At 42.2% G+C, this 281,608-nt stretch overlaps 15 protein-coding genes and 6 long non-coding RNA genes across 72 annotated transcripts in view; 11 read left to right on the plus strand and 10 right to left on the minus strand.

The window, feature by feature from the left end:
* Positions 1-650: 650 nt before the first annotated feature.
* On the minus strand, positions 651-12,968 carry fkbp9 (FKBP prolyl isomerase 9). Its single transcript, XM_003444052.4, has 10 exons — positions 12,568-12,968; positions 11,701-11,846; positions 9,955-10,144; positions 9,730-9,875; positions 8,720-8,909; positions 5,673-5,818; positions 5,160-5,349; positions 2,553-2,698; positions 1,806-1,969; positions 651-1,726 (listed from the first exon to the last, which is right to left on the minus strand). Exons 1-10 carry the CDS (start codon positions 12,951-12,953, stop codon positions 1,547-1,549), a joined length of 1,884 nt encoding a protein of 627 aa, XP_003444100.2. The 5' UTR covers positions 12,954-12,968; the 3' UTR covers positions 651-1,546.
* An 823-nt stretch (positions 12,969-13,791) lies between these two features.
* Positions 13,792-18,583, plus strand: crtap (cartilage associated protein). Its single transcript, XM_003444051.5, has 7 exons — positions 13,792-14,345; positions 15,539-15,688; positions 16,167-16,338; positions 16,408-16,536; positions 16,641-16,786; positions 17,862-17,945; positions 18,492-18,583. Exons 1-7 carry the CDS (start codon positions 13,884-13,886, stop codon positions 18,537-18,539), a joined length of 1,191 nt encoding a protein of 396 aa, XP_003444099.1. The 5' UTR covers positions 13,792-13,883; the 3' UTR covers positions 18,540-18,583.
* Positions 18,584-18,601: 18 nt separating this feature from the next.
* On the minus strand, positions 18,602-36,024 carry susd5 (sushi domain containing 5). The gene is made up of 5 exons (XM_005478579.4): positions 35,678-36,024; positions 33,327-33,504; positions 27,491-27,600; positions 25,478-25,666; positions 18,602-24,569 (listed from the first exon to the last, which is right to left on the minus strand). The coding sequence occupies exons 1-5, from the start codon at positions 35,754-35,756 to the stop codon at positions 22,750-22,752; spliced, it is 2,376 nt and encodes a 791-aa protein (XP_005478636.1). The 5' UTR covers positions 35,757-36,024; the 3' UTR covers positions 18,602-22,749.
* Positions 36,025-38,828: 2,804 nt separating this feature from the next.
* LOC106098141 (uncharacterized) lies at positions 38,829-41,552 on the minus strand. Its single transcript, XR_001224269.2, has 3 exons — positions 41,463-41,552; positions 39,421-39,475; positions 38,829-39,277 (listed from the first exon to the last, which is right to left on the minus strand). It is a non-coding gene; the product is annotated as an uncharacterized LOC106098141 (long non-coding RNA).
* A 2,018-nt stretch (positions 41,553-43,570) lies between these two features.
* On the plus strand, positions 43,571-58,402 carry fbxl2 (F-box and leucine-rich repeat protein 2). Its single transcript, XM_003444050.4, has 14 exons — positions 43,571-44,152; positions 47,416-47,477; positions 50,915-50,969; positions 51,585-51,659; positions 51,885-51,979; positions 52,436-52,600; positions 52,706-52,832; positions 54,421-54,495; positions 54,618-54,748; positions 55,048-55,108; positions 55,223-55,267; positions 55,505-55,561; positions 55,680-55,892; positions 56,221-58,402. The coding sequence occupies exons 1-14, from the start codon at positions 44,123-44,125 to the stop codon at positions 56,326-56,328; spliced, it is 1,299 nt and encodes a 432-aa protein (XP_003444098.1). The 5' UTR covers positions 43,571-44,122; the 3' UTR covers positions 56,329-58,402.
* Positions 58,403-58,710: 308 nt separating this feature from the next.
* Positions 58,711-119,403, plus strand: clasp2 (cytoplasmic linker associated protein 2). 36 transcript variants are annotated; one of them, XM_005478584.4, is made up of 46 exons: positions 58,711-59,680; positions 65,101-65,179; positions 70,667-70,770; positions 71,265-71,356; positions 73,323-73,398; positions 74,164-74,261; positions 77,955-78,025; positions 90,034-90,174; positions 93,349-93,422; positions 93,529-93,621; positions 93,746-93,891; positions 94,521-94,656; positions 94,742-94,812; positions 94,930-94,989; positions 95,149-95,226; positions 95,456-95,623; positions 96,981-97,021; positions 97,421-97,573; positions 98,220-98,243; positions 98,610-98,627; positions 99,609-99,710; positions 99,915-99,941; positions 100,832-100,858; positions 102,554-102,727; positions 102,963-103,007; positions 104,179-104,286; positions 104,606-104,668; positions 105,254-105,360; positions 105,974-105,997; positions 106,151-106,303; positions 107,462-107,553; positions 107,637-107,700; positions 108,400-108,459; positions 108,758-108,760; positions 109,244-109,407; positions 110,489-110,567; positions 111,994-112,137; positions 112,875-113,018; positions 113,139-113,245; positions 113,384-113,525; positions 115,407-115,602; positions 115,693-115,886; positions 115,988-116,116; positions 116,305-116,511; positions 116,684-116,800; positions 117,965-119,403. In XM_005478584.4, the coding sequence occupies exons 1-46, from the start codon at positions 59,483-59,485 to the stop codon at positions 118,040-118,042; spliced, it is 4,671 nt and encodes a 1,556-aa protein (XP_005478641.1). In that variant the 5' UTR covers positions 58,711-59,482; the 3' UTR covers positions 118,043-119,403. The 36 variants fall into 36 exon arrangements, with proteins under 36 accessions (XP_005478641.1, XP_005478640.1, XP_005478646.1 ...); XM_005478583.4 differs by having other exon boundaries at positions 58,712-59,680; positions 106,148-106,303; XM_005478589.4 differs by lacking the exon at positions 105,974-105,997 and having other exon boundaries at positions 58,712-59,680.
* Positions 119,404-126,430: 7,027 nt separating this feature from the next.
* Positions 126,431-144,151, plus strand: ubp1 (upstream binding protein 1). 5 transcript variants are annotated; one of them, XM_005478581.4, is made up of 16 exons: positions 126,431-126,747; positions 131,464-131,615; positions 134,318-134,394; positions 134,485-134,590; positions 134,716-134,822; positions 134,974-135,126; positions 135,212-135,322; positions 138,457-138,564; positions 138,753-138,859; positions 138,950-139,004; positions 140,156-140,249; positions 140,372-140,462; positions 140,635-140,753; positions 140,852-140,994; positions 141,713-141,764; positions 141,859-144,151. In XM_005478581.4, exons 1-16 carry the CDS (start codon positions 126,677-126,679, stop codon positions 141,894-141,896), a joined length of 1,584 nt encoding a protein of 527 aa, XP_005478638.1. In that variant the 5' UTR covers positions 126,431-126,676; the 3' UTR covers positions 141,897-144,151. The 5 variants fall into 5 exon arrangements, with proteins under 5 accessions (XP_005478638.1, XP_019206043.1, XP_005478639.1 ...); XM_003444049.5 differs by lacking the exon at positions 126,431-126,747 and adding an exon at positions 127,092-128,066; XM_005478582.4 differs by lacking the exons at positions 126,431-126,747; positions 138,457-138,564 and adding an exon at positions 127,084-128,066.
* A 2,788-nt stretch (positions 144,152-146,939) lies between these two features.
* Positions 146,940-162,103, plus strand: pdcd6ip (programmed cell death 6 interacting protein). 2 transcript variants are annotated; one of them, XM_005478606.4, is made up of 18 exons: positions 146,940-147,270; positions 149,572-149,626; positions 149,718-149,787; positions 150,962-151,089; positions 151,570-151,723; positions 152,620-152,720; positions 154,700-154,831; positions 154,975-155,197; positions 155,325-155,448; positions 157,156-157,333; positions 158,426-158,537; positions 158,735-158,904; positions 159,270-159,518; positions 159,705-159,839; positions 159,975-160,069; positions 160,182-160,317; positions 160,407-160,597; positions 161,072-162,103. In XM_005478606.4, the coding sequence occupies exons 1-18, from the start codon at positions 147,065-147,067 to the stop codon at positions 161,265-161,267; spliced, it is 2,655 nt and encodes an 884-aa protein (XP_005478663.1). In that variant the 5' UTR covers positions 146,940-147,064; the 3' UTR covers positions 161,268-162,103. The 2 variants fall into 2 exon arrangements, with proteins under 2 accessions (XP_005478663.1, XP_005478664.1); XM_005478607.4 differs by having other exon boundaries at positions 154,715-154,831.
* Positions 157,160-163,961, minus strand: LOC112843442 (uncharacterized). Its single transcript, XR_003215771.1, has 2 exons — positions 163,638-163,961; positions 157,160-157,392 (listed from the first exon to the last, which is right to left on the minus strand). It is a non-coding gene; the product is annotated as an uncharacterized LOC112843442 (long non-coding RNA).
* Positions 163,962-165,776: 1,815 nt separating this feature from the next.
* On the plus strand, positions 165,777-175,322 carry LOC112843441 (uncharacterized). 5 transcript variants are annotated; one of them, XR_003215767.1, is made up of 4 exons: positions 165,777-166,165; positions 167,478-168,727; positions 169,440-169,508; positions 169,596-175,322. It is a non-coding gene; the product is annotated as an uncharacterized LOC112843441 (long non-coding RNA). The 5 variants fall into 5 exon arrangements; XR_003215768.1 differs by lacking the exon at positions 165,777-166,165 and adding an exon at positions 166,181-166,797; XR_003215766.1 differs by lacking the exon at positions 165,777-166,165 and having other exon boundaries at positions 167,420-168,361; positions 168,560-168,727.
* A 7,223-nt stretch (positions 175,323-182,545) lies between these two features.
* Positions 182,546-192,186, plus strand: arpp21 (cAMP-regulated phosphoprotein, 21). Of its 3 annotated transcripts, none has more exons than XM_005478610.4 (20): positions 182,549-182,822; positions 186,279-186,444; positions 186,605-186,770; positions 186,866-186,904; positions 187,019-187,084; positions 187,169-187,283; positions 187,471-187,609; positions 187,931-188,068; positions 188,154-188,253; positions 188,357-188,455; positions 188,546-188,583; positions 188,690-188,740; positions 188,985-189,175; positions 189,662-189,793; positions 189,898-190,016; positions 190,151-190,225; positions 190,306-190,464; positions 190,584-190,677; positions 191,436-191,542; positions 191,677-192,186. In XM_005478610.4, exons 3-20 carry the CDS (start codon positions 186,609-186,611, stop codon positions 191,833-191,835), a joined length of 1,983 nt encoding a protein of 660 aa, XP_005478667.1. In that variant the 5' UTR covers positions 182,549-182,822; positions 186,279-186,444; positions 186,605-186,608; the 3' UTR covers positions 191,836-192,186. The 3 variants fall into 3 exon arrangements, with proteins under 3 accessions (XP_005478668.1, XP_005478667.1, XP_013126116.1); XM_013270662.3 differs by having other exon boundaries at positions 182,550-182,822; positions 188,360-188,455; XM_005478611.4 differs by lacking the exon at positions 190,151-190,225 and having other exon boundaries at positions 182,546-182,822.
* Positions 192,187-193,354: 1,168 nt separating this feature from the next.
* Positions 193,355-201,201, minus strand: zftraf1 (zinc finger TRAF-type containing 1). The gene is made up of 7 exons (XM_005478612.3): positions 200,693-201,201; positions 200,084-200,433; positions 198,927-199,021; positions 198,106-198,249; positions 196,876-197,087; positions 196,533-196,711; positions 193,355-195,458 (listed from the first exon to the last, which is right to left on the minus strand). The coding sequence occupies exons 2-7, from the start codon at positions 200,369-200,371 to the stop codon at positions 195,246-195,248; spliced, it is 1,131 nt and encodes a 376-aa protein (XP_005478669.1). The 5' UTR covers positions 200,372-200,433; positions 200,693-201,201; the 3' UTR covers positions 193,355-195,245.
* Positions 200,752-209,886, minus strand: dclk3 (doublecortin-like kinase 3). Of its 2 annotated transcripts, XM_005478613.4 has the most exons (7): positions 209,626-209,886; positions 208,302-208,513; positions 207,684-207,815; positions 204,978-206,174; positions 203,787-203,919; positions 203,535-203,702; positions 200,752-203,398 (listed from the first exon to the last, which is right to left on the minus strand). In XM_005478613.4, exons 1-7 carry the CDS (start codon positions 209,690-209,692, stop codon positions 202,686-202,688), a joined length of 2,622 nt encoding a protein of 873 aa, XP_005478670.1. In that variant the 5' UTR covers positions 209,693-209,886; the 3' UTR covers positions 200,752-202,685. The 2 variants fall into 2 exon arrangements, with proteins under 2 accessions (XP_005478670.1, XP_025757876.1); XM_025902091.1 differs by lacking the exon at positions 209,626-209,886 and having other exon boundaries at positions 207,684-207,792; positions 208,302-208,384.
* A 4,735-nt stretch (positions 209,887-214,621) lies between these two features.
* On the minus strand, positions 214,622-217,373 carry LOC109196326 (uncharacterized). The gene is made up of 5 exons (XR_002057837.2): positions 217,067-217,373; positions 216,263-216,341; positions 215,527-215,684; positions 215,097-215,183; positions 214,622-214,714 (listed from the first exon to the last, which is right to left on the minus strand). It is a non-coding gene; the product is annotated as an uncharacterized LOC109196326 (long non-coding RNA).
* A 6,658-nt stretch (positions 217,374-224,031) lies between these two features.
* fabp3 (fatty acid binding protein 3, muscle and heart) lies at positions 224,032-227,109 on the plus strand. The gene is made up of 4 exons (XM_003444047.5): positions 224,032-224,217; positions 225,624-225,796; positions 226,423-226,524; positions 226,630-227,109. The coding sequence occupies exons 1-4, from the start codon at positions 224,145-224,147 to the stop codon at positions 226,681-226,683; spliced, it is 402 nt and encodes a 133-aa protein (XP_003444095.3). The 5' UTR covers positions 224,032-224,144; the 3' UTR covers positions 226,684-227,109.
* A 2,944-nt stretch (positions 227,110-230,053) lies between these two features.
* On the minus strand, positions 230,054-235,216 carry zcchc17 (zinc finger, CCHC domain containing 17). Its single transcript, XM_013270652.3, has 7 exons — positions 235,081-235,216; positions 233,624-233,821; positions 231,821-231,921; positions 231,506-231,597; positions 231,319-231,419; positions 231,066-231,202; positions 230,054-230,796 (listed from the first exon to the last, which is right to left on the minus strand). The coding sequence occupies exons 2-7, from the start codon at positions 233,760-233,762 to the stop codon at positions 230,626-230,628; spliced, it is 741 nt and encodes a 246-aa protein (XP_013126106.1). The 5' UTR covers positions 233,763-233,821; positions 235,081-235,216; the 3' UTR covers positions 230,054-230,625.
* A 12-nt stretch (positions 235,217-235,228) lies between these two features.
* Positions 235,229-244,070, plus strand: snrnp40 (small nuclear ribonucleoprotein 40 (U5)). The gene is made up of 10 exons (XM_003444045.5): positions 235,229-235,460; positions 239,436-239,565; positions 239,671-239,764; positions 241,251-241,416; positions 241,571-241,693; positions 242,548-242,668; positions 242,754-242,836; positions 242,964-243,025; positions 243,404-243,507; positions 243,742-244,070. The coding sequence occupies exons 1-10, from the start codon at positions 235,350-235,352 to the stop codon at positions 243,789-243,791; spliced, it is 1,044 nt and encodes a 347-aa protein (XP_003444093.1). The 5' UTR covers positions 235,229-235,349; the 3' UTR covers positions 243,792-244,070.
* LOC102079110 (uncharacterized) lies at positions 243,841-248,501 on the minus strand. The gene is made up of 3 exons (XR_270316.3): positions 247,619-248,501; positions 247,296-247,391; positions 243,841-247,193 (listed from the first exon to the last, which is right to left on the minus strand). It is a non-coding gene; the product is annotated as an uncharacterized LOC102079110 (long non-coding RNA).
* Positions 248,502-249,131: 630 nt separating this feature from the next.
* Positions 249,132-255,905, plus strand: nkain1 (sodium/potassium transporting ATPase interacting 1). Of its 2 annotated transcripts, none has more exons than XM_003444133.5 (8): positions 249,132-249,369; positions 249,701-250,100; positions 250,969-251,106; positions 251,214-251,294; positions 251,858-252,055; positions 252,244-252,304; positions 253,628-253,709; positions 255,493-255,905. In XM_003444133.5, the coding sequence occupies exons 2-8, from the start codon at positions 250,047-250,049 to the stop codon at positions 255,500-255,502; spliced, it is 624 nt and encodes a 207-aa protein (XP_003444181.2). In that variant the 5' UTR covers positions 249,132-249,369; positions 249,701-250,046; the 3' UTR covers positions 255,503-255,905. The 2 variants fall into 2 exon arrangements, with proteins under 2 accessions (XP_003444181.2, XP_025758072.1); XM_025902287.1 differs by having other exon boundaries at positions 249,368-249,499.
* Positions 255,906-257,030: 1,125 nt separating this feature from the next.
* Positions 257,031-259,492, minus strand: LOC112843506 (uncharacterized). Its single transcript, XR_003215885.1, has 2 exons — positions 259,081-259,492; positions 257,031-257,932 (listed from the first exon to the last, which is right to left on the minus strand). It is a non-coding gene; the product is annotated as an uncharacterized LOC112843506 (long non-coding RNA).
* Positions 259,493-259,671: 179 nt separating this feature from the next.
* pum1 (pumilio RNA-binding family member 1) overlaps positions 259,672-281,608 on the plus strand; it is a 26,287-nt gene continuing 4,350 nt past the window's right edge. The window contains exons 1-20 of one of the 4 annotated variants that reach the window (XM_005478615.4): positions 259,672-259,821; positions 264,357-264,529; positions 268,858-268,980; positions 269,562-269,630; positions 270,774-270,879; positions 273,050-273,243; positions 273,443-273,615; positions 273,721-273,985; positions 274,073-274,166; positions 274,630-274,728; positions 274,878-275,020; positions 275,259-275,397; positions 275,489-275,623; positions 276,017-276,316; positions 276,489-276,731; positions 277,476-277,770; positions 279,478-279,607; positions 279,803-279,937; positions 280,636-280,773; positions 281,423-281,548. In XM_005478615.4, the coding sequence (XP_005478672.1) occupies positions 264,368-264,529; positions 268,858-268,980; positions 269,562-269,630; positions 270,774-270,879; positions 273,050-273,243; positions 273,443-273,615; positions 273,721-273,985; positions 274,073-274,166; positions 274,630-274,728; positions 274,878-275,020; positions 275,259-275,397; positions 275,489-275,623; positions 276,017-276,316; positions 276,489-276,731; positions 277,476-277,770; positions 279,478-279,607; positions 279,803-279,937; positions 280,636-280,773; positions 281,423-281,548 (3,069 nt within the window). In that variant the 5' untranslated portion in view covers positions 259,672-259,821; positions 264,357-264,367. Of the gene's footprint in view, positions 259,822-264,356; positions 264,530-268,857; positions 268,981-269,561; positions 269,631-270,773; positions 270,880-273,049; positions 273,244-273,442; positions 273,616-273,720; positions 273,986-274,072; positions 274,167-274,629; positions 274,729-274,877; positions 275,021-275,258; positions 275,398-275,488; positions 275,624-276,016; positions 276,317-276,488; positions 276,732-277,475; positions 277,771-279,477; positions 279,608-279,802; positions 279,938-280,635; positions 280,774-281,422; positions 281,549-281,608 lie in introns of those variants that run through there. The other 3 variants (XM_005478616.4, XM_013270654.3, XM_025902286.1) reach the window with 3 other exon arrangements.

Raw genomic sequence — 281,608 nt, forward strand, 5'->3', positions numbered from 1 at the left:
GTGCTACACAGACTGCTCACAGCAGTTTAAATGGTTCAGGGTTTTTTCACCTATGGGGTGACATTTGTTTTTCCACTGTGACTAAGATATCTCGAGTCTGTTTGGACTATGTTTGCCATATAGATCTTTAATCTCACTCTGGTGGTGTCCTCTCACTTGGTAAGAGAATTTTCCTAACACTTAATCTCTGCAAACCCCTGCCAACAAGTGCTAATCAACTTTTCCTCTCTAATCATGTTTAATGATGAGTATGGCATTAGACCACCTAATCTTCTTCTGACTATAATAAAAAGCTTTTCCTTCACATATACTGGGTAAAAGGTACATTTAGAGCAGTGCATGTCCTGCCAGATCCAGCCAAAAGGTGATGTTGTGGAAAAATAATTTTCTGAGATTTGCCAAGGGGCTTGTGGATAACAAATAGGGCTTGCAGGATAAAAAAAGAGGCCTCTGTCTGCAGAAATGCAGCAGAAAAAGAGCAGGGGGAATTTCATGTAGTGAAAGGAGACACCAGGTATGTGTCCACTACAGGGTGACCGCTCTCTGCCCTGCCCTTAAACAAACAAGGATGAGTGACTAGGAAACAAGGAGGAGTTCTCACACTCATGTAGGCATCAACCTGATAATGAAGACACAATGTGAGCATTATATTTAGGCCAGGTCATTTAATCGAATGAAATTTTCAGCTGATACAGGCGACATCAAACCTTAGTGTTCTCCTGAATGTAAAAGTAATAGAAAACAAAACTCTATTTGCATAGCTCTGTCTCGCTCTTGCACACACATGCACACACTTGCACACACTTGCACACAAATTCCTAAACCGCATCAGACATCCAGAGAAGACCGAAACAGGCGAAGTAAACAAACAGTAGACCAAAAACGAGTGAAGGAACGGAGATTTCAGACCTGACAGCTGGAGGGTGACTGAATGATTTTAACAGCGGAAAACACAAAAGGTGGGCTGACATTTAAAAGTGAAACAGTGGTAGGTGTTGAATGTAAATAAAGGAAATAAAACCCTATTATTTTTCACTTTTAAAAACAGCGGCAGCTCTTAGTAAGAACCTTTCTTCCATCACAGTGTATCACAGTTAATTACGAATAACTCGGTGCTCCTGTCAAGACAGTTTGGACAAACAGTGAGTAGAAAATAAGAAAATAAAAGTCTGTAAAGAGTTTTTAATCTAGACAAAGTAGAGCTAGGCACTTGTTTGTTCTCTCACACAGGAGTGCTTTTATACCCTTTGATGAGAAAGGAGGTTAAAAAAATCATTCATTTCCATCGTAGTCCTCAAATTAGATGATTTTTTTCTAAATCCTACATACTCGTTATTTCTTCTCAGACTCAATTGGCACTTCATGGACGAGATGTCCTTTAACTCTATCATCTAAGTCCACAAAATCTCTGTCAGCCCATTTCCCCCTCCACACTTTACACATACAAACCCATCTGCAGCTACTCTACCACCCACAAAGTTACTATCAGTCCCCATTTCCCCAACTATCTGACCCTTTGCCTTATACCCTCGTGCTATAAAGCACGTCATAGCTCGTCGTGGGCAGCAGCCTCATCCGCTTTAAGTTTGAACTCTGCCTCTGTGATCTTTCCGTCACCGTTGCGGTCCTGGTTGGAGAACATGTTGTCAATGATGCGGTAAGGATCAAAGCCAGGAGCCAGGCGACCTTTACCCTCGGTCACCTGCCGCATGATGTAGTCAGTGAACTGCGCAAACAAAAAGGGGGTGGTAAATTAATGGCGATGGTTAAGAGAAAATCTTGATAAGAGCAGCTTTATGACATACCTCAGAGGGCTCCACCTCTTTGTCGCTGTTTTTGTCCATCTCAGAGAAGAGGTCTGGAGACACCTCGTCGTTCCAGATGAACATGTAGCCTTCAGGAAGTCCTTCCTCCATTTCAACCAGCTCGATGTCAAACACCAGGACGGCACTGCCTGGAACCTCACCAGCTGGACGCACAAATACACGCTCAATAAATCACTGTGATTCATTTCAGACACTAGCTGAAAAGAGAGAACTATCTCTACTGCTCACTGGGTGTTTTAACCTCAAGTTATAAAATTATTAAATGGAGTTTACAGTCATTGTTTGCTCAATGAATTTTTTGATAAATGTGGAAATACGGTTATGCTTTTAGTTAAATGAGGAGAACTGATGCTACTCTCATGTTAAAGCCATCCATCCTCCCTCCTATACTCCTCCTGCTTATCTGGGCAGGCCCGGCAGTACCAGAAAGACCCTCGTGTGTCTGCCTTTCTGTGGACCCACCACCCACAGGATGAGCTATAGGGGTTCAGTGCATTTCCCAAATCTGCTGATAAGTGGATTTTTCATCCCTGACCAGGCTAGACAGCAAAACTAAGTAAATACTAACAATAATTTTATTTTATGACTGGAAACTGAAAGAAACCTTTCATGTGTTGCACCATCAGAAAGGTGCACTAAGTAGAAAGTTACTGTTTCATTTTAAATAAAATGAAACACACATTCTGAGTGTGTGTGTGAGTGTGCGGGCGTGTGTGCGTGACTCACTGACTCCCCTCTCCCCATAGCCCAGATGAGGAGGAATAACAAGGTGTCTTCTCTCTCCTACACACATGTCCATGAGTCCATCCTCCATCCCCGGGACCACCTGGTTTGCTCCCAGGACTATGTTGTATGTCTTTCCATAATTGTACCTGAAACAGATGAACATATAAAACAGCTGCATATTAGTCGCCGTGCTAAAGGAAGCATCTCCGTCATTTCTGTGTATACACATGAGATCTGTTTTTCTTATTTATTCTTGTTTAAGAATAAGTCAAACTTTCAAGTTGTAAACATAATGTGTATTTCCTTAAGTTCAGCAGGCCAGAGGATAACGGTGTGGGTTTGAATCCACAGCATTAAGAGAGTTTTTCAAATGGAAACCTGCTGCTAGGATGACTCACAATTGTGGATTCAACCAACCAACATCGAGGAGACATGACCCTGCAGACCATTAATCAGAATTGTTCAACTCATTGCTGGGGATCATTACTATATAAAGAGCTCACAGCTCAGACAAAGAGCTCACCATTCAAGAGACCCTACTTAATGTTATCTTTGTGGTAGCTGGACACTAAACCAGGAGTTTACAGTGGCCGTGAGGAATAGAAAGGGAAAAAAAAGGAAGTTCACATGTAGAACGACAATGTTCTTTTTCAAATGCGTAACGTGAACAAAGTGGAACTTTCACCACCACCTACACACACTTGAATGCACATCTATAAGAGGAAACTTGCTAAACGGTCTGTCTGAAGGCTGAAATCTGACACACCCTCTCTTCAGTCTGCCTGAAGCTGTTTCTATGCAAATCTGTCCAAACTAAATTTTCTCCTGAAGTCTTGTCGTTTGCTCTGATCCAACTTTGCGAACCTCTTTAGAAAGAAGAGGCTTTCTCCTGACAGCTAACTGTACTCTTATTTAACATGCTAACTGAGCCCCTTAGAGTCTGAGATGTAGCTCTTGGGCTTTACATGGTCTGATCTTGGGGTGAATTTGCTGTGGCTTTGTGGCTTTGCTCCAGACCAGCAAGCTGGACATGGAGGAAACTGTTACAGAGTCATGTTTACCATGAATAATCTTGTTGGCTACATATTATAGCTACATTATGAAGCTTTTGTGCACATAATACATGTTTTTGGTCAGGGTGGTGACGCAAAAATCAGAGAATGACTCGTCTCTGTTTAAGTGAGGACTCAGGGAAGCTTGAATCTGTTTTTGGTCTGTTGTGGTGGGTCTATGTGCTTATTGGTTGACATCTGGTGGATGCCTCCGCTTTTTATTCACTGACTCTGCACTTTTGTAGAATTTCAATAAATTGTTTTCAGGGAGTTCTGCTCTCCTCTAATGGTCCTTTTTTATGTTTTACTTTTGAACAGAATTATAAAAACTAAAATCGACAGTTGCTTAAAGATGAGTTGAATCTCACCTCCAATTTTTAACCTAGCAATAGCTTTACTAACCTGCTATCAACCCACTACATGTCACCCCTGTCATAGTTCTTATCATGCCATCTATTGCTGCCCTCTTAATTACAGGACATTTTTAAATTGTGTTAAACCGTTGCTCGACTTATGTCTGTATGAGATCAGTTGATTATGATGTACTTGCAAGAAGACTGCTGTTGAAAAGATAACTGACCCTGAAACGGGGCCGAGTCGGGGCTAATAAAGATAAGATTGCATGCCTGGGCATGACGGCACATGCATGGAAAATTCCACAATTTTGGAAGGCTAATTGTGTAACTTAGGATGTGACTCCAGCTATAATGGCATCCGAGAGCTGTAGGCTTTAGTCTTACTCTGTACCCTCTGATTTCTTGCTGCAAGTAAAACTTGAGAGACTCTGTGATCATTGCTTAAAGTTTTTAAGTCAAATTTTTAAAATTGTCTAAATGCTGATGATGCTCTGGTCCTGATTTCACAGCTTCAACACTCTTTACCTGATCTCTTAATTATTAACCGCTTCTCTAATATATCAGGATATAGAGTAAATTGGTCAAAATCCGAAGCACTCCCTCTGCCCCAAAACCTTGTTCCAGCCGGGGGATTTCAGCTGGCCTCAGACAGGTATTAAATACTTGGGCATAACTTTCCCCCTTTGTTATCTAACATAGTTCAAGCTAATTTTGAACCTCTATAGGACAAGTTCAGAACCAACATAATTAGATGGTTCCCTCTGTTTCTCACCCTTTGGGGCAAAGTTAACATTATTAACATGAACTGTGCTCCAAAATTCAATGACTTGCTACAAGCACTCCCGCAAAAAATCCCATCAAAATATTTTCATTAATTTGACAGGCTCTCCGACCAATTCTTATGGAATAACAAACGTCCTAGAATAAAGCTTAAACAGCTACAGCAACCAGTGGAGTGGGGTGGCCTACTTTTAGACACACGGTTCACTGTGTGTCGTCCCTCCCCCCACTAAGCTCTCAGTAGATCTACACCCCCCCATTCTTTCGTTCCTGCAGGTGGTCTGGAAGAAGGTGGCCTTTCAACTCCCACCGTCACACTGAGGCCTCCATTTGGCTCAATCCCAACTCTGCACTAATAAGTCTCAGTTTCTCTGTTAGCTTTTTTTTTTTGTGCTTTTTTTTGCGTAAGCTTTACTTACGTGGAGTCGATGGATGTGCCGTCCATCAGAGAGGCATTGTAGTGGTATTTAACAAAGTCTCCCTTCTTAGTTTGCCTGTCACACTCGTCTGGCTTGAAAGTGACGGTGATCTCAGTGTTGTCCGTGGGGTTGTGGAAGTCGATGATGTGGACGTCGAACACCAGCACAGCTGAGCCTGGGATCTTTGTGCCTGAGAGAGAGAAAGAGAGAGATGTGGAAAGGGAAAAAAAGGAGATGAATCTACCTCTGATTTCAGTCAAAACAAGAATCCATAATTTTTCTTTTTTTTTTTTTTATTTATTGAACCTTGAGTGGAAAATGTGCACATTTGTACAAATATGTTCTCAAAAACTAACGTTTATGTCCCGTCGCTACAGAAGACCTTCTGTTTTCTCTGCCACAAGAAGAACGCATGATAAATGGCAAAACAAACACTTCTGATCTCATGGCTCATGACTCTTACGATCTTTCTCTCACTGAGCCAACGAATCTGAGCATTACACACATACACACCCGTGCCCTCCTCTCCGTAACCGAGATGCGGGGGGATGGTGATGGTGCGTCTCTCCCCAATGCAGACTCCGATCAGGCCCTCATCCATGCCGGCGATCACGTAGCCTCGACCCACGTATGTGTCATAGGTACGATTACGAGAGTAGCTGAGGAAAAGAAAATATTAGGAAAATAATTTTGAAGGTGAAAACAGTTTGTTTTTTCCCTCATATAATAAAGTTAGTCATAGCTTAAGCTTGAGTTTCAGATGCACGCCGATATGGAGGAGGTAAAAACGCGGTATCACATTGCAAATGTCAGTTTTCCTTTATAGATACAGGGAATGTGAGATACAGGGTAATGAACAAAGAGGTAAACACACACACAAAAAACATCTGTCTAGCAGATAATCAAACCAGGGATTTCATTTCCTCCTTTGTGATATGCCCCCTACCCAATCTGCTGTCGGATCACGCCAGTGTCACCCAAATTTTGTAAGTTTTGCTCTCTTAGTTCAGACTTGTACACACACAGGCAACAAAGCACACTAACGGATAAGACAGATAATGACGCGTTATTATCACAGTTCCTCTTTAATCCCTGCTGTCCATGTTTACATTTTGTACTGGTTATGTCTAAGAAGCTTGGAAAGAAAGCCACTGGACTTCTTTAACTTTCTTGAAGAAGTTTCATCTCGCATCTGAGAAGCTTCTTCATTTGCAAAACAAACCAGTGAGAGTCCCAGGTATTTAAACCCTAGTGGGGGTTGTCCCTTAAAGGAGTTGTTGACCCACCATTAATCATGAGCCAAGGTGTGAAAAAGGCATGGGTCATTAAAGGAGATGTTTTGTGTGATACCATTGTGAAACCTTGCCTTGCCCCATCGTGTGACTGGAGATTGAGGCACCAGCATTGTAGGTGGCAGACAGTCGGTGCCCTAAGCTCCTGAGATTACCATGACCGGTAGTCATGGTAGTCCGAGATGTCCAAGGTTATTCTAGTGTGGGACTGAGGATAAGTTAGTCAGAGGTTATTTTAGCACGGGATGGGTGGTATATGTGTAAACTCACACACACACACACACACACACACACACACACACACACACACACACACACACACACACGGAGAATGAGGGTGCAGATTAGCACAGACAAACACTCATACACACACACAACATGAGGAGAAGCAGAGGGAGAGGAGAGAGTGAACACAAAGTTAGACCTCCACTCTGGTGGAAGATAGAAACTATAGCATAATCTGATAAGTACACAGGTGGAAGTTAGATAAGGCATTACATAGAGCACACATGTTGTATCATCACGCAGAGTAAGAGTAATAGGCACAGAAGGATGTATGCTTAAAAGTAGAGGAGTGACGGGGTGGGGGTTTTGTCTGCGAGCTCAGGAGGAAGTGGGGGAGATGTCGCAGCTCCTGCATGACTGCATGACAGGAAAAAGAGGGAGCGAGTGGTTTCAGATCGGGTCGCCTTGACATTTGCAGCTGACATAGGAGGTTGTTTTGGCAAGATTATTTTTGTTTTTTGTTTATGATTAGCCGTTGAGGAGGAAACATGACTGACGTGTTTTGAATACGGTGATGTCAACCAAGGTCTCGTTTAAAAGCCAGAGGTGACCGTGCCTTTGCTATTGCCGCTACTAGACTCTGGAATAATCTCCCAGTTGATGTCCGTACATCAATTTGATTTGAGTAAAACTTGTAGTTTTTGAGATTTGTGTATTTTAAATTTGTAAAATATATTTTTGATTCACGGTTGAACCACACATTGCCACGTAGACCTAAGGGGGACGATATTTCAGCACACTGTATATGCAAATATGGTTATGCTCAAAATAAACAGTCTTGGGTCTAAGAGAGACAGATGTTGAAGTCCTTATTAACTCACGATTCGGATGACTGAATTCAGGAGTGACTCATTACCCGCTTATTGGTTTCCTGCAGTCTGGGTGTAAATGTAATTCACACACACAAATAAATACTAAACAAGCTAAAAAAAAATACGGCTGCGTCTAAAATCAACTCTCCTTTGTTTTGAAAGAAGCTGCTAAAGGGAATGTTCTTATTCAGCATCTGCAAAACCTCCAAGGACTGAAGAGCCTCTCTCTCAAGATGCTGAATGTTTATGTGCATTACCTTAGACTGAAGGTAAATGAACAATACCAGATTTACTGGTTTTATTGTGATGGACACAGTGTGGTAGCTTCTAGCTGTGTGGAATAAGGATAAAGACACTTAGCTGTGAGACTACCCAGAAGTTAAAATGCAACGTCAGCTCATTTGGTGTTGATGCATTCAATATCACACCTGTTACAGTAAATACGTCTGCATAAAGCACAACAGCAGGAAACAATCTTACCCTCAAAACCACTGGGCGTAAGCTGCAACCAACAACTGGTTTAATAGCGTGCATTTGTTTGTGCATTTGTTTGATTACCTTGAATAACTCTGCGTCATATGACGCAGATACCAAAGAAATGCGCAGAGTGCAAATCAGATATGAGTGCAAATGTGTTTCTTTTTTCCTTTAGTGTTTTGTCTTGCATTCACTGGCAATATTACGTGGTACACGTCAATCAGAACCGTGTTATTTCTTTGTGGCACAGATTCATCAAGGTGCTGGGCACATGTACTTGACGTGATAGATGAAATGATGATGATGAATGATGAAATCTTATCTTAAATATGACATCTTTCTTCAGAAAACTAAACTACACCTTTCTTGTTTTTTGTTTTGATTTTTCAAATCAAATTTGTTTCTGCCTCTATAATCTCTTATTTGTGTCCTTTGTGGTTCTAAATTTAGCATACAAGCAATGCCGCTCTAAATGAGGCTTTTTCAAATCCACAAGAAACACCACAAGAAGAGTGATTTTAAAAGCAAAAAAGTTATGTGACATAGATGTGCAGGAAGTTTCTACTTGAAGTTTAAGTTTCGATTCCTCTGTCCTGCATCTTTGTGTCTCCAGAGAAATGCTGCCACCGTGAGGTTACTTGAGAAACAGCGGGCAATAAACGAGAACACGTTTCCCTCTATGATGAATACATACCTAGAATCGAAAAATGTCCCATCCAGAAGGCTGCCGTTGTAGTGGTAACGCACATAGTCTCCAGAAACGGTCTTCCTCGTGCAGGACTCGGGCACCACTTGGTTAGTCACTGTGATCCCGTCTCTGGGATTGTGGAGGTCCAACAGGACAACATCAAACACCAGGGAGGCCTGTCCTGGGATGTCACTGCCTGAGGAGAGAAGAAGATGATGAAGAAGCTAAACTCTATTTTTCTGGGCTCAGGTTGCTATTCCCAAACTTTCAGCAAATCTGATCACGATAATGTGATGCGAACATGAGAGCACGGGAGCCTTCTTAGTAATACTGTTTGTGCTTGTTAATGATAGAGTCTGAGTAAGCGGGTTTTCTTACCCTTAAACAGTGTCAGTCTTACTTTTACTGTCTACTTTTCTTTTTTTAATTTTTATCACTCTTGTAAAGCGACAGAAAATATAAATACAAATGCTCAGTTACTGTACTTAAGTAGCATTTTTCAGGTTACCTGTACTTTGCTTAAATAGTTATTTTTCTGGCAGCTTTGTACTTTTACTCCATACGTTTTTACACAAATGTGTATACTTACATTTTCAAAACAGGCTCATTACCTTTAGTTAAAGACATTTGAGGGGAGTTATTATTATTTTATATCACTGCGGGCCTTCAAAGGGTTCATTCGATTTGAGCCTAAACAGTAACACACGAAAACTAATCCTAATGGTGTATCAATCGCCGGGGTTATTGCACATAAAGGGATGAAAGAGGCAAAACTATATAATTTATGCAGCTAAACATATACAAGTTCTATTCCCATTTAATAATGTAATTTTGTCAAACTAATTTCTAATTTCTAATTTCTAATGCTTGTAGTAAAACTTGAAGAAACTAGAAATCCATCCATCTATTTTCTTGACTGCTTATCCCAGCTGTCATAGAGCAGGAGACGGGGTACACCATAGACAGGTCGCCAGTCTGATAGAAGACTTTAAGGAACTAATCACATCAAAACTCACCATCTCCATTCTCTCCATATCCAAGCGATGGGGGCATAGTGATGATGCGCCTCTCTCCAACACACATTCCCAGAAGACCCTGATCCATACCGGCGATCAGCCAGCCGATCCCGACGTAAGTGTCATAGGTCCGCATGCGGGTGTGGCTGCAGCAGAGAGTGGCGAAAACAGGCTGTAAGTGTGGAGGTGGATTGATGCATGAATGACAGCTTGTGCAAGACAAACCTGGAATCAAAGAGGGTCCCGTCCAGCAGGGTGCCGTTATAGTGGTAGCGGACGTAATCAGACACTTCCACCTTTCTGGAGCAGACGGAGGGCGTGTGGTAAGTGTTTATCTGGACGCCATCCTCGGGGTTCCACACATCGAGGAGCAGGACGTCAAAGTGGAGGATGGAGTCAGGAGGGATGATGTCACCTGTGGAGGAACGAACGGCAGGTGATTCTTAAACTCTGCAGTGAGATATCTGGATTAAATAAACAATCGATACTGGTTTTTCTGACCTTTTACAGGAAATCCTGATATTGTTCATTTTTAAGTGTTTTAACCTTCCTTTTGATTTGATTTCTTTCCTGTAGCTGAAATTTTTAGTTAAGTTAAACTGGACATTCACATCGTGGATGCGTAGCCAACAAATCTGCAGCAGCTTTGTGATGTTATCATGTCAATATGGACCAAAGTCTCTCAGAAATGTTTCCAGCACATTGTTGACTTTATGCCTCAAAAAATTTAGGCAGCTCTGGCGCCACAAGATGGTCCAACCTAGTACTAGCAAGGTGTACCTAATAAATTGAGTGGTGAGTGTATATAATATGTGTGTAAATGTGAGTGTTCTCTGCACGTTATAAACTGCAGGTATAAACTGTACCTGCAGTTTATAATCTAGAAAATCTAGTTTTGTCATCCATAACTCAAAATTTCGTGTTATTATCTAAAATTTTTGACTAATAACTCAATATTTCAAGTCATTTTTTCATGAGTTTGAGTTAGTAAGTTGAAATTTTGAGTTATGAATGGCAAAAATGTTTTTTGTTTTTTTTTCAGTGGCAGAAATAAGCTTCCATACTCTTCTACTGTTTCACAGAAGCTCCACGAGCAGACAGAAGATGTGGATGTAAAGTGAAGAAGGCGAAGGTAAGGGGACAGGGGGAGGAGGTGGAGGGCCTCAGTGTGTGGTAGCCATTGTGATTTTACTACTGATGAGTTGGCAGTCTCTTCTGGCAAAATTTTCCCTCTACCACTTCAGAGCGGTCCGTCTATCTCACCGCTCTGTTTTCTTTTTCCTTGTTTGATCCCTCTAAAACAGGCGGCGGTAGAGGACACAGCCTCAGCCTTTACCTGTCTGCACATGCCCACTCTTTCTCTCTCTCTCTCCCATTAGATAATGGGATAGAAATATTTCATGCTCTCTTTCTCACATATACACACCTCTCTCTTCTTGTAAACATAGCTTCACATCCTGCGACTCCCACAATATATGCATTTTCTCACACAAACACCCTGATTTCTGAACAACGGCCCAGGTTTTTTTCATTTCCACACACACTGATGACGTGACAGTGTATCTGCTTGCAGCTGATGCAGTAACATTCACAGCTGAAAATCCACAGCGGCTTCCTCTGGTCTGCTTCCTGGTCTGTGATGCCCCTCTGACATCATTCAACATGGATGCTTAGGAGCAGCCCACTTCCTCTTTGCTTCCACTGACTCCAACAGAACAAAAGTCAGAGCGTTCATCAAAGACTGTAACTTCTCCGCCTTGTGCTCCTGCAAATATCCCACCAAGATCTCTCTTTGTTATGATTAGCTCTGCCAGAGATATATTTATAGTAACTACAGAGGGATAAACACCAGTCTATGCCCTAACTTCCCAGAGTTTGGGCACAGAAGTTTTGTTCTCGTTCCAAACAATCAGTCATATGGGACAGAGCGATGTGCTGATATGAGTTTGGCACGCATTCAGACATACGCACCGTAGCCTTGTTTTCCATAAGCGAGTTGAGGTGGGATCTTCACCAGTCTTCTCTCGTTGATACACATTCCCACGAGAGCTTTGTCCATCCCTTCAATCAGCTGCTTCTTGCCAACAAAGACATTGTATGTGCTGCCACGGTCATAACTAAAACATGAACAAAAACAGACTGTCAAGGAATTATCTATGAGGATGTTGCTGTGTAACATGAATCGTTTTATTCCCTGGCTTTAATCACATTTCCTTTGAGGCAATGACTTCAGGTTTTTAAAGTGACTGCCTTTCTTTTTCATTTTTAAACATCTTAACAGCCTTTTATTTCTAAAGATTTAACATAAAGACTCTTATGCAAAAATGTAAGTGTATTTCTCACTAAAACTGGGCCACGGTGTTATCTTATTCTGCAGCGTCCATCATAGTTTATGCTGTACTCTAGAAAAGTTTGAAATCCATTGTGCAGTAAATCAAATGTGACAGTGTATCTGGGGCTTTGGGTGTCTGCCCAGCTGACCACTGTGCAAGATATTTTCACTGTCAGTGGTTTGCAAAGTGGAGTTCGGGGGACTTTAAAGGTCATGGAAGAAGCTCTGCATAAAACCAAAACTAGTTTAACGGTTAAATTATCTCTCAGATCGGGGTCCTGTGTAATCCCTGTTACCGTCTGTTTTTAAGACGACACAAAAACAGTTTTGGACCCTGAGATTAAGCACCAGAGCTCAGGCTGTCTGGTTGCCTGCGTGGCTCACAGGGGCGAACCACTAAACGCGCACTTTTACGCATCGCGCACGCTGCTCGGACCGTGCAGCCGGTCTTCTAAATGCAAAGGTGCTAAAGTGAGAGGGAAATAATGCAGATGTGAGATACTCACCTGGAGTCGAACTTGTTGCCGTCTGGAAACGTGCCGATGTAGTGATACCTGACAAAATCTCCCACTTTGACCGCGCGCACACACTGCTCTGGCACGGAGGTTTTCTCAATGAGGATGTCGTCTAACGGTACCGGAGGAGCGTTGCAGGCGGCGAACGTCACCAGAACCGAGAGATACAACACCCCCTGCGCGCACTTGATCATTGTGATCGAGGAGAAAGCTTTGAGACTATGGAGGTAACTGTGGGTACGTACTGCTTGTGTGCCCGCGGAGTCCCTGTCCCCCGGTGCTTTGATTTCCTCTACTCCGATTTGGACACAAGTCCTGCCCCTGGTTCCAGCGTAGGACTGATCACGTGTCAAGCCAGAGAAAAAGCCGCACCACATCCGGTTTGAATATTACAAGTAAAACTTTGACCCTTCGTCTAACTGTGACGCATTGTTAATAAAACCAAAATACAAGAGGTTGAAACGTGTGATCGAATATCTCTGTGCCACACAAGCAAAAAACACACAATATTGGAGTAGAAAATTAGACTCTTATTTTGACACAGTGACGTATTACTTCCGTGTTTCGCTCCAGCTGACTTAACGCCCTTTGCAATTGAATGAGATAGTTGGGGCACCGCGCATTGCTCTTGCGCAGTGCTGCCCGAGTTATGTGTCAACGTGGAAACATTGGGGTCTCCAAACAGATGCGGACACATCCACCTGGATCCATAAAAAAAGCAATAATCTGCATATCTGGCTACGCCTCCGATTTATAGTCAAAGTGTAAGAATGAGCAGTACGCATAACGATTGCTGCTGACTTTACACACAGATAGAGTTATGTTGGTGGTGTTCAGGCTTTTGGAGGGGAGGCAGACAGAGGAGGAATGTTTCTACGTGGCAGTGGGAGGAGAAGAGGTGGAGGGGGGACAATCTCACCGGGGGTTCAATTAGGGAAGAAAGAGGTTCAAGCTTTAAATGTGAAAAAAATATTTTAAAAACGTAAAGCAGACGGTAAAATACCCCAAAATGCCCTTTGGGTAAAATACACTCTTGTTGAATTCATGCTTTCCCTAATAAAAGTTATGAAACGTAGACTTTCAGCCCGGCTTTACAGTTGTACTGTGAAAAATCCGAACAACTGTAAAGTTTTACTTTTGTAATTTAATGGGAGGAGCACCTCCAGTAGCTCCCACTGGACGGAGCGATCTTGCCAGCCCCATGCCCGTGGGAGGGGAGGCTTTGTCTGGATACGTGGTGGAGCTTGAGGCGGGCCTATAGACCCACGCTCAACAGCCTACCCTTCCAGCTCTTTCCAGCCTCAAAAATGGCTACCTCCACTTCTTCCCAGCTTTTTCCTGTCTTATTAATCGCATTTTTCGTCTCCGTGGTGAACTCCCAGTATGAGAAATACAGCTTCAGGAGTTTCCCCAGGCATGAGCTCATGCCTCTGGAGTCCGCTTACAAATACGCACTGGATCAGTACACCGGGGAGAAGTGGAAGGAGACGGTGGAGTACATGGAGGTGTCTCTGCGACTCTACCGGCTGCTGCGGGACAGCGAGGCCTTCTGCAACCTTAACTGCAGCTCCGTGAGGCTGGAGGACGAGCAGAGGTTTGCGGAGTTTCCAGAGCTGCAGGCGTTTGGAAACGTTATGAAGAGAGCGCAGTGCCTGAAGCGCTGCAAACAGGGCTTACCCGCTTTCAGGCAGACCATGCCCAGCCGGGACACTATAGATGAATTTGAGAGGAGGGAGCCGTACAAATACCTTCAATATGCCTACTTCAAAGTAAGCAGAACTAATAAGGAGGGGGCCTCGAAGGGGTCCCCTAAATGAGATTTGAGTCTCAAACCGGCAGGATCTGTGATGTGTTGTTTACAACTTTCTTTACCCAGTGATAAAAGTTTATTTAACTGTGGTCGTGATTTTTCCCCGACGTGCGTTTTGACGTCATCTACGTGCCACGGATGCACAATTGGGGGTCTGCTGTAAGAAACAAAACTCTTGTGGTTTACGGTCCATTTTTAAGGAAAGGAAAGGAAAGAAACACCGATAAAGGTGCTGATTCTTATTCCTCGGCACATCCTAGAATCGTCTATTTTACACGCACAGCATGGTCACAGAAAGTCGACTGTTAAAGCAAATTTATGAATAGTTCAGGAAGCTGAGAAACATGACAAACGCAGATGATCCCATGTGGAAGTGTTAGTTAATATAGTTATTGTATTTTTACCCCGCGATTAAACATTTCCATGCTGATGATTTCCCCCACATGGCCCAAGGGGTCACCGAAAGGTTTCATTTTAATGGAAATTAATGTCACATCACATTGAAGTTCCAGTTGTCACAACTAAGCTCCTTGGGCAGTGCCAAAAAAGGGGGAAGACACACTGTTTTGCACCAGTTTCGCAAAGTAATCTATTAATCTAAAATAATTAAACATATGCAGCAGTAACAGAGTGTGAAGTAAGGTGTGCATGAGAGTGGAGATGTGTGTGAGGAATCAGAATCAGTTTTACTGACCAGGTATGTTTACATATACAAGTTACAGGACTACACCGTGACACAGACATTAATAACACATATATCATCTTTATATCAAAGATGTTGGAATCAATGTAATAAATATATAGTTACTATATATCAATTCAATTCAACTTTATTATATAGAGCTATATTTATAATTATAATTATAATGCTTTATATACAATTGAAGTAGAAGCAGATGTCAGTGATGAGGAAACAACAGGGGTCAGCACACTGCCAACAATATAAGTTGTGGTCAGTTGTGGTGATTTAAACAAATTAATAAGTGAAGACAAACATCAGCTGATAACTGATAAATGACATCACTTTTACAAGTAAGTCTACTGCTGCATGTGACACTAATTTCATTTCAGGTTAGTACCATAGGCTTTGTGTGGTTCCTTTACTGACCAGCACAAAAACAAATCATTTTAATGTGTGTTTTTGTGTTCTAGTCTGACAACCTGGCCAAGGCGGTGTCTGCTGCCCACACCTTCCTCCTGAAACACCCGGATGATGAGATGATGCAGAGAAACATGGCCTACTACAAGAGTCTGCCTGGAGCCGAGGAGCACCTGAAAGACCTGGAGACCAAATCCTACGAGGTAGGCACAGATACATGCTTTAAACGCAGTGAGGCGCTCTTTCATTTTGATCCTTTCTGATTTCTCGAGGCTTTTATCCACAAGAGGCGTCACACCCATGGCTGTGGCATGCAACCCACTCTGTTATTGGCTCTGTGGGTGCCCTGACGTGGAAGCAGCCTGTGGTCGTGCAGGTCTGGCAATATGAACTTGCCAGTTTTGGTCTGAGGACTTTAAGGCATCCTTGGCAGGGCTTCAGTGGCTACATCCACTTTACTTTACGCTAAAAAATTTCATATCTCTTGATATTTATTAGTGTTATTATGTAAAATACAAGTGTGGGAAGGTGAAAAGAGAGAGTCTGCAACCATTACTCGTCAAAGATTTCAGACAGAAGATAATCATAGTGCTGAAAATGATTAATACTGAGTCCTTTATCAAAGTTTGCAATAACACTCTGGATTGTGTTTTCAAATCCTTTTTTCTTGTGGTATCCCAGACCTTATTTATACGTGCCGTGAGGGCGTACAACGGCGAAAACTTCCGTACCTCGGTGTCAGACATGGAGCTGGCACTCAGGGACTTCTTCAAGGTCTACGACGAGTGTCTGGCTGCGTCTGAGGGACCGAGGGACGTCAGAGATTTTAAAGACTTCTACCCCTCGATAGCTGGTCAGCTCATGTCCATCTCATGTGCATTCATGACTGTTTATTGAAGGCCTAAACTGATTTTCTGTTTAGACCACTACATGGAAGTGCTGGAGAGGAAGGCCGGGTGTGAGAGCGACCTGACACCTGTTGTCGGCGGTTATGTTGTTGAGAAGTTTGTGGCCACCATGTACCACTACTTGCAGTTCGCCTACTACAAGCGTGAGTAGTACTCAGCTGGCAGCTTTGAGCAGAGAACTGTTTCTCTTTCGAATTTCTGAGGTTCGTTTGCTGGAGTTTGACTGTGACTTTAACTGTGCTTTCAGTGAATGACTTGAAGAACGCAGTGCCGTGTGCAACCAGCTACTTGCTGTTTGACCCCAATGACGAAGTCATGAAGAACAACGTGGAGTATTACAAGTTCCACAAAAGCAAGTGGGAGCTGATAGATGAGGATTTCCTCCCCAGATCAGTGAGTGATGTTCAGAATTAATTACACAGAATATGCACACCTGACTGATGCATTTCAGGCTGCTTTTTTACCTAAAAGTTATTGAAAAGATCTGTTCGGCAAATATCAAGCTTAGCATGGCATAAGTCTGTGCACTGCAGGGTATCTGTGTTATTAATGATCTTCAGAGATGCCCATGAGTGGATCCTGGAAGTTTCCACCCTGTTTCCAGCCTTTAATGTTAATTAAGTTCATATAGTAAGCCATTTGCCAGATGCAGGTTTATTGTTAACAAACAGCTATAAAAATGCATCAGTGCCAAAAACTGCAGTTCCTCCAGCAGCCACTTGAGATTGGCTCTAAAAGTGAGATTAGCGCCATAGACTGTCTTGTTAAAAAGCACGTTTACAGCCTGGGAAATAAAAGGCTTCTGGGCTTTATAGTTCATTCATGATTTAATAAAAACTGTAAACAGGTTCATTTGTTTTACATTGGAATGGTTGAATTGTATTAATGTCTAAAGTTTGCATTATTACGGTTGTGGCCAACAGAGGTGGCTATAGCTAGCAGCTGTCTGCTGGGCTTCACCACAGCTGACCTCTCAGTCGTTATTGTGGTGTTGGTGCATTTTGTAGAATTTACCTTTTGTGCAGTTAATTTCTCTAACAGCCCATCCAAGAAAGCAGAAGGTTTTATGAGTAAAATTTTATTGAACAAAGTTCAATTTAATTCAATTTAATTTATATAGAACCAAATCACAACAACAGTCGCCTAAAGGTGCTTTAGATTGTAAGATAAAGACCCTACAATAATACAAAGAAACCCCAACAATTAAACGAACCCTTTTGAATAAGCGCTTGGCAACAGTAGGAAAGAAAAACAATCTTTTAACAGGAAGAACCCTCTGACAGAACCAAGCTGAGGGGGGGCGGCCATCTGAATGTATTTTTGATATACCAGTAATAAAAAAAGTATAACTGTTCCTATAAAATGTTTATTGCTTTGTCACAGAAACACACACATCCTAAGGTGTTCCCTGCTTTTGAGTCTTTGGGTCTCTCTGACACTCATCATTTCTTTGACTGTTGTCCTGCAGGAGGCAGTCCGGTACTACAATCAGACCACCATGCAGCTTCAGATGTTGGAGTTCTCCAAACAGCGTCTGGCCAGCGACGATGAGGTGCGTGGTTTGTATCAAAGGATCTTTCCAGGCGGGAGGTTACCTTAGGTCAAGTGAAGGGAACATAAGATGCAGTCCATGCATAAAAATAGAAATGCATAATTCCCATTAAATCACAGTTTGGACTGCACTGTTTGGATCTGTGACCTTGTGTAACTGGGAAAACCCTGGATTCCTCAGGCTGGTCACATGATGACCTTCAGTACAATGTGTCCAGTGTTTATTAGACTGCAATATCACAGACAGCCGTGAGGTGGCAGTGTGGCATCATGTTTCTTTAAGTTATTATGCTGCAGCACAGGAAGTGTGGCCATCAGGGCAACCAACCATAAGCCAGGATTACATGCTGTATGTGGTAAATACCATTCAGTTACTGACTGTAATCTCTTCAGTAATGCAGAATATGAGAAATCACAGATAAAACTGCGAGTGTGAGGATTAATGGTAATCCACTTAGTGGAAAAAACCTCGCTTTGAAACAAAACAGCAGCACCTGAGTTGTCTCTGTGTCATTGTGTCATTGTTTTTTCGTGTTTGTGTCTGCAGGGGGAGGTGGTCGAGTTTATAGATGAGTTCCTGGATGAGGATGAGTAGAAGATTCTGCTGAAACACTGAAAAACAACACAAAACACTCCCAATTTTTATATTTATCGGGGTTTACAGTCTGTGGTTGATTGAGTTTGTTTTGCTTTCCTACTGCGTGCCTATTAATATTCTGTTCAGTGGACATACAGCATAGTGGCTTAATAATTTAAAGAAAACGGAGATATTTTGTCTCATCTTTTTATTAATGAATTTCTCCACTGTGAATCACCCGAGTATGACGTTTTTCCTTTTTTTTTTTTTTTTTTTTTTTTTTACAATAAAATAACTTTCCAGTAATCACGTCTTTTCAGCGATGTTGTAAAACAACTGCCACGTCCACTGAGAGCATTTCTGAACAGTAGCTGGATCAACTGAAGGCACAGATGCATCTCTCAGATCCTGTGTCAGGTCTTTGCTGGATTTGTTCCCTCGCTGTAGATAGATTTTTAGTCCTGCAACTTCTACTTTTGTCCTCCACTTGTTTTTCAAAGTTGCAAGGAGACACTGCAAACCACGCTGAGATATGACAGGTTTTTCGCTGATAGCTCTTTGGGAATAGCCCTGCTGGTCTAAAAATACCACTTTATGTCTGTCAAGCTGTGTTGTCTTTGGTATTTTTCAGCTAAAGAAATGGGAACAAATGATGTGCTTTAGCGACAGGCTGCAAATGAAAAAAGTGCCTAAAGAGACAATTTAAAACTGGCTCTTTGCGAAGTTCATCCCTTGAGTTAGGTAGCTCTTTGTGCTTAAATGGTTCACGGGTCTGTGTTAAGCCACTTAACAAACAACAGACATTCTCCAGATAAAGGTCAGGTACAAGGACTGGAGTCTCCCAGTGTCCAAAGAGAAGTTTTAAAAGACCCTCGGAAATTCTGCAAAACTGTGAAGACAGTGATGTAAACCTACCAACCGTTCTGATTGTCTTTCACCACATGAGACAAACAGTAAATCATCCCAGTATCGAAGCTGGAGCGACCATTTTTAATATCTGCTTTAAAAGTGACTTAAATGTTAATTACTCAGCTATTCTTCGTTTCCAGTTCACTGGTCTTTAACTGGAGCCCCAATATAAAGAAACCCAGAGGTAGAAGACGGGAGAGCTGAGCAGAGAGCCCACCAGAGAAAACACTGTGGTGTTTAATAATGTTTGAACATTGAGTCTCTGTGCAGTTTGTCACACGGTGATGGTAAAAACCCACAGGGGAACATTCCCTCTGTATTACTGTGTGTCTCCAACTCTTCGCCTTCTCCTTCTGTCCTGTTTCTTTTATTACCTCTTCCTCAGCTGTAGTTCATCCCACCGCTTTCTCTCTTCTGCTTCTTTTTAAACTCTGCTCGGAGAAGCAAAAGCATTAAAAATGTCCTTATGAAAGGCTGAGCAAAAGTAAACTAGAAGCCAGAGTTATACCACATATTTATTGTAACTTTGTGAAGACACATACAGTACACATTTCATCTTGTCATAAATCACATAAGGTTGAGAGGACGACGCTGTGTAGTCACACTTTTAATTTAACAACGTCTATTTTTATGATCCTTCTTCAGGCATCGTTCACGTGGCAAACCTGTTGTTTCGCCACAGAGTTCGTTGCTTGATAGCCTACGGCGTGGGCGAGTACAGTCGCGGTAATCACAGCTGAAGTAAAAGGTAGTCGAGCAGACGTCGCGGAGATGAGCGTACCCTGTGTAAGATATGAGGGGTGGTGCGTAATGCCACCTGTGAAACAAGAAACAAGGTATTTCCACACACCGGTAATGCTGTCGTATGTACAGCGAGTCAATACAGTCACAGATCATATGCACAGAAACACACAGAAAGCAGGTGCTTAATAATTCCCCATGGCCTCGCCACATTAATGTCAGTTCATTTTCAGACACCATAAAGGAAACATTTAGATATTTCCTGTAAATCAGCTCGTGATTGATTTTGAAATTATGCAAGAAAATTTTTTACCATAAAGTTTCTTTTTTATTAATCATCGGTCCCTGTTGGCAATAATTATAATCACTTCCCATGCTATTACCCTTATATACTGTTTTATTTACATTCCTACTGTAAAACCCTGAAATTTGACCACAAACATGCTCTTTTACATTTTCTAAATATCTGGCACATATGGAAAGATGGCACGTCGATAACACAGAATGATACAGTATTTTAAAAAATCCTGAATGCTTTCATCTCTGTTTGGCAGAAATGGTTACAACACTGTATCTACTCAGACATGAGCAAATATTCCCAGAGTCCAGTCCTCTGTAACTGCTCATAGCGTAATGACTTATGACACATTCGCCATCATATGTGTGTATACACTCACCAGTCACCTGTTCAACTCCTCATTAAAGGAAATATCCAATCAGCCAATCACATGGCAGCAGCTCGAGGCATTTAGGCATGCAAACATGACGCGCCGAAGGTAAGACTGAGCATCACAATGGAGAAAAGAGGTGATTTAAGAACGTGACAGCTGATAGCAAGGCAATAGTAACTCAAATAACTACTCGTTACAACCAAGTTTTGCACAGGGTGTCAAAAGTTGAAGCAGATGACCTTCAGCAGAGGAAGACCACACTGGGTACCACTCTGATCAGGTAAGATCATGAAACTGAGGCCAAAATTCACCAAAATTGGACAACAGAAGACTGTAAAATTGTTGCCTGGTCTGTTGAGTCTCAGTTTTTGTTATCACATTAGGATGGTAGGATCAGAATTTGGTGTAAATAAAAATTTATGGATACATGCTGCCATGTGTTAATGGTTCAGGCTGCTGGTGGTGTAATGGTGTAGAGGACATTGTCTTGGCACACTTTGTACCCTTTTAGTACTAAATGAGCACCGTTTCACCACCACACCCTACATGAGTATTGTTGCCGACCACGTTCGTCCCAGTGCACGCCTCTTCCAGCAGGATAACAAACCACGTCGCGAAGCTCAGATCATCTCAAACTGCTTTCTTGAAGATGACAATGACTCAGCTGTTCTCAAATTGGCTCCACAATCACCAGATCTCAATCAAACAGGGAATCTTTGGGATGTGTTGGAACAAGAAATTCCCATCATGGACTTGAAGCCGATAAATCTGCAGTACCTGTGTTATGATGTCATGTCAATATGGACCAAAATCTCAGAGGAACGTTTCCAGCACCTTGTTTAATCTATGCCATGAAGAATTAAGAGAGTCCCTTTTAGAACAAAAGGGATGTAAAGTAGTCTTTGAGTGTCTATCAATCTCTCTGTTTTAGGGCATGCAGTGGAGTCCTATTTTTGATCATTTGAAAATCTAAATGCACTTTTTATTAAACTTTTGGCTGTGTTGAAACTGTATTTAAACTCTATTTAAACTGTATTTATTTGAGGCTGTGATTCTTTTTCACCACAGTGTTTAATCTGTGGTTAGTTGGAATGATGTCAGGATCTACTCTGCTTCCTCGGTCGGTACCTTCAAACATAATTTACTGCTGACTGGCGGATTGCACAGACCCGCGACACACACACGCACGCTATCACACACACGCATACATGTGGCTGAGTCTGTAGTCTGGATGCCTCTTTATGTCTCACCAGCTGAATGTCAAAACCAACACAGACAAGAAATATTTCTCCCATCATACTCCACCTCTTATTTACACCTTTCACCAGCCTCTTTTCTTTCATCTCACCCCTCTCAGTACTCTTCATGTCCTGCCGCGAACCTGCTCTGACGGTCTGTGACAACGCTCCTGTGGTGAACTACACCATTTTTTTTCCATAAACACAATACACAGAAATTCAAACAATGCACATCAACAATAATACGAGCACTCAACAAAAACAACAGCAAGAAATCTTCATCAAAATGTCCAAGAGCTTTGGAGAATGAAGTTTCAGTTCCTATATTCAGGCAGTGCTGTGCCTCATGTTGTGGTTTTCCTACATGTTAATATCTTTAAAGTCTCGCTTCTCAGCTTCTGGAGTTGAATCCAGCCTGGTTTATGTCCAGGTAGATGCCAGAGCTTTAAAAATCATGGTTAACATACAAGGATTGGTGGATTTCCTCCGAACCGATAAGTGAGAGGACTATTGCCATCTTGTTTCACTCAAGTTTCACTATGTTAAGCATCATTAAAATATTTTGTGCTAGCTTTTTTAAAGTTCATACCTAAGATCAACAGCTTTCCACTGAATCTTCCCATCCTTCCTAAAGGTCTTTATCAGGGTCCCCTTCCTCGTCTCTCGCCCCTACACCTTTTGCTGCATCTCTATCTGTTGGCCCTGTCTGGCATGACTTTGGCCCTTTCCATTCATCTCATACGCCGAACTCTTCTGCTGCTGTCGTCGGTAACACCACACCGCGACAATGACTGCCGTTGCGACGACACAAATCGCCACAATAATGGCCGCCACAGTGGGGCCTCGGCTGGAAGAGCTCGGAGGGAGGGGAGGGCAGGCGTCATCCACACAGATCGTCTCTCCCATCTCCCCTTCCTGCTCTCCCCTCTCACCAGTCTCACCAGGCAGGCTGAGCACGAAGCCGTCCTTGTGCACTGGAGGGCTTGGGCCATGATCAAGGAAGGGATGATCGGTAAGGCCAGCCATCCAGGAGTCGGTGGGAACTGCTTGTTGTGTGCTGTAGTCTCCGGTCTCGGAGTATGAAGGAGAGTCTGAAGGCTCCAGAAGGTCAGGGGCAGGGGTCCCGATGGAGTCAGGCCACACCTCCTCTAAAACCCCTAGTTCGAATTCACGCACCGTGGTGAGAGATTCATGCTCCTTGGGCGAGCTGGTGTAAGGTCTACGAATTTCCACCTCAGTTGGTCTGGGTGTCGTCTTGAAAAATCTCCTTCTGTCTTTATCCTCTGGTTTCACCTTCTCTGTTACGGAGTCACCGTTTTCGAAAACAACAGGGTAACCGTCCAGCCACGTGTCATCTGTGGCGGACTTTCCTTCTGCTCCCCTCTGAGTGACGTTCTGATGCTCATCGGCTACCACAGAAAAAATAACGTGCTGACGACTATCATCTTCATGGCTATCGTGATCGTCATAGCTCTCAGCGTCTTTGTGTCCAAAATCATCGTGATCATCAAGGTCAGCATAATGGGTGTCGTCATAATGTATGGCACGGTCATCGTGGTCATCATGGTCATCATGGTCTAGATGTTCCTCAGTGACCTCATGATGTTCTCCATTATGATCGTCATGATCCTCCTGGCTTTTGTGTCCATCGTACGTATCATCTGGATCATCGTACTCCTTGCGATCACGGTCCTCCTCATCCTCGCCCATGTCATAATGCTCCTCGTGATCGTCATAGCTTTCTTGGCTTTCCTTTATGTCCAAATCTTCATCTTGAGCTGGTTGCCTCTTGTGCTCATCGTGGTCTTCCTCCTGGTGGCTTCCGTCTTGATCATCATGGTGGTCATCTTCATGGATGTCGTCCCGGTCATCATGGCGGCTGGTGTCAGGATCATCAAAATCATCTCCTTCATGCTCAGGATCATCAGCATCAATGGGATGTTGACGATAGGGCCTTTCTTGACTCGTGTGCTCGATGCTCTCCTCAGATCGGTCAACAGAGGTCCTCTGTGTTGTCTGCGTGGCTGGATTGGTGAAGACCTGAGGTCCTTCCTCCTGGAAGGTCTCAGAGGGGAACCAGAACATGTGTTTCTGGGAGAGAAGAGAGACGGGTGCTTCTGTGGCTTCCACTGTATCAATCTTGGCCACCTCAGTTCTCTCCTGCTGCCACGTCCGAGGACTTACCAAGTCCTCACCAGCCCGTTCATCACTTTTTTCTTGTTCAACTAAAGCTCCTTCAAATATTTTACCACCTTCAGCCACTTCTTCTCCCACTTTATGCTTTCTGCTCAGGTCTCGATGGTCTTCCTCAGCTTTGGCTCTAAAACTCGTCTCTTGCTGCTCCACGCTCATCTCTCCGTGTGGGTCCGCAGCTCCATACACCTCCACGTGTACATCGCCATGAGCCTCTGATGGTGTCTCAGGGTGGCGCTCTGCCTCGATATAGGAATCTGTGAACTTGTCCTCGTAGTCTGTGTGACTCACCTCATCTGCAGAAAGACAAAATAGAAATGTGTAAATTTTCAAGTCAGATCGAGTATCTACATTTATTATTTATTATTTTATGACTCAAAGAAAGTTAGCAAAAGTTCCCAAGATACCCAAGATATTTAGATTTTGAACCCTTAAACTGAGAAACAGTGATTTCAGGTCGATGCCACCTCTTTTAATTAAATATGAGGCCAAAGGCAGTCGCCAGTAGATAGGCATAGCAAATTCTCTGCTCCACTGTTTGGTGGCTTCATAATGATGCCAAGGCTCCGAAAAGTCACGGCATCCTACCAAGAAATAGAAAATTAAACCTACACAAAACCTAAGAAAAATGTTTTTTGTTTTTTGTGTATTTTCAATGACATTTAGTGGCACTGCTGGATAGATTTTGAGACCTTTAGCTGGAGCCAACTATTGCCATCTGTTTCCACTGATCATACTGAGCTAACATAATCTGGCTGCTGGGTTGGCAGACCCTGACGTCACTGATTCTTGGTTCCAAACCAGCAAAATGTCAGTGTCACTCTTGAACCAGTTCCTCTGGTACACAGCCAGTTCTTTAAATCAGAAATGCAAAAAAATGGTTTGAGATTATGATCAAAGTTGGACCTCAAAACGTCTGAGTAGAAAACAGACCTTTTAGAGGCTCCATTTACTAAACATAGCTGCCAATATTGTAAGAAAATGAAAATCTAGAGTGGTTGTCTTTGGATAGTTTATGAACGACTGCTTTAGATGAAAAGCATGATTAACTGTTAGCTAATAATCCACACAGGCCATGCATTTTGCCTTTATAAAGGATTAGCGACACATGCTAAAGCACCAGTAAGACCATTTCCATCCCAGCTAACAACTGAGAGTCTGTTCAAACACAAAGAATCAAGCTCTGACCACAACAGCCTCTTACCTTTAACACAAATTTGCACCAGTCCATACCACTCCCCACAGCTGTCACACAGCAGGCTGAAGGCAGTGTGTCCACCGGGCATCACGTAACCCGGGACACATGTGTACAGAAGCTCATCTCCCATCTCGGACCCAGAGTGACTCTGCAGGCGTGCATTAGGAAAGGATGGGGGGTCTCCACAAGGCTCATCTATCAGCAACAAACATATAGATGCACGTATTTAGTAACAGAGCTGTTATACTTATTCCATAGGAAACAGTGTTCTCTGTAAATGTCGAGCAATGCTTATCAGCTTTATAATATCAGTATATCATTTATAAAGACAAAGAATGAATGAATGAATTCTGGACATGAAGCAAAAGCTTTTATGTAAGAGGATGATGTGAATTTTAAAAACATGAGGATAAGGCATGAATATTGAATTGAAACTCGTCCGATCTTCATGGATATTGGTATGGATAATTATGCATATTAAAATTTTCATCCAGGGTGATGGAAAGGAACCTTGTCGAACTTTGGATTCAGGTGAAGGAATGCCAGGAATTCCCTCCTGGCTGTGGAACAGTGGACCAGATATTCACCACTGCAGGAGTTCTGGAGGGATCATGGGAGCTGGTGGCTCACAAAAGAGTGATCCACTGCTACCGGCCATCAGGTCCTTTAATGACCAAAGTGTCTGCGTCCTTGCATGTTTTCAGGGCTACGCTTTGTCTCTGAATCTAGTTTTAGTTTTCAGGTACAGGATCTCAAGGTATAGCTGAGGTGAGCAGGGTATTTGCTTTGGGAGCCTCAGAATCGCACCCCTGCTTTTGTGGATGATGTGATTCTGCTGGTTTAATCAGAGCGTGACTTTCAGCATGCACTGGAGTGGTTTGCAGCCGAGTGAGAAACAGGTGGGATGAGAATCAGCGCCTCCAAATCCAAGGCAATGTTTCTCTGCCAGAAAACAGTGGAACGATGGGGAGGGAGGCTGCCTCAAGCAAGAGAATCCAGCCATCCTGGGATGTCATTCACAAGTGATGGGAAGGTGAAGCACGAGTTGGATCGGCGCATTAATGCAGCATCAGCAATAATGAAGACATTTTACCGGACTGTTGTGATAAAGCAGAATCTCTATGTCTACATGCCAACCTTCACCGGTTACGGTTATGAAATCCAGGTAATGGTCGAAAGAATGAGGTCACAAAAACAAGCGGCCAAAATGAGTTTCCTCCACAGGGTGGTTGGCTAACCTTAGAGAGAGGGTGTGGAGGTCAGACATCTGTGGGCATCGCAGAGTAGAGCCTTGGCTCTTGCATTTTGAAAGGAGATAGTTGAGGTTGTTTGAGCTTCTGGTTAGTATGGCTCCTGAGTGCCTCCCTTTGGAGGTTTTTCAGGGGCACCAGTTAGGAGGAGATCCCAGGGTGGACTTTAGATAATTAAGATAATTAAAGATAATGGATGGATCAATACAGTTTGTTTTGCATTATATCCATAATGTACTGTTAAATTCTAATAACAAGTGTTTTATTGTTTATTATGAACTAAAATATGATTTAAAATGTAAATAAAGTTTAAAAATCCCCCAAATGGTTATTCAAAAAGACATTTTGACTATAGACTGTAGTGCAACTTCTTTTTACGTGTTTCAGGTTAAATGTGGAATTTTTAATTAGTTCAGTGTAACCATGTGAGTGGGTTTCCTTGATAATGGTGCCTCCAGGGAGCCTGTATTTAATATACCCAACCATAACTAGACTATAAGCTGTGTAGTTGGTTTGCCTGTATTAAATGGATGTGAAGTTTTGGTCCGCACTAATGTGATCCAAAACCTGGCAATGATGTGCCAGATGTGATGTGTGTCATTTAGTTTCAGCCGCATCGGAACTGACACACATTCATGGATCCAGCTGTTTCACATCACATTTACATTTACACACACACAAACCTGAGTCATTCGTGTCCTGATCGCTACTACCATTCCTCTTCTACGATCCTTACGTACTGTGTATGTTTTTGTGTGGGTTTACTGACCTTTGTCTTTGATGCAGAAGGCGTCCAGGTGTGCTGCGTCCTCTGTGCCATTTTCTGTCCTCACTTCTACAGCTTTCAGCACACCGCCCACAACATTACACACTGTGGTCCTGGAAATAAACAGACAGTGACGCCTATGATATCCATACTGCATAAAATCAAGTCATATGTTCACACTCTCATTAATTAAAACGTGACATAACACTGACTGGACTATAGAGAAGCATTTCATAATGGTCTCTGCTGGTCTCTGTTGCTATTCTTTCACTTTGTAACAGCTGTGCTATATTTTGTGCACATTTTGAGCATTCTTAATTTAATGATCTCACAAGTAAAATTACAAATAATAGGCTTCATTGTCTGGTTTATTCTATTTAATCACCTCCAAAGAGGTTTGTGCTTCAATTTTAGCATTTTTTAGCTCTTCTCTCTGTGTGTGATGCACCTGCACAGTTTGCTAACAAAGCATTCAAGCATTACCAGAACACTTATGTTCACTGCCAATAAAGTAAACATGGCTGAAACTCTGAAATCATCTCCCAGGTCAAACCTGGTCGCAGTTCAATTGAAAAAACTGAGCAGGACCTGGACAAGATGTTAATGTTTGCACTCCCGAAGAGATGGTCTGACTTAAAGGTCTCTTAGTGAGGGATACATATAGATTAGGTTGGTGCATTCGTTGAAAAGAAGAATTAAAAACATCTGTTTGTTTTTGGGGGGTTTTATTTTTAAAGGCAACTTATGTAGTCATTTATTATGATTATGGGTGCCTTTAAAAAAGACACTTTTAAGCTATTTTCTGCATGTTTATGGATAACTAAATTTTGTCTCACTGGAGCACGGTGAACTTAATATGTTGGACGGTTACAGCCATCCTTAAACCCAGCTTCCTGCTGATTCCTGAGCAAGAAGCCAATTAGCTCAGAGTTGGGCCCAAAAGTGTGAAATCAAGAGTTTGACTCGCCGCTGAGAAAGTGACAATTTCATTGAACAATAATCTTCATCACAACAACCTTTTTTTCTGATTAAAACATAAAATAACTACATATCATAAACCAATTCATGAGGACAGAAGCTATGATGAAATGTATTGACACTTTTGTCAATGAATAATAACGAAATCCAATCAGAACTAATTACGTTGTGTAGAAAAGTGGGAAGTTCGGTAACAGACACAAGTAATCTTCTCATGCAGGAAGGTGGGACATGGACATCTGGACAACTAGCTCCCAGGTGAACAAATGTCAATGACTGGGAGTAAGAGAAGAGGAGACATATGGACACAATCGCATTTGATATCATGGAAAATGAGATGCTTTGTAAACAATGTGGAGCAATTCTCACCAGTAAAAACATGACAAACTTTTACGCATTACATTTTAGTCCACTGAATCCACTTTAGATTTAATCTACGATAATTTTACGATGTTTAGTCGACTGAAACTAAATGATGTTTTAATCTAAAGACTATTAATAAAACTGAATCAAAATTTGCTGTCTAAATGACCACAGAACTGAGGTGCTATTTTCCTTCTCATTCTTTCTATCAGAGTCTTTTTTTAATTGTTTCATCTAAATGATGACAAGATTGTAGAACACAAATTTTATCTTTTTAAAACATCCAGGCAACATTCAACAAGTACCTCGAATTAGCGTCGAGGTCATGTCTCCAACATCGGGTTTGCTTTTAGTTTTGAACTAGTTTTCAGCCGTGAACAAGAACTATCGCTACAGTCATTCAGCGTCGAAATGTTTGCTTACAAGACATGAAAGGTTTATTATAGCAACCTTGTGACTGACAAGTGGCTACAGTGAGGCTGTGTAGCTGTTCTTGGTTCTGTAGTCAGACCTTCACCTCACTTTAAAAAAGCCAAGATAACACTTCCCACAATGCCTCAAATCAGTGGATTGCAAACCAATGAATAATATCCATCAATTATTTACAGTCTACCAGTCTGCCATCATTTATTTACAGTCCTGACCAGCATGCTGGGAACCAGTGGGCTAAAACAATATGTAGAAAATAGCTATCTCCATTACCAGCAGCTACAAAAGTAGAATTCTGCATACAAAGCATTGGAAATGTTTTGAGTATTATATATTTTTTGGCTTTATTTCTGTATTTTTTTTCTGGTAGATTATGAATGCAGGTCATTAACTTGTAATATAACGCTGAGACATTCCTCTGTATATTCCCTCCACCCCTGATATCTAAGGCTGTACCTCTGATTAAGTGCGCATGTGGGAAAGTTGACTGCACACACAGTTTATTCACCACCACTTGATTTGTTGCCCATTTAAATATTATTGCAGTATGACATCAGGGTCCAGGAACACACATCATGACTCAGAAATGTTGCAGTATCAGCGGCTGTAGCCTTTGGCACAGTGTTATCCCACGCTGATACATTATGGATAGATGTTCCCAGAGAACAAGCCTTAGGTTACAGCCAACCTCAAATAGAGAAGTCATAACACTGTGGACATAAAGCAGCGCGTATTCCACTGGGACTAAATGAGCACAGCTCCTACAAGCTGCAGAAGCTAAAAAAGCCGAGTGAATACTCCATTTGTGTTGCAGCATAATCACATTATTAACCCGTTTATCGTCCAAAAACACCAGATAAGACAAGGCCAATCAGATTATGTTCCCACAAAGGCTGGCAGTAGCAATCAGTCCTGTGGGAACATTCAGAAATATGAGCTTTAATAGCAGGTTTGATTGGTGATATTAGGTACTAAGAATCATTCTATAGAATAGACACTAGGCGCGACACAAGTGTCGGTAGTTGGAAAAAATTAACTAGCAGGGGCACCAGTTTAGCTCACCAGATTGAGCAGGCGACCATAAACTGTAAGGCTACTGCAGAGGCCCGTGTCTGATCTATCCTGAGGTATTTGCTGCATGTCTTCCTTCTGCTCTCTCTCCCAGGTTTCCCCTCATCTCTCAACCGTACTGTCATAACAAAGGCTTTACTAGCAGTGCAGTGCAGTGAGAGAGTGGAGCAGGTCAGACTGTATGCGTGTGCCATGTTAGCTTTGCTTTATGGGGGAGAAAAGTCTGTTGGAGAAAAGAAGAAGACAGAAATCACAGAGAAAGCTCTCAGAGAGACAAAAAACCCTGACGACTGTTTAAAAATTTTACTTTCATCCCTGCAGGTATCTGTGCCCGACAGAGAGAGAAAGTCGAGCCACTTTATCTTCCTCTGAGAAGAATCCATCACCTGACAGTGCCTGACTGCTACAGGGAACACCCAGAAGTATGCGCGCATTCATATGAAACAGCGCTAATTCATTCTTCTTGTATAACCGTGTTTGGTTACCGGGCAGCAGAGGTACAAAATGACTGACAGGTCAGAGGAAGATGTTAAGGTGGAAGAGTCAGCGTGGGAGGCACTTGTTAAAGCTCCTAATAGACCTACAGACTTATGTCATACACATCTGAGGTGGTTAACTGGCACTGACGCCAGTCTGGAAAACATCACAGTTCACACACCAACGATACAATTATTCATCTAAGCAACCAACGTGTGAGCGAGGGAGTGGGTGAGGGTGGCCTTTACACAACCAATGGGAGTGCGTGTTGTAAGGTGGACAATAAAATAGAAAAAAAACCAGACAAAAACATTAATAAAACTCCTGCAATCAATGTATTTTTACCTTTAGCTAACACTGACTGATGAGCTAGATTTATATCAGGAAGCACCATGCTACGCTTCACAGTGTTGATTTATTTATGATGAAGACCACGCAAGAGAACAGGAGAGGAGGATGAATCGCCTGTGAATCGTATTTCCCTCACACGCTGCTCTGTAAATTCACAGCCCATAAATAATCAGTGCATAATGTCCGAATGACTGCAGCACCTTCAGCTGTTGGACTGCTTTTCTTACTCTGTGTTTCCTGATATATTAGCAGAAAATTCTGGTGCTTTTCTGCTCAACTGCCTCCAACACAGACCAAGATTGTCTGTGTTTTCTGAAAAGGAAAAGTTCACTGTATCTGAATATACGTCAGATTCCACGTCTGTCACTGTCACTGCTCAAATAAGCCGTCCAAAAAAGGGGAGGCGTGAGGCGTGTAGCTCCTGACTTCAGCAGACGGAGCTGCGGTAGCAGGGTGATATAGTGTGAAACACAGTAAGGGAGTGTGAAAGCTGATGTCCTCTGATCAACATGTACAGAGCCAGGGGTGTATAAAAAGAAAAGGTGATACGTCCCTAACCAGATATGTTACAAGGATATTATTGTATGTTAGAAACTTGGTGGCCACTTTGAACCAGGTTAACCCCTGAAAGGTTTTATTTCTCAATTGTTTCCATGAATTCTCTGTTCATTATTATAAAGAAGTTTCCAATTTGGGAGTTGCGTTCTGGTTGACCAGCCCTGTAGGTGGAATAGTCAGCCGCTCCCTTATTCACAAAGGGTCACTACAGCAGGATATGCTAAATGCCCCTCCTGACACAACCGCCAAGGGATTTGTGCCTCCTCCCAGGACACACTGTTCACACGTTACACCAACAGAGAGAAACATCACTTAAACCATTTTCTTTAACCTTGACGAAAAACAAGGTTCAAGAAATCTGTGGAAGAACCGCAGCACTCACAGACTAATTGTATTTTATATTCTCTAATATACTGTAGCGCAGGGGTGTCAAACATAAGGCCCGGGGGCCAGAATTGGCCTAGCAGAGACTCCAACCCGGGCCACACTGGATGTTTTTTGAAAATGTGAACGAGGGCATACATTTTGGAGTTTTTTATACATTTTACAGCTTCTCCCAATGATGAAGACTTTCCCCACTGTCTTTCATACTAAACTAGAGTAACAGATGAACAGTTAAATGACAGAAAAGTTCCTGTTCTTACACTATCAACAATAAAAACTTCAGCTTTTACAAATCAATCAATCAATCAATAAAAAGGACTTTTTTTTAAACTTTATAACTCTCTCTTTTATAATTATAGGACAGTCTGGCCCATGAGCTACCAGAACTTTCTATAATTTATAGATTTATGTACATTTCTGTCATGCTGACAGATTTCTTTCCTTAAATAGAGCAGCTTTTCTTTATCATGTACTAGGACTGAGACAGCTGAACTTCTTTTTCTAAATGTGCAGTTCAACGTCTTTACACTGACAGAAAAGGGAGATTTTTACTTAAAAGTTTTGAATGAACTCCAGTGGTGTCATTTAGAACAACCATTAATAATCATTTTGATTTTGGCTTACATACACCGAGAATTTCAGGGTCAACTTAACCATTTAAAGAGCCCGTTTTGCTGCGAATGGACCCAAAAAAGCATCTCAACTATTATTCATTAAAAGCAGGCATGTGTTCACCAGGTGTCTGCACCCATTTAAAAGGAACATGTTTCACACTTTTCATACATTTTTCTATTAGGAGCTGCAGTATAAGATACTATAGTAGCAGTGATGGTGTTCATGAGGTTTTATCCCTATAATCACCACTTGTCAGCTTCATCTCCATTTAAGCAAACCGGGTACCGCTCTTCCTCCAGGCCCAAATCTGCTCTGTTCTGAAAGCTGTGAGTGATGTTGCCGTGGAGATGAGAGGTGTAAATGGAGGCAGTTGTCGACATGACACCCCATCTCAGAATTCCCTCCTCCTCCAGGAAGAAACAGAGGAGTCTTTCTCCCTCTCTGCTTCCTCTCTCTGCTTTTTCTCTTTCCCCCCTGAAATGTGTCACTCTTCTATCTCCCCGCTCGCTTTCTTTACTTCCTCTCTCTTTCATCCATTCCCGAAACCTCCGTCTCGCACACACACGCCATAATGACCTCTGACATCTCCTCTGAAGACAGCTGCTATTCTTACCCTACTGAGCCCCCGTAGAGCCACCCGCGGGTGCACGGGGAGAAGTAGCACTCCACCACAGCGTGACGAAGCTCCTCTACTGATGCCAGGCGGCCGCGGTGCGAGGCACAAGCTTGCTCAGCATCTCTGAAGCCCCACAGGTCAGAGGAGTTCCTCAGGTCCAGCACAAACACTCGACCTGAGGAAATGCAAGGAGATTAATATTAAATAACATCTTATACAAACAAATTCAGGATAATAGCAGAATGTGTAGGAAGTAAGTATCTTTAAGGACTTCCTAAAGTCTCGCTCCTGAGTGTGAATCTCAGCGGCGCAGTCGTGGATGTGCGAGGATCTGCTTTGCTCACCCCCTGTGATCATTAATTGACTGCAGGAGCGATCACAGCGGCATACCGGTCCTGTCATTACCGCCTCGTTCTCACATCGCGGTTGTCCAGTAACACAGGACAGAAATGTGCTCCAGGTTCATAATCGCAGGAGTTACGTTTTTGAAATATTTACATGACACTGAGATAAACCAAAATAAGCTGTATCTGGCACAGAGGAGAAGTCTTCCTTCAAGGCTGTCTGCCAGACAAGCTCTCTAAAAATGTGTTGCTGAAGGGCTGTAGGAGGGCACTGGTGAGACAAGCTGTCCACGGGAGCTGAAGTTGCTGCTTGTAGTTGTTCTTCTGAGATTTCTGAATACCTGCAACTTCAGAGAGTTATCTGCAGAGGCGTGATCAACGACAGCTGTCACGGTCTGTGGGTTTTAGGTTATTTTGAGTTTTGTGGTTGTTTATTAAGAATTTTTAGCTTTCTTTTCATTATTATTTTAAAGCCTCAGTTTGGATGACTGTTGTAGACAGAGACATATTGTCATTTGTTTGTATGATTCTGTTACAGCGATTATTCTGTTTTAACTTCATGGTTCGATATTCGTTTAGTGTCCCTGGTCTCTACGTGCATCGTGCTTAAATTTCTATCCCTGTTTTATCACCTGTTTTATTTTGACAGTCATTTATCACTTGTGTTTTGTATTTGCTTTTACTTCCCTTGTCTTGTTGTCCCTAATTATTTTCAGTTCTTTTTTTTCTCCACTCCCCCTGATTAGTCCTAACTGTGTCTCTGAGTATTTACAGTTTCATTTCCCCCCATCTGCATCTGTTTCACCTGCTCTTGAGTGTGTTTTGCTTTTATTTTAGATTTCTCGGCGTGTTTGCCTCGTTGGACTTTGGTTCTTTAATGAAAGTTGGTTTTTATTTTTGGCACATCTGTTTGTGAGCCCTGCATTTGTGTTCTTTTGCCACACCCCATGGCAAAAGCTGCAGCAGATGACACAACAGCACTTCTGTAATTATTTATAGCTATTAATAATTTTTGATGGTGTTAACAGTTTTTTTTTAAATCAGTTTTTTACATTTCAGACAGGTGAGCAGTCACAGGCAGTGACTGTCACCAGCTGTAAGATCACTTTTGTTTTATTGTCAATAAAAGTTTGACCCATTTACTAAAGTTCGCAATATTCTTTCTTGTCAATCTTAAGTTTCTATTGTAATTTGGTCTGTATATGCAGGAGTGTCATCAAGGATGTTTCCTATAACTATATAAGACAGAAACTGTAACAACTGTAACAATGAAAACACATTTAGTTACATTTAGGTTCCTCTAAATAAATTATTCTCTGTGCATTCACTGAATCTTCAGATCCTGAAGTCACAAATAAAAGAAGAATGCAATTTGGACTGCTTATTATTCATTTTTAATAAATATCTCAGATATGACAGTGTATCGATTGACCTTAAGCTTCAAGGAAGACAACTTTTTCTTCTTCAAATCGTGCACGCCTCAGTATCTTTTTAAAGCTGTTTAGAGGGCTCTTTTACCAATTCGCCTGCACTAAATGAGTTTTCTCAAAAACCTATATAGCTATCGATCCACGAGGGGGCACCAAAATCTAAAGTTGCCTAGGGCATAAAAAGGGCTAGAGTCAGCCCTGTTAATCTGCCACTGAAAATAATATAAGAGAAAACTTTTTAGCAATAAAACAGTAAAAAAAATAATCTTCTCCAGTCCACTCTAAAAGTTTGAGGATGACTGCTGGACACAGCAGACCACTCACAGAGCTTAGACCAAAGAACAAGGTGCGGGTTTAACGGGAGAAATAATGTGGTGTAATCGTCTCTTTTGCCATTAAACATGTATTTTAGAAAACCTTTTGACTCTAACAGGCTTGGTGCCAATTGCTGGCGAGCTATGCGTAATTGGCGCGCATCACCACCACAGCTTTAGCAAACAGACAAAATTAGATCAGAAAATAATTTTACAACGAGGTGTACGGGTTATTTCAATGATTTCAAATGTTTACTTACCGTCTGCACTTACAACAGTCACCAGAAGACAAGCCAGGCATCCAAACAGCAGCAGTTTGTGATAACAGCGATCCAGCATCTTTTTTCTTCCGTCCTCAGCTGTACACTAACTGTCAACTCTTATTTTTAAGAGAGAAAAAAAGTTTTCAAAAACTTCAAATTTTGTATTTACAGGTTTGCAGGGTTAAGCAAACTCCTGCTATTTCCCTGCGGATGGCAGAGGTTGACTCTGCCAAGGTAAGGGGCTTGTTAACAAGTGAGGATGTTAACAGAGCTGCTCAGGAGCGACGCGGCTATCGCCCCAAATAGTCGCACTGGCAAGCAGATGGAGCACCTGTGTGAAAACTCGCGTGTGCCCGCTAGAAAACAGGCGACGTCACGCCACAGTATCTTGAAGGTGGGCAAAGAAGAAAGAGAGAGAGAGAGAGAAACTTTGGCTGCAGATTAAAAGGGATCCAGCCTGCTCAGTGTTTATGAGCTGGAGTAAATAAAAGCCTGTAAACTATGAGTGAGTGTACATTTACGATGATATTTAACACTCTCTAACAAATACAGGACCTCAGGGTCTGTACACCCAAACTAAACACATCCCAAGACCATAATAATCTTGATTAAGGTGTGCTAGAGCTACACTCGTGCGGGTGCGGGCGTGCGCGTCCCATTTGGTGAGGGAGATAAATACAAATGGCCCACACGAGCCCATAAAAAACATCCAGGCATTGTTTCAGTGAATCTGCAGGTGAAGATAACACACACACACACACACACACACACACACACACACACACACACAGGATCCACACCAGTAGACATAAACGTGCACATGTTTAGGTCTAAAAGCTATCACCGCGTGCACATGTGTTTGTAAACAGAAACACAGGAAATATCCATCTCCATCTAATCACATCCGTGAGGATGGTGTTATTTGCAGCATAGCGGTTGCTCTCCTGTGAGTCAGCGTTTAAAGCTCATCTACAAGTGACGCTTTAATATCTGGAAGTCGAAAATTCAGTCTGGAGTTTGTAAATTGGTAACTAATAGACAATCTCACACAGTTTTGACAGTGGATGGCGTTTGTCTAAGTGTTATGGATGTTTTCTCAGGTTTTCAAACTCAGATCAGAAAAACTGAGGCGATATTAGAAAAATGATAAAAACTGCTTTATTTTTAAAATAAGGTTTACAAAGATTGCTCCGTGTAGAAAATGGATGTGCTGTTATTACTGATGAAATAAGGTGTAAGTAACAATGTTTGCGCTTGAGGTGAAGCTAAATGCATGCAAGAAATATCTTTTTTTTAATTGTAAACTTAGCACAAAAAGTAAGGAATTTTGTGTTTGGTTGATTATTCCTGTGTTGTAACGATGCTTCCTGCCAATAAATTTCCTCTTTAAATGGTGGCATATTTGTAAGAAAAGGACATTTGTGGGTTCAGTAGTTTGTTCTTCTATTGACTCTTGATTGGTGTCGTTTCTTGGGTTGGATGATTGAAGGAGAAATAAGATGTATTTCTGATTTAACAATTTATTCATTTAACAAACATAGTACCATGTGGAAAAAACCATACACATCCACAATAGGCTGGCACCGCCTCCTCATGCTGGCCACCAGCTTGGTCACACACACACTGCTGTGGGATGGTATCCCATTCTTCAACCAGCATTTATCACAAGCCATCCATGGTGGTTGTGTTGGTCACAGAAAGTGTTTGGCACTGGCAGGAAAGATTTGGCAGGTTTTTCATGGGTGCAACCCACACACTCAACTCTGCTGCTCAGCCCACAAACGCATTCTCCTTAAAAATGTGGCACCATTTAAGGGGGAATAAAAAGACTTTCCAAAGGGATCCGATTTATTACCAAGAAGCATTGTTACAACCAAGAAATGAACGATCAAAGACATGCTAACTTTATTTTAATGACATTTTCTCATTTAAGCCTGTAACTCCAACACTGACACTACTCTCATAATTTGTGGAATTCAGAAAAGGGCTTTTTTTTTTGAGGGGAAAACTAAATAAGAAAATAAATGTGTGTGCATACCAGTTAAAGTGAATATTTTCTTAATAAGTGATTGTGAGAACCTTTTTTGAAGAACAAAAGTTATATAATTTGATTGCACAGAGTTAGGCTACAGTTAAGATTAGGATCGGGGTCATCGCTGATGATAATTTAGACCTCACAGGGTTCACTCATTTATTAGTCTAATATAAAAATCTGAGAGAACAGTGAAAAATATCAAAGATTGGAGCTGCTTGTTTTCTCTAAACAGCATGTCAATTAATTAGGGGGTAAAATTTTCACATATTTAAAAAGCTGCGTTATTATACTATATTTTATAAGCTCATGACTGTCTGTCTATGAAGTACCTGTAGCTGACAATGTTTTCCAAGGTTGTTATAATTAACTAAAACTTAACTAAAAACTAAAACTACACGTGAAAAAACCATTTTAGTTAGCTAAATTAAAAATATATAGACTGTTAAGAAAAGTTAACTAACTGAAATAATTTTTTCAACTAACAAATAATAATTTATTTTTTTTTAAATATCCCTAGTTTTAGTACTTGTTGACCTTGTAAACTTTGCCATCATAACTTAGCTGATGAAGCATTGTTGGACGTGCTTATTGAGACTTTTGCCATCTAAACGACTGCTTTTAAAAAGTTCTGTGTTCTTTACTGTACCTCTGCTGGTTTTCTTAAATCCTGCCTCTGACATATGTCTTCCATACAACAAAAGACTAAACTTACACAGACATTAACAGAAACTTAACCGAAACAAGCAAAGCTACTCTGGAAATTACCTGAAACTCAACTGAATTTAAAACAAAATGTGAAAACAAAATAAAACACAAACTTGCAGCTCTCAACTTAACAACGCATTACAGGAGTAAATGTGATCAGTTGCACCAGACTACAGAGGACTGTTTCCATTTCACTTTGTTTCTGTCTAAACTAGAGAAATAAAAAGGGAAAACAAAGAGGAAAACACTTTAACAGGCACTTTGGGAGCGATGTGTAAACCCTCAAATACAGGACTCTTTCTCCAAGTAAAGCAATCTCAACAACATTTTCAAAAACTTGATTTTTAAATTCCTTAAGGAGTGGTGCCATCTTTATTGAAGATTCACACTTAGTCATCTCTTTCACATCTTTATTTCACATCCCATGTTTTCCATTTTCGTAGTTTTCCGTGTTTCCCGTATCCCTCTGGAGTCCCCCATTACTGCCTGCTGGCTTTGAATCCCCCCACTGATGTTTTTCCATGTCAGTCACTCTTCTCTACATTTCCTGTCACATTCTTTCAGCCAGCACTCATGCACCTCTCATGCTGTCACAGATGTCCTCTTCAGAGGGTTGGACGCAGAGATCAGGTGGGCTGGGATCCTGACTCATGTACAGGGGCTATTTCTGGATGACCGGGGGTCATACAGGGGAGGGGAGAGAGACGGTGATTCACACCTGCACCATCTCAGAGAAGCGGGTGAGAATTATGTTTGCTGCAGGTGTCCTGGGGCCACTCTGACAGACGCTCGTCCGGACATCACACAGGTGTGTAATCCCACAGGACTTCCAGGACACACCTATTAAGTAGTCTGTGCTGTAGAAGTAAACACACACACACACACACGAATACTCAACCACAATTCCTCTGAGTATGTGCGAGACCGCTGACTTCCCATGTGAGACATGTCCTGCCAGACGGAGGTGTGTGATTGACTCGGAGGAAATCTCTGGTCATACCAATGAAAGCCGGGGACAGATGGAGGTACGGCTCTGTCTCCATGGCAACAGTCTCCTAAAACCCCAGTGAGGGGTGGGAAGCAGACAAACAGGAACAGCTTTGAAAGGCCAGAACTGAATCTGCATTCAAAGAAAATGTTATTTCAAGAGAAATGATTGATTCTGTGTGTGTGTGTGTGTGTGTGTGTGTGTGTGTGTGTGTGTGTGTGTGTGTGTGTGTGTGTGTGTACCTGTGTGCCACCATCCTGTAAAACACGTTTCAAAAATGTGTCTTCCTGCAGAGCTAATGAAAACGTTCCTGACAGTTTATAATTTTTCATATAAATCAAAGGGTGCTTTGGGTGGTTAACTTAAAATAAATATTATGCTAACTTTCAACTCCATATTTTTTATTCTTGGAGTCTGTCAGAGTGGCTTTGCATGATTCACAGTTTAAAGTGCAGCCCTCAAGTTCATCCTCTCTGAAACGAGCTGTCTTAACTCCTTCCTGTTTCTTATTGGCTGTCCAATGCAAACAGAAGGTTTGAACAGCAGGTGGCTGTGCTTTCTGTGCTCACAGCCAGAGCTGAGTGCCTGAGATAACTATATTAGGGATATCGCCTCTTACTGACATCATACCCCTTGGCAACTTGAAGCTTCAGCTACTGCCACAGATTTTCAACAGGACTGGGTTCTGGAGACTAGTTAGGCCACTCCATGACCCTCGCATGCTTCTTCTTTAGCCACTCCTTTGTTTTCTTGGTGGTGTGTTTTAGGTCATTGCCATGTCTGGAAGACCCACCCACTCATCCTCAGGACAGAGGTTCTTGTCCAAGATTTTACAATACATGGCCCCGTCAATTGGTCCTTCAATGCAGTGAAGTGGTCCTATACTTTTAGCAGAAAACCATCCAAAAACATGACGTTTCCACCTCCATGCTTGACTGTAGGGATGGTGCATGGAGCTCCAGACTGAGGGTGATTTATGGTCATTTGATATTTTTTCCATTTTTCCATAATCACACCAAGGCCTGGTGGTCCTGTAGCTCATTCCAGCCTTGTGCAGGTCTACAATCTTGTGCCTGACGTCCTTGACAGCTCTTTGGTCTCACCCATGGAGGTAGAGAGGTTAGAATAGACAAACTGGATTCTGTGGACAGGTGTGCTTTATGCACATAAGGACTCTTCAAGGATCAAGAATATCCCAGATTGATTGATTGATTGGTTATAATCTGAGGGAGCTCAATTCTGGTGGGTTTGTAGGGGATCAAATACTTATTTCACTCAATGACAAGCAGTTCAATTTTCAACTTTATGTAATGAACTTTTTCTGGATTTTTATATTTTTCTTTTTGGTTGATATTCTGTTTTTCTCCATTAAAGTAAAGCTACCATAAAATTAGCATACAAGCTACAGTACTATAAGCATAAATATGTTTTTTTAATACCTTTTTTTCTTTAAAGAGAGGTTTGTGAAGAGTAACAAGAAGACAAAATAAAGAAGGTAAAATGCTCTCAACGCCAATGAAAATGGTTAAGAAAACTTGTGAATATGATGTATGTAAATAAAATTAAAAGAACTGCATCAACAGCTGAGGTCCATTTTCCACTTGAAAGACTGTGTGTGTGACGGGCTCCGTGCTGCTTGACATCAATGCAGTCACTGCGACCAGCAGGACACATTCAACACTGAGCTGCCATCCACAGCCGAGTCAGGAGGAGAAGGGCGTGGGATTTTTCAAGGAAGGGAGTTAATTAAATTGACTGTCGATGAGAGATTGCTCATTACTGAGCAATGTGTTGGTATGGGGTGGCGCAAAGATGAAAAACTACATATTTGGTCAAACTTTATGAAAGTTGTGTCTACCTGAGTTTGTTTTGTAATACAGTATATAATATGTTTTAGTGTTTTGTGTCACACTAAACACAACAATGACATTTTTTGAAATTTAAAAGAAATTTTACCTTTGATCAAGTTCAGAGGTGCAATGTAGTGCGCGAGTGTATGAAGCAGAGTCCAAGAAAATAAGAGTGAGGCTTATCAGCTCATGAGCCTGACTTACTGCATCACCGATGAGGTGTCAGCACCACCTTCTGACTTCCTGGAACAAACACTCAACCAGGGAAGGAGGAGATAGGGCCAATCCTGGGGCTGTCACACAAAATAAAACTCAGAAAAAAACTAACATTCCTTACAGCTTGGTAATAAGAAACCTTTCTAACATTAAAAAAATACTTTTAAGTAGAGGCCACAGGGCTAAAAGAAATTGACAGATTCAAAATATAATGGCCTTGAAGCCTTCAGGGAAAGTCTTCACACTTTTATTGACAAGCTGTACCAGCTAAATGCTAAGGTCATGGCTTGAACCTCACGGCACAGTAAAGCCAGAGCCACTAACTGGAATACAGACATGACTGATTGTGTGTTTACACCTGTGCTTTTGCTCCATTTGACATTTACTTTGTAAAGAAAAATACCCGTTATACTGTCACACAGTCAGCCTGCAGACACAGTCACTGAGGCTCTGTGGACATGAGGCAGGTCGCCCAACTTGTTACCCAATCAGATATGTGATGTTTATATGTTAATATAAACATATATGTTGATAAAGAAATAAAACCTATTAAACAATATGTTAATAAATATTTATATTTATTATATCATAGTCTATCATCAAGTACTCAGCGGTAGTAAAAGTAGGTAATCAAACTTTAAATACTCTGGTGATTATAATTTTACTGCACTTATTATAAGGTACTAATTGTAAACTTAAGCATGCTAAAATTAATTGCATATTACGCTCAAAACATTATATACAAACATTGTTACCTTATTTACACCTACATTTACAAATAGTTACATCTACATCTAAATATTAATTAAATGTTAAACATGAATTTTGACATCTAAATGTAAACGTTAATAGTTCAGTTTAAATATTTAATGTAACTTTATTAAATCTTGAATATAAACGTTACATTTTAACTGAATCCGTATAGAGTAAGATACATCCCAAATCCTTGTGCATGCGCAGTCCAATTTCCACAGAGCTGTACTGTATTAGTGGAGTGAACATGCTGACGCTGTCCATGTTTTACTTTTAGGATAACAGAGGTTAGGCCAGCTGCATCAGAGCGCCCTCTAGCCGTGGAGGTGGAGAACACCTGCAAAGTTGTTTTTATACCTGAACCAATTAAAAAATGTAAAAAGCTCTGACATTTGTAACGGTCATACATTCAAATTGTAAATAAAAACAAATCACCAGTTTCAATTAAGAAGTGAAAGTAAAATTTGAATGCTTATCATGATCTTTTTATACTTTACATCAAATAACTGAGTTCTTTTTAATTAAAAGGCGGGCCTATTTAATTAAAAATAATGATGATTGTTTTTATTCTGTGTTACTTTTTAATACTAATTAAATTTAACTTTTTATTTAATTTAATTAAACTGTTTTTAATGCAATTTTACCTTACAAAGATAATTGTTTTGTTATATTTTATTGAGTTATATAGTATTTTGTTAAACGTTGCATTTAGTGACTGGCTTTTCTAATAAATGAATTTCACAACCTGTGAAATAAATACATTTCATCTTATCTTATCTTAAAAAATAGGCCTATATGTCTGTGCAAGGGATAGGAACTGGATCACTTGTATGTATAGGGGCGTGGATTTTAATGTACTGAAAAATAGGATTCTTATGACTTAAAACTACTGGGGGGATCGTTTTTTGGTTTTTCGTTTTCAGATTAAACTGACCAACACATGCTGGCCACATAGTAATAATTTTATAATAACATGACGATTACTTAATTTCTGTACTATCTAGAAACTTTATTGGCACTGGTGTTTGACAAAGGACTCAGCCCAGACTGCTTTGGGTGTGTATCTTTCAGGTGTGCCTGAAACAGGCTGTGTTACAGCAGAAACGCTCGTGGAGCTCTCACCTTCCCTCTAAGCAAACCCACAGGTTCGTATCAGGTCACCCCCCTCCGTCCCTTTTGGATTTTAAAAAAAATAAATTTTATTAAAATTCTGCCTGTGCTGGTAAATGAGCCCCAATCAGTTATGATTTGGTTTCTTTCTCCCTTCCTCAAATCCCTTCAAAAGGCCCACAATCAAAACAAATCGACCACGCGTGGTTTTCCCGCAGCAATGACGTCACGTCGCCCCTCCCCCTTCCCCGCAAGTAAACAGAAAACATTGAGGAAAGCGCTCGTGTCAGCCGCCACACGCGCGTCCGCTGCGGGAACCGTGCGGTGCAACGAGTGAAGGCGGACATCGGCCTAACAATTCCCGTGTGTTTTCAGCAAAGTTGGGCGATCCGCGGCCAGCTGACCGCCGATGAAGCGATGAAGGGAGAGGCGGAAGTGAAGTCACTTGACAGACCGTCCATGTTATTATTGTTATTTTGGTAGCCCTGTGATGAGACGGGCTGCTGGGGATCCGTTGGTCTTCGAGACGTCGAGTGTCAGCGCTGCCCCAGGCCGCCCCGGACCACCACCACCCTCACCCTCACCTCACTGACCCGGAGTACAGGAGCCTCGCTGGCGGCTCAGGGGGGAGGTGGAGGCGGAGGAGGAGGAGGGTGTGAAGACCCAGCTTCAGCTCGGCTCCTACACTCCGACCGACCAAAAATAAAACGGCGACAAAAACAATAACCGTCAAACGACTCGAGTGGTTTCTGCGCGGCGTGTAGCTGGGACGTGCCGCCGCAGACATGAACGGTATCACCAAGGGCCGGTTCGAGGTATGACAGAGGGAGTGGACCACCAACGGTTAAAGTGTTTGTTTCTAGCAGACGTGGGAGTCATGGGCTTGTATAAGCAAAGTGTGTGTGTGTGTTTGCGTGCGCGCGCGTGTGTGGTCGACCGTGCTCTGCTCCTAATTTTACACGCAGTCAGGAGCTGAGGCGTTTTGTTGGTCAAGGGTAATCCGAAATCCTGTTGTTGTCCTGCCGCACCACTAGACAGCGACAACATGGAGCTCAGGACTGCGGGACAGGAGGAGGAGGGCTGTGGCTGAGGATAGTCAATATATCAGGGCCGAGGCTGGCTGCCACTGGCGCCTGAGGTTACAGGCTTTCAGAGAGGGGGGGCTGCAGATGGAGAGGATGGATTGTTGTTAAATACACGCAATGAAAACACCTAAAGCCTCCTTAAAATACCTGTGATGGGCAGGTGCCACTACAGGTGGCCTTTGTGTTCAAGAAGTAATCAGACTTACATAGGATGAATGGTGTGCATCTCCACATCACTTTATCCATATTTACATGGCAATAAAAAGTAAAAGCACCAGAGCTTTCAGGATCATCATTTGAAGTTGTTGGGTTTTTTTTTAGTTGGATTCATGAGCAAGATGTGTGGTACTACTGGGTGTTATTACCCACGCCTGTGCAGCATTTTTGTGCTGTAGCAGGTTTGAGTAAAGCAACACATTTGCATTACTTCAGATATTACTGAATAATTGAGCCGTGATAATTTTATTAGAACACAAACTTTGATGTGAAAATTGTGGAGTTAAAAAAAAAAGTACATCATGTGTAGTGTAAAACGTTATGTTTTACAAACCAAAGCATCTCCAAGTATATTACTTTGTTCATAAACCTTTGCATACCTGTGGTGCAATAATCACCATGTACTGCTGCATTAACACTTATGTACAAACCATAATCATCCCATTTGACTGGTTATGGCTGCCCATAGATGCAAGCCTTGTTTATTAGGAGTTATTATTCACACATTGCTGAGATGCTTTAGGGGTTGACTTGATGCTACTTGACGCCCTCAGTCAGGTGTTCACATTTTTGTCAGTAGTAGGAACATGTGTGCTGACGTGCGAGTGAATCAGAACAGACGGCGTTAGTAGCGCCCGTGTGTCTGTTGCCATATCAATGGATTTCTCAGCAGACTTCTAAGCTTCTTAGCATGAAACCAGTGTACAGTGGAGAAGCAGGCTGGTGTGTCCAATTGAGAAGAAAGGGGAAGGGGGTCAACTAACAGACGAGTTGATGATCGAGTCCTTTTTATGGCTTTTGTTGTTGTTGTGTTGCAGGCCTAAAATTGAACGCAACACTCGATCCAAGTCTTAATTTCTTCATGGGCGTCTTTTTTTGACATGCCATAGGCGTTTTAAACCAGATTTGCATGTTAGGCTTGTTGCACCCTCTCTAGGAATACTGAGCATGACTTCAGAGAGGAGTTTCCTGTTTGGGAAAGGTGCTCTTCCTGCATTGGGAGCAAGGGCACCAGAATGCTGAGGTGGGAACTCTGATAAGGATGATTATTGGAGTATCAGGTTGTTTTCTAAGTTGTTTTACTTGTTTTGACTGTAATGTAAAAGGATGAATTTGAATTTCTGGACATTTTTCAAACCTGATCTCATTACACAGTAAACCGTGTGTGTACCACAGAATGATATTATTGTTCTGTGAGTGCTCTATGTTAGCGTAATGCTGTGTGGAGCCCAGTGGGTTCCATCATGGCCTCCCTGCGTTCCTCAGACTGATGGAGGAGAGGTCAAAGGTGAGTGATGTGTTACAGATGTGGTTTGGATTTAAGGCTAAGTTAAGCTAGGGGGAGTTAGTCTAACTACACCCCCCCCCCCCCAGCTTTACAGAGACACTGAGTCAACATGCTGTCTGTTGACAGGTCAAATTGCCTGCCTGTCAGTCAGTACATGCTGATTTTTATTACCTTGATTTAATCAGGAAGCCCAGCAGAGGCCTGGTCAAGGTAGCAGCCTTCCACAGCAAATACCCATCCACAGGTCTCCTTCACTGCATTCCTTCTAATGCTATTAAATTCACCAATAGATATACGCATGTTTTAAGTTTGCAGTTAGTTTAATGTTACAGTTAATGACAGCATGCTTTACTCAACAGCCTCAGATGAGTGTGTAATGATGCATTATTCAGTACGAGGGCATGTGGGCCTCAGTGATGGCAGAGGTTTTTCTGGTATGTGTGACTTCAACAACACTTTTGTGTTGTTCCCTTAGCGATGTTAAAGTTCAAACCAGCTTAGTTAATCGTTTGCCGGACCTTGACTGGACCAACTCCCTCTCCTTTTCTTTTTCTTTTTTTTTGACCCCACTTCCTTCTGAAATGGCCTGCATTTCCTCCCTCCTCCTCCCTCGTCTTCTTCCACTCTGATGACTTTTAGACGTGTTTTTCCAGTACTTCTTGACTGGAGCACGGCTCCTTTGGCTTGCCTTTGTCACTCAGTATCGTCTTCCTCACCTCTTCCCTCTCCTTTTGCTGCTTTCTCTTTCGAGGAGGTTGCGTCTGTCGTCGGGGGGGCTAGACTACAGCTGAGACATTTTCAGAATCAACCTTTGCTCGTCTCGTGCCTCTCCTCCTATCCCCTTTGTGTTCTCAGATTTCGGTGTTTGTGTTTGCGTGTTCAACAGCAGGGAGTCCCCCCTCATTAGCTACAGCTTCTGAGCCTTTGAGGATACAAGTGTATCACTGGCAGGATGCGTGTCTGCAGAGGCACAGTGGATGTGGGTGTTTGCCGTAATTTAAATTCATGGCTGAATGCAGCCCACCTGATCTCGAATGTTCTGCCTCTGTTCTTCACACAGAGAGGTTTGACTGGAATCACCTGCGAGTGTGCGTGTGTGTGCGTGTGTGTGCGTGTGTGTGTGTGTCCCACTCAGCAGATGGCCAGACATCCAGCGAGTAGACTAATTGAGATAAGCATGCCAACAAGCTGACCAGGCTAACAGAATTATAAGCTTGTAAGGAGGCGACATGGAAATCCAAATGCAGCTCTGGCATGTTTATTAGCATAGCTTACGGAAGCAGCAGCTGTAAACTGTGCAGGGGTCTATTTCTTTTCTTAAGTATAACGAGCTGGTGAAATAAAATTATGTGATTCCTGGGCTTAGTTTAGCTCTGTTTAGTGCAGCAATCTTGTGAGGATGATAATGTTTTCATATCACTGCACATCAACACACACACACGCATAAAGACACTCACTCATTGTTACTGTTTATCTTATCTCTCGACAGGTGTTCTCAAACAGCGATGAAGCCCCCATTAATAAGAAGCTCCCCAAAGAGCTTCTTCTTAGGTAAGAATAATTATACCAGACACACAACATACAACACAACACACCCAGGGACGAGGGCTTAGGTCAGGGTTACTCATTAGCTCAAGCAGCCTGGAACGGTGTGTGTTTGCTCTGCCTCTGGCGGTGCTGTAGGTGCCTTTGTGTGTTCAGTATGATCTTTGTCAGCCACCAGCCTGAAATAAGGTTCTTTTAGCCGTGTGTGACCTACAGACCAATATTTTGTCCCACAGCAGCTGCACATGACCCATTAATCTGACATCACTCGCGCAGTCACCCATGTTCATCCTTCATACTCGTTTATGTGGAATGGAAAGGGTTGCACCTGCATATATCTCTGCTGACACATGACACGCTGTGCACTCTGTGAAAGCTGCGTTTTTGTGTGCATGCGTGTGTGCACGCATGTGTGAAACACCCCTGGGCCTATGCAAACTGTATGTCTCTGTAAGTGAGCTATAAATAGTTTTGTCATAGCTGGTGGGGAATTCCGCAGTGCTCTGCTCTTCTGCTGGTCCATACGCGCTCCCAGCACGCCCATTATGACCAGCGCACTTCCACTGGTGGTCAGAAAAACATGTATTAGCCCTGCACTATGGGGGCCAGATGTGCCCCAATGGGCTGCAGTAAAAGACTGGAAGAGAGGGCCCCACATTTCATGCCACTCCCAAGGCTCATTGTTGGCTGCCCATAATACGCCACCAATTGGTACTGAGTGTGGACCAGAATGTTTCTCTAAGAAAAAACATGACTTTTAGCCACTGCTTTACTCACAAAGGATAACCACCTAGTTAATTTGGTAGAGATACTCTTCCTGATCCAGACCCCAAAGGATTTATGTCACTTTCCAAGCTTGAACCAGCGATCTTTTATTAGTTAGTCAAAATGTGTAGTTTCACTTCCATTTTACAGAGGTTTTGAATCAGTTGCTTTCTAGCAGCCACATATTTCGGACAGTGTAATAAAACATGTTCTGTGCGTCGTGTTCTCCATAATAGTCATATTTGCCTGTATGTTGTTTGGCACATTATTGATAATAAACAATGCGGGCCCAAAGTGGGTATATGGGGCTGTGTGGGGGAGGGCAAATCCACACTTATACCATACGAAGCCCAACTGAGTGTATCCGCACAGGGCCAAATGCAATTTTGCCCTTTGGGTCCCTATGTAAGTTATATATAATACCATTATAGGGCCCAGAGGGGCAAAACTGCAATGGATCACACAGGCTAACCTACATAGAGCCTACATGGGTTTTCTGTGGGCAACCCCATAGTCGGTACGCCACTAGAAAACCCTTAATAGGGGCCCCAAAGAACAAAACACCTGTCAGCCCTGTGTGGGCACACCCAATTGCCCCACAGCTCATCCACAACTACACAGCTTGGGCCCGCACCAGCATGTTTGCAGGGTTAGTGATCTGAATAAGCTGATGTTAAGAGCTATATTTTTTAGCCTTTCCGGTTTATGGTTGGTCGTCCATACATTTTCTTAAAAAATTATCCAAATTAGGTCGCAGTGGTCGCTGGAGCCTCTCCCAGCTGTTATGGAGTGACAGGCAGGGTACACCATGGGCAGAGAGCCAAATGTGCTCACATTCATGCCTGTGGTTAATTTCTAATTACAGATTAACCCAAGATGCATATTTTATAACGGCTGCAGTATGCCACCATGTGTTACACGTTGGAAAATATGCAGCTCGTGGAGTAGTGGCTATTTATTTTGTTAATTTGTGTTCTTATTAGCGTTGCCGTTTATGTACAGAGCATCACTAGTGAGCAAGCCTGAATTGCCTGTGCAGCATTCTGCGTCTTAGTGGGTGCACTTGTAAACAGCCGTTATGTAGGCCAGCGCAGCGCAGATATAAACTGTGAAAACTGTGTGACATCCAAGAACCCTGTCTGACAGACAAGCCCTGGAGAAGGGAGCGTTCGGGGTGGTTCACGGTCCTCTTACCCAGAAGCACTGACTCAGCACCCTCTCCACTACCACTAAATTCATGTCTGAGTTGTTGCCATGACAACCAGTCCCAGACTTTATGGCGAAGGCTCGACTCTCCCTTTTCTAGCCATGCTTGAAGGGCCGGGTGACAACAAATGGGAGTGTGCTTCATGAAAATCCTGTTATGTGCCTTGTCCGAAAAATAGGGACACCCAGGCAGGATCTGATAGAGTGATCCAAGGCTTTTCTCTTATTTCGTGCTCTGCATTCAAAGGCGCCCTTATTGCTTTCCTGTGTGTAGTAAAGTGGAAAAAGATACCATGCTCATGGTGTTGTTGCTCTGAATTTGTCTGTATTATGTCACGTCCTTCACTTTCTTTTGTGTGTCTTATGAGAAAACGTCCATGTCAGTGCTACCCTGCCGGTAATATGATCTATCTGTGTTCAGCAGTCTCTCTCAGCTGGTACCAATTACAGACTTCAGATAGGTTAACAGGACTCACCAAATCAGATTGATTGATTGCTTCGCCGTGAGTGTGAGTAATCGAGTTCTTCTGTGGTTACTAAGAGGCCTCTCTCACACACATAGTGGAAAGTCAGATTGTAGTTGATTAAAACGGGCAATCAATCATTGGTCAGCATCGCGGCCATTAACCAGTTATTAGGAAGGAGATCGATGTGCACGATCAGCTTGATTGGTCGGCCCCTTGGCTGCCAGCAACCACTCCAGGATCTGTTTACCCTGCGTGAGAGTGCATGGAAGTCACATATACGTTGCTTTGTCTATTGTATGATGTTTGTACTCTGTGACACCAGACTCTTGTATAGATTATACAGACTCGTCCTGACATGCCCTGGCCTAACACACATCAAAACACACAGCCTTTGTCCGTGTCTGTTTGAAGGAAACAATGGCCAGCTCCTGTTTCCTAGGGTTAAAAGGGCAATCAGACCCCAGCTGCACTCAAAACTTTGGCACTAACAGCTCTCTTAACACCTCAGATTTTCTAAAGATTTTCCCTTTAAGTCACTTCTGTGAGATTTAACAGACCATTTTATCACAAGAACTGACAGGAGGTATTTGGCTTCGTTGTGTGTGTGTGTGTGCGTGTGTGTGTGTGTATGTGTATGTGTGCCCTTCTATACATGCTCATACTGTATCTCTGTCTGTACCGGCCTTTTGGTGGCCTTGCTTGTCTGAGTGCCAGAGATTACTCATTGGCAGATTAATGGATTGAGCTGACCCAGTAGCCTGCTGCATGTGGCCCTTTGTGGCTGACCAGCCCATAGCTCAAACACTCCCTGTCTATGGGCCTACCAGCCAAACACCACAGATTGTTCTGTTCCCTACAGACATAAGAAAAAAAACATACTTTCACTAGCAGCAAAGAAAGAATAAGGTGTTCCAGCATGTGCTTGAGCAGAGCTCCTTATCTGAGTATGATCATATGATCACTGATATGAGAAAACCTCATGTTCCTCTTTGTCTCTCTTTCTAGAATATTCTCCTATTTAGATGTGGTGACACTGTGCCGGTGTGCCCAGGTGTCCAAGGTAAGCGCCTCCCTTTCAACACCACATCCTAATTAAGACCTTACTATTAAAAAGGAGGTAAATCTGGTTTGTACTTACTGAATTCTCTAGAAAAATGTATAATATGGTGCCCTCTGCTGGCTCTGTGTAAAGGGAACCACAGCCTAGCCACAGGGAACTGCAGCTTAAAGTGATTTATAAAATGATCTGTGGGAATTATCATTACAAGCCACTGACTGAATGCAGAGCTTTTGGGGCAGCCTCTCATACCACAGCTTCAAATTAAACTTTTATTACCTGTGACAAAGCCCAAGGAAGGTTTTCTATTGCTATGTAACATGTAAACAAAACAAATATTATTATAATGGCAGTTTATCTCTTTCCTGTTAAATTTCATGTATTTATTTTACATCGGACTATCTTTAATTATGTAACTTCTTCAGTTTACAAAGACGCCAAAGAGAGAGGAGCAGGAAGCCCTCACATTAGATAGGTCAGGGACTGACAGTGGAGACTGTTTATGTGTACACAAACCCGTAGCTGCATGATGATTAAAAAAGTCACAGTTCACCTTCTTCCACCTCTGTCTGACCCATTTTTCTGTCTCTTTGCTCAACCTGTCTGTCACCCTCTCAGGCGTGGAACGTCCTGGCCCTAGATGGCAGCAACTGGCAGAAGATCGACTTGTTCAACTTCCAGACGGATATAGAGGTGAGGGTCGTGTTCATAAGAGAAAAAAATTAGGGAAGGGTTCGAGTTTTGAGCATTTCCTGTGTGTGTGTGTGGACATGAGAGCTTGTTGAGTAGCATTATCTAGTCCAAGGCTTAGTGCTGGGTCAGTAGGCTTTGGTGCCGACTGTGACGTCACAGCTGATCCCCTGTCCCGTAGCCCAAGTCATATTACTCTCTCTGTCTGTCCGTCCGTGTATCCCTCAGGGCCGGGTGGTGGAGAACATTTCAAAGCGCTGTGGAGGCTTCCTGAGGCAGCTCAGCCTGAGGGGCTGCCTGAGCGTTGGAGACGCCTCAATGAAGTGAGAATACATTGACCCTCTGACATGTACCGTTATAATAAACGTGCTTCTGCTTTGATTTTTAGCAACAAACATCCTTTTGTTGGTTTGATTACTTCCGTTTTGGTCCCTGTGTGATTATATTTAAAGTTTCAGCCCCGTGTTTGCGTCTACATTCCCAGGGGACTCTGTGCAAAGAACTGTAATTCCCTTTAATTTTCCCTTTGCTCACTTTACTGTGCAAACATACAAAAAACGAACAAAACAAAAGAAAACCCCACGGGTGTTTAATTTTTATATCTTTATGAGATTGTTGGATCTCATAATGTATTTCTATCATCTCTGTAAGCAGCAGATTTAACCGATACTTTCTCTTCTTTGCAAAGCAAGGCTTTTTTGCTTTTTAATAGAAACATGTGAAAATGTCAGAAAGAAGTCCCTCCACCTCACTTCTTCCATGCTTCACCTGTTTTCCAGGACTTTTGCTCAGAACTGCAGAAACATCGAAGTGTTGAACCTTAACGGCTGCACTAAGATCACAGACAGCACCTGCCTCAGCCTCAGCAAGTTTTGCTCCAAACTCAAACACCTAGATCTCACCTCCTGCGTGTCCGTCAGCAACCACTCCCTCAAGGCCCTCAGGTAGCACCAACACACTTGTTTTCGCTGCGGTATTTAAATCACAAGGGCTCACCTGTCTTTAACTTGATATTTCTCTTTTATCGTGCAATGTGTGCGCATGCTCAGTGATGGCTGCAGAATGTTGGAGACGCTGAACTTGTCGTGGTGTGACCAGATCACGCGCGATGGCATCGAGGCCCTCGCTAGAGGTTGCGCTGGTTTACGAGCACTGTTCCTCAGAGGCTGCACACAGGTACGCACATTTATTTTCTTTATTTCAGGTTATTTTATGCCTTCTTTGGCCCTTTTAAAAGTAGTTCTACACCTTTGTATAATCAATTATCATATTATTACAAAAAAGCTCACCTAGTCATTATACAGTGTTAAAATAAAGCCTTTTAAAAAGAGCTGATGGGATAGAAATTTGCTTGTTTCTTGGTATCTTCTTTTCCCGATGCCTGTGTAGAACTAAAATGTGATCAGCTGTTTTTTTTTTTGTTTTTTTTACCCAAGTCTTGTGTATGTATCTTTCTTGGAAAAATGTCGTGAAATATCCGTGTATCCACATTTGAGGGCTCACAGAGGACAGTAGTCACACGTGATGAGACTGAACTGAGTCTCGAGAAAGATATACGGATCTCGATTTGTTTGCCGTATTTTACTGAGAACATCAAGATCGTGTCCATCATTTTATTTTTAATTGATGTGAATTTAAAGATATAATGCCCAACGATTGGATTTTTCTTATAGTAATTAAAAAAATAAAAATCCTGAATCCAAATTGACCCAAAATTTTAATTTCCTCTTTGTTGGGCTAGGTAGCACCACTTTCATTCCATAACTTTTTAAATAAGCCTGCTAACAAATCCACAAAGCAAGTCAATTACATTCCCCCTCTGGCAGAGGTATTAACAACTGGAGAAAGTGAGCAGTGTTTCCTCATTAGGGCGCATTTTAGTTTAAATGAGTTGTTCGCCCGTATGGTTAGGTCCACTAGTATTTGGACAACAACAACATTTTTTTTCTGTCATTATCCAAATCTGTACACCATCACAGTGGATTTTAAGTCAAACAGTCAAGATGTGATTGAAGTGCAGATTTCAGCTTTAATTCTTTAATGAAAACATTAATAGTATTAATAGTTTAGGAATTACTTCTGTTTCATACACAGTCACTCATTTTCAAAAGTAACTGAATGAACTATCATATTTCTAAATATGAGGATTGTTTTTTAATACTTGTATGTGAATGGTTGCCTGCACTAGATGCTCTCTGCCTTCGGTTTTGCATTTAATAACTGAAAAGCTGCTCTGCTGGGTGGAGATCAGGTGACTGACATGGCTACTGAAGAATATCCAATTTTGATTGTTGATTTGGCCTCTCCTGAAGTTTTTGCTGTCTCTTATAAGTTTTTTTTTTTTTTTTTTTGATTTTCAGCCTCATGAAATCCTCATTTAAAATAAATAAACTGACATCTTTTTGGACCTTATATTGAGAATTCCAGTAAAAAGCTGCAAAATGCAACTTCAACACTTAGAATCAGCTCTTATGTGTTTATCTTGTCATGGAATAATGAGTGAACAGGCCTCACCTGTCCATGAAAATCTTTGTCAGTTAACTGTCCAATAACTTCTGAGCCTCTGAAAATGGGTGGGGCTGTATACAAACCTCTTTAATTTCCAACACTTAATAAATAATTGTGTTAAACCCCTTAAATTAAAGCTGAAAGTCTGAACTTCAGTCACATCTTGATTGTTTGACTTTAAATACTTTGCAGTTGTCTACAGAGTCAAAATACTTATGAGACATGTCTTGATTAATGATTTTTTTTTTTAACCCAGCTGGACGACGGAGCATTGAAACACCTTCAGAAACACTGCCCAGAACTCAACACCATAAATATGCAGTCTTGCACAGTAAGACAAACATTTGGTTGTTGGATGCGGAGCGGGAGCAACTGATAATAATGCATGACTAAGGCTCTGCATGCCTTTTGTGTTTTTGTAATCAGTTTTTTTTTTATGTCTGTTGCCTCCAGCAAGTAACGGATGAAGGTTTGGTCAGTCTGTGCCGAGGATGCCACAAGCTGCAGAACCTCTGTGTGTCTGGCTGCAGTAACATCACTGATGCCTCTCTCACTGCACTGGGTCTCAACTGCGCCCGACTTAAGTAAGAAGCTCACACATCCGTCTCACAAGATTTCTCATACATCCAAGAAATATGACTGCTGTTGCTTCCAAAAAATGGTGTAAAATGATATGTATTTGAGGCTCTCAACCAAATTCAGCTATTAAAAAACAAATCAGGCAAAATATTAGACATTTTGTGCATAAGAAGTCTTATATTTTGCATCTGTTGACCAGTTCAGTGTGTTCTCCAGTGATCTTCATTATCCCTTCCTCAGACTAGCTGCTGCTATTCACAATGTTAAAAACACTCTTCCCAAACTTTGTGTCTGTCTGTCTAAGGATCCTTGAAGCTGCACGATGCTCCCATTTTACAGACGCTGGGTTCACTGTCCTGGCCAGAGTAAGTTTCATTTTGCTGTTTTGCTTATGTTTTCTTATCTCCTTTAGTTATGCCAGCCGTGTTCTGAGGTTAGTTAAAAACTTCTCTCACAAAACCTTTTGTTTGTCTTCACAGAATTGTCATGAGCTTGAAAAAATGGACTTAGAAGAATGTATTTTGGTAAGAACATTTTAGTTCCCTCACCTACTCCCAAGATCATAAGTCATCATACATGATTTTTGTCAAATGACGTTTGCCAAAAAGTAGAAGTTGTGACATAGAAGATGTGACAGAGTTCTGGGACTGAGAATGAGATATGATCACGATATCACATGTTTGCTAATGCTTGAACTGATCCTCTCAGCTGTCCCCAGACATGTGAGAACAGTACATTAATCAAGCTTGGCCTGTCCTCAGGTGACAGATAACACCCTGGTTCAGCTGTCAATCCACTGCCCTCGGCTTCAAGCACTGGTAAGCAAACAATGTCTGATACTGTATCAGCTTTTTTTCTCAGCCCGTCTTCATTGCTGTGTGAGGTTTAATCTTTCTATTTGCGCATCTTTAACCCGATCTGCTGCACCTTGGGCAGTCCCTGTCCCACTGCGAGCTGATCACAGACGATGGCATCAGAGCTCTGAGCAGCAGTACGTGCGGCCAAGAGCGCCTCACCGTGGTAGAGCTGGACAACTGCCCCCTCATCACTGACGTGACCCTCGAGCACCTGAAGACCTGCCACCGTCTGGAGCGCATCGAGCTCTACGATTGTCAGCAGGTCACCCGGGCAGGCATCAAACGCATCAGGGTCAGTGGGCACGAAGGGAAAATACATGCTGCTTTTCAGCTCTTGTTGGGGATCGGAGCGGAGCTCTAAAAGAATCGCTTGACATTTTGAAAAATGTGCTTGTTAGCATTCTCGCTGAGAGTTAGATGAAAAAATCAATACTACTCTCACTCACGATGTACACAAGCGGGTTGCATTTCTAAAAATATTTTACAGAAGGCAGTCCTGAGCATGTGCTTTTTCCTTGTCTTTCTGTTTTGTTTTGTTTTTTTGTTTTTTTGTTTGTTTTATGGGGGAGGGGTTTGTACATTTTTGGTCTTTTGTATTAACACATCTCTCCCGCACACAGGCCCACCTTCCAGAGATCAAAGTCCATGCCTACTTTGCCCCCGTGACACCCCCTCCCTCTGTACATGGAGGTGGCCAGCGTCTGTGCCGCTGCTGCATCATCCTCTGACAGTGGAGGGCCAGGGGGGCCACCTCTGTCTACAGGTCCTGCTGCTATGAGAAGGGGGCTGATGTCGGGTGGGGGTGTGGGGTGGGGGAAATGGGGTAGGCATAGGGGAGAGAGGGGGCTGGACCCACTCACTGCTCCTGATCACTGATCAAAACACTGACCGATTGCCGCTGATCCCTGATCAGTTGAACCCGCCCCTTCTCTCTCCTCTTGCTCACCGATCAGCAGTGCAGCAGCCCCCCGGGTGACGGCGTGGCAGGGTGGAGGAAAGAACACGGATGGACGGAGTTTTTCTCTTTTTCTGTCTCTGTCTCGTTCTCTCTTTCTCATCGTGAAGACCAGAACAGGTTCTCCATTCCACTCTGCTCTCCCTCACATCTCTGACTCCCCACCTGCGGGGGTAAAGGACTGCATCTGGACAGCTGCAGGTGGGGTGGGAGGGTGAAACAGTGAAACTACAGCGCTTCATGTTCAAACTTTAAAAAAAAAGAAAAAAGATATTGTCATGTTGAACACTCTCTGTGGAGAGGTATCATCTCAGCCGATCACATGACACATCTACACGACCATCCTGTGATTCATTCTGCTTCGACCAATAGACGCACAGCACGGAGGCAGTGGAGCGCTGCACTGTGGGTAAAATCCACAGGTTCTTCTGGATACGAACAGTGAAGCTCTGGCACAGCTGGCTCAGCTTTGCAGTCCTGGAGAAAAAAAACAAAACGGGAAGTACAAAGTGGAACATGTGACATATTTGTGCATCTGGGAAACCTCTGTTGACATTTTAATTCTGTTTGTACAGAGAATGTTTTGCAATGGAGAGGGGGCAAAAAGATTTACGGCAACTCACTCAAAAATTGGGGAAAGCCAATATTTTTTTTTTTTGTTTGGTTTCTTTTTTCAGTGCTTATTGTAATTGTCCATGCCTGTCTATTCAGAGAGGAGGATACGCTTGTGTTTCTTTTTGAGATGTAAAAGGAAAAACTGTTGCTGTGTTACAAAAAAAAGGACCTATGATTCAGACCCTTGGTGTCTAAAAGCATTATATTGACACTGTATGCTGCTGGGATGAGTGGCCTCTCCCATGTACTGCGTGGATACGTTAGCTCGCAGGCCCTTATCCAATCCTCCTGTCAGTAGCCCTTGTGCTCTAGCTTCTACTCTACTACTTAAGCATTTGTTTACAACCTCAATTAGGTTAGCGGCCACAGACTAACTTGTTTACATGGGTAGGTTTCCAGTCCCACTGCTATTCAGACAGTTACTAAACTGATTCTGAATAGGTTAGTAACATTGATACAACTGTTTTTAAACTGGACTGTGACACCCACTATTCAGATTTATGCTGTGTCTGTCTGGATCAGGGCTGACGCTAGTGAGACTGAACAAAGGCACCTCAACTTTATTGACAATCACATGAATTTATGTACTTGGAGGTTAATTTAGTCTAGCTTTGTGTAAATGTTAATTTACAGATGATGTAGAAACATAAATGAATTGGCTGTCATCAAGACGTAAAGGATCACGTGAGTAATAATTTGCAGTTAGTTTGTTATACAGGTCTATGTATGTAATTGATCCCTGACAAATTCTGGTTCATCTAATCCTACAAAACATATGTGATGGGGTAATTTGAAATGCAGAGATTGGAAATCCCGCCACACCCCACAAACCAACAGCTAATTTTACTCTATACAGGCACCCCTTTAGATCAACAGGATTTCAACATGATGTCTCGTCATGCCTGATTACACACGTACGGGGCATGAACACCATCATTTCACGCACTGAAAATGCAACAAAACAAAAGCAGCTTTTAATATCGTGTTAAACAAGAGACTGATAAGTGTCGTGTAGTGCCAAGTGCTCAAAGACTGGGGAGACTGGCAGGACAATGGATAGGACTGAAACAAGAGAGACCAGATGGAAGACTTGGATGGATTTGAGATACATAGCTGACTCGACTGGCTGTGATACTAATGCCCTGTTTGACAGCTGTTTTAACAGTTTTATGTTTAAGAAAAAGAAATAAATTTAAAAAATAAATAAATAAAGGTGACTAATAGTAACTGTGCTTTGTCTCTGCAGTGTGAGATTTTGTTTTGTATCTGAAAGACCTACTTCATAGTAACCTGTCGCAATTTGAATAGAGGCTGTGCAGGCGTGACGCCGCTAGATGTCAGCAGAGGGCCGTGTAGACAGCGGACACGCCCACACGTAGACAGTAATTTTGTTTATCGTTTCTAGAACAGAAAATAGAAATTAACCAGCCACAAGCAATGACAATATATCTTAAGTTAATAAGCGTATATATTTCCCTATTTTAGTACGGATGTGGTTCACAGTGCACTTGTTCATTTTACATTTTACATCAGGCATTATGCAGGCTGGCTGTGCAGTGCCCGAAGACCCATCGGCCTGATCGTTGATCGGTTGCGCCTCCTGGTGAACTGCAGTCCCCGGCAACGCGCAGCTTTCAGCGCCTAATAACAGCTTTAACGGCAGCAGCGATTATTCCTGGGTCAAAGAGAAATCAGAGACCCCTGGACTGGAGCCGAGCTCTTGTTGTGGAAGTTTGGTGCAACTTTGCCCCGGACGGAGCTGACCGTTGAACGTCTTTAAAGCCTGCGGTCATGGAATAGAGCAGCGGACTGAGGCCTGCGGATAACTGACGTTAGCTAGCTGAGCTAGCTTTTGTGAAGCTGTCCATATTTGTTTGGGTGGCCGTGCTAGCTTTCTATGTGCTATTTTTGTTAGCATAACAGCCAAGCATATTTGCTATTTTTTTCTGATGTTATATTAAAGGAACCGGCTGAGGGCCACTGCGGTTATTCGTTTCCCGAAGTTTCGCCAAGTTTAAGTTCCCTCTGAGCTAACGGTATCTAATAAGGAAACCAGCCAGCTTCGTCTTTGTCGTAACGTATAAAGTGGAGGGATGATTTCTATGCTACATTGATCTATACAAATATATATTTTGCAAGGGATTGTACGTTGATGATTAAACATCAGTTAGAGGCAGTCCAGACTGCACGGTGTCTCTGTCCCTTGAAGGGTTTACACTTCCCATCTCGAGTCCTTTGCACCCCGTCCCACCGACCACTGTCTCCTGTCTCCGGCCGGCTTCAGAGGCTGGCCGCACGGCACTGAGTGCCCAATGGAGGAACATGACAACATGGACTATTTTTACCAGCAGGTAGTGCAGAAAGATGTTACCCGCAGGTTGCAGGTCGGACAGGACCTTATTGACTATCTGAATGATCCGCATCGCTCCCCGGACGTAGAGCAGGACAAGCCCCGGCTGGACAAGACTATAGACGAGTTAACGGGATGGGTGAACTCCAGCAATTTCAAGGTGAGAGAGCTTGAGCTGTCATCGTATGAGCCATTCCTTCGGCCTGTTCATGAATTGTTTTCCACTGGTTTGCCTGGTACCTGGGAAGAGACACCACTGAAATTTACTTAGATATTTTTCAAAAGATGATGTAAAACCTTTTAAAGACCTGTTAACGATATGAAGAAGACCCAAGTCTAATGTTTTGAGATTAACGTGTGCACTGGAAAATTCAAACAAAAGCGCTGGCAAGAAGCAGAAGGCTCTGTGATTCTTTATGACACCCAAGTTATCCTAATCCTGGAGCACAAGAGGCAGACATCTTTAAATGCAACCCAGGCATTGAGGAGTGCTTTTGAGGGGCATTCCTGTGGTTTGTTGGGTTTGTGCTGCTGTTTTGGTTGTGTGTGTCTGTGTTAAGGAGACCCATTGTCAGGACGGTAGACTGCTGGAGCATTGGATGGGATGGGGGAGGGGTTGGAAGATTCATTGTTATGATCCATGTTTTATTTTCTCTCTCTCTCCTTTGAACTCCTCTCTCTTCAAGATTTTCGCAGTATTTTCCTTGCTTAAGTCCTGGATTTTGTGTGTAATGTGCTGGTTTGCAGACAGAGTTAGGAATGTGACATTTCTGCCAGCAAATCACACCAGCCCAGACAGCAAGTCATAACAGCTGGAAATCCCTTTTAAAGCCATGCTGCAGTCTTACTCTCAAGTCACTTTTTGGACTGATTAGTTTCATCTGCACTGATATGCAGGACTCAGAAAGTCTGTATGAGTGTGGAAATTGTGTGTTCAGCGTAAGGAAGCATCTGAACCTCTTGAAGAGAGTTTTAATTTGACAACACTCAGCTAGAAAAAGAAAATGTTCTGGACTTTGTCATTTTGGTCTTGTGATCTTTTAAACACAACTTGTTATATTCATTTCCATTTAGTACCATGGAAACTTTAGGAATAGTGAAATCGCTATTGTGAGAAGCACTGTACAAAAACAGCTGTGGAGTTTTCACCAATTGTCCGCTTAGTATCCCTGATAGATGTTCAAAAAGAAAGCTTTTTATAAGCTGAATTTTTTTGCTATTGTTAAAAATACTGAAGAGAAATGCTCAGTGAATCTTTTTGCATGGTGCTATAGCCTTTTTTTATCTCTTGTGGCTGTGATAAGCTAACATCTCTCTTTGTTCAGTTTTGTTCTTTTATGTAGATGACACAGCCAGTAACTCGAGCTCAGATCAGTCACTTTGCACTGATGTGCAAGTGAGTTGGGAGCCCCAGAGGCCTTCATACAGCAGGCTTTTAGCAATGCTCATGATCTCTCTGTTGGGTAGAAGGCCTTAAGCTGTAAGCAACATGCTGAGTCAGCAGTTGCGGGTGGGGGGGGGGGTGATAAAGAGTTGAAGAGAGGAGATGAATACAGGAGGCATTTAAGGAAACAAGAACTAGAGTCAGACACAGGCTACGCGTGAGTGGAAAACACAACTCAAGACCCACAAATAAATTTCAGAGATACTCATCTTTCAGGCACAAAGAGTGTCACACTCAAGTGCCTCTTAGTAATGGAAAAAATATTCTGTTTCTTGGCTGCAGTTGTGTGCCCTTCACTGTTTCCTTTTCTTATTGATCAGTTCAATAATGTCATCTTTTTCCTCTTCTGCTTCTTCTCTGTGTGTGTGTTTGTGTGGACAGAATAGCAAATCAACTTTGCTCACACAAGAGTACAGAAGCTAGAGAGCCTATAGAAGAGAGAATATTAATATTGCATGCTGCCTTTATGGAGAGCAGGTCCATATGACCCATCACTGCTCAAACTGATCCACACTCCTCTGTCCAAACACTTTGATTTGTGTAATTGTGTCTAATGGAGTGTAAGAGATGCCACACACTAAAGGTTGCGTTGATAAGATAAGAAAAGCTTAATTTACCCCAACTTTGTAAAAATAAAGTTAAGTACAACAGGCAAATACGTTTAATAGGTGGAATAGTATGTAGCGAAAATTAAAATACTATATGGTATAACAAACATCTTGATACGATAAACAGTAAAATAAGATAAGTATACATTTAAATATAAATATAATAATAATATACATATATTATATCTACTTATGATTTACAGTCTATGCTTTAGGATAGACGCCTACAGAAACATAACCACAGTCTACAGTTAGAATAAGGAATGGTATTTGGTAATATTTAAGTAATACCTGTGTCATTATCAGTTTTGCTTAGAGGTTATAGGGAGCAGACCTACACAAGCAGTGACCTATGGGCCTGAGAAATGTTACTGATGTGGACCTCAAGCGCGTGTTTGTGGTGTTTGTGTCTTCAAGATGCGTTATCTGACGATTAATGTGGTTTGCTGTGTGATCAGTTGTGTTAGCATACAGTTTTCCAGGTTTAATAAATGAAACTCAGGACTTTTTGGCCTCGTCTAAGAAATAAGTCCAGAAACAAGCAAGTGATGTTCTTGTGGCTGTGTCCATCTGTCATGTACAGTCTGTGGGCCTACACCAGTTTTTAACTTCATTGAACCCATTGTATTATATTTAAGCCTGAACACAGCGTCAATAGAAAATGCTTTTATCTGACTTCACTTTGCTGCCTTGAGTTTGACATCGCTGTCAACACATGTCAGATAAAGCTGCATGTATTGGTAAAGGAAATTATAAACTTGGAGATTTATGATTCAGATCCCTACTTGGGGCTGTCCAATTCAGATTTTTTTTTTTGTTATTGTGCAATAAAATTATTTTTGTGTCGGCTTCTTCCTGCAGGTGCTTCACAGGAAACACCGTCCAGTGAAGGGAATTGATCACTGCTTTTTGTGGGAAGCAGCTGCAGGAATTGTCGAACTGTAGTCCATAACAGTAGCTTGGCTCTGAGGAGCAGGATCAGACAATGGTCTAAATCTGCTTCTGGGCCTTTTCTTTATTCTTTATAATCACTGGATTAATGGTTCAGAGTAGAGCTGCAGTTGCTTATTAGCTTGGTCAAATCGTTACATAATCGGTACATATGCGGCCTTTTCTATTGCCTTACCACTGTTCTCTGTTAAGAATTCATGTTATAATTTAAATGTAACTCGACCAGTGTGAGAAGATTCTGGAGCCAGCTGGTGTTGAGCATCTGTGCTTGATGAATAACTGAAACAGTCATTCATTTACCAAAAATTGTGAGCAGTTCTTAGCAGTTTCTATTAACTGTCTGTTCTATAATCTTATGGTTTGAGTGTCTGTTTTTATTTCTCTATGAGCGTTGGACACTTTTTTTTTTTTTTTTTCTTCTTCAATCAAACACTCACTTTAACCCTTACTGGAATCCAGAGTAAAACCTGTACCTGGTATGCGTATTAGCAGGCTAAGCAGGCTGGGCCTTCACAAAGAGCCATTCATACTGCACTAAATATATTTGCAGTTTGTTTTTGTTTTTTTCTTTTCTCCAACATACCTCAGCTCCCCCGTCATTTTAAATCTTGTAATCTGGAGATACAGAAAATGTGTTGGTGTCAGTGCTACTAAAAAACATGCACAGGGTTTATTGTATAGGGTTTTTAAGTATTTTGGGGGCATACCTGACTTGAATCTTCTCAGAAATGAGGCTTTTTTTTTCTCCAGCATTTCCTCATGTCAAGTCCCTTCCTTCTCTCATACTCTGTCTTCTCCTCTGTCTCTCCCATTGAAGATGCCATATGGTTATAGGCACCAAGCTCGTTGGGGTGCTGAGTGGAAGAGGGGGATGGGAGGCCCAGGGGCTGTTTCCATCCTTTACCGTTTTCATCTTTTTCTTGGTGTTTTTCTTGTCTTTGCCACCCCCTTCCCTGTAAATTAGGTCAGTATGAGGGAGTCATCATATTGACCCAGGGCTTGTGTTTCTTCTCCAGGTGATTTTTGCTTTGTGTGTCATGACTTGGCCCTCATCCCCATTTCATGCTTTCCTCATCGCTCCCCTTTTTGTTTCTGTAGATACCTGCCTTTGCTCTTCCTTTGACTAAAATAGGGAAAAACTGCAGTCTGACTCCCCTACTGAGTCCAGAGAGTCATGTTTAATTTTTTTTTTTTTTTTCACTTCAGTTTTTACCACAGCACTGCCAAAACAAGCATTCCAGCAGCACAGCGCATGTGATCCTAGTCAGGACCACAGTGGAAAAACTCATCTCCACTGCTAGACACAACTCTGTATACCTTCCCCCTAAGAATCATATCGCAGGCCAGTTTTTCTTCTGCTTCTGAGGTGAATTAAAACACAGAGAGGCCGTGGAGAAGAGTTTGGAAGGACTATTAAAGGTGACTTTAGAGAACACAATCCTACACCAAAATAATGGTGCCATCGGGTTCTATTCCGCATGTGACTTCAGTCATTATGTTTCTGTCCAGGATCATTTTTAACCGGATTTTCAAAATGCAGATCTGTGTGCACCTCCATTAGCTGCAGTTATGCAGGTAGTTTAAAGAGGACACAGCTGACTGGGTGTTGCATAACCAAGAGTGTCGCAGCTGTTGACATGCAGTTATCTTTGAAACGGCAAGGTGTTAGCCATTAAACACGACACTCATTGTCTCGGTTTGAGCTCTGAGTTAACGACAGAATCTACATTACAATTCAAGCGTGTTTTGAGCCTTAGCCTGTCACCATTCATTAAGCATTTGTGTGATGAAATTATCACAGTCTTTTTTGAGATCTTTTTTTGTTCCATGTTGGGGTTATCACCAAAACATAGAGGTTGCTCGAGTATCATCAGTTCTCAAAAGCAAGTAGTTGTATTTGGAGCTGCTAGGTTGTGGGAGAAATCACAGTTATGTTGGTCGATATTCAGAACATGATTATCAAAGACGCAAACTCAAATAGTTTGAAGAAATAATAAACTTTATTTAAGTGTATTAAGTTGTCTTTTAATTGGGTCTTTCAATTTAAACTGAATGAAGTGCACAGCCCTGGTTGTACTGTATGTTGGTGAAAGGTTGGAGGGTTTACATATGTTCATTCAACACCGTTAAAATGTCCAAAATGTCTTTATTTATTTTTCTTTTCCTCGACACTCTTAAGCGGCTTAGAATAAATTACGTCCAGTTTGTACTCTGTTTCTGTTGGTAGTCTCTCGTGTTTGTGATATAGCTGAGACTTGGACAGGTTCAGAAAATGCCTGACTGGCCTAAATTACATCTCTAAAGCGAGTAGGGGCAAAATTTTGATTCTCTCAATATGGAAAAATGATCATTCACAGTCTCAACTGTCTGCTGAGTCAGTAGAAACTCAATAAACAACCTCAATGGTCTTTAAAAAATATTCAGGATGTCAGAATCGAATGTAATCCTCCTCCCCTTTCTCTTCCTCTCACTGCTGTCACTGATGTAGAAAACGGACTGTGTATTGATATGTATAATAGAATCATTTTTGTGTGTGGCCTGCTATAACTCTTTGATTTTTCTTATTCTGTTTTGTAGGTGGCGTTGTTGGGGATAGATATCTGTGGGGCATTTGTGGACCGCTTGGGAGAGCGGTTTAAAGGATACCTCGGCACAGGTGAGATATCTTATCTATCTCTACGCTTCATTTTCTTTAAGTTGTCCTTTTAAGTTTCACTGCAAACAGATCTTTATCTCTTTGTTCTTTTATCTTAAACAACAATCGCTAGTCAAGGAAGTGTGTTTGCCTGGCCTTTTGAATTCAGAAGTGTAACAAAAACAATATAGCAGTCAGTTTCACTAGATGTTGAGTGACTCTTCGGTATTTTGACATATGTCCTTCCATTTTGTCTCTCACTTCCACTTTGTGGTTCTTCTGAGACAGACCCAGCAGCCCCGCAGCCTGGCACCACTCCGTGTCTATTATGCATCTCTATATTTAGGCCCACTGTAGCTCACTCTAATACACCCCAAAACCACACCTTGATTCATGACCTCAGGGACTAAATCTCATATCAGATTTCATGCTCTTCCAGTGTGTATTTGTGTGTTATCTCAGTGCCAGACCTTGTGGGTGCCCGCTTAAGGTGTCACCAGCTGTCTTTGTCAGCCACACTGCCTCTTGTCACCGGCAAACCTGCTGAAGCCTGCTATGCTACTCTGTAAAGGCTGGACTGGTCGCACTGTGTATAGTCTAGCACACGCACTCTCTTTATCCAAGAACTTTATATGAATGCAGGTGTGTGTGTGTGTTACGGATTGATGGTAAAAACATCTCTCTGAGCCAATGCCAGTCATGGAATCTCTCTCCTTCTTTCTGAGTTCCATTTCTCCTTCCCTGTATTCTCTCCATGTCCCTTCACCCATACTGTTCCACACACCTACCCGCCCACACATACACACTGACGGGAGGAAGATGAGATCATTGAGACCGAGGGATTGTATTGATCTACAGGGCTGACTTATTGCACAGGGCAGCTGCAGTTAGTGTGTGTGTGTGTGTGTGTGTGTGCTCTTTAAAACTGTGCAGTTACCATCCTTCACTTCCGAGTAGCTCCCTGGTGTTAAGTGGAAAGGGAAGTGAAACATGCACATCATGAAGGACTTTACTTTGACATAATTATATTTTCTTGTTGACAAAAAAAAATGAAGAGACGTGATTGGCCAGTTAGATTGCTCGGTAGAAGTGTGCCTGTGTATGTTTTCATCTTTAATGAAAGAAATGAAGTCATGTGCAACAATGGCCCCCGCTGTCACTTTTTCTGTTTGAGGTTATTGTCCTTGTTGCCAAGGCAACCAGCTGTTGTGGTAGTGTAATGTGCACTCACAAACACACACACACACTCCTACCCACATTCCTAGCGTGAAACATCAGTGGGGGGAGCGATGCGGTGATGTCATCTGTCTTTTTCCTCTGTGTGTGTGTGTGTGTGTGTGTGTGTGTGTGTGTGTGTGTGCGTGTGTGTGTGTGTGTGTGTGTGCGTGCGTGCGCGTGTGTGTGTGTGTGTGCGTGCGTGTGGGGTTATGCCATTTTGTTGTGTATTATTGCATGAATGTCAAAGGGAGGTTTGGAGTTTATATAACACAGAAATTTTGGGAGAGACCATTCAAACCTTTGTGTTTGTTGACTTTGAGGCTGCCCAAGTTAAGAATGAAGACATGAAAACCAACAGCATTCTACACTTTCTGAGCTGAATCTGTCTGTAGCACTTAACCCAAAGCTACTCAACTGTATAGATGGAGATCTTTAAAAACAGCACACAGATATATCGCTTCATTTAAAAAAATAAATAAATAAAAAGGCAGGTTATCTATTGTCTCCAGATTAAATGGAATACGCTTGATAGCTTTTCTAGCCTAAATGAATTATAAATAGACATAAAAATCTTGTGTTAGCAGCACATTCAAACAAAGTGTTAAAGTGTCTGTAACGTCTGTTCTAGAAGTATAAGAACCCGGTACAGCACAGTATATGGTACGGTGTGGGATATCATGCCCCTGTGTGTTCTGGCTGAAGACGCTTCTGTTATTACATTTAAGGCAGACGACCTGTGATGAGATATGTAAGGCCCATTCTGCACATATACACCTGTTTTTATAATCATTCCTCGGTTTGATAGCCCATCTTCAATTGCAACTTGAGCCCCTTTCCATTAGTACCTCCTCGGTGGGCTCAGCACACTTTTCATGTTATAGCATTGCTATAACAACCCCACACACATTAGCTGGTACTGGATTGTAATGGAAAACGAGTCAAGGTGAGTCATACCACGTCGTGTCGAGCTGATCCGAGTAAAAACTAATGGAAAAAGGGCTTTTATGTTGGTCCTCTTTTTCAGGGAACAAAAGTTATTGTCATAACATTTTATTCCCATTCAATGTATTCAGTACAGGATTTACAGTACAAGACATGTATACATGGCCCTCAGAGCAGTCATTGAACTGAAGTTGGAACACCAGCACCTTGGGGCATGGCAGACCCAGCAGAAAGGCCACAATCTCGCATTCAAATAATAGTGTCAAACTAAAGTGTGCAGAGATAACTAGCGAGCTGCAGTGCCTTCTAACACAACAGATAGGGGGAAGGAGTGTCTCCCTGCTGCTGGAACCCCTCTTAACTCTGTCCCATAGCGAAGAGGACTGAAGGTTGTTCCTTTGAGACGTCAGGTCTCTCTGGAGCCCTGAAGGTGGACCTTTGCTTGGAGGCTGTATTCACAGCAGCGTAACCACAGCAGCAGATGTGCTGCTCTCTTGGGGATAGATGGCAGAACTGCAGGCATGTGAGAGCCAGCTCCTAGACTTGGATTCGTATCACATCTGGGGATGATACTGTCCAGGGTTTAGCACCGAACCTGGCAACAAAACATGCAGTTAACATTTCACACGTGGCCTACATGCCAACTGTGTAGTTTTGGCTAACATTAACGGGGCCTAACTTAGAGTCTGTGGACAAAAGAGCTAACTAGCAGTAGATAGCCAGCCAGAGTCTAAGAACTGAGGGGTGACTGTGATAACAGGGGTACATGTGCAGGCGGAGGCCTTGAATATGTCTTCACAGGTCATCTGTGAATATGCGTGACTCGAAGTGTCTTCAGCCAAGACACGTGTGGTTGTACTATCTCAAACTGTATGTTTTGTTCCAAGTGAATTCACTGAAAGGGAAGTGAAATCATAACATATGACTCTGAGCCCTTTTTCCTTTTGTAAGGGAGGAGGCTTCATATCCAGTCGGTTTAGGAGGAGCAGCTTCTGCCCTTTAATGATGGCGTTAGTAAAACTCTTGCTGGATGTGTGTGCTCTCTTTTTTTTTTTTTTTTTTTTTTTTTTTTAAAGCTATTATAAAATCAAACATTTGGAAATGTATCAGTTCTGACACTCATTGGCTAAAGTGTTAAATGTTCTAACACAGACAAGTTGGTTTACAGTTTTCAGAGGATATGGCTTGGTGGTAGCTGAGCCGTTAATATGAAAACTGCTGCAAAAGTGTTTGGGGTTGTTTTTTTTGTTTGTTTGTTTGTTTATTGGCTGAAAAGTTACTGATGTACTGTTTTTCTCATTATGAACATAACCGTAACAGTTGTCCAACCATTGAGAAATTTGGTAGGATCGTCGTATACTGACCAAAGAGTTGATCTGTCCAACCTGTGTTGTGAAAACCCAAAATAAATTGACGTCTGTGTAAATTTGTATTTACCTTTGCAAATGGGGTCAAGCAGTGCAGACTAGCATGACAGCAGACTACAAGATTTTTGACCAAGAAGAATTACAAGCAGAGAATCATTTATGGAGAGATGGGTTATCTATCTACTGTTAGAAAGTTGTTAAAACACTGTGTAATAAACGATACTCGTACATCAACACATAATATATCTGAAAGATTAATTGGAGGCAGTTTGGAGCCTTCCATTCAGTCAGGTCAGCCTGACACACAGAAATAGCAGAATCTCAGAAATTTTAATTACAGCTAAGATTGCAGTCTAATGAAACAGTTGGGGACTTTTTTGTTGTTTAAATATTAGGTGAACATTTATGTGGCAGTTTTTAACTTAAATTAGAGATGGGTGTTATTGTATGTTGTGTTTCTTTGCAACAAATCCAACTAACTAAATTAACAATGAAGTGACCCAACTAAACAAGACAACTAGTGTATCCAAAGCCTGACATACCAGATCTGACATCCACTGCTAAATAAACAAATTCTGCGGGGGGGGGGTTCTGTCTTTTTTTTCTTTCTTTTATAATCATGAGCAAAATAAATCAATACCATGGCTGACCATTTCTTCCTTGAAATTGCAGTGCACCAATGACAGTCTCAAAGCATGGACAGCCCAGGGTTATGTTGCATAGCAGTGCATCAATCCCATCCATTTGATGGGTGGGGCAAATTGTGATAGCTAGTGATAAATAAAACAAAGTTTATTTAACTTTAGCAGCACATGTCTGTTTGATAACATAGTTCATCACAGGTTGGTGTCATAATTTATCGTTAGTTTTCTGAAAATACATTAGTTTGCTTATACATTATTCCACTAGTACATCATATATCAGTGCCACTGTTTAAGTTGCAGTAGTTTGTTAGCATTGTGAGTATGAGCAGGAAGTGGCTGAGGGGTTAATGGAAATTGGTGGAGTGTTTTGTCCTGGTAGCAGACTTGTTGACCTTTTTTGCATAAAAATTATATGAATGTTTATAATTAAATATCCATATTTGATTTATTTATAGCTTAGTCCTGTCAAACAGGGTCCAGCTAGACTGCACACACACAAACGATGTCATCCAAATACACCACACACCAACATACAAACTGTTGTGATTGGGATTTTTTTTTTTTTTTTTTTTTTTTGGTCTGAAAAAAATTCCCACAGACCCAATAGGCTTGGGGAAAGGGACTAATAATTATTAACAAAAAACAATTTCAGAGTACAGATGTACAAAGATTGGTTTTATTTATTAGAGAAGGTCAGCTGGGTTATGTCAGGCTTTGAATAAACTGGTTTTCTAATTTTAGTTGTCAGTTTGTTGTGAGTTTAGTTAGTTTAGTAGTACGATTTGTTGATTAGAAGTACAGTTTAAGTTAAAAACAGCCGCATACCTATTCACCTAATATTTAAGATGTAAATACTTTTAGCCTTTTTTTTAACAGTATTCCTAAATTGGGAGAATTGGAGTAACTTACAGTTCTCATAGCTTGGTTTTCCAGCATTGAAAGGGCTTTCTGTGGTCACTGCATTACATCAGCCTCTCTGACACAAGGGCATTTGACATTATTTTAGTCATGGTCCATTTCCCATTTCCTGCCCTCTCGTTCCCCTTTTCTAGTCAAAAGCTACGGTGTTGATGGTTGTATTACTTAAGCTTTCTTTCCCTTTTCCCCCCCCTTTTCTATCAGACACACTCGTATGATATTAAGCATGAACATTCAACTTTGTACAGCACTGGGGTTTTTTGGTTGTTTTTTTTAAAGTGCACCACTCGGGGGCAGTCTTAAATATCTTTGGCTTTTAAATCCTGTAGAGATTTAGAGTTTCAGTGTCATGCACAGTGAACTGTTTTTCATATACTGACTCTTACTCACCAACCCACTCCCTTTCTCTCTGTGTGTAGTGTTGCCAGCTCTGGTGGACAGGCTGGGTGATGGGAAGGACCAAGTCAGGGAGAACAGCCAAGCCCTCATCCTTCGCTGCATGGAACAGACTGCCTCGCCAATGGTGAGACACACACACACACACACAGACACACAAACCATTGCCTAAACAGGTAAATCCTAGCCAGTGTACTACATGAAACATGAAGACAGTTTTGTCAAATGTCATTTAAATTTTATACAAGACATGTATATGGAGTTGTTGTTCTAGAAAATGTTATTCTAAAAATGTGACACAGCAGAGAAAAAAACCGGGCAAATTAAAGCCACCTCCATATTAGTAATGCATTAAAAACACTACAGTGGACATGCACTCTACCTATCCACCCCCTCTTGTGGATATTGAAGGAATTACACAGATTACTCCATAATGTTTTGTTTTATTTACACATGCCACACGTGCTCATCTCCATAGATTGTGACCTCCTCTGTACTCCATAAACTGCTCATCCAATGATGAGTTGGTGATGATGATGACCTACTGACACCCCTTCTTTTCTTTTTCTTTCTCTCTCACGCTTGCTCACACTTTTATCCTTCTTGTTCTCCTTCATGCAGTATGTTTGGGAAAGGCTGCTACCTGGTTTAAAGCACAAGAACTTCCGCTCTCGAGAAGGAATCTGCCTCTGTCTCAGTGCCACGCTCAGCATGTGAGTAACTTCTCCTTTATCTGTAATGCTTCCAGAATGAAATGGCAAGTTTATTAAGCATAGGCAATCTTTTTCATTCTCTGTGTGTTAAATCTCATATTTTAATCCTTAAGTAAGTTCATAATGTAATGGATAATATAACACAGATTATGCAATCCTACACTGCTTTCAATCTCTGTTAGTAAGTGTTTGGCTCGGTGAGGGCTGCACAGAGCTATTACCACCACCTTCCATGACCTATTTTGTTTGCTCAAGGAGCACACATGTTCCGACTTTCCAGGATTAAACTGTTTGTGTGACTCTGAGGTGTCACACAACTAGCTTGTCACTTTTCAAAATATGTTATGAGACTAGAGCAGGATGCAGTTTTAAAGACAAAATATCGGTTACTAAAATTGAGTTATTTACAACTGTTGTTTACAAACTCTTTTTTAAAATGTGGTTTGTTTGAGGTATTGTCATCACCCCTCCAGGCGAATGGGTGGCATGGATAGCTAAGTTTGTGAATGCAATGACTTTACAACAAGGTGACATAGATGTTTCAAACTCAAACAATTTGTGCATTTACTAAAAATCTCAGAAGAGTTTCAATCCTAGTGACCTTGACCTCAAGGTCAGAGTTCAGGTTTTTTTGTAAATATTGTCACTGCAATAAATGAGAAGAAAGCAACATAGGAATTTGAAATCTGCTGGGAGGCAGAGGGGTAAAAATGACCTTAAAAAAAAAAAAAGGAAAAAAATAACATTGCTCAGTTGTAGTCTTTTATCTTTTGCATTTCTACTGTTTTCAAATAAATATGGGTTTTAATCTTTTTGATTTCATTGCAATCGGTTTTTATTCAGATTTGGGCAGTAAGTTGTTGGACGGCAGGTTGTAGTTACGACAGGTTGTGTGTGTAGGACTACAGGGACACTTCTGTCTGTACAGGTACTTGTTTGTTGCTGCTTGTTCACAGCAGTCAAGATCTGTGCAGTTTGGCCTTTACTCTGTTTTCCACCTTGAGCTCACCCACACACAGAGCAAATTTAGACTATTAGAATTGCTGTGCTAATTTTAGCATCTTTTTGCTAATGGAAGGTGACACTGTTGTGCTAAATGCTAAGCTGCTATGTAATAGATACACTGAGCATGTGTACTTTACGTACCCGGGCATCTATAATGAGTGAGTAGAATGAGTAAAACATGGCACAGAAATGGGCTGCTTCTGGGTGTTCATTTATTTCTATTTTTTGTTAAGTGCACAGTGAACATACAGACAGGTGAAAAGTTTAAAACCTGAGCTCTTTACTTCTAGGGTGAGTGGATCAGGTGGGTCTGTTGTGCATGGAGGGTGTGGTTTTGGTCCACTTGTCCTCTCAGAGGACTGGGTCGATGTAAAGAAGTAAGATGTTATTGCAGCTTTTATTTTCATCTTAGTAGGAGTGCTCTCTGGTGCTCCAGCCCATCAGTGGAGTTTCAGAGAGTTGTGAAAACACCAACAGTGCATAGTATTGCAGTTAGTGCTCTGAAACCTAAGTGTGGGTTTTTTTTGTTTTGTTTTTTTGTTTTTTTTAAATAACTGGACAGAACAGAAGAAATTAAGAAACCATCTTTGTTTGCTAATGTATCAAATGTAATTTACATTTGTGATGTTAAATTTCTGAGGGGTGTGTGTGTGTGTGTGTGTGTGTGTGTGTGTGTGTGTGTGTGTGTGTGTGTGTGGGCTGTATATAAATGTGACACAAAGTATTTTGTGGGGAGGCCCCAAATATAATCCACTGGTTTGTAGATAGTGTTTGTAGCTTATAACAGGCTACTAAAAGGTCAGTCTGCCTTAGAATAGATATGTTTTTCAAATTTCTAAAAATATTTTCAATGAGAGGAGCGAGGTTTCTATTATAAAAGAACACCAGATAATTATATTTTCACCGGCAACTGTCACCTCTCTCTTTTACGTTTCCTCTTGTGCCTGTTTCACACTCTCAGGTATGGAGCCCAGCCGCTGAGCCTCAGTAAAATAGTTCCTCATCTCTGCTCGCTGACAGGAGACCAAAACCCACAGGTAAGAGCTGCAGTGTTATACATGATTACATGACTGTGGGGAAAATTGTACCTTTTTGTGTGTGTTTGTTTTGACTGCGTGTGGCTCGTCATTGTTTTTGTTGAGTCAGTTTGTCGATAAGCCTTTTTGTTCAGCTCTCAGCAGTCAAAGTGTGTTGGGCTTCATCTTAAGGCAGCACTGTGATTATTACTGTTATTAGTGAGGAGATGGGCTCTGTACCCACCACCCAGCTTCACTGCTGAATCATGAGCACCCGGTTGTTAAACCACACAAGAGTATTAGCTCTGTGTGTGTGTGTGTCAGTGTGAGGAATAGAGAGAGGTTGGTTTAACCTCCTGCAGAGTTGCACCCCAAAGCTGAAATCTGCTCCTATCTTCTACCCAATGATTATCTACCCACATACTGTCCTGGCCAATCAACATCCTAGAAAGGCCTGCCCACCCTTGGGTGCTGAGAATCCCTTCAACAATATCCTTGTAGCCAATCACAACAGTGTTTACAGCAATAACTAGCAAATCATATGGCTCCCATAGGAGGGAACAGTATGGGCTCTCAGGGGTTTATTTTTTAGTGTGTTTGCATGTTTGTGTCTCTTAGTCTATGAGCATGAGTGTAATCTTTGTCGAATTATGAGGGAGAATCGATCTCAGTCTTAACAAACACAAATATCATTTTTTATAGTGTGTTAGGTAACCCAGCACTTGAATCTCTTTCCATGTGTTTATGTGTGGAGGGTTATTAAATTGGTGAACGTCTGCTGTTTAGGTACGTGAGGCGTCGATAACAACGCTGGTGGATGTTTATCGTCACGTTGGAGAGAAGGTCAGAGCAGACATTGGAAAGAGAGGACTTCCAGCTGCACGGTGAGTTTTTGTTCTTTTTCGTAGTATTTTTTTAAAAAATTATTATTATTTATATATTTAATTTTTGAGTTTGTTGTTGCCTGTGTTTCTATGGAGTCCCGTGGCCTTGGCACTCAGTTTGTCCCAAGCCACACCATGCACCACTCTGGCCTTCACACACACAGAGGCACTTTCATCCAGAGCACAATGCCGACTGAATGAGGGAGGAGGGTGAGAGGGTGCAGCCATGGGGTACAAAAGCGTTGGGTGGAGTAACAGAAATGGGGGTAAAAACTGGAAAAACTGTGTTCGAGTCATCAGAAGAGGTTTAATGAGTGGTTTTGTCCCGCTTTGGTCGTCCTGGCTACATGTGCAGGGTTGAAGGTTATTCAGAGCACACAGTGACCCCTTCTTTCTGCCCCCTTTTTTACCGCTTTCTCCCATGTGTGAGAGTCGAGCAACAGCCAGTGCTGTATGCTGACTGCTCAGTATGAGTCTTGCGTCTGTGAATGCTGGCTGTGGTCATGTGTCATGTGCTGTGCATATTAAGCCAGTCCGTCTCCAGTGTAAACACACTGTCTGAATGTGTGGGATTTACAGAGTGGTGTGGCTGTCTGCCTTCATTTAAATATCGGAGGCCTGACAGATGCAGTGATTTACAGCCTGCGCTTGTTCTTCCTGAACAGATGTTGTGTATAATTATTACTGAATTCTGCACGTGAATTTTTATATGTATTGTATGCATCACGAATCTCCCAAACCTGTTTTTGTTACTTTGTATAGTTTGTATAAGAATAGTGGTGTGAACATCCACAATACTGCAGTTTTACTGATCAAAACTCTCATTAATTTTATTAGTGATGTTTCAGTCAGCTTTAGGTCTCCTATAGGCAAATAGCCTTAGTACAAAACCTGGAGCAAAGCTGTTGGAATTGCTTTGTGTGTTTTTGTTCATATGTTTAATGAAGCCATGCTAAATTTTTACCTTCATGTTATGAAAGTTGTCTGAGTTACAGACCCATAGAGGTATGTGAGAATTTTGTGCTTTTTAAATTGTGTTATGCATTTATTTGCTAATTTATTTTTTTAGGCTTCAAAACATTACAGTAGGTATCGTTGTGAAAGTTTCAGAGTGAAAACACATTAAAGCTCTGTTTAAAAACTGCAGCCAAATCAGTTTCACAATCACTCCAAGTGTCGTGTAATGTTTGGAAAAAATAACGCAAACGCAAATTATTAAGTACAAAAATTTCCACCCCTATAATTTGAGGGGTTGTAACTTAATATACCTAATATACTAATGTTATTGTACAGTGGGATTTTTTTAAAATTCAGTTTAAATTGTTTTGTTTATTTAATAATTGATTTCATACGGAGCAACCCAAAGGGTTACTGAGTGGAAAGCAAGGCTCTGGCCAGGATCTTGCTGACTTGATGACATATCAGCTCTGCAGAGTTGGCATTAGATAATGGACAGAAAGATGAAGTCATAAAAGAGGAATAATTGTTGAATGACCACATCCCTTAAATACCAAACAAGCACACATTTTTAAAAATGTGTGCAAAATATTTCTTGCACATACCGGCAGTTGTCATGTGTGGAGGCAAGTTTACCATTTACCAAATTTACCATTTACCATTTTACAATCTAAAACCTATTTTGGACTGTGCCAGCTAAATGATTAAAAGCTATTTCCCAAAATTAAGTTTCTGTATGAAACAGCTCTCTGTTGTAAATGAGACACTGAATTTTGATGGGATTATCTGTATAAATAAATACATTTTTCCCCCTTACAACAGTCTCAAAATGTTCCAGTTGTAACTTGACATAATTCATAATAAGTCATTTCATCTAATCAATTTTCAGTGAAATAAGCATATAGATGTGCATATCTTATGACCTCAGATCAGATGTTTAGACACAGGTTAAACCTGCTGACACGAGCCAAAACACTACTTGGATTTGGTGATCAGGTGTTGTGAATAGGGCTTAGATTGAAATTAAAAACCTATTTCAAATGACATAATGGTGCATGAAGAAACCTGAAAGTGGAACTTAATTTTACAGTTGGCTTATTTACTGGAGTTGTGTCTGGAAGTACAGTTGTAATGTTGGGTCCATTACTGGTAAGAACAAGGGGTTACCATCTGACAGCAGCTTCCTATAAGTAGGTCAAATGCTGGTTGAGTGAGCATTCATCACGCCTGCCTCATGTGTTTTGATTTGGAGATGAGTTACCTGAAGGACATGAGTCCTCTGATGGACACAGGGGTTTTTCAATGGCCGCGATAAAAAGATGAAATAAGAAGAGGGAGGGAACATGTGCAAGTGGGATGAGAAGGCAAGACACTGAGGGGGGAGGAGCAGCGCTGTCTGCTGTTAGCCACACAGCCCCTCCCCCTCTGACGAGTACGTGTGTGTCTGTGTATGAGAGGGAGGTTATGTAAAGGGTAACTGAATCTCTTTGCTGTCTGTCACACAAACTGGCCCATTTGACTCTCTCTCCTGCTCATACAGACACACAAAGACGCTGCCTGGAAATTTACTGTACGTACTGCTGTTTAGGTTGTTCAGTTGGTGTTTGTGTGTATAGTGTGTATGTGTGACAGTAGGTGGTGCTTTGTCGCATGCCCGTAGCATGCTTTGGTCTCTCGCCGTTTGGCTTCCCCCCCCCTCTCTCTCTCTCTCTCTCTCACACACACTCCCTCCCTCTCTTCCCGTCTTCTTTCCTCCCTCCCTCCCTCTCGGAGCCACTGCACCATGTTGGATACAAAGAGCTGAGGGGAGCTGAGGACCAGAGTGTGTCACCAACATGGGAGCTAATGCAAGATTGCGTAGCAACGCAGCAAGCTATTAATCAGCCCACGGGGAAATACTGAGGCAAATCAGTGCTGAAGACTAAATGCTAGATTTTTGCTGAAACAAACAGATGCACAAAATGCTAATGAAAGAAAGGGAACCACGTGAAAATGGTGCACAGCTTAGGAGCTAGTTGCAACGCTAATCGTCACTTATCAGAAGCTGCTTAGCTGTCTGGCGGTTGTGGACCAGCAAGCAGACACCAAGAGACAGAAAGAGCACGGTGTGTATTGCTCTAATTGTTGTGTGCGCCCATCCATGGTTAACCTTTCGGCAAAGCAGACATAAAGGCATGTTATTCGGGGTCATGTGTTTTAGTCTTTGTTGTGTTTTTGTCTAACCAGTTGTGCATTTGAAGGATTACCAAGTTATTTTAGCTTGAGCTGTTTGTTGATTGAGATGGATATCTGCCCTGTTACTACGCTGACAGTCCTACCTATTAATCACATGACTGAGCAGACCTGGCTGGTGGTTTCATGTGTGTGTCTGTCTGATGCTAGTAGGATGTTATAAGAGGACACTTGGGGTGTTGCTGCTGCAGCTTCATGAGTGTGACTGCCATAATAGACACACCCACCCACAATCAGACAGAAAGGCGTGGATACTGTCCACATGTTGCTGCTGCTGCTGCTGCTGATTTTGATAATGAGTCTCATTTGGAATTTTTAGCACCTTGTTTGTGTTTTGGTCAAACGTCTCTGTGGGGTGCTTACATTTTATTTTATTTTTTTAAATTCTGGACTTGATTGTAATTTCTTCATTTAAATACATTTAGTTTGACAGCTTTGGTGATATTAACATTCTACTGTATATCTGTGCTCGACACTACTAATCTTCCTTTTCTCTTTCTCCAGGTTACAGACGATATTTGCTCGTTTTGATGAAGCCTTGAATTCGGGCAACATGGCTCTCAGCCCGAGTCACGGTCAGTGCGTTCTCTCATTTACTTTGCCACACTTGAATTGGATAGCCACCAAGTTGAGTCACATTGTCAAGATGGTTTCACTGTTGTCATGTAGTGGGTGTGTTTCATAAGGGAGCAACATTGTGTGTGTCTTTCGAGGGGCGGGGGGTGCCTGTGCTTGTGTGTCTAAATCTGCATGTGCTTTTGTGGTTGTGTCAGTTTGTTGCCATGAGCTCCTGTAAGAGGTCCTAACAAGATTAATGGTTTAGAGTTTGCGTGTGCGTGCACGTCAGCAGAACCAAACCTGAGCTGAAGGCTGCTGCTGAGTTTTCCCCTCCCCAGCAGTAAGGTGGTCTGTGGAGCCAGTGTTGTTTGACCCTGGAGAATTGTAATTATATTGACAGTAACCCTCACAGTAATATTTCACTCTGCACTTTTAAATTTTCGGGTTATAAAAGTGCGTTAAGCAGCGCCTCAGGGAGTTTTTGACACTATGCACAAATGAAAATGTGAGGTTTCCCTGTTTACATATGTATTAGAAGCAGACATGATGCTTATTAAGTGTGTGTCTGAAAGCCTTTACTTAAATCTTGAATATAGGTTATTCAGTTCCCATGGGACTTCATTTTTTTAGTATCCGTTCCAGTAAGATAAACAGAGTTTGATTTTTGAGAAAAGAAAGGTATGAGATTGGTATTTGGTATGAGCACATCCTCTGAGCTGAGTTATCAGAGTATCATTTAGAAGCAAAAACAATGAATCAGTGGTTTCCCGTTGTTCTTCCCATCTATCATGTCACTTAACAAACTGCAGTCACACTGCCTTGATGTATGATAATTTATTCAGTTACACAAAAAGCACTGTTCTCATCTAAAAGCAGAGACCAGCAGTTTGCCTTTATCTTTCTGGGTTGTGCATCTACTTTCTGGTTGATAAGAGCTCTTGTGGAACTGTTGATAATTGGAAAATTGGAAGCATGGAGCTGCATAAAAGCTGATGGGGGTTCCAGTAAAGGCATCATCAGTATATAAAGTATAGCTTGTCAGTTTAAAATCTGGTTATGTATACTAGTGGGTTTCTGTTTTTAAACATATTCTTCCCAACACGCAGCAAAGGGCAGGGCTGATCTTCAAAGGCACACTTATTAATCATCTGTGCAAAGCAGCCTCTGTCAAACATGCCATCAACCCTTCTGTGGATGCATTGCTGTAGGCCCTCTTGATAAAACCATTTGCAGCATCTAGAAATTTCTTTTTCCTTTTTCTTTTTTTTAATTGCTGCTCAGCAAGTATACATTGTGCTTCCATTGCCTTGTTATACATTAATTAGACAGGCTTCTTCGGGTTCAGATCCAGTGCTCTTTTGAAGCAGGCCAAATGTCTTGACATTCTCAGTCTACCTGAATCCATAACGCAGGTAGCTTTCACAATGCTGTCTTACAGTCTTTCTTTAGGTACTGGGTGGTCTGGACTGGTGGTGATTTATTTTTATTTTGCTCCAAACAACAGAGTGATGTATTTCCTCCCTTGCAGATTTTTGCTGTCAGCTCCTATCTGTCAGTCAGGGCCTTTGATTTGTCACGCTCTCATAATTCCCACCACCCTGCAACTGTGTGAACAGACTGGGGTTCTCTTTGAAGTTTCTGAATCATATTTTTAGGGTACAGAGTTTGCTTCTGTTCGGGGAATGAGTGCATGCAAAGTACTGGTGGAGAAAATTAACATTTTATGCATTGCATTTTGTTCAGTTGCAAATTGCATTAATAATGTGTGATTGTCACACGATCGTCCAACACATTTGGGAACCACTGATGTGTACAGACTATTTAGTACTTTATAAATTATGAGAGCGATGAAGTTTCCAAGATTATGAATATTATTTTTACTGAAATGTTTTCTAAATCTCCACCAAATTGAGTTGACATGTGGCTTTAAGCTGAGTTTGTGCTCCCTCCGAGGTCAGCTGGGTTTGCTGTTGGTGTCTGACAGAGGTTGTCATTGGATGATATACCTTCAGGCTGTCCTGTCACTGTATCTGTCCACCGGGTACAGCAGGGAGTTGGTGCTTGACAGGCTGTTGCAGCTGGTTTACTTGGAGGGAGGCATAGGGAAAGACACGGCATGTAAGGCTTTAGCTGCTGTCTTTGTGGGCCGAAGTGAGATGAAGGGAGTCTGACTTTTAAAATCCCACTTCCCCGGGGCTTGGAGCAAAGTTGTGATTTGGGTTTGTGATTGTGTAGTTGTTGTGATGAATTGTTAATGTTTTTAACTCTGCGTTGTTGTCATCTGTCATGTGCTTTTCCCAGGATGAAAGCAGCGATTGTTTCCAGACAGAATATTTATTCGTTTGGCACTCTCGCTTTCATTTAAACTCGCTGTGACAAAAAACAGCTGTGATTGGTTGTTTGGCTGTCAGGCAACTGATCATGTCCTGGGCATCAAAAAGGTTGTGGAGCAGTGAAAGTTGGTGGGTGCTCAGCAGCCCAGACCTCTAAATTGTCAAACATGCTTAAAATAAAAGTGTGAATGTTAAATTTTGTACACAAGTTTAGCTGAGTTGCTCAAAAGTACTGAAAATGTATCAAACTACCTCCTGATGTCATATGTTTGTTTTTTTTGTGTTTTTATGTCTTTCTTAATATCAAATTCAGTGATAAGTGAATTAAGCTTTTAAGTCAGTCTGAAATAATGATAAAGTATAAAATATCTGAAATCTTTCAAGAATATTGTGTTTAGTTGATTTAGTTTCTATAAGTTTGTCTGTCTACCTTCGGCTCAGGATAAGAGTCCGGTTTTAAAGTCAAGCCGTGCTCAAGTTTAGGTGCTTGGAGTCAGTTTTGGTTTGTGCCCTATGAGGGGATTTCTATATGGACCATACGTCTCTGGTGCAGTCATTAAAGGTTAAAATCTCAGCCTTACTAAAATCTTCTGTTTATGTTTTGGCTGTCACAGCCATCGTGCTGGCCGGGTTAAATACAAAATATGACACCTTCAGGTGGGTTGTGTCAAATAGTGACAGAGGAAAGGAGAGAGGAAGTGAAAGGGTCTCTGCTTTATTTCTCTGAAACACATTTGCACACACAGACTTTGGGGTATATGTCCTCTAATGCCCTGGCTGTCAGTCTGCATTATGAATTGTCACAGTTATGGTTAGGGCATCTTAGATTGGAGGTGGCGATTGGGGTGTTACATATTACATATTTCTGTGGGTTAGGTTTACTGAAATCACACAGTTGTTGCCTCTCGTGTTGCTTTCATAATGACGTAATGAAGAGTATGAAGTATTGAGAGTTTCAACGTCATCTTCCACATCTGTTCCTTTTATGTCAACTATGTCATGTTGTAACTTTGTAATTGCTCTTAGATTAAATTTTGAGGTATTTACCCAATTTACGTATATTTCTATATTTGTATCTCTGTAATATCCCTAGTTGTGACTGCGTTTTTTGCTCTATATACCCATTCTTTTTACCCTTTTTGCCACTCACTTGTTTTCTTCTTTTGCTTTAAAAACTTGACAATCTGGACTTTTGCACTGACCGTATTTTCAAACTCCCTGAGTAAACATGAAGTGGAAGTAATTGCAGAGGCTTACCTCGGTGAACTTTAGCTACACACCCTGCTGTTTGGCCTTGGCTGCTGCCTCAAGTGTGTTTAAGCTTCTTTCTTTGTAATGCCTCAGCTACTACAGCTGGTCACGCCACAGTTGGCATTGTTTGTACTTTTCTGGGTGCATACCTTTCCCTGCCTAATGAGGTTGAAGCAAACAGTAATTTTAATTTTCACTGCTTTTCATGATTAATGTTTTTTATGTAAATAGGGCTACATGATTATGACTAGAATTATTACCAAGAAATTGGCCTAAATCTGAAGTGTTTTCACAGCAGATGATGGCCTGCTTCTCCAAACAAGCCCTTTGCCTTCTACCTTAGTTTTTTTTTTTTTCCCCCAGCAGTCTGTTATCTGTTGTCTGTTGTTGTTGTTTTTTTGTTTTTTTTAAATATAATGTCACTCGTTCATGCTGCATCCAAGAAACTTGAAGCTGTGCAGTGCAGGGAACAGCTGTGACTGACACATGCAGGAACTTCATTGTATTTGATCTCGGGAGCGCTCAATTTCTTTCGATTTGGTGTTTAATTGGAAAAGTGCACCAATTGTGGGAGGCCAAAATTGTGATTAATTGTGCAGCCTTATTATTATTTAACAGTAAATAAAAAGTGCCAGATACCTTGTTTTATCACTGTCTAAAACCAAAGGTCTTTGCTTTAGTGTGTAGACTGTTAATCATTTAATCCCTTAGTTCAGTGATATGTTAATCATCTTCAAGACTGTTGGCTAGGAGACCTTTGAAACCGAGAATGCAAAGCATTTGTTTTTCCGTGTGTTTGAATAATGAAAATAATGGTTAGTTTCAGTTGGACTAACAAAAAAGACCTATGAGCATCATTCATACAGTGAAAAAATATGTTAGAACATGTTAGAAAGATAAATAGAAGAGAAAGGGGTTAAAATAGTGCAATTGCCAAATCCTATGATTTGATAGTTTTGCCTCATCAGCCAATACCTGTCTGTTTATCTTTAATTACATTATGTTAGGTTAGTAATAGTTTAATATTAAATGGGATAATCATATTTCACTTCTGTCTTGCCTGTAGAGCCGCCTTTACTTTCTCTTTATTATGGAAATGTGAAAATAATTCGTTTCCATCTTGTAAAACCACTGCTGCTGTGCTGTTTGTGCCAAAGTTAACTCTTTTTTTTTTTTTTTTATCACAAAATGTTTGAACTCTGCTCTTACTACATCTTTTCTAGCTTCACAGGTAACAGGTGGTTGCATCTACCATTCTGTTAAATTTTTATGTACAGCAAAGATAAATGTGAGTCTTTTTGTCGAATAATGAAGTATCTCTGGAGTCTGTTTTCTCAACACGTTCCTGCTTTCTTAATTCTTGTTTGACGCTTTACATCTAACATCAGTGACATCTTGCGTTACTTTTGTTGAGAAACTATGTCAAAAACAGTAGTGGATGATCTGCCACAGAATGTAGTGAGTATGAGGTTTGTTTTTGTTTGTAAAGACTCTTCAACCTCTAAGTTAGGGACACAAGCTCAAACCATCTGCCAAAATACACACAGGCACACAAATGCCTTCGTACTTGCCCTTGCCCCACATCGCTTTCAGGCCAGCTCTTGGCGTTCTCTTTGAAGGGGTTTGAGGCAGCTGTTGCTGAGGATAGAGGATAGAGGGGAGGAGGGAGGGACGCGAGGAGGGCAGAGGATCGAGGGAGGAAGCTGACAGAGATCGCTGGCAGTAGCCGAGTCACAGCGCTGTGCCTATCACTGCCTCTCCCTGATTCATCATGACAGAGAGAGATTGAACAAACGAGGGAGAAACAGAGATAGAGGAGATAACAAAGGCGAGAACAGAGGGACAGAAGTGAATACAGAGCAAACCAGCGGATTTGACCCATAACGCTGTAACTATGGCATTTGGGGATGATGATAATGGTAAGTGTGTGTGTGTGTGTGTGTGTGTTTGTGCCCGGGTGTGTGTGGTTGGGTGTTTAATCTCATCTGGCTGTGGATGCTGGCACTCACACAAAAGCTGCCCAGCATATGGTTTTAGATTGAAATCAGCTTAAACTCATTGCACTTTCACCCCAAGTGCTTTGGTGTGTGTGTGCGCATGTGCGTGCATGCAAGGGGAAAACTGGGGTGTCCTCAAATGCCTCCATGATGCTGCATTTATTGCAAGCATGCATATCTGCAAGAACAATGGTCTACCCAACCTGAGCTGTTTAAAAATTTGAGAGATGCTTGTTGTTTTGTAGCTTGTTGCTCGAGGTCATAGTTGCACCGCACCGTATCTAGCCAAGCCAATTTTCTTGGCTAGATACTTCCTCTCCCCACTGTGCTCTTCATGTCTAGTGTGGCTTTACTCAAGTAGCCACTCAGTCTCTGCTTTTCTGTCCTCTCGCTTAAACTTTTTCTTTTGTAGTAATATCAGGTCAAGTGTTTGTTCTTCTGTGTTAACACCCCAGCTCTCAATCTCCAGGCTTACTGGTGAAGCCTTTCACTTACTTGTGGTTATGTGAATATAGTGCAAATGTGCTTGGATTTGAAAAGTAATCATTACAATAGTAAGGTCCATTGTAGAGCTTTGCAAATGTGGGGTTTCTTCCACTTTAGGTCAAAATTTTTTGCGAGAACAAAAAAAAAATGTTTACATGATGTTGAAATGAGGTTACTTTGTGTTGTTTAGTAGGTCGGTATGCAGAACCCCCAAAAATCTGTCTCCCTCCCTTTTGTTTCCCACATTGTGTATGGGTTAGTTAGTAGTTTTTATTGTCTTCATCATGCCAAAGATTTTTCCCAACCCGAATGGAATTACAAAACGCTTCTCTTCAAAGCAGTTTAGTTTCTGGTAACAAAGAAAGCCATCATCACAATGACACACCGGTAGTTTCAGGTTACATACCCTTGTGTCATGTTGTGCACCAAATTGCACAACATGAGAAGAAATGTTGCCAGTGGCTTTGTGTTATAGGGTTCCTGGTTTGAAGCGAATGAAAAGAAGTTGTTGAGAAAGGTCAAAATTTCACATAAGCAAAGAGGGGAAAAAATGCTTTTGTCATCAAAATTGTGATAACGATCATGACTAACAGGTCTTTTTCATTCATTAGTAAACATGTTTAGAGGTGAATTGAGGTTTTTTCTGGTGTTGGTTCTTGGGAAAGTAAAGCATGTCAGTGCCCATGGCGCTGCGCTCGGCTCTTACTTAATGACATTTGGCCCTGTCCACACACACACACACTGGAAGAGCAATGATATTCAGTGCCCCAAACTGACCATCAGTAGCAGCTTTCTCTGCTTGCATAGTACTTCAGTGTTGACAGGGAGTGACACACACATACTCACAGACTCTCTCTCACACACACAAACACACACGCGCGCGCGCACACACACAGAGTGTCTCTTGCAGACATGCTCATTCTGCTTCAGTGCATCACCGTCTCTGCAAAGGGAATCATGACCCTGTTTCCAAGCTACTCTGATTGTCATGGCAAAGCTTTCCACTGAATATTATGGCTTATCCCTCTCCCCGACTTGGAATTGGGACTCAAATTATACCTGTGTGTGTCTGAGTCTCTGTGTATGTGTGTCTTCTTTTAATGAGATCATTTTCTCTGAGCTGGGCTGGAAATGGAGCAGCCTGTCTCCTATTAGAGAATCCAAGCTTAAACCTCAAACCTGTCTCTTTTTTTTTCCTTTGCTCCCCTTTCTCTCAGTCATTCTCTGTCCCAGATTGGTCGCAAGTGAAGCATTTGACCCTCTTATGTTACCAAACTGATGGCTACAATTAAATATATTGTTAGTATGTATAAAAAAAAACTTAGTGTCATTCTATGGAAGCAAAGGAAGTCATTTTCTTTTTATTTGCACTTTCCTTTGTATGTATTTTTCTAGTATTACCCCATTTTGCATCTAAACCACTGTATGTTCAGTGGTTTATCTTTTCACTCAACATGTCTGCAGGATTTGCTGTTTGTTTTTTATTAGTCTTTTTTTTTTGACATACATACTTCTGCTCGTTTATTTTGGAGCTGAGAGTTTTTAGCAGCTTTTGTCTCAGACACCACGGTGCTGCTCGTGTTCTTCTTTCCAGTTGTCATCACTCTCATATGAGTGATCGTGCAGAGTCAAGATATTTTGTGTCATCCTCTATGTGGGACTCTGCATGCTGTCGCATGGGCCTGAGCAGGAATATGCGACACTGCCTGTACACAAACACCATCTGTTAGCGAGGTAGAGCAAAGTTTGCATAGAGCAATGTGACACTAAAGCTAAATGAAGCTTTGCGTGGGCTTTTGGTTCTAGTGTGCACCAGCTTGGACTGAAAACAGAAGACTATTGTGGCCAGTATTGCAGACTGTTCCACTGTTATATGGATACCTATATCTGATGCAAAAACATTCACAAACTTGTGAATCAGTTAATAGGCTTTCTGAAGATTTGGTGTGACTACCTTTTTAAAATGTTATTTTTGGTGCATATGCATAAACAAATGCTCTGTCCTTCTCTGATCAGCAGGGTGTTGTATCCTGCTTCCTTTTAGGTGGTTTGCTAATGTTTGACAGAATAATTTGGTTAGAGCAGAGTCAGTGCTGCCATCATGTGGTCAAAAGCCCCACAAATTTTGATGGAAGACTTGAGATTAGCTCTCTGTCTCAGCTAGACTTTCTCTCACCTTTTTTTTTTCTTTAGACAGGGACAAGTAAACAGGGGAGCAGTCCTTAATGTCTAATCATATGTTTATTTTTTGGCTTGTAACACACATTAACGTCTGGAAATTTCTGCTTTGCTGCATGCTTCTGTAGAGGTGTTTTAATATCTCTGCATTTTAGGATTGCTTCATTTTCTCTGGGCGGTTACCAGATTTCAGCTGGTTGTCCGCTCTCCTCTATATATTCCAGTTTTGGTTTTTTTTTAACTCTTCTCTCCACATGGAGAGAGGAGGGGGGCTTGGCCTGGAGTTTCCATGGTAACGCTGCCTGGTACATGGTGTAGCTGATGTCTCTCACTGTGTTTAAGTATGCTGTGATTGTTTCTGCATTGTGTGATATGTAACTAGCATGAAGTAAATTAATAAACAGTAAACCCGACTGTTGATGAAGCCAAATTGGGGATATTTTGAACCCCCACCCCCGCCTTTGCTGCTCAATTCGTTTGAAGCTGGTCTGCACAGGTCGTCATGGCAACAGCATGTGTGCAGTCTGTTCTGTGGAAGAGATTCACGCTCTCCATCTCTCCCTCTCCGTCTCCCTCCTCTCTCTTCTCTCTGGTGTCTTTGCTCTGCCCTTCACCCAGTGACATTTACCCCCGTGGGGTCTGACTAGACAAAAGCAGGAGCTGATAATCAATGCTAAGACCCGTGATGCATGTCGTAGTACTGCTAATGTAATGGAGCCATGGGTTTTGTTACCAATTAAAATTCACTTAATGGTGCATCTGATTGTGAATTTGTTCCCTTATGATGCATGTTTTTATAATTCGGTGCATTTATAAACATCACTATATTCTTGCATTTCTTCTACAGTCAGTGAGAACTAGCATACATTTCAAGCAAATTGCACAGAAATGCCGAAGGTAGCAAAAATGATAAAATTTTAAATCATAAATACAAATTTAGATTTAATTCTTTATTTTTGTTATTTGTCAAAAGGTTCAGTAAACATTGCAGTTTAAATAATAATAATATTTTTTTGGTTTTGCTTAAAACAGCTTTGGTCTCTGTAGCTAATTTCCCCTCTGACAGCTGAAAACCTGTTGTGTAAAGCCTTATAATGCATAATTACAGTGATACGTGGTGTTTATTTTTCTTGTTGCTCTAAAAGATGCTACAAGGATGTTTATGTGCTCCACGCGGAAAATGTACTTTGAAGCATTTTTACTTTACTCATTTTGGAAAAGGAAAAAGTAATGTATTCAGTATCACAGTTGATTACGGCTAGGTAGCCAGAACTATTGTTGCTAATAAGGCCCCAGTTCTACACTTCAAAAATGGTAAGGTAGTTTTAAAGGTGTCAAAATGTTTATTCTTTTTTTATACATACATAGAACACTAGAAAACGTCGTGCATATGCACACAAAATGAGTCAGGTGCAGAGCCAAAAAAAGCCAACTCCAAATGTCAAAACAATAAAAGAATAAAAAAAAATCTGCAGCTTGCACTCTGTGGGGCTCCAGGTTTATCTGTTTATCTATTTAGAGCATGCTTCAATAAATCAGTAAAACTGCACCACCGTGTGCAAGCTGTGTTTGGTTTTTTAACATTTCTTTTTTATATGGATCCTGTGATTTCAGCAGATTTAGCTGAACCTGCAGCTTCTCTCCTCGTACTATGTGGATTGCCGTGTAGAGCTCTCAGTGAGAGTAAGTGGCTGCTTTTGTCAAGTGGAAATTCTAGTTTTCTCTAACACGATGTCTCAAAAAAACAGATGTACTTTTATGTGTGCGTGCTTTGTAAAGCTAAAATCGCACCGTTAGCAAAGTAATTATGAAGATGCAACAACCGTAACAGATACTTTTAAAATTGTTTATTTAGTACTTGAGTTTAAAAAAGTCTCTTCTTATTCTCTGTGCTTTTTTTATCTTCAGAAACAAACTCAAAAACATTTCTGTCTACAGGCTCTGTTAACTGCTCTGTGGTTGTGTGTTTGTGTGTGAGGGTCAAGGCCTCAGATGGAGGGGTGTGGTTCACCCTTTGTACCCCCCTTGTCATCACTCTCCTTTAATCATTGTTCCATTATCCTTTGTTCCTTTGTGCATGTGGAGAAACAGAAATATAGCAACAGAAAGTGTGTTCAGAGGTTGTTGTTGTTGTTGTTGTTGTTGTTGATGTGTGTGAGTGTATGTGAGGGTGAGAGAGAGAGAGAGGGGGGATGCTAGAAGATGGCATTTGTGCTGTCTGGTGGTTGTAATGAGTTTAGGTTAGCTGGTCTGGCAGTGACATAGAGAAGCCCTGTTAATATTCCTGGGGTGTCTGTGTGTGTCTCCCTTTCTCTCCCATCACGCACACGCATTCATCCTCCTGCCTCCACACTGGCTGCAACAACATGATGTCACCTCCCGCCTGATTGGCTGTGAGGCTGCTAAGAGAAGGAGGAGAGAGGCTAGGAGAGGGAGGGATAGGAGAGGGAGAGGAGTGAAAGAAAATGCCGGCACTTGTATGGGTGGAGGGGTTTTCGGACAGCGATGTGAGGGGTGTGTGCGTGTGCAGCCTTAGACACCTCACATAAAGTGTATGTGAGGTGTGTGTGTATGTGTGCGGTGTGTACGTACCTGTTTTGGGGTACAGTTTGGAGAAGAGGTGAGGGACCCCAACACCACGCCCTCCCAGAAGCATGAGGCGACTTATCTGCCAGCGCATCTGTGACTGTGAGTGCAAGGATGAACCTGGGTGTGCTGGACTGTGTGTTTGTGTGTCAAAGACTGTGTGTAAATGTCAGTTCATGGCTGTTGATGTGTGTCTGTACACGTCCACTTAACATTTATCAAGCTTGACACAATCGTCTGTCCATAACACTGGAGAATGAGGCTCATATGTACACATTCATGCCTGTCATTCATTTTGCATGTCGACTCAGTGTGTCTCTGTGTGCATGTAAATAACTTGATGTATGAGTCAAGGTGTAGGGTGGTGGCTTTGGCGCATTTCTCCATAGCTGGTTGTCAGAGCGACTGGAGCGCAACTACATTCCTATGCCAACAGTTTGATCTTCACAGTCAACTTGTGTGTGTGTGCGCGCGCGTCTGCCCTCACATATTGTTGCAAATGCTGCAGCATCGTTTCAAACATTCTCAAGTTTCATGCAAGCTGGACAGCTAGCATAGTTTGTGCTAGCATGCAGATTGAGGGTTTGGGCTCTGGAGATTTCTGTCAGTCACTGGTGGTGTGGAGGTTGGACATCTTGAAGATTTGGCTTCATTCCTCCTTTGAAGTGATCGTATAGGTCTGAGGGTTTGCTTTTTTGTTTCTCCCACTGAGTGCGGTTTTTGTAATTGGTATTGATTTAGTGATTCCTGACTTAGCTTTCGGTAGGCTACATCCTCTTTGTGCTTCTAACCATTACTTTTCCCTCTACCATGCATTGTCTTCCAGTGGCCTTAACCTCTGTATACTTAACATTTAAGTGACAAGTAAAAGCCAACATTATGGGAAATGTTTTAAAGGTTTCAACAAATAAAAATGTTAGTTTAGATTTTTAGAAAATGGGATTCAGTATATTTGCTTCTGAAAGCGGATGAAGATTTTTCTGTTTTTGTTTTTAAGGTAATCATATTGACTATATACATGTTATTAGTTTATTAGTAAATAATTTTATTGCATGTTGTGAAAAAAAATAAAATAATTGTTCTATTTTTTAGGCTGTTTGTTTTGTGTTTTTGAAGGTAATGTTGTAAAGCCTCTGCAACTATATTTACACACAGGTTGGATGCTAACGCTACACTCTGTCTTCCCCCTTACAGATCGTAGTTTTGATGATGACGACAGTGTGGATGGAAGTCGCTCTTCCTCGGCCCAAGCTGCCTTCAAGGTTCCCAAAGTTCCCAAAAAGCCTGCAGAGTCGTCCGCTGCTCGCAGGCCCAGCGCTACTGGTGGCAAGCTAGGTGCGTAAATTAATTTACATTTACACACACACTGGACAGGACATTGTGAGAAACAGCTTATGATCCAAAGCCTATTACATTGTCTGGCATATCATGATGGCGACATGGGCAGTGGGCCACCAGTATTTGATGTGGCCGCTGGTGAAAGTGTCAGGATGAACTGTGACTTATACTCTCTGCTCAGATGCAGTGAAATCCCTTTAGTTAAAGTTGAAAGTCTGCAAATCAAGCAGTTTAAATTCAAAATCTACTGTGGCTGTGTACAGGAGCAAACTGTTGGATCTAACTGTGATCCACCCTCCTTATAACTACCGTATATATAACCATTGAGACATACAGCTACTTCTACCTCTCTTTGCAGTTGAGGTGCAAGGAGAAACATTCACTCTCTGGTCTGTGTTCCTGCACTCTGAGATATTTGTGTAACATCTGATAAAGATTTAATATAAACCTAATATAGGCTATGTTTTTTGTCCCTTAGATGTGGGTTTGATATAATTTAATAATTACTGACTGGTGTTATGAGTATTACTACTTGTAGTCCCCCACAATTAGATCCTGTCATTGCTGATTAAGACCGGAGCTGTTTGGCGCCTTAGTGACATTTTTTGATTAATTCAGACAAGATGTTTTTATCTTCTTAATAAATTTTAATCTGTATTTTGTAAGCTGTGAAATGAGCACGGTCCACATATGCATTCCCTCTTAGCTTTGGTGTTACAGTATATAAAATAATGTAAATAACGAATTTTAGATGCGTTGCTTCTTGTCCGAGGGGGAAAAATGACCTTTACAGTCCTCATAATTCATTGTTGGTCAATTTTAGTTTGTTTTGGATGCCTGATTGAATGTAGGCTGTCAGTAAAGGTATAGAATTGTTGTTAACAGGATAAGTACAGTGACTTTGACAGCTATTACAAGAAGCAAAAGACATGAGTAAGCATGCCACAGGGTGCAGTAAGAGACACCCCTGTATGTCCTCAGAAATCTGTCTCTCCTGTCTGATACTAATTGGTCTCATATCTGTAGTTTACTCAGACCTTCAGAAGATCTGCTTTTTGAAATGATTTGAATCCTTCTCTGCTCCTCCTGTTCTGTCAGATCTCTGTTCTGGTGCAGCTGGTTATATTTGGTCCCTCTTTGCATGTATCGATTTTTCCCGTCGTTTATTATTTCAGTAGGAAGCTCTCATGAACTTGCTGCCTGTTGCTCTATCTGTGTCACACACAGGCACACACATCCACACATACACCGGTAGTCTCAATGCACTGCTCTGTTTCCTGGAAAAACAAGATTGTGATCTCTTCCCTCTTAGATCATTACAGTCTTACTGATTATGGATTGACTGCGAGAAGCTAAATAAGGTGCATTACAGGTATTTTTTGCACACACAGGGCTACAGCTCAAAAACCTGTACCTTGGTAAATTCAATGCAGTAAGAAGGGAGAGGCCCATCGTGACTTTTGGCTCAAATTTGCGATTTTCTCACACAGAAGTTGTGGCATCAGCAACACGTTAGCAGAGCAGTGGCAGCTCTGGTAGTTGGCACAGCAGCAAGCAATAAGACTCCTGTGTTTTGGAAGCCTTAGCACACTGATCACTTTAGTGCTGCAATGACGCAGAGTCATTTCATGAAAGACCAGGCACCCAATCCCCTCTTTTTGTGTGTGTGTGTGTGTGTAATCATTCTAAAATCTTTAGTGACAAATTTTGCCTTCATATGATTATTGTCATGTACATACGACATGCTATGGGCCGAACCTTTGCACCGTTTAATTCCTTTTATGTTTTTCGGCATTTCTTAACTCTCATAATTTCATGTGTACAGGCATGTACACATGTCTGTGACGTAGAGTAACAGAAGCAATAATCCAATGGAGAAAACGTCAAAGTGTTTTCTGATTATAGTTACCGTTTGAGGAATGAGCCTGGATAGAAACACAGATTAGTTAAAACAAAATCGTATCTGTTCTCAACATGAGACTAGTGAGTGATTAAAGCAGCTGAAGCACTGTCGATGAAAACACATCTCAGTGGGGAGCAGCTGAAACATTTCTGGTGCTTTGCTTTTCCGTTTATCCATTTTTATGGGAATCTGTCTATTTTTTTTCTTTTTCTTGGTGAATTTGCATTTAGACGGCAGTACGCCCACACACACTCGCACACCACGAAAGGAACACTCAGACAGAAAGAAGAAAGATAGTGTGATAGTAAGTTGCAGTATTAGATAAATCCTGTATCAGTAAAGAACAGTAGTCTCATTCTTGGTTCTGTAAAAGGTCAAGATGGCCGCTTTATGTCAAGCCTTCAATCAAAGCAGCACCTTTTTTTTTTTTTTTTTTAATACTCATATTTCCACATTATGATCTCCCAGGTCTGTTTACACAAATGACAGTATGCTTTATTGCATCTATAACTGCTCACTCTGACAGCATGCCCTGCAATAAAACTAATTGGAAATGGTGATGGTGTTGGTGTGCTGGTAGGTGGCTTTCATGATCAGGCTGCATCCTTGACAGGCAGGGGATATAGGCTAGAGCTAGCCAGCCGGCTGCATCGATGTTTCCAAGATCTCTAAGGGCCATGTAGAGTTTTGACATAACATGTCGTTGTGGTGCAGCTTGATATCCAAGCCAGCCCGGGGGAAAAGAGGAAGAGATGCTTTCCACCTTCCTTTTCCCATGTTTGTCCTCAGCTCCGTGATTACAGCTACTACTCAGGCTAGCCAATCTCATGGTTTTCATATTTTTATCCAGGATTACTCTCAGCTCCTTCCTTGGCTCTTTTTCCTTTTGTCTCTTCCTCCCTTGTCTGTTATTTCTGACTTGTCCCTGCCTCCCCAATGTAGGAGTTATAGGAGGCGTGGTACACAGCCCCGAGAGAGATATGATTTACATTCCCATTACTGCCAGGAAGTCCATTAGAAACAGAGTCTGCTCACAGTGGTGTGTGTGTGTGTGTGTGTGTGTGTGTCTGTGTGTGTGTGGATAATTGTAAGGGTAGCTGTTTGTTTTTTTTGTTTTTTAGTTTAAGCAGAATCACAAAACCTGCCAGTCCAGAACCCTTTGAATCCTCCCACTAATCATCAATCCATTAGTTGTATCAGTGTCTACTAACTGTGGGTGTTTTTAAAGAAAATTTAATCAACTCTGTTCTGATTTTCTTTTTTCCCAGTGTCCAAGGAAAGTGCCGGGGCAGTCGATGAAGAGGATTTCATAAAAGCCTTTACAGATGTCCCTACTGTCCAGGTACAAACTCACACAAAATATAATAAAACGCATCCACCCATTCATTTCATCATTTACTAATACAGGCATTTAAAAACCAGATTGTCATTGTGTCATTGTGTTGCAGATCTACTCAACAAGAGATCTTGATGACAACCTGAATAAGATCCGTGAGATTTGCTCTGATGACAAACACGACTGGGACCAGAGAGCCATCGCTGTCAGTAAATCCAGTACCGAGTTTCAGAAAATAATTTTGAAGTTGAGTCAATAAAATGTTATGAATAATATATGTTATTGTTTGTTTTCCCTCTTTCTTTTTTTTTTAAAAACCTCTTTAACAGCTTAAGAAAATTCGCTCCCTGCTGGTGGCAGGGGCGGCCAACTACGACTGCTTCTACCAGCACCTACGGCTACTAGATGGAGCTTTCAAACTGTCCGCTAAAGATCTGCGCTCACAAGTGGTCCGAGAGGCCTGTATCACTGTGGCGTGAGTGTTGAGAAATTTACCCATATATATATATATGTATGTATATATATATATGTATGTATATATATATATATATATATATATATGTATGTATATATATATGTATGTATATATATATATATGTATATATATATATATATATATATATATATATATATATATATATATATATATATATATATATATATTATATATATATATATATATATATATATATATATATGTATGTATGTATATATATATATATATGTATGTATGTATATATATATATGTATATATATATATATATATATATGTATGTATGTATATATATATATATATATATATATATATATATATATATATGTATATATATATATATATATATGTATGTATATATATATATATATATGTATGTATATATATATATATATGTATGTATGTATATATATATATATATGTATGTATATATATATATATGTATGTATGTATATATATATATATATGTATGTATGTATATATATATATATGTATGTATATATATATATATGTATGTATATATATACAGCAAACACAAACACACTGGAGCACGAGTTTGAAGGCTCATGTTTGGTTTCATCATCTGAGCGTTCTCCGGTGTCTCCTTACAGCCACCTCTCATCAGTGCTGGGGAATAAATTTGACCACGGAGCGGAAGCCATCGTTCCCGTCCTGTTTAACCTCATTCCCAACTGTGCCAAAGTCATGGCCACGTCTGGTGTCTCTGCTATCCGAATCATCATACGGGTGAGTTTTATAAACACGTAATTAAATCAGTGCTTTTGGGCTTTTGCGGTGTACTTTTGCTCAGTGCTGCTTGTCTTCTCTGCAGCACACCCACGTTCCTAGACTCATCCCCCTGATAACCAGTAACTGCACATCCAAGTCTGTAGCAGTGAGAAGGTGAGATTAGCAAAGCCACTCATGTCAACACCACAATAAGAAGCTTAGCATCAGCTGAACATAACAACATCTCCAAATGTATTTTATGTGACATTGTTTTTTGTGTATTTTCTTTAGGCGCTGTTATGATTTCTTGGACCTTCTGCTACAGGAATGGCAGACCCACTCTCTAGAAAGGTGAGCACTCACCAGTTTTTCAGAGGAAAGCTGTGATGTTCATACTGACCTCATAAATGCAAAAGCATCACAGTGTCGGATTCCCATTGATGTGCTTTCCAGATGTGTTTCAGACTGGCTGGTTCACTCTTTGTGCATCCGTTTGTGTTATTGTTTCAGACACACTGCAGTCCTGGTTGACAGCATCAAAAAAGGAATTCGAGATGCTGACTCAGAGGCCAGAGTGGAGGCTCGCAAGTAAGACACACATACCGAAAAACACATTATGTGGGGATAAAAAGTGGTGCTAAATTCCTCACCACCCTCTTTTTCCTTTATGAATCCCTTGATTCTTCACCTTTGCTCCATCCACCCCCCTTCATAACCCAACTTTTATCCTCCTTCGTACATTTCTCTTTCTTCTCACCTCTGCTGTTTTTGTCTTCATCTCTTCCTCTGTTTTCTTCTGCTCTCCTGTCTCTTTCAGGACCTACTGGGGTCTGAGGAACCATTTTCCAGCAGAAGCCGAAGCTCTTTACAACTCCTTAGAGCCTTCATACCAAAGGACCCTCCAGTCCTGCCTGAAGAGCTCTGGCAGCGTGGCCTCACTTCCCCAGAGTGACCGCTCCTCATCTTCATCTCAAGAGAGCCTCAAGTAATGAACTCACTGCACCGTCCCTCCATAGTTAACTTCAGTCCTGCATGTTTACTTTAAGTCTTCTTTTGATGATGACACTGATTATAGAAGTGATTTTGACTTTTTTTAAATTCATTTCTTATCTTACACATCTTTGTCAGATACATAGATTACATCTTTCTGACATCTGTCACACATATACTTATTTTTCCTCTACTTATCTTTATCTTATCTATCTTTAATCCTGAATTAAAGCAGAGTGCCCATTCATATAACCAGTGAAACACAAGATCACTGTTGTTCATGGAGATGTGTAGAGGATGAGTTCAGTAGACTCAAAGCCTGAGGAAAGAAACTGCTTCCAAGTCTGGTGAAACAGTGGCTCCTTCTGTGATGCATCGCTGTTGGCAGGAGGGTGATTTGGTCGCGGCAGGGGTCGAATGTGTGTTTTAGGATCCTGTTGGCTTTGCTCAAAGCTACAACACCTTCTTTCATGCAGTGGATGAATTAAGGGGCTGCACCAAGGCTCAGTATAAATTATGTTTAAATGAGCATTATTTTGAACAGTGAATCATGCAAAGCTGCTCTAGTAGTGTCTAAGAGTAAAAATATAGATGTGAAAGTTATTTTCTGTCCCCTTTAAATATACAATTGTTTGACCATGACGTGTTCTCTGCAATCCTAGGAACCTGAAATTGTTCATCTACTCCACTGCACTTCACTCTTATGTTAAATTTGAACAGTTCCTAGAAGGTTATTTCAGGTTGTTAAGCATCCTGATTCAAAGCAGTTGTTTTTTTCCCTCTTTGTATGGTGTTTCTCAGGCAAACATAACTCCTAAGCAAGCTGATATGAGAGCATCCAGAAAGCAGAACGATGCAGTTTCCTGTTGCACTACATCTTGTTGATTGCTGTTGATATTCAATTATTATATTATTTATATTCTCAGATCTGCGATGGCACAGTGCTAACTAAAGGTCAAGGCAAACTTTTAAACTGTTATATTAGCACTTTTCTACTCAAAATGCTTTATACAACCATGTCTTATTTCACACATTCACAGTCGGAGTCACTCTGAGTCACAGCTACCCCATGTATACATGACATACACCCCTATTTCTATGTGACTTTTATTGCAGAGGTACCCAGATCCTGTGTAATTGTTTCATGAGAAAAATGGATATTTGTCTGTTTTGAGTCCAGTGTCATTTATTCTTTAGTGTTTTGAATGTTGGAGTTTTAACAATGCTGGAGAAAGCTGTTTTATTCAATTCCACACATCAGTGAAAAATTATATTGATCATGATTAAGACCTACTCACTGCGTTGTTGTTATATACTGACCTACTTTTCTCCCTTTTTTTTGTTTTTGTCAGTCGGCCTCTGTCTTCTAAATGGTCAGCAGCACCAGGGCGAGGTGAGTCTAGCACATGTACACACACTCACACGCGCACACACACACACACACACACGCAAGCCTTCTTCAACACATAATCTCCTGCTCAGACACACACACACACACACACACATTGAGACAAACATCAGCTCCTATAAAAACCATCTCCCTTCATTCTCATTTACATCAGCCTGTCTCCTCCCATGAGCAATCACATCCTGTTATGTTTTTATCTTACAACACACATGTGCGCGTACACATGCGTATATTTGTCTGCCCGATTTTGTTTTTTCTGTATGGTATCGATATTGTGTTTGTATAGTATTGTGCCTGCATGTGTTTGTGGTGTGTGTGTATATATATCCCATCACCTCCCACCCTTTCTCCAACACGATCCTCCTGCTGCTCCTGTCCTGTCAGTCCCTGCGGGTTCAAAGGGTGGGGTGTCATCGACCTCCCTGCAGCGTTCCCGTAGCGACGTGGATGTAAATGCAGCAGCAGTTGCTAAATACCGGCACGTCGGACAAACCGGGGGAGCGGGCCGTCTGCCCCCGGGGTCCTACTCCTCACTGGGTAAGGGCTCTGCCAGTCAAGTTAGATGCTTATTCAGACAGTGCAGACGTAGGTCTGCATGTGATCAGCAGGAAGTCAGACTATAAAGAGTCTTGTCAGATCAGTACAGAGGAAGTTCTTTAAAGTTTCTGACAGGCTGAAGTAAGAAGTACGTCATCTTGTATAAAAGCTTGACTCATCTGCATAGCAGAAGGATGGACGTCCAGACTCACACACTTCAGCGCTTACACGGACTTCTCTCCTCTCCTCTCCTCTCCTGCTGCCTGCTCATTTGCCTGTTAGTGTGCTTGTGTGTAGATATACTCTATGCATGCTCTCTATCCGGATATTGTCCTCGGTGTCAGTTTGTCTCTACATTTTTGATGTCGATCCCTACATCTGCACGGTTCTCTGATAAACAGATGTTATGTGACTAATTCACACTGTGCTCCTTTCTTCTCCTGTTTCTCTTCTATTTTATTTTTTTCTGTTGTCCTTATTTTCAACTTTCTTTTCACATTTATTATTCACATTATTCATTTTCCCTTTTCCCATTCCTTTTCCCTTTGTATAATTTCTGTAATTTTTTTTTTTCATTTTATGTTTTTGGGGGGTTTCCTGTCCTTGGTTTTTTTTTTCCTCCCCCTCTTTCTCTTTGCTACTAAAGATGATGCCTCTGATAAAACGGATGGTAAGATCATCTCACTCCACTTCTTCTCTGCTCTTTTCCCTTTCCTCACTCCATGCAGTCCATGTTAACTCAGTTGTGACAGTGTGTGGCCACAGCGCCCCCTGCTGTCAACTTCAAAACCTCATTTCTATGACTGCGCTCTTCACAGAAGCAAGGATCAAATATTAACACATCTAAAATCATCTTCTGCTTTACTAAAGCTTAATCTTATTTTAAATATGGAAGATGTCTAACCATCTGTACTCACATTAAACTGCATCATTCAGCTCTTGAGGTTTTATAGGATACTATAAGGATGTGCTGCTTGAATATTGCACACAGTGAACTGTGATACTTAAAACATGCTCCTTTTTTGTCTGTCTATAGGAACCAAATCAGACAATGGTAAGACTGTGGTTAGGTGGATGTTTGTGTGCATATTTGTAGGGATGTTCTAGATGGAAATTTTGATTTTAGTCTTTTTGGATCCAACAATTATGTGTTTGATCGATTTTATAATGATAATAAACAAGTGTTATAATAGAAAAGTGACTTTGCTTAAAGGGGATCCATTATGCTCTGTGTTATTTATACTGTTACTATGGTAGATGCTTCTTTTAAACATGGTTTTAGTTGGAATTAGTGGGGGTCAGGATATGTGCAAGTAACCCAACAACTCAAGCTTCAGCATCCTCTAAATGTTCTGATTTTTTTTTTTTTTTTTCCTTCTCTTGGCTCTGTATGTTATCCTAAATATGGTAACTTCAAACACGGCCTCCACCTGTATGTTGTTCAAACCTTCTGTTTGCATGGGACATCCTTTCAGAAGAAAAGCTAACTTGAAAGGGGTGGAGCTAAGGCAGCTTGTTTCAGAAAGAGTTTAAACTGAGTGTGAAATGAGATAAAGCAGGATTCTCAGTCTTAGAATAAGAATATGGATTTGAAAACGAGCATGATGGGTCCCCTTTAACCACTGAGTTTGGACATGTGAATGCTATTATAAAGTGGGTTCTAAAAGTAATTGGTTGGTGGGAGATTAATGGATTATTCCCTTAAATTCTCTTTTAATCATTAAATCATTTTAGTCTATAATAAAATACCTTATCAAATACTTAACTGGTTATTTTCTGGTATTTCTTTTCTGAGATGGGTTTCTAATCCACTGAAGCATCCCTGTTGTATTCATCTGTGTTTGCACCTGGCTGAATGTGAATGTTGAGTTTAGGATCCAGTCTTTAGCAGCTTTCAGTATTAGTGGCTTTTCATCAGCTTCTTAGTTTCTGGGCTTCATTCAGCTGCAAACTGTGTGCGACTAGTTTCATCAGTGCATAAAATGCAGGTCTGTTTTGGGGTTGTTTTTAATGTTGTGCTTCTACTTGCATGCAGGTCGTGTGCGTACCAAGCAGCCTTTGTCTACTGCCAGCACCGTGTCGAGTCAGGTGGACTCGAGAGGACGCAGCCGCACCAAGATGGTGTCTCAGTCGCAACGTACGTACCTCCTCGCACCAGCCAAAACACAGAGCATGATTTAAAGCCAGCTGTGAGTGAAACAGTCTGGGTAAAACAGCAGAAATGGTGAGAGAGTGAGCTTGCAGGAGTATTTGCGGTTCCTCATCTTTTGTTTGTGGAGTTTCTTAACTTGTTGCCTCCACGGTGACGATAAGCTCCATGTGAATGTTTTTGTGCCTTCAGGTTCCGACGAATCCGATTGCACACCAGGTATTCTGTCCGTGTGTCAGAGTGTGCCTGTCTATCTGTGTATCACAGTGGGAATGGTGACCCACCCGCTCTCATTCTGATCAGGGTGTTTTGTGTAAACAGGAGAGTGTGTGCGTATGGGTGTGTGTGTGTGTGTGTTTCTTCTGCATGCTGTGTTTCATCACTGAGGATGGTGTGGTGAACAGTTCATTTCCGCTTCTCCAGCCTGGCTCTGGCTTTCATTCAGGTTATTAAAAATACGAGACACAAGCCACTGGGCTATTCTTATATTGCAGCACATTAGGCAGCTGTGTGTGTGTTTTTTGTGTGTACCTGCTCTCCAGGACATTAACTGCTGATATGCTGCTTGGGGCCAGCTTGGAGACCAGTTTAAAATCAGACAGTGATTGGGCCACAAACCAGTGCACCAGTTAAATCTGGATATTTAGATTGAGGACCAAATCGGAGTTAAGAGGGTTGGAAAGCTTTCCGTGGGTGTGTGAGTGTGTGAGGGTATGGCTCAGTATATTTACTTTAAACCATTTTTCCCTCATTGTAAACAGGTTTTTGTTTTGTTTTTTTTACATATGCTATGTGAGTTGTCCCAACATGCACTGCTTTCCAAGTCTGTCATCTGCGGCTGGTTAAGTGTGTGTGTGTTTGCTTCAGCTACATTTCGGTACTTGTTTTCTCTTTAATTAATGGATTTATTTCAACATAGTGCTTCAGCTTTGCCTTCATTCTTGGTATGGAACACCAGGATCCTCTCCCTTCGTACTCTTATTTTTTTTAACTCCCATGACGCTTCTTTTGCGCTAACACCCATAATTCATCTGATTTAATCTGCTGTTCCTTCCCCCTCACCTCTGCTTTTCCCCCTTTCTTCCCAACCAATGGGCTTAATGGCTCAGGATCTCAGTCTGCTACCCCTGTCGGTGGTAAGATTACAACGCTACTTATTTTTACCCCGCTCTCTTTAGCTGTACTTTCTTTCCTCTGTTTCCCGAACCTCACTATCTTCACGTGCACGCAGAAAGGTCACTGAAAGTCTCACCCACACTGGCTTAGGCATGCTGGGATTTGTAGTCACAGACTTATAACATGGCTATGCTGTTACCATGCGAAATACGCTGCTTTGGGAGCCTCATGTTTCTGCATTTCTATGTGTTACACAATGAAAAGTCGAAAGTCACTCTTTTTTTTTTTTTTTATATAAGCACATCATTAGATTTCAAGCTAGTAATTCTCACAGTTTTGTAGCTTATGTTTGGTTTCAATAACCTTTCTTTCACCATCTTATCACTAGTTTGTTTTTTGGGGGGTTTTTGTTGTTTGTTTGGTTTTTTTGTTTTGTTTTTGTTTTTTGTTATCGGCACTTAAAAAATCCAAGCTAAGAAATTGTCAGACAGCGTGAGTTGATCATTACTTATAACATCTTTTATCAGCTACTGGATATCAAAACTCTTTGTGCAGTAATGATATTTCCACAGAAAACAACTTAAACTCAGTTTTGTCATTTAGATCCATTTTATTTAGTTCTGTGTCACAAGGTGTTAGCACATAGTTCAGTAGATTATGTGATTCAGTGTGTGTCTGTGTGAGTGTGTGTGTGAGTGTGTGCATTTAGATGAGCCTTTGTCTCTCATTGAGAGAAAGAAGAGAGAATCTGGTCTGCGTGCTCATTTTTAGTCTTAAAGAGATTAATTTAAAAGGGACCTCTTATGCTTTTCCTGCTTTCTGCCATAGTCCAATCTGCTGTGATGGTGGGTGCTCACATCGAACATGGCCTAAGTTTGAAATACTGAGGCTTCGGAGTTGTTCCTGTAAGCCAAAAGCTCAGGCTTTAGGCTGCTCCAAATACTGAGCTTCAGAATTTTTTTTCCAACTCTTGGATCTCTGTGACATCTAAGCTGGTGGTCAAACCTTTTGTTTGTGAGGGGCAGCCAATCAGAATAAAGTTGAAGCAAAAAAAAACTGCTTGATTCCAACAGGGGATGAACTGAAGGCAGCACCAAAGCCACACAATTCAGAATTTTTTAAAAAAAAAAAAAAACATTGCACAGCTGGACACGAGCATAATAGGTCCTCTTTAAGGTCGGTTTCAAGTCTTGAGCACTGGAGCTTGTTTCCCAAGCATCTGTTTTCACACTTCCAGCACTGCAGAGCTTCTTTTGCTGGACTGTTTGTCTTCTAGTTTATAGCAAAATGACCCACTGTAGAAAGAAACACACTCTGGCCTTAGCTTTGGGAGATCGGATGCCTCGGGGAAGAGAAATTGAGACTGTTATTCAATTTAAATTCAAAATTACAATCCAGTAAATGACAGTTACCTATGAATTACCCTTTTTCTCAATGAATTTGAAAGAATTTGAACTCACTGTAGCTCTGCTGGCTCCAGCAATCCTTCCCTAGTGATGTGTATTTTTGATATACATAAAATGCCAATATGTGCTTGAAAACTACCAACTACCTTTGCCAGTTGTTGGTATAAGAAACTGATCACTTCTTTTTTTCTTTTCTGTTTTTTTGTTTTAATGAAGTTGTCACGTTATAGAGGGGTGGTGTCACTACAGCTTTTTTTTGGTAAATGTCCCATGCACCACGGATAATCTATGTTTTCTGTCTCTCTGAAGCTGGTAGTCGGAGCGGCTCCCCTGGTCGCGTGCTGACGAGCACGACCCTGAGCACCATGAGCACCGGGGCTCACAGGGTGCTGGCTGGATCCACCGGGGATGGACACAGACGCAGCCGCATCCCCCGCAGCCAGGGCTGCTCCAGAGACTCATCCCCCACCCGCCTGTCTGTGGGTGAGTGCATAAACGTGCTTTGAACTAATACTGTCTTTCTATAAATTAGCTGTGCCTGTTTTAGCAACTGCTCAAGTGTTGGGTGATATTTTGTGCCATCAAACTCAGATGACCAGTTTCTGTGATTCCCTGTAAACGTGGATCTAAACTTGCATTTTTCCCTCCTGCTCCCTGTCTTCCTTTTCTTCCTCTGCTCCTCTCCTTCCTCTCTGTCCTTGTTGCTTCTGTCTCGTAGCTCCTTCTAGCATTAGTTCCATCTACAACGGAGCAAGCAGAGGAGGTAAGGCTTCGACCTCGACTGGACCCTTGTGCTACCCATCAATCCACCTCAATGTGCCTATTCTCATCCTCACTTTAACCTCCGTCTCCTCACACCATTTCTATCCATGATTTAAAAAAAAAATCCTCGATCACTGCTGCCGTCGCAGTCCCTCTCTCCCATCATCAGTCGCTGCCTCAGCTTCATAGATTCCATCGTTCTAACTTGTCTGTCTTGGCTGTGTCGTTATGGTGATGGATGCCTGTGATCAGCACATGTTCACGGATTACGAGTCATACCTTCCCCCTCTCCTTACTAACCTGTTTTAGTGGCTGGTTGAAGAAAGCTTCACACAGGATCAGCGAAGCTTCATCTCTGCTCGGTAGACCGTTGGTAGCCCGTGATTAATTCTGATTTGCTAACTAGACGCTGAAGCTGATGAACAGAGCAATGAACAGCGAAGTTGATTGCAGTGCTGCTGAATGAAACACAGCCCTTTCCCTCAGCCACCCGCTTGATTGCTGCATCTCTTTCTCAATCACTTTTTCTGTCCGTTTGTCTTTGTGTGTGAGAAAAAAAGACACATTGAGCACCTGTGTGTATCAGACAGCTCTGAAGGTGATAAAATCAGTTAATAAGAACTACTAGATGAACAGAAGAAAATAAATGTGCAGAAATTTTAATAATTTGTTTACATGTAAGCGCTTGTAATTCTAAAGTCATAAACTCTGATAGAAAGCCCAGATTTGTCTTTAAAACGTGAATGATTTGTTAGTTTCAGTGTTAAGATTTAGAGTTTTTTAATCTGTTAAAGGAAACGGCTGGAAGATTTTAGACTCTTGAGGGTGTGATACCAGTAAATAATACCAGTAGATTAGCTGATAGTTTCAGCTCTAATCAGTGAAATAACAGCGCAGTCATTTTAAATAATATGTGCTCACATCTCTGAGATGGTTTCTTAAACATCAGAGGGAAAAAAAAAACCTGTGCTCACAATTTTCTTGTTTTTGTCAGTTTGTCACCTGTTCTTATTCTGTCTTATTTATGTCTTTATCTACGTGCCTTCCTCATTGACGTCTTTGTCACTGCTCATGTCTTTCTTTATGTCTCTTTGTGTACTTTTTCTCCCCTTTCCCTTTTTCCGTTTTCCTTTCCCGTCTGCACTCCGTGGTTGTTACCTGGGTGGCGTTAGCTCGGGGCAGTCGTATCCCGCGGCCCAGTATGAGTCAGGGCTGCAGCAGAGAGGCCAGCAGAGAGAGCAGCCGGGACACCAGCCCCGTACGCTCCTTCACACCTCTTGGTGAGTAGCAGCAGCAGACAGATACCCGAGAGGAATTAGTAGGCTATCCGAGGAAAAGAGTCTGACTGTATTGAGGCTTTACTCTTAGCTCTTTGATTTTTAGATTAAAATTGAATCCAGTATCTGGAATAAAAAAGGTTCATGAATCTTCATGTTTCAAACACATGCGGCAGGAAAGTAGAGAAATAACGCCTTTATGTTTTTCAGTCTTTCTTTCTATTCTCATGCACTACTCGATAAGTGTGTTTGTGTGGTCTTAGTTGTCAATCCTAAACTCTGTGTGTGTTTGTATGTGTGTGTGTTTTAATCTTGGTTGCAGCAACGCGGAGCTACTCTCGCTCCACCGGAGCTCTTCACACACCTGATGCTTTTGGGGCTGCAGGTGAAGGCTGAGTACATCTTTCTCCGTCCCTCACCCACCCAACCACTTGACTTGATTTTCTCTCTGCGTTTTCTTTTTTTGTTCTCTTTTAGTTGCAGTTCATCATCTCCCACATTTTACCAGCCCGTTTCTTTTGTCGTCCATCAGCCTCAGTTGATTTTTGTTTTGTTTTGTTTTTTTACGTTCTGCTCCAGGATGTCGGGCTCTCCAGTGGAATCGCATGTTTCCGCCCGTTCAGTTGCCAGTTTATAACCATTCTGCTGGTTTTATCAGTGTCTCTTTGTCTTCTTTATTTAGCTGCGTCCCTCCTCCACAGGGACGTCAACATGCTCTCCTGCGTTTTATGTCAATCATGCTTTTTTACCCCCAAGTGCCATCTGCAATGTCACCTAACGCGTCATCGCATCACCTTACAGGGTTGTCTCGTGGGAAAGTGCCACGCGTGTGTGAGTTGTGTAAAAGTTAGCGAATGGATGATCATATGTGGATGAATGCTGAGTGTGTGCGAACTTGTTTTAATCTGAAGTTTTGCTAATGTATTTATCCTGCTATGTTTCTGTCCATCCTTCCTCTCTCTGTCTGCAGGATCAGGTTTTGGCATCAGTCAGTCGAGCCGTCTCTCCTCATCAGTCAGCGCTATGAGGGTCCTGAACACTGGTTCAGATGTAGAAGAGGCTCTCGCAGATGCGCTGGTATGGAAACTCAAACATTGACACAGCATTGTGCGCAACTAACTAATCATAGCCGTTGTCACTAGTCGGTACTAGACTTACTAGCGGTTTGATCTAATTCAATCTAATCTAATTGTTTGACATTTTAATTGATCCCCAGTGCCGTAAATTATTGTCCTAAATGTTATGCAGCCATCTGCCACCAGATGGAGCATTGTTGTTGAGAAACACCATAAATCTGTTATGCTAGGCCTGATCTTTTTGTTAAAACTATTTATTTACTGTTTGTTTTTCATTTTCTATTTGAAGTATAACGTGCAGTGTTCTTAATGCATGATGAAAGGTCACACCAAGTTAAGTGACATGATCCATTATTGAAAAATGTAATTAATGGTTTTAAATGCCTTTGTTTATAGAGTTTTTTTGACATTCACCATTAAACAGTTTTCAAATTTAACGTAATATCTGAGCGTTTCTCAGTTTTAGACTCGTCGGTTACACTAGTCTAAGAAATTAGTCACCAGGAACATCCCCGCTACAAACAGTGCACGTTCCAGTATCCTGCCACTAGCTCCTACACTGTGTGTCTGTGTGTTAACTAAACCCTGATTCTACCTCTGTTTAACGCTGTCAGCTGTTGGGAGACATGAGATCCAAGGTCAGCTTCTTTTCCTACCTCTTACCTGTGTGTGGGTGTGTGTGCTTGGTTTGTGTTCTATCAAGATGTGCTAGTGCATGCTTTCTTAATGTCCTGCTTGTTGGTTTTTGTTTTCATTGTAATGTCATGCCCTTTCTGTTTCCCCCACAGAAGAAGCCAGCACGGCGACGGTATGAGAATTACGGCATGTACTCTGACGACGATGCCAACAGCGACGCATCCAGCGCCTGTTCAGAGAGATCCTACAGCTCCAGAAACGGAGGGGCCATCCCCACCTACATGAGACAAACAGAAGATGTAGCTGAGGTAAACAACATTAGCAGGAAATAGATACTGCGATGGGCAGCTTTCCTAAAACCTAGGTCCTTAGAAAAAAATTAAATGTCTTAAGTTAAATTTAGATGGGTTTTAACTTTCACAGAAGGGAACAGTATCATTAAGGCGCTCTTTTAAAGTTAAAGTTTGCAGAGCAATTTGAATGTCAGGTGGAACCTCAAGGTTTTCTAACGAGCATCCATCAATCTAGAAATTACTGTTATGCTTGGTGCCTCTGGATAAGGCTGCTGAAAGCCACTAAAACACTGACATAAGGGTCAGGCCATACCGACCTTATGTGTCAACCAAACAACGCACACTGACAACATATTAATAGAAAGATGCCGTTCCATTTGGCTGTAGAGTAATGCAACCTGTGCATCACCTAAATCAGTCTTTAATTTGTGTTAACAGTTATGATTAAGGGGAAAAGATTCTTCCCAAAACTGTGCTGACAATTCTGTGTTCAGGTCCTTTTCTTCCTGTATAAAAGCTGAAGACACAGGAGTCTGTAAACAATCAAGTAACTCTGATATTTGTTGTTTGGAGCATTTTAATGCACAGCACTTTGGTCAACTCTGTTGTTTTAAATGTGATATATAAATAAATTTGACCTTTGTAGAGAGTATCAAGCGCTCTTAAAGAGGGTGTTTAGCTGAAACGGTTTCTATTCTGTTTATGAAAACTTTTCCTTACCATAGTGTGCAGTTTGAGATAATGAAAAAGTGAGAAGTTGGAAGTTGTATTTAGTTAAAAAACTGTGGAAATTACACAGACTGTCTTTATAGTCTATATACAGATCTGCCAGGGTCACAGTACCTTTCCCTCTCCAGGCTGCAAACACCCTTTCTACCTGGCCAAGTTTAAAATAATAGTAAAGCCACAGTGGGGTGTGTAAGGAGACGCTGGGAACCTAACAAGCTGCTTCTATCTGAGGATATGAAATTTGGTTTTTAGTTCATTTTGAGCACTAGAATTTTGCAGTGAAGATATTACTACCCAGAATCAGTGAGTGAATATGATCAGTGAGGTTTATATACTCACGTCTGCTTAAATCTCTAAAGCCATTAAAAACGTGTTACTTAAATATTAAGCTGAATATTTATTAAGTGCATGTATTCCATCTTATAGAAATCTTCTTTCTTCCAGGTGCTCAATCGTTGTGCCAGTGCCAACTGGTCTGAGAGGAAGGAGGGTCTACTGGGCCTTCAGGCTTTGCTTAAAAACCAGCGCACCCTGAGGTCAGTGTTAGGTCACTCAGGCGTGTTTGTAGGTAATAAAGTCATAGATGATTTCCAACTAACTGCTGGTGTTTTGTCTGCAGTCGGGTTGAGTTGAAGAGGCTCTGTGAAATATTCACCAGGATGTTTGCTGACCCTCACAGTAAGGTATGGATGCATGCAGCGTAAAGACTCGCACAAAGACACACAGCATTCATTAATAGTACCGTGGCACAAGATTCATGATTCACCTGCTTTAATTTTACTTTTTCAAGTACTTTGTTTATCCCATCATCCTTGACTGTACCGGATTCTGCCAAACACAAAGTGTTACACCGCTTTAAAAAGCACACACACACTTTAGCTGTCACATCTTTCTAACGAATTTAGTGATAAAGACGGGATAAACAGGTCAAAATGTTTCCTCATATTTACTCACACTCAGACATAAACACGGGCATGGAAAGCGTGCATTGGACTGTTTTCTAACGGCATGCCACACCTGAATGAGTGTGCCATCACGCTCGCCGCCGTCCTGTGGGATTGCTCTGTCACTGTTGAGCAGCCAAACCGCTGGCTGCGCTCTTCACATCCGCTGGCTCTCCCTTCTCTTTTCCCCTCCTCTACCTGCAGTCTGAGGCGACAACACTGACCGCTCACACACTCAAAAGCACACACACACACACTCTCGTACATATTTGGGCTGCCCGCTCTCTCCTCTGACTAACAAGCTGCGATTCGGCCTCTCTAACACTGCCACTTCTGTTCCACCGTCTTGAGTGCTCCGTTTTCTCACACGTGTCGTAAGCTGTGTGAGCTCCTCCCCCTCCCCCTCGTTTGACGTTTTGACGATTTGATGAATTTCAGCGAGACTCCGGCAGGGTGTACGGCACGGCAGAATCCGGTATAAGCTCAGCCTCCTTCAAGGTACTGCATCTCACCAGTGATCTCCATCTGCCTATCTCACACCACTCCTTTTCGTACTCCTTCCTTCTTATTTCCCATATTGTCAGTGTTTCTTTTTAGCCTTTTTTGCACTTACACTCAAGTTTCTCCCATGTCAGGGAGAAAGTAAAATTGGTTGTTGCTCAAATGTGTTTGAAAATATTGTGTCAAAATTGAAGATGCTGAGTGTACTCTCTGACACTGAGTACATGCTTTGTGACGATGCTAACAGATGTCTCTCTTTCCCTCATGCTGCCCCCACCTCTGGAACTCTCTGTAGAGAGTAAGTCTGGCCAATCAGTGTTTGTGTTTGGATGCAATCTGCTTCATTAATCTTATTGGGCATTGAGAACTATATAACACTTACTAACCTACCTCACTTAATGTTGTCCGTAGCTCCACTGTGCTGCTGAAATCAACTGGTGGCATGTAGAGATGGTCCCCACATGTTGTGATTGGCTTGTTTTCATTTTGTGTGATTTAAGTGTGTTACTTGGTGACTGGGAGTGAAAGTGGACTGCTGCAGTAATGAGTGAAATGCCACTAACTCCAATGGGAACCACAGGGAACTAATGTGGACTAATGCTGCTCTCACATCATTCCCCTTCAGTATAATCCAGTAAAACAGTGCAGGAGTACCTGTATGCATGTGCATGTGTGCATGAAGTGTTTTGAGAATAAGTGATCAGTTGTTCAGTTTGTCACCTAAACTCTGTGTGTGTGTGTGTGTGTGTGTGTGTGTGTGTGTGTGTGTGTGTGTGTTTAGGTGTTCAGTATGTTCCTGGAGACACTGGTAGATTTCATCCAGGTCCATAAGGACGACCTGCAGGACTGGTTGTTTGTCCTGCTCACACAGCTTCTGAAGAAGATGGGAGCGGACCTGCTGGGATCCGTGCAAGCTAAAGTGCAGAGAGCCCTGGATGTCACAAGGTGAGTTGCACACTCGTAAAAAAAGTGTCTTTTTATCTTACTTTACCAACACATTGTGGTCTGTATACAGTCCAATGTGATCATTACGTAGACCGGACAAGTAAAACTTTTGAGCAATAACCTATAAATTTAGTTCAGTTTGAACTCCAACAATCAAATAATTCCTGTGAGCAAGCACATGGTGACAGTGGGAAGGGAGCAGCAGAACCAGGTTCATCTGCTGCGACTGGTAGGGGGTGAAGAGAGGGAAACGGGACAAAAACTCCACCGTGGAAGAAAGCCAGAGATTATTAATAACTAATGATCAAATGCAGAGTGGTGTATAACCACAGACAGAGTGAAAGAATGCGAGTGAGAAAGAAACGCTAAGTGCATCATGGGAACCCTGAAGCAGGCTAGGCCTATTGCAGTATAACTAAGGAAGGATTCAGGGCACCAGATCCAGCACTAAATATATACTTTATTAAGTATAGCTTAGCTTTAGATGAGATCAGGCCTGCTCAGGTGGTATAACCTTAAATAAATAACAAACTCATCATCTGTTTATAAAAATTAACTTCCTGAGATTTCTTAAGAAAAATAAATGTAACTTCAATACTATGTCTGTTTTTCCAAATAATAAAGTAATTTAAAGGAGCCAGTAAGACTAAAACTAAGAGGAAAAGAACTAGAGGGAAAAAAAAAAAGATTTGGGGTCTGAAATTTCTGACGCCCTCTTTTGTAATTTTTACATTTTCCACACATTTCAAAGTATTCCAGCACGTCAGGTTGGAGCCTCTGACGGGTTGTTTCTGGGCCCTAGGCCTTATGTTTGACACCCCTGCTGTAAAGTGTTCTTGGCGTGAGTCCTACAGTGAGTGCTTTCCTCCAAAAACCAGCAGCAACCTTCAGAGTCAGCACTTTTTTTTATTTCAAATGTTTAGTAAAAGTGCAGAAGAACAAGCAGTCACACAAATCACCACTTTGCTTCTGGCACAGCAGTTACTCGGTTATTTATTTGCTGACAGTTCTTGAACTTTATTTTTACGATGTATGTTATGACACAAAACGTGAAATCTAAATGTGTGTTTTTGTCCTGCAGAGAATGTTTTCCCAACGACCTCCAGTTTACCATTCTCATGAGGTTCACTGTGGACCAAACACAGACGCCCAACCTCAAGGTAAATGACAAGTTGATGTAATACGTATCTGTTTAGTGTGTATGTGAGAGAGCTGAGTGTGCAAATGTCTGTGCAAGGGTAGCATGCACACAAAGCTGGAAATTCAACTGACTGCTGTGCTAATATTATTACATACCTGCCCATTGCTGGCTCTGTGTCCCAAAACCCTGAATCCTGGGCTGTGATTGGATAGCGATTGATCGAGTCACTCCACTGGCTACTTTCAAGCTTTCTTCCTCAAACTCCTTTTTCATCTTTACCCAGCACACCTCTCTTTCTTTTCCCCTGATTATCTACTACTTTATTCCCTGCTCCCAACCCTTCTTACCCTTTTATCTCCCGTGTTGCTCCTGCCTACTCCCACACCCTTTTTCTGCCTGATGTTTAACCTGTTTCCCACTATTCCCTCTCCTTTCCCACTAGGCTTGGGCAATAAAGGATGTTTCAAACAGTAGAATTTCACCTCCTGCTGCAAATATTACTTTTCTGAAGACTTAACTACATCTTCAGAGTAATTTTGTTAAATATTTTGCTATATCCAACCCCTCTGACATGTAAGAATTGGCTGGCATAGTATCACAGTATGAGTCTGACTCATTTTGTAAAACCATACTGTCTAATTTCAGTATCGCCCAGGTCTACTTCCCCATCTCTTTTTACTCCTCTACTCTTTCCAGCCTCCTGCCTGCTTTCCTCTCTTGTCCCCCACCCCTCCCCCGTCCTCGTCTCCCTGTCTCTCTCCGTTGATTGACGCGGTGCTTCTCCTCTCTCTCTCTGAAGCCTGTGCGGAGCTCGTGTTGCGGGCGAGGCAGGGGAGGGTCCGGGGTAAAATTGTTCCCCCCCAGAGCGCGGCGCCACGCCTGCTCTCTAGACGAGCAGGCCGCAGCCTGGAGCCAGTCCTCCCAGGTCAGTGCGCTCCGGGGGGAGCAATTATGTGGCGCGCACGATGCCGCTAAGTGATTTGGAGGAAGTTCTGGTCCTGAGGTGCATTTGTAGAGAGACGAAAATCAGGGCAGGAGTCAGTTGTGGCGTTTCAGAGGCTGAGTTGAATTTTTCCATTTATTGGTTCTTTAATATTGTCATTTGTCATTGTTTTTATGTTGATTGATTTTATTTTTGTATTATATAAAGCATGACCATGACTGCATTTTAAACTTTTCTCTCATTCATTGGATCATTTGATTTTTCAGACCTGCAAGAGATGCACAATCTGCTGCGGTTGTACATGCTGACTCTTAACATTGGTGGTCACTTTTTTTTCGTGTGCGTGTGCGTGCGTGTGTGTGTGTGTGTGTGTGTGTGTGTGTGTGTTTGGTTTTGGTTCTTTCTGTATTTGTGTTTTTGCAGGTGAATATTGACTATGCATTTTCACCATTATAGGTCAGCTTCCTAACAATTTGTATAAATGTGTGTGTTTGCGTTGCAGGTGAAGGTGGCTATTCTGAAGTACATCGAGACGCTGACATTACAGATGGAAGCTCCGGACTTTGTGAACTCCAGCGAGACTCGGCTGGCTGTTTCCCGCATCATCACCTGGACGACTGAACCCAAGAGCTCAGATGTCAGAAAGGTATCATCTCACAAACACGCACACAACATAATACGTCCTCTTGCAACGGGCCCCTTTTGTTTTTGAGGGATCTAATTAAACTTTATAATATTCATTTGAAGCAAGTCAGCCTGACTGGTGAATCTGGATGCTACAACAAAAGCAGAAGTGTATGATACCACAGGTTTGAAAAGCAGTTATTGCACTGCTTTACCAGCAGAACTAGGAATTTCCATGGGAAGAAAATCATGTGATCTGTGAGGTTCTTGGAGTATCCCTTCCATAGCTGCAGAGATGGTTTCAACTTTAGGCCAAGCAGTCTTCTTGCTGCGCTGGCTGTTCTCTTTCAATAGCAGAAAGGTTTTGTTTCATTTTACCTGTTATTTTCTCTTTAATTTTATGTTGCGTTTTGGTAGTTTGCTGTCATTCACACTATGAGAACTCTGTTTAAAACTTTAGATCAGCCTTCTGCAAATGCCTGTCTGCAGGCAGACAGGAAGTGGACAGCAATCACGTCACCTCTGCTGGACTATAAATTTTGCTTGATAGTTACAACCACAGTTTATTGTTTGTTTTGTTTTTTTGATTTTAAGGTTTATCTCAAAACTATAAACTTGCATCTCAGTTCAAAATCATAAAGTGAAAAGGACCCTTGTCTCAAATGCCACCTCATGGCAATCACAGTACTACTTGCAAGAGCTTCCACCGTGTTTGGTCCACTAAATGCAAAGTCTAAGTGTGTATTTTGTGTGTAACAGGCAGCCCAGTCGGTGCTAATCGCCCTGTTCCAGCTCAACACTCCAGAGTTTACCATGCTGCTGGCAGCTCTGCCCAAAACCTTCCAGGATGGAGCCACCAAGCTACTTCAAAACCACCTGAAGAACACGGGCAACGCTGCACAGGTAAAATATACTCCGACTCTAAACTGTGAGTGCTTCAGACACACAGTTTACACCTAAACTCTCAGTCATTATACAGCGGCAATAATGGCGTACCTCTTTGTTGTTTTGTTACCTTCTCAGGCACCAATGGGCAGCCCTATGACACGTCACACCCCCCGATCTCCAGCCAGCTGGTCCAGTCCAGTCACTTCGCCCACTAACACATCCCAGAACACCCTCTCACCAAGGTAAACACTTGTCTGACAACTAGTCTTACACTTTGAAATCACTGTTATACAGTAAACCGTATTTTAGGGTGTCCAAATATACAGTGGGGAAAAAGTAAGCTTGCAAATTACAGCACATCTTTTACTGTGTCTGTGCAGTGCTTTTGACTATGACACGGAAAACATGAACTCAGAGGACATCTACAGCTCACTGAAAGGTGTCACAGAGGCGATCCAAAACTTCAGCGTTCGCAGCCAAGAAGACATGAATGAACCCGTCCAGCGGCGAGAGGGAGAGGAGGTGAGTGGAGGAGGCCAACACTTTAGGGACATGCTGTACAGATCAGAGGTGAAGAGGAATTTAAGTTCAGTTCCTGGTGTTAATACAACCAGACCTGAGTGGTTTGTGTAACAGTTGGCGCAATTCATGGGGGCGTTTGAACATTTTCGAATATTTTTATTTGATTCTACCTTCATGAAGTTTGCCCACAGCAAGAGACAAGCAGCAGTGCAGCAGCCAGAGATCATGAATGTCAATCTTGTGGGAAGTGGGCAGGTGTGGAGTTAGTCTTCTCTCAACTTGGAGGCGAGCAATTGAAACGACTACAAATGGAAGCGAATGTTGCCGTTGACTGGCCACTGAGGCTGATAAATACACTATATGGACAAAAGCAGTGAGTCACCTACAGGAGCTGCTCGCCCATAGAAACATGTCGTGAAGCTCCTGGTGCGCAGTTTTATGCTGATGTTAGTGCCGTCACCCAGCTGATCACGGACTTTATAAAGAAGCTAACAAAAGCAAAGTAACTGAAGCTAAAACTATCCAGAGGTCAGAACCAGCCACAAACGAGCAGCCTCAGTTTGAGCAAAGGATCAAACTATTTACTAACCAAATTATGGAGACCAGCGAAATGGGGAAACGGGTTGATTTGCTGTTATCTGGTGAATTTATAAACATACAAGTTTCACAAACTGGCTTGTCGAAAGGGTGACATCCAGTTACAGCACCACACTTGAATTCATATGTTTTTCCATACAGTGTATATTGACTCGTGACCAGTCACCACGATGCAAAGCATGATGGGAAAATTGCTTTATATGTGACCGGGCTTCTGAATAGTCTCTTTATTTTGATACCAGATGAAAAATACCACCATGGTGCAGTCCTAACGCAAGCAGCCATACACCACGATCACGCCAGTAGTATGAAAGTGTGAAAGTTGACACTTTACTCCTGATAAAATGAGCAAATACCAGAATAAAAAGGGGATAAGACAGACTATTCAGACTTTGTAATAAGTTTTGTAACTCACATTTAAATCTGCACTCAGAAAGTAATATATCGTCTTTTGACCTTACAACATGTTTTCCAAGACTCGCAAAGGCCTGAAACACCCACACAGGTGTACTGTAGGGGACACTGACATCTGATCTGCCCCACCACCCGTCCGTTAGCACGGGGAGTGAGAAGCATACGTTAAGTGTTTATGGGACCGATAACTGTGAAAAATAATCTTCTACAGCTGCTGATAAAATCCTGTTTGTTTTATTTAAGCCTAGCTGCTGAAAAGCATCCCCTGTTATTATTTTCAGATGCTTGTGTAGCTAGCCTGCTCGTTCAAAACAAATTTATGACTTCAGACATGCCAGGTCTTATTTTGCAGTGACCCCGGTTCCTTTTAAGGACACGGTGTACTCTACTACAGAGGTGTGACCTCCTGACATTTTCCCCATGAGATGCAACTGAAACCCAAGTGGCCCACATGTCATCAGCGTGCCAATCACAGCACACCTGACTCATCAAACCCCAGCTTAGAAGTAGCATTTAGCGGTTCGAGTGTAAATATACACATACAAATAGGAGCACCTTAAACCTCGTCACCCTGCTCAGCTCCTCACCTGGCGCTTCATGTGTCTGCTTTCATAAGTGATGGGGTTGTTTTTGTTTGTTTGTTTGTTTTCTTATGCTCTTATTTAGACAACAACAAGCTCTCTAAAAAAGGAAACATCCAAAATGTCCTGATATATGAATGAATTTTAAGAAATCAAACAGAGACACGTTTGTTTTTACCATCTAAACACATAAAACAACTCTGCGGTTCAGGCTGTTTTTAAACCAGAACTTTTGAACTTTTTAGTGTTTGGTTCATTCGCTTCGTTTTTATTCCACCTTTGTTTTCAGGGGGGCAGCGGGACAGATGGCAGGCTGTCAGATATGGGCGACGGCGGGCGTATGGCTCTGGACAATAAAACGTCCCTTCTCAACACCCCCCTGCTCTCCTCCAGCCCCCGAGTATCCCGCGAATACTTGTCCGACTCTCCCTTCAAACACAGCCGCAAAGACACCAGCCTGGACGACTCGGAGCTTCTCACCGACGGTACACAAAAGCATTCTGGCGGAAAAGGACAAATAACGACCTCGAGATATCGCTAACATGGGTTATTTTCTGTCGCCTGTCTCCTCACAGATAGCAGCCTGGATCAGTCGGAGCTGGTGGCCGAGCTCCTCAAGGAGTTATCCAATCACAACGAGCGCATAGAAGAGAGGAAGGCAGCGCTGTGTGAGCTGCAGAAGCTGATACGCGAAAACACCCTGCAGGTGTGGGACGAACACTTCAAGACCATCCTGCTGCTCCTGCTCGAGACGATGGGCGACAGAGAGGTACACAAACACTCATTTCAAATGTGCAACAACCAAATGAAAGGGGAGGGGAGAAAAAAAAACACTAAAGTCGTTCCCTTTCATCTTAAATCCTCTCTCAGCATGTGATCCGAACGCTGGCTCTGCGGGTGCTGAGGGAGATTCTCAGCAAGCAGCCCTGGAGGTTTAAGAACTACGCAGAGCTCACCATCATGAAGGCCCTGGAGGCCCATAAAGACCCTCACAAAGAGGTGCGTTTATCCACACCCACACTAATCTGCTCACTGAGAAGCTGATTTTATCACAAAGCATTAACAGACTATGAAGCGGTGATGCAGAACACTCCTTTATTTTATTTATGGATCATCAAAGCTGGAAAAAAGCTCCGTGATTATCACTTGGTCATATTGTATAGTCATATTTCTCTGCTTTTCTGTAGGTGGTTCGAGCAGCTGAGGAGACGGCAGCCATGTTGGCGTTGTCCATCAGTCCGGACCAGTGTATCAAGGTGTTGTGTCCCATTATCCAGTCAGCTGATTACCCCATCAACCTGGCTGCCATCAAGATGCAGACCAAAGTGGTGGAGAGGATTCCCCGCGAAGGCCTGATCAGCCTGCTGCCCGAGATTGTACCAGGACTCATACAGGTAACATGCAGCTCATATATGTAACTTTTCATTTGGATGATGAAAGTATCAGCCGTGCAGTATCGTAGTTGTCTGTTATCTGCTTTATCACACACAACCTTCGCATTCGTCCATAAATACGATTGTTATGCAGAACTGCAGATCTGTAAATTGCGTTCTTCTGTCTGAACAGGGTTACGACAACTCTGAGAGCAGCGTGAGGAAAGCCTGTGTGTTCTGCCTGGTGGCCATCTATTCAGTGATAGGAGAGGACCTCAAACCGCACCTCAGCCAACTCTCCAGCAGCAAGGTATGTTGAATTCATCGTAAACCAGCTGGCTAAAGATGTGTAGTTTCTCATCCTGGTCACCAGGATCTTTCTGTTATTTTAATTTTTGTACAGCTGATTTTTGGCATGGTCTGCAACTTTTAAGGAATTGACATATTACTTTTATTTTTATTGCACAAAATGACAAGAGTGCAATGATAAAGTGCAAACTGCATTGAGTACAGAAACAACCACAATATACTGCTTAATAACTTCGTCTGCACAGACAGCAGCTAGCACAAAGCTAGCCAAGAACTTGGAGTGATTTTAAAGCTGAGTGAAGGCCGACCTGAGCCCAGCAGGCAGGCCCTGTAACACAGGCAATGATATGCAGTCAAGCTTGCAGCCTCTGTTTTTGAAGTGTAATCACTGTGGCGATCACTTTGAAGTCTCTTGGCGCTAGTTTTCGTCTTGTATTTATATGTAAAAACTAAAGAAAGATTCTGTGTGTGTGCTCATTTGTGTCAGTGTGTGACACGGTGGCCTCAGGTTTGTATAATTCAGTTAACTGGTCATTGTGTGACCGTACATTTCAGGTTATTGTGCAGGGTAACTCAAAAGTAAGATAAGTAGTATAAAAAGTTACTTTCTCTGATGACTAATTACATAATGTACTGCATCGATTTTAAGAAAAGCAATGAGTAATGTATAACATGTTACTTTTTTTTTTAGAGTAACAACTCCAGCACTGGTAAATACAGATGTAGTTTCTGGGTCTGAAAAGTGAATTCAAAGCTTTAAACCTGCATTCTTTCTGAAGGCCAGCAGAGGGCGACTCCTCTGGTTGCAAAATATACTTTAGAATTGTATACAAGTGTATAAGGAAAAATGACGCCTCTTATCAGTTCATTTGTGACCTCTGTAAATTGTTTCCTGATGTGGTTATGATCATAATCTCTGAGAGTCTTACTGGAAATAACATGAAGTGAACAGTTTACTGTTTAGAGTAAAGTAGGTGATTTAAAACATGGCTGCTGTACCAGCATGCAGTGTCCTCAACAAAAACACTCAAGTGAAGCATTCACATCAGGATACGGTCGGCCTGCTCAGATGGAGTAACTGCAATCTCGCCTTTTGGATTTTTAGCATCTCTTGGCTTGCACACATCATTTAATTCATGCTCTTTTTCTGTTTTTCTATCTGCAGCTGAAGCTGTTGAATCTGTACATCAAGCGCGCCCAGTCCGGCACCACCGGCAACGAACCCTCAACCGAGGGCCTATAGGATAAAGAGCGCCGTCCCGCAGGGCAACTACAGAACTGCAGCTATGCCCACCCAACATAAACCATCTGTTCATGAGAACACAGCATTCACAGGAGCAAACTGCATACACCGCGCGCACACACACACCGCGCACACACACACACACACACACACAGCTGTTAGGTACACACAGTCATAACACGTGCAGAGGAGAGTTGTAGTTCTACTCGCCATTTCTTAGGATCCCTTCTGACTGAACTGAACCCTCAAACTCGGATTAAACTTAAACAGACATCCAGTCACACCCTCCACAGGTTTGTCACTACTCACTCAAGGATGAAGATATTAAACGCCCGTCCTGTCCGCTCCGCTCCGTATCCACAACACAGTCCCTCTGAACAGCATCTCGAGGTCAACAGGAAGTGGTGCATCTGCATGGTTCTCATTTCCCTGGGCGGTAATATTCCTCCAACGGTGCTGTCTCCTCGTTTCCTTCTCGAACACTCATTAACTTGGGGGAGGGGGGTGCCAGGTAGACGGGAATGTAATTTTACATTGTGTCATAGTTTGGATTTCTTTTACGCAGAGAGGTTTTACTGCAGTGGTTTTTAATACCCGGAGTTTTCTCTCTCACTCAGACGTCAACACGTGTTTCAAAAAGGTGCTGATAAGCCTGAACGGTACGACCGGACCCCAGCACACACAGCACTAACGCGAGTCAAAGTGGGTCCTGCCTGCTCATAGCAAATACAGTACATACAGATTCCAAAGTTTAGGAGGCGTTATGTGCTTGGCTATGCATGAGACGAAATTTAAAAAAAGATTAATAACTTTTTATCGGGGTCTGCTGTCAGAGTGCTCTGACTGGGGTTTTAAATTAATGTGAACAGTGTCCGCCCCTTTCAGATAAATCCATGATGTCCTCCATTTCTCCCATCTCGGATCAGTTCTGGGCAACACGTGGAGAAAGATGGCTGCTTACTACATGAAGTATGACAGGACATGGCTTATTATCACATAGTGGATATGTATCTATATATGATATTAAAATGGAGTATCCAAATAACAGTGTCATTCAGGGGAGTTCCCCAGAGGGGGGTGCACGCGCGCACCTGTGCCCATCCTTGTTTTATTTTTATTTTTTTTCCCTCTCTCTCTCTCTCTCTCTCTCACACACACTTATTTTGTTTATCTCTGCTGAGAAATTTGTAGAAATGTATTATTTACAGCTCTGGACAAAAAGAAACAAGTCATGTCTCACTTTTCTCCTGTTCGTGTCTTTCTTTCCTTCCTCTTGTAACATTCTAGTTTTCACTGTTGTTTCCTCTGTGCATTTACAAAGCTGTGCTTACAATAAAATAAAGAACTTGTACAGATCACGATAAGCCCCGCCTCTTTTCATTTCTGCAGTATAATAAAGTGCCGCGGTAAGGCGGTGAGCAGAAATACAGTGCATGTGTGGGTCTGTAACTCCTCACAGGAGTGTTGTTCATGCAATTCAAGAGGATAGATCTATTAAATGCTAACTGAATGTTGCGGTTGATCTGATCCAGGATCAGTGATCAAACCTCTACAGTATCTCATAAATATTTCGTAGTCCCTTAAAGAGTCACTTCATCCCAAATTTACACTGAGTGTGACTGTGTCACAACCACTCAATTTCAGCAAGCACCTCAGTATGAAAGCATCAAAAATGCAAAATTACTTTACTGATTAATATTTAGCAGTTATTTTATTCTAAAACAATTTTATTCTGAGCTGCACAGGGTATGGGCAGAAATCTGTGCCATCAGAAACTGAATTTGAATAAGTTAAATTTGAATTTGAATTACTCGGATTGAATCTGAATTGTAACTTGAATGAAAGCTTTTGAAAACTGAATTTGAATTAGTCTAATTTGAAATTGAATTTATGGTTTGAAACTGCATTTTATCCTTTAAAAATTCAGCTCTCGAATAATTTCACATTCACTTCTCACCATTCAGTTTCAGTTCTACAATTCAATTTCAGTTCCAAAATTCAGTTTTTTGGGACTTACATCCGGTTCCGGTTCAAGCGCAGATTAATAGAACTACAGACTGATAGCGTTACTGACGGAATCTACAGCGTCTTGAGCTGAATTAAGACTTCAGAAGTCATTCGTCATGTCGAATGACCAGCGGATAAACTCTCAGGTTGGTAATAAATGTATTACATGTATAAGAACAAGCGTCATGTTAACAATTGATAGCCGTACAGTAACCTTTATGCTTATTGTAGCTGCTAGCTAAAAACGCTAATTTAGCCTAGTTTGCCCTGGATTCAGCTTTGACAAATATGATCGACTGTTTCTAGTAGAATTCCAAAGTTGTCATCTTGTACCCTGTCAGAGCCCTGTATGCTTGCAGAGACCCCTACAGTAAGGAAACATGCAAAACGCTGTCCAAACCTTTGTATTTGAGCTTTATTTATGTCTTACACAGCATCCCAACTCTTTAGCGAACTTAATAACTTTAGCTAAAGTGAATAGTTAGTCTTATTCATTAGTGCAGCGTTACTGGATCACCTCTGTTTGAAGTGATATAATATGATATACAACTATCACTGTGTTTAACTATCATAATAATTCTTAGGGTACTGAGTGCATGCTTAATTAGATTTTTTTTTTTTAAAACATACTGCTCCATTGCTATGTTTGACAGGCTGAAGTTGTCGGGTCACCTCCTAAATCGACCATCTTTTACAGGTGTTTTGTGCCAGAAATGGAGTGTCCACTGAAGACTGAAGATACTGAATCTCTACGCCGTGCCATTGATCCCTCCTGTGCCTTCATCTAGACAAGAGACATTAACTTAACCACTCTCACATGCTCTGTACCTACATCACCTTCCCTGACAGTCGTAGCTTGGCTCATCTGAGGGTGAAATTATAAGAATGTGTTATTTTGCAAAGTGCTCTCTAGGGTTCCTAAATAAAATATGGCATTGAGGTCATTTCTTTTGAATTAATCCCTTCTTCTGAAATATAAGAACCTCTCCTGGTTTAAATGGCACTTTCTGTTCCTTACTTCCTGTTCCACTCCCAACCCCAAATAGATGCTGACAAGCTGACACAGTAACATGGAAGAGGGAAAGAAGCTGGAAAGGACTACTACAAATAAACCCAATGCCTAACAATGAAAAATGTAAAATAAGAACAATAATAATAATAATAAAGATAAAAGATGAAGTAACAAGTTTTTTGTTTTTTTGTTTATTCCAAATGATCATCCAGATGTCTGTGACATGTGATGACAAACACCATAATGGAAGGCCTTAGTCATCACATGCTTAAACTCATCATATATTTTTGCATATGCTGAACAGGCAGTCAGACATGCTGTAACTGTGGGGTAGAAAACTGCATGAACACCATACGGCAGGGGTCTCAAACTCCAGTCCTCGAGGGCGCATGGAAAAGTTGCATGACACCGGCCTTCGAGGACTGGAGTTTGAGACCCCTGTCATATTCCATATGACAGGTGTGGTTGAACTGCATGAAGACTCTGAAGTTTCTCTTCTCTTCTGGCAGGACAGGAATGTCGCCTTGTCCTGTGAACCACCGTAAGGATGTACTTAGAGTAGAACTGGACTGTCACCGGCCTCAGGCTCTTCACCTTTTCAAAGACAAAGCAGTCATTTAGATAAAATATTAGATATTGTTTACCTGTAAATGCACAAAGAGAATTTAGAAATGTAATTATTGTCAAGAGTGAACAAGCACTGATAGTGTAATTTACATCTGTGGCCAAACGTTTAGAGAATGAGAAGTGTTGTTTATTTACAAAATTTGCTGTTTCAGTGATAGTTGTATATCATACTATATCACTTCAAACAGAGGTGATCCAGTAACGCTGCACTAATGAATAAGACTAACTATTCACTTTAGCTAAAGTTATTAAGTTCGCTAAAGAGTTGGGATGCTGTGTAAGACATAAATAAAGCTCAAATACAAAGGTTTGGACAGCGTTTTGCATGTTTCCTTACTGTAGGGGTCTCTGCAAGCATACAGGGCTCTGACAGGGTACAAGATGACAACTTTGGAATTCTACTAGAAACAGTCGATCATATTTGTCAAAGCTGAATCCAGGGCAAACTAGGCTAAATTAGCGTTTTTAGCTAGCAGCTACAATAAGCATAAAGGTTACTGTACGGCTATCAATTGTTAACATGACGCTTGTTCTTATACATGTAATACATTTATTACCAACCTGAGAGTTTATCCGCTGGTCATTCGACATGACGAATGACTTCTGAAGTCTTAATTCAGCTCAAGACGCTGTAGATTCCGTCAGTAACGCTATCAGTCTGTAGTTCTATTAATCTGCGCTTGAACCGGAACCGGATGTAAGTCCCAAAAAACTGAATTTTGGAACTGAAATTGAATTGTAGAACTGAAACTGAATGGTGAGAAGTGAATGTGAAATTATTCGAGAGCTGAATTTTTAAAGGATAAAATGCAGTTTCAAACCATAAATTCAATTTCAAATTAGACTAATTCAAATTCAGTTTTCAAAAGCTTTCATTCAAGTTACAATTCAGATTCAATCCGAGTAATTCAAATTCAAATTTAACTTATTCAAATTCAGTTTCTGATGGCACAGATTTCTGCCCATACACAGGTGATCGGTTTTATGTTTGTTTTGTAAGAAATTGGTGAAAATGTGCGTCAGGATTTTATCCTTGCTTTGACAAACCAATCAACACCTGGAGTTTAATTTACTGTCCAATAAAGCAGCGGGTTTTCCAGCTGTCGCTCTCCCGCAAAGAGCAGCAGCAGGTGGGAGATCGTGGACTCGTTAAGAAACATGTTAAGAAAGTGGGCTAATCCACACATGGAATAAAAGATAACATTTAAGTCTTATGCAACATAGCTATTTGTGAAACTGGTGCTATATTTCATGTATGCATCTGTTCTCTGGGCTGTAAATTTAGGAACAGCTAAAGAGAGTCCCAGATACTGTCTGACCTGTAAAACCCCCTGGCCTCGCTGCACTCATCTACAACCTGCCAAGACCCTGCAGTTCATACCGAGTCTGTCCTCAAAACAATTCCCAACTTAGGAAAACATATCAGTTACACTGTTGAAGATGGATGTGGTATACTTTAGCAATTTTGCATACTTAAACTTTGCATTTTAAATCGACTCTGGTGTTTTGCAGGTAACAACTAACTGTGGTAGTTCCCTGGCTCTGAAATCTTGACTTATTTTACAGTTTTCTGCATAAATTGGCCTTAATTTCCTAGAACAACAAGACCTTGTTATGAAAAGTGGGTGTTATTGGTCGGAAAGGAAAGGTTTATCACATAGTAACTGGATATTTCTAGACGATCAAACCCACACAATCTAATCCTTCAAATGCTCCAGATGGTCTGAAGATTGCACTTACTCATTGCGGGCATGAATGTCATGGTAATTTTTGGACTTTCCATGATTTCCCTGAACTGGGGTGCATGTAGCCTCTTGGGCACAGTACTAACCCCAAGTTGTTCTCCGATCCATCTGTCGGAGTATGAATGTGTGGGAATGTTGGATAGAAAGCATTTGAGCATGGAAAAAAGTGCCTATATGAATGAATGTGAATGAGGCATGATGTATAAGGTGCTTTGAGTGCTCAGGTAGAGTAGACAAGTGCTAAATGAGAACCAGTCTACAGGGAGTGCAGAATTATTAGGCAAATGAGTATTTTGTCCACATCATCCTCTTCATACATGTTGTCTTACTCCAAGCTGTATAGGCTCGAAAGCCTACTACCAATTAAGCATATTAGGTGATGTGCATCTCTGTAATGAGAAGGGGTGTGGTCTAATGACATCAACACCCTATATCAGGTGTGCATAATTATTAGGCAACTTCCTTTCCTTTGGCAAAATGGGTCAAAAGAAGGACTTGACAGGCTCAGAAAAGTCAAAAATAGTGAGATATCTTGCAGAGGGATGCAGCAGTCTTAAAATTGCAAAGCTTCTGAAGCGTGATCATCGAACAATCAAGCGTTTCATTCAAAATAGTCAACAGGGTCGCAAGAAGCGTGTGGAAAAACCAAGGCGCAAAATAACTGCCCATGAACTGAGAAAAGTCAAGCGTGCAGCTGCCAAGATGCCACTTGCCACCAGTTTGGCCATATTTCAGAGCTGCAACATCACTGGAGTGCCCAAAAGCACAAGGTGTGCAATACTCAGAGACATGGCCAAGGTAAGAAAGGCTGAAAGACGACCACCACTGAACAAGACACAAGCTGAAACGTCAAGACTGGGCCAAGAAATATCTCAAGACTGATTTTTCTAAGGTTTTATGGACTGATGAAATGAGAGTGAGTCTTGATGGGCCAGATGGATGGGCCCGTGGCTGGATTGGTAAAGGGCAGAGAGCTCCAGTCCGACTCAGACGCCAGCAAGGTGGAGGTGGAGTACTGGTTTGGGCTGGTATCGTCAAAGATGAGCTTGTGGGGCCTTTTCGGGTTGAGGATGGAGTCAAGCTCAACTCCCAGTCCTACTGCCAGTTTCTGGAAGACACCTTCTTCAAGCAGTGGTACAGGAAGAAGTCTGCATCCTTCAAGAAAAACATGATTTTCATGCAGGACAATGCTCCATCACATGCATCCAAGTACTCCACAGCGTGGCTGGCAAGAAAGGGTATAAAAGAAGAAAAACTAATGACATGGCCTCCTTGTTCACCTGATCTGAACCCCATTGAGAACCTGTGGTCCATCATCAAATGTGAGATTTACAAGGAGGGAAAACAGTACACGTCTCTGAACAGTGTCTGGGAGGCTGTGGTTGCTGCTGCATGCAATGTTGATGGTGAACAGATCAAAACACTGACAGAATCCATGGATGGCAGGCTTTTGAGTGTCCTTGCAAAGAAAGGTGGCTATATTGGTCGCTGATTTGTTTTTGTTTTGTTTTTGAATGTCAGAAATGTATATTTGTAAATGTGGAGATGTTATATTGGTTTCACTGGTAAAAATAAATAATTGAAATGGGTATATATTTGTTTTTTGTTAAGTTGCCTAATAATTATGCACAGTAATAGTCACCTGCACACACAGATATCCCCCTAAAATAGCTAAAACTAAAAACAAACTAAAAGCTACTTCCAAAAACATTCAGCTTTGATATTAATCAGTTTTTTGGGTTCATTGAAAACATGATTGTTGTTCAATAATAAAATTATTCCTCAAAAATACAACTTGCCTAATAATTCTGCACTCCCTGTATTTACTGTAACGGTTCTTTTTGCAGGATGAAATGATTGTTCAGCATACATCTTTAAGGACTTTAGTTAAAAAGAAATGCACAAGTTTGAGTTTATTTTGGATATTCTGTAAACCATATAAGGTGAAATGTACTCACATGTCACTAATATTTGGTGAATGTCCTTTAGTGAGTTGCACCTCAACTACACTCTCTTGGTAGGCATCAACAACCTTCTGGTGTCTGGTATAGCGTTCATTTAAATCAGTTGGTTTCTTGGTAAGGATCTGGCTTTTAGGCCTCTTTTACAAATTTTCAATAGGGTTGAGGTCAAGGCTTTGGGAAGCCTACTCCAGCAGTGTAATGTGACCCTACTTTATCTATTACTAAGCCAGTTGTCATGTGTGTTTGGGATCATTCTCCTGTTGGAACACCCAACTGTCTTGAAGTTTCAACCATCTAGATGTTGATTTGAGGTCAAGTTCTAGCTAATTTATCCAGTGTACCATTGGCAACAAAACAGCCCCAGAGCATGGTGCTACCACCATGATGCTTGACAATTGGTAGTGTTCTTAGGTGTAAAAGCCTCACCTTTATTCCTCCAAGTGCACCTGGTGTCATTGTGACCAAATAGCTTCAGTCTTGACTCGCCTGATCATTGCTTCTTTAACCAACACAGCAGTTTTCAGTTGTGCATTTATGTAACTAGAGTTACATGATAAATTTGCTTTTGGTGACACTAAATGTGGAACACATGAGTGATGACTGCTAAAACGGCCTCTGTACACCTATATACTACATACTGAATTTAAAAACATATATTATTTATTACATTATTCAAATTTACAAGAACTGATTGATTTTTTTTATTGTAGTAATTACTGTATTCACGTATTTTTAAACTGAAGGGGGGATTTTTTTATTAGATTTTTTACAAGCTGTCCATTGCAAATCCTTAATTTAAAATGAACAAGTGTTATCCTGTTTTAATGGTGTGCAACATGAATTTTAGTTCTCTCCATGTTAGACAAGTAATCACTGCGTTGTGTTTTTGATGTTTGCATATTTGGTGTTGACTGTCGTGTGTTTACGTCCATATTCTGAATTTCCTGAGTCAGACAGAAGGACTTTAAGTCATGAGGCGGGCCTCCCCTCCCCCACCCCTCCCACCCGCCTTTCAGGGCCAAAATAGCGTGTGTGCCCCACTCCGAAAAACTTGTCTATCGACAGACTTGAGAGTGCGCCACGTCCAGGGTCCGAGCGGTGCGTAATTATTGACCAGAGAGTGCAAAAGGTCTGCAGCCATCTTCTGTGGACTGGACTCTTCTTCTTGCTCGACACTGACATGAATGAAACGCTGACCTCCCGTTTGGACCTCGTCGTCGGAACCGGGCCGAGTGGTGTTTATGTGCAGGAGAAGTGAGGAGAGGGCTGATGAGACGCGATGTTGTTCTGGCAGCCGTACACTGAAAACTTCCGAGCCCCCCTACAGAGACAGAACAGCGGCTATACGAGGTATCCGCTCATGCACACCTCAAATGTAAATGTTTGGTTTAGTTTATATCCTCACAGTGTGGGTGTTTGGAGCTACAACAACAATACCTGTTAATAAATAACTCTCAGTGAAAAGGTCAGCACCCTGTCGCTGTATTTGCATCAGAGATATAACATTATTTTTACGTGACACTGAGGGGTGTTTGCATGCCCACAGGGTTCATATTTGTTGACAGTAACGACTTTTTGTAGATATGTGTTATAGTTTCAGGGAGGCAGAGCGCAACTACAGTTGGACACAATGACGGAAGCTCGAAGGTTGCTGATTGGCTAATAATTCTGCGCTGGGCACAGAGGGCGGCCTCTGATTGGCTGGACGCAGTCTTTGGCATCCTTCCCGAGGCTGGTGGTGGCAGCCCTGCGGGCTACAGAGACCGACAGTCTGTGTGCTGAGGGAGCCATGTTGATGCTCGGTTTTGTGTCAAACGCTTCATTTTGGATGGTTAACGGACTGCGTGTTAAAAATAAGGAGCCCCGGCGGTGATTCCAGCCCCGCGATGAGAAGAGGAGCGCGGAGTGGGATGGTAGAGGGAGCGCCAGAGGAGAGCCGCTCTTAGGTCACCGGACGTAGCTGAAAGCAAGTGAAGTTGATGCTAGTTAGCTTCATAGCTCGGTAGCAACAGCTGGTGCGGGGCGCTGCGTGGGATGCGGTGTGTGGATTAAAACGATATTTTTTCCTCCCTCTGCTTGTGTCGTTCTGCTGAACAAACGTCAGTCGGACTGTATGAAGACTCGATACTTGAAGCAACAAAGGCGCTGCTGAATTCAGGCTAGCTTGCTTAAGCTTCCTTTTCAAAGCTAGCTGTTAGCTAACATTAGCATGCTGACAATCAGCTCGGATCTTCAGTCACGACTAACTATTTACTCGCTGAGTGCGTTCTAGGTTACTTTCGGGCAGTCTGCCTGTCTTGGAGCACCCCTTTGTGCGAAAATAAACTCTCAGAACTCGAGTGGAGATATGGCAATGCATCCAGTCTCTGTGGAAAGCTACCGGTTCGCCTGCCCAGCTTGCCAGGGAGCGGCTAGCGGGCTAGCAGCATAACTTTCCTCTCACGGGTGTCATTCAGAAGCTGCAGAGCTCACTTCCTCTATAAGCCGACCTCTCGTACCTGAAGCAAGCTGGCGGCCATCCGAGTAGAAGCCGAGGACAAGGAGCTGGGGCCGATGGCCTGGGTGCTGAAGATGGACGACGCCACGATCGAGTCGGGGCTGGTTCACGACTTCGACGCCAGCCTGTCCGGCATCGGGCAGGAGCTGGGCGCTGGAGCCTACAGCATGAGGTTAGAGAGACTGAAGTCAACATGCCAGTCCCAGCTTCAGTGGGTCGTTGGCAAGAACAGCTCTCTGAGTGTTAACATTACAGCCCCCCTGGGTGTGTTACTCCCTTTGTGCTGGGTGTTATGGTTTCTCTTTGTTTTGGGATTTGGACTTGAGCAGTCACTGCAGGGTGCCACGATCAGGGATGAAGATTAATTTCTCTAAACACACACAAAGGCAGGGAAGGGGACACGTGTCATACTACCAGGGACAAAGATGTGTTTTTTTATCAGTCTGCACTGTTTCTCAATACACGCGTGCGCTGCCAGGAGATGAGTAAAGTTTTTGTTACACCCAGGAAGTCAGGAAGACACTGTTTTGGTTTTAAGAGCAGGTCTGTGGCTTTGTTTCTCATAATCAGGGTTATGTGAAAACAAGCGGCTGCACATGTCTAGGCAGATGGGACTGAATTTAGACTCTTTTTAATGGAACTGTTCTAGGTTATAAATGAAAATGCTCAAGCATTTTCTCCTCCCTCAATCCAGGACATATATGCACCTCATCTTTTATAATTGAAGCCAGTATTTCTTTCTGTTTACCTGCTCCTGACCTCTCTAAGCAGTGATCCATGATCATGTGTTTTTAGTCTGAATATTTTAACTCCGTTTGACACTTTTGAAACTCATATTTTTATGCCTTTTCACATCCTTCCGAATGATTTTTCTCAGAAAATGTAGCAGCAGTTTAGTCACTGTAAATACACTTAGTTTAATGTATCTTTTTACACTAGCACACCATCATGTTTGGCCCATTTGTTTGTGGGGGCCATCATACTAAACTTAGGTTACTGTGCCTGTTTAAACATACTGAAGTCTAGAAAGTTTAGCATTGTTTTGACTTGTATGAGCACTGTTATTTTTAGTGGTGACCATTAGTATCAAGTGGTAGCAGCCTTGACTATGGCTATTTGGAATTTTATATAAAATAATAATTATTATATTTTTTATTTATTTTTTAAATCGTCCATTTTTTTTCAACATTGTTGTCATCCCATGTTCATTTAGTTTATACTTGTTTGGATTTTCCCAGAACATTTTCACATAATACCCAGCTCTAGTTGCAAACACAGCCTCTTTGTCACTATGCAGAAGAAATGCAGAGAATCCTGGCCTGTGACTCCAATAGTATTGGAAATCTAAAATGTATTTATTAATTTATTTCTCATTGCATGGTTATATTTATCCTAAAACTGTTTCACCACACAGGCAGTCTATAAGCATACTACATCTTTTTTAGTGGTGTTTTACCAGTAGCAAACTTGGATTGAACTGTTGGGAGTCTGGTGACTCTGAGATGTTGTGAGGTAAATCTGAGGTTCCTAATTTGGACCCTTTTTTTTTTTTTTTTTTTATTAGAGGGAGATGTTTCTTCAGATCAATGCAGAGTTAGTTTTCGACAATGACCCACAGCTTATGGCAGTCGTATAGCCTTTACACTCATCTGATCTTAGTCCAGTTGAAATGTCTGTGCTTTCTTGTACCAAAGACCACCATCAACAGACCAAATAAGGGAGTGTCTTTTGGAAGATTGGCATTCACCCCTGCAGTAGATTTCCAGAGAGCTGTAAGATGAATGCCAGCGTGTGGTGGAGGTTTTCAGGTATTACTGGCCCAACCCCTTATTTAAACACATTGTGTTGGTTTTTGCCAAAATATCTCACCTGCCTGTACACGCAGAGGCCAATAAACATGCAGTCTAGTAACAAATGTTATCTTCATAGTGCTGGTTTTAATATAATAACAAGCCAGTTTTTCCCTGGTCTCTGGTTAGTCAGGTTATTCTGGCATTTATGCTGATAGTGCATAATTACACTGGCTGGGCAGCACTACTTGAGAATAATCTGTCTGCAGAGGATGCATGTGCATTTCCTGCAACTGTGCTGTCATAGTGCATCCGACAAGGGGACGAGAACCTCTCTGGGGAAGCAGCTGAATGATGGTGTGAACTGTCACAGTACCAGTACAGGAAAGGTTGACACTTGTTGGTCATTAGTCATTGGATTTTCCATTTTTTTGGGGGGGGGTAATAAATAAATTCCTAATGCTTAACAGGTGGTTTTGTTATAAACCACCTGTTCAGTTAGTAATTGTTAGTATGCGTGCACTGTTATGTAAAGGTTAATGGGAGGTCGTGATATTTGCATGATGAAGGCAAGCCCGCCGAGGCCGTACATGTGCCTTATCTGCATCCGTCTGCTTTTAGCGTGCGTTTATCTGAGCATGACGTAGGTGTGTGCCTGTCGCTTATGTGTGTAAGCAAGATTACTGGTATTCAGGGGATGGTATGCATTGACATTATTGGTTTCTGCTTCAGACATAGTGCTGTCTGTCTGTGGTGCAGGGGTGGGTCGTGGGTGTGTTTGGAGTCAGCAGCCGATGGGAACAGAATGTCTCGGTGTTATTCAGTGGAACGAGCTCCTCAGATTTCAGGAAGCAGATGTAGTTTTCGTGGGCAGCATGGTTCAGCTGGGCTGTGGCACCCGTGTTGGTACTGCCTGGGCTCGCTCTGCAGAGAAAACACACCGGCAAGTGATTGAGAGAAAACGATACAGGGCAGGATAAATCTGGCAGGCAGCTGTTTGAAAGACTTTGTTGTTTTGAGGAAGGTGCTGCAGGAATTATTTGAAATTTGGCAAGTAGGTTTTAGTTTGGCTCCAGATTAGTTTTCCAGGTAATGAGACGCCCTGATCTACATATCTTTGCACAGATAGAACTTCTTTTTTTGCACATGCACACACTCCTCACGCTTCTCTGTGCCCTCATTGACACTCCCACAGCATTTGTCAGGGTGAGCCAAGTATGGGAACGTTGTCTAGAGTGGCTGCCAAGCGTGAGAGATGGTATATGTCAGCAGCTCAGGCTATCTCTGGGTGTTTCTGTTCATTTATCCTCCTGCGGACTCATGCATACATAATTAGAGAGACAGTTTGATCGATGGAAAGTCTTCGTCACTTATTCTAAAAAAAGGTGATCCATTGAATTATTCCACACTGTGACAGGGAAATATTGCCCAACTGAAAGTGACATATCAAGAGTGAAGTGAGAGAGTTTAAATCGCACAAACATTTGAGAGAAGGTCGTCCAGTACTGATGAATAAATACACGGTTTCCTTTACCTTCAGGAAGGTCACAGTGATTATGTTGTCATCAGGATGGAGCTCACATGGTGCTGGAGATTCAGTAAAAGCTTTAACTAACTTTGAGACAAAAGCTAGTTGAAAAATATTGAGGCCAGTGCCAAGGAAAATACCCCAAATCAGCTCCTAATGGGAAACTTGTCGCTCACAACTGTTCTTGTATTGTTTTTTTGTTTTTGTTTTTTCCCTCGCTGACTTGCTTGTCTCTCTCTGCCCCCTCCTAGTGATGTGCTGGCTCTGCCAATCTTTAAGCAGGAGGACTCCAGCCTCCCTCCTGAAAATGAGACCAAAAATCCCCCATTCCAGTATGTGCTGTGCGCCGCCACCTCGCCCGCTGTCAAGCTGCATGATGAAACGCTCACATACCTAAACCAAGGTGAGACCTAAAGAAAGGCAGGTGATTTTGGGAGGGGGGTTGTTGACCCGGTTTTACACGACCCAGTTTGTGTTGCATGGCTGCCTGTCACCAATCCAACATCAATAAATAATGACCGCATTAATTTAATGCATTTCAGTGGGATCACTGTAAAATGAAACTCTTACTGATGTGAATGCCGGCCTTGTGTGGCCTCTATGTGACACACTAAGATCTGCCTATTGCTGAAATGTATTGTAATGCACGTTGAATGCATAACAAGAAGTTATTATTCCAGGTTATTTAACATATCAATACACACAGTTTTTATTTATTTATTTAAACACCGCTCAGGGGCCTCGTTTTACGGTGGTTTGGTCATACAAGCGAGATTTTGTGGTTTTTCTTGGAAAAAGTTGTTTTGTTTTGTGTAACACTGTACTTCCTTCCAAACACTCCATTACCCCCACTGACTGTTACTTTTTCAGTGCAATAATAATGATTATCTGTCCAACTCAGTAATGTTTACTTTAACTTGTAAATCTTGCATTTTTAACTTACTTTTTTATTAGAATTGTTTTGTATGAAAACAAAACCAGCAAAGTAAGAAATTCATCATATGGTCTAAACATCTGTTTTTGCTGTGCATATAACAATAAAATATCATAATAAAGCCTGTGAAGGAGTTTGATAGAGAGCAGGGTCGGGTATTTTCTGATTGTTGGGGTTTATATTGCTCATATTGTAGTAATAGAAAGTACCTTGAGGTGACTGTTGGTGTGAAGTTGTGTTACATAAATAAAACTGGATTAAACTGCATGTAATTCATCTGGAGTGAGCATGGATAAACAAAATACCTGAGCTGTATCTTCACAGGTCAGCCTGTACAGTGTGAGCATTTGTGCTCATTTTTTAGGAAAGACGGTTTATTTGGGCATGCATGTGTCTTTAGTCTGTTTCATACAAACTGAAAGATAAACCACTGCAGCAGTGACACAACTTTATACCATGCTGGGGTAGAGCTGGGCGATAGAACGATAACGATATGTATTGCGAAATAACTTTTTCTCGATAGAAAAATTAAACTATTGCGATAGGCCTCATCTGTCTTGCGCTCTTAAAAAAAAAAAAAGAAAAAAAAGAACAGCCAATCCAAATTAAGTAGCGCAGAGCCGAACCAATCACAGCCGCAGCGTCACGTCACGTGACTTGTTAGGTACAGCACAAGTGCCAAGCCGCACGTGTGTATTTGTTTGGGAAGCAGCCAGCCGCCGTGCCGCCCGGGTAATGGAGGAAATGAGTTTGCCGACTAGAGAAAAATCAACCGACAGCGTGACCGAAGGTTATCGAAGAGAAAACGGATGATGGTTCCAATGCCGGAGAGATTGTCGAACGGAAAGGCCATAGAAGTTTCTAGTGTGAAGGTATTTCAGCTATTTCAAGTCTGACAAAAAAACAGAGTAGCACGCACTGTAAATTGTGCCGAAAGCAAGTCTGGAAGTACAATAAACCGGTGCATGCTCAATCTCTGACTGAAAGCGCTAATTCATCATTCGGTTTTTGTCAGACTAAAGTAACTGTTAAAACTGTTTGAAAAGCTAAGCTATACAACAAGGAGAGATTGAGAATTTCCTTTTAGTTCTCAGTTTATTTGATATTGACAAAAGTTAGTCAATTTTGTCTGTTCTTCTGTAAAACAAACTAAGATTTATTTTTTTAGAATTAATATTTTGTTTCTAAGTGGAATTGACAATTTAGTAGTCTTTTTTGTTTGTTCTATTTTGGAACTTAAACGCTTTAGCGGCTGCCCTTTGTGTCTGAAAAAGTCTCATGTTCCTTAAGTACATCTACCCTGTTGAACTTATTATGGGAAATAAATATTTAAATCAAAACAAGCTGCTGATTATTTCAAATATAGTTATTTGGCTTATATCGTGATATATATCGTTATCGCCTGAAATGAAAAAAAAAACATATCGTGGTATGAAAAAATCTTATATCACCCAGCTCTATGCTGGGGTGATTTTAAAAAAAAACTTCAATCAAGAATTAAAAGGCAAATTTTCCTTCAGGTGTGATCATTTAAAGAGTATAAAATGCAAGTTGTCTCCACAGCAGCACTGAGAGGATTCTGTATCTACTTTTTTGTGTTTTTAGTCTTTGTTCCTGGAAGTTTGATAAGGTTAAACTCTGTAACTACAGAGTCGATAGGCAGACCAGTGAGAGAGTCCAGGATTTATGATAACTGTTTTGTTTGCATAGCACTTATCACTACTAGCATTTCAAAGTTCTTTACACAAAGTGCAATAAAACACAGTCATGTGTGACTAAACAGGCAGGAGTCGGAAGTTAAACTAAAACAAATTACTAAAAGAACGTTTTGGGTTTTTTGTTTTTTTGTTTTAAAAAGGACCTATAAATGTGATAACATCAACAATATATAATACTGACAATAAAATAATCAGAAGTTGTAATAAGTAATCCAAACATGAGGAAATACAAGTGTGAGTCAGAGTTTTAGTGCCATTAAATCCCAGTATTGTTGAGTGTTTCATCAGAGGAACCATTCCTGCAGTGTCATTCATAAATTTAAAACGATAATAACGAGCCTGTAGCTTTTTATTAAGTGTGTAAAATTCAAATATATGTATACGCTCACTGTTCCTTGTTAAATCTTTCTTTTTTTGTTGTTGTTTTTTTAATGTTCATCTACTCTCACTCAGGCCAGTCTTATGAGGTGCGTATGTTGGACAACAGGAAGCCAGGGGAGTTACCGGAGCTCAACAACAAGATGGTGAAGGTGAGAGGATCCTCACAGCTCGTGGGCAATCATGCATCTGTGTCTGTAAACGGTACACATTATATCTAATGTGTGTGTCTGTGTGTGTAGAGCATAGTGCGAGTGGTGTTTCACGACCGTCGGCTGCAGTACACAGAGCACCAGCAGCTGGAGGGATGGAAGTGGAACCGTCCTGGCGACCGTCTCCTTGACATCGGTAAAGATGCCTGCCGAGAAATGTTTGCTTAGACTGTCCCGGTCATGTGTGTGATTTGTAACTCAAATATTTCTGTGTGTGTGTGTGTGTGTGTGTGTGTGTGTGTGTGTGTGTGTGTGTCTCAGATATCCCCATGTCAGTGGGCATTGTGGAGCCAAAGACTCACCCCTCCCAGCTGAATGCTGCAGAGTTTCTGTGGGACTTGAACAAAAGAACTTCTGTGTTTGTGCAGGTAACACTCAGACATCCTCTGACACTCATTCAAACCACAGAGAGACACACACACACATACATCCTCTCTCTTCGAGCCACCTACTCAGGGTGCTGCTGAATTTCCACATCAAACACGGTTTGACTTCATCGCGTCTACCCGCCGTCTGCAGGTGCACTGCATTAGCACAGAGTTCACTCCCAGGAAGCACGGCGGAGAGAAGGGCGTCCCCTTCAGGATCCAGTTCGACACGTTTGCCCTCGGAGACAGCGGAGACTACACGGAGCACCTCCACTCTGCCTCCTGCCAAATTAAAGTCTTCAAGGTGCTCACTCAGTCTTAAACAGGGCACGTTTGAAACTGTGCCAGCACTCACCAGTTACATCTCTTCTTCTCTGCTTCCTGTTTAGCCAAAGGGGGCAGATCGCAAGCAAAAGACTGACAGGGAGAAGATGGAGAAACGCACAGCTCAAGAGAAGGAAAAGTACCAGCCTTCTTATGATACCACTATCCTGTCAGAGGTCGGTACAGGGCTGCTGTGAACTCCTAGGCTTTATGTGACTTTAGCACTAACTAGCTTATAATACTAACAAGCTTCCAGGTTCAGTTCTCGTTCATAATACAAAAGACTCCATCACTGCCAACCAGTCTGAAAAGTACAATGCTTTGGATTTAAGAACTAACGAACAGCAATAACTTTATTCAGAAAGCTGCTGAAGTCATATAATCCTCTTAATTCCTTGGCTGTGGTTTCTTACTGTTTCTCACATTCAAGTGTATAAGTGCCACTTACTCTGAAACAATCAGTTACTGCGTGGTAAAACCTCAGATCATCAAAAATACGATGATCGTGTTGAGCCCCAAAATAAAAACCCTCCTTTGATTTATGTGGGGGGAGGGGTTCTTTTTTTAAAAATAAAAAACTCATTTGAGACCATCAGTGTCACAGAAATGTTTGGCACTTTGCGCCGTGCAGTGGCACAGATTTGATGTCACATTAGTTTGCCAGGTGTGTTTAATGTTAGGAGAGCCGTGTCTGTTCACACGGCTGTCATCTTTCCTTCTTTCAGCCTCATTTGTTTATAACAAGTTCACCAACTCAGAGGCACGTTGCTGCTGTGAAACAGTAACTGGTTAGTATTTCTGTGCCCAGTTATCATCTAGTCGACTAGCAGCACATAACTAAACTGGATTTTGTGTCACTTTGTGTGGATTTACCATATATTCTCAGATACTGAACAGACTTTTGTTGTCAGCTCAACTGTTTGTCTAGACCAATGATTCCTAATGTTGGGCTGCAACCCCCTGTGGGGTCTGAATGGGCCACAGCAGGTCCAGTGTGCCCAGTATCCCTCCTGCACACGTTCAGGCGATCTTGGCTCTCTAATGTTGTCTCTACACTGCTCAGCCTGAGCTGTTCCTTCGATGTACTCCCTCCTGCTCGCTCCCAGTGAAAATTAAGTTAACTGATATTCTTAATTCTCCTATATTAGAAATGTAAATGGATGGGACTGTATCATTTTAATCTGTGGAGTGTTTATGTGACTAAATCCTACAGGATGAGAAACATATTTCTATTTTATAACCAACTAATAAACTTTTGGTTTATTTCTTATTGGATTCAGTAGGATTAAATCTTTTTAGAGTCATTTTAAAATCAAATGTGTTTCTATATTAAAATCTTGTTTTGACTTGGGTTTTGTAATTCATTTTAAAATGGCCATTATTTATTGTTATTCTTAATTTCTGGGCTTTTTGGATCCTGAACCTTTTCTCGTCACTAATTGTAAAGATTTTAATTTGGAAACTAAAGCTGCTGATAGAAGATCAGGTTCAACAAGTTCATCACTGGAGCATGAATTAATGAAAAGGCAAAGGAAATGTTTAGTTAGGCATGTGTGATCATCAGTTGGGCGTTTTTACTGAAGTTTTGGGCGTGCCACTGAAAATGTTTATATTTCAAATGAAGCTGCAGAGGTGTGACGTTTGGGAATAGCTGGTCTTGACTAAATAGTTGTGTTAATGTGACAAAAGGGATTTGTTCTGTTTAAGTTGCTGTCTTACTTATTATATAAGTGAGATTTTCCAGGGTCTTCTCATATCCCCCTCCCCTTAAACATCACTCACACAGATGGTCATCAAACCAGCTACACACTGCACTCTTGGTGTCACAGCTTTACTAAATACTGCTATGGTCACACTAGAGAAAACGGGTCTGAGAATGCAGCGCAACCAAAATTACTGCAATTGCAATAAGCTAAGTGACTTCGTTGCCTTTAAAATAGTTGCTTTGAAGACTGGTACGAGGTGTGCAACCAGTTGCAGTCAGTTGGTGTCTTCAAAGCAACTTTCTGTTTTCAGTTTAAAATTGACCCAGGTTAAGTTGGAAATTATGCACAATTTGTTGGTGATGAAATGGTCATCTACCTCCATAGACATTCACATTAATTTCTTATATTCACAGTCCAGTCAGAACTTCATACAGCTGAAACAGAGATTCCTTCACAAGTGATGGCGTAGTTGCTGCAAGACGGCAATTTGACAACAGTACAGGTGCTCAGCAACCTCGCTTTTAAACAAGAATATAACCAGAAAACAGCCACTATTGCAAAGAGATGCATCACAGACGAGGTGTGCCTATAAATTAGACCACAGTCTATGACAGTCAGTCTTGAGTCAGACCGTGATTGTTTGGAGACAGGTTACCTCCCATTCAATCACTTTGCAAACAAAAAGTCACCCAGAGGTCGAGGATGTCAGACAGTCGGCCTTCGTTGGTATTGTTGGTAAAAGAATCACCGGCCGATCGCTGAAAGTTTTCCCAGTCAAAAAAAGGATGTCGTTCTATTTTTACGGTAGTGTGACTGAGTCATAAAGCATAGCATGGACGAACTGTAAACATAACGAACATAAAACCACTTATGTCAGAACATCAGTTTTCTTAACCCCTCATCCAGTTCAGGGTTTTGGGGTCTGGACTCCTTCCCAGCTGACATTGTGGGAGAGGTGGGGTTCCTCCCCAAAGATCGCCAGCCTGTGGGAGGGTTTATATCAGAACATGCGTCACATTTTAGCCGACATTCGTTAGCTTTGTTGCATCGGTCTGTAACTTCCCCAACAGCCAGACGGGTCTGTTTCTTCCACCAGTAAGGGGTGGCCAGCCTTTATTTATTAGCATCAATCATGCTCTGCACCTTTTATCAGAGACCCAGCTTTTAATTCATTTTCACTGTTGTTGCAGTGACATAACTTCTTGCTTAGAGGAAAATGGTTTTCAAAAAACAGTTTGAATCTTTTGCGGCTTATATTAAAATCAGTTAGTAATGAAGTCCAAAGAATTGCCTTTTATCAAATATATTACATTTATTTTGTGAAATGGTGTCTCTGCTCCTTTTCTGTGACAACACTAATATGTTTTTGTTATATTCATAAGGGTGTTTACATATTTCAGTGATATAAGTGGAGATGTTTGGTGGGTGAGGGTGAAACTCTCCTCAGACTGTTTTAAAATGCGCTCAAATGTTATTATTGGACTATAATTACGGTGATAATTACACCTCTGTATCTGTTCCCCACATACCGAGTTGGAGGTTTTAGTTGTTTGTGTGATAACCGCTGGCTGGCTGGCTAATCTCTGCTGTGTGTCTGTATGTAGACAAGGCTTGAGCCCATCATAGAGGATGCGGGCGACCATGAGCTGAAAAAGTCCAGCAAGCGGACACTTCCCGCTGATTGTGGCGACTCCTTGGCCAAAAGAGGCAGTGTAAGCATCCTGCTCTGCTCTCCTCTTCCTCCTCTTAATCACTCCACACACTGTCTGCCACCTTTTTTAGGACCCCTTGTTGAGTGAGGCCCTCAGTTGCTGTTTAGGGGATGTTGTACTGAACTTGACTTTAGGCTAGATGGAGCTAAATTTCCTTCACACAAGTCAATAAGTGCGTCTTTCCACAGTGCTCTCCTTGGCCAGACAACGCCTACACCAGCACCAACCAGGCAGCTACTCTCTCCTTCGCCTCCACCCCACTGTCGACCTACACGACCTCCTCAGTACTGGACAGGTACCTTGAACGTGTGTGTGTGAGTGAGAGAGCTTTCTGATTTTTAGGTAAAGTGTATACTGGTCCTAAATCAACATCTCTGTTTTCCAGCGACTCGTCCTCACCCAATCACCAGGCAGACCCTGGCAGCCATGTCAACTCGGAGGTTAGTGAAAAGTGACACAGCTGCACGAACAGATAGAAAGTTAAAGGTGTTTGCGAGAGGTGTAAGAGAGGCTCAGGTGTAGATGATAACGTAATTGATTGCTTTGCCGAGTGTGCTGAGTCACTGTCGGGCTGTAATGACTCGGCTGAACAGTGCAGAGGCGCTGTTAATGGTTTTAGTAACATTTGTTTTGTACCTGAAATCACAAATGAAAACGTCTGCTGTGAAGAACATCTGATGCCGTGTCACATGATACATTTTCCTCCCTCCATGACACAGGGTTAAGATTTTATTGCGTTTCAGTAAGTGACACAATCGCAGTACTGACTGCTGCTGTGGTTAAATCCATGTTTGTTTCTGATGAGCAGCAACATTTATTCCAGCAGATATTTAGATCCCTTATTTAGATAACTTTTTCTGCTGTTATTACTTTTCATTTGAATTCTCTCCATGAATTTGAGTTGCATTCGAACATTTGAAGCATATTTCTTCCCATTTATCTGCCGTTATATCTCTGTAATGTGAAATATAGTGTTTTCAGTTACAGAGAGGAGAAAATGGTATAGGTGACTGACGAATGTCTCACCTCCACTCTTCAGTTGAGTTTAAATCCATGACTTTTTTTCCACTCTTTGTGTTTTATTTAAAATTGTCTTAAGTTTCTTTTCCACTAGCACCTGCTCGATTCAACTTTACTCAGTTTTGGTCATTTTCTGTTGCAAGTCAGTAAAGCTCAGTGTGGGTGGGGTTGTTATAGCGAGGTGGTTCTTAACTCCTGTGACGTCATTTGTTTGCGACACAAACGCTACACAACAATGGAGGACATTGAGGCGTTGGTATACATGTTGCTAAACTGATGGTAAATGTCTGCACCGCATCACGTGTCGCCATTTCCCCCGTTTCCTGCTTTCAAAAATGGCATCGCTCATGAGTCCTCCAGTGATGTCACTCCCGTGCCGATCAGTGACATGCAGTCTGTTGGCGTCATATTTTTGGTACCAGGTACTACCACCTAATAAAAAACCCTAAAAGTTGAGTCGAGCTGAGTAGGTTCTAGTGGAAAAGAGGCTTTAGTGCCCTTAGTTTTAATCCAAATATGGTTTAGCTGAGTTGTATTAATGTGTCGACCCCCTGTTTGCGCCTCGTTACAGCAGTTGAGCCCCACTGCCTCCATACAGGACACACAGAAGTGGCTGCTGAAAAATCGCTTCAGCTCCTACACACGGCTCTTCTCTAACTTCTCAGGTATGCACAGGCAGATTGTCAGCACACACAATGTGGTCAGGCATGCTCATGATGTTGTAAGACGAGCACGTGCATTACAAGTAACTGGATGTGCTTCCTTTTTTTTAATTATTTGTTTTTAGGTTCTGATTTGTTAAAGCTAACCCGGGACGATCTAGTCCAGATTTGTGGGCCAGCAGATGGGATCAGGCTCTTCAATGCACTCAAATCCAGGTAGGTCACATGTGAGTGGCTGCTTCTTCTGGTGAAGAAAAAAAAAACAAACAGTTAGAGAGAGAGAGATAACATGATGTCACCCACAACAAAAACACAGCGAGTTATCTCCCATCATGCCAGCTCCAGGCTCTGGTATACACCACACCCATGCTGTTTTCTGTGTATGCAGGTCAGTGCGTCCCAGGCTGACAGTATATGTCTGTAAGGAGTCCCTTCAAGAGAGCCCCCTGCTGGACAGACACAGCACTAACGAAAATGGAGAACACTGTCTCTCCTCTGGTTTACACGGTAAAGACGAACAGATGCTGCTGATATTAATCAGGGACCAAATGCCGTCTGTGATTATTATCATGACTGTGAAACCGGTCTGGTGTGTTTCTGTGCAGTGTACCATGCTCTGTATCTAGAGGAGCTCACAGCTGCAGAACTCATCCGCAAGATGGCGTGCGTGTGCAGCATTCCACTGGGAACGATCAACCAGGTGTACCGACAGGGTCCTACAGGCATACACATCCTGCTAAGTGACCAGGTACACACACACACACACACACTCCTTATATTTTGAGTGTCACATTCATGGCCCTGAATGACTCGTGAAGTGGAAGGTTTTTTTTATTAAAAAAAACAGTGGAATAAATGGTAAGTGGGCTGGTACCATTGCACCGAGAGCATTCACACACACATGCTTTTAGCCTCTGCTTTAAGTACTTTCTAACAATCACACACACACCCTGACTGATGCTTCAGGGGAAATTTGGGGTTCAAGGATACTCAGAGAAGACCCACTCTACCTCCCATAAACAGGAAAGTGCCTCACTGTGTGCTTTAGTGGACATGGTGACGTCCTTTTCACTCAGCAACACCGTGCTCAGAAATAGGGCACCATAGAAGTTGTGGGTTTGAGGTCTGGTTTCGTGTCGTGGTTTACACATTTGCCTAACAAGTGAAAAAATACCTGTGTTGATCCGAGGAGTGAACCACCAACCCTTCAGTTATCGATGACCTGCTCCGCCCCCTGAGCTACAGACACTCACAGCTTACAGAGGAATAACCGGCGCCATCACCGTGTCTCTTATTTGCATGTTGTTTATGGGCTCTTTGTGTGTCACACACACACTGTGTCGCTCTTCAAAGTCAGACCTGTGTGCTACCGAAACAAACCTTTAACCTGCTGAGAATGTTTCATGGGCTCCAGCGCTTCACCCTGTTTTTTTTTTTTGTTTTTTTTTTGTATTTCTCTCCCACAGATGGTTTACAACTTCCCTGACGAGAGCTGTTTTTTAATCAGCACTGTCAAAGGTCAGCAGTCTACGCTAACAGATAGAAAGCCACAACCTAGATCGCTGTTTGACAAGGATGTAATGTCTCCCTTCACTTTTCCCCCTCTCTGCAGATGAGTCGGGCGAAGGACTCCATCTAATCTTGAAGTAGTGAGGAGGACAGATGGCATCACTAATTCTCCACCCTCTGTTTTGGAGCTGAAGCCTCCCTCTGTCCATCCCTCTGCCTGCCTCTACTCTTTCCCTCTTCTTCCTCCCTGTCTCTCTAAGCGATAGCTCGACGGGAAGCAGACAGACTGCGCTAAAGCCATGTAAATGTTAGAATCTGACATGGGTGTGTCCACTGTTTCATATTGAAAACATTATTAACGAAGGAGATTTAGTTCAAAGAAGAGAGACCGGGGGGATGTGGGATAAAGGGGGGAAAGTTAGCAATGTTCTATGTATTTTGATTTTATTATTTTATTTTAATTTTTTTGTCTTTTGTATGGTTTTTGTGTGGAGATCGGAGGGTGGCGGCTCCGGGAGAGGAGTGGGGGTCGGCAGGAGAAGGAAAGCGTTTCCTTATTGCTCGTTGCCCTTCCTTCACAACGCACACAACCAGCACTAGGCCAGTATTTGGTAACCTGTACTGCTGAACAGCATGCGATCTCATACTAACTCGCTTAAAGGAGAATCCCACCGTGCCCTGCTTGTTTAACATTCTCGATGGGTTTGTCTTAATAAACCATTAATTAACCAACCACGTATTGATCAGCCGAGCTTGGTAACCCCGGAAAGAAACGGGCGTTTTGTAGATGTTTTTTGTTCTTCTTTGACTTTGTCAGACGGACTGCTTTCATTAACTCGTCTCGCGAAGTCGTCCTCAGTGATTTACAGCCATATCTCTGTGCTGACGCGACGTCACGCTCAGCTTTCCCGATGCACGTCCCGTTTATTCTGAGCTTTTACTCGTTTTACTTCGTGCTTTATTTATGGATCAGCCGTTTCTTTCATTGAATTTGTTTCTGGTGCCATACTGGCTCTTTTTCTTTCTTTCTTCCGTTTTTTTTAAAAATAGTGCGATCTTTTACTCACATTTTCACACACACACAGCACATACACTTCATCTTTGACTCCTCTGCTTTGTGTACTGACTTTGAAACACTCGTTCAGAGACATGTGATTCTGGGGCTTTTGGCCGTTTGTGTGCAAGAAGGAAAAACAAAAAGGACGAAACCTCTTAAGAAAACAGTCAGCCTATCCAAAAACCTCCTATAATGGGGACCAAACAGGTTTTTAGATTCATAGGCATTTTTTTTTTTTCTTTCTGCCTGACTCTGGACACCTTAGAAGCATTAAGAGACGATTAAGTCAGATTTAGCAGCATTGCTTGTGCGCAAAAGTAATAAACCCTCTGTTCCAGGATCTGCTTTGCAAGGAAAAAATACCAAACACCCGCTATCTCCTGGTTTCAATAGTCTTATTTCTGAAGAGCAGAAAACCTTCACAGCACCACATCCACCTTGTATTTTTATGTAGCTGAACGCAGGAAGTCGTGTCTTTCGAGTGCCCTTATCTTTGAAAAAGTGACGGGAAGCCTCTCACTGCTCCTGGGGGGGTCAGTTAAGTCGACTTAATCATTTTTGGTACACGGTGTTTCAGCATTTTTGAAGTGCGTACACTTGAGCGTGTCAGTGTCTGAATGTGTGTGTGTGTGTGTGTGTGTGTGTGTGTGTGTTTAAGTCTGCACTCGTATCATTTTTCTTTTCTTGCAAAGACTTCATTATGTCAGTTTTTAAAAAAAAAAACAACAAAAAACCTTTTTTCCTGTTGGTATAATGAAACTGTGTTTTAGCTTGCTATGTAGTAAAGAGCATGTGGAAGATGGGGAAAGGTAGGAAATGGTAATTTTTGTCAGTGACCGTAACCCCCTCTGTCTTTTTCCAGAAGTTAGAGACCAAGCCTGCACTGAAGAAATTCACAAAATTCAAGCTTGATGTGTAGTGAGTAGTCCTACTGCCCCTACCCTCTTCTTAACCGAGAAGGAGAACAAAAAAATAAATAAAACAGAATGTCGAGACTAAAAAAAAAGAGTTTTTGTCTCACCACACGCCAGAGCCAGGACTGTAGCTCTTGTGGTGTTTTAGGACGTGAGCACCGCAGCGCAGTAAAGCTGCGGTCGTCAGCTCAGACATTAATAGAGCGAGTCCGGCGAACTCTTGATTAGCAGTTTTGGTCCGCTGAAGGCCTGACCGCGTGACTGTCTGTGTGACTGTGTGTAAGAGAGTGCGAGCTCGAGAGGTGACCACTGTTGATGTACAGCCCTAATGTCTGATGATGATGATGATGCTTCTCATGTACACAGTATCATATGCTGGAGATGTACACAACCACGTGCTGGGAATAAATGATTTCATAACTTTGTCTGGTGTCCTGCTTTATTATTAAAACTGTAATGTTGTTTTTGAGACCTACATCATCCCTTTCTTTTTCTTTTTTTTCTGTCTTTTTCACCCAAAAACTAAAATTGCGAAATTAAAATAATGGATGAAAAAGTAGTGGGTAAATTTCTTTTATTTGTATTTCTCTGTAGGTTTGATAAACGCCCCCTTTTTTTTAATTGACTATTCTGGCAATTATTTTGTTGTTTAGGCATTAAAAAGATTAAAATGATGGTCAATGACTTACAACTCAGACTTCATAGGTTTTTGAGGTGTCACATGTTGATAAATGGCAAATTGCAAATTTGAGCTGCTTTCTTTAGGGGTGACCACTGTGAATCATCTGCCTCCATCTCACCTTATCCAAAGCAGCATCCTGTCACAAGAACCCTCCTCCTCCACATCCATGAACCTCCTCTGTGGTCTTCCTCTTTAACTCCTGCCTGGCAGCTCCATATTTAACATCCTTTGTCCAGTATATCCGCTATCCCTCCTCTGCACATGTCCAAACCATCTTCACCCTTGTCTCTCCGACTTTGTCCACAAATGGCTCAACTCGATGGTCTCTCTGATGTGCTTATCTCTAATCTTGTCTGTTCTGCTCACTCCCACATTAAAGTCTCAACAATCTCAGCTCAGCCTCCTCTCTCTCTATCGGTGTCACCATCTCCAACCATGCGTCACGTCAGGTCTCACTACCATCTTGTAAACCTTCCCTTTGACCCCTGCTGATATCCTTCTGTCAAAAATCATCTCTGACATCATCTCCACCCCTCCTCCACTCTTTTCTTCACCTCTCTTGTGTACTGTCTGTTGCTTTGGATGGTTGACCCCAGGTTTTTAACCATGTCCACCTTCATCCTCTGCTCCTCCGAGCTTCTCCGTTCCACCTGTTTAATTCACACACGTGTATTCTCTTTTACTTCTACTTACTTTCATTCCTCTTCACAGCTCTCCAGGCTCTCATCCACCCGCTCCCCACTGTCCCCACACATCACAATGTCATCTGCAAACATCACAGTCCAGTGAAACTCCTGCCTACCCTCATCTATCAGACTCTTCGTCATCACTCATGGTTTTCCTTTAGGTTTGTGGAGTGCTCCTTTAGTGATGCAGGCAATCACATTATTTTTTGTTAGTTTTAGCCAATAAATTCAGTTAGTGAACATGCAAAAACATCAGCTGTGACACATAATGAACAGCTGTTTATTTTGTTTTTTTCCTGTTGCACTGCACACTGACAAAGGTGACGGTGCAGAACAGTGGCCTTTTGTTGCAGGACAATTAAATGAGGCGCTGCATTGACTCATAATTTATCAAGCAGATTGTGAGCACAAAACACCTGCCTGTGATCCCTCAAAGCAGATTTTTAGGACCCAAAATCATGCTAATTGTCACTCTAGTATTCTCTTATCAGAGGCTGTATCACACCTGGACTGAGGAGTGAATATAGCAGGTGCAAATTAATTACCAAACCAGACAAAAACCCACATCAGGGTGTCTACATTCTGGGGGATATGCCTCTCCTCATAATCATCTTTACTGACAAGTGTTTGCACATAGCTGTCTCGCCATTTTGGTGACAACATAGAAGAAATTAAGAAACAAAAGAAAGGATACATGAAATTATAGAAAATATAATTTATAATGTGTAAAATATTCAGTGCTTTTTTAAAGTCCAGCTGTACAGTTTGTGAAAACATCCAAACGTGCCTTGGATGACACCTTTTAGCTGCTGCTTGTTTGTGGATTTCTCTGCTTTCGGTTTTATCTTCAGTAACCCAAAGGTTTTAGGGTTGAGATCAGGTGAATCGGATCCTTCCTTCTCTATATTTTCTCTCCTCATCATTGTGGTTCAAGTTCACGCTGGTTTTATTTAATTTATTTCTAGGACTGTGCAGGCTCTCTTAGGTGTATTCCGGTTAAGTGTGATCTGGCCTTCCTGTTCTTGATTGTACCCTGCGGTTTACACCTCCTTGTACACACCTCTGTTTTCACATTCAGAAGCTTTTTTCTGAACGCAGATTTTGATAATGATACGTCTGTTTCCTTGCTCTTGGTGCAGATGTTGCAGAGTTGTTTATCTTAACCAAAAACGTATTCTGCCATCATCCAGTTTAGCTTTCTTCTGTGGTCTTTTAGGGCCTTTGGTGTTGTTCAGCTTGCCTTGCAGAAGCAAGCTGAACAACCAGTGTTTGTATACAATTTGTGAAATGTCCAATATCCTTGTTTATTTTGCTAAATAAGCTGTAGTCAACAGGACTTACAGTGGAGGTGTATATAAAATAAAGAAATTACCTGTTTTGTAAATATTCTTATGACTCTGCTTCATTGTACCTACTCTGTGTTCTACATTGTAATGAATCTAATCCTCTTTGGCCACTTATGGTATATTTTTAGAACTGTTATGTTATAGTTGTTTCAGTTTCTGTTGTTTTCTTGGCCAGATCTCGCTTGAAGTTTTTTCTTTTTGCCAAATAAGATTTTATATTATCTGTATATATAAAGATACATATAAGGGAAACTGGAAAAAACATAAACAAAAAAAAACCTGATTGCAGCTTCTACCTCGTGACAGTGACGTGATGTCTTTCAAGTTTCAGATATCTTTAGTAGATTATAGGTCAGCAATTAACACCTGATTAACTCCAGGTTTTGGCGGAGTTCAATCATGGAAAAAAAAAAAAAAAAGATCAAAGCTCCTTCTCTTTCCATTTGCTCATTTCTCAGTAAAGCGACACTGAGTCTGCGCGGTGCGCCTCGCCGCTTCCCATTACGTAATTGACGTCGCCTGTCAGAATCCAGGAAGTGGTTAGGTCGCTCTTGTTTGTGTCCCTGGCTCGCTGTTCCCCATCTGTTTTTTTTCTGATTTAATAAAGCGCTTTCACGGGCCGAAATGGCGACGTTTATTTCAGTCCCGTTGAAAAAATCGTCCGAAGTGGATCTGGTGAAACCGCTGTCGAAATTCGTAACGTCTACGTACCCGGCGAGCGAGGATCAGGGAGAGTATCTCCGCGCCGTGGAGGAGCTCAATAAGCTCCGCAAGAGCGCGCTGGGAAGGCCGCTAGACAAACACGAGAGCTCCCTGGAGATTTTACTCAGGTAAAAAACAAAACACTGTTTCATAACACCTGAACCGGCTGCTGTGTAACTAACACCAACTGTTCGGAGGGCTGTCTCGTCTGTGGCGCTGATTTAGCTCGGCCATCGCCGCACCCAGCGGGGTTAGCTTTGAGCTGCTAACACCGAGCTAAGATGCTAGGAGGACGCTCTCTGGGAAATAACTGAGTCATTTGTTGCTCCTGCCAAGTTTCCCTGCGGGGGGAATACAAGCGGGATGTGATGGCTGGTTTAACCGAACTGTCAACTGCTTGTGAGGGTAAATTGGGCATGGAAAGCCGAGCTGGTTCACACTTACAGCTATGGCCTTTACGCTAAAGTGGCTTAAAGAAAACTATACCTTGTGTAGATTTAGCTTAAACACTGAATTTGAACTTTCTCAGTGTGAAACGAACCTGAGTTGTAAGAAACAAACTTATACTTAAAACACAGACACCAGTCGCAAAAGCCTAAAGAAGGAAGCCCCTTCAGTGTGAGTGTTAGCAATAGCAAAATGCAGCTTAATCACGTCTAACTGGCAGTTTTTACGCGTTTGTCAGCACTAACAGAGGCTGTGTTGGTGAGAACAGCCTCAGTGTGTGTCTGCTCATCTACAGATGCAAAAACAAAAAGAGAGTCCAGACCGTGCCTTTTCCTGTCAGCCAGAAGTTGCTGATGCCACTGAGACCTCAATAAAGTTGAGCATAAATGGTGTCACTGTGTCAACTGCTTTGCATAGAGGAAGTTGGTAGGATAGATGTGATATATTTTTGTGACACAAAGTCCCTCTGTGTCCTTGTCAGCTCTATGTTGTTAACTGATGCCTTTCCTCCCGTGTAACTACACTTACTTATAATTGTTAAATGAGGCATGGCGCTCATGAGGGATGAGAGAGATGTGGCACTCAGATAATCCTGAACCCCAGGCTGTGGGGGGATTAGATCTTCCAGGGAGAGGGGGAAAATGTGTTTATAAACTTAAGTTTTGGGGACAAAATCAGCTTAACATTTGTGACTTTTGTTTGACTTGACTGGTTATTATATACCTGCAGCCTTTGTGTCCTTATGACCACTGAGATTAAAGTTAACTTCCAAAATAAGGGGACAAAAGTATGTTAGTGGGTGAGTTTCAGTGTAGTCTTTCCTTTGCGATGAATATATCTTGAACAGGCCTGTTTTTATTCCTGGGTGCCATACAGGTACGGACTCTGTCCTTTTTAATGTGACTCATGACTTATTTAATGCAGAGAGTCTGCTCACATTACACAAGTCAGTATCCAGGTATGCAAATTCATGACCCAGAGCTTTTGTTGTTAAGTAGGTACATTGAAATTTTGTATCTGTTTGTTTGTTTATTTATTTATTTACTAACTCAGAATAATTGATCAAAAGTCAGCCCAGTTATTTTTTTATCTGTCCTCCCCCTCTAAAGACATGTGAACAAATGTGCTTATTGTGCGAGCGCTAGTTTATGCTCTTTTGTTTTCTTGGTTTTTCTGAGGGAAATATTGATCGAAGCCAGTTTAGAAATAGTTCTGTCTGAAAAGATTACTATTATAATCTGTTGGTTAAACTAACTCACTGACTTTTGTGTGTGTTGTGGGTTCTGTGGGTTAGTAGCAGTCTGCTCAGGACCGATCGGAAGCATGCCGAAACCAAATAAGCCGCCATCACTGAATGTTAGCATTGTGTCACTATGGTGACCATTGTTTGCGTAGAAACCTTTCTTTCTCTCTTGAGCTAACCAGGTGGCACGCCTCGGCTCACCTTTCTGCTGCTCAGGTGTGTGTGTGTGTGTGTGAGTGAGAGTGAGTGAGAGACAGAGGGAGAGAGAGAATAGGAAACAACCTTTGTATGCAGTTTGTTCTGTTGTAAATGCCAGTGTGTGTTTACTGATGTGTTTTGAGTTCAGGAGAGAAATGTTGAAGGATCGGTAAAAGGGATTCCCTGATGTCATACCTAATTATAGATCGCTCACACATCACAGGTGCTGATACTAATAGGACAAAGAGCCGAGGTGTGTGTGTATGTGCGTGTGTGTGTGTGTGTGTGTGTGATGTTGTTTCCTGAGTCATTGTCAGATGACTCTGAAATGGCTGAGCTTCCTCACACCACAGATGTCATAACATTCACTACCTCTATACAGCTGATTCATTTCAATTATGTTTCAAAGCTTCTTCATTACTTTTTTCCTAACTTACCATGAAATGAAGTCACTGAGTAATTTTTAGAGGAATGTTATTTCTGGATTTAGATACAAACAAAAGCAAAGTTTCAATCTGTGGTGTTTCGTCTCTCTCCGCAGATATTATGATCAGCTGTGTGCCGTCGAGCCCAAGTTTCCCTTTTCTGAAAACCAGGTAAATGATTGAGCTGCAGCACACTAACACACATGTGTGTTAGTTACTGAGCCGAAGCACTTAAACACAAAGCCTCTTCCTGTTTCTTCAGCTCTGCTTAACCTTCACATGGAAGGATGCCTTTGATAAAGGATCTCTGTTTGGCGGCTCCGTCAAGCTCGGTAAGTTTGGCTTTTCTAATATGTATTTTTACCTCCGCAAGAACATGTGCATGTCATTGTGTGTATAACAGTTGGCTGTAAAAGGAGGAAATGATATCACAATAGTTCCTGTAAATTTAAAACTCTGCCCCTCAGGTACGTAATTGTTGTTCTGTCTTTTATTCCTCCTGTCTCTTTGCGTTTTCATCTTTCTTTCACATACACAGACATGAAACACACCCAGTGAGAAACAATTCTTTTTAATTCAATGCACATACGAAACAGGCCCAACAAGATGTCATATGGAGTTAGAAAGATTTCATAAAGAAGTATGTGGTGCTCACATGTGTTTCTTGTGTAGCAGAGCAACGGGAAATTACATGCACACACAGTTACTTTAAAGTTCATCAAGGCCATGTGAAATGTATTTACTAAATTAGGCCCCATAAGAAAAAACAATAAATTTGTCTTTATTGAACTAACATCACGTCATATTGATCAGCTGGAGTTCTCAACCATTGGATTGTTTCTGTTTCCGTTAATCTGGAGGAATGAAAATGTTGATGTTAAGAGGTTGAAATGCTTGTTTGTGTAAATCCATGCAAACAGCTGTTTCAACAAACTGAAACAATATTCAGGGGAAAAAAACTGATGTCACTCTGTCGTCTCTGTGAGTTTTCTCACCCATGCAGCGCAAGAAGAGACAGAGAATCCTGACAAAAACAAAAGCAGTGACGTAGTCACAAACAATCTGGACTTTCCAATATTTCCAGTGTTTGTTATCTCAACTTCGCTGTCTCTAAATATCTCTCAGAATTATGTAATGAGCAAACCTCTCAGCTGGGATGGGAAATCCCCAGCTCAGTGCAGCTACACACACCTAGGGGTGCGACCTGACCAATCAGATTTTCCCTCTTTGAGATGCTGGCCACTTAAAGCTTGTGGCGATAACGTCATGTGACTGTGATCAATCAGCAGTTTGTTATAAACGTAGCAGTGTTTTTATCAGAAGTTTAATAATTTACAAACTTACTGTAAATGACTATTTATCTATTTGCACTGTGACTAAATCACAATAATTCAAAGAACAAACACGGTTTGACATGTTGAAGATAAAAATTTATAGACATAAATCAAATAAAAGGATGTTGATCTAGAACTTTTGAAATTTCGTGCTCGTGCTTTTGTGTTGCAGCTCTGGCCAGTTTGGGCTATGAGAAGACGTGTGTGTTGTTCAATGTGGCAGCTCTGGCCAGTCAGATCGCCTCAGAGCAGAATCTGGACAATGACGAGGGACTGAAGACCTCTGCCAAATACTATCAGGTGGGTGTACTACCATACAGTAACATACAGTATACTATCACTGTTAAAACTCAGATGATATTTAGTTATTTAGTTAGTCAGCCTGACTTTCTCTGAGATGATAGTAAATATTTGCATTGACCTGCTTGCCCAGAAGGATGTCAAGCTTCAGAAATGGAAGCGCCCTCAGAAAGAGTAGGCCTGCAGAGTGTTTAACCAAACAAGCAAACAAAATGCAAATCTGACATGTTTCACTCTAGGCTCGAGACCTGAGTGTGACAGAAGCAGGCGGGACTTACAAATTTTTATTTGTATTTTTTTTCCTTTTCTAACATGTGACGCTCTTATCAAACATGTGACCTGATGTGATCTCCTGCACTCTGTTGATGCATTTGAGGCCCGTGGAGCTGGCTGAACGCCACAGTTAGCTCTGTTTTGGGGAAAAATCTTCTTTTAGTGTTGGATTGGATTAATTTTTTTCCTCTTCGTGTCTTCCTGCAGCTGGCCAGCGGGGCGTTTGGCCACATCAAGGACACAGTGCTGTCTGCTCTGAACAGGGAGCCTACCATGGACATCTCCCCTGAGACTGTAGGCACCCTGAGCCTCATCATGCTGGCCCAGGCCCAGGAGGTCTTCTTTCTTAAAGCCACTTCAGGTACCAAAGCCCTGACCCTAAAGACATGACTAAGCCTTTCAGCGATTTTGGTTATCATTTATTTAAAACACAGACTCTATTTTTATCCCCTTTGAATACTTTTAAAAAGTGCATAATGCTTCTACTACTGCTTAAGAGTTTTGCTCCGTGGGCCATCTTGCAAGTTAACATTTTCACAAAAGTTTATGTTACAAATAAAATGAGGTATTGTACTTTAATTAATTATATATCATCTTTAATTACCCACTTAAGCAGCTTTTTTTTTTTGCTCTCAAGATTAATTTCGAGTGCTGATGGGAGCAGTTTAGGTCCCAGCTACACTCAGCTTCTGTCCCCATTCTGTCTGCACAGTTTGTGTGTTGGAGTTTTGAAGATTACATTATAAAATAGGTTCTTATATAAAAAACAAAAACTCATCTGCTGAGAAGTTGTGTAATTTTGTTGTAGATTGCTGTGATGTTTTAATGCAGTGGAAGCAGTCAGCTCTGAAAACCACTCAGAGAACCAGTTTGGAGTTTGACCAAAGCAACCAACCAGTTTTGTATCACTATCAATAATGTTGGGTCTATTTTACTGGATATACCGATAAAAAATACTTCCCATCAAATTATGTTAAAGTAAATCTCATAAAATGGAAAAAAGCATCACAAGCGCACTCCAACTTTCTAAAATTGGTGCAGAATTTGGTGATAATTAAAAAAAAAAAAAAATCTTAAAATAATGGAAGTGGGAATTTGTTCTATGGTCCATCCTTTCCTGGGACTGCCAGACTACCCAGCGTTAGTGTTCGAGGGTTAATGTGTGAGTTTGAGTAAAGCAGCTTCTTATCTGGAGTCTTTTCATGTGTTTGTCTTTGCCTGGTGCATCATTTTAAAAGGCTCTTGTTCACCATGTAGATAAGATGAAAGACGCTGTCATCGCTAAGCTGGCCAATCAGGCGGCAGACTTCTACGGAGACGCCTTCAAGCAGTGCCAGTATAAGGACAACCTCCCCAAGGTATATGAAGAACACAAACACGCGCACACACACAAAGTTACACATTAACCACGAGATGGAAACCCACACATCCACAGTCAGCCATGTGCTCGGTGGGGTGCAGACATGCAAAGCGTGGACTCTTAATGGTTTGGAGTGTGTCTGGTTGTGTGTATCGTTTTGTGTTTATGTGGGAAATAGACTCGGGTTGTGGGACTGTCCCAATCACACCCTTTGTCTTCTCATTTTTCTGTTTCCATCCTGTTTTCACTGCGACTGGTTGATTAATACTCAGCTACATATTGACCTGTGTTCTTCCTGATTGGTTTCTCTCCGTTTAATCAAGGACATCTTAAAGTAGTTACTTACACCACACATAGAAACACACACTAACAAAGGTCCACGCTGCACGTTTAATATTTTGGAGTTACGCAGATCAAAATGGAGAAAAAAGCAGCTATTATAACTGAAGTTTTTTAAAGTGGGAATTTCCCCATGTCTAAATTTAACAGCTGTGACATACTGGAAATGATGATGTGTGATAGAAACTGTACAAATGTAAATTATAGCTCATTAAAAATATTTTGTCTTACACTAAAACACAAATTTCTTCATCTACACACCTTAAAGCTGAAAAGATTTATCAACTTGTCAGCCAACAAAAATATAATCTATGAATATTTCATTAGTTAATTGTATAAAACGAGACTTGCTTTCAGCTTCTGCTGAGATTTTTTTTTTCTCCGTATTGTATTGTTGATAAATAAAAATCTTTAGATGTCTCTGTGTGACGAGAAAGTAGCTTCATATCTGCTGTTACAGCAGTTTGTCCTCATTGTTATGTTCACCTAAAAGTCCAGAGGATATGGGGAGGGGAGAAAGGTTCTGGGTTAGGGGGGAAAAAGGAGCAGGATAAAGGTTTTTTATTATTAATTAAACTAAGAGACAGACGAGCCAAGACACCATGAAAGAAAGAACATAACAAAACAGTAAGTTAAAAAGAAAAAAGACACACCTTCCTCTCCCTCTGAGCTAAAACACAAAGTCACTGCACTGCAAGGACAACTGTGCTCCCCTCCCTGACCTACCTGTCCTAATTGCTGACTGTGGCCAGCTGCCAAGGTCAGTACCTAAAGTACGCGAGAGGAGAAAACGCCTACTGGAGGAAAATCACTGCAGACCCCGCTGAGCCGTAACACTCATATTAAACATGGCCAGAGATTTGAAAAATGAGGACATGATTCAGGATTCAGACAGCTCAGTCATGCTTAATGTGTGAGCACAGCTGTCACCTGCTGATCAAACCTTCTGTTTGCAAGGGGCAGCCAATCAGGAGGAAGTTGACTTAACTCTTTTCCTCAGTTGCCTCAGTACATATTAGTACTAGAAGCTGTAATGCAGATGTAAACAAACAAACAAACCTAAAAGTGTGAAAACTTACCAGGTAATAATAAAAAATAAATAAATAAATAAAATAAAAGGCTGGACAGTGGACCCATTCTCGGTTTTAATGGTCCAGCTTGATTTCAGGCTAACTGTTTAAGATAATGTATCATTTTGTTTTCATACCACCTTCCTCACACACACACACACACACACACACACACACACACACACACACACACACACACACACACACCTGGTTTGGGGATGTTTGATGAAGCAACTTTTTCTGGAAGGTTAAAACACTCATGGCCTGTTCTGTTTTTCTCTCTCGTTGTCTTCCTTTCTTTCTGCATCCCTCGCCGTGGTGCTGGCGTTTGCCCTGGGTGTGTCTGTGCGTGCGCGCTTGTGTTGTGTTTGCACGTGCCTCTCTGTCACTGGCTTCTGTGATGTGATTTTTATTTATTTTTGTATTCATTTAATTTGATTTTTTTTTACCTCGCTGATGTGCGTCTGCCATCTTATGGTTTACGTTGCCGCTGTGCGTGTATGTGCGTGTGTTTTTATATATGTCTGCATGCCTGCGTGTTGCTCTGTGGTTGCCGCTCCCTGGTCAGTATTTTTATTTTCAGGAAGTGCTTCCGGTGCTGGCGGCTAAGCACTGCATCATGCAAGCCAACGCCGAGCTGCATCAGAGCGTCCTGGCCAAGCAGAAGAAGAGGTTCGGGGAGGAGATTGCTCGTCTGCAGGTACACAGATTTCCCCTCGCTTTACAGCCCTTTAAAAGAAAAAAAAAAAGGAAAAAATACGTTGTATATTTAAAAAAAAAAAAAAAAAAAAAAAAAAAAAAAAGCTTCTCCACAACTTTTCCTCCATTATTTGATCAATCCAGCACGCAGCAGAGCTGGTTAAGACTGTGGCATCTCGTTACGACGAGTACGTGAGCGTTAAGGATCTGACAGACAAGATCAACCGATGCCTCACAGCAGCTAAGAAAGACAACGACTTTATCTACCACGACCGGGTGCCCGAAGTCAAAGACCTCGAGCACATCGGCAAAGCAGCACTGGTCAAACCAACCGCCATCACACCCCCACTCAGTCAGAAATTTTCAGGTATGGACCGCGGACACGCCCCCACTGTTGAAAATTCTCTGGAGAATGATGCTCAGCTGACACTTTATATGATCTGGAAACTGATTTTTTTCCTAACTATTTGCTTGTCTTGATCTTTTCAATTCAGACTTGTTTGAGAAGATGGTTCCAATGGCCGTGCAGCAGTCCATGAGCATTTACAGCCAGAGGAAGGCCGAGACCGTTAACAGACTGGTGGGAACCATGAGGGAGGCGACTAATCTCTGCAACGGGTATGCTGTGCTCTGTCTGTAAAGCTATATCCACACATGATTTCCAGCTCTGAGCGATTCTCCGCCGTCACAAGTGGGGCTTTATGCGAGAACCTGAATTATCAGCCAGTTTGCTACTGCAAACAAGGTTTATGATAATAAAGAAAGCCTCTTCACTTTGGGGCAATGATTGTGGCAGTAATTTTAAAGCCTCCATCTAAATGAAATATGAGAGTTGCTCATAGGAATTGCTGCTCCTCCTGGAGTATTGGTAAGATTCGAGTGAATGAGATTGAATTTGTCCTAGATATGACTGACTGTGAGCCTCGGTGACTGCTCAGTGGATTTGAATTCTTATTAGTTTGTGCACTTTCTTTCTGCACTTTAATACATGAACCTGTGAACTGTGATGGATCATAGGATGAGCCGGATGAGCTATTATGTTGATGTTCTGGTTTTCATTGAAAACTGCATATACAGACTCACGGGTGAAGCTGGTCTTTTTTCCCCATAAGTAACTTTTACTGCGCACACAAAACAAGCAAAAAAAGAAAAGACACATCCGTTATGGCTTCTGCAGCGTGATCAACGTGGCTTCTCCAATCAGAGCCAGCCATTCATTTTCTTCCGCTTATCCAAGTCAGGGCTGCTGGAGCGTATCTCAGCTACCATAGGGCGAGAGGACCCTGGATCTTCTTGCTGTGAGGCACTACCTCCATACGTGCCTTTCCCCTATCCACCAGAGCACCATAAGAAATCCTAATTCATGTTATGGGTGTGTAAAAAAATACACTTGCCTACATCTTTACTACACACAGCGAAAGGAAACGTTTACAGGATAGTACACGATGTACGGTTTAGAGACAGTGGTGCTAACAAAAAGACAGGAGGCTGAGCTGGAGATGCTGAGACTGAGCAAGATCTGAGACAAAGTCAAAGCCAGGCAGAAAGAGAAGAGGAAGACCACAGAGGAGGTTCATGGATGTAGTGAAGGAGAACAGAGGAGGATGCTGGGAATGGGTGAGGTTGAGGCAGTGGCGACAACTAAAGGGAGCACCCGAAAGAAGGCGGCCTACAAACTACTGCCACGACAAGGAAACCACATGCTTCAACTGTCATATGAATCAGTGAGTGCGACGACACGATTGGCTCGTGTGTTGAAGATGGTGAAGATTCATAAATTTCCATTTATGTCGTGTCTCTCTGGTACAAAGTTTGCATGACATCACATCAGGTCCATGTGAGAATAGAGCAGTATTTTGGAGAAGCAGTGGCGATCATGTGTCCTGATGCAGGAGTATTTCTTGGAGTTTCTCTGGATTGTTCCGAGTTTATGTGGAAACTCTCATATGAGTTGCTGTTTGTGTAAACCACTGAGCGATCCGTGTCTTCCTGTTAACATGTCAGTAAGTGCTTCTGTAAATAAATTTAATAATTCATAACATGAGGGAGCATCAGGTACCATTAATGTGTCGATAAAAGCACTCGTGTCGTCAGTGCGGCGCTCTCAGCACATCGTTTGAAGATCTTTATTAGAAATTTGAGCCAACGACGTCAACATGAGTGCATTGTCATTAAATTAAAGCAGTAAAATGAAAATATTTACTTTAACTCATTTTCTCCAAGTAAACTTTGTAAAAGCTGTTTTTAATGAGCTCCGTGCTGACGAGCTACAAATTAATGTTCAAGCAGCCGTAATAACTGACAGATGATGCGTTTCTCCATCAGGGTGTTGGCGTCTCTAAACCTGCCAGCTGCTCTGGAGGATCTGTCAGGAGACTCCATCCCACAATCCATTGCTGAGAAGGCCAGGAACGTCGTGCAGCACGGAGGACTGCAGAGCATCGAGCAGCTCATCAAAGACCTGCCCGAGCTGTTGACCCGCAACAGAGAGATCCTGGATGAGGTCGGTGACGCGAGCAGACACGTGCCCTCTGACCTTCCTGCTTGCCGCGACCCCAAAATCTGTTTAACAAAGCAAAGAAGCCGCTTTTAGAACAACAGGCTGCAAACAGCTTGTTCGTCATATGGCTTTGCTTTCTTGAAAACGTAGCATATGAATCCTGGCTTGGACGCCGCGAATGTTGGAGTTTTCTACCACCATTATTACCAGAAGAGCGTATTAATGCTAAAAAAACTCTTAATCGTTCCTAATGGCGGAAATCCCAGATCCGCATCATCACAGGAATCTAATCCACTGATCGTTGGGCCAAGGACTGTCTGTCCACCGGCTTCAGCCAACCCATTTTTTAAACATCATGCTGACAAACAAATAAACAGATGGGAGGGAAAACATAAAGCACAATCTGCCTCCAAGTTTGTTGGCAGAGTTGAAAAGTCCAAACCGAAATGCCCTAATTTTCCTAAAAAGTAGTCATTAATGAGACTAAAAGGAGGCAAAAAAAAAGAAAAAATACAATTGAGCTCGCCAAAAAAACGACTATTATTTGAGATTTTAATTTTTTATATATTGAGTTTTTATTTTTAATTAAACTCCAATTTCAGTTTTTTTATTTAACATGCATGTTGAGTGATCATTAAAAAGTACATGAGGCAGACAGATATGGACGAGCAAAGTTTATAATCACTGATGTAATAATCGCTGCTTCGTGTGTCTCAAGTGTGGCAGTTTCTAAAAAATACATGCCACAATGACACGAGCTCACCAGCTGTATAAGCAATTTTCCCGTATCCTGACATTATAATAACAATAATAAGAATATCCAAATAGTCTAACAGATTCCTCATGTGTCATCAGGACCTCCCCAACATGATACATATTCAAACCCGTTTGAAAACCCACCTTCAGAATCAGTTCTGATTACTTTTTTGTATCGTTTCTTACTCGGGTTTCCTCATTTTATGTGTCTTTAAACTCTGTCATCTTGTGCTGGTGTTATGTCCTCTGATTATTTTAGATGTACAGCACTTTTGTGCTAATCGATGTGTATCAGTGGTGTTTTTGTCCTCTCAGCATCTTTGTGTTTTCGTCCTTTAGTCTCTGAAGATGCTGGACGATGAAGAGACGACCGACAATGAGCTGAGGACCAAGTTCAGCCAGCGCTGGAGCAGAACTCCCTCTGGAGACCTCTACAAGCCTCTTCGAACCGGTACGCCAAGGAAGAATGTTGCTCTCATTTGTTGTTGGTGTTGGGGTTTTCTTGTTTTTATTTATTGGGGCCATTACACACTGAGAGCGCTGCAAAAAAACGACAGGAAATTCCTAATTTATCGGACACCAACTTGTCGTGCAAGTCTTTGCGCTGGGAAAAACTCTCTTATTCCCTCTAATCCTCTCCCTACACAGAGGGCGCTAACTTCCGCAACATCTTGGACAAGGCAGTGCAGGCCGACCAGGTGGTGAGGGACCGCTACAGCACCCACTGTGCCATGATCGCCCTGCTGTGTAAACCAGAGAACGAGCTCAACGCCGCCATCCCCTCTGCCAACCCAACCAAGACACTACAGGGCAGCGAGGTCTGTCTGACATCTTTACGTCTTTGTTTGTGAGCTCAGATAATAGGAATGTGCTTTTTTTTTTTTTTTTTTTTTTAAATGTGTGTGTCCCATAAACGTCGACTCCTGCTGCACAGAAATCCCCGGTGGACATTGTGTTCCTTATGGCCCTTTCCCTCCTCCCCTCACTACCTCCCTTTTTCTTTTTCTTTTTTTTTTTTTGCTGATACTGCACTGTGTTTCACTGGGGAGCTCAAAGAACTAAGCAAGCAGAACTGAAAGAAGTGCACCCCTCTCCAGCTGCTGCACTCACTGTAACGAGGGTGAGAGGTCGGGGGTTAATGTCGGACTGTGGAAAAGTCATATCTGTCTACCTTCCCCTGTAGGTAGTGAACGTGCTGCGCTCTCTGCTCGCTCAGCTGGAGGAGGTAAAGAAAGAGAGGGAGACTATGGAGGGAGAGATCAAGGCCGTGACCTTTGACATGTCCATCACCTTCCTGACGGCGCTGGCTCAGGATGGAGCCATCAATGAGGAGCAGCTGTCGCTGGGCCAGCTCGACCAGCTGTACGGCAGCTACAACCAGAGAGTGCAGGCCAGCCTCCGCACACAGGAAGAGCTGCTGGGAAAAGTTCAGGTACAGGCGGCTTTGGTGGGAAGCGTGTGGCTTTTAAATGTGTTTATTAAATTGGGTCAGAATTCCCTCACAGGAATGACGCTTTAACTGTATCAGATTAAAAGAACGCATAGATGGACATAAAGTGCATACATAATAAAAAGAGTCGGAGGTTAACCGTCCTCTCGACCTGCGATCTGCTTCCAGACATCCCACCAGGAGTTCAGCAGCCTGAAGCAGTCCAATGCAGACTCCAACCAGAGGGAGGAGGTCCTCAAGAAGCTGGCCTCGGCCCACGACAGCTACATGGAGATCAGCAACAACCTGCGCGAGGGCACCAAGGTACGTGCTCAGCAGAACAACGGGACCAGCCGTGCCGCAGCGATGCATATCTTTTGTCAGATGTGCTCTACTTTTGTGCGTCCCAAACCGGGTTAGTTATTTTTGTCCCCGTTTTTTTTCTTTCTCCCCGCTCAGTTCTACAACGACCTGACAGAAATCCTGCTCAAGTTCCAGAACAAATGCAGCGACATCGTTTTTGCCCGCAAGACGGAGCGCGATGAACTCCTCAAGTACGTATCCGCGCGGTCATTCCAAGCTGGCTGCGAAGGAAGACTGTTTTTGCAGGTGGTGCATTGGGTTCTGTTTTATTTGCCGTTTGTGATGTTTGATTTTTGCTCTCAGGGACCTGCAGCAGAGCATCGCTCGAGAGCCCAGCGCTCCAACCTTCAACGTTCCCGCCTATCAGAGCACTCCCGCTGCCCCCTCCGGCCCCGCCGCCCCGGCTCCTGGTCCGACCCCTGCACCAAGAACCGTCTTTGTAAGCGGAAACTCAGCCCAACACTGAATATTATCAACATCTATCGGTCGTGTGCTCATCTTTCTGTTCTCTCCCTTTACGTCTTCCAGCCTGTGCAGCCTCAACAACCCGAGTCAAAGCCCCAGCCCCCAGCCAGGCCACCTCCACCAAGCGTGACCCCTCAGGCAGCCTCCACCACACCCGCCAGCTCACAACCTGCCGCCGCTCCCACTAACAACCCACCACCCATGGCACCCCAGGCCCAGGGACCACCTTACCCCACCTACCAAGGCTACCCTGGGTCAGTTTTCAAATCTGTCCTCTCTTTTTTTCAGTGGATTTCTCAGATCTGAGCACCTCATTTGGTCCCTAAAGTGACAAACTGCTGCAGGTCGACCGGCTCGCATTCTCATTGGTCGGAGAGTCTCTGCTGCTACTTTTTATAAGAAGAAAAATGTGGCAGGAACAGATTTCTGGCTTCAGTGAAGCAAATAATTTGAGAAAAAAAAAAGATGAAAAGCTGCAGCTACAGGTTGAAGATAAAGTACATGAAATATCTTCTCAGTAAACACGGAGCAATTAAAAATCTATAGATGGTCTTTAATTTTAACAGCTGCAAATGCCATTAAACCCAAACTCCGTTCTAGCTCTGTATACTGATGCTAGGAGAGGGCGTTAGTTGCTTCACGATAACTTTTAAATGCAGTCTGCAACCTTTGACTCTGAAGTGTTTTGATTATACAAGTTTGTCTCGTCTCTTGTCTTTTCCCTGCAGGTACTACCAGATGCCTATGGGCTACAATCCTTATGCTTATGGCCAGTACAACATGCCCAACATGCCCAACATGCCCTACATGCCCTACCAGACTCCGGGTCAGGGAGGATACCCAGGAACTGCTCCAGCAGGACAGCCCTACCCAGGCTACCCCCAACAACCCCCTCAGCAACAGCCCTACTACCCTCAGCAATAACTCGCCTCCTCATCCCTGTATTCCTCACATGTTAACACCAAATTTAAAAAAAAAAAAACATCCCCAGCAATAACACTTCAATCCCATGGGCTCCTCCGCTCGTCTTACACTTTGTTTTCTCCTCCTGACAGCGGCTGTGTGAAGGTGGAGCTGCTGAAAAGCCTTTAACACTTTTCTGTAACTCATCTTTCTTTTTGTTAAGCTCATGTTTTTCTGGATCCTGGCAGCACTTTTCCCTGAAACTGTTTCAGCTTTCATCAGTGCACTAACACCTCCTCCTCCTCTTTTTTTTTTTATGTACTCATTTTCTAAAAGTTTTGTTGATTAAATTAAACCCTTAACCTCTTTCCGATGATAACTGACTCTTTGACTGAGGTGGACTGCTGTAACAACACTCATCGAGGCGCACAGAGCGGCTCTTCGTTTCCTCGCTGGAGACTGTGCATCTGTATTGACTCAATCAAACCTCCCAGCGCATCTATATTAACTATATTGCTATTTTTGTAATGAATACTGATGCTTCTCTAATGTATAAATCTATAAAAAAAAAAAAACAACCCAGAAAAACGAATGGCCGGTAGGTTTTCTAATGTAGATGACTGTTTTTGTTTCTCTTTCACTCTTTCCTCTCGCTCTCTCACCCCGGGAATGTGGGTTTATTTCCGTGTTACAATCAAGAGGCTGTACAATTGGGAGAAATGGCTCTACTATATAAATATATGTATAAATAAGACTCTGTATGTGATTAACCGAGACACTCTGTGTGCGCCACTCCTGCTCTTTGTGTTTTTGTTTTTATCCATCACCTTCGAGATTAAAAACAACAGCAGCCAGACGCCATTTGTCCGTCTTTATGTGTTGGATGTCTTTTATTTATTGATTTTTTTTTTTCCCGCTCCTTAAACTGTGGAGGTTTGTAAAGCAGCCAGAAGAGGGCAGTCCTGCAGTTCACAGGGGAGGGGGAGGAGGGGGTGTGAAGCAGCACTTTACCTGCCGTTGTTGTTTCTTTCAGCCAATCAGAGATTGACTTGTCCCATCCAACTAATCGGATGCTTTTTGACCCCCGAGCACTGGGGGCAGATCCCATTTAGATGACATGCAAATTACGTTCCAGTGAGGTCGTGATCTCATCCAATCATATTTCCCCGCAGGTGATTTCTCCATAGACAGATTTCATCCCGAGATATTTATTCAGTGTCAGGAGACGCTAATGATTTCGCCTATCTCCTCCCCGTGTGTGTGCGCACGCGCGCGTGTGTGTGGCAGGGAGGCAGATGGCAGCGCAGTGTGATGTCTGGAAGGATGCATGGAGATGTTGGCAGAGAGCTGCTGGTCCCCTGCCTACATCCATCACTCCACCTCTCTCTCCATTTTCTCCTCTCTTCTGTCTAATCTGTCTTCTCGGGTTCCTACCACCACAACTCTTAAAAAAAACCTCACCATATTTCACTTAATTTTCCCTCTGTGCTCTTCCCATCCTTTGTTTTCCTTCTTATCATCAGATTTTTTGCTTTTCTCTTAAGCTTTTTCTTTTTTTTATAATAATGATTATTTTTGTACACCACCTGGCATTTCCTCGCTCCCCTGGCTCATCTGCTTTTGCTTACCATTCGTCTGTCCTTGCTGTCCGAGCTGCGAATCGCTGGCAGTGAGTTATCTACACCGGTCAGTATCTCCTGGCTCATAAACGTCTCATAAGATTACGTCAGTGTGCGCGCTCGCGCTTTGGAGTGAGACTCGCAAGGAAACACAGTTTTAATCAGATCTAACAGCTCGCATCTCCTACTGGAAGTGACACAACACATACACACTGCCATGTTTCTCTCTCTGTGTGTATATCTATACAGCATGGCTCTGCCGCCGCCGCTGCCAAAGCCAATTGTAGCTCTGGATGTGTTTATCAAAGGTGTCTGTGCGTCTCTGCCGTTTAATTTTAACAAGGCGTTCTCCACCGGAGGAGTGTCATATTTTAATTGGTCTGAAACAGAATAAAGGCAGCGAACAGAGCACTGCAGTGACAGGTATTAATTACCTTCTGCCTAATGGCTCCCAAACTCCGCACTCAGCCATATTGGTGTTCACACTATTCTTACTCCCCCCACTCTTCTCTCTCTCTCTCATCGCTTTGCTCTCCTCCTCACCATGTGTTTGTCGGTAATAAGGCTGAATCGAGGCTTTTCTTTGGCTATGATGTTGATAATTACAAAGAAATACTCGATTAGGGGAATTGCTGCGCAGAGATACCCAAACGGGGGGGGTCTGGGGCAATTTTTCATTTGTCCTAGGGTTTATGTAAAGAGTGTTTCAGTCGCTCATTTAATAAAATAATGGAATATAGAGCTGAAGCTCGTACACTAACCAGCTACTTACCAGGATCAATTATTTAACTCGGCAGCAGCTCGGAGCGTTTAGGCACGAAGGCACGGACAAGACGACCTGCTGGAGTTCAAACCGAGCTTCAGAATGAGAAAGGAAAAGGAATTAAGTGACTCTGAGCGTGGCTGCTGATATACTGGGATTTTGCCACACAAGCATCTCTAGGGTTTATGGAAAGGGTGTCAAACATAAGGCCCAGGCGCCAAAATAGGCCCAACAAGGACTCCAACCTGCCTCAATGGACTGCTTTGAAAAATGTGAAGGAGGGCATAATTTTTGGGCTTATAACTGTACAAAAAAATATGATAAAGACCAGCCTTATGTCCTTTTATACTACACCAAAGTAATTACCAGATAAACATTTAAATGACAGTGAAAAAGCAGGAACTTTTCTATCAACTAGAGATAGAAATATATACAGTACTGTGCAAAAGTTTTAGGCACGTGTGAAAAATGCTGTAAACAAAGAACACTTTCAGAAATATAAATGATTGTTTATTGGCCCCAAATGTATTCTGCAGCAGGACAACAACCTCAAACATACAGCCAAAGTCATTAAGAACTATCTTCAGCGTAAAGAAGAACAAGAAGTAGCTGAAGTAATGGTATGGCCCCACAGAGCCCTGATCTCAACATGATTGAGTGTGTCTGGGATTACATATACACACACACACACACACACACACAAAACCAAGGTATGGAGACGAGCATCTCTGAAGGTACTACACATCACAACTTGCAGCACAAGACCACCCCACGCACCGCGCTCCCGTCAGCTAAGAACAGGAAACTGAGGCGAGAGTTCACACTCACTCACCGGTGTCAATTTCTAAAAACTGTCCAACATGGAAAAAATCCCAAAAATGTAAGAAAATTGGATGTTTGCTGGGAAGTTCCACTGAGATAAAGATCTACACAAATTAGACTGGACCGACATTAGAACCACACGCAAGCTTTAGGCATTCGTCACAATACACAAAATCAGCAGCAGGGGTTTCTCAGTAAAAACACCTGCATGCTTCCTGCAGCACTTTTTTTTTTACGTGATTCTGAATTTATCAGCAGGAATGTTGACACAACGGTCCTTTTCCTTTTAACTGAAATAAAACATGCATGGTTGATAGTCTTTCTGCTATGCCTGCACACACTGCAAGGAAAAACATTTTTATGTCTTGGGAAAATGGCAAAATAACTCAGAATTCTTCTGGAACACTTTCCTTTGGAATTTTTGACCTGCTTATTCCGTTCCTCATGGGAAATGTTCATCAGGATGAGACTCTTAAGTCACTTCAGCGCTCTCAAATCTCATCAATGATTGATCGCCTTTGCTGCCTGTCTACAATAAGGTCAATACTGGCACTGCCTGTGTCTGTGCTGTGTTCCATGTGCTCTATATTCAGAGACTAGGTATTGTGTTGTGTTGAACCATTTGTTGTAATATTTTAAAAAAAATGTAACAAAAACTTCCATTCATCCATTTTCTTCTGCTTATGCAGGGTCGGGTTGTTGGGGCAGTAGCCTAAGCAGACAAGTCCAGACTTCCCTCTCCCTTGCCACCTCCTCTTGCTTATCCGGGGGAACCCCGAGGCGCTCCCAGGCCAGCCGAGAGATATAATCTCTCCATAGGGACTTGGCCAGAACACCTCGCCCAGGAGGCATCCTTGTCAGATGCCCAAGCCACCTTAACTGGCTCCTTTCGATGTGGAGGAATAGCGGCTCTATTCTAAGGGAGAGGCCAGCTGATCTTCTGAGAAAGTTCATTTCCACAGTTTGTAACTGCAGTCTTGTTCTTTCTGTCACTACCCAGAGCTCCTGATCATAGGTGAGAATAAGCACGTAGATCCACTGGTAAATTGGGAGCGTTGTTCTATAAAGTTAATAGAGAATAAAACATATATGGTTGAACCCTCCATGTAGCTTAAACGGGACTGATGCCTGAAGTTCTCAGGTGTTTTGTTGATGGGGGTCTACCTGTGTGAACCTTTTACCTCTGCCTGTGATTGGTTCAGGTTGTCTGTTTGTTAGAGTGACTCCAAAGGTTTTTAATGGAGGAGTTTTTATTATTATTATAAAAATCGCTGTGTGATCGGGGAAAAAATGGACAATAGGGGACTTTTGTCTTCCCAAGAAAGCACCACAGACTAAAAATCCATGGTGTGGAGTGAACTGTCCACCCCTGGGTGTAGGTATGCGGTCTTGTATTGTGATTGTAATTGAATAAGTTTTGCTGTGACGGCTCCTCTTTAGTGTGCAGACACCCTGGCTATCATTCAGTGTTCCTCCTTCGGCTCGCTTTCTTTGAGGAGAGTGCGAGAAGCTCTAAAAGGAAAAGGCACAGTGCTAAAATCTCATTTATGGTGTTAATTTGATCAGCTATCTGTCAGCTCACAAGTTGCCAGTATCAGTGCCTGTGCATTGCCTGATAATTTTGCCTCTACTAAAGCAGCTCTCTGGCCCTGCTATGTGCGATATTTTTTTTTTTCCCATAGAAGCGAGATGCCTGAAATAGCTCTGATTGACAGGTATAGAGACACAGTTACTATAACAACTACCTCCTGGCTCTCATGAGCACTTCTCTTCCTCTCAACGACCACCGCCACCATCCCTCCCCCTCACCTCTTCTCTTTTCATTTTCTTTTACCACCTCTCCTTTTTTACCCCCCCCCCCAATCTTCCTCTCACCCCCCTCCACTATGTGCATGTGTGGGTGTAGAGGGAAGAGATTATGAAAAAAAAAGACCAACTCCACTGCAATATTTCCTTCACATGGAGATGTTTGTGTTGCAAGATAGAGGCCTGGCACCAGCTATTGGATCTAACCTGTGTGGGTGAGGGTAGGCGAGAGTGGGAAGATGAAACATGCTTATACAACACAGGCAAATAAGCCTTTTATATTCTTTTCGTGTTTCCTTTTTGGTGCCTGTTCCTCTGTCAGGTTGAGCCGCTCTGCTTGTATAATCAAGTCAGTCCAGCGCGCTCTGTGTTCCTGCATGCGGTATATGTGTGTGTGTGTGTGTGTGTGTCGGTGGGTCTGTTTGCATGCGTGCACGCAATTTGTGTCAGCGAGCGGCACAGTGAGGCCACCCGATATGATGAGTGAATTTCAAGCATGATAGAATCTAGTGGGACTGCCAACGGAGAGCGCACAGAGAAAGTAGGTGTGTGTGTATGTGTGTGTATGTGTGTGTGTGTGTGTGTGTGTGTGTGTGTGTGAGCGCGCTGCTGGGAAGAAGACGGACGTCATTGCTGCCACCTGCTTCTGTGGGACAAAGGCCAGACGCATACACACACATTTGCATATGCAGACAGCCAAGCAGAGGTCAAACCAATCTCTTAACATAGCATTAATGATATGATTTACTTAACCCCCACATCCAACCACCTCCACCCCCCCACCCCCCACCCTGTCTTCACCCTCCCTCCCCCAGCCCCCTGTCCCTGCCTCTCCTTTCATCTCCCCGTCTCTGAGTCATCACACAGGGTGAGAGGTCTGAGGAAAACAAGCTGCCAGAGTTGGACATGCCATAACAATGCAGCACCTGTCAGTGCGTGCATGTGTGTGTGTGTGTGTGTGTGTACCTGTGTGAGTACATGTGCATGCTGCTGTCTCAGAGCGTCTGTCATCAGGAGAAGGCAGGGAACATTTCCAAGTGCTACTGTAAATACAAAGACACTGTGCCCTGTCTGTGCTTGTATGTGTGTGTGTGTGTGTGTGTGTGTGTGTGTGTGTGTGTGTGTGTGTGTGCGTGCGTGTGCATGTGTGTTCTCACCGCTGTGGCTTTCTCCAGAAGTTGCTCTGTCGCCCTATTGATTGGCTGTCTCACTTTGTGGCAGGAAATGAGACGGCGGCTCTCACTCAGCACCTGTGTGACCCCCCCACCCAGCCACAGAGAGCTCCTCTAATGATCTGAGCTCAGCTGCCTGGGTCTTGCACTGCAACCGCTTCCTCACCGGCTCACAGGCTCAGACCTGATCAGTGGCGCACCCATCAGCGTCTCACACTCGTGCACACATCAGACAGGTACTCCTGAAAAATATGTGCGTGTGTTTCAAATAATGAGAGCACCTGTAGAGGTCTCTCCTCTCCTCTGCAGAAGTTGATGATTTGGAAGAAGTGAGCTGTGCATCAGGTTGTGCTTTAGCACGGATCCATTGCATTGAACTGACCGGCTGAACTGATGTAAACTCGTGCCGTCAGCTCGGTGGCAAATTTGAGGCGATTTTTCTGCAGCGTTGACACGAAGGCGAATAATTCAGAATTAATTAGGCTATGACACACAAGAGGAAGGGGGGGTGGGGGTGCAGCCCATAATAAGACATTTAAAACAGGATGGGATCTGGTATCCAAGTGCAGGGTATCCATAGAGACCGTTGCTATGGCGGAGAGAAATCTCACCTCATTAGGAACAAATATAAATAGCCTTGCGACTCAGCTTATGGTCATGATGGCCACGGTTGAAAGAACAGACTCTGAGGCTCCCGGGTCAGCAATGCAGGCAGGAGAGTTAAGTGGAAGACAGAGAGATGGATAAAGGGAGTAATTCAGAGAATTAGAAGGAAGGAAGATGGTTCATAAAGGGGAGAGAATAGATTGGGTGCCTCATGGTGGGAGGCAAAGAAAGGGAGGAGGAGGAGGTGGAAGGGAAGAAGACAGATGCGTAAAAAAATGGAGCCAGAAAGCAAGTTTGTCAGTAGCATCTGAGGAAAATCTCCCAAAGGTCAGCCTGTTTGCTTGTTTCTATCCTCAGGAAGCTTTAAAAAAAGCCAAATAAGTAAAATCTGCATTCACATCCAGTGAACTTTGGATTGAAATAAAAGTAAAAGACAATCCAGATACAAAGTGCAAAAGAAAGCGTGACTAAAATAGCATAATGAGACGGTGTGAGGGACTTTTTCTCTTCTTCTTCTCTTCTCAGCAACACATGAGCGATGGAGGAGGGGAGGGGAGGAAGTGGGAGTCGTGGGAGGAAAAGTTGGGAGTGGGAGAGAGGTTGACAGCCGAGTGTCGAGGAGACTGATGGCAGCAAAGTGAAAAGTGGAGACGTCCTAGCACAGATTGCATCAACAGGTCTGAGCCCCTCCAGGTATGCTGCAGTGCGCCGCAGTGTTACTACAGTATTGACTCATCCCTGAACGTCCGGAGGTTCTCTGCATGGACTTCATGCATCTCACTTCCTGTGTTTTGCTTTCTCTTTCGCTTCTTTTGCAGCCTGCGGTCTCATCCTGTCTGCATGCATGCGTGCATGTGTGTGATATGAGCCTCACATTTAAGTGTGTATCCATTGTGTTTTGTCATCAAGCCTCAGTTAACAGCTGAAAGTCTGCTTAGGGGCATGAGACCAAAGCGGATGTGGTTCCTCTGCGTCCCTGCTCCTGTGTAAAATCCACCCGCTCATTATCCGTCCACATCAGATATCCAACTGTGTTTTCCCCCCCTTGTTTGTAATCATAATTATTGCACAACCCCGGACTGTAAGAGCATCCCACCCCACGCCCTCCACATATCTGCCGTCTCATGCTTAATTGCTTTCAAACCTTTTCAAAATGTGCCAGATTATATTAAATCTTGCGGCAAAAATCAGCAGAGATCCATCTGCATGGTGAATGCCATCGCACCGCTTGAGTAAATTTAGCAAATTTCAAGCAAACTGATGGGTCAATTAAGGCAGGAGAAGCAGAGAGAGAGAGAGAGAAAGAGACTCCCTCCTCTAAGATGCAAATAAACCTTAAAAGCTCGTCGCGGCTTCCTGTTCTTCAAAGCTAAATGGTTTTTCCTCTGCCTTTTGTTGTGAACAGTGTGTTTTCAACTCGGGAACAAAGGTGTCTGCGACTGAAAGATGAAAACTGCGACAGCTGATGAAGATGGTACAGAGTTCAGACGCACGTTTGTGTGGGCCGTCTAATTGAGGGGATTGTTTGATTCCTCTCCCCTCTGTGTTTCTCTCTCTGAAGGCCTGTCAAACTCGCACTCGGCGGAAGGAGAAGAAAAAAGAAAGAAAGCAGAAGAAGAAGAAGAAGAAAACACAACAACGCGTATGGAAGGACCGGAGGAGCAGAGGAGGGAAAGAGAGTGGAGATGGAAAGACGGCATTTAGGAAGAAAAAAGGAGGGAGTTTACGCCCACCGCCTGAAGAGATGAGAAGACAGGCAGAAGAGGAGGGGAGGGGGGTGAATGTGTGGAGGAAGCAGCAGTGTGAGTGTGTGTGAGAGTGCCAGAGCTCATCAGCCTGTCAAACATCCGTTATAGACCGCAAACCCACACAGCCATTGTGCTGCTGAGGTCTATCACTTAACAGGTGCGCCTCCTTCACCCTCACACATCGTCTTATGATACAATACATACGCATTTGCGCATGTGTGTGTGTGTGCATGTGTAAAGGTGTGTAGGTGGCCACATTTACGCAAGTTTGAGCCTCGTTCACCGAGCTCAGCCCATCCTGGATGATTTCTGTGTAAGCGGTGATCCACAGTGAGTCACACTCATTGATCAGAAAATAAAAAAAAAAAAAAAACCCAGCCGGGTGGATTCTTCTCCTGAGCTCCTTCTCCGCTCCCTCTCTGCCCAACCCACGTTTGAACCCTCATTGTTCCTCGCCGTGCTCACAGTTTTATAATTCTGACCGCTGACGCACCGCATCTAAATTCATCACCCACTTACCCAAAGGTGTTACAGCATTGTTTTCAGCACTTTTTAGTGTTTTTTGGGTTTGCTTTTTTACCTCAAATACCCTCAGAAATAGGTACAGTTTAGACCAGAGGATATTACATAACAGAGCGAACACAGGAGCCCCCTTTAAATAAGGTTAATGTTCTTCTTCTCTGTTGTGTGGGGGCGATAAAAAGCAGCATGTGATATCTCTAATTAGAATACTCGATCATTGTGAAATCGGCGAATCGCACCCCTGAAACCTCCAAACCTGTAATCCATATGCTCGGATATATTTGCAGTCTCCGCTTATGATGCACGTCAGGCGTCCTACCAATGAGAATAGTCGTATCTGTGTTACTAATGTGAACCCTGTTGTGATGCAGAATAGTGAGTCTTGCTATTTTAAAAAATGCAACCTTTTCAGAGGACCTCTTGTCACCTTTTTTTAAAAAATTTTACCATTTCAGATGAGAGAATGATTTATGTAGGCATGCATAGGTTGTTATAGTTAGAAAGTTTAAATATGCACGGCTATGTTGGGTCACTTTCTCTGCAACACAAAAACTTCCAGGTTTCATGTCATGTCTTATCCATAATTCAAGAGATCTGTCTGTCCAACTCAGCAGCCATTCATCCCGTCCACTTTAAACTTGACAGGTGTGTTACCGAGTACCTGAGTGAGTACACTGCTGAAGTTTGAGTTGGTTTGGACGAGCAGGCGTCAGATTTTTTTTGGCCAGAGGTTGTTTTCTGACACAGTTTTCTGACACAGACCCCATATACTGAGGCTTGTTATGTGTTGACGTTCTCTGAAACCTTCTAAAAAACCTCTTAATCAAGGTTTAACCACCAAGATTACATCTCAAACCCTCAGAACCACAAACTGAACCTATATTTAACTTTAACTCTAAATCCGACCTTCAATTAGGTGTTTAAAAAAAGTCTTAGATTCTCAATCTGATGATCTGAACCTTGAATTGATTTTCTTGTGACAAATGTCTTCTATTACTCACTGCTGCTCTCAAGAAAGCTGCTACCCACACTCTGCCTATTCTCCAACATCACGCACACACATTCTGAGAGTCCTTATCTGCTTATTAGGTGATAATGTAGCATCCCTGTTTCCAGGTGTGTTGACCTCAACACCTCAAAGATGATCAGTGCCCATTCTCGGCCTCCCCTTCTTGTTATTAGCGCTGTTTTTGTGCAGCACGTCTTTAAGCAAAGTTTTTTGTTTGTTTTTTATGGTATAAGTAGAACCCCAGGGCTCGCAGCGTCCCAGACACAAAATATGTGGACACGTCAGAAGAGAAACACTCTCGGGATGACTGAGAATTCAGTGTTGACATTACGTCTAAGATCATAGCAAGCAACAAACTAATGGCAAACCTGGCGTTTTTGGTGGAACATCGCATAGCGTCTGTGTCTGCCCGTCAGTGACCCTCAACTAGAAACTTGTACTTGAACAATTTAAACCTTGTCCAACATTTTCCCTTTCTAAGGCGTTTACATTAGCTTAACAATAGCTCTCTAGCTAGCCAGCAGTTAGCACATCTTTATAGGTCAACTAACCCTCCAAACATTACTGTTTAGTTGTTTACATCCAAAGTTACAGCAGAGCTGTCCGTTTTAGTTTTTTAAACATACTGCAATCAGCACATGGGTTATCATCTTTAGATGGAAACTAGCTAGCTAACTTCCTGCTAACATCGAACTCAGCTAAACCTTGTAAATGCTCATTTTCACAGATGCCTGGATGTTTTAACCTTTTTGAAATAGCCAGACTGATCATTTTACTGGAGTTTAAAGAATGTGGACCATTTTTAACTTTCAGCTTTGCCTCATTTTTTGTTACTTTTGAGAAGTGAAGGAACGATTAGCATTAGAAACGCTAATGATGTCAGATTTAACAACTGGATAGCTGTCCTCTTTGCAAAAACCATACCTTTGTGATCGCTCACAGAGTGTACGAATGAAAAGTGAAGCCCGTGCAGAACTGCATTCATTCTCATGACCAGCAAGGGACGAGCTCTCTGCTTTCAAAGAGATCTGTTTGTGTTAAAGACTATGGTCAAATGACCCTCTTGGCTCTTGCTCTCAGCAAACACTTTGGAGTTTTTGTGCTCCAGTCATCAGTTTCAAGTCTTACTGCATACATAATAATGTTTATTTTGTTAGTGTCCAGTGGGACAACAAAGCAGGATTTGCTTTAGGCTCATCTACGCAGTGACTTATAATGTGACGCATCACATTATAAGTATGCATTGTTTCTCAGTTTCTCAGCCAGATCCACCAGTGTGATGGCAGGACTGAGGGACTTTCTAAACTAATGTGTGACATCATGGTGGCTATGTCCATCTTTTGCATACAGTCTATGTGTTTTACTCCATGTGTAAAAGCTACAAAAACATGATAGAATTTTCTGCAAACATGGAAAATACTTTTACTGCAATTCTTGTGCTGAGTATTCAAATACTGCAAAAACAGAAAGCATAGAATATGTACACAGTAAGAAGACATTAATTCAATCTAAATGTAGTAAATATAGAACAGGATGACACAAAGTCTGTAGAGGTCGTCTTAATTTTATTTTGCTGTAATGCACATTATCATTATTAATCTGCAGAATGTATCTTTATTTTTATCTCATCTTTATAATGTGGACAGTTTGCAGGGTTTGAATCGGTAAGCCTCCACTCAGCAGGTTTGCCTCATTTGGAAACAGACGCTTGTGGTGTGCTGCAAAGCATCCTGATGATCATTACTCTTACCCTGAGCCATAGTTCACATGAAAACGAAATCATGAAAATTATGTTGTCTTAATTAGAATGAATGAGGCCTTAAAGAAAAGCTGCATCTCACTGAGGTTGGGAAGCAAAAGGAGAGGAGGTCTATTTTTCTGTTTCTTGTCTGTGGATGTCTAGTCGCACGGCCACATGCTCCATCATAGTTTAAATATTCATAGGCCGCCAGCTGAATATTCATGAGGCCCCTATTAATATTTATGAGCTTCACTTGTTGAGGTGTCACTCGATCTCTTGTACACACATGCACACACAGACATTTACGCACACTGACAATCAAAGGATATGACTTTATCTACATGGGTACATTCATAAGCACTGGTTGCTCTTATCATGTGAGGCAATGGTTAAAAAAAAGAAGAAGAAGCCGTGGCCTCCTATTTATAGTAGCCAAAGCTTTATAAAACTCTGCTTACTAGGTAACAAGAAGAGCTCGACTTTCTGGGCAATAAATGTGAACGCTTATAAAGTTAGAGCTCAGTGAGGCTTTAAGACGGGAAACTGGCTGTGTCTAAACCTGCAGATATCTACCTAGCAGCACGTCTGAGAATCACTAATTAACACTGTTTAAATTAATCATGAAATCAGTACGAAAACAGAAGTGTAAAAGCAACAATTCACTGCTTAACACGTATATTGTGCAATAGGCAAAAAGCTGAGATTTAGGAAGAAAAGTTCAAACACCAACCCTACAACATGTAGGATGGTTTTCTATTTATATATATATAGTTTCTGTTCTGTGGCAGGGCTGGCAAACATATGGACTGGGGACCAGAGCCATCCCGCCAAAAATTTAAATCTGGTCCCTTAGAGCCGATAGAAGGCTTTGGAAAATATGAAAAATTGAAAGGAGAGCAAAAAATGTCTGAACTTTAATAGTTTTACAACCATCATGCTGACAAAAGAATCATGAAAACCAACATGAAACACTAAAGTGTAAGACAAACCACTCAGTCACAGAAAATATGACTTTTTTAAAAACTGGTTGTTGCGCTCACAACCTTTCCATGATGATGATTGCGCTGTTTTCTAAAAACGGGTGCTGTCGGTTCATTTCAATAGCAAGCTCAAAAATAAGGCATACCTTTACCTGCAGTTAGCAGTAAGTTGCCACAAATCTTTGTTAATTGGTGTGTGCGTTTGATTTAAATATTCTCCTCCTTATAGTTTGCAGCTGGAGAAGGGAACTCCCACTTCTTACATGCAATCTTGTCACTGTGCTCTCTTTGTATCTTTTTTATGCCAAAACCCAGTTCGCAGTGCATCAATGAAAGTTATCTGAATCTGAATAAATCTGACCCCAAAAGGCAAAACATGTCCTGTTTTTGCTGTATTCACAATATAATTATCTGTTTTCACGGCGTGTACTGAGTAAAAAACAAAAAATGGGACACTTTTAGTGAATTAACAGGAATGTACCGTTTTTTAATGACTGGACAAAGTTTGGAAAATGACCCGTCAGTACCTTTTCTGTAATTTTATTTACTTGTTTCCTGACGTGTAAGCCCAACAAGTTGTGTTGATGGATTTCTTTGATGTACTGCAGGAGTGTTTCTTTATCAACTGGACCAACTGAGACTTGTCATCAGTTTTATAAATAGACATTTATTAAATGTGTAGCTGGGCTCCAGTTTGACTCTCTGGGTTGAGCAGGGCACCCATACACCCTAGGCTTTGCGCGAAGGCCATTTACGGTGCCTTCCACCTGCTCTTTCTCCCAGATTTTCTGTCTTTTCTTCACTGTCCTGTTACAATAAAAGTTAAAAATTTAAAAAAAAAGAAGAAGTGGCGTTAAACTCCTCTACGCTAAAAGAAAGACAAATTTGCAGGTGGTTTTGTGGGGTATGAGGTAATACTTTTACTCATCCACCCCACTTCAGATCAAACTAGGGGTTTATGTGGTCCATGACATAAAAAGACTTTGTGTAATATGTAATTTCTTACTTAGCAGATTTTAAGGGGCCTGCATGCACTGCATGTGACTACTGAAACATTCCAGCTAATTTCTTCTGTTTATTTCCAGTCATTGCGGTACATCTGCTGGCTGAATAACATCATCCAACCGTTTCACTCTGCAGAGGAAAGCGTCTTAGAGAGGCTCATGCTTGTGACAGCATATCAGGGTGTACACATTAATGGCGTCCTGCTCGGCTGAGCTCTAACGTTAGTTAGCTGCACGCTTCCTTGGCTGGCAGCTGTAGTTCAGCAGAAAGAAAATATTTTTCTACATTAAACTGCACGCAGCACACTTTTTTTGTGCTTTTTTTTTTTTTAGTAACCACAGAAGTGTCTCTCTTCAAAGATGTCTTTGAGTAAAGGCAAGTGATGTGTGTTTCCATTATGTTAAGAGACATCTCTTTATCTTTTATCTGGGCAACTTACACTGAAGTATTCAAGTAAACTAAATTTTGGAGGGAATTTTCCCTTTAATGATGGAATCGCTGTTAATTAACAAGACACTGTAAAGGTGCATGTGTTTTTTTAATCTTATTTTATTTATTTATTTTTTTATGTGATGAATTGTTATTATGAGTAACTTGCTTCACGTGTCTGCCTTCCACGGCTTCCCTCTGGTCAGGGCCACCCACACTCTTACCCCGTTTCCAGTAAGGCCCTTATGAAGACACTTTTTAACCTCAGTGAAAACACAGGAACTGATCTCACTGCCTGACACACACAGTCAGCTGTGCACTTCTAATGAGTTTATATAACAAAACACAACTGAGGTATTTCCATGCGTGCACGACGGGAAACGAGTGCCGCTAAGTCTCTGTCCTGTGTGCGCACATGCCAGCCGCACTGCCAGACATACCAGTAAGCAGCAGGTGCGTGGCTCTATATGTGTGTGTGTTTCTGTGCGTGTGCGCGTCTGCCAGGCTTGTTTACAAAGCAAATTTTAGATGATACACACACCAGCTGTCTGTGGTTGAAATGTTGAAGTGGACAAAAAAATTGACCCCAAATTCTAATGTAAAGTCATCCTCTCTGTGTCATCAAAGTGACATGCAAATATGACAAACCTGTATAGATGTGTAAGAGTGTTTAAATGCCTGCGAGCTTTCATATGACGCACATCCTGAGGCTCTTGCACAGTCATTTCTGTAGCTTGTGGTTGTAACTGTGAATCTAAACTTCTCTTTTGCCCCCACAGTCCTTCAGTAAGTACTATCGTCTGTACTGTAAGCAAAACATCACAGAGGCCATACTTAATCTAGATGTCAAACAAAGTAAATACACTACTTTTTGTTAATTAGAGGTGGGTGGGGTTATTTATCTTTTTGAAGTGGCACATTTTTCTGATTAACAATAAAAATTAAAAAAAATACTTAAATGATGGATTAATAGTATCAAAGTTAATTCTTATTAATTAACAGCGCCATCAATTGTGGGAACCTCCTCTTTGTTCTGAATACTCTCCTTACCTGTGATTATGTGTTAAGAGGGAACTTGCTGTTTAATTCAGTTCAGAGACTCTCCCAAATAATAAAATAGAGATCGGCTCAGCAGCGATGGCTTCAGATAATGCGTTTAAAAAGTTCAGACCAGTAATTTTCTATTTCAGGACAAAGCTGTGAAGTATTTTTTTTTTATCCTCCGAGCTACATTTATCACATATCGGACTGAAGGATCTACTTGTGTAATTTTCTCTTTGAATAATGGAGTCTGTGAATGACTTTGAACTGAAAGAGACTAGAATTAATGAAAAGCGAATGAGCAGACTCAGGACTCCGTAATCCCATCTTCGCATGGATCTGTGTTTCCAGTTGATTCTTCCATTTGGTCCTGATTGCTTTCTCAACAGGACCTGTGAGATGAGATGCATAAAAAACAACAACAACAACAAAAAAAACGGAAGTGAAATCTCTTCCTAAAATTAGCTGCATGGATGTGCATATAGATCTGCATCTGCAGGAAGATGAACATGTTATTCCAGTGTGTAGGAAGTCCAGCAGGGCAAAGGAGGAAAAAAAAGGTTCATAAGGGATATCGACCATATGCACCAGTTCAGTTCATATTCACTGCTGGGAGACCATTGAGAAGTGTAGAGCTGTGTATGTTAACACCAGGACCACAGAATAATTTCTAATGATGAGGAATGCATCAAGAATGCATCAGCAAGACCACAAGGGTCACGACATTTATAGTAGCAAGTAGAGGTGGTCAACCACATTATAACAGGGTGTTAGTGCAGATGGTTATCTTTTTGAATCCGGTCCCAAACAAAAGCACATCTACACTCATGTGAAAAGAAAGATTTTGAAGGAATTTTTGCTGCGAGACATTAAATACTTCCGTAAGAAGGCAGGGGAACTATCAGCCAGGTGCTGCTAATTAAATCCACTTGATTAACTGATCATCAGAGAGTGCGAGCACCTCTAGCTAATGTTGTGGCAGTGGTCTGGAGCATTCAGGTGTGTGTTACCACAATACCACACTCTTCCCAGGAGTGGACATCCCCGTAAATTCCCCCAAGCTCAGACTCTGAAAAAAAAAATTCCCAAGAGCTACATCTCGTGCCCTACAGGCCTCAGTTAGCATGTTAAATGTTAAAGGTCATGCCAGTATAGTGTGGCTTGGAGAGTTGCCAGGAGAAATTATATGCTCTCTAAAGAGAACGTATGAGCACAGCTTAGGTTTGCAAAGTTGCATCTGAACAAACCGCAAGACCTCTGGAACGATGTCGTTTGGATGGATAAGATGGATAAGTGGCGAAGTCTGGCCATAATGGAGAAACACTTCATATCTAAGGTTAGCACGGTGGTGGAGGGGTGATGGTTTGGGCTTGATTTGCAGCCACTGCACTTGGGCAGCATGCAGTCATTGAATCAACAATGAACTCTGTATACCAAAGTGTTATAGAGTCAAATGTGAGGCCATCTGTTTGACAGCTGATGCTTGACCCCAAGTGAGTAACGCAACAGAGCAATGATCTTTGCAGACAAGCTGCACAGCTACTTGTCTGCAACAGAATGACCGAAAAAGATAAGAATCAAGAGGTTGCAGTGGCTCAAATGAAATGATGTGGCAGGATTTTAAGACAGCTGTGGATAAATCAATGCACACAAACCTCAATGAACTGAAGCTACTAATAACATGATTCATGAAAAGGGCTTTGATCAGTAGTTGTCGATCAATGGTCATGAGAATTTGCGTATTATTGATCAAGGAACTGACTTCACAGCCCATTGTTCATTCAGTGGTGCTAGTTTCAGTGATTGCGCAATGTACTGTTTAAAAGGTTGGGGAAACCTGCAGTCAGCTGAGACTGAAGAAGTCACTTGGGTGAGTGACGAAACGTGTCTCGCACTTAAAACCCTCCATCCAGATAAACAGAATCAACCCTTCCTGGATGATTGAGCATGCGTCAAGCCATGCAGAAAATGATTACTTCAAGTTGTCGCTGCTAAAGGTGATTAAATAAGCTGAATCACGTGGTGTACCGTAGTTAGTTTTACAGGGCTGTCAGTGTCGTATTATCACCCTTATAAGGTGGGAAACTACCTTTAAGACCAAAACTCTTCAGTCTAATTTGAAGAGCTTATCATTTCAGTCCTTTGTGAGTTTACAGATTGTAATTTCCTAATGAATTTTCAGTCATGAGCTCTACAACCGATCAATCGGTTCACGCAGCACGAAAAATACAGAGTGTTCGACGGGGAACTCAGGGACTCTTTTTTTTGTCCTGGGAACCTAGCAGGTGGGGTCATTCCCCCAGTTCATTATGTTTGCAAAGATGACCTCAGTATCACTAAAACAGACCCGGGTGTGATATAGAACTAGATGTCATCCACGTAAATAGATACGTTTTAACTTGCGTACCTTGTGGTGAAACCTTAGAAGGAGATGAGTCAGCCTGAAAGGTCCTCTGTGGTTAGCGCACACTGACATGTTGATAAAGTATACAAGCCTCCTGCAGCTAAGGCCTCTAAGGTCATATCTGCTGTGATGGCCAAACCATTTTATTATAAATACACAAATATAACTAGGGATTGGTTTACAGTGGCAGGTTCAGCTCATTTGGACATGTTATATTCAAATTTATTGTAATTTGCAGTTGACAAAACAGACATACCTGGGGAAAAGTGCAAAGGTGGTTTTAAAACACTCACATTAAACACAGGTGAACTTTTAAATGCATAAATAATAATGTGAAATGTTTGTTTACTTGTAGTTGCCATAGTTTATCTCATCTACATCATGTTTATTAGGTTTTTCACTCACTTGACATGTCAGGATTGTTATTCGTCTAAAAGTGTAACAGTCAGACAAGTTAATGTCACGTGATATGCGGTTACGTTTCTGCAAAATCTCTATTAGATTGAGATCTGGTGACTCTGGAGGCCATTTGAGTACAATGAACTCACTGGTTCAAGAAACCAGTTTGAAATGATCTGAGCTTTGTGGCACGGTTTGTTAACCTGCTGCAAGCGGCCATCAGACGATGGGTACACTCATAAAAGGATGGACGTGGTCTGCAATAATACTCAGGTAGGCTGTGGCATTTAAATTACACTCAGATGGCAAAAGGGGTCCAAGGTGTGCCAAGAAAATATCCTCCACACGATTGTACCACCACCACCAGCTTGAACTATTGATTTAAATGGATGGATCAATGCTTTCATGGTGTTTACTGCCAATTCTGACCCCACCATCTGAATGTTGCAGATGGATACCTCGGTTATACCAAGTGGTTATTTGGGTTATTTTGAGTTCTTGTTGCCTTCCTATCAGCTTGAAGCAGCTCCGACCTCTGACATCAACAAGGCATGTTCACCCTGAGAACTGCCGCTCACTGCATATTTTCCCTTTTTCAGACCTTCGTAGAGATGGTTGTGTGAGAAAATCCCAGTAGATGACCAGTTCGAAACTATGAGTTTCTATGATGTGACTGTCTGATTAGTTTTTTGTGTTAAAAAACAGTCTAACAGGTTTAGCTAAATAAGTGGCTAGTTAGTGTAGCTCTCCTCTGTAAAACTCAAATAATAACCATTGTATTTTATACAACATTAGTTTTACGAAATGAAGATTTTGTATGAATGAAAACATATGATTTCATCCAGCTGGCTATCATGTTAAAAGGTTAAAACTATCAATAGTTCATGAATAAACCAAAATCACCCCCATTGGAACGAATTCGAACATCTGATTGAATCACCAAAGGTGATCCATCCAAGTACGGACACTCACTTTAGATTTAAGTACAAGCTCTTGATAATAATTCAAGTATCAGTCTGAATTAATTTTTTTTTTCTTGTAACAAACCACTTTTTGACATTTTTACTTGAGTAAATGCCATGAGTAGCACTAATGGTTAGTCCCAACAGACATGGTTGAGTAAAGGATACTCCAGTCTTCGGCTCCTGAACAGAAAACAAAAAGGAGGCAGCGATTTATTTGCTATTCATCAAGGTAAACTAACCAACGTGTGATATAACAGGCTGTCTAATTATTCTCACACAATAGGCCGTGCACACGCAGCTCTTGTCTCTGTAATTAAATGCTGTTTTGAATGGTCTAACATTGTACCGTGGCAGATTTTTAATTAACTGCACAATCCATAGGCCATATACCGTACGTGTAGAATATTTAAATTGCCCTACATACTGTAAACGCTCGTTATTGCAGGAGCTAAAACATACAGTCTGAATAATATACCACAATTGTTTTAATGCTTGTAATTAATGAAATTATATTTAAATGTAACTGCTAAAAAAAAATCTAAACAGACTAAAAGCTGAAGTGAAAGTGACATTCATGCTTTCTTTTTAATAAAGAGCACAAGTAACACAGTTCAAATTTAAAAACAGATCCCCCCGTTCCTCACATTAACGTCGGTCTCTAAGTGACAGATGATACGCTACCAGATCTGCTATGCAAATCTGTTCTGTACTCATGCTTGGAGATGTTGGGTCATTTATTAAGAAATAATTTGCCAGTGTGAACTTCCTTTCAGTGCATATCCAGTACGTATTTAGAGTCTGCAGTTAAAATGTTCTCTTAAACTGGACCCATTATGCTCATTTCCAGCCCTACGTTTGTATCAGTAGACTCCAGTATGGTAGCTTTGCATTATTCATAGTAGTCCTTACTCATCTTATACTGGGCCTCAGTTAATCCTCTGTATGAACCAAGATGTCTTACCTCTATTTTCTGTCCGTCCAGGCCGACTTTCTTCCGATTGGTTGTCAGTTGCAAACAGAGGGTCTAAATGATCATCTATGAATTTTCCCTTTCTTTAAAAAATACTTTTTTTCCCCTACAGATTTAAGAGCAGAAAAAAAGAGTTGTTTTTAGAGTTGTTGTGTATGTACATGTTTAATATGAGCACCCATAACCGTAACAGTGTGCAGAGTGCAGTTTATTTTAATTACAGCACTGTATGTTCTTTATATTTTGGTTTCAAAAAGCCAGACTTTCTTGTATTTTTTAAAACTGGTCTGGAGCAATAGTTCTGCAGGATTTCTGAAGGTCTCTCAGAGTTTTTCACTGGATATTTGCTGATTTTTTACTCATACTGAGTCCAGGGCTTCTACCTGACCATTTCCAGAAATTTTTTTCCTTGTTTATTAAGCCACCTAATGCTGAACCATGAATCCGAAGCAGTGTTGTGTCTACACATGACAGAAAGCTTAGCAAAGGCCAACATTTAAATTGAATCTTTAGGCACTTTCTCACAAATCACATTATTCATGATAGAAAATCACATCAGTAATGGATCGGCCTCCCCAGTGCCTGGACTTCAACATTGTTTAAGCAGTGTGGGATCATCTTGGTAGAGAACAGAACAAAAGGCAGCAAACATCCAAAGAAGGTCTTTGAATGTCCTTTAAGAAGCCTGGAGAAGTATTCCTGACGACTACTTAAAGGAATTACAAGAAAGCTGCTTAAGTGAGTTCAGCGTGTATTGAGGAGAAAGATGGTCACAGCAAATATTGCATTTCAAGCTTGTTAGAACTGTACAAACTCTGTTTAGTTTATATAATGTATTTACATGTATGTTTGCATATTTCAGTAAGTTCCTGCACCTATTTCCAATTTCCCTGGCAAAATAAAAAGAAATGAGGGGTGGCTCAAAAGTTTTGCACAGTACTGGCTATTATTTGGAAATGTACTATTAGCATAATATTATTAAGACTACACGAGCTTCATTTTGCAGTAGTAGCTAATGGAAGTAAGTTATCTTAACTATAAATAAATTATATGAAAAGCACAGTCTCTTTTTTTCCCTTGCTGTAATGGAGCAGCTTGGCCCAAAACGCTGGCTAATACTCAACAAAAGTAGGCTACATGAGGTAACAGGGTACATGAGGCATATTTTTAGCTCCGATAGAAGAGAATTCAAGTGTAGTTAGTGATTATTGCGGTAGTTGTAAAGGAGGCTGAGCCGAGTTGAAAAGAGAAACAGCCGCTCCTGCAGCGAGGGAGACGCAGGGACCGAGATGGAGATGAGTGGGCTGCTGGAGGGCCGGCTCTTGTGCATTCCTTGCGCGTGTGTGTGGGCGCGTGGCTCAGGGTTCAGAGCTGTCGGCCCTCCTCCTCTCTCTCTCTCTCTCTCTCTCCCTTCATCCCTCCCAGCTCCTCTGCTCCGACAGAGACAGGCAAAAGGCGGAGGAGGAGCAACGGAGCTCACAATCAGCAGACGCAGGGTGTACGGCGGTCTGTCGGTCTGTAAGCTGCTCCGGCAGAAGCACCGCGGAGGGAGCGAAGACATCAGCCCGGCTCACGGTAAGCTAACTGACGCTGTCTCCGCGGTTAGCTCGATTAACGGTCACTCCGCCGGCAGACAGTGACGCTCCTCTCTCTTTTGATGCTGTTATGTCACCTCCGTTTCCTCTTCGTATCACTTACTTTTTTTTTAATCACACCGACTCATCGACTTGGGTTGAACATTGTTTTGTAATTTGGCTCTCCTTTTTGACAGCGGCTAACACCGGTAATCTGACAAGCTAACTGCGCCCCGGGGCGCTGCTATCAGCCGCTATCAGCCGTTAGCGACACCGCGGATTGATAACCGCCGATAAAAGCCTCTTGAGTCAACTCAATATGCGTATTATTACTTTAGTAAAGAGGTCCTTTGTTTTCTAAAAAAGGAAAATTCGCGACTTTATTAATATTTCTTATTTCCTCGTGTGTGTTTTTTAGTGTACAAATGTCAGTTTAAGTTGCCCCTCCTCTATAACATCCACATTATTCCTCCTGCTTTACATCCGCCTTCCTTCCGATTCACGCTGACAGCACGGTGAAGTCCCGGAGCAGGAGGTCCACTCCCTGCCCCTGGTGTAAAAATAGCCCCGGTGTGTCAGCTTAATGCGACACACGCTCCCACCGGCTTTCTAGCTTCCAGGACCCAGAGAGAGAGAGCGAGCCGCAACCCGAAAGTAGACCGCACATGCCCTATCAAACACCGGCCCGTCCCGCTATGTGGGTCAACAGGATGCTTCGAAGTTGTGCATGAAGATGCCACCTGTTTCTTGCAGCCTACTTTTTTTTTTTTTTTTTTTTAAATGTGTGTGTGTGTTTGTTTTAACCCTCTATCGCCAGCCCTTTCCTCCCTGATGAGCTGCATGTATGTGTGTTTGTATCTGCATGTATGCACAGTAGGTGTTTTCCTCGCCTTTCCTTCGACTTCAGCTGCAGACCAGTGCAGCTGTCGTACCGCAAGACACTTAAGTGATAAGACTGCTGTGGCCGCCCAGGTGCTGTAACCTAAATCTCACATGTGTAGCCTAGTTTCCTATGCATCTCTCACTATCTTAAAGTGGAGGGTGCAGCAGCAAGGAGATGAAGTAAAAACCTGCAAGCAAGATGGAATGAATATATACTGTATGTCTAAACAAAAAAAAGAGGCACCTTTATATTATGCAAGAGGGGAAACAAAAACAGCCCAATTAGGAGCTTGTGGGGGCAGAGGCTGCACACATTATGGATGAACAAAGCGGCGAGTTTGCCTCGAAATTTCTCAGTTATTGTTTTAACACCAGAGAGACTTGCTCTCTCATTTTCAGTCTGTCACTGAGCCATTTCCTAATGAGCTCCCGGGCTCAGGGAGAAAACATATGAAATCTTGTTTTAGATTCAGCTGCAGCCTTTAGAGACAAAACACAAACAACAGCAGCAGCTCCTGTGGCCAGAGGCAGTGAGGATTTTAATTTTTTTTTTTAGTTTTTGTAGGTTTTCTTGAGATGGAGGGATGCGAATGAATTCCTCGGAGGTGCTAAAATGTAAAGATAAATGTCTACAAGTGTAAAGAGAACACAAGCAATGATGTGGATCTCTGTGTTAAACGATGCATGGTAATTATAGCCCTGCTATTCAAAGGCAGATTTTTTCCCTCTCTCTCTCTTTCTCTTCATTGGCCTTAATTACAAACATGGCTGCATCAGGCTTGAGGACTTAATATAACCCGCTTTAGCTGACAGTGGCCATCTAAAGTAGTTTCTGGACATTTTCCCCCTGGTCCGCCTGTGTCTCAGTGTGTATAAGCCAGGCAGCTTTTGGCTGGAGAAGAAAGGTGTCCTGGTGAGTAAGTGGCTCCGAGGCTGGAGGCTTCGGGGAGAGCAGCAGATGGATGATGATGTAGCGGGTACTGGCGCTCCCTGCCTCCCGCTGCCATCCGTCACACGCTAATGATCGTGTCACACCTTCTCCCCGGGCGGCCAGCCACTTTCTGCAGTGCTCAGCGCAAAAAAACTGGTAGCTCCACTCAAATCCTCTCTTCACGGCCGTCGGCTGAAAAGCTCGGAGACAGACTGCACGGCGAGCCTCTCCCTCGTTAATTCTTCACTCTTCTCGCTCGCTCTCCATCGCCTCCCGTCACCCCTCTTCACCTTTAAAGTCTCCACAGACTGCTTCCTCATCTCTCTTCATCCCCTGTTTCCCGCACCTCCCATTCGTCTTGTTTTCCTTGTAGTGCATATCCTTCCCCAGCCCCGCTCCGTCTTTCCATTTCTCCTCTCATTGGTTGAGGTATAACAGCAGCTTGCTCCCTCTCATTTAATACTCAGTTTATCTTTGATTGTTTGTCGTTTACTGCTCGCCGCCCCTCCCCTCTCCGAGGTGCAAGGTCAGGGTCGGCCTCAGGCAGCGCTCATGAAGCTGGTCTGTTTTGGCTGAAGGACAGTTCAGCAGCAACTCGCCAACATCATGCTGGGGAGTCTCCGAAATGATGCCCGTTTGAGAGTGTGTGTGTGTGTCTCTGAAATGATGCATCTTCTGTCTCAGGATCACAACGCCAAGACAGAGAAACGGCTTTTTTCCAGCTTTGTGTTAAGACATCAAAACTAATATCAGCAGATGGTCATATCAGTATGTTTGGAACTATAATCAATACTACACATCAGTCAATTATGATTCACCTTCTTTAAGTAGTACGTAAAAAGTTAGACCAAGACACACCACGTTTAGAGTCTCCTGTGTGCCATACTGAGAATAATTCCCTTTCTTTTGCTGTCATGTACAGTGTTTCATTTCACTGGAGCATAAACACCACTTTGGTTGCACATGGACTAACAGACGATTTTTTTAAAAAAAATTTTTAAACAAAAAAAGGCTGCCATCATCTCCAGTCGGGTGTTAAATAAGCATGCTGTGGGACTCGGCATCCTCTGAGCTCGTTATTCTGTCCTGGGTGTTACAGGAGTAAGTGTCCCCTTGAGCTGTGTCTTACAGCAGAATTCGGCCCCGTTGGGAGAAGATGGAGGAATGCCACTGCGTCGTGCCCGTCTGTCTATCTCTTTGGTCTCAGCTATGTTCTCACCACTGGGATCAGAGACTCAGCTTGGTATTCTAGGAATATCAGAGCGGGCCGGATCGGGTGATACTCTCCACAGCTGCTGCTTCTAAGAAAAGCTCGCAGACAGGCTCGAACGCAGACACGCGCACACACGTAAATACACACAGCGAATGCAGCATCCGAGCACTGGCCTGCGCGTTACCGCCACCGATACACGAGCGCGTTTACTGTAAACCGCTCGCTGGTGTTAGGCAGCGATTAACTGTGACGCCAGGAGAACATTTTGGAAGCAGAGACACACAAGCTCAGCTACTTGATCTTCTTGATGTCATTTCCAGCAGCTTTATGCTCCGAGTGTGTTCGTCAAACTGTGTAGTGCAGTTTCTGCTGTTAAATGACCACTAACCGTTTTTTTTCTCCTCCCCTCCTGTGTTATTTGAACTCTTCAGGCTATTTCCCCCTCTCCAGTAAAGTGCCGGCAGAGAGAGAGAAGAACAGTAGAGGAGGCGAGCAGAGGCGGAGACGATAATTGTGTTTCTGGCTGCCCTGTGGGAACATGGGATATATGACCTCATCATTCACCTGTGAGGCTCAACAGTAAACAACTCCACATAGGTAGGAAAAATGTGCCCCCACACACACAGACACACAAACAGAAACTCATGCAAATGCAGGCAAAAATATCTTTAAATAGCAGTAAAATATACAAATGCAAACACCCACTGGGTAAACAGGCTCAGAGTGGAAGTTGTTGTTCTTTTTTTTCTGTTTTCAGAAGGATGACTGAAGCAGTTGTAGCAAGTACAGATGTCCTCCTAAAGCCCTCCGTTGTCACGTCATGTGATGTCGTCAGCTGCCCCTCCCCTACGTCACGGTTACCCCCGTGCAATCAGAAGGAGGGCGTGGAGTGTCAGAGTGACTTTAAGAAGCTCGAGCAGCAGGTAAGTAACACTAAGCGTGGATCCACTGAAAATTATGCGTTCCCTCCACCGATGCCCGTTCACGCTGTTATAATAAATTGTATCCTTACTTGCAGAAACAGAGCAGCCAGGTTCAACCAAAGAAAAAAGTCAAGGTAAGCTAAAATAATTCTGCCTCACATTATTCATTCTTTCTAAAATATTGATTGCATTGGACTCTATGAATTCATAATATTGCTTGTGTGTGTGTGTGTCTGTGTGTGTTTCAGGCTAAACCAAAGTTAGTGCGTGCTGAAGCTGTCTGCGAGGACTGCCCACCATTTGAAGAAACCCAGGTAACATACGCACACACATAATCATCCACCTTCTCCTCATCACCATCACCACCACACTCAACGTATTCTTTCTTTCTTTTTCAGGCATCTCCAGACGCAAACATCTCATCGAGCTGCCATGACAACAGGAGAACTTCCTGTAAGGAGGAAGAGCAGGAGAAGAGCAGCACAGATCCAAAGAAACCTTCACTGTCCAAAGGTATGTGTGTGTTTTCTGAAATATCTCATAAAAGAAAGAAAAGAAGAAAGCAAATAAAATGTAATAAAATTGGACTCCGTGCCGCTATTTACATGTGGCTCTCCTGGGGTGTTTAATATTGCGGTTTAATTTCGGATTGTGTTTGTTGTCTTATAACACGTCCTGCCTGTGCCCGTGTCGCTCTCAGAGTCCAGTGTGGAGTACACCGACTCCACCGGCATAGACCTGCACCAGTTTATCGTCGACACCCTCAACAGCAACCCCAGGGACCGCATGATGCTGCTTAAACTGGAGCAGGAGATGACTGACTTCATCACCAGCAATAGGTGTGTGTGTGTCTGTGTAAAGGACACCTTCACTGAGCTTTAAAAAAAAACCCCATCATGTTTTAAAGATTAAGTGTGTCTCTATCCAGGTATTATGTTATAATTCTGTCCCTACAGTGCATATATATATATATATATATATATTATTTTTTTTTATGTATTTTTTTTTAATTTTTGACCTGATATGATGAATATGTTATGATAGCGCTGGAATGTTAAAGTCTATTCTTTTCTCTTTCGCTTTCACTTTCACCTTCCCACTCGCTTTCCCTCTTCCTCTCTTATTCCCGTATCTCTCCTTTTGTTTTTCCCCTCTCTCAGTCCCTTTAAAAAATTCCCTCACATGTCATCCTACCACCGCATGCTGGTCCATCGGGTGGCGGCCTACTTTGGTATGGAGCACAACGTAGACCAGACAGGCAAATCTGTCATCATCAACCGGACCAGCAGCACACGCATGTAAGCAAGCACAATGTGCATTTCTCCTGTAGCTCGCCACTTTTCAGTGCAAACTTAACAGCAGTCCTGACTTCTTTTGTCAAAGACCCGAGGAGCGTTTTGTGGACAAGGTGCATAAGGACAAGTCGGAGGAGATCCAGCAGTGGAAAATAATCCTAAAGAGAGACAACAGCTCAGATGACCAGGTCTGTCTGACCTCCTATATTGCAGCTCATTTGGGAAATTTCCATCCTAATTGACTTTGATCCCATTGATGATTTCACCTGGCCTCTCTTTCCTTCCTCGCAGCAGAAACGTCTCCACCCTTTCCAAGAGAGGCAAAGCAAGTCGGTGGAGGAGAGAGAGGAGGAGTACCAAAGAGCACGGGAGCGCATTTTCAACAAAGAGGTGAGAGAAAGAGAGCGAGGAGGACAAAACCGACACAGCGGCACGGGCACAAAAAGGATTTTCACTAATTTCTCTGCCGTACTTTTACAGCCGTTCTGCACCCCAGAGAGCGCCCATGCAGAAATCAGGTAACCTTGCCTGCAGTGCAATTTTTCCATTTCAGCCTTTCAGCTTTTATATTTAGATGAGAACATTTATATATGTCTGTGTGTGTGTCTGTGTGTGTGTGTGCAGGCATGTGGACGAGTACTATCCAGATGCTGAGGCCCGGAGGAGACTCTTCAGGTAGAGCTTCGTCGGCACAGATGCACGGTCATTTATCATCTTAATTTGGTCAGCCTGGCTGGCACACAGCTTTTCAGCAGAAACAGGAATAAGACCCAGATTTTATTTCATGAGTTTGTGGGATTCAGGGTTTAGGAATCTTGGCACAAACGAAAGGTTTTCAAGATAATTTCGGTGGCTTTTTAATGGCGCACCTCTCATGCGGTAATAAAGGCAGTAGGATAATTCTGGATGTGCCTCACAGGGGGAGCCGTGACAGCTCAGGCTCCAGCTGGACAGGCAGCAGCAGGCAGAGCAGCACAGAGACTGACTGTCGCTATAGCAACGACCCCCGACCTTGGAGCAGCACAGAGTCAGATTCCTCCTACCAATGGACGAGTGCCGCCCAGAAGACTCGCCAACCTGCTAACAACGGCTGGGACGCACGAGGTGCAGGTGCGTCTTTTTTTTTTTTTTTTTTTTTTTTTTTAAAACTTCGTCTCAGCGTAACATTTAATGACTTTGTGACACATCCTGTGTCACACGTTCAAGGTGTAAATTCACTCATCAAAGGGTGAGACGTTTCGGTTCATCCGCACCTGAGCGCTCGAGTTTGCGTGCGCAGACATCAGCGCCATCGCCGCACTTGGGAAAAATCGCTGTTTATAAATTAGCGGTTGCATCTAATTAACGAAAAGCGGTGGAAGTTGTGGTGAGAAAAATTTTAACTCGGTCCATGAGCGCTCGCACACCATAGCTGTAAATTTTCACACAACACCTCCAGCCTTCTTCACATCTTCAGGAAGAACAAAACGTCACTGAGACAGCGCCGAGGGGCCATGCGCTATGTCTGTAGCACAGACAGGTGGGGTGTGGAAATGTGGTATCTGTTAAGTGGTGTTATAATAAAACTCCCTCCTCTCATCTTTCAAACGCTCCCAGGCTCCATCTCTCTGTACAGACTGCCACCCACTTGTCCTCACTCTTCTCCTCCCATCATGGAGGAGCAGGCACCCAGCTACATTACTGAGAATGGGATCCCGCCGGGAAGCATTTTAGTGAACCCACATACTGGTACATGCACGCACGCACACACAGACACACACACACACACACACACAGAGGTAGTACTTTAAAGAAGACAAGCACATTTTCATACCCAACCTTTGACCTCTCAGGGCAGCCTTTCCTCAACCCTGATGGAACCCCGGTTGTGTACAACCCTCCAGACAATCAGCAGCCAATCAGGAGCCAGACTCAGCTGCAGGGCTCCCCCCCTCAGCAGCCACAGCAGCAGGTAGCACACATACACACACATGCACACACACACAGCAAGATGTGCTTTACATGGAAGATACGGTCTTGCTGACACTCACGCACATGCCACTGTTTGTGCCTTTATCTCTGTCTCCATATGTGTGTCCCTCTCAGGTGCTTCAGTACTCGTCTGTCTCTTACACAGCTCCACAGATGTTACCTGTCACCCCCCCACAGCCATACTCTACAGTATGTATCGCAGTGCGGCGCCTCCACTGCTGTGCGTTTGAAGTATTGTGCGCATTGACCTCCTTTCTTTTGACCTACAGATTGAAGAGCTCTCCTCACAGTTTGCTCATGTGAGCTGTCAGTCAGCGGGTGAAGCCCCGCCCCTCTACCCTTCCAGTCAGGGTTACATCTATGCAGCGCCTCCCCTTCATCCTCCTCCTCCTCCCAACCCTGCCAGCTACTGCCAGCCCTCACCTCAGGTAAGGATACACCAGCGCTTTATATCTCAGGTGTCTTCTTAGGTAAATATGGACATTTTAAAGGAATAATTACAGACCATCCTACACTGAATAAAGCTAGTTTTATAAATGTCCTATAGGTGCCTGTGTATTTTTACCCTACCTCAACTCAGCATGGATGCAGGCCTGCCTCACCCACTCAGCAAGTCCACAGCCAAGCTGTTCAGCCAACAGGTACATTCTGCCTGCGTGTGTGTGTGTGTGTGTGTCTGTGTAAGAGAGAGACACACACAGAGAAAACAAGCTGTGGCAGTAGAGGAGGGGGCCGTTACACTGTCAGAGATGTAGTCTGAGGGTCTCACAGTGAACCGGTCTCTTTTCCTGCTGCTTCTATTCATCACAGTGACAAAGAGCGAGAAGACACAATTCAGTTCCGTCATCTGCGGCAATTTACGAAATAAATTATTGCATAAAGTTGGCAGGAAATTTAAATGACTCCATCAGCCGGACTGAATGAAGGATGGAGAACATGCAAGTGTAATTTCCCAAGCAGCGCCAAGTGGAATAAACTGCATCCCACCAAATTTACCACAGATAAAACTGTGGAACAAATTAGATATTATTTTTAATTTGCTCTTCTCAAAACGAGAAAACAGAATAATGAATGAGTGTCAAATAGACGATATAGCTCCACTCACTATAATAAAACTCTTGTTTTCCATGAAAGTCATATTCAGTCAGCTTAATTTCTTTATAATGACCACATTCTAAGAACCACTGATCTACACATTCAAGACTAATTATGGTTCTATGTGTATTTTTATGGTTTCTTAAAGCAGTATCGAAGCCTCAAACCAGATCTTGTATCTCCTCTGACGTGTTCTTAAATATTTATAATGGTCTTATGTGGTTAATTTCTTTCATTAATCCCAGTATCATATCATTAATAATGTTCTTCTTTTTTTCATATGTGTGTGTGTGTGTGTCTCTAGGAGGTTATGCCCCTGCTGTGAGGGTGCAGCAGTCTTCCCACACCCAGCCCCAGGCTGTACTGGGCACCTACTCACCGGTTGCCTCCCATCAGTGTAGCATGGTTCAGGTAAACACCCAAAAGGTCTCATTGGGCATCAGTCTGAAGCTGCTTGAGCCCAGAGAAGAAACCCTCTCACTAAATGCTTCTTGTAGCTGTTCCCAGCACCAACTTTGCTTCTTTCTCTCCCTGTCTCTCTGCAGGGAGGCGTTCCGGTGTCCTTTCCCCAAAGTAAAGCTGTGACCGGGGTAGGTGGGGAGACTGGTTACTGCTGCGTGGTGCCCCAGCCCTCCCACCTCAGCGGCTGCCACCCTTCTACCTGCGCTAACCTCAGCACGCCGGCCTGGAGTGCACAGTACTGATTGAGCAATGATACTTTAGTCAATGCGTGAACTAGCTCGCACGCACACATGGTTAACACACAAACACCTTTTTTCAACCCCCTGCCCCCCCTTTCCTGCTGATGCCCCCTGGATATGCTGTACACACACACACACACACACACATGCACACATGCACACACAGAGATAAATGTTCCACTGTACCAAAGCTTAAAAGTATATATAAGAGCTGCTGTATTGAATGCATAATTTATATACACAAATGGAGTTTTATATTGATATTAAATTATATATATTGTGTTTTAAGCAAATGCACTGTGTGAAGAGAATAAAGTGCTGTGGCTGGACTGATGAGGTCACATTTCTATATCATCCTGACTCTCTGTTTCCTCTGAACTCGATGATGATGATGATGATGATGATCATGCTAATGGCATTAGATGGAGCTGAGATGAGACGAGACACCAGGAAATAAAGCTCAGTGTAGGAGGACAGCCAAACGTACCACACGCCCAGGACATAAACAGTCTTGATCTGTGCTCTGTGGAAAAGCCCAGAGTTTAGAAATAAAAGATTGATGGCAAGAAAGTAAAGGATTTACATAAAGCATATTGATTGGTATGATCCATCAGAATATTGGCTTTTAGATTAAGAGAGCACTGGTGTTACTAGGAGACTAAAATGCTCATGCAGTAACAGAAGAGCGAGCTCACAGGGCGCAAATTATACCAATACCATTTTTCACAGCTATGAAGCAAATGAAGGATTCCCAGTGTAAGACTGAGGCGCCCCCTCCTGTTTAAATACCCTCATTACACATCTTCAACAGTAAATTCTGTCTATTCAGGCCTTACAACAGCTGACTCTTAGAAACCTGTGCAATAAAAAAGAGAATAGTGTTTGTTTTTACCTTAATCACAGAAGACAAATGTTATCATTTCAGAATGTGGGAAAACAGCAAAATTATCAAAAACAAATACAGATTGTTAATTAAATAATAAAACGGACGACTAGTAATTTCTGCTTTGTAAATAGTCGCAGCAAGAGCCGCTCAGCTCTATTCAAGTGTCCCAGTAAATCAGTGGCACAGCAGCAGTGCCCTGAATGTGAAGCAGCTAAATGGGATTCAGCTGTCGTTTATTATTTTTACACCCGTGCTTTTCCTGCAGCATCAAGTCAAATAAACAAATCGGAACCCAACTAATTACAGCCCAGAAATCAAACTAGCTTTCACAGACACACAGCACTCCTCTCTTTTTAAGTCTTCAGACAGCTGACATCTCGCTGTGATGTAGCCACTTTCATGCAGGCAATAACTGCCAATGTGTTATTGTTCAGGAGCTGAACAAGCCATTTTGTACTAAAAGTTATTCATATCCCCCCCCCTTCAAATTCAATGAAACATATCCATCATCCACACCGGGCCTTAAAATTAAATTTAGCTTTCATCTCTGCGGTGCTGAATGCATAATTTATACGGGCTGACGCCTTCGCCGAGCTGGGCCTATTTTTTTGCCCCCAACATTCAGACACGCAGAAGCAGGTTCCATGATCTTTAATAAAAGGCACATGTACAGCCATAGTGAGATGAGTGAGTCCACTGGCATAGAGACAAAGCATTAAAACACAGAAATACAGGAAGTAGAGGTCAGGAGGAGAGAGATCTATCTGCTTTACAGTAGAATCTACTTAAGTAACGTCGCTTCGTTTTCCTTCAAGTAAGTCTAACACTAATATGTCACCATTGTTAGGTAAAACACCACCTCTCTCCACACACACACACACAAACACGCACACACACCATCCATCACCACCTGAAGTCTGACCTTCAGAAAAAGCCTCTTGAGACGGCTGCTGATCTCTGAGCAGATGAATGAAGAAGTCCTGATCGCCCTGAGACTCTCTGAGGCTAGCCCTGCCGCACAGATTCGGGGTGCGAGGGGGGGATCGTGGGAGGGGGGGGTGTAGAGACAACAGGAACTCAGTCATGCTCCTGCTGAATCCCAGCACACACTTATATACTGTCCCTAGAAGTTCCTGTGTGTCAGTCAGTTTGTGGTAATTTAATGAAACCCAGTGTGATCTAGTTAAAATGCAAAGGTTCACCTGATTTACACCATAAACACACAAAAACAACAAAAACAACGAGTTAACTTAAGACAAACAAAATCTCCAGAAATGCACAATGAGCTAAAATAAAGTGTCAGAACTACACTGATCCTGTGATAATCCATCTGCTAGTTAACATTTCATTTTAGAGATGCAAATAACAAATAAAGACGATAATTGACCAAAAATTAACTGACACACTGTGAACCCCTAGGGGTACTTTCTTTTGGAGGGGGGGCTTTGAAGGTCTTGTGGTAGTCCAGCCATGCTAGTAATGTCCTCTAAGCTTATACTGCTCACCTGGAGACACGTTTGCAAAGAATCTCACAGTTTGGATCTGTTTACACTCACTCACTCATGTATGCACTACACAGGTGGCCGTTCACACGCTAAAACCCGACTAAAGAAAGAAAAAGTTCACAGGTACTTAAATACTCGGGGTTAAGAGAAAATAAAAATGGTATTAGTGTTGAAGGTTGAATATAACCCCCAGCTGCAGGAATAAGTCGAAGAACTAAAACACATGCACGCAGCCAGGCCGTCTCTCCTCTTGATGAAATGCAGACCGGGGGGGCGGTGGAGGTGGGATGATGAGCTTCACGGGGAAACTCGGGCGTACAGTGTGTAGAGGGAGGAGAAAGGACAACACAGATTAACACACACACTCCTTCATGTGCTCCAGCTCAGCAGAGTCGATCGCTCTGTTTTCACATTATCACGCGTCTTTGGGAAACCTGAACAGGTGAGCAGAGTTGAGGCTGCGTTCCAGGGTCCCCGCCACGCAACTCTGTTTCCCTCTCACCCACGCGCACACACACACACACACATGCGCACACAACAGCCACACCTGTTTTGGTTGGTGTGTGTGCTACCTTTGGCTGTGGGTGTCAGGAATTGAAAGGTCATTCACGAACCACAGGTAGACACCAACCATTTGGGAACTTCCCCCCGCCCTCTCCCGCTCCTCCACTGCTGCCGACATCCCCACCCATGCCTTCGCAGGCTCCACCCCCGCCATCACAATCTCATATCAATGCCCACCCATCTCTATAGCAACTCACAGCTTTCCCGGGCAAGGGGTCTCACTATCTTTTAAAAGCAAAAAGGAGGTATGTGTAATTAGTGGTGTGTGTGTGTGTGTGTGTGTGTGTGTGTGTAGAAGCGTGTACCCTGTGTGAAGGTGTGTGTTCATGTATTTGTTTTTGTGTTAAGAGGTATCAATGGTTCTGCGGTGTCTCTCTTTAATCATCACATCCTCTCTCTGACCCCTCACCCCCACCCCACCCCCTGCTCCATCTTCCTCCTCCGTCTCTCGCTCCTCTTTATTTTTGGACTTGGAAGATGAACAGGCGCAGGTTGATGTTTTTGGCGGCCAGCAGTTTGTTGCACTCCACCGAGTCGGAGATGGGCAGCGGGACGTAGTCGGTCTCGTTGGTGTCGTTGCTGAAGGAGTGGTGGTGGATAACCGGCTTGATCCACACGTCGTCGTAGGGGCCCTTCAGCAGGAGGAAGGAGCACTCCAGGACCGAGTTCACCTGTGGAGACACATCCAGGTTAAAGCAGGGGGCCGGCTCCAGCTCGTGAGCTCTAAATATCTCAGTGAAAACTCATCTGAAAATCTCTGAACTTTGATCAGTCGGTTGGCGAGAATAAGCAACTTCAAAGTATCGCTGACATATACATTTATCATCAGAAATGCCCATGGGCTCTTCTATTACCTCAAATTTTCTTTTCCATAACTGAATTCCTCGCCCTCATAATGCAATAACTGGTGGTAATTTTAGATATTGCTGCTTTTTTCACAAAAAAGAGAAAATATAAAAAAAAAATCACACATAAAAACACTCTTGGCCGTTCAGGCATGTCTCACTGTAACTGTAAAGGCAGCCATAATGCTGTGAAAATGTGCACATGTGTAGTAGAACTCCAACCTATAGCAGGGGAGAAAAAAAGCCATTTTTTAAGCCTTATTTTATGAGACTGTATACATGCAATCCCAGTGACCGCTGACACTGAAGTTACAGCAGCTTCTCTGTGCATTTGAACAGGGGTCTTGGGGTTGTTAACCTGCCTTATTTCTAACCTTTTGGTTCGTCTCTTCTAACCAAAAGTCTTTTAAAACTAAATAAATGTAGACTTCCCTTAAAGTTTTAAATAATGAGGTCATTGTGTGTACAACCAATCTGCCTAAACCCATAACGCTCTTTTCTTGGCTATAAAATTACAAAATAGCTCTCATCTTTCAGAAACCATTTGAATTTTCTGTGTAGCCCAAAATGGTTGACGAGTTTCAGTAATGTGAAGCGCACATGGTAACATCTGTGTTCAAACAGAAGTACCTTGAGAATACTTTGTTCTACCATGATAAACCAAATATCCCCTTAAGCTCGTCTTCTCTTCTTTCCAAAACTGTTTGAAATTTGTCTCTTGCACAAACGGTAAAAGAGTCACGTTAGAGTCACGGTAACAGAGTTGATTATCTGTCTGTAAAGTCAGTTCCAGGACCTTAAGTGTCTCCAAACCTCTCCATTCAAACCACATCAGGCAAAGAGTGAAATCCAGCAAGCGTGAAGAAACCTAAAAATAAAGTAAGTGGGTAGCAAGTGTACCTTGCTCTTGAGGATGAGCTGGAAGGAGAGGGTGCGCTTGCAGGAGAGGTTGGGGTTGCGCTCGGAGTCGTTCACGCGGGCCTTCAGCACCCACGTCTGGTTGAGGACAGTGAAGCGCGGTGTTTCATAGTACAGACGAGTGATGAAGTCATCAGTGCGGTACGGCCTGAACTGCACCTCTGGGTGGATACACAAATGCAGCATGAATTAGAAAGGAGGAGAAAGGCTGTGACAAGGAGGGAAACATTACAAAAACTGAATTACAGGCACAGATATCACCAAACAAATTTATCCTCTTTTTTATTTTTATTCATTTATTTATTTATTTGGAGGGGGGAGGTACCTGTAAACCCAATCTTCTCATAACACAGCAGGCTGAAGATGCTGTTGTACAGCTGCATGTCTCTGCGGTGGCTCTGGTCCATCTCTCCCAGTATCCCCATGAGTTCTGTTCCAGTCTTCGTGGGGTGCGAGCACTCACTCTCGTGTGCTGGTAGCTCATGAAAAGGACCCTGCCACGGGCAGCCGATCCTCTTGTACTTACACTGTGTCACCCTGGCAAGATAATGGTGGGGAAAGAGCTGAGCGCAAAGGAAGCAAACGCGTGGGTGTACATAAACGACATCCTTTCCACAGGTGCTTTGTGATGAATGCGTGACAGGTGTAGTTGGACGTTACAGTCACCAAAGGTATTAATTAACGTGCGCTGGGAACTAAAGAAAATTAATGCTGCACTAAAGATGAGACCCAACCACAAGGAATAAATGCATGTATTCATATTAGCTACATCCTTTATTATGCTTTTCAGCGAGAACATGTCGACGCGTGCTATTAGTAATGTGAAAGGTACTAGTTAGTCTCTGCAGCGAGGCACGGCTAATTGAAGCCATGCTTACATAAGTCAACCTTCTGACTGGAAAGTTTTTGGCCTACGTGGACATTTAAATAGGATTCCCAACAAAAACACCTGTAATCATGCACTGTAATTATGCCGTATTAAACCTCATATCTTAATGAGCAAACGGCCCCGACAGTACGAGCCAACGTCAGCGCCTCCTCGCGGGAGACCGCCGTCATTTTCTGTCTGACCCGACCAGGTGAAAGAAAAAAAAACAACAAAAAATAACACCTGGCGAAACGGCAGTCGTCATAGCAACACTTGCACAGATACCAGTATTCTAAGCAGGGTCACCTATCGCTATAGCAACAACCCCATAGGACTTCATGACGGGCCATGAGTATCACATACAAGATAATGTGCAGTCTGTAATCATGTTAGTGGTTTTTCTCCTCTGGAGTAGCTGCTTCACCACATTAACCCCGCGTGATCCTGCAGCGCATCAACACACACACACACACACACACACACACACACACACACACACACACACTATCATGCTACTGTCACATGTCCGTATGTTTACTCTCCTGAGCCCACTTCATTTGATGCTTTTGGGGCCTTTTGTAAGAAAAGTGGCTGGAACTCATTTCTCACTTTCTCTGGCTACAAGTGCTGCAAAACTTGGAAAAACTGTCATTCTGTGTATGTATGTGTGTGTGTGTTTGTGTGTACCTGTCTTGGCACTCCTCTTTCTGGTGTCTCTCTAAGCTGGAGCGGGGGAACTGTTTTAGGCAGAAGGTACAATCTGTCGGCAGCTCACTGACAGCCTTCTCCACCGCGAGGTTCCTGCAGCACAGGTTCTTGCTGATCTCACACCTACACAAACAGGGAGAAAAAGCATAAATCACACCTCAGGGCAGGGGTATATTTAAGATTTGAGGTATGTAGAATATACTGACGCAAAGTAAAGCCAAGAGCCACTGAGTACTATGCCTTTTGTTGCCAAGTGTATTATGAGGCTGAGTAAAATTAATTAAGGTGTTTTTGTGTTTGTGCAAAACTTCAGATGTCAGACAAACATGCTTCATTAAGCCTAATTAAAAATTCAACCGTGAGAATGTTTCTCTTACAAGAGGCCCAGTACTAACAAGCAAAAGATGAAATATAAAATATTAAGCGGCAAATGTCGCTGGTTATAGTTTTGTTTAGTATGCCTTCTAAACATTTAGATCTACTCCAGCGACTTCTTCTCACTATAATGATTGTAGCTCCATAATAGGTGGGTACACAGGTGGCACTAAACTTTGCATGAACATTGTCACACATACAGCGATTATTAACATCTATATGTTTTCTTTTTAAAATATTATAAATCCAAATTCTTTTGATCCTCGTATATATTATATGTTTGTTTGATCATCTCCCTGCAAATGTGATGTTACATACCCGTTTGTGTTTCTTTCACGTGTCACGTTTAATTTATGTCACCCTTAAGCTTAACTTACCGGTCACCAAAATCTGGATCCACACTGGTATTTTGTTTGCTGGTTTACCTGCAGTTGGGACATGTGGCCTGTTCCTCCTTCAGACGTGAATCAGCCAGAAGGTGGATAAAACAGCCAGCGCACATCAGGTGTCCATTGGTACACTAGTAGGACAAAAAAAAAGATGCTGACGGGTCAATCAGAAGGTCTGAGGAAAGCGATAAATTATCTAGTGATGTTGTTAAACAGGAAGAGACCTAGAGAATAAATATTGACTTAAATGTGTCAAATATTAATGAAATAACAGATCATATGTTACATGGGTTTATTTAAATAATAAACTGGAACAACTTATAAATATGAAAGAGTGGCCAGTTTAATTTATATTCATATTACAACAAATAATTTAGTGTAAACCCATTCAACACGTTTGCTTAAATGTTTGGTTATTTATAGTTTTGGTTAAGTTGTAATACTGAATTGGCTAAATCTGCTGAACAGGCTGTCTGCCTCTTTCTGTGAAATATCTGACAGATTATAACTCAATGAAGAAACTATACTGAAAACCTTTTTTTTTTTTTTTTTTTACATAAATGATGTTATTTTCTGTGTGAAACTGGGCTTAACAAACCTAACTCAATACATCTGGATGCATGTGCAGAATGTTATGTATGGAAAGAACATAGGGTTGTGTTTATATTACCAATAAATGTTAAAGATTAACACTGTGCAGTCAGGCATATAAATGCAGAGGACTAGCTGGACAATGACTGACTTAGCAAATGTGCTCCTTTGACATTGACAAGAGCAGTTTGGGGTCATTTTGTAGAAAGCTGGGGTAAAGGTCAAGGAAAGGACAATTTAGGTTTTGGGAGTCTTATGAGGGGTTGGGGGTGTAGTTTTTCTGTTTCTCTCTTTCTCTCTCTGAGGATAATTCACAGTATTATGTTATAAACTTGAGCCAGCACAGCTGACCACCTGGCCTGGTTGTGTCTGGTCTCTTGGCCTTATGGCTCAATCTGCTGTTGACACTTGGGGCCTTTGTCGGATCCAGTATCACTAAAAATAAATGGAGCTGGCCAACACATTCAACAGGTTGACAGTGGGGATTGAGGGTTGGGGACACATGGGGAGCTTCTATTATGAGGTTGAGCTAGTGTGCTGATGTTTGTTTAGGGTTGTGGGGTTGTGGAGGGGGTCAGATTTGTGATTGACAACATGTTTACCTGATATACAGACGCCTTGGGCAAGTCTAGGCACACGGTGCAGCACAGCACTGAGTACAGTCTCTCCTCCAGCTTCCCTGCCTCTCCCTCGGGTAATTTCACCCTCTTCTTGGGTGGCTCGTCTGGGTCTGGCTCGGGCCCTTCTCGACGTATCGCGACCTCCTCTTGCATGGCTGCGACCCCAGCGACAGCCTCCACAGCTACCCCCACGGCCCCGACCCCTAGGCCGGCCGAGGAGGAGCCAGGGGCGGCCGCAACGCCTACGTCTCGCTCTTCCAGTGAAGACATGACGGTGGCTTTCTTGAAAAGCCTGTTATGTACCCGCCGCGACCAGGCTGAGCCCGAAATACCTGCAGGTTAGCTCGAGGTTAGCTTACCACCTGTCAAGCTAACGGTCAGCTGACAGCAAGCTAACGTGAGCTAGGCTAGCGCTTCGGCAGTCAGGAAGGAATGCGGGCTAACTTATTGTTAACGCCACCCTACATTCACAAACTTGGATCTTAAACCGCCAATTAATGAGTAATAACGAGAGCATGTGCACAATGTAATCACGGCTATCTGATAAAAGAAATGTCGACTTTTTTTTTTCTTTTTTTTTTGGTGACTTACAGTGAGGCTAGCAGACTATGCGGCTAGCTACGTTGACAAAAACACAGCAGTCCTCTCCCTCTGCCCAGGCAGAACAAAAACAACCCCGGCTCTCTCAGCTGTTGGTGCCCTCTCTCGACGCCGTTACTCGCAATGACAGCGGCTTACAACACCAGCGGGCCCGGCTCGGCTGCTCCCTGCGTCCCTGCTCCGGTACCGGCTGACTGTCCGCGGGACTCACGGGACGTGTCGGTGATTAAAGCTGCTGCTGGAGACAGTTCCGTTGGGACTTGTCTCTCTAGCTACACAGCCATCTTTGTTTTTTTGGTTTTTTTTCTCCTGTCCGTCTCCGACTTCACCCTGCACAGCCTTTTACGACTCAGGGTCAATTTCGTTAATACTCAGACAGGTTCTCGATTGAGGTTACTAGCAGAGACGCAGATATGAAAGTAAATATTTGCCTGTCTCTGTCGGGGCCTCTTATGCGCCAGTAACTACTATTGCACAGCCGTGAATGGGCTGACAGCAGAATGTTTTGTTGTGGCAGATGACTTGGGGTATTTAAAGAGTTTTTAAAGGCGCATGCGTAGTGTGCACCTGCGGGTCAGCGTATGGCAGGGCTTGAAAGGTGACTAAAACCTGATATGCGACGAAATTAGGGTACTACACTAAAGCACACATGCTCTATATAATTAAACTGTATATATTATAATACCGTGATAACATATTTACTACTAAGACCGCTGTGTAACAAATAAATAAATAAATATAACTTTTATCAAAACTTTTTGACTAAAATCACCTCGTTTCCGGTGCTCTGGTATGCTGACTCGATGCTATTATCCCTGCTGCAATCTATCAAACCGGGTTCATGTGATGTTGCTTATTAAGGATACATAAATTATTCAGCTCTAAACATGTAGTGCTCGAATAACTATCACTACCAGCCCATAAGCATTTATAAGCGTTTGCATGTCCTAGATATTTGTTTTAGGAACACCAGGGGCTGGGAGGGTTTCATATGTATAGGGTGGGGGTGTTGTGCCTGTGTTTTGGGTGCTTTGGGTGGGGTAGGGAGGATGTCAGAAGGTCAGCTGTTTGCAGTCAGGAGGGACAGGACTAACCACTCCCACTGGACACACAGATCTGCCTTATTTGGTCTGTGTGGAATGGCCTGCAGCAATGCCCCACTCAGCTATGTACACACACTTTACCCAGCAGCCGTATGTGCTCACCCTGTCCTCGGTGTTGGGCAATCTTCATTACTAGCTACTTGATCTTACCACACATCCATTTGCGACAGATGGCTGTCTGTCATCACACAGGATCATTAACATTAACTCAAATTTACAGAAACTGGTTACAACTAACACACTGTCTAAAAAGACGTGTTTTTACCAACAGAATTTATTTGGACAAATAATATATAAATGTATGTATATTTTTATTTCATGAGCAGATAACAAACTAATGTTGCTAGATAAATAATGCCAAGACAGATTTTGAGGAAAGAACATCTAGTATAAAAAGCATATCGAGTATAAAAGGAGGCTGGATCAGCTTCAGCTTACAGCTAAAAATAACTACTAAAACCAGTGGCATACATTGTTTTAGTCTCAAAGTTAACCATAGTTTGCAGAAGAAAAAGAAAAAATACAAAAAATTGACTAAAAAATGCATTTTTAATGCACCAGCATGTAAAAAAAAACAGAAACCGCGCTAAACTATTTTCCTTTCCATCCTTCTCTCACAGTATTGCACAGACAGTACCTTGGTCATTACTCGGTCATTACACAACACGGTGATTAGTTTCTGATTGCAGGATAAATGGATTACATACATTTATGAGATGTACCCAGCCTCATTAATCCGTCCATATTCATCCCCAGGAGAGTAAAAATCGCTTCATCTGCAGGCCATTGAAGGATTCAGCTGCCAAGAAATCAACAGTATTGTCCGGAACAATGAAATTAATGACCCTGATCTCATCACACAAACGGGATTGACAGTGACATCAGGACAGAGTTGGAGGGTGTGCGATGGTGGTGGCGTGGGCGTCTGGTTTGTTATGGTTTTGCGGTGCAGAAGTTAAGTTTTGTTGATGCAGAGAGGAAGTAGGGGTGGAGGATGGGTTGGTTGGAGGTGTAGAACCTGTTGGTGTCTGCATTCTGGTCAGTTTTGCTTGTGTCTTAATCTGTGGTAGAAGTTCAGTTTCAGCTTCTGAGGGGGAATCAAGGTGATTGAATTTAGAGTTCAGCAGCTTTGGACTTGGACACTGTGTTTCTCGTCTATCTGTAGAGGCAGCCTCTGGTTTATGTTGACCGGTCGAGGCCTCTGAGGGTGTGTGCTCTCTGTCCTGTGGGGATAAGTGGCTTGCCTCCACTAGTTGTTGCTCTGCTGGTTTGTTCTTATCCTGTCCTCTTCCACTGCTCATCGCCGTTTGTCTCTCATCCTGTCTGCCGAGCTCCTTCAGTGCGATCTCCTCATTGATGGCGTGTTTTCTTGTTTTGTCTGTCAGTGATTCTGTGGTGTTTGTTTTAGCTGCTTTCTGGATTGTTTCTGGTTTTCCTCCAGTGGTTTCTATGTCTCTTGGAGTTTTGTCTGTGAGCGCCCTCTGCTTGCAAGTTGAAGCCATTGCTTTCACCCAGGGATGCAGGAGGGCCTGCTCTGCTGTCAGCCTCACGGTGGGATCCGGCTGAAGGAGAGCTCGGATGAGGCCTCTCACTTCTGCACATGAGTGCACAGAGAGAAAAAACACGCAGTAAATAATCCATTATTATATATATATATATATACACATATTTGCTTTTACACTTTTACACGAGTACTTTTACTTTTACTTGTACACTTATACTTAACTCACCCTCTGATATGGGGTCCCAGTAGGGGGATGGAAAATTAAGTTGTGCCTGCTTTATTAGCTGGAACAGCTCTACCTGGTCACGATCACGACTGCGAAACGGGGGGAAGCCACACACCAGGATATAGAGAATCACACCCAGAGCCCAAACATCCACTGCTACACCATAACCTGACAGGCAAAACACAAGTACAACTTTTCAGAATGACAAAACGCAACCCAAATTCAGACAGAGGAGTCACATAAAGTCATCACCTGTCTCACAGAGGATCTCTGGGGCTACATATGTGGGTGTGCCACATATGGTGAAGACTGGCTCAGTTACAACCATGGCAAGACCAAAGTCTCCCAGCTTCAGCCTGCAGATGCCAGCAGCGACTTGCTCTATCTGAGAAAGGGAGTAGGTGAAATAAAACACAGACAGCATGAGCCATGGAGACAAAGTTGGGTTTGAATTTTTTGAATCTTTGAGGTCATCAAAATAGTTATCCCGTTGACATTTTTGTGCATCTCAGAGTTTAAAAAATAACTGCACTTTCTTACTCTACAGACATTATAAATAATACTTGTGTGATGATCTGACAGCACAGTTGTGTTGATGTGGCTGTTTTGGTTTATGAAGTCAGAGAGTGTGTCAAACTCGAGTGTTGGTGGAAGAAAAATGTAAAGAATAGCTGCTATAATCTAAAGTCATTTTGTGGCAGTTCTCCTTCTAACCTCAGTTTGTGTAGCGTACCACAAAGTTCAGTTCTGGGCTCAGTCTTATCTGCTAGACTTAAGATTACTAGACACATAAAGGATCTCAACTGCCATCTGCTTTTAGCAGTGTTTTTTTTAAATCTATATTTATCTCTGTTTATTCATTATTATTACACTGTATTTATTTGCTTTGGGGTTTTTTAATGGTCATTGTATTCTAACCACAAATCTAGAAAGGTATTAGTTTAACAAATGTTACTTAACATGATGGGCATGCGAGAAAACTACGACCCATCTGTTTTTATTTCATAAAAAATATACTCATGTTATGTTTTGCTGTGTGCATGCATGTGTTTTGTTGCAGAAGTATCCTTTCATTTGAGTTATTTTCATTTTGCTTTAGCACGCATGTCATGTGTCACACACTTGCCAACTCATCTATGCACTGCTTTAAACCACTGATATTGACTTATGTTAGGTTTTATGGTGTGGGTGTCTCTATGGTGTAGTTGTGAACCATAAATAACAGGAAAAGGCAGCCTTCTGTTAACTAAGTTAAAGTGTTTTTGCCAGGTGGTCCAATTATGCTAATGTTTGTTGTCACCCTCCAAAAGGACAATTTTTAAGCCAGGGAAAACCCTGAATAGTAATATGTTAAAATGAAAAAAAGAAGCTTGATTATCATTTTTTACGCACACGAACTTCAGAACCCAACAATCATTCTCACTAATCTACCCTGAAACTCACCAGGAGGTTCTCTGGCTTGAGGTCTCTGTGGACGATGCTCTTGCAGTGGATATAATTCAGAGCTTCACTCACATCTGACACCATCAGTCCTGCCTCTGCCTCTGAAAACTTTCCCTGGTCACTGATGGCCTCAAACAGATCCCCTCCACTCACCAGCTCCATCACCAGATAGGAGTGAGTGTTTGTGTGGTGGTGCGCGAACAGCCTCACTATGCGAGGGTGACGCAGACTCCCCAGGAGACTCAGCTCATTCTGCATCATGTGCTCTCGACCAATCAGTTTGGCCCGCTCTACTATTTTGATGGCAAGGGTTTGACCACTGTCACGACGGCGGCACTCTCGCACCACCGCAAAGTTCCCGTCTCCAACCACACGTCCAAATTCGTAGCATTGCTCGATGTCTGTCAGGGTGACGTCTCTGCCATCGGTGGGGGGATCACAGGTTTCTCTTTTCTGTGAGTCTTTAAGAGCTGCACCAATATCTGGAGCTGCACTTAAAAGCCGTATTTGAATACGGCTCTTCTCCTCGTCTCTGCTGATTGGTCGAGGAGACGAAGGGTTGTTATAAATATCCGGCTTTTTTGCCTCCTGCTCTTTTTGCTTCTTTGACACAGGAGGAAGTGGGACCCTCGCTGATAGCACACTGATCGGTTGTGGACTCTGATGTTTAAGTCTTCTCGCTAAGCAGTTTTCACAAAGCGTAGGAGACGGTATGTCTGCATTTCTTGGAACCTCTTCATGTTTAAAAGGATCAGTCGGAGAAGGCTGATGCACTCTGACTCCTCCCCTCACATTTAGCCTCTGCAGGTGGTTGGGAAGGTGAACAGATTTTCTGCATGAATTCTTTTTATGAGACTTCTGTTGGTCAGAATTATATTTGTCTGCCTCGTGTGTGTCTGTATGTTGAGATGTGTGAGTATTAGTATAAGACTTGGCATGTGTATTTGTGTCTTGGCATGTCTCTTGGTTAGTCCCGCTACTGTCGGTCCCTTCGCTGTACCCACTGTCAGCCTTGGCTGCTTTATCTGGCGGTGGCCTTAGTCTCTTCTCCCAGGCCCGCAGGGCACTTGATCGGTAATGTGAATGTTCTGGAAATAATTCCTCCAAAGCTTCCTGCACGCTGCTCAACTCAGGACGAGCCTTACCAAGAGCCAGGAAGGCGACCTCCCCTCGGAAAAAATCACACACACCCTTAACCTGTGATAGACGGAGACAGAGTGGTGAAAAAAACACACTCACAGACATCAGATCTGCAGCAAAAATTCTGTCAATTTTATAAGGCTGCTAAAATCTTTATATTAAATATAAAATCATGTTTTTCTGTTTGATTTTTTCCACCTCTTTTAATTTCATGTACTGTGATTATGTGGCTGTAGCAACCTATATTAAAATGCTCTCGCTAATTATAAAAGCAAAGTTAATAGATTTTGTGCAATGATTTATTTGTCTGAGAAAGCCATTCTTCTCCTCAAATATATTATCAAGCTGCATTATTTTGCTCAACATTGTACAGAGCAAACTGTGAGGGATGCTTCTCAGATTAAACCTGTGAAAAATCTGCAACTTATTGTGAAAAGAAAACACTGAATATCTTTTATTCTTAGCTAAGTTTATATTGGTTCATTTGGGAAGAAAGTCAGTTGCGGAGAACAGCAAAGCCTAACAATGTCTTGAAGACCTGGAATCCCTAGTCCCAGTTTTTGTCACCTTTTTCTACCAATTCAAATTAAAATAAAATGCTTGCATTACCCTAAAATACAAGGGTACATACACACCATACTGCTTTATGTCCAAATATGTCTCCTCTGTGTCCAAATCAGAGCATTCAAAATGTTTTTGAACACAAAAGAAAGAAAAAACAACTTGCACAGGTTCTAAATGGGGCTTTATAGTTGCACATTTTCCATTTTCCCCCTCAGTCTGAAAGTCTGAAATATGTGTCAAATATAAATAAAATTCATATGAGATGATTTGCAAATCTCAGAGCCTCATACAGTATTTTATTAACAGATCTTTTTTGAATTTGATAGCAGCAACACATCTCAAAAGTTGGAAAACTAAGTGGTACTAAAAATAAACAGCCAGAGGAACGATTTAGAACTTTAGGTAAATTGTGATCAGGTCAGTAACATGACTGGGTATAGTAAGAGCATCGTAGAGAGGCAGAGTTTCTCAGAAGTGAAGATGGGCAGAGGCTCACCCATCTGTAACAAAAAGCATTAACAAATTACAGAAGAATTTCAGAACAATGTAAAAACACATAATTATCAAATAGTAAAAATTAACCTAAAAATATAAAAACTTTGAAAGTCCAAACATCTACAGTGCATAACATCATCAAGGAATTCAGAGAGAAATTCTGGAAAAATCTCTGTGCACAAGAGGCAAGGCAAAAAAAAAAAATCAGTGTTGGATGTCCTTGATCTTAAAAAATGGTACATTTTCTGAGTTACAACATTTTATATATTTTCAATGTTCTAGTGTGAATAAACTTTCGGTTTATAAAATATGCAAGTCGTTCCATTTTGTTTTTATTTAAATTTTATAGTTTCCCAGCTTTTTCAGAATTGAGGTCGAAGTAAATGACCACAAATCTCTACATTGAACTGTATACTGAATGTGGGGGTTGCAGGAGGTTTATAGGGGCCTCCTGCACATTTTTGCCTACTCCCTTTTCAAGTTAATCTGGTCATGGTTGGGCCTCACCTCTCGTGCATGAGTTGTGTAAAGACGTGTGACTCTGGCTCTGTGCCAACGAGGAAATCCCAGTGCCTCCGAGATATCCAACAGCAGTTGCTCAAAGGACACCACACCCCTGCGGTTCAACAGTACTGTTACCTTGCAAGCCCAGAGACAAAGATCATAACACTGTTAGGTTAGGAAATTCATCCCATCTAAATTATATTCTTAGAAATTGAAAACATCAAATCATCACTTTTAGAAGGGATTTATAAATCATCAATACTATCTTTAAAGTGGTTAATAAATCAGATTGGTTCTAAGCTATTAATAAGAATCACTTTTAGAGTGTCCCTTCTTTTCTTCTACTAACACTTCCTTTATCTTATTGGGTCTTTTCTTCATTAGAGAAACATCTCCAGTGGACCGTATGAGCACTTCTGATGAAGAGTTGCCGTGAAACAAGCCATCATTGTATTGCATTATTATCAAATAGAAAGCATTAAAGTCACCACAGGGGATTTTTTGATATCGTTTTAATCCAAAAATGGTTGTAAAAACATGTCTCATAAGTAGTCTGTGAGGCACTAGTACAATTGTGCCTTATTTTAAAGAGCTACCAAAAACAGCCAACATTTAGCTCACCTTCCGTAGTGTGCTTTGGCCACATGGGCGGACAATGGTGACCAGATGAGGCCGCTCAGCGCTCTCCTCTGCATGCTGGGTGTGGAACAGGGGGAGGAGAGGAGGAGGTGGAGGAAGAAAGTGGGACCTGCGAGCATGTTCTGCAGGATGAGGGTGAATGGGCCAGGACTGGGGGACCCCAACTGGACGTTTTGACATGGGTACAGAAGGACCTGAAGCAAAGAGAGGGGTAGAGGAACAAACACGGACACCAAGTTGGATTTATGAAAGTGAGTTCTATAATGCTGAGTGAAGTCGGCATGGCTGGTAGACCTCTTCTAGACTTGTATACAATAGAAACTCATAAGTAACACAACACCTGCTCCTCATCCTGTGAGCCTGTGTGAGTGTGAAAGCAAATCCGGCTGATCAGATTTGAGTGTTTTCCATCCTACAGAGTCCAAAGGCCATTTGAGATTCCTCAAGCACCTTGACCCGTCGGCTGAATTATTTAGGCTTCCTTAAGTCATGAAAAGCCGTTACAGATATACACACACCCACACCAACAAAAGCCTGTGTGACCTATTTAGGGCTCAGCAAAATCTGCATGATTAATGAATCATTAGAGACCCACACAGCATCTTTGACATTTCACTTTCTGGCACTGCGGTGAGACAGAGAGATGCTATCCATTCAGTCGGCAGGGCTGTGGGTTTTGTGTTTTGTTGCCAGACACAGAACAATAGACAAAAACACAAGACTTTACCTTCAACGTGACAACCCCGCCTGCCCCCCCCCAATGTGAATAGACACACACACTCACATTCACACACAAAAGCTTTTCAGAGTGGACACAGAAAAACACTCATGTCCTTCAGCTCAAATATCCCATAAAGAGCCAGCTGTGACCAGTCAAAGAAGACTGAATCAGCCTTTTATCTGTGTGTGTGTGTGTGTTTTGAGGGTAGGCCATATATAATGTGGTTAACTATTTTTCATGTTCTTTGCGGGCTAGCCTTTTTCAAAAGAGCCATTTTAGCATGAAGTTGTAACACAGGTGTTACTAATCTCATTAATTAAGCCCCAAATATATGAGGATATGAATATCAGACACCATTAATATCACAATTAACATAAAAACGTTTTCTAAAGCTTACCTCGTGTCAGAATGGTTTCTATCAAAAGGGTCTTTAAGATTTTAGTTAAATAATATTTGTATTTTTTTTAATAGCTAAAAGCTAATGTTTCCCACCTACTTTTTGTCGTTCAAAGTTTTAGCTGAGACACTCAGTTTTAAATGATTTTAGCTGTACATAAACTCGATTCAGCCCGACCAAAGACTCACCTGACAATCTTAATTTAGCGTTACGCCCCCCTTCGCATCCATACCGTGCTTTCTGTGAGGGAGTCATGTCTTTCGAAACAATAAAATTAAACAAAAGACAAAACAAAAACAGCTAATTAAATTAAGACATAAATGATAAAAAATATATTTAAAAACCAGTGACTCTTAATTCCTGCTCGGTTTTATTCCTCCATGAGCTACTGCTGTCATACCGCCTCTTAGCTTTCACGTAAAGTAACGGGATGCTCTGAGAGAGGGCCCTGTAGCTACTGTGGTTGCTATGGATACAGGTGAAGTTGAACGGATGTAGAGGGAAAAATACCGGAAGCTCACCGAGTTTGACGTCAAAATAAAATACTTTGACTCAGGGAACATTGTGTTGCATCTAGATGTGTGTGTCTCCCGAACGTGATGCTTTTAAAAAAATGCACATATATTTATCACGGCAATTAATTACTGACATACTTTAAACAAACTAATGGCTCGAAATGGCTAACGACTATAGAGGGCACGTAGCCTTATTTTGAGCATTTTTACCGGAAGTATCCAGTTTTGTCTTCAAGACTTGACACCGAGTATTATTGATTTCTTTGAACACAGTGGACTGATTCTACAGCATACATCTTTGATGACTTTGAAAAGCAAGAATTGGGTTCACAGGTTTGAATTTCTCTAATCCACACAGGCTCAAATATATACATAAACCTCCACATGTATTTGTGGGTTGGGTTTTGTGTGTGTCTTTTTGTGTGTGCCTTAGCAACTTGCACCTCACCTCAGGGGTGAGTTTGGGATCATCCAGGGTTAAAACCCAGACACATTTCTGACAGGCCAACAAAATAGTTAATCTTTTTCAGATTCATATCTTAACCTTAGATTCAGGCCTATATTTTCTCTAAAAAAAGTCTACCTGTAAGTGATTGTCGCTATTTTATTTATTTCACAATATTTCCCACAGTCCAGAGACTTTCATGTTTAATTTGATTAAGGTTAAATGGTGATTCTAAATTGGTCAGAGTGTGAATCTCTGCGTTAACCCTGTGATAGATTGGCAACCTATCCAGAATGTACCGCCTCTTGCCCTATCACAGCTTGGATAGGCTCCAGCTTCAGCCATGACCTTGAACTGGATAAGTGGAAGAAAATGGATGGATAGATAGGATTTGGTTGATCTAGTGGTTAAAAACACAGCATGGGCCTTGTTGCTGGTTTAAATCCACATCAGCGGAATTTACTGTATACCATTGCACTCTCTTTTGCCCTTGTTTTCTTACTTTACTCTTTGTATATTTGGATTGTCAGTCCTAGAAGATGGTGACTTGATGGCTTAGAGGTTTAAAACAATGAACATGTAAGAGAAGAGCCATGTTTTTTGATATCCAGGAGCCATGCTTGAGTGTCTATGCCAGTTTTGCCCTCCATTCATCTTCGAAATTCTCAGAAAAGAGAGAACATGAACTGACTCGTCTGTGCTTAAAGCCAGCTACTGTCCTTGTGAAATCACTTTATGTTTCAACCACAGAACGAGGGAGAAAAATGAATCCCCAAACAAAGCCTTTTATATCACAAAGGCTGGAGTAGAGATATGGTGACAATTCACAGTGACAGAGGGGGAGAGGAGCTGCCAGTCTCAGGGGGGTTACCATAGTTTCACAGATGGAATTTAACACACACACACACACACACACATTAAAACACACAGTTTCTAGTTGATCTTTTGATACGCTGCCCCCCCCCCCCACGGCTCTGTCTCCCAGGATACTGTTGATATTGGATCAGGAAGCATCAACTTCTGTTCCGGCTCCTGATCCTGGACGCACCACTGAGACGTAACGGTGCGTGTGTTTTCTCAAAGCGAGGACAAAAGCTCAGATGACTGCTAGGACTATATTTTAATTTATTTTGCCTTCATATCAGGGGGAATACCACCTTTTTTTAAATTTATTGTTATTTTTATACACTTTAACTTCAGACTATTTCAGCAGGGAGCTCAGAAGCTGAACCAATTTTTTCTATTAAGGGAGAAAGAAGTGGAGACCCTGGAGGGTTAATGTGGATAATTTCTCTGCCATTTGTTGCCAGTTTTCATGAAACTTTGTTAGAAATGTGGGTCACAGGCAAAATAATATCCAGTGCTTCACTTTCTTCATGAGGTTTTGCAGCATGACACTTCCACTGATGCAATCACATTCACACTGATTCAGTCAAATCCTTGACCAGATTATATTTTAACAAGTTTAAATCAGGGTAAATATCTCAGAGGTGGTAATTTTTGATTTACGTGTTCACATAATTGCACTTCATGTTTCTGACCAGCAGATGTGGCTCCTGTACTCACTATATCTTCCTGCCTGCAGAGAGGACTTGGTTCCATGTGGTTTTCTTGAAAAGGGCTAAGCAATTCCTTGGAAGAGCCATCTATCTACAGAAACATGAATCAGCTGTAAAATGCTGCGCTGCGGTGCTGTGTTTCTCTCTGACTGCTTTTTGCAGAACATACAAATTCCAAAGAAGAAGACAGGTTGACTCAGCGCTCTGTCCTTGAGTGACTCAGTCTGTTTTTCCTCTTTAAAGCTTGTTGATAGTCCACTGGAGGATATGCAGAGCAAATCTGGGAATTTGAGCTTAGGCCTATCAGATGTGGTAAACAAATCAAGTCAGTGCTGGTGCTTTCTAATAAGCTAAAAGCCTTTCAGAGACAAACATTTGGGTTGGCACGCTTTAAGGAATCTTATTTTAATTATGCTTTCTCTATCTTTTTAACTTACTTTTAAATTAGCCAGGATGCTTCTATGCATGGACTCTCTGAACCCAGTGTCTAGAAGAGCTGCACTTTATTAGTGTTACTGGTTAGTAACCTTTAACGAGAAGCTGCTGTTGCGCATGTCATAACAGGCACCACACACCCTGGATGCCATCTGTTTGGGCTCCACTCATCCAAACATCCATGACATCTAAAAGCTCTGACACAGTCAAAGTCAGTCATCTTTTGACTAACCCAGGCATATGCAAACGTTACTGTCAAAAGAGCCATTTTTCATCTGTATGGAGCCTCTAATCATAATTAGGTTAAGTATATATTAAACTATCCATATTATAGGTGTAAATATTTTCTTCTTTTGTCATGTGTGACTATTCTGCAGCTGCAAAGTTGCATTACAGAAGCAACATGTTTTGTGCAGATTATTCAATTATAGAACCAAATTAACAACAGTTGTTTTTCCATTATTTTTTTTTATTATGAACATAACAGAACAATTATGAAGTGGAGGAAAAACAACCCATTAGCATGTTTAGGCCTATTTTGAAAATGGAGTTGCTATAAAGCCACGCAGGCCACTTTGAACCCTACCAGTGTTTGTGCAGATGAATCAGAGTAAAAGTACTCCACTTTGTTCACAAATTAAAAAAAATATATAAAAGCGTAACAGCTTTGAAAATAGAAACATTTAAAAAACAGCCTTCAGCTAATCAGGAAGAGCACTGAGTGAATAGTGTTGGTGGAGGAAGCAACGCACTGTTAAATTCTCTATTTTCTACAGTGACATCCACAGCAGGACTCCAGATGAGCCATTTGTGTACACACATCCATGTTAACCATCGCTACTGAAGTTCCTCAAAACTACAAGAGTTAGGCACCAGGTGATAGGTGTATAGTGTGACCCACAAAATTCTATTTACCAGTTGAAAGCTGGAGAATGAGTCCTGTGTAAAAACAAAGGAAAAAAAATCTTCATTACCACATTCATATTCATCTGGCTTTTGCAAATGACTGGAAATGATCACAGAATGGTCACATGAAGCCACATGTCCGTGGCTGACTAGTCATGTGATGCCACATAGACATTTCCTTGCCTCATACTTAGACACAAACCACAAGTGACAGTCGGGTCATTACAGTCTGTCTCTCTCCCTCTCTATCGACACTTTATTACACTGTAAAAAAGAAAATGTTGAGAAAACGTAAAATTTCAAGGCAACATGATGCAAGAGATTTTTGAGTTTTCTCAACTTTTGCCAACTGTTGTTGACTTAACTAAGATTTACAAGTTCTGCCAACTTGGATCTTCTTGTTCACCTAATTAGGATAATCCTGTAAGTCTAACGAAGAAATTCTGGTTTCAATGCCATGTATTTCTGCCTTCACCAAACACAGATATTCTTGTTGAGTAATCATGCAATTCTTACTCCAGTGAGTTGAAAATTTACCTATATAAACAAAGGAAAATGTATGTTGTTATTATACTTGAAAAAACACTTAATAAATAGATATAGAATAAAACAAAGCACAATTCAATGTTATCTAAAAGCTTATTTATTTTGTTCAACAGTCTTTTCAGTACATTTCAGAATGTCATGGGTAGTAGGGTGAATTTCTGTTAAAAAAAACAAAAAGAAAGAAAGAAAAAAAATAACAAACAAAAACATGTTGCCAGTTTCTTTTGGGTGCTTTGAGCACCCCAGCAGAGACGTCAAAATTCCAGAGTCCAGAACCAAAAAAGAAAAGTGTCCAGCAACTTAATAATTCATGCACACACACCCTGACCGTCTTGTAAAAGCTGAACATAACTATTGCACATTAAATAGGGTACTGCCACAAACGATTGCCTATGTACCCAGACATTGATATTTTACACAGGCTTACTATGATGAACTATGGAAGTTAAAAGTTATTAGAAATGTTACCATCAATGAAGAGGAAACTAACACTATAACAAATCTTTTACAATACTACAAGACAAATTTTCACCATATATTCTCAACAATAGAGATTCATCTGACTAAAATTTACATTTCGAATAATGATTTATCCACTTCGCCTTCATATTGTCCGACCAGGCCAAAATAAGATGGCCTGAATTGCTTCAAAGGTAAAACTCATCTGCTTTGGATAATCAATGTTGAGGGCATACAGAAGGCCAAAGAGGTGTGCCAGGGCAGTAGAGAGATCTGGAATGTTATGTAGCACGATGTCCCCTCCCAACACAACTGCATGTTCTCGCACAGACGTATCAGCATCGTCATCTTGTAGGATGGTGAGGATGGCAACTGATGCACCGTTCAACACTGGTTCCAAAATGTCAGTGTCCTGAAGAAAAGTAAAATATGAATTATTGAAAGCTAAGAAAAACTAAAGACAAAACAAATTTCTAAAGATTTTAACTTTAACCTCTATACCATGCTGGTCGTTTGACTCATGGAGGTTTTAAGAAGAAAAAGCTTATTTTCTTTTAATTAATGCCACCTTGTGAGTTTTGTACAAAAATATTTTCTGCTATGGAACAACCACTAACAATGCCCAGCTGCTGCTCAGCAGAAAAAAAAGGAGTGAGAGTTATGACAACTGCAATCCCCACTATAAAATTATCTGGACTGCACTGAGAAAGTGTACATTTCCATTTTGGATAAACTCATCCTCTAAAAACATCTCATAGCAATTAGTTTTACTTGCATTACTTTTTTGTACTTACTAAGCACTTCAGGAAAACCTCTGTTGCATCTTCTCTTGAGGAAAATGGGCAGGCCTCTCAGTGCCCGTTGGACACAGTGTTGGATGTCTAAAGAGTATTCAGTGGAAAACAAGAATTTCAATTAGTGAAGTAACATGGTGTACTATACACAATGCAAAATCAGAACTCTCATAGTAATGAAAGTAAAGCACAGGTCAGACCCCCCCCCCAAAAAAAACAACAACAACAACACCATGTTAACAATTTTACTTTCATTTTACAAATTAAATAAAATACTGCCAAATAAGAACAAAGCAATGACTCATGACATTCATTTTTACTGACATGTCCACTGATGTGTTTTGTTTGAAGCCAACATCTTTTTCAGTTTCTGTTAAGAGAAAAGTATACTCTCTTCTAAAAATGTCAGATAAAGGAGCACTTCACTCACCTGTTCATCAAGTTTATCCAGGAGGTCTTCCATCTCCTCACAAAGAACTCCCTTCTTAGACCAGTACAGTTTCAGCAGGCCAGGCACAAATTTGTCAAGGGATGCATTGAAGGTCCCCAGGAGGTCTTTGCTTGTGATCCGATGAAATTTTCAGATATCTAAACAATACATTCACCAAAATATTGTCATTTATTCAGCACAGAAAATTCCTGGGTAGCTGTCTTGGACAGTCTGCACCATGTTATATGCCTGACTGTGTTATCAAAAGCAAAACCTACTTCAAAAATCTCTCATGAATACGTCTTTTGCACAGGAATAGAAACACCCCCCACAAAACCCAGTATCAATATGAAAATACATATTATGTTCTAAGTTGCACCAAAATCTGTGACCAATCAGATTCTGTGACCTGCCTTAGTATTCTTTCCCTAACAATCTCAGACTATAGAAGTCCTATTTCTAGCACAAAAGAAAAAAATACGTGCTAAGTCAAAATTATGAGATTGCCTTTCTGTTTCACAATTTCGATTTAGCATGGGGACTCTTGTACTGGCAGAAATGTTCAGGGTAAGGATTTCAATATAACACTGGCAAGGGCCTTGACTGGAGTGGTAGCACAAGATAATAAAGTTGGCCAATGCATTACCCCAGCAAATACCGTACTACTTCAATATAAGTATAAATCATGCCCAATTAGAATAATAATTAAATTATAAATAAATTAGGACAGTCTTACCTCCTCAGAGGAAAACAGCGCAGGTCATCTCTCCTGGACCTCAGATACCATAGGCTGACACTCCACGACCTCTCTCCGCCTGAGAGAAAATGTTTGCAATAATGAAACATTTCAATATAATGTAGAAAAAAAACGAGAAAAAAAAGTTACGGATCAGACTCCCCGATCCTTACTGCGCATGTGCAAACTCGGACCGTACAGATCGCGTCTACCCGTGGAATTGTACATAAAATCAATACTCCACCAACAAAAAGGCTCTCAAAACAATACAATACTTTCCACAGCTTTGAAGGATGGGTCAGGTGTATCCTTCGTGGCCCACCCTATGCCAGAATTCATAGCGCGGCCCAGCCGATTCTAGTTTCAAACAATGGCGGCAGCCACTTAGTTTTAATATTACTCTTATTACTCTTTCTGGGTCACAAAGTAAACTTTTAAGATATTTTCAGGCGAGAATGTAGCTGTGTAAATTTCAAATATCTCCTCAGTTTATTAAGACAACACATTTTTGCAAAAATGCTTCTACGTTTTCGGAGACGTCTGTTACCACCAGCTTTGATAGCTAGCTGGGGATTCAAGGCTCGCTAGAGCAGCGAGAACAGCGAACTCCTGGCATATCATTTTCAACCCCCCCCCGCGCGGTCCTTCGCTAGCTTAAACATGGTATATAAGTCCCTTAGATGACTTAAATATGTTATTGTTTGGGTTTTTTTCAGTGCTTTACTCGTTCCACCCTCCTGGGTCCTCAGGAGGATGCAGCCTAGCGCTTGTAGAAAATCCTAATAACAGATGTCGTTAGCTTACCTGCTAGGGCAAATGGCCGGCAGCTCCCGCACCTGTCCAAAAAATGGTCAAATAATACACTCCAACTTCAGACCAGGTAAAATCCGTAATGGTCGAAAAATTGTAATTTTCATCCAACTTTGGCCACGTTTGTTCAAAGTTTCTTAGCAGGTTTTCAGTTCAGAACACATCGACAAACCACTATCACACAGTCTGCTCAGACTCGTTTGGTCTAGTTCAAACTTATTCAGACCACGACGTGTGCCAGTCACCTACGGGGTTTCCCACCGGTTCCCAACTCGACTCAAAAACTCTACTCAAAAGTTGATAATCTTTGTTATGCTCGCTAGAAAATCTTAGGTAGGACAACAATGGAAGAAATTTGTTGGGCAGACAAGCTATTTTAGGTTGTAAATGGAAAGTTTTATTTCTAAGTCAGTTTAATTTGAAAACTTTACTCAAATCAACAATTACTAGTTATCGTTTTTACAGTGTAGGTACCCTTTTGTAGCAGTGCGTTGGACCCCTTTTCCCTTCAGAACTGCCTTCATTCATGGTGGATTCAACCAGGTGCTGGAAATCCTCCGAGATTTTGGTCCATTTTTACATGATAGCATCATACAGCTGCTGCAGATTTGTCGGCTGCACATCCAAGATGGAATTTCCCATTCCGCCTCATCCCAAAGGTGCTCTATTGGATTGAGATCTGGTCAATGTGGAGCTCATTTGAGTACAGAGAACTTGTTGTTGTGTTCAACAAACCATTTTGAGATGATTTGAGCTTTGTTATATTGTGTGTTATCCTCCTGTAATCAAACTTTAAAAGGTACAGTGTGATCATAAAGGGATGGAATGGTGAGCAACAATAATCAGGTATGCTGTGGCCCAAAGTGTTCCCACAAAATATCCCCCACACCATTATATCCCCATCAGCAGCCTGAACCATTGATTCAAGGCAGGATGGATCCATGCTTTAATGTTGTTGTTGCAGCAGAAATCAAGACTCATCACACTAGGAAATGTCTTTCCAATCTTCTGTTGTCTACTTTTGCTGAGCCCATATAAATTGCAGCCTCAGTTTCCTGTTCTTAGCTCACTGGAGTGATACCCAGTGCCATCTTCTGCTGCTGTCCATCTGCTTAACGGTTTTGCACGTTCAGAGTTCTGCATACCTTGGTTGTAACAACTGAACAATGACAAACTTCTTGAATCTTGAATCTCATAAAACATGCCATGCTGAAAGGTGGGTGCACAATAAATAACATGTTTAAAAGTCTGTCGCTCATTCTGCAATCTGAGTCATGCTGATTTATGATGTTCATAATAGCCCTGCAATTTTCTCTCCTGAGCGCCGCATAGACAAATCAGTGTGAATAAAATTATATAAGCATGGCCGAGGGGCAGAGAGAGAAACCGACATATGATTGAATGAACAAACTACAGAAGGGAGTGGCAATTTCCAGATGCTTATTTAGTTGTATTATTTCCATACTCACATAAAGTTCTATATAAAACCCCAAACACCCTGCTATGCTTGTGAAATTGGTTTTAGCCTTGTAGTTATGTGAGATCAGCGTACATGTATGTTCACACATGCACTCCAGCACACATCCCTGCTTCTGCTGTGTTTTGAGGACAAACACTCTGTGCAGGCTTCACCTAGACAGTTATCGGGGCTTTATGATCACATCTGCAGTTGACAATGCAAACAGCAGTCTAACCTAGAAAACTGATTTTGCTTTGTATTCAGATCGAACAGGCTGAACCCAAAAGAAGCTTGGAGGTGATAACTACATTAGTCACGATTCAAATAAAGACACTGCTCATGTACCTGCTAGTGCAAATGTTGGTATGCTATCTCTGTTTACTTACGCTTAATAGTGTTTATACTGCACTTGAATTTATGGTTTTACCCAGCACGGCTAAAGTTTCCAGCACACATATGTAAGTCTTTATGAAGAGGGGATTTTACGCCTCAGACTCCCAGAAAAAACTCTATGTGAGTTATGACCATAGTGGCATCCCAGAGCACTATATCACAGGATTGCATAAGATCAAACACACGCCCACACACATTTGGAAAGATATTTCCACAGACACTGACAGGACTGACGTGTTCTTTTTTAATTTTAGATTCTAGCCTTTATAGGCAGAAGAAAAACCCCCCCACAAACAAATAAAATAATCTTTCTATTTTTAACCATATATGCATACATATATACATATATCTGAGTGACATGTTCATCTGCGCAGTTACCACCTATGCAACTGTTTAAATAATAAAATCCAATGTAGGCAAAAGAGGGGAAGAGGAAAAGCTGGAACGAAACGATTTTAACCTTTCACCTCCTCTCTCTCTGTCCTCTCCTCCTCTCTTTTTTTTCCATGTGTCCCTCTCACACCTGTTCATGTCAAGTGTCAAACCCGTGCACACCACTGATTCGTTCCAGCGCACACACATGTGCCAGTTTAGACACACTACTTGACACCAGCAAAGGGAGGCCGGTGGAGGACAAGGGCAGTAGGACAGAGTGTGTAACATGGTTCGATAAGTATTCACTATTGACTTTTGTTGCCCACACTGTCTGCCCGCGTGTGTGTGTGTGTGTGTGTGTGTGTGTGTGTGTGTGTGTGTGTCTGTGTGTGGTTTGACAGTGTGGTAGTTTTAATGCATGTTTGCTATTACCCAATGTCCACAGATCTGACCATGCATTAGCAGATAGGGGAGAATTTCGTCACGCTGAGAGAGACAGATAATAGATAATAGATATAGACAGATAATAAGTGGACATTTGTGCTTCTGTATGGATGCTAGTTTATGATGCCCTTTGGGGACTTTAACCTGACTGCACACCAACCCATAGGGACTTATGTCACAGTGAGGACGAAAACAGGTCTTTTTTTTTTTTTTTACATCTGTATTTGTGAGGAGTGATTCGAATTTTTTGTTTTTTAAGTTTTAGGCAGAAAATTACACTTGACCTATATACACATCTCTGAGTGACCTTTTCAGGATTGGATTTTAGTGTTAAAGTTAGAATTAGTTTGAAAAGATTTTTTGACATGGTGAGAAATGCTTTCATGCTGAGAGTTGAATTAGAAAATTATAACACTCTTATTCAAAGCAGTCTCTCTAATACAGTATATATAAAAGTTGGGCCTTATTTTTGGACCGTACTTGGACAACACCAGGAGCATTGTCAGCTAAGACTACACACAGGAAGCAGTTAGCATCCAGAGCCGTTGGAAGGATGGTAGTGATAAGAGCTGCATCGTTTCCATTCACTCCAATGGACCATTTTCAGTTACAGCAATGGTGGATCATTGCCTCGCAATATTTCCAAACGTTTCCAACATATGCTAGCTGACAAATATAGCAGCACAGAAGTGTGAGATACATTTTTGAAAGGTGGGAAGTTAAAAAAAACAAACAAACAAGTCTGTATGTTATCACCACACATTTCAACTGCCTGCTAAGCCTTTGCAGGAACTACTTGAAAGCTACATGAACCACATGACGACTTTGATTTCTGGACGCCCGCTCACAGGACTCTGACTTACCCAGGGGCTCTGCTAGCATCCATGTAGACCACAGAACGCTAAAGAATTAGCTTTGAAGGAATTGTTTGATGTATGGTTTGTGTTTTGTGACAATATTTGGACAACACCAGAAGAGTTGCCAGCACACAGAAAGCAACCAGCATCAACGCAGAGCACAGAAAGTCAGTGACATTAGGCTACTTCAAGTGACCACGAGTGAAAAAAGTCTGGCGATGCAAAGTGGCTAAACTTCAAATAGAGTACTTTAAGCAACTACCAACCTGTTAGAGGGTTACCTGGGCAACTGGGGCCTGGAACATCCACTAGGGACCAATTTTCAGCTTTAGCTCTCAGACTCCTGAACTCTGCCCCCTGACATCTAACCCACATTAAACTCATGGACTGAACATACACACACCCACAACCACATATAACTGAACACACACACAATGGACAAAAACAAACAAATGGACAACTGTACCCTTATACACACAATAATGACATGGACTGAACCACCACTCACAACCACTAGCACTTTATATAACCTCTGTAGAAATTATCCACATATTTCACTCATCGTAACTGCACTACTGTAAATGCTGTATAGACAATCATTCTGTACAACATGATAATGAACTGTTTACAACTGTTTATATCTTGCATAGTTCATATTTCTGTATAGTTTTCATATTTATATCCTATTCATAGCCTGTACATAGCTTGTACACTCACTACAGCCTGTACATACTTACAGTTATAGCATATTCATAACATACCTTCATACCATGTACATGTGCTTCTTCCTGCTTTCTGTGGGGACACAGCCTAACACTAGTTGGCTAGCTTAGTTAGCCTAAATACTTCACAATGGTATTAAATGGGACTTATCTACCAAAAACTGCGTTCTTTGAGTAAAACAGAAACATCAACCATCTGTAACTCAAAAGTTTAATAATACAGACCTGAGTACTATAAAAAAAAATACATGAGTAGTATTAAAAAAAAAAAAAAGGAGGAGAAAAAATGCAGCTGTAATGGCAAACCTTGGGAAATATTCCATTCAACCTAATCCAGCACAAAGTACAGCTAAAAGTTTGTCATTTAAGTTCTTTTGTTCTTTTCTGGAAAAAGAAATAAAATTAACTATGTTAACTAGAGAGGTTTATATGTGCTCCCTGGTGTACTTTTTTAACTCCATTATCTCCAGTTTTATTGTGACTACAGCATAAATGCTCCAACCATGCATGTGTCCATCAAGCAGACTCCAAGTGGACTTGAAAAGCATGAAAAGTATAACTGGAATGACTGCTTGTGCTTGGCGTCTGCAGCTGTCTGAACTTATCTTTGGACAGATGCCTTGTCTAAATAGTTCCTCTAGGTTCTGTGCTAAGCTAATATGCTATCGCCTGCATCTCTCTGCATATTTCCCAAAAATGCTGCTCTATTCCTATTTAGCTTGTTTCTGCTGTACGAAGTTTCTGCTGTTTCAGGAACTACGAGAGCATTGAAAAGACCGAGAGGAACAATGGGCTACCGTCAGTGAAGTCTTGACCTCTGTGTTCCTGTTTTTAATCTCCCAAATGTGTTCCCCAAAAGTGTTTCAGAAATGGATGGATGGATGATACCTTTTCTGTCAGGAATGACTCCACATTTGGTGCAGTATTTGTATTTTCTGCACCACGAAGATGTCTGACTCCAAACATAACAACAAGTTGTATTTATTGAGTTTTACAACGCAGTTATTATGCTATGCTATGCTAACATCTGGATCGGATTCTCCAGACTCTGCAAAGTTTCCCTTTCGCACATGCAGCAAACTAAGGCAATCCACTTTGTCAGATGTGTTGTTGCAAAAGCCAGAAATACTCATTTAGCTTGGTAGAGCTGAAAGAGAAATGACTCATGACACCCACTGACTTGCTGTGAAGTCTGCAGACAAGGACCTGCTCTGTCCTTTAAGAGGCCTACCCAGATATTACGTGCACTTTGTAGCTGATAGATTAAAGATTCAAGTGTTTGTTGTTCAATCTAAATGATACAGATAAGGTAAGAAACTCTGCAGGGTGGTACCTTTTAACCCTAGAACACTATCGCTATAAATAATAACACAATCACTAATGCTGGGTGATTTTTACCCGATATAATATGACCAACAAAAAGTACTTGTCATCAAAATATATCAAAATATGACAACACATTACAAATCAGAGTGGTCTGCTTTTACTTTCAACTGTGCCATGTCTAACAAAATGAAAAAAGTGTCATGGGGGGACTCTAAAATAATGTTCCCAAATTACAGAAAAATCTGGAATTCAAGAACAGAAAAATTCCTAAAAGAAAAAATAAATAATGACACTGGAAAGCTGGTCTTTGATCCACCCATTCCTGGGACATTTGAGACTTCCCTGGTGGAGGCACAGTCTGCTCGACAGCTAACAGCTGCAGGAGAGAGAAATCATGTAAATGTATTTGCTCGGTTGAAAATCACCCAGCGATAGTGTTCTAGGGTTAATACAGATCAATTCAATAGCGACAAATCACAGGAACAATCACCTGAAGGCGCTTTGTATTGCGGGTCGTTTGAAACTGTAATCAAACAACCCTATGAGCAAGCACTTTGTCAACAGTGGGAAGGAAAAACTACCTTTTAACAGGAAGAAACCTCTGGCAGAACCAGGAAGGGGCAGCAATCTGTGACCAGTTGGAGGTGAACATGTTTTGTATCTGTGTCTACAAAACAAGCACTATAGTAACACACCAGCACTGTTATCTTCACAGTCATAACTGCAACACACGTCTGCCAGCATTCGCAAACCTGTATCTGTGTTTACAAGCACTCTCACAAACACACATACACATTTGGTTACACTTTTCACACTTTGGTGAGCCACAATCAGGGTCATTAAAATAACCGGCAAACCACACAGTGCAGGTGGATGGAAACCCCCCAGGTGGAGGGACCAGAGATGACGAGAACAACTGGGGAGTAAAAGAAGGGCAGAGAAAACACATTTACAACCAACAGCTGCAAAAAAAAAAGAAAAAAAAAGACTCAATGGTGGGCCTCTTTTCCCTCAGGCTCACCGCCTCGTACTCCTCCACCTCCTCCCCATTAATTTCTCCACTCTGCCCTTTCTCCCTCTTCTTTGATTTCTCTACTAAAGCCCTCTCTGATCCTCCTTCTCTTTCTCCGATGCTTTATTAAGGCTGATAATACGCACAGAAAGCAGATGCAAACAAACCTTTCAAGCAATTCAAACACAATTTATTTGCATGGCAATCACTTTGACAAAACCAAGGCTATCACATGTTCTCTCTTTGCACCCCCCCTACCCCCCTCGCGTCCGGCAGTCTGTGGGTGACACAGAGTGATGACATCACGAACAGCCGGTACATTCAGCCAGTAAGATCACAGCAAAGCTGGTGGCGCTTACATTACTCTCCCTGCCTCTTTCCCTCGTCTCTCATTCTGACGCTCCCCTGCTTTGCCGCCTCTCTCTCTCCCTCACACACACACCGTCTCTCTCTCTCGCCCTCATTCCTCCGCACCGCTGCAGACATGGTCGATGTTTTCGTTGGCACATGGCTCCTCAAGGAGAGCGATAAATTTGATGAGTACATGAAAGAGCTGGGTAAGTGTTCCGTGTATTTCTATTTCTTTCTTCTTCTGTTTTTTTTAATGCATGCACATTGCGCAGGGGAGTGTGTGCGCATGCGTGTGAAACAGGAGAGGATGCAGCAGTAGTGCCAGTGCTGCATGCGAGCGCATGTGGAGACGGGTTTGAGGCGAGATAAATGGTGTAAGGTGTGTTTCATATGTAAACTGTTTTAAGTAGCTGTTGATACAGGGTGTGGGAAAAAAAAATGGGCAATGATGGGAGCAAATAAGGGAGGCTTCAAATGGAGAAATAAAGGGGTAGGCTGTAGAGTAAAGGGTGGAGCGAGGCATTGGTTGGGAACAGAAAGAAAGCAGGAGAAGATGGGAATCAGAGGGAGGGAGAAAAAGAGGAAGCATGGCTGACCGCATGGCCCAAGTGCTGGAAAGGAGGGAGGGCCCCCCCCCTTTTTCTTTTTTGAGTGAAGAAAAGAAAAATCAGCCCCACTGTGGGAATCTCTGAATGGCATTCATACACACAGACACACACAGTGTAGTATAATGTGGGTGACCTTCGCTGAAAGCTGTTCATTGTGTGAGGTCATGGGAGGAGCTGAATATCAAGCTGGAACGAGGAGCTGATGGGACGGGAACATGGAGTTATAGTTTGGCTCCGGAACACCTCGCACACACATGGCTGTGGAGCGTGGGATGGAGGCAGGTGGATGGAGTTTGTTTTACAGCTGTATAGAGTCATATCACCATCGACCTATTTCCTCTGGTCACGGTGACAAGCAGACGCCCTTTAACCTCTAACCCCAGTCCTTTTAATCGATGAGGCATCTACACACACACACGTGCTATGGGAATGTCACTGCTGTAAATGAATTGGGATGTTAACTTCAAACAGAAACAGATTATTTCTGTTTGAGAAACAAATGGTGTGAATCACGTTTACCCAAAGAAACAAATTCACTCAATCCCTCATACACACACAAACGCACACCAGGAAAGCAGGTAATAATTTGCACACACACACAGGCCCAGACAGGCACTCTCCCAGGTCGGAGGGACTCTGCAGTGTTTGAAGAACGTGCAGCACGCTTAAGTGGCTGATAAAAGAGAGATTAGAGGGCATGTCAGATGAAGGGCAGCCGGGGGGCAAACCAACGGCTTTTGCTCTGGATGTGCAACAACATATTCCTTTCGGTATCTGTAAACGCTCCCAGGATGTTTCCTTTAAGTCGGGTTAGAATATCTCAACATCTGCTTGATACACTGACACAAACTTTGCCCCTATGTGACAGGATCAATGCCAGCGGCAAAGAAACAGGTTGAGTCTCTGCCTCACCTTTCGACTTGTTTATTTTCCACATGAATAATCCTCCCTCAGCACACCTCACCTGACTTACCTGGTTGTTTGAAATTTGTGTTGTTACACAGGCGTGGGCTTCGCTACACGGAAAGTGGCCAACCTCACCAAGCCCACCACCATCATCTCAGTGGACGGCGACACGGTGACGCTGAAGACCCAGAGTACCATTAAAAACACAGAGCTCAGCTTCAAGCTGGGAGAGGAGTTCGACGAGACCACCGCCGACGACAGGAAGGTTAAGGTGAGAGGTCAAAGGTCCAACTTGTGCAATGCAAAACCTTTTATTTAGACTTTTATGAAAGAGGTTTTAAGCAGGCTTCGTATGAGGTAAGCAGCAGTCTGCTGGAACATCGCTGCATAAATAAATATGGTGTCATAATTACAGTGCACAGGCTGATGGATCGCTGAGGAAACAGTCGTGATAGGATGACATAAAGCTTTAGGAAAGAGATAAAGTTGAGTGCGCGGTAGTGTTTAAAGGGAACATTTCAGGGGACAGGAGCAAGGAGCATTCACTTAAACTACATATATACCGCAGAGTGTTTGCTGATGGCAAGAAGCTGTGGCTATTGCTCACATTCAGACTGATATTGCTGTGGGCTGTTGCACGAGCACATGAATTACCCAACAAGTCATTGACGTCCTCTATGATTGCACAGTTCCTGTGCGTTGCGTTCTTTAATATGTAACTTTAGGTATTTTTTTACAAGCTTGCCATGAGATGGGAAAAGTGCAGTAGCTGCCTATAAAGATGTCTGTGCAAAGGTGAAGTGCACGGATGAAATAACAGAAAGCCGAACCACTGATTTAAATGATCCTCACTCACTCGCTGGATGTGTGTCTGACTCTCGTTTCTGCCCCCGCCAGTCTATTGTCACGATAGAGGACGGGAAGCTGGTGCACATTCAGCGGTGGGACGGCAAGGAGACCAGTCTGGTCAGGGAAGTCAACGGCAACGTTCTCTTGCTGGTCAGTAACCCCCCCCCTCCAAAAAAAAAAAGAATAATTCAAATTCAAATTTAACTTCTGTATGTATGTGCATGTAACTTCTCTTCTCTCTCTCTCTTCAAACAGACACTCAAACTCGGAGAGGTTGTTTGCACGCGTCGCTACGAGAAGGCAGAGTAAAGAAAGAAAAATCCCACAACATTTCAGCGGCTACCTGCATCAACTAAAATCCCGCATCCCAGACTCCTTAACACTTCTTCAAAACAGGCCAAAAAAAACCCCCAACGCCACCTCCTCATATGGCTGCTATCGACCCCCGTCATTGTCCCTTTTAATATTAACATTATGGTGACTGTGACCTCCGCCTCCTTTTCTTCCTCCCCTCCTCCTTTATACGTTGTTCATTCTACTGTAAGAAACACTGAATAAATTCCATCCATTTTTTTGATGTTTGTTTCTCTGTAAGACTCCAGGTCTGCGTTTCTTCTTTTTTTTAAGAAAATGTGTTCAGCATGTGGCCTGGAAAAGTGTTTGAAAAGTTTTCCTGTGGAGTTCTGAAAAGTTTCAAATAAAAGTGTCTACACTGATAGACAGACTGGAGAAAAACAAATGCTCCCAGGATGTGTTTTTCTTTCTTTTAATGACGGTCCGTAGCCCAGAGGTACAAGAAACGTTGCTCAGGAAAAACTGATCTAAACAATCAATTTAAAGCTTTATTCGGGGAGGCTGATTGCGAGGTTGATCTCGTGCATTCGGGGCTGAATTCGAGGCATATTGAGCATGAAATTGCTCCAATCTGAGCTGTACTTTTAAACAGGAGGGTTGAAGAGTTCAGTAGTCCAACACAACTATAGACTCAAGATGTGTGACCACATTTTCCATCACAGTGGGCTTTAGAGGGACTCACATGGAGGTTAATTATAGCCTCTTAACAGCTCCTGTGTGTGTGTGCACAGATGAGTGTGGATCTTGCCTTTGCCCTGGCGAGGTCAAAGGAAAGTTGGGGTAAAGCTTGTACTTGTGTGGATAATGTTATGTCCTGTACTTGAATTAGGCCTGTGCATGTGCTGTCTAAATTCATATCATTCCCTCCCGGGGTACACTGGTGTCATGTGCTAGTGACGCACTGCCAACTAGACGCAGGGTGAAGGGGTGAAAGGGCGGAGGAGGAGCGCGGGCCACCTCCTGCTGCGACCGCCTCCTAAAGTTACCCGGAGCTGAAATGGTTGAGGAACGAATGAATGGAGTAAGGGTAGAGATTATGGATGCGGCTGTTTTTGCGTACTGTACCTGCAGTGTATTGAAAACTTTGCAGAGTAAACATGAACAAAGCAACTGAGCAGTAAAGCTGTTTCCAGGACTTTGTTGAATCTCTGCCATGAAGAATTAAGGCAGCTCTGAGCACTAAGTGTCCGGTAAGTGTTTTTCAGATGGACACAGTTTGAGCCAATAACATACAGGTGTGAGAGATCCTCCCACCTGCTGCTGTACTAACATTTATTCCTCTTGCAGGACAAACCTGGTCTGAATTTTCTTCGCGTCGCCATGACACCACGTTGATGTGGCTTCACAGATCCTGAACAGAGCGCAGTTGATTTTATGCAAAGCTTATGCAAAACTGTAATCATGCTGGAGCCCTTAAATAAATAACTATACATTTACATTTTCAAACTTTGGATTTTTACTACATTTCTGCAGAACAGCGCTCCCCCTTGACTTCAGGTGCAGCTTCTTTATTATGCTCACTCACGGGGCTGTTTTTCATTTTATGATACTAACCTAAACACATATATCATATATAGGTATGTACAGTGCATGTGCAGTGTAGCACACTGTATAAACTATATAGTCATAGTTCTCAGTGCTTTGTGGATTTGAAACATAACAAGGATGATACAGTAACGAAAACCAGATGTGAGGAAACATTTAAGCTAAATGAAAACAAGAACTAAAAGTGTGTCAACTTACAAAACAAAGTAAAATAAAATGAAAAAATATACAGTAAAGGTATTTCATTTTAGTATTTTAAAACCATGTGGAGGTCCTGAGGCACAGAATTACTGAGACTCAAATGTCTTAATGAGCATACGTGAGATTAATCATGTTATGAGTGTGACATCTGTATTCCTGACAAATTCTGTGCTTGTCTTCTTCTGTTTTTTGGTTTCTCCCTTTAAGGGTCACCAGACTAGAGCGTCTGCCTCCATCTCACCTCATACCTAGCATCTTCTGAGGTCATGCCAAATCCTCTCCTCTTTCCTTTGTCTTTGGTCAACAATAGCACATTTCCAACCGGTCAATCTGCTCTTGATGATCTGCATGTTTGATCTGGCAAAGCTCTTATGCTGGATGCCCTCCCTGACACAACCCTGCGCATTTATCTGGGCTTGTGACCGGCGGTAGAAGTACACTGACCCGTGGCCCTCTCCTCCCCTTCCCTCTGCCTGTAAAATGAAATCTAGGGATCTGCTTTTCCAGGAAGGCTAAGGTAGTTCAAGTGCTGACTCAGTGTCGGCACCTGAATCATATTAGTAATTCCAATTTGAGCAAACGATAACGACCAATGTGTCACAATCACCCGGGTCATGCTTGAAAATCTTTTCATGGCTAGTTTGAAAACTGACATCTGGAGCTCAGATGTGCTCCCAGACAAATTTACAGATAACAACTCCGTGCTTTAAAACAGGAAAGAAAACACCCAAGAGGAACACCCATCCACAGATACACTGTGCAATCAGGATCAGACATCAAAGTGTCTGCTAATTACTTCAGAACTACACTGGATTGAAAATCAAAAATAAGAACTAATGAAAATGCGATAACTATAAAACAAAAGGTTTTTATTTTACAAAAGGTTTCCTCTAGCTGCCTTTAAACAATCTTTTTCCAAATCATTTAACACAAAACACCCAAACATAACATCTTAAAACATAAATAGATTTTTGTTTTAATGTGTCACCTATTGCAGGAACACTCTGCACAGAAAGAAACAACATAAGATCAACCCAAGGTTAAAATTAAAGCCTGCGGTTCATTGTAAATGAATGCAGAATCCACAGTTTGCTGCAGCTGTAATCCAGGTATGTGTAATAATGTAACACTTCTGGTTGTGCAGTCATGTCGAGTGTCTCATACAACTGTCAGAGCAGAGAAAGGAAAAGAAATAGAGAACATTTTTGAGATTAAGCGGTAAACGAAACCCGCTGACGGTGGATCGCACTGGAGCCGTTTCAAACCACCGCAGCTGGAAGCGATCTCTCTCCGCAGCCTCACAAGCAGAAGCTTGAAATTGGGTCAAAGCAGCAGAGAAGAAACAAGATGTTGGGCTTCTAACACTGATAAAAACCAAAAAGTTATGTGACATAACCTGGGCTCTATGCTGTGTAAGGGCCCCTGTCCAGGCTTTAAAACATTAACTGGTTATGGGTGGACCAGAGCCAGTTTGAAAAATTCCACTACGCACGTGTGTGTGTGTGTGTGTTTTGGTCCTCCAAGGACGGCAACATTAGCAGTTCAAGGTCCTTGAACAAAGAGATCAGGAGACATTTTGTTACCTTTACAGATAAAAATAGTTTTAATGGAGCAAACAGTGGACATGCAGGAAGACGGCTGGGTGTACTTTAAAGCGTCTCCTCGAGGTGAGACACACAAACACACACAAAAAGACAAAAAAACAAAAGAAAACCAGCAGACAACCTCAGGCTATCATGTTATTACACTACTCTTAAGCTCATTTGTGGTGCCTTACACTTCCTGTTTATGTCTTAACTATTTCCTGTGTGTGTGTGTGTGTGTCTCTCTTCTTCTTTTTTACGCTCTCGCTTGTGTTTAATGGATTTCCCAGAGCATCAGATCCTGAACAGCTGTAAACAATATTGGGGTTTTGGAAAGGGATAGCCACTTGCCGCCATATCGATTGCACCTATCTGATTACACCGTGTGTGCAGACTCCTCCCTTTATGGAGGGGATAACTTCAGGACAAGTGGAGGTTATCACATGTTTATATTTACAGCGCTTCCCTTCAAGTTTTGAACTTGACAGATAGTGAATGAAGGTTTAGATATTAAAGCTGGAAGTCTTTCTCTCAGTCTGCTGCCAACCACTTTCCCCCTGTGTGTGTCTCAGCTGTGTTTGTGCGATTTGTGCTTTTTGTGTCTCTTCTTCTTCTTGTCGTCTCTGTCACGCTCATGTTCTTGTCGCCTCCTCTTGGATTTACATTCACTGCTGCTGCTGCTGTCGCTCTCAGACTCCTTCCTCTCCCTCTTCTTACTCTTCTTCTTTGCTTTCTTTTCCTGGAGAATAAGCGTTAAAAACAAAGAAGTTGCACAAAAAAGCAGTTTCAATACCTAAAAACCCAAACACTGAAGTATGTTCCTCTTAAATCAGCACAAAATCATTTTTCCAGGCAACAGACTTCCAATGTGGTCACAACAGCATGTCATGCAGAGAGACATGTGGGGGTTGTTGCATCAGATGAAAGAGAAAGAGAGAATCAGCAAAGGAAAGTTAGAGCGGAAAAGGAAGCGAGAGCTGTGCAGGGCTTTAAAGGTCACATCGTCACCTTCTTTTTCTTCTTTTTGTCTGAATCTTGATTTTGTGCAGCTGTAGATGGTTGCTGCTCTGGCTCTTTATCGTCCTCTTCAGGCAAGAGAGCGTACTGCAGGCCAGGAGCAGAGAAACAGTCCTTTGTAAAGTGACCTGAAGAGAGTAATAATTTATTTAAGAACCGCGGTGTGAATTCAAGCAAATCAGCCATCTGTGTGAAACAAGCACAGTCTCTTTGACACATCACACTACTCATGATGTCACCTCACCCTTGCAGCCGCACTTTGAACACGTTGTGTTGAGCACAGCCTCCAGCGTGATCCTGTTGCTGGTTTGGTCTCTAAACTGCTTACGCCGCCTTGAATCCTGCCTATAAACACACACAGAGACGTTAACAACACACACACACCTGTGCAGACACATGAAAACACACAAAATGAATCCGTAAGCACTTACTCTGCCATAACATTGTTGGGGTCCAAGTCCCGCCCTGTTCCCTGATTGACGGCTTTCATGGAGAAAGACAGCTTCACCTTGTCACCCTGAATCTAATGAGCAGAGGAAGAAGCTGTAAACTTTCTGCTCAGTGTGTGTACTTCTGTGACTATCTTTATGAGAACCAGGTTGTATTTGAGACCACTGGAGTGGCAGTTTCTGACACCCTTTCATGTTTAAGGGTAAAGACGGGCTTTTAATGTAGCCTTTCTGGGGTTTGAAGCTGAAGAATACCTTCATTTAATGAATGTTGTCCAAAACGTGTGATATTGTTACCTCTCTCCCTATGACTTTAATCCACACATGTTCTCCCACATCCACAATTTCTGAAGCGCTCTCAACCCGGGAAGCTGACATCTCACTCACATGTACCAGACCTGTGAAAACAAAGGACAAAGCTCATTTACTTAGATATCACCTAAAATACATTTATAGTTTCAAAAGTCTTAAGCAAACCCTCATGTCTTTATATTTGGAACCAGACTTTCTTTCGTAATTTTTAAAACGGTCAAGAGCAACAGTTCTTCAGCCCTTTCTGAAGGCCAAATGCCACATTACACAAGAAGTGGATTGAAAATCAGTTGCAACAGGTCTTATTGAGTTATGAATCCAAAATTATTATTATTTTTTTTTGCTCATATCGTTGTCAGTATGTACAGAGGAGGTCATGAGAGAAGTACAAGAGTGTCTACAGCCATCTGTAAAACATGATACCAATGCAGCAAAAGCACACCTAGATAGGAAAACTTATAATGCAACACCATCAGTCATGGATTAGCCTCCCATGAGCTCAGATTTCAGCATTATTGAAACAGTGTGGGATCATCTTTACAGAGAATGGAACAAACAGCAGCCAACATCCAAAGAAGGACTTTGAATGTCCTTCAAAAAGCCTGGAGAACTATTCCTGAAGACTACCTAAAGAAATTACAAGAAAGTTAGGTAAGAGAGTTAAGGCTGTTTTGAAATATAAACGTGGTTATAACAAATATTAACTTTTGAGCTCATTAGAATACAAACTCTGTATTTCCATTCATGTTTGCACAGGTTTGAATAAATCACTGCACCCATTTTTCTCTTTCCCAGCAAAATATAAAGAAATAAGGAGTGCCTCAAGACTTTTGTACAGCACTTTATGGTCAGCATTAATGACCTACAGAAAAGGTTGACACATGAATACGTGTTGGATGACAAATGAAAACCCAAATACTAAATTAAGAATCAAACTTATTTCCGGCTGTTATCAAGCTTCAAAAACATTTGACCAACTAAATCATATAACTGTGGCTTAATCATTACATCTACTTCAAACCACTTTAACTGACTCACTTCAAAGGGAGTGTAATTTAAATGAAGCAAACAAGTTCTGTCCAAAACATTTTTTTAGGCTACAGGTTATTAAAGTGTGAGCACAAGTTGTTCAGTTCGCCCTCCAGTGGTGAAAATGAACAGCTGCTGTTTAACTGGACATGTAGGTCAAGGCCAAGCCACAATAAATCATACTTCATTATCAAAGAGGTAACCCAAGTGTAAATATAGATACGAGTCATCCCACTTCATCAACGTGTCCCACTTCTTATCAACCCCGCCCAAACCCATCCTCCCACACCTCCTGTCTGTACACACACATCTTCAATTTCTGTTGCTATGAAGATAACACAAATGAATTATAATAGAAGAAACTATGATTGTACTAATAAACCAAAAAGAAAAAAAAAGATTTAAACATAACAACAATGTGAAATGTCTTACTTTGACCTGTGTCTTTGAAGTCTTCCGGCCTTGTCTTCTTACTCACAGTGAGACAGTACACTAATTCAATTCAATTCAATTCAATTCAATTTTATTTATATAGCACCAAATCATACCAGCAGTCACCTCAAGGTACTTTGTATTGTGAAGTAAAGACGCTACAATAATAGACAGAAACCCCAATAATCAAATGACACATTAAGAGCAAGCATTTGGCACCAGTGGGAAGAAATCCCCAGCAGAGATCTCCAGACAAAACAACACTTTTTTTTTTTTCTTTCTCCTTTAACCTATTTTTCATCTGAATAATCAAATGTTTTCACTGACCTTCCTTCCTGTATCCTGGCAGTCGGACAAATGCTCCATAAGTTTGCACTGAAACCACCTCTCCTTTGGCAATGCTGTACAGTGGTGGCAAACCATCCAGCCCAGCCGGCTCTGATGTTCGGCGGTCACGGTCGGACATCGTCTCAAAACAGCCACGGTTACCAATAACTGAATCTTGCACTTGGATTCCCACAATCCCTGAAATGGCAGATCAGGTGCATTTATGATCTCTGTTTTAATCTTAGTGAGTTTAAACTCTGTTCGCTCAGAATAAACTAATTCTAATTTTCCAAAAGTTGAATCTGTTCATCTGGACGTAGCGTTTTGTGGGAGAAACGTTTCGTCACTCATCCAAGTGACTTCTTCAGTCTCAGCTGACCTGCAAACAAATTCTAATTTGTTTATTTGTAGGTCACATTCTTACATGGCGGGTACTTTTGCATTGTATTTGAATTTATACATCAGTTTTCTAGTCTTTATGACCACTTTAAACTACAAGCACGCTTTAACTATACATTCATGCAGCACTTTTAAGCACTTTATTCACCTCACAACCACAGCCAATTTAGAATCACATAACATGTATGTCTTTGGAGTGTGGCCAGAAGCCCAAGTACCTAGAGGAAACTTGACACCAAAAGGCCACTGCCAGGTTCTTTCCTGGTGTAAAGGCAACGGTTCTCACTACCCCATGATGATGGCATCCTATTTCAGATCTTGTGTCTGTGCCAAGGCACCCTCTGACCTCTGTATGACCTCAATATATGAATACTTCTATGCCGATTTATTATTCCATGAATGGAATGTACCATTTTAAAATTCCCTAAAACCAACATTTTCTGTTATTTAAACCACACTGGTGGATCTAAAATCCATCTGAATAGATACGACCTAGAACAGCCTCATTGTACAACACTATGAATTTTTAAACATTTTCATTTTCGTGTATTTTGGGTCACTTTAGGAAAAGTCATGAAATTTCATGCTAAAACAAAGACATATTTTTTTTTACTGAAGTCAAATGTCAACACAGTTCATTTGACCCTAACAGTATTCAAAGGCTAAATCTAAAAAGAGATTTTATTATGTGCACTGATTATTTTACCCCCACTTTAAACTCGCATGCTGACTTGCTATTCAGCCGTGTCATATTTTTGTACCTGAAAGTGATTTTTATGAGCTTCACAGCTGTGTTGAATCTCTTGGATAGCAATAAAAACCTATTAGACTCACTTTTTATCTCAAACACAAAAACTGAATGGAACAGCAGCTCCTCGGCTAATGTTAGCCACACTAAAGAGCTATAATAAATGAATAAACAGATATTGAATAAATAAAATATGAACAAGAAAATAGGCCCGCGCCTGCTTAACGTTCTAGTTTATACAAATAAATAAACATAACGTCATGCAGCAATAATTTAAGAGAAAATAATTTAAAAATGATATCAGCGTTACCTTTCGGATTGATACGATGGTTATTTTACATCCGGTTCAAAACGTTTCAACAACAAGCGAAGCGGCTAATCTGCTGCTCACAATCAGCCAATCATCTTAGCCTTTGCAAACCTCGACCAATAGTATTCCTCGCACTCACAGGAAGTACTTCTTCTGTGTTGATACGTTGGTGCTACTTCCTCCGACGTCTCGTATGAAAGACGTCCATTCATTTTTTGTAAATTGTAGCATTAAAGCTTTAGATTTTTGCGGATTTTTGTCCTGTAAAGATGATTGAGCCTATGAAGAGAGCGGCAGACATGGCGGTGGTTCCTTCCGCCGTGAAGCGGCCCCGGACGGAGCTGATAGCGGCGGCGCAGTCTCAGCAACTCGTGGCCACGGTACGGAGGGTAGCTGTTACTACAACCGAGAGGGGTGGCTACTGAAGTAGACTCAAACATTTAGAACAAGTAACCACACTATACTGTGTACGCTTTATGATTAATTATATATAAAGCCGCTTGGAAAAAAGTCACATTTTCCCTTTGTGGTGATTTTAGATTCATTATCTGGGCTGCCAGCGAGACAGATAAACATGAAAATAAAATTAGCACAGCATTAGCGCTCACTTTGATGCTTTTTACAATGTCTCCTACACCCAGCTGGATTTGGGTAAACTATTGTTGTTTAAAAAGAGTTTTTAAAGTGATCACAAAACATGTTCTTTTGTATTCTGGTTTAATGTTTTATCTTTTAAGGATAGAAACCCTCTCAGCACCATTGATAACACCAGCTCCAAAATAATGGGGGTCAGGCAAAGAGATTTGTGTTCACACTGAGAAACTCGGGTGATAAAGAAAGTAAAAGACATTATTAACTATCTTGACCACCATTTCTATTCTGAATTCAGGAAGTTACTCCCAGGTAACCCCTACTTTATATGTCAGTGTAGAACAAATAGATACTTAAAGTCTTTTATTCCTTTGGCTGTTAAATCACTTAACTCTGACATTTCGACTATTCAAGATGGGGCTAGGATTATGTCAGAGTTCGGCTCTGAACCCCTTTCTCGTTTGCAGTCTTGATGGACAGGCTGAAAGATGAGGCCAGGCAGGAGTCTCAGTAGACTATGATGTCTGCAGCCGATCTGTAGTGAGAGGAGGGAGCAGGGCGAAGACAGCCTGGTGAGGTGGAAGTATGTGGTGGAGAGAAGAGGAATGAAAGTCAGAAGACACAAAACAGAACACGTGTGTGAATGAGAGGGAGACACATCAAATTCCAGTCTGATGGGAGGTGTAACAGTGAAGGTATATGAGTTTACATAAATGGAATCAAACATCCAAAGCAACGCAAAGCATTAGAGAGGGGAAGAAGAGAGTGCAGCCAGGATGGAGTCGATGGATTGTGGAAGAACAGCAGCAGGAGGAAAAGGGAAGATGGCAATGAGACCTGCTGTATGTATGGTTTGGATGGTAGATGATGGCACTGAGAAATTGAAAACGCTCAGATTTACATTGGGAAGGACCAGAATGGACAATATTAAAGATGGTTGCATCAGAGGGACATTGCAGATTGAGTGGTTAGAGAGGGAGCTGAGATGGTTTGGACATGTGCAGAGGAGGGATAGTGGACACAATGAACAAAGGATGTTGAAGATGGAGGAAATAAGGAAGACCTCAGAGAAGATTCACTGATGTAGTGAAGGATGTCATGCAGAGGGTTGGTGTGACAGAGGAGGATGCTTGGGATGGAGTGAGATGGAGGCAGATGATCTTTGCAGATCGTCTTTATTCGCATTAAAACACCGGCATTGCATTAAATATGACCTTGACATTTGTTTTTGAGACTATTATAAAAAAAAAACAACACTTTGACCCACTTTCACAGTCCATATCTGATTTTATAATAAATTATAAATACAAGCTAAAAATGTCCAGTATGATTAAACCGGATAAGTTACCTGAATATTTATAAACAAGATATTCAAACCTTTAATCGTCTGCCTCCAGATGTATCAGTTCTTTCTCCAGTGCTTCTACCCTCCCAGGTCACCTGCCAGGACGCGTTTCTATACCAACAGCTGCCTTTGCATCCCGGCTTTTGTTCCCACAAAGAAAACTGATCAGGAATCAAGAAAGAATTGATAACGGTAGCCTCTCCGATACTATTTTTTTAGAACGAGGATGTAGACAGGGGTGTCCAGCAAGCCCTTACCTCTTCAACTTGTTTATCGAACCTCTAGCCCAGGCTATACGTCAGGAAACATCGTTGAAAGGGATTGTAATAGGAGGGGACGAGTACAAGGTGTGTTTATACGCAGATGATGTCTTGGTAACAATCACGGATCCCAGCTCAGGTATACCAGTATTAATGGGGATGTTGGAAACATATGGCCTGTATTCAGGGTATGTTCTTAATGTCAAAAAAACTCAAGTTCTGACATTTAATTTTTCTCCAGACCAGACATTATTGTCAAAATTCAAGTTTAATTGGAAGGCAACTGCTATCAAATATTTAGGAGTGTTTCTGCCTAAAGATCTAACACAACTGTATGATATTAATTACAGTCGTATTAATAGAGAAATATATAGCGATCTCAACATTTGGGCCTTGCTCCCTCTTGACCTTGGCAACAGGATACAGATAATTAAAATGAGTATTCTTCCCAAACTACTCTATCTTTTCCTTGCTTTACCTATTCAAATTCCAGAGAAGCAGTTCAGGGAATGGAATAAACAGATTTCGAGATTCATTTGGCTTAACAAAAGACCAAGGGTGAAGTTCTCTACTTTGCAGTTGCCGAAAGAAAAAGGGGGCTTGGCTCTACCTTCATTAAGGGATTACTACTTATCTGCTCAGCTGAGGTCTTTGGTGTGTTGGTGTAATCCATCTTTTTGTGCGAGGTGGAAGGCGATTGAGATGTCTCTTTCGGACACGCCAATCCAGTCTAGACTTGGTCACACAGCTTCTGAATTGGACGGTACCTTGACGCCCAGCCAATGGGTCACTTTTACATTAAAAATATGGAGGGGAGTGGTCAAGCAGGCACAACTACAGGAAGAGATAAAACTTCTGAGGTGGCCAGCGTATGACCCTGATTTTTTACCTGCTTCCCACGATAGTAGATTTAAACAATGGGTGTGCCATGGAATTACTGCTAGGTGTTCGGTTATTGTAAAATCTAAAATTATGGCTTTTGATACCCTATGCAAGACTTACGACCTCGAGAAACAAGACTTTTTTCGATACTTGCAAATCCGTGACTATATTGGCAAAAGACTAAAGACCTGTGTCCGTGGAGACTTCTCGATTGTTAATATTTTCATTGATGCTTATGACTCTGGGAGTAACAGAGCCTTGATAAGTAAACTGTACAAATGTATGACTGAGCTCAAAGGGGACTCAACGATTTACATAAAGCAGAAATGGGAAAAAGAAATGGACATTGAGATTACAGAAGATGGGTGGGCACGGATCTGGGAGACACAGTTTACCACAACTAACTCCAACATGTGGCGGGACTTCTGCTGGAAGAACATTATACGCTTTTTCATAACGCCTAAACAAAAGTCTAAATTCAGTGCTACACCTGCGCTTTGCTGGAGGAATTGTGGGGAAGACATGGCTGACCATGGCCATATATACTGGTCCTGCCCACTCATACGACCCTTCTGGACGGAAGTTGTAAAGATAATTACAAAGGTGCTGGGATTCCACGTGTCTTGTACATTTACCTCATTGTATCTGGGATATTTTACAGACGATTTAGTTGCAGATGATGTTTATCTTCTGAGAGTTATCTTGGCTTCTGCGAAAAAGGCCATAACAAAACGCTGGCTCTGTAAAGATCCTCCCACTGTAACACTTTTTACCTCTATAGTGGAAGACGTCAAATTGATGGAATGTATGACTTTCACTCTGCGACTGCAGGGAGACTTGGGAAGGAGACGATGGAGAAAATGGCTGGACTTTATAGCTTGTGGCAGCACCCTTTAATGCATAGAATTAGTAATGCAGACTTGTTGACGTATGTATGTGTGGATGTGCAGATGTATGTACGGGCATATGTTATCTTCCCATGACTTCATAATGTTTCTGTTTTTTGTTTTTGTTTGTTTTGTTTGTGTTTGTTTGTTTTATCTTGTTGCATAAAAATGTTCCTAAATAAATAAAAAGTGTCAAAAAAAAAAAGAAAGAATTGATAATGGGGAAACATTGTATTAGTTATTGTTTAAAGTGTTACCACATAAGTTAAAACCCATGCCACTGACAGTACTGCAAGGTCCTCTTGTCATAGCCTCACATCAGTACATCTTTTTCTGAAATTCCCTCCTTAACCTCAACCTCTGTATTAACCACATATGTGTCTCCCATAGGGCCCTCCACGGACCTCCAGCCTCCAGGCTCCCATCATGCTGATGTCTGGCCATGAGGGTGAGGTGTACTGCTGCAAGTTTCACCCCAATGGAGCCACCCTCGCCTCTTCAGGATTTGACAGACTCATATGTAAGTTAGTTAAACTCCCACTAAATCTCTGCAATGAGGCAACAACTTCTTCACTGTGAATAACTTGGTGTGTACCGGTGTTTTGTTTTTGTTATTTTGCTGCAGTGCTCTGGAACGTGTATGGAGATTGTGAGAATTACGCCACGCTGAAGGGACACAGTGGAGCAGTGATGGAGCTGCACTACAACACAGATGGCAGGTAAGTAGGTGGAGATCTTTAGCAAAGGACACATGCAATCAGTACTTCCTATAGTTGGGTTGCGGTCACGTGGTTCTGATGACGTGCGGAGGCAGCGCGATTTTTGAGTGGAGGGCGGAAGTAAACATGGAGGACACTGTGGAGAGTCAGGAGAGCAGCTATTGTGCAACTTTAGACCCCGTTTCTCGGGAGAGATATAAACAGATAGTTAAAAAATATATCGGACGTGATCCGTATTCTTTGAAAATGTCTGAATACACCACAGAAGTAAAGGATTTGCCTACTATCGAGGCTGTGGATATCACCAACTACTTGGTCCTCCAGACTTCTTACTACACTAGGCAGCAAATGAAAGCTTTCAAGAGTCTGGAGGCGTACAATTTTTTTGTCAGCGGGTGGGTCCACAACCTTGGAACAAAACGTCTCCGTGATGGATACAGTTTGGTGTTTGCAAGGGTGAGTGTTTGTTCTTATATTGCTTTATCTTAAACACGCTAACAGTTAGCGGTAGCGGCTTTAACGTCAACAAACATGCCACATCCTTAGGACTTCGTTAGAGTGACAGTTGTTTGTTTCAAGGTAAACCAAAATCACAAACATGTAATATGTAACTTGGACCATAATCATTACAGATAATGGCATCTTTTTCTCTTTGACATGATTCTTGTTTGTTTTACATCTCAGCACAATATCTTACCTGGATAAGTGAATGTCTCATTCACACTGAAGTCTTCTGGTTGTGGATTCTCAGCTGGAAGCTGCAGTTCGGGGTTCTCCACTGTCACTAGGCTCAAATCCGGGCTCTCAGCCGTCTGTTGCATATCCAAAATCGCCTCTGCACATCGATGCTGTTCTGCCTTAAGCTTCATTCTTTTCTCTCGTTTGAGAACTGATTCCGATCTGGGTTTTCGCTCGTAGCCGAGATTGACCGTCGGAGCCCAGTCCTCCGACTCTTCGTCATCCAAAGCACTTGGGCAGCCTATAGTCCCAATCAAGTCAATATTAGACTACTAACTTAAAAGCACTAAGTAAACGAGAATTTAACGACAACCTAATGCTAATAAGTTCGTTTGCAAACATAACATTACCTCTGACGAAGTGGTCGCTGCAGACACGGGCATTGGCAGACTCTGCTCCTCCCGACTGTAAACGTAAATTTAAAATCCATTTTTTCCTACGTTTTTCGGTTAGAATTTTCCATTTTTCTCCTCTTCGTTGGGCTATTTTTGGTACCCTAAAATACCGTTTATCGGTTTCTCTGGTCGACCTACTGGAGCATCCGTAAACACAACAGGACATAGGCATTTTGCGTACTGTCTGTCTGTGATTTTGCGCTTATCTTTTTCACTTCCGACCGCCAGTCAAATTTCGCGCTTTACGTCGACGTCACGTCTACGTCAAATGAAACCTAGCTATTAAGGGCTTAATAACCCTGTGCTCTTTATAAAGGGTTAACTAACTGTTATTTCCTGCTATGTAATTTCAGCATGCTGTTCTCAGCCAGCACAGACAAAACTGTAGGTGTTTGGGACAGTGAAACAGGCGAGAGGATCAAGCGCCTGAAGGGCCACACTTCCTTCGTTAATACGTGCTACCCAGCTCGCCGTGGACCCCAACTCATCTGCACCGGCAGTGACGACGGGACAGTGAAGGTGAGTTTTCCAGCTTTCAATTGTAATATAAATATATATATATACATATTGTTTTATCCACATCTTTAGGTCTGAATACCACATTTTTGGGCCACAGAATTACACATGAAGGTCTGATTGTGCTTTCTGTTTGATGTCATTGTCTGCTCTGTAGCTCTGGGACATCCGTAAAAAAGGAGCCATCCACACTTTCCAGAACACCTACCAGGTGCTGGCTGTGACGTTCAACGACACCAGCGATCAGATCCTGTCAGGAGGCATCGACAATGACATCAAGGTAGAATGACGCTGGAACCACGTTACTGCTGATGGAACTTCTTGTCCATGTTCTTTCGGGGTTATCCTGAAAAACGAGATTGTTTATGCTGTGGATTTTATTATCACAGCACACATAGTGTATTAGTGAAATTAAATCTCGGCAGGGCCAATTTTTCACTTCATGGCGCCGCTTTAATTTCAAATAATTATCTTGGACGCCTGTGGCCAAAGAAGGCAAAAAAAATGGAATTTGATTAGCAGAAGTGAGCAGGACCTATGGACTCAGCACAGCTTGCCAGAGTGGGCTGTTTATCCTTGCCACCTATCAAAGTGTTACATGCTTGACGGGTAAATAAAGCTGTAATAGGTTTTCATACATAACTATTTTCCATTATTCCTGTGAGAACTGTGCAGTTTTTGAAGAGAGGGAGCCTCTATTGATGTTCAAGAACACGAGGCTGAAATGTGAAACTAAGGTTTTACATGTAGTTCATGCACAGTTTGGAACGTATCCAGGACAAATTACTAGAATTTGTTTTTTTTTTTAATAATTTCCCAGTGGTTGTGGCTCTTAAATTCTGGAGTAACATGGACAAAGGATTGCGTGAATATTTTTGTTTTTGTCTTAGTTTGGAGCGGTTTGATGCTAACGTGTAGCTCAGTGTTGGTCATTTTTCATTTCAATACAAGGGAAAAAGTTGTTTCTACTCTGTATTTAGCCACCATTGGGATGCTGTTTCCCTCAGGTTGTGCAAAGACCATAAAGCAGTGAATCATTTTTTACTTTTGCACCTCTTATAAAATGTTCAAGAATGACTTTGCATGGCTTTTCTGCAGAAACCCTGTCCAAAGTTATTGATTGTGTTGTTGCAGGTGTGGGATCTGAGGCAGAATAAGCTGATCTACAACATGCACGGACACGGTGACTCAGTGACTGGGCTCAGCCTGAGCTCCGAGGGGTCATACCTTCTCTCAAACTCCATGGATAACACAGGTACTATCAGACATGTTTGCCACGTAAACGTGGTTGACTGTATGGGTGAATCCTGTTCTTGATGTCTCCCTGTGTCTCTGTGCAGTGCGTATTTGGGATGTTCGACCATTTGCTCCCAAGGAAAGATGTGTGAAGATTTTCCAGGGCAACGTTCACAACTTTGAAAAGGTAAGTTATATCGCTCTTCATTGAAGTGACAAACAGCTGGAGTCCTGCAAGCGTTGATGACTGTACTTGCACATTTTCGTCAGCTCGCACATGCTTTGTTTCTAATTCATCTTTTCCTGTTATTCAGAACCTGCTGAGGTGCTCCTGGTCTACTGATGGCAGTAAGATAGCTGCAGGCTCGGCCGACAGGTGAGAAGCAAACACACCGACTTACACTGTGCATAAATATGAGCTTGCACACAAACACAAAGGACAAAGGGCTCAAGTCACCTTCAGGTTAGCTGCTGTACTCTAAGTGCACCATCGAATCTGTATTTCTGAAAGGAAACTCTGTCCCATTGCATCCTGCAAAAGACATAATTAGGAAAATGCGATGATAAGCATGTGATTTCTTAACCAGCTGACTTGTTACCAGTAAAAATAAGATTAGATTAGATATTTATATTAACGAGCAGATGACCAGGTGTACTTAATGAAGTGGTGAGTGAGTGTATGACATATATAGTTTTTTGCTATATGGCAATTTCAAATGTAAACACCATTTTTTTTCTGCATCGTGTTTTACAGGTTTGTGTACATTTGGGACACCACATCACGCAGGATCCTCTACAAACTGCCGGGCCACGCAGGCTCGGTCAACGAAGTAGTCTTCCACCCAGAGGAGCCTATAGGTGAGTGAACTAACTGCATCAGTTAAGGTGTATTTCAGGCCTAAAATACAATTTTTTTAATTAACACAAGAATTAATTAAGATAACTTGAAGGCACATTGGGATAAGTGGATGTCAGTGTGCCAGAATTATGTTAAGTTAGGCACTTGGGTCGCTTTAAGCTTCGTTATAAAACATTAAACAAAAATCAAAGTTGAATACTTTTTTTTTTTTTCTCCTTTGTCTCTCTACACAGTGCTGTCTGGTGCCAGTGATAAACGCCTGTACATGGGAGAAATTCAGTAGGGGCTGCGTGCGTGTGTGTGTGTGTGTGTTTGCGTGCATCTGTGTGTGCGTGTGTGTGTGTGTGTGTGCGCGCGCGCGTGCGTGCGTCCGTGTGTTCTGCCTTGGACGTGGATGGGTGGTGTTTGACAGTGGTCTAGGACTCTCTGTAATTTCAGCCTGTTTCAAAAGAACCTCAGGATGCGTTTGAAGATTATTAGGCTCAGGCACAAGAACCTCCACAGCAACTTCTTTTTTATTCTGATGTACTGCTTTATAATAAACTTCAATATTCTGAAAAAAGAAAAAAGCTGTCAAATTATTTTCTGACTGAAATGCTTTGTTGTCTTTGTTGAGCCTTTACAAGTATTTCTAAACTGATTAACCAGAAAAGTGATCTAATCTTCATTTAATTACCACTATAAACACAATCAGGTTAAACTAATACAACAAACGGAGTGAGCAATCAGGATCTAGAGAAGTTAGTGAATAACATCTCTTGGGAAAACTTTCTTTAGCAGCAGTAAGCTCGATCAGATGCTTTCTTATTTAACTTATGTAACCTGGGAACATGTTGACATTCCTCCTACAAAACTGTTGCAATTCCTGGAGATTTCTATTATTAGCACTGAGCAACCCTCTGCTAATCATGCCACAGCTCTCAGTGAGGGCAGTTCAGGTTCAGATCTGAAGTTCACATTCACTCATCATGGGCACAAATAATATGGTAATTCTGGGATTTTACACTGTAATTTTTCCAGGGTGAAATAATAGTACAGCATTACTATTTTCTCTAATCCACACAGAGCCAAAAGTATACATACTCCTCCACACATACTCACCCAAATCTTCTAATAAGTTCTGCTGAAGGTTACGTAATGTCTTTTAATGTGACAAGGCCAAATTCTATCAACTTGTTAGTGATCGTGATTGACTACAACTGGTAGATTTTCTTTGCCATCATAAAAAGGATTTGTGTGACATCACTCATTGGACTGACTAATATTCAGAACAACGGAAAAGTCCAAGGAAGTCAGTAAAGATGTAGGAAAGAGAATTGTAGAATTAAACAGGTTGGAATGGTCTCTTGGAGCCATTTCTAAACAACTTCAGATTCCAAGATAATCAGTGAGTACAAGTAATTCTGATGTGTTACCACTTTGTGAAGGTCTGGAAGAAGACCCAAACTGTCACCCTCAGTGACAGGAAGTTGGTTAGGATGTTCAGGAATAACCCAGGAACCACGAAAACTCAAGCCTGCAAAGAACTGGAAACTGCCATCACCATGGACTAAGAACATGCTTACAAAGAAAGAAGCCCCTGCTCCAAAAAATGACACCTTTAAGTTTGACTGAAATTCGCAGCGGCACAAACGGACAAACCAAATGCCATCTGGAGACAGGTTTTATGGGTCATATGAGACAAAAATTAAGCTTTTTGGCCATAGTGACAGGACTCCCAGCAAATTCTTCAACTTCAAATCAACAGGGAGACAGTTTAGACTTCGATGTACCAGCAGGAAAATGATCCCAAATACATCAAAACTGGTTTTTGGATGCATAAAGTAGTCCTTGAAAATTTGTGAATTAATCTTAAAAGTTGGGTCCAATCCAAGAAACCAACCAACTAAATGAACTCTGCCAATTCTGCCAAAAAGATCGGTCAAATATCCAACCGGAATTATACACGAAGCCTATTGATGGATACCAAAAGGATCTCTCTAAAGAGGATTTTGTGAATGTGTTTATTGGCACTTACCATGTTTACATCAATCTGACTCCGCTGTCTTTACAGAGTGTTCTGTTTCATATTTTAATATCAGTTCTGAACTTCTTAAATAAATATTCCCCTGATAAATACCATGCCTATTATTGTAGTTAAAACAAGACTAAAACTAACCCCAAACTAAACGTGAAGATTGCACTTTTAGCATAGAAACAGGTCTGAATTTCTGCTGTTTGTAGAGAGTTTGTCTTACTGTGGACTGATGAACAGAAACGTCTGTGGATGTTGGTTTTGTAGTCTCCAGCTTTGTTCGTCTCTGTAATGTTTTTTAGGGAACTTGTGATTTAACTTTGTGACTTTGCATGCATTTATCTTACAAGGATTTAAAGGGATTAATATCTCTGTTATCCAATCTTGTTAACTTCGATGTCTCGTTCGGAGTATCTTTTGGAGAAATCATTACTGAGGTATAGATGCTGACTTACTCTTTCCAGCTTGGACTTACAGCTTGTAACTTAATGTGTTTAATAAAGACATCCATCCATTTTCTTAACAGCTTATCGAGGTTGCCAGTCTATCTCAGGGCTTCGTAAAGACATGAAAAATGTGCTATTAGTTTGGTCCCGTTGTGATTGTCTATAATTTTACAAGACGTCAGAGCAGAAATCTCAGTAAAGGGTTCACAAATCATTTATGCAGTGGTACAGTGGTACAAGTTAAATGTGTGGTTTGGAGGTTTATGGAGCAGTTTTACAATCCAGTCCAAGCTGTTTGGGATTCATTATGCGTGCAGTTCGAAAACACCATAAAGTGGCTTCTAGCTCCCCACACAGCTTTGGGGGTTTTTTTATGTTATCCTGTTCATTTTCTTATTGGCTGCAGTTTTCCTAATAAAAGTTTTACCATTCTTAAGAGAAAGTGTACTTTACATATTTTATAAAGCCCTATTGTGTAACTGCGTGTGCATTTGTGTGTGTGTGTGTTTTCAAAGACCTGAAATGAACTCATTATTTCACAGATGAGTAAGACCAGTACTACTTGTAGACAGTGCATTTTTAGCTATTAATACCTCAGCATAATTTATTTAAAAGAATTTAATTTTCTAACTGTCTGTAGTGCATGACTTCAATTCAGTCTCAGGGTCTCAGACTCACGGTACTCCAAAGAATCTGAATATTTAGCATGACCACCTTTATTCTTCAGCACAGCCTGAACTCTCATAGGCAGCTTTCTTTCTTTAAGTAGTCTTTAGGAATAGTTCTCTGGGCTTGATGAACATTAAAGGCCCTTCTTTGGATGTTGTCTGCCTTTTGTTGTGTTCTCTGTGAAGAAGATCCCACACTGCTTCAATAATGTTAAGATCCGGGCTCTGGGAAGACCAGTCTAAGACTGATAGTGTCCCACTGTGTGACTCTTTCCAGATGGTAATTCATGATGGCTTCTTAACAGCCACCCTTCCACTGAGACAATTCCTGATGAGGCGTTTGTGAACAGTAGGATGGATGAGCTGAATGACCAAATACATCTCTCAGGTCATTGCTGGATTTTGTTTCCTATTTCTTAAGCACATGACCTTTAGACCTCTGTCCATCTTCTGGGACCGCCTTATGGTGGAGAAGAAGATTTCCCTCTGAGGAGCTGCTGGTGAAGATCATGAGTCCTGCTTGATCCCTGCGATGAACTTCAGTCTTCCCGATGTTTCTGAAATGATTGGTTACAAATGGTTACAGTGTGCATGGATGTTTCATTTTTGTTTTATGTAATTAACACTGTTACACATAAAACAAAAATATATGTATCAACCTTTCTTGAGTGACATTTCATGTTCTCTTGGGGACCCCCTGTTGGTGTGGGGGGGCTCAGAGCAGCTGCTCTGCTAGCTTATGCCCAGGGCTGGTTCTGGTAACAAAGGTGAATTTTTGAGTGAAACATGCCCAAAATTTGAAATAATAATGTCATCCTATGCAAATAAACAAACAAACAAAAATCTCTGTGACACAAAACTCAAACTTCAGGCTGCTCTAAACACTCTGTGTCAGGCACTTTTTTCTACTCTTGGATCTCTATGACATCAACGAAAGATGACGCCCTTATATGGCCATCACAGACACAGCAACCCCACCCACCTGCTGCTGAAACCTTCTGCTTGAAGGAGGCTGCCAATCAGAAGAAAGTTGTCTTAAAGAGAGAGAGTGGATGAAGCAGTAAGAACTGCAATCAACCGTGTGTGATAACTAGCAATGAGTCTGTCACATTGCTGTGGAGGAATTTTGGCCCACTCTTCTTTGCAGATTTGTTTTAATTCAGTCACACTGGAGGATTTTTGAACATGAACAGCCTGTTTAACATCATGCCAAAGCATTTCAATCTGATTTAAGTCCAGACTTTGACTCAGTCACTTCAAAACCTGAAGCAGCAAAGCAGCACCAGACTCCTGTGTAAGTTTTACACCAGCTGTAACAGGACTCACACCGTCCAAAAAGTTCAATTTTTGTCTTCAGAATATTTTCCCACAAGTCCTGGTGATCATCAAGATGTTTTTTGGCAAATGTGAGACAAGTTGTCATGTTCTTTGTGGTTAGCAGTGGCTTTCTTCTTGCTCTCCCATGGATACCATTTTTGCCCAGTCTTTTTTTTATTGTTGAATCACAAACTCTGACCTTAAGTGACACAGCTGAGGCCTGCAGTTCTTTAGATTTTATTCTGGGTTCTTATGTAACCTCCTGGATGAGTCGTTGATGCGCTTTTGGAGTAACTTTGGCAGGTGGACCACTCCTGGGAAGATTCTGCAATGTTCCAGGTTCTCTCCATTTGTGGATAATGGCTTTTACTGTGGTTCACTGGAGTCCCAAAGTCTCATAAATGGCTTTATAACCCTTTCAGGACTGACAGATGTCAGTTTGTTTCTCAGCTGTTCTTGAGTTCCTTTAGAACATGGCATGTTGTGTTGGTTTTCTGAGACCTTTTAGTCTACTTCACTTTGTCCAACAGGTTCTGTTTAAGTGAGTTCTTGTTTCATCAGGTCTGACAGTAATCAGGTCTGGGTGTGGTTACTGGAACTGAACTGAACAACTCAAAAAGTGGCTAAGACTTAAGAAATCAGGACAGGGGCAAATACTTTTGCGCTGCACTGTAGATAGGGATTGTTTTTGACTGCATATCTACTTCAGTAGAGCCCAAAGGAGTCTGTGCTTTAATTGATCAAAACAGGACAATTCAGAATTCTTTATTTGAAAAGATTTGACACAAAAACATGGTGAGAAAAAGGGAAAATTACAAGTCCAAATTAAACATCTGTCTTGCTCATTGATTACTGCGTGGCCCTTTGCAATAGCCGCCTCATTATCTGCCTCCTTCTCTGATATAGCTGACCCGACTTGTGTGCGGCTCACTGTATTGTGCTGTCGCGCTGCTCGTGGTAAAGTAGCTGAGATTAAACAAGGCTGTTATTTGTGTTTATTTCCGCTCTGAATAACCACAAGCTGAGGAAAAGGGCAGCACCTCCGGGGGCCAGCCTCCCCTCTCTCCCTCTCCTCGGTCTGGATGGTGGTGCTGGTGGGAGGAGGCGATTTTATTCCTCCTCCTCCTCCTCCACAAGTCTGAACCTCCTCACCCACCGCGGGCCCCCATTTCTTTTGTGATCCTTTCAAAAGCCTCGCGGGGCTGCTCGCTCGCGCTCACTCGCTGACTCCCTCGCGCACGCGGATCCGCAGAATCCATGCAGCTCCTCCTCGAGGGGTCGCGGTGACTGAGAGCCTCCACCCCCTCTATCTCTCTCTCTTTCTCTCTCCCTCTCTTTCTCCCCCCGGCTCCTCCTGCCCCGGCACCGATTGTTGACAAAAGGCACTGCGAGACGGAGCAAAGGAGCCCGGTACCGGTAAGAAAAACCGCCTGCTAACTTGACTTCTTCCCCCGCGAGCAGCTCGAGGAGAAGACGATCCAGACGACGGAGGTTGGGAGAGGAGGAGGTGGGGAGGGGGACGATACTCTTCCGCTCCTAGAAAACCGTGAGTCACAACGGGCTGCTTTGTGTCCGTAGCGGAGTGTATGTAGCCAAACGTTAGCTGTAGTACCACCACTGCGGGGTCGGTCTCCTCCTCCTCACCGCCACCACTCCCGTGTGATCCGGTATCATATGATGCTCATTTCTGCCTGTAGCCCGGAGCGGATTATGACAGCTTTCCGTCTCTCTTTGTGTCTTTGTGTAGCCCCTCTTCGGAAGGTGTGGCCGAGGTGATTCTGTGGTGGTCGGACCGCAGCAGGCGTGAACTGGACCCTCTTCACCTCCTCCTCCCCTCCCCTCTCTCCTTCCTGAAACCCACCCGCGACTGTTATTTACAAAAAACAAAAACAAAAAAAGCAGAGGCCAAGATGGGTCAGCCACTGTGAGTGGAAGAGCCAGACCAGCGCTGCTGGAGGAGGCGGCGGCCTTGGGCACGTCTATTCAGCCGGGAATGTTGTGAGCTGAGGCGACCAGGCAGTCTGGATCTGACCGGGGACCCATCTTTCCCCCGGAGCCTCCGCGGCTCCAAGCCGCGTCCTGAGCCCTCCAAAATGGGGAAGTGCGACGGGAGATGCACGCTGCTGGTGATATGTTCACTGCAGCTGGTAAGTGTGTGTGTGTGTGTGTGTGTGTGCCTTTCTACTCACTCACCATGAAGATATAATTAGAGCAGCGTGCTACAGACCCGCACATTGTAATCAGACATGTTTGTCCGGCCTCTCCATGCAGTCACACACGGAAAAAGCTTTGGGCTGCAGCTGCTGGGCTGCCATGCCACATTACAGGCTAGGGTGTGTGTATAAAGCAGAAGGGTACAGGGCAGTGGGGTCTTTAGTGTCAGGGTGGTCTATGTTTATAAAGAGAGGCTTGATAGCTCCATAAAAAAAAATAAAAAAAAAATCATCTGAATGTAAAGAACAAGAAGGCCCTGCTCACCACCTGGTCTCTACTGTAGAGTGAAAGTTGGATGTTTGTTTTCCTCTGAAATAGCTCGGGACTGACACTCTCAAGGGTGATGACTGTGTTATAAGAGTGACTGTAACGTCTCCCTGCAGTGAGTGTGATGCAGGCGTGGACAGCAGCAGTGTGAGGAGCAGTTATTGAGGCTATTGTTTGCCCGCCTGATGAGTTGTTGTGCGGCACAGGGATTTGGCCCATAGATTCTCATTAGTTTGGTGGAGCTTTTTGGGGGTGCTCCTCTTTTTTTTTTTTCCTGTTTTTTTTTTACAGTCACTGGACTGGCTGGTGCTCCAGGCAGTTACCATGGAAACAACTGCGGCAGACCTGTGTATGTGTCTCCCTGTCACTGTATGTGTGTGTGTGTAGCCTTCAGTACTTGTGTGTGTTGTGTTTTTCTGTCCTTTATATTTGCATGTGTGCTTGTTTCTTTCCTAATATGCATATATACGTGTGTGTGTCTGTGTGTGTGTGTGTGTGTGTGTGTGTCTGTGTGTGTGACCCACCCCTTCCCAGGTGGCAGCCCTTCAGAGGCAGGTGTTTGATTTCCTGGGCTACCAGTGGGCTCCCATTCTGGCCAACTTCCTGCACATTATGGCCGTCATCCTGGGCATGTTTGGCACTGTGCAGTTTCGCTTCAGATACCTCATCTTTGTGAGTAGTGTATATCCATCATCTTGCACCGGAGTCCCAGTTCCTGCACTAACTGTGTGTGTAGCTTACTGTCCCCAAACACCGATCCCTGTGTCTCTGTTTGGCAGTATGCAGTATGGCTGGTCGTCTGGGTGGGATGGAACTCCTTCATTATTTGTTTCTACCTGGAGGTTGGAAACCTCTCTCAGGTAAGTTGTGTTTTGTGTGCGACCTCTGTTCTGACTTGTATGGTTTTGTTGTTATATTTAAGTACACTTTTATAGATGTTTTTATATTGGATCAACTACCAAATATTAGCAGTTCTCTGGCTCCATGTCACTATTTTCAGAAGTATTTTTTAGACTAAACAATTAAGGCAGACCTAATGCCCTTCTTTTTACATCCATATTTTTCTTCTTGGATCCTACTAAATTAGCTTTGACTGATTTAAAGTTTAAAATAATCCTTATTTATCTCATACAGGGCCTCAGTTCAGCCCCTGTGTTCATTCACTAGCTCCTCTGCTTTTGAGACAACTTTTTTTCTGATTGGCTTCCCTTTTTGCAAAACCAAGCAAAGAATCTCAAGTTTGATCTGTATTACTTCTACATAGACTGACCTCATTAATAACCGGTTATGTTTAACATAACAGTGTAGATATGACAGACCATGAAAAAAAGCATCACCATATTAATAACAATAACAAGAAGCTTTAAGATGCACTACGAGCATGACAATTAGCTCTGTGTCTACTGTATGTGTGTGTGTTTAGGATAGAGACTTTCTCATGACGTTCAACACATCCCTCCATCGTTCGTGGTGGATGGAGCACGGTCCTGGTTGCCTGGTAACACCAGTATTAGACTCCCGCATGGCCCCCGATGACCACCATGTCATCACTGTGTCCGGGTGTCTGCTCGACTACCAGTACATCGAGGTGTTGAGCTCAGCCATTCAGATCCTCTTGGCTGTACGTATCAAACACACATTCACACTTTCACACACACGTTCTTGTACATTCATTTTTTGCTTTTGTATCACTTTGCTGACCCTCAATATCGTGCTAAAACCTTTTCTGAGAAATATTGGACAAGTCAGCAGTGACTCAGCTAACAGAACAACCCTTGTATTTATTTCTGATCGTCTCCTCTCCAACAGCTCTTTGGCTTTGTATACGCCTGCTACGTAAGCAAAGTCTTCCAGGATGACGAGGACAGCTGTGAGTATCTTTCTCTTCTCACTAAAAGCTCTTCCAGCACCTTGTTCAGTCGATTAGGTGTGCTTGTCGTACTATTTTCGAGGGCTTTTATGTGAGACATCCATGACTCTGAGTGCGAGTGCTGTCGTCTCATTGGTTTCTCCTGTGTGAGTCATGCTTAGCGATATCATTGCAGAGGATTCCCTCTGGGTGATCTGAGCCCTCCATCTGTGGGGAGTATTAGGATGCATTCCCACCATGAGAGTGTCCGTCTGTCAGCTGGCTAGTGCTTGTCTGTCGGCGTGAATGTGCCATCTGCGTGTCTGACTGATTGTTCCCGTGATGTGCCTCTTGTGAGTGTTTTACGCTCACTCAGTGGAAGAAATGAAGTCCCATATTAATGTTATAAGTTTGATTTCCTGTAAGAGGAAGTGGGCGAGTGCTGTGTCTCTAATGTCTTAATAGCATGTTGTCACAGAGATGTAACACGCAACATCTACACGATTTGTTTAAAACCCATAAAACCAAAATCAAGTTTCTTAGCTATGTATTATTTTAAAACAAGATACCACTCACCCTCATAAAATATATGGACTATAGACTGTATATAAAAGATGGATATAGCGAATGTTTGACATCAGCCGGTCTAAATTTTAGCTTTAGATCCATCGCCATGTTGTTTTTTTGTTTTTATAATATAGAGACTAAATCAGATTTTGTAATAGATTTGTTTATTTTTTGCAAAAATTCGTCTTTTTAATATTGGAGTCTGTGGGGACACACTGACTTTTGAAGTGAGCCTCAAGTGGCCACTCAAGGAACTGCAGTCTTGTGCATTTTTATTGTTTTTGTTTGTTTTTGCCTTTTTTTAAACCACCTTTGTGCTTCATTGTAAAAAGAAAGCATTACAACATCAGTTGTAGCTCTAGAGAAAACAGATCCAGAACTTGATGTTTGTTTTGTTTGTTTTTTTATAGCCCCCACTGATTCAGCTAATCAATCTTACTTAACTCGACACCACATGACTCTATTCCTTTAATCAAGTGAGAAAGATTATGTATCAGTGACACAAAGGCAGTAGGGAGGTTGATGTATTGGTATTGTATCTCTGCTCATTCTGATGTCATAGTTTGCAGTCTATAAAAGCATGCCAAACGCATAAGATGATACAATCTGATGCTGCGAGAGAGTGCCATATTAAAATAGAATCCTCTTGAAATACAACACCTGGTATATAACCCCCCCCCCCCCCCCCCCCCGCCCCCCCCCACACACACACACACACACACAGAGTTTAAGGGAAAGTGGAATGATGTCATTCTTTTTCTTTCTCCCCTCATGAAGTTGATTTCATTGGTGGGTTCGATTCTTACGGCTACCAGCCTCCTCAGAAGTCCTCTCATCTGCAGCTGCAGCCTCTTTACACGTGAGTTACAGCCATCTTCTCCAAATGTCTCCTATTTTAATATCTTTGTTTTTGTTGCTTTCATTGTTAATCTTTCAAGCGCTATTCCAGCATTGTAGCATTGCTATTGTGTAATGGTGTTGGCCAAATGTAGTGCACTCAAGCTGAGTGAGGGTCTGTTTTTAGTCCCTAATTTGTATGGAGTTAAGTTAGTCTCAAAGGGATGATGAAAATGTGTACAACGTTTTTGTGAGTACCTTTGGGCACTCACAAAATGCATGCTCCAATCCACACACAAATACAAAGCAATTTGAACAAACATAAAACTTCTTTACAAATGCATATATATCCAGACCTGTAGCCCTGGAAAAAATGTTAGTTTTTCCCAGAATCCAAGGGAAGGCTAGGGCCCTGGACTACGAAGCAAGTTCAGTATACCCAGGGTATCTCTCTGCAATCATATGGGATCATATGACTTAAAATGACAGAAAATGATCCCTGCGAGTGTCACCTACTCCAGAGATATTAAATGGTGATTAAAATCTATATTAAAAATAGAATATAAGAATCTATATTTATTACTAATTATCAGGGAAATGCAAAGACATTAGACACTATTAAAAACTTTCGATCCTCATGCTGTCCACGCACAGAGGTCCGTGGGATCTTCTGGGAATGATGACATAATTTGCTGGAGAACTGATTGGTCAGTAGGTGGTGATTTCATACCCTCTGATCTCTAATCTGGAACTTAACCTGCTCCGGAGCTCTGGTAAGAAGTGAAACATCTTCGTGGTACTGAAAACCCAGGTTTAACCCTCAAGCTACCTGGATGAGACAAAATCCTTCTTCAGTTACAGGCCTCCGGTGTCCAATTTTTCACTAGCACTTGAACGCAGCTTGAGAAACTGTTCAAAGCTGACGATGTGAAAAATGCTCCAAAACAACAAGTGCACACATCACAAGATCTCTCCGTATCAGGCAAAGTTCTTAAGTGAGCTAAAAGAAGGTTTTCATTGTCACCTAATGAGGGAAAGATCCCCGGTTTGATTCCGGGAGGATACTGTCCCTTTGGGGTTGTGTCAAGAAGGGCTTCTTTGGGCTACTCGTCACAGCTGGTAGCTCTGTGTGTTTGATTTGGCAGAGTTTTACACCGGATGACCTTCCTGACACAAACCCAAAGGGGATTTGTGTCTCCACCTGGAATCGAACCAGTGACCTTTTGCTTTCCAAGTGAATGTGTTAATCTGGTGCAAAAGAAAAAAAAAATCGGCCAAATCAAACATGCAGAGCTGCTCACTGTGGCGACCCCTTGTGAATAAGGGAGCAGCTGAAAGTAGCAGCTTTTTGAAAGTAAAAAGGGTCAGATTTGTGTCATTGAACTTAAAGATTTGTGCGGTAATGATCAGTACTTATTCAGGTTTTAATGTACGCTTTTGTAAAAAACAGTTTCCATGTGTTCATGTGTTGATTTGTATTTTTTAGGATCCTTGTACATGCTTGTAAGTATTAGTTTGTAATCCTTTTGAGGCTAATTTAGCTCCATATGTTCGTATCAAGCTCAAAAAAATGTTACTTTTCATAAACCATAATACAATTTTATTATAATATTATAACAGTTTTTGCATTAAAGGATGAAAACCTGCCTTTGAAAATTACAGGACTGTTTTTTTGGCAGAGCAGTTTAATAACACGAAATTCAACTTCATGAGTAAAGTCAGTGAAGTGCCTTTTTTCGTGCAGTTATGTCAAAGTGCAGCATATTCTAACTTTAACTAATGTCATCCTCTCTGCACCCCTGCAGGGCTGGTTAACTGTTGGTAGCACCCCCTTCAGGCCAAACCCTGATGGTGTCACTGTGGATGGACTCACTCTGTCACAGTTTACCTGAGAAATGGACTTAACCCCACCCAGACGGAGAGGCGTGTGTGTGTGTGTGTGTGTGTGTGTGTGTGTCTGAGAAAGTGAAATATGGCCCTGAAAAGAATGTACAGAGCTCAGGGAAGAACCAGCATGCCGGGCAGCGTGACGAGAGGAAGGCGACGCGGGAGGCAAGGCGAGGGGAGAAGAGATTCATAGAACAAGAGCTGGCCTCACCGAGGGGACAGTTCACTAAACTGCCAGCTCTCAACACTCCCACTGCTGTGTGTCTGTGTGTGTGTTTGTGCGTGTGTGATTGTGTAATTCCACAGGACTAGCTGGTGCTTTGCAGTTGCACCCTGGACTCTTACCACTTGGTGCCCCTGTGATTTTTTTTTTTTTTTTTTGGTTTGTTTTGTTTTGTTTGGGGGTGGGTGGGGTTGGGCTCATCGATGTGGGTGGGTGGGTTGGGGGGTCACCTAATAAAAAAGAGGCACGGCTCGTACCTGTTGTTGTTTTTAGAACGTGGTGATGTGTAGAGCAGTCGATTACGATTCCCGCTCCCAAAGCCATCTCCCCCTTCCTCCTTCCCTGCTTTCACCTTCCAGCCGAAGCCACTGCTGAGGTCCCAAAACGCACAGAAAAGTGAATTCCTTAAAAGATAAGGCAGGCAATATTTCAGTTGTTTATTACGGTAAATACAAGGCAAAACATGAAAAGACCAAAAAACATCCATCTTTCAGTAGCTTCCCTGTAGCGCCCAGCACTGATTTGTTTTACTGTACTTTCCTACAACAGCTGCACGCTGTAGTTTCTTTAGCAATAAAGAGCACGTTTGTGGAAACTATTTTTATGTCCAGGTAGTATTTACAGTGAGGGAGAGGTGCGTGTTTAAAATAAACTACAGTGCCCAGCTTTGTTGTGACAAAGGGGTGCAATTCGGTGCAACGGCATGGCTGACTGATGGGGTTTTCAATAGTTTTGTGCAAGAGCGCTTTCACAACATGGACAATATTTATCAAAAGGCTAATTTCGTTGCTGTTTTTGTTTTACCATGGAATATCACCAGCCTTGTCTTTTTTAAATTATAGGTTTGGCTTGCTTCTGAAATCAAGTAAAAGTGATTTTCAGGAAAATCTATTCAACATATTGTAACATGTGACACTGTTGATCAGCAGATGGCTTTGGGATCAGGCATTAGTGTGTCTATGGGGTGGTAACAGGGGGGGACACTGTGCATGTAAATAACCAGCCAATGATTGTTATTGTTGGTTCCATTTAGCGAAAAAACAAACAAACAAAAAGGGTGGGACTCGGTGGGAGGAGAGGGTTGCACGTCCAGACTTTTTTTCTTCGTACCCGTTTCTCTCGTCTTCTCGTTTTGCTTACATCCTCACCCTGCCTTCTTTTAAGCCCATCTGCAGCTAATATTCCCCACCATCGTCATCTCGCGAGCTACGTCCACTCCTGCAGCTCATTCGCTGATTTCCCCACCAGAGCACGGCGTCAGAGGAGGAAAATGTACCATACACAGTGATGTGCTCTGAGTAGTTTTTGTAGATGTAACTGGAGAAAGGAAAAGGGAAGGAGGGAGACAGGTATGAGGTGAAAACCTCGGGTGTTAAGGAGAAGTTTGAAATAATAAAACTACACTTTCTACATGAAATGTGGTTCTTGTTGTCTCTGCTTGTGTGTGTGTGTGTGTGCAGACTCATTTGTCTCACCCAGGAGGGTTTAATAAATTGAGTGCTTTCCATCCTTTGATTACATTGTAATAATATTGGGATTATAAGGCGCTGAATCGTTTGGAGGATTAGTTAGGAGCGTTATCCAAATGATGCACCCAGCTGGGCTGATGTTCTGCAATGAGGATTTGACTGTCAAAACAATGTCTCAAAACAAAGGCGTGACATTATAAAAGTAACGGTACCTGTGAGTTGACTCATTTTATGCCTCCGCTGCTGAACTGGGATCCATTAATGAAGCTGATGTGTGAATTTCAAAATAAAATCACTTTCATTTTTAAAAAACATGAACGCTAAACAGAGAGTTAAATTTAAAAATACAGTCACTGTAAATTTTCATTACTTATATTTTTTTAAACCTCTAAAAATGTGTATTAGTCACATTTAATGTATTACAATTTCTTTTACTTCATACTTTATTAGGTACACCTGTTCAAAAGTTTGTTATCTAGTCAGCCAATCACATGGCAGCAACCCAGTGAATTTAGGCATGTAGATATAGTAAAGATTAAGTGCTGATATTTAAATGAATGGGGAAGAAAGATAACTTTAGTGACTTTGAACGAGGCATGGTTGTTGAAGTATTTCAGAAACTGTTGATCCACTCCACCACCACCTCCAGGGTTTACAGAGCATGGTCTGGAAAAGAGAAAACCCCCAGTGAGCAGCAGTTTTCTGGGTGAAAATGCCCTGTTGATGTCAACTGTCAGAGGAGAATGGCCAGAGTGCTACAGAAACTCAAGCAAACAGTCGTTACAACAAGGTATGCAGAATAGCATCCCTGAAGCAGATGGGCTACAGAAGCAGAAGACCACACCAGGTCTTGTTAGCTAAGAACAAGAAACTGAGCATGCAATTTGCATGAGTTCACCAGAACTGGACAACACAAGACTGGAAAAACATGGTCTGGTCTGATGAGTCCATTTCTGCTGCAGCATTTGAATGGTAGGAGTAGGATTTGGTGTAAGCAACATGAAAGCATGGACCAATCCATGTGTTGACGGTTCAGGCTGTTGGGGTGTAGGGGAGATTTTTTTGGTACACTGAGCCCCATAATACAGACTTTGTTTAAATGGCAGAGCCTATCTGAGTATTGTTGCTGATCTTTATAATAACAGTGTATCCATCTTCTGATGGCATGTCCAAAACTCAAATCATTTAAAACTTTTTTTAATCAAGACAATAAGTTAATTGTACTAAAATGGCCTCCACTGTCACCAGATCTCAATCCAAAAGAGAACCTTTGGGATGTGATAGAATGGGAGATTCCCAGTACACAATGCTGTCATGTCAATATGGAGCAAAATTTCTGAGGAACATTTCCACCACCTGGTTGAATGTATAACAAGAAAAATTAAGAAAGCTCTGTAGGCAAAAAGGGGGTTCAACCTTGTGGTGGCTAAGTGTATCTAATAAAGTGGCTGTTTAGTGTATTTCAAGTAATTAAGTTGAATTTCAAAATATAATCACAGCAATTTCATAGAAAGATTAGCAGCTGTGTCTGTAAGTGTGTATTACTATATTGTGATTATAGATAATACAGAACACCTTGACCATGTTCCTGAGTGGAACTCATATGATAGAGACTTAGAGGTATTATTTCAAACACTGTAAATGACAGAGAGAGGGGAAATCTTATTTCAACTTTATGCGTCTAAAAATAACATGTGGCGCTAATTATATACTTATAGCTATTTAATCGGGGATTACTGGGCCGGATGAGTCCTACAAATGCCCCATATGACCCCCAATACATTTTCTTTAAGGGTAGCCATTATCTACTGTACCCATTACGTCATCCGCGCGCGGGTGCGTGCGGACGGCGTTCTCTCCGGTCTGCAGTCACGGTGTCGCCACTGGCACATTTCCAAAAGCCCACTGGGTTATTTTTGTAATGTGGGCCGCTCACTGCCCCCTTTTCACGCCGTCTGCCCACATTCCGGAGGTGTAACGGAGCGTCCGGGAGCCACGCACTGGCTGGCCTTGTGGCGCACCCCGTTACCGTGGAGACCCCGGCGCATTGTGTATAGCCCACAGTAAAGGAAGGCTCTAGCAGCGGATGATAGCACCATAAATATATATTGAACAATGTTTACATCTTTTTTTTTACTTTAAACACCCATATAAAGTATTTATTGTAACATTGAAATATAATTTAATTAAATTTAATTAGTGACGTATTCTGTTTGAGATACAAGAGGAACAGAGAAGCCGCTGTCTGTTAAGTCATTTACTTTTTTTCGCCTTTAGCTAACAGACAGGTGAATGAGGTGCAGGTAAAACAATAATAAACACGCCCCGCAGTGCAAGCAGACTACAAACATGCATAACAAAGGGACCGGTCCGGTGTGACCCTCCTTCCCTCCCCTCTCGGTTGGCGCAGTGAACCGTACGCTCGCTCTCATCCCTTCCCGTCATGCAGCGCTCTTGCCTGCTCCTCCGTCGAGCCGCCATGTTGTCGGAGTGAAAGCCTGGGGTGTTAGAGAGAAACTGGGGCTGAAATCCGCGACCATCCACCCTCTCCGCCGGTGAGTATCGAGTCGTTAGCGGTCGCGGTAGCTCAGGGGGGTGTTTATGCACGCTTCGGTGCAGGTATTGTCGTTACTGCGGCTCTGAGAGGGCGCTAAACGAGAATATTTTGCGAGGCTGAAGCGGCTGCCTCCCTTTCTGCTGCCTGCCTCCTTCCTCCCGTTGTGTCGGTCTTCCGCTCCAGACAGCTCTCGGGCCTTTGTTAGCATCCGCGTCACCGGGACCCGTGGTGCTGCAGGCTCGGCGGACAGGTGTAGTCCTCTGGTTATTTATTAATAACCACACTACGGTGAAAGGGAGCCGGTGGAGCGGTTAAAAACACTGCGCGTTTGTCCACCGGTTCGCCCGGGCTCAGCTTGTGTCGGGAGGCCGTGTTATTGTTGGTAGACACACAGTGAACCCCCCCACGGCAGCTCCGGGCTGGCGTGACGGGACGCGGATGCATAAAGGTAGCTGCCGTGAATTATTTCACGAAGCATCCCCATACTCGGTTTCGTTTTGATGTGTCATGTCTGCCGGGAAAGAAATGTTGCTCCAGCGTTATCCCCCCTTGCTAGCTTGCATGTTGCCCCTCTCGTATTGTCACACCCCTGTCTGTGCCCGGTATGCGGTGGATTGATCCCCCGGTATTGAATGATTAACCCAGTTAGACCGTGAACACCGCCGCCTGTTTCCGGGTCCTCGCTTCAAACTTGTGGCAGACCGAGCCGTGTGCGCTTCTCGGCGGGGAATGGCCGCACTGTGCTGGATTTCCGGGTGTTTCTCTGGCTGATTTCGGAGCAGTAGCAGAGGGATAAAGAGCTAACATTTCCTTGTGGCCGGTCCAGGAGTGGAGGAGGGATGATCAGTCGGTCGATTTGTTTTTATCTTATTATGTGAGGGGGGTCTTCATCCGGTCAGCTCGTGGTTTTGTCTTTGTAGAGGGGGTGTGTTGCACAGTGGTTACAGCAGACATTGGTAGCTTGCATGTGTTTGATTCATAGTGTCTGCCAGTCTCTTGCAAAGGTAATTACGGTATATGGCTCAGTGTAAAAAGAAGTGCTTGTAATTTCCTTCCAGCCTGTGGGGACATTAATGGGAAGCTGCTCATTTTAACAGAGATTAGAGCTAAGAGTCAAATACAAATTACACCCTCTCTCATTGCTGGAGATCAGGGGCTGTTGTGCAAAATTGTTGACCACCAAAGGCTTGGCCTGTAGGTCCACACCGCACATTTTAAACATAATCTGCCCTTCACTCTTTACCTGGGTTAACAAAACAACTTCTTAAAAAATAAGCACCACATCTTTGTCTCCGCTACATGGCTAAATAAATTCTCTAATTCTCACACCAATGTGCAAAGTTACTATTTAAATTGTTCCATTTACACAATGCACTAAATGCACTGCAGGTTTGAGAGGGAAATCTAGCAAAGACTTGTGCATTCTAACACAATTAACAGTGATATTGTTACAGAGAGGCTCGGATTAAACTTTATGGCCATTAATTCTGTAGTTTACAATACATCTGATCTATACTGTCATGGAAACTGTTGAATGATTGGATACCAGCTAACATTTTCATCAAAAAACTAAACATGATATTCTAAAATGGGGGATATATTGCAGGACTGATTTACCCGTTGATAGCCATGCCTGTAAACAAACAGTTCTGCACGTGCAGTACTGTGCAAAAGTTTTAAGCCCCTCTTTATTTCTTTATGCTTAACTAGGAAAATGAGAAATATATGCCAGTCTTCAGGAATATCTCGTCGGGCTTCTTGAATGACATTCAAAGCTGTTCTTTGGATGTTGGCTGCCTTGTTCAGTTTTCTGTAAAGCTGATCCCACAGTGCCCGGGGCTCCAGGGAGGTCAGTCTATGACTGATAGTGCTCCATTGTGTGTCACTGTGTTTGGGATCACTGTCATGCAGAAAAATGAAGCTGTTGCCAATCAGATGCCTTGCATAGTGAATCAAAATCTGATGCTATTTTTCTGCATAAATAATCCATCAATTTTACAAAGGTCCCCAACAACACTGGCTGAAATGCAACCCCAAACCATGAGCCTCCACCGTGCTTTACAGATGGCTGTAGACACTCACTGTTGTATCCCTCTCCTGACCACCTCCGTACATGCTGATGATGATTTGAACAAAAAGTTTCACATTTGGATTCATTACTCCATCAGTCCAGTCCTTGTGCAATTATATACACCTTAGCCTTTTCTCCAGGTTTCCCTTCTTTAAGAATGGCTTCTTGACAGCCACCCTTCCACTGAGACTATTTCTGATGAAGATTCTGTGAACTGTACATGGATCGACTCAAGGTCCAGATGCGTCTCTCAGGCCGCTCCATTTCTTAAGGACATGACTTTCGGACACTGTTAATCTGGATAGATCATCATTTTCCCTCCTTTTGTCCAGCTTCCTCCAAATTTTTAACGACACACTGTTTTTAGGTATTAGCTCTTTGTGAATCAGAGAAATGCAATTTTGTTGTTATCGAACTCTGGTATGTCTGACAAACTTTTACATTTATTTATTTTTTTTTTAAATACAGATTCAAGTAATGTGAACAAAAGATGTGTTTTGCAACGGGCTGCTAGTAACGGTGCCTAATGTTGCATTTAAAATTGTTTTTTGATAAGTTGTCTGTTATGCGTAAACACAACACTGGTTCATCCCTTGAGTTAGGTACTTTTTTTCTGCTTGAATGATTCATAGGTCAGTGTTAAGGGGGTTTAACAAACAAAGAAAAAAAGTGTTCCTCTGAAATTGGCCAGGTACAAGGACAGAAGATGAGTGAAAAAGCCAGTGTCCAAAGAAAAACTTGAGACAACCTGCAGAACTTTGATAAAGACCAGTTAAAAAAAAACTTTAAGACAGTCTGGCTCCTTGGAAGCCACACTTGCTGTAAAACACCTTGAACTAGACAGGAAGTAACTCATCAGTGACTCTACAGAATATGCAGGTCACTGTGTGTGTGTCTAAATACCTTTTTAGGGGTGAGTAATTTGTAGAAGTTTCACAACATTCCTACCAAGTGAACCTTTGTCACTGGCGTTCATAGCAGCGTGTTTGCATCAGCCAGATACAGAGGGTGCAGTAAAGTTTACATTCTGCTGCAGATAGGCAGGTTGGCAGTTAAATCAGCTGCTGCCCTGGGCTGGCTTGTAAAATGATTCTCTGGTTTACTTCTGTATCTGTTGATCCCAGTGCTCTTGTGCTGATCCTCAGCAGTTAGGCAGCTTTAATAACAGTTCACCATTTTGTCCTAAGAGTGTTATACCAACAGTCTGGTAAGCAGTATTGCATTGTGTGTGATATTCTTTGGGCTTTCTTCACCAAGAATAAAGTCCAAAGATGGTTTGATGGTTTGCCTGTTTTAGTTAGGTTAGAATTGTATTTTTAGGTACGTTGTAGTGCTTTTGAATCGTGATTCTAATATATAACCTGTGCGCACTGATAGATTTAAAGTTTGCTTTAGCTTTCGCACGGTGCAGAAAGTAAACAATATTTGTTTATAAATATTTTTGCATCTCTGGTTTGTTGTGAAACGTGGGAGGGCTGTCCTACTGGAACATGAATGAATTTTGGCTCCATTTCCTTTGTTTTCTCATTTGTGCCTTAATCAAGAAGCTTATTGTCATTAATACTGCAAAACAAAGTGGTTACACTGAACAATGAAATTCTGACTTTGCAGGTTCCCTTCACACAGGTAAAATTACAAAATTAAAATACAAAATAATAAGTATAGAAAATAAATAACATAAAGCAAGTACTACAGTACACTGGAATGTAGTCAGAATATAAAGTGCAGTTTGTTATCTATATTAATTGTTTTACAGGATAGTGGCACTGAGTCTGACCTTTGACCACAACCTTAGGGGAAACGTAGTATTACAGACAAATGATTTGGTTCATTTTGCTTCATATGCTTCCACCCACCTCGTTTTTGTAAAATTTACTTTATAAAGTTCGAGTTTCTGAGTAGGGGTCATTGTTCACAGCAGTTTAATTGCTGTGAACTAGTTTGGCAGCAAGCTGGCGTGATGACATGGGAAAATGTTAGGTGTGTGAAGATAATATAGTGGGATATCAGCTTCATTATTCTGAGTTGATCTATGTTTTTAGAAGAGCGTGTATTATACAACCCTGCAGTACATCCACCCTGGCAAAAGTCAGCTTTTTTGTTGTTGTTTTTGTAGAGATGCATGGATTCATGCTTTAGATTGTTGTGCTGATTAATTATGCTGCATTGTGTTGAAGTGTTTTGGGTTTTTTTCCTTTCTTCTCATTTAGGTGCAGATGAGCTTTTAATTTGAAGCCAATAAATGAATAAACATTCAAATCTCAATAATTATTTTATTGGAACGAAATTGGTTATTGGACTGCAGCGTTTTTATTCATAATTTGACACTTGTGCTTTGCGGCTGTTGGGTCTTCACCGTTCATCATAAGATTCTGTGTTAAATTGGTCAGAGCGCTCCAAACTTTTACTATGTTGAACTGTTATGTTTTCTGTGACTGATGCATTTCACTCACTCTGGACAGGCTGTGGTGGAATGAGCAGTGTGTGTGTGTTGAAGAGGAAAGCAGTGCTCTGGCAGGATTCATTCAGCCCCCACCATAGAAGTACTTCTCCCAGCATGCCCGTGGTGCTGAGCAGCGGAGGACATGCCCCTCCAACTGGGCAGACCCCTCAGGCCACACCCCCCAGCCAGCAGGTAAAAACCACCACTCTGATACATTTGCTATTTTCATTCATTCGTGTCTTTTTCCATTGAATTAAACTGGTGTGATCACTTTAAACTGCAGCGCATACAAAAGGTAAAGCAGTCTACTTGGATGGCTATTATATCTCGCCTCTCTCTGTGATAAACACATTGTAATTCCTCTGACATGCAGACAATAAAAGTGTCCTGCTGGTTTAATAATGAAACTTTTTTTTAAAGTGTGATGCTGTTAACAGCAGGAAATGTTTAGTTTACCTCAGCACTAACTTGACAAAAACAACTAAAAACTGGTCAGTCCAGTAAGACGAGGCTCATGTGTAAGAGAGGAAACTGAACTGCAAACAGCAGATATTTGGGTATAAACTACAAAAGTACTGAAAGCTGGTCAACTGCTCAACAGCTTATCTAGTGTCACAGTTTGTGGGGCGCCAAGAAGAACTGACAGACTTCTCATTCTTACAATGTAGTACCTGTTGTTGTTTTAATACTACAGCTATTATAGTGTTGTTCACAATGGTGCAAGTCATATATTCCTACCCTTATCTGTATTCATCATGCAATATTTTACCGCAAATTGGCAGACCACACTAACCTACCTTAATCTGAGCATGTCTGCCTTGTTTTGAAGGTTCTTGTCCTCATAATGTACCAATAGAAGGTGCTCCTGCCGGACTAACACATAAACAACCAATGATTAGTTTTTCACAAAGTTTTGTAATCTTTCAGTTTCTATTTATATACACTGGAAAACATTCACTCATTGCACTTCCCAGTGAAGTGATGGTTTGTTGTTTGCAGCCTTCCAAGTTCTGGTTGTCTAGGTAACCCTCTAAAGCAGGGAACGGGCAATTAATTTTCCCAAGTGGCCAGATGAGAAACTGGGACTGTTGTGGAGGACCGCACCAATGAGCTTCTATCGCCCATTTTTACAGCCCTCCATAATAGTTTCTTGTTGCCATGTCGCTGTGCATCACTGAAAGTGGGCATGCAGCTTCAGTGTTACTTATTAATAGGTGTAACCGTCAGATGTAGTCAGGAATCGTCTACATTTTGGGGGGTTTTCACCTTTTCTCTTTGACATTATCACTGAATTTCTCAAATGATGTATTCTGGTTGGTGTTTGGCTAGCTAGCTAACTCTGTTGGGCAATTTTAACTGGTCATAGCTGGGTGCATCTGTCTGGGCAAATGAGGGTAAAGGTCACTGATCTTACACCTACTGTTTTACTTTAAGCAATATCATAAAAATACCAGTATAACTGTAATCTCCAGTACTTGGCTACAAACCCTGATTAGAGCACCAGAAAATGAGACATTGCAACACAGCCATTAAAGCTTGATGACACTCATTTCAAGCTTTCTGGAACATGTGCATTTGACTCGAGATCTAATGAACCAAATAATTGCAGTCTTATCTTACTAGCTTTAAGGCTTTTGTATTGCCTCGGCTGTTATCAGCTGAATAAACAATGGTAGTTAAAGTGAGCTCTGCTTAAACGGCTAGCATCATGCTTGATAAATGCAGGGCATCAGCCACAGCAGAGGGGACCTTCCTCATTGTTTAGATCACTAGTTTGGAAGGATTATGGTTTTCAAGTGAAGCGGTAACACCCTTCACTGGCTTCTGGTGAAGTTCAGATGTAGTGAAAACCTTATTTTAGGAGTTAGCCTCTGACCATTTGATCAGGGTCTTTTAACTTTTCCACGCTCTTATTTTAAGTCCACAGGTGACCACGGTTATGAGGTTGAAGCGCATACACTTGATGTTCATCTGACTCAGTTGTTTGTTTTAAACCACTGCGTAAATATTAGTATTGTTGTTATTTCTGCTACATCGGGCGTCCATGAAACAGAGCTATTTTCTGGAAATTAAGCTGACATGTTGTAGCCTGAAGGTGGCTACAATCATTAGGGCGCCCCCTTTAATGGTTTATTGTTTTTGTTTTTTTTGTGTTACACATACAATTCACATGTTTGGGCTTTCTAGAGAGTTGGTTTTATATCATGAAGATTCAATTTCAATTTAGTCAGCTGATTTTTGTAAAAAAAAAAAATCATGACTGCTGTGATAATTGATTCTTTGTAGGTATTTGTATAGAAAAATTACTGAACTTTTTGTCATCTTTTTGGATGTGAGAATTTTACAGGTAAAATGTAACAAACCAACATGAGCTGAATTACTGTGATGAATACATAATAAACCAAACATATATTCCTGAATTAAGGAATATATATATACTTGTGGCAGTGTGTTGTAAATGATCCCAAATCTCTTTGGGTTTGTGTCAGGAAGGTCATCCGGCTTAAAAATTTGCCAAATCAAACCTGGAGCTACTCACTGTGGTGACCTGTTTGTGAGTGAAAAAGGAGCAGAAAGTAGCTTCATCTTGTTGGAGTTTTAGTGATGCGCTGCTACCTTTTCTTTTGGTGCAATGCATGATGGTATACTATGCTTCTATAGTGGCAATCAACTCCTATCCTGAAAGTTTTCAGTTTAGTCTCCTATACATCATCCACCACTTTGAGCCAGTGGACTGAGCGACTTCACATTGTATGTGTTGTTGTAGCCTTTTTGAGCGTTTTTTATTGGTTATGTGACAAATATTTTGACGTGTGCGGTACAGACCATCCAAGATGTTTGGACTTCAGTTTTGGTGAGTGAAGTTCTGGTATGTCTGATGGTCTGTTGCTTTGCTACTAACTTTAGCCAGTATTCAATAAGGTTAATTCACTTTTATTTATATGGTGCCAAATCCCAACAGTCACCTCAAGGGACTTCGTAGTTGATGTAAAAGACTTTAAAATATTAGAAAACCCCCCCCACAATGAGATGGTTCTCCTTTGAGCAAGCACTTGGCAAGAGTGGGAAGTAAAACCTCCCTTTTTAGCAGGAAGAAACCTCCAGCAGAACCAGGATCAGGGAGGGGCGGCCATCTGCTGTGATTGGTTAGGGGTGATGGGAGGAAGAGGGGGTAAAAGACACAGTGTGGAAAAGAGCTTGAGATTAATAATAAGTGGTGATTAAATGCAGAGTGGTGTATAAACACATACCAGAAAGAGATGAGTGAAGATGAAACCCTGCATGCATCATGGGAAGCCCCCATCAGCCTAGACCTATTGCATTAGCTGTTAACTTAGTCCTTAGCACTCTAGCCTCTTATCCATATAAGGTCACTTCTGACTAAAAATTTTAAAACAATGATGTTAAAGCTAGACGATGGTCAAAAACCAGTGGGTGACACATGTCCATACTTTTTACCATCTTTGGTTTGGACACACCCTCTATCCTTATGTCCTCCTCACTGCTGGATTTGCTGCTGTACTTGATTTACAGCCAAAAATGTGCCTAAAGATCATCTGTAGTGTCCTCTGCTGCTTAACTGGAATGTTGTTCGGTAGTCTGAAATGTGGCCCCCAAATCTGATAATACTGTGATACTGCTGTGACAGGTCTGAACGATATACTGTCTTCAGCACTGTGTAAATTGTATTTGTTCCACAGCAAAAGAAACATTTTAAGGCCCCAAGGTAGTCTGAAGGGGTAGAAAATGTTAGTTCATGATAACAAGGTTAGTGTTTTCATGAGTAATCCTTGGGGGAGAAGAATGTTTTCTGATAAGCAACAATTTGGTCTGACTGGCCGTCCTGTGCTTTGCGTGTACAGCAAACAGTAAGCCCAGCTGTTTCCAGTACATGGTAACTGTGGATTCTTTGATGATGGTGTCTTGTGGGGGAATTTTGAGTTTTACCTCAAAGTGAGTGAGGGAGGAAGTGACTGGAGGCTTTTCTGTTAAACAGAAGTCTTGCCTCTTACTTGGACGTGAGACGATGTGGCCTTAAATACCTCAGCCTGTTGTCGTGTTTGGGTGATGCTGCTGATTTCTGAAAAAATCCAAATGACACATCCTGAGAGAAGATGATATTTAACTGGGCAAAACTTCAGCTTTCAAAGATGTGTTTATATTGTAATGCCTGTAATACTGATTTTCTTTTTACCTCTGAAACATGCCCTCCATGCAGTAATAATGAAAAATACTAAAACTAACTCTGAAACTAATAAAAACTAAACAAAAACTAAACTGAAAGAAGGAAATTCACTCTTAAAAGTGAAACTGAACTAAATTAAAAACAAAAAGGCAAAATAAAACATAAAATAACTAATTAGGAAAACCCCCAAAACAATAAGAACTGTGGTTTCTGTGTATATTTTCAGCATGTTCAGCTCTGGTGAATAACGTTTGCAGTCTTTCTCAGGCACTGTTCTGGTTGCTGTTACCAGTAATTCCAGGGTAATGTGCATGTGTATACTTGTGTCTCTCAGGGTGTGGCGGGCGCTGGACGTTCCCAGGACGATGCCATGGTAGACTACTTCTTCCAGCGGCAGCATGGCGAACAGCCCGGCAAACATCGCTGGCCCACTGGAGACAACATCCATGACAGCCAGGTGTGTGTGCGTATTTGTGTGTTAATGTTGCACAAGTGGCAACATACAGCAGAGACATTAAAGGAATCAAATTTTCAGACTTTTGTTAGTAACCTGGTAACACTGCCAAAGTTAAAGAGCTGCCACGGCTGCTATAACCTCTACAAAATGCCTTTGCGTAGATGAGTTAGTGACACAACCTGATCAGCTGTCATGTTGTGTCTTGTGATGCAACATACATCATCTTTATTACACGGGGGCGTAACCATCGGTATTCTTGCATCTGTCCATTGCCAGCTATTTCCTTTTTGCACAAATCCGTCCAACTCTTTCACGTTTGTGAAAGTTTCGTTTTTTTCCATCTGACCCGATGCATCTTTCTGCACCATCTCTTCAGCGTATATGTGCTAAAAGGGAAATGATTTCCTTGTAACTAAAACTCTAAAGTAACTAACTCATCTACACAATGGGGTTTTGTTGAGGGTTTGGCAGCCGTGGCAGTTGTTTGAGTTAAAATGACAGATTTAATCTCCACATATGGCCCTGATACTCCTTGATAAGTGTTAGCTGAATGGACAGTCTCATTCGCTTTGTGTTTGCAGGTGCGCTCCATGGACGAGCTGAACCATGACTTCCAGGCTCTCGCTCTTGAGGGACGCGCTATGGGAGAGGTGAGACAAGAGTTGATGAATCAGGGTCGCCTATTGTGAAGAAGATGATGACCTCAGCCGATAATGGAGCATTGAGGCTGGTTGCTCATGTTTGCACTTCTAAATTTAGGTTGAAATGACTGCTTCTGACGAGGGCAGACGCCGTGGATCAACACTGCGACATTAAACCGCCTGCCCTGTATTTTGTAGCTTGGGCATTTGGCTGAATAGAAACATGATGGATTACCGGGAGTGAGTCAAACTTGAATAGCAGGAAATCCAAGAGGGACAAAAAAATAGAAATGGATCAGTTGCTCATGAGCTAAAAGCGGTGTTGGGTTGTATTTTTCGAGACTGAAAAGCTCTGAAAGCCGAGAAGAGATTGAGCAGAGATGCTTATTAATTCGAGCTCGTTGGACCGGCTGTTATTTGTTTTGTATTTTGCACTCAGTAAGTCTGTTAATGTTGGGCCAGTGCCTGCAGTTAGTTTTGGCTTGCTTGATTACTGTTTTGCTGCTATACACTGTAATATATCAGTAGTGAGAGTGACTATTAAAAGCTTACAAAAATGACACTGCAATCTTTGTTTTTAACTATAAATGGAATTTTTTTTGCCCCTTTAGCCAGAAGATACACATCAGATTAGTTTTAAAAGTTTTTTTTTACTGTGGGACAAAAGAAAACTATCACTGGGTGTAATAAAAACCGAGGAGAGATATGAAGATAAACAACTAAACTGCTGATAAGGTGCAAGAATTTCTTTTGAATCCAAGCATGAAGCTATTCCCAGCAGGAACATTGAGCTCCTGTTTGTTCCTCTACGCTGGTTTTTGTTGCAGTAGAAGCAGCTTATGTTTTTGATTGACTCATCCAGTTAGAATGACCTGTTCTTGTTTGTTTTTTCGGGGGGGGTTCAGTCAAGGGTCGAAGTACAGATGTTGCTGGAAACACAAGAACGGACTGTTTGCAGCAAAAAAAAAGAAAAAAAAAGTTCGCCCATTTGTAGTCTTTGCCATCTACTCAGAGCTCTGCTTGTACAAACTTCCTGTTCTGTATGGATTGATTTTTAGTTTGCCTGTTCTCCCATCTGCCAGCAATATCTGTGTAACCTCATTATTTCTTTTGCCACCTGTTTTACTTCTTCATTGTCTTGTGTCTCTGCAGCAGCTGCTAACTGGTAAGAAGTTCTGGGAAACAGATGACTCTGGGAAGGATGGACCAAAAGGGATCTTCCTGGACCAGTGGAGGGACAGTGCATGGGGGGCTTCAGGTATTTCCCATCCTGTGATCTGTTTGTGTCATGGCTGTAGGGAGAAGGTTGGAGTGAATGCAGGAACCTTTCTTTTTTTTTTTTTTCTTTTTTTTTCTTTCCACTTAAGCACTTCAAAAAACGACCAAAACAATCACTGTCAGGTGTTTGGAAAATATATATTTAGTTTCCTGCCGAACTCAAAAGCTGATGTCAGAGTGAGATCTCTTGTGTTCTCCCAGATCATGTCGAGATCTGAGATTCCTGTTGTATCAAATTAACATAGTGTGGTTATTTCTGTAGACGGGATGACAAAAGAAATATCCCGGCTTTTTACAAGTTGTCTGGCGCCGCTCGTACATCATGTCTGCGCCGGGAGAAAATGCTGACGCGCGTTAGCTAATTTCTAGAGTGCTAAACACTCACTGGTTCATGAAAAAAAGAAAGAAAAATCCTTTTGTATTCTAATTTTTTATGAATTACTGTCATGTAAAAATGCTTTTCACATTACTCTTTGCAGTCTTGTGAAAAAGAAACTAAATGCACCTTCCATAAGAATTAAGTGGGTCAGGAACAGCCGGGTGCTGCTATTCAAATGCACTTAACAGATCAGGAACAATTTTTGGCAGTTTGCTTGTCTGGAGCATTCAGGTGTGTGTTTGCACAATCCTAGCAAATCCCCCCCACCACCACTTACCACCACCACCACAACAATGCTCAAAGAAAGTTAAAAAAAACCAAGCGCTACATTTTGGTTTGCAGGCCTCAGTTAGCATGTCACGTTAGCAGAAAATGACTGAACAAGTTTGGCATGATTTGGAAGGGCTGCCAGGAGAAAGTCTCTCTCTAAAAAAAAACGAAACAAAACATGGGAGCGTGGCTTAGCTTTGCAAAGTTGCATCTGAACAAACCACAAGACTTCTGGATCAAAGTGGAGATGCTTGGCTGTAGTGCACAGTGCCTGTTCGGCAAAAACAAAATGCAACAACAGGACAGTAATCCCAACCACAAAGGTAACTCTACAACAGAATGAGTGAGGTGGGGGAAAGGAATGAAGGCGTTGCAATGGCCCAAAGTTCAGACCTCAGCCTGATTGAAATGCTGTGACAGGACCTCAGGAGAGCGGTACAAACAAATGCCCACAAACCTCAATGAACTGAAGCAAACTTTAAAGAAGTGTGGGTGAACCCCTCCCTCCCACAACGGTGTGAGAGACTTCAGGCTATTTCTGCTACAACCTTGTTAATCATAGTGTGCTTAGCTTTTTACAGGGCTGCGTAGAGTCCTGTGAAAACTGAAAACGCTTTCAGACAATATCCAATGAATGACTGAGTTGTAACACATTGATTGGATGTTTTTGATAAAGCTGATGAGTAAAAGAAATGAGATAAATTAGTTAAAACTTTGAGCCGTTTTTTCACATACACTTCAGTTTCTGTAGAATCAGCTCAGGAATATTTCTACAGATATTTTTCTCACATGTCACATTGCAGAATTTATGCACGCTGTACCAGTGAATGTACTTCACTATTAGCCATGCTATTCACACATCTACTCAGTCCAGCATGGACGTCATGCAGGCTTTGTTTTAGGGAGCTAGTAGCTTTTGGATGAACCAGCTAATGTCCGATGTGACAGCATCAAAACATTTTCCCCGTACATTTCTGTTAAGAGAGGTCTTGGAAAGTTCTGGTGCACGTGTGGGAATGGCTGTATCAGATTTATTAGCAACACCAAAACTTCCTCAGTACATAAATACAATGAAAAATATGGTAAATAAAAGTGATGTGCAGTATGTAATGAAACTGGAACCTTCCCCTTTGCCAGTGCTTGTTTCAGCATGTGGTTACATGCACTCTGCTGTATGTGTGTGAGAAGCTGCCAACAGCAATGATTAAGTTACTGAAATCAGCCATAGTACCTACACAGGCCCAACATTGAGTTTAAGTTAGTTTAAGTGGATTAAGAGTATTTGATATTGCAAATATCCTAATTTCTTCTGAAATGCTAACAAATAAATCAGGAGCTTTGTTATTCCGCCCAGCACATCTGTAACAGCTGAACATGTTGATACTGCTCCGGATGATCATTTCTATTCAAAAATCTTCAAGCAATCTGTTTTGAAAGCTGCTACTTTTTGCTTGCACAGTTTGCCGAGTAAACGTGTCGTTCTCTGTTCCTCTCACGGCAGATCACTCGGTGTCTCAGCCAATCATGGTGTCCCGTCGGCCAGGGCAGGGTTTCCATGGCGGTGGTGAAGTCGGCGTGGGCTCTGTGATGTCTCCACGGTCCGAGAGCGGAGGGCTCGGGGTTAGCATGGTAGAGTACGTTCTGTCCTCCTCACCGGCTGACAAACTGGATTCCTGTCTCCGAAAAGGACCCTATGTAAGTGTCGTTACTCAAACACTTCTGTTTCATGCTAACTATAACTGCCACACACACCCATTGTATCATTTTCTCCCACTGACAACGTGTAGTTTTTGTCCGTGTCACTTTGTCCTTCCTGCACCTTCCTTTGTGTGTACAGCAGAGGAGCAACGCTGTGCATCTGGTCTCATTGTATCATTTTCTCTCCATCACACAGGGTCAGAGGGATGGAGAGGTGGAGGAGGAAAAGAGGGAGAAGCCAAAGACGACGTTTGAGGGAGAGAAACTAAAAGAGCTAACAGAAGGTGAATCTGATGTGATCAGCGACGTCATCAACCCGAATGGGCTGCCTGTACAGAACGGCCTCGACGTGGACGTCAAAGAGTTTGGGTAAGAATCTGCGTGACACACGAGGACACACACCCACACCTCAGAGAAATGATTGGTACTCTGCAGACACCCTTTAGATATTAACCGAACCTCTGCTCCATGCAGTCGTCCCCCGGGCAACATGCCGGCTCCCGGCCCAGAGGGTGATCTGCTGGGCGGTCCCGGGGGTGTAGGGGCTGAGGGCTTGACACCCCTGGGAGGTGGCGGAGGTCCCAAACCTCCTGAGGACTTTTCGGGTGTGGAACAAGGTGGTGTTACCATGGACCCCATGGAGTCGGTGATGGAGCCACTTCAGTTTGACTACAATTCTCAGATGACCATGGACTCTGCACCCACTGTGGGCTTATTTGATTACACTAACCAGCAGCAGGTAAGATCACCAGGCATAGGAGTTATTTAGTGTGTGTTAACAGCGCTCAGCTCACCTGTGGTTCACCTTTCTTCATGCTGTTTGCAGCTGTTTCAGAGAAACAACGCCCTAGCAGTGCAGCAGTTAACAGCAGCCCAGCAACAGCAGTACGCACTGGCAGCCGCACAGCAGCCTCACATTGGTAAGTGTGTCTGTGGGACAAGAGGGCAGAAGCTCATTCAAGAATAATTTCCTCACTTTCATTGTGCTGAGCATTGTAAGAGTTACAGTTTGATGGAAATACAGTGAATCACTATGTGTCACAGAGCTGATTGAAAAGTCTGTGATTGTAAACAAAAACAGAGGCGACTTTCCCATCGTGACTCATTTTCTGTCTAAACTGCATGTCAGATGGTTGTATGGCTTCATGCACACATTATCTTTGATGGTGTCGGTTTTGCAGATGCTCCTGAACTACCCAAAAACATACAGTCACGTGCATTTCAGAATGATTGGCTAGGTTCTTCTTCTGGTATTTTTGTATTCATAGCACAGGGTTTCCACTAATGCCAAAGCTTCACTCCAACAAGTCCTGTGATTTTCCTTCATGTGTTATGTAAAGCCCTTTTGCCCTGATTCACCTTTACCCTCCTTGTGTTTTCCAGGTCTGGCTCCAGCATTTGTGCCCAATCCTTACATCATCAGTGCTGCGCCGCCAGGGACAGACCCATACGCAGCGGGCCTAGCAGCAGCAGCTACACTCGGTGAGACGTTCTTCTTTTTAGACACGCTGTCAGCTCCGTTTAGATTTCTGTTAAATCCAAAACAAAAATGTAATTTTCCCCTATTGATCCATAAATATTGTCACTGTTGTCTTATCTCAAAGCTACTTTGTGTATCTGTTTGTGTCTAGGTCCAGCAGTGATGCCCCCCCAGTACTACGGTGTGACCCCCTGGGGTGTCTATCCAGCCAACCTTTTCCAGCAGCAGGCTGCTGCAGCCAACAGTTCAGCCAATCAGCAGGCAGCAGGCCAGGGCCAGCAGAACCAACAGCAGGTCAGTTGGCTGTCCGACAAAAAGCTGACACCCGCTCAAAATATTTCTGTGAGCGCTCGTCTCTCGCGCCAGTAAAAAGTGCATTTAGTCTTCTTCCATAGACAAAGACCTCTTCATTGATTATTAAATGATTATAAGCAAATCAGGGAACTGCTACTTCTCCCATTTGTACTGTTGAGCTTTGATTTTTATCCCACACGGAGCAAATTTTAAATTTTGCTTTTCTTACTTTCTAAAGGTGATGCGTGCTGGAGGAAGCCAGCGACCTTTGACCCCTAGCCAAGGGCAACAGGGTCAGCAGAATGACCAGCTGGTGGCGGCAGCAGCAGTCAACTCAGCCCTCGCCTTTGGGCAGGGGTTAGCAGCAGGAGTACCCGGTGAGTGCAAAACTGTAAACAGCTCAGTTATGAACAGTCAGTGCCGCCTGTCATCTACATGAAAGAAACATGTCAAAATCTGCTTTCTCAGGGTATCCAGTATTGGCGCCTGCAGCCTACTATGATCAGACAGGGGCCCTGGTGGTCAACACGGGAGCCAGGAGTGGCCCCGTCCGCCTAATGGCCCCCGCCTCCGTCATCATATCGCCTTCTGCAGCACAAGCAGGTAAACTAGCAGCTCACTTGGAGCGTGTGGTCAGAAGCCCGGCCTGCCTCTGTTGCAATAAACGAAACTGTCATGCACACAAAACAGCAGATTACAGATTGTGGCCTTTAACAGCATGTTCCAAATGTCCCATCTAACCAGAGCACGCAATTATGGGATTGTGACTATGTACTTTCAAGTCTGGACTTAGATTTGCACAAGGAGTTCCCATGAGGGAGTGTTACTGAGTTTCAAAAAGCAGGGTTACGTCACTGATGGAGGTGATTGAAAGTATTGTTAGGGAAGTAAAAGAAATCAATCTTACGATTATCTTTGACGACATGTTTACATAACACAATATAAATTCTTTGTTGCTTTATGAGATGATTGACTTAGATTGTTTCCCGTCTCCAGTTGCAGCTGCAGCAGCCTCTGCTGGTGGTGCCAATGGCGGTCTTGGTGGCGGGGCGAACGGTCCTTTCCGTGCCATGACGTCCCAGCAGCCTCAGCAGCAGGGTGGCCCCGGTGGCGCTCTGGGAGGAAGTTCCTTCTACGGATCTTCGTCCCTCAGCTCCTCTTCCCAGAGCTCCTCTCTGTTCTCACAAGGCTCTGCCCAGCCTGGACCAGGGTCTGCCTCCTTGGGCTTCAGCCAGCCAGCCTCATCCTCTCTCGGTGCCACTCTGGGGGCCACGCTGGGAGGGTTTGGCACTGCAGGTGGGAATGCACTCTTTCCACACGGTATCTTTGTTTTTTTTGGGGTGTTTTAAATTCAATCGAAGTGACCTGCAAATGTATAATGTAGCTGTGAGTAGTTAAACTGAATAACAGTTACTGATAAATAATAACAGATAGACCTGATTGAATTCATATCTTTGTCTCCCTCTAGTGGCCAACTCGAGTGGTGGCAGTGGCTCCAGACGGGACTCATTGACAGGCAACAGCGATTTGTATAAACGCACACCTTCCAGCCTCACCCCGATTGGTCACGGAGGATTTTACAACGGCACCCTGGGCTTCAGTCCATCCCCTGGCCCCGTGGGCATGCCTTTACCCAACCAGGGGCCTTCCCATTCCCTCACACCTCCACCCTCCCTGTCCAATCACAGCTCCTCATCCAACCTCAATCTTGGTAAGCATCTTTTCTCTGGATTTTGGGTTAATTAGGAGTGCTGCTGGTTTATAATGATGTTTTATAAATCAGTTGATGGTTTCTTTACTTAACTTACCAGAACTTTTTTTTAAGCTTTACATTAATGTAAACAAATATGCATCATTTACAGTTTATTCTAGTAAAGGATGTGTCTGGCTTAATTGAGAAGCGGCTGTCGCTCAGTTTTCCAAACTAACAAATGAAGCTGAAGATTTGTACGGCAGCATGTTTTGAGGAATTAATTATAAATTGTGTCGCAGTGTTTTGTTTTGCGTGATTGACAGTCGGCAGAGCGAATTTTAATGCAAATCAGTGTTGATGAAATGATAATTAAACAAACTGACAGCCAGGGCGAGGCTTCATTATGACTCGGATGGATTACCTCGCTGTGGCATGTTCATTCACATGCATCAGATTTGTCATTCTGTACAGATTCGACCTATCAGAAAGGACTTTTTTGTTTTTTTCAAAGGAAGAAAACTTCAGCGTGATATGCTCAGCTAGACACCAAGTTTATCTAAGTACACAGGTTTTTTAGTAGTAATATCCTCTACTGCTCAACTTCAAGGATTAATTCTATACATTTTCAGCTAAGTCTGTGTCAGACAGGCTGAATGATGTTCATTGTATAACTTGCTTTTACTGTTGCAGTACCTATTGGTACATTTTTTTTTATGTGATGTATTTTTAGGTTCATATTCTCTTAATTTGACTTTGTGACAGTCCCCTTTCTCTCTGACGCTACAGGAGGCCTGACCAACGGCAGTGGGCGTTTCATCTCCGCAGCTCCAGGAGCCGAGGCCAAGTACCGCAGCGCCGCCAGCTCGGGCTCCTCCCTCTTTTCCCCCAGCAGCCAGCTCTTCCCGTCATCACGGCTACGCTACGGCATGTCGGACGTGATGCCGTCAGGCCGGAGCCGCCTCCTCGAGGACTTCAGGAACAACCGCTATCCCAACCTGCAGCTCCGAGACATCGCCGGCCACATCATGGAGTTCAGCCAGGATCAGCACGGCAGCAGGTACGTGTGGGCAGGATAAAATAACACCTCTGAAGTACCCTGAAAGTCTGTCCCATGAGTAATGGCAGTCAGTTGGAGGCCCTGTAACACCCCAATAACTGCAGGTTAATAGGATATCACACTGTGCACGACAAGTCTGTGACAGGATGTGTTACTGTGAAACGTCGACTTTTAGGCGTACCACGAGTGCCAGTTAAGTTATAATGAAAAAGTAGACACAATGAAAAGTAAAGTCTGTCTGTGGCTGCGACTAATGATGTGCTGCACGATTAATATACCAGCCGCTTTAGCAATTAATCGTTCGCGGTGGGTGTTTGTAGACTCTGAAGCCTCCAGACTGCTCATTTTGTATTACCAGCAGTTTAAACACAGCAAATGATCACTATTGTGCTTGAATTTTAAGTAATAACTTTCAAATTTATCAGGCCATTGAGTCTATTTGTCTTTAGACACATTAACTTGTACAGAGAAGTTTTAGTAGACAGGACAGTGAAGACTGAAGAGAGAAGTGGAGGTTGTGGGTTTAGCACAGGGGGAGGTCACCTTCTCAGCCAGGTGAGCTGTAGCAGTGCCCATCGATAATTGTACTTGCATGGCAGGTTTATTTCTCACATATTGATCACTGACAGTTGATGTGTGACTGAAGAGTGTCCTTTTCAAGAGCAAAAGTGTTTTTCAATACAGAAGAATTAGAATTAAAATGGTATAAATCGATTAAAATAAATAAAGCCACGTCTGAACCGGTGCATCCTAAGCTTCTTTTAAAGTAAAGGTATTAACAGTGTCCACGGATCTTAGCTCACTGGATCTATGTACAGCCAACAAGCAGCAGATGTTATCTGTGATTGTAGTGGTTCACTGATGTATGGAGACATTTGAACGTGTTGTGCTCTGAAGTGATCACCACAATTTTAAATTGAACCCTAAACTTTATGAGGAGCCAGTGTGAGGAAGACAAAATTGGACCTTTTTAGAGGACCCTGTGAGATACCTCATAGCAGCATTCTGGACCATTTGTAGGCGATCCAGGGATGATTTGCTCATACAAAGAAATCATGAATTACAATAATCAAGGCGAAATGAAATAACTCTGCAAATCTGGAGAGGTTTGCGATTAAGCTCTTTAATTTCATGCAGTGACCTCTATATTAAACATTGATACTGATGACAGAAAAGTGTTGTCACTGAACCATCACTGCCCGACGCTGTGACGCAGTCCAGACATGTGCAGACTTTCCTGCTGAAGTCATCTGTGAACATATCAACATGCCCGATCTGCACGTTCCAGACAATTTCTTTCCACCGTCTCTTCAACGTCTCAGTCTGTTTTATCTCTCTCCTCGCCGGGCATCCATCTCTTCACCTCACAGGCTGCTCACTTCCTTCAGCTCCCTCTTTGGACCGTCTCCACTCCGACTGTCCCTCAGGTTAAAGAAACTGGAGCACTTCTCTCTCAGTTCTCTGTCTCGGGACATCTGTCTCGCTTTATTGCTCTGACGTGTTTGTCTTCATCTCCAGTTTCATCTAAACTTTGTAAATCCCCTTTATGCACTTGGTGGATTTTATGAGAAGAGTCTGTGTATTTTCTCATGAGGCTTGTATACATTGCAGACAGGAAAAAGAAGAAGGGGGGGAAACGGAACAAAAGATGTTTGTCGAACTTAATTCAAAAGATATACTTTTATTCATCCTCGTTCTCTTTTAAAGGTTTATCCAGTTGAAATTGGAGCGGGCCAGTTCAGCAGAGCGCCAGCTCGTCTTCAGCGAGATCCTGCAGGCGGCCTACCAGCTCATGGTGGATGTTTTTGGGAATTACGTCATCCAGAAGTTCTTTGAGGTGTGTGTGCAGTTGATGCTGTGCTGCGTGTGCCTTTGAAACGCCAACGTTAAATTTATGGGAAAGTCTCTGTCGATTGTTCTTCAGAACCACGCCTAGCTTTAATAGCTTTTGTAGCCTGTCTGATTTTGCTTACATGTGTGGTGTTGTATATTGTCAAAAGGATTAGAGGCTCGTTTTGTTTGTGCGTTTCAGTTTGGCAGCCTGGACCAGAAGCTGGCTCTCGCTGAGAGAATCCGAGGTCACGTGCTGTCTCTGGCCCTGCAGATGTACGGCTGCAGGGTCATTCAGAAAGCTCTGGAGTTCATCCCCTCAGATCAGCAGGTTATTGTAAGTACACTTGTGAGCGTGTAAACATGACCCTAAATAAATCTATCCTGTCACAACCCTGCTGCGCTTGGATTTCTGCTGAAGGGGGAAAAAGGGGGGAAATATCCTAGTGTCCCAATTTGTTAGCACATCTATTATCCACGTGCTGATAATTCAGCTGTGAGTGAGAGCACATTGCTCATAGATAACACATTTCTATTTATACAGCAGAATGCAGCATCGATGAAGAGGTACGCTCCCCGCACTCAAATAGCATTTTTCATCTACATTGGGCTTTTATGTTGGCGCTCCCTTGTGAAACAGCGGGCTCCTTGTACGCACTCTATCATCAGCGTTGAATGAAGCTAAAGACGCCACAGTTTATATGCAAATGTAAACTGGTGCTATTCAGATAAAGCTAGAGGAATATCAACAGGAAATAATTTAGTTTGAAGTCAGTGTTTTAGGATAGGGTCTCTCTCTGTGTGTATGTGAGGAAGTAAGTTATCCATCTTTGCTTAATAGACCCCAGTAGATTCCTGCAGGGCATCTGTTAAAAGCCCAGTGTTATTTGTCTGGCTGTGAGCCGCAATGAAAAATGAAGGAGAGGCTGCAAAATGCCATCAGGCAATATTTGATTTCTCACAAACAATTACTGTCCCTCTCCTCACTCCGCCTCCCCTCTGTCCCTCTCTTCTTCTTGTTCTTCGTCTCTGCAGAGCGAGATGGTGCGGGAGCTGGACGGTCACGTGCTGAAGTGCGTAAAGGACCAGAATGGTAACCATGTGGTGCAGAAGTGTATCGAATGTGTCCAGCCTCACGCGCTGCACTTCATCATCGAAGCCTTTAAGGGACAGGTCGGTCTGCACAAAAAAATATTTCCACATTCAGTCACTGTAGCACGCCAGCGCATGGCTGACATCCACACACACTCACTGCTGCTGCCTGAAGGCAGCGAGCATATTGTCACCGCCAAAGCACATAGACACACATGCTCAGGCCTTTTTTTTTTTTTTTTTTCCAGGGACAGGGTATGTTGCCTTGGCAACAGAAACCTCAGCCCAGTGGCGACAGCCATCTTCTACCTACAAGCTAAATGTTACATTAGCATAAAGTGTTAAAATAAAGATTGTGTGTGTTCGTGCATCATCCTTTTGTTGTCTACACATGAAAGGTCTCGGTTTTGAGACTCGACTCGGCGCTCTGACAGTAAATGTTACCACCGTTGTGAGTGTTTTGCTTCTCGAGCATTTGCATGTTGTGTAACGGCACGTCTCGTACCCGGTGGCTCAGATTTGTTTGTGTAGCTGAAAGCATGTCAGGAATCTGTGTTTCACCTTCCCTGCAGGGGTGGGCCAGGTATGCGAAAGTATGCCTCTGATAATTCGAGGTGCTTTGTACACTATAAGTGAAAACAGTTTGAGTTCATCTCACCTCACTGAGCTTGAATTGATGTGCGATTGTGAGCGGAATGACTAAAAATGTGCAACTACACGCGTCTCTCAGGTCTTCGCCCTCTCCACTCACCCTTACGGCTGCCGAGTGATCCAGCGCATTCTCGAACACTGCCTCCCCGAGCAGACGCTGCCCATACTGGAGGAGCTCCATCAGCACACAGAGCAGCTAGTGCAGGTGAGGCACTCAGCGCTGTCCGTCTTTGACTGCAGCTTTATATTTTTCAGGATAATGACA

Source organism: Oreochromis niloticus, linkage group LG22, assembly GCF_001858045.2.
Source record: "Oreochromis niloticus isolate F11D_XX linkage group LG22, O_niloticus_UMD_NMBU, whole genome shotgun sequence".
In the NCBI taxonomy this organism is placed as follows: domain Eukaryota; kingdom Metazoa; phylum Chordata; class Actinopteri; order Cichliformes; family Cichlidae; genus Oreochromis; species Oreochromis niloticus.

Excerpts from the sequence above, each read along its gene's own strand:
- pdcd6ip (XM_005478606.4), top strand. The coding sequence starts at position 147,065 with ATGGCGACGTTTATTTCAGTCCCGTTGAAAAAATCGTCCGAAGTGGAT. Across the intron at positions 159,519-159,704 it reads AGCTGCTGGGAAAAGTTCAG|ACATCCCACCAGGAGTTCAG; the intron begins GTACAGGCGGCT and ends ATCTGCTTCCAG. Across the intron at positions 160,070-160,181 it reads GAGCGCGATGAACTCCTCAA|GGACCTGCAGCAGAGCATCG; the intron begins GTACGTATCCGC and ends TTTTGCTCTCAG.
- dclk3 (XM_005478613.4), bottom strand. The coding sequence starts at position 209,692 with ATGACTCCCTCACAGAAAGCACGGTATGGATGCGAAGGGGGGCGTAAC. Across the intron at positions 203,920-204,977 it reads TCAAGCCAGAGAACCTCCTG|ATAGAGCAAGTCGCTGCTGG; the intron begins GTGAGTTTCAGG and ends TCCCTTTCTCAG. Across the intron at positions 203,703-203,786 it reads AGAGATCCTCTGTGAGACAG|GTTATGGTGTAGCAGTGGAT; the intron begins GTGATGACTTTA and ends TTTGCCTGTCAG.
- fbxl2 (XM_003444050.4), top strand. The coding sequence starts at position 44,123 with ATGAACGGTATCACCAAGGGCCGGTTCGAG. Across the intron at positions 55,268-55,504 it reads ACTTAGAAGAATGTATTTTG|GTGACAGATAACACCCTGGT; the intron begins GTAAGAACATTT and ends GCCTGTCCTCAG. Across the intron at positions 55,893-56,220 it reads CAGGCATCAAACGCATCAGG|GCCCACCTTCCAGAGATCAA; the intron begins GTCAGTGGGCAC and ends TCCCGCACACAG.
- arpp21 (XM_005478610.4), top strand. The coding sequence starts at position 186,609 with ATGACTGAAGCAGTTGTAGCAAGTACAGATGTCCTCCTAAAGCCCTCC. Across the intron at positions 186,905-187,018 it reads AACCAAAGAAAAAAGTCAAG|GCTAAACCAAAGTTAGTGCG; the intron begins GTAAGCTAAAAT and ends TGTGTGTTTCAG. Across the intron at positions 188,069-188,153 it reads CGGACCAGCAGCACACGCAT|ACCCGAGGAGCGTTTTGTGG; the intron begins GTAAGCAAGCAC and ends CTTTTGTCAAAG.
- clasp2 (XM_005478583.4), top strand. The coding sequence starts at position 59,483 with ATGGAGGAACATGACAACATGGACTATTTTTACCAGCAGGTAGTGCAG. Across the intron at positions 97,022-97,420 it reads GTCAGCAGCACCAGGGCGAG|TCCCTGCGGGTTCAAAGGGT; the intron begins GTGAGTCTAGCA and ends CTGTCCTGTCAG. Across the intron at positions 110,568-111,993 it reads CACAGACGCCCAACCTCAAG|GTGAAGGTGGCTATTCTGAA; the intron begins GTAAATGACAAG and ends TTTGCGTTGCAG.
- susd5 (XM_005478579.4), bottom strand. The coding sequence starts at position 35,756 with ATGCTGGATCGCTGTTATCACAAACTGCTGCTGTTTGGATGCCTGGCT. Across the intron at positions 33,505-35,677 it reads GACTGTTGTAAGTGCAGACG|GTCGAGTGTTTGTGCTGGAC; the intron begins GTAAGTAAACAT and ends GCATTTCCTCAG. Across the intron at positions 25,667-27,490 it reads CTTCTGCATCAAAGACAAAG|ATGAGCCTTGTGGAGACCCC; the intron begins GTCAGTAAACCC and ends TGTTGCTGATAG.
- ubp1 (XM_003444049.5), top strand. The coding sequence starts at position 127,951 with ATGGCCTGGGTGCTGAAGATGGACGACGCCACGATCGAGTCGGGGCTG. Across the intron at positions 139,005-140,155 it reads GCAGCCATGTCAACTCGGAG|CAGTTGAGCCCCACTGCCTC; the intron begins GTTAGTGAAAAG and ends GCCTCGTTACAG. Across the intron at positions 140,463-140,634 it reads TTCAATGCACTCAAATCCAG|GTCAGTGCGTCCCAGGCTGA; the intron begins GTAGGTCACATG and ends CTGTGTATGCAG.
- zftraf1 (XM_005478612.3), bottom strand. The coding sequence starts at position 200,371 with ATGTCTTCACTGGAAGAGCGAGACGTAGGCGTTGCGGCCGCCCCTGGC. Across the intron at positions 198,250-198,926 it reads GCCACATGTCCCAACTGCAG|GTGTGAGATCAGCAAGAACC; the intron begins GTAAACCAGCAA and ends CTGTTTGTGTAG. Across the intron at positions 195,459-196,532 it reads AGCTCATCCTCAAGAGCAAG|GTGAACTCGGTCCTGGAGTG; the intron begins GTACACTTGCTA and ends GTGTCTCCACAG.
- nkain1 (XM_003444133.5), top strand. The coding sequence starts at position 250,047 with ATGGGGAAGTGCGACGGGAGATGCACGCTGCTGGTGATATGTTCACTG. Across the intron at positions 251,107-251,213 it reads GCTTCAGATACCTCATCTTT|TATGCAGTATGGCTGGTCGT; the intron begins GTGAGTAGTGTA and ends TCTGTTTGGCAG. Across the intron at positions 251,295-251,857 it reads AGGTTGGAAACCTCTCTCAG|GATAGAGACTTTCTCATGAC; the intron begins GTAAGTTGTGTT and ends GTGTGTGTTTAG.
- fkbp9 (XM_003444052.4), bottom strand. The coding sequence starts at position 12,953 with ATGTGGTGCGGCTTTTTCTCTGGCTTGACACGTGATCAGTCCTACGCT. Across the intron at positions 5,819-8,719 it reads GGGACATTTTTCGATTCTAG|CTACTCTCGTAATCGTACCT; the intron begins GTATGTATTCAT and ends TCTTTTCCTCAG. Across the intron at positions 2,699-5,159 it reads GGCACATCCATCGACTCCAC|GTACAATTATGGAAAGACAT; the intron begins GTAAGTAAAGCT and ends CATCTGTTTCAG.
- fabp3 (XM_003444047.5), top strand. The coding sequence starts at position 224,145 with ATGGTCGATGTTTTCGTTGGCACATGGCTCCTCAAGGAGAGCGATAAA. Across the intron at positions 224,218-225,623 it reads TGAGTACATGAAAGAGCTGG|GCGTGGGCTTCGCTACACGG; the intron begins GTAAGTGTTCCG and ends GTTGTTACACAG. Across the intron at positions 226,525-226,629 it reads ACGGCAACGTTCTCTTGCTG|ACACTCAAACTCGGAGAGGT; the intron begins GTCAGTAACCCC and ends CTCTTCAAACAG.
- snrnp40 (XM_003444045.5), top strand. The coding sequence starts at position 235,350 with ATGATTGAGCCTATGAAGAGAGCGGCAGACATGGCGGTGGTTCCTTCC. Across the intron at positions 239,566-239,670 it reads AGGATTTGACAGACTCATAT|TGCTCTGGAACGTGTATGGA; the intron begins GTAAGTTAGTTA and ends ATTTTGCTGCAG. Across the intron at positions 242,669-242,753 it reads AAACTCCATGGATAACACAG|TGCGTATTTGGGATGTTCGA; the intron begins GTACTATCAGAC and ends GTCTCTGTGCAG.
- zcchc17 (XM_013270652.3), bottom strand. The coding sequence starts at position 233,762 with ATGTCCGACCGTGACCGCCGAACATCAGAGCCGGCTGGGCTGGATGGT. Across the intron at positions 231,420-231,505 it reads CCCAACAATGTTATGGCAGA|GCAGGATTCAAGGCGGCGTA; the intron begins GTAAGTGCTTAC and ends GTGTGTTTATAG. Across the intron at positions 230,797-231,065 it reads ACAAAAAGAAGAAAAAGAAG|GAAAAGAAAGCAAAGAAGAA; the intron begins GTGACGATGTGA and ends CTTATTCTCCAG.
- crtap (XM_003444051.5), top strand. The coding sequence starts at position 13,884 with ATGGCTACCTCCACTTCTTCCCAGCTTTTTCCTGTCTTATTAATCGCA. Across the intron at positions 16,339-16,407 it reads CTTCTACCCCTCGATAGCTG|ACCACTACATGGAAGTGCTG; the intron begins GTCAGCTCATGT and ends TTTTCTGTTTAG. Across the intron at positions 17,946-18,491 it reads GTCTGGCCAGCGACGATGAG|GGGGAGGTGGTCGAGTTTAT; the intron begins GTGCGTGGTTTG and ends TTGTGTCTGCAG.